The sequence below is a fragment of the Anomaloglossus baeobatrachus genome, chromosome 7, assembly GCF_048569485.1.
Source record: "Anomaloglossus baeobatrachus isolate aAnoBae1 chromosome 7, aAnoBae1.hap1, whole genome shotgun sequence".
Lineage (NCBI taxonomy): Eukaryota > Metazoa > Chordata > Amphibia > Anura > Aromobatidae > Anomaloglossus > Anomaloglossus baeobatrachus.
Genome location: NC_134359.1, coordinates 19,847,212 through 20,135,569, shown reverse-complemented (window position 1 = coordinate 20,135,569; position 288,358 = coordinate 19,847,212). Strand labels below are relative to the sequence as shown.

The 288,358-nt window shown below is 47.9% G+C and overlaps 5 protein-coding genes across 6 annotated transcripts; 2 read left to right on the top strand and 3 right to left on the bottom strand.

Annotated features, from left to right (window-relative positions):
- The first annotated feature begins 66,088 nt into the window (after positions 1-66,088).
- On the top strand, positions 66,089-203,797 carry LOC142244973 (autophagy-related protein 9A-like). 2 transcript variants are annotated; one of them, XM_075317123.1, is made up of 17 exons: positions 66,089-66,260; positions 132,106-132,202; positions 132,722-132,825; positions 170,628-170,697; positions 176,999-177,150; positions 177,886-177,929; positions 180,477-180,541; positions 181,711-181,866; positions 185,949-186,090; positions 186,832-187,571; positions 191,915-192,068; positions 194,161-194,340; positions 195,030-195,290; positions 195,447-195,565; positions 195,719-195,815; positions 200,913-201,087; positions 201,233-201,381. In XM_075317123.1, the coding sequence occupies exons 5-17, from the start codon at positions 177,048-177,050 to the stop codon at positions 201,379-201,381; spliced, it is 2,385 nt and encodes a 794-aa protein (XP_075173238.1). In that variant the 5' UTR covers positions 66,089-66,260; positions 132,106-132,202; positions 132,722-132,825; positions 170,628-170,697; positions 176,999-177,047. The 2 variants fall into 2 exon arrangements, with proteins under 2 accessions (XP_075173238.1, XP_075173237.1); XM_075317122.1 differs by lacking the exons at positions 66,089-66,260; positions 132,106-132,202; positions 132,722-132,825 and adding an exon at positions 202,957-203,797 and having other exon boundaries at positions 170,492-170,697; positions 201,233-201,375.
- LOC142246604 (uncharacterized) lies at positions 121,589-136,049 on the bottom strand. Its single transcript, XM_075319673.1, has 2 exons — positions 135,382-136,049; positions 121,589-122,604 (listed from the first exon to the last, which is right to left on the bottom strand). Exons 1-2 carry the CDS (start codon positions 136,047-136,049, stop codon positions 121,908-121,910), a joined length of 1,365 nt encoding a protein of 454 aa, XP_075175788.1. The 3' UTR covers positions 121,589-121,907.
- ZFAND2B (zinc finger AN1-type containing 2B) lies at positions 151,929-167,891 on the bottom strand. Its single transcript, XM_075317120.1, has 10 exons — positions 167,839-167,891; positions 165,345-165,429; positions 165,174-165,268; positions 164,963-165,094; positions 164,355-164,506; positions 163,280-163,384; positions 163,142-163,196; positions 160,492-160,568; positions 158,985-159,063; positions 151,929-158,086 (listed from the first exon to the last, which is right to left on the bottom strand). Exons 2-10 carry the CDS (start codon positions 165,397-165,399, stop codon positions 158,039-158,041), a joined length of 798 nt encoding a protein of 265 aa, XP_075173235.1. The 5' UTR covers positions 165,400-165,429; positions 167,839-167,891; the 3' UTR covers positions 151,929-158,038.
- Positions 203,798-214,007: 10,210 nt separating the features above from the next.
- ATG9A (autophagy related 9A) lies at positions 214,008-259,428 on the bottom strand. Its single transcript, XM_075317117.1, has 17 exons — positions 259,346-259,428; positions 252,460-252,531; positions 251,202-251,318; positions 250,789-250,940; positions 249,643-249,686; positions 249,049-249,113; positions 248,596-248,751; positions 247,603-247,744; positions 246,606-247,354; positions 232,752-232,905; positions 232,411-232,590; positions 231,017-231,250; positions 230,762-230,928; positions 230,384-230,501; positions 229,576-229,783; positions 228,610-228,752; positions 214,008-214,909 (listed from the first exon to the last, which is right to left on the bottom strand). Exons 4-17 carry the CDS (start codon positions 250,889-250,891, stop codon positions 214,904-214,906), a joined length of 2,469 nt encoding a protein of 822 aa, XP_075173232.1. The 5' UTR covers positions 250,892-250,940; positions 251,202-251,318; positions 252,460-252,531; positions 259,346-259,428; the 3' UTR covers positions 214,008-214,903.
- A 179-nt stretch (positions 259,429-259,607) lies between these two features.
- On the top strand, positions 259,608-288,016 carry ANKZF1 (ankyrin repeat and zinc finger peptidyl tRNA hydrolase 1). The gene is made up of 16 exons (XM_075317116.1): positions 259,608-259,659; positions 261,703-261,827; positions 263,306-263,406; positions 263,595-263,697; positions 264,311-264,498; positions 264,573-264,688; positions 264,892-265,045; positions 265,143-265,362; positions 266,916-267,011; positions 267,178-267,321; positions 268,462-268,575; positions 270,504-270,771; positions 270,859-270,970; positions 271,415-271,582; positions 272,282-272,355; positions 285,546-288,016. The coding sequence occupies exons 1-16, from the start codon at positions 259,652-259,654 to the stop codon at positions 285,670-285,672; spliced, it is 2,118 nt and encodes a 705-aa protein (XP_075173231.1). The 5' UTR covers positions 259,608-259,651; the 3' UTR covers positions 285,673-288,016.
- Positions 288,017-288,358: the final 342 nt, after the last annotated feature.

Sequence of the window (288,358 nt, the reverse complement as noted above, 5' to 3'; positions counted from 1 at the left end):
TGGTGTAAGTTTTTCGAGGAAAATGGATAAGGGCACTAGTATAGAGTCCATTGAGGCTACAATAGGACGACCTGGAGGGTTCTGCATGGATTTGTGTATTTTTGGTAAAATGTAAAACACAGGAGTGATAGGATAGAGATTGGTGAGAAATGAAACGGTTTTACGATCAATGCTTTTTTTTTTAACTTCATAATGGGAAAGTACATTTTGAATTAAATGCTGAATTCTAGAGGTGGGGTCTGATGGTATTTTGATGTAGGTGTTTGAGTCAGATAATTCTTTTGATTTTCTTCTAAATAGGTGGATTTATTCATGACGACTATTCTCTCCCCCCCCCCCCCCCCCCCCCCCTTATCAGCCGGCTTGATTATTATATTGGAGTTTTTTTACGAATAGACTGAAGTGCCTGTCTTTCAATCTCACTTAAGTTATGTGTAGGATAGTTTCCCAGTTTAGTCACGGATAAGTTGATATCCCGCTGAATTAGACAAATATAGGCTTTGACAGCATGGTTGGTATGTGGTGGCATGAAGTTACTCTTATTTCTAAGTCCCAATCGGTCAATACAAATGGTAGTATGAGGAACCTCAGGGGCAGTATTGAACTGTCAGTGTATCTGATTGTGGGCCAAAATGGGCCTTCAATCTAATGCTTCTGTAGAATTTTTGTAAGTCACGCTCTAATTCAAAAATATCCCAAGATGGTGTTGGGCAGAATGTTAAGCCCTTGTTAAGTAAAGACATTTCTACATGAGACAAAGTATAGTCAGAAATATTAACAATGAAATTGGGTGTCTTACTTGTGAACGTGTAATCATGTCTGTTGGTGCGACGGTAGGACCTCCTTGTCCGCGTTTTTTTTTTTTTCTTTGTCCTTTCTCTAAAAAAAGGGGGGGGCTGTGCGAACACTGGTACTTGTATCGCTTCCAGAGCTGGCTGAGTCCTGTCTTCGTGTACCAGGGCCACATAGCCATGGCCTAATATCCGTGGATTCGTTCCAGCGATACTCTATTGGAGAGAGAATCTGCGTTATCGCACTGAAATTTGTCTTTTTTTTTTTTTTTTTTTTTCATGACTTTTTAAATTCTTCTAATGTTGTGTCAATCTGAGATTTCAAATTGTGTAATTCAGACGTAGAAAGAGTGGTAGCAAGTTGAGTCTCTATCGCAGAAATTTTGTCGTGGGCTTCCTGGATGGCAATCTGAAGATGTTCAACTGTCAGAGTGATTAGGTCGAGAGAACATTTATTAAAAATGCCCTGAATTATTTTTTTTTTGCAGTAATCCTCGTCAGCAAACAGCGTGGGCTTCTGATGACACCTCAGGCCCCTCTGGATCTTGTTTTGACGGAAGTATTCTGCCAGAGTGGTGCAATGTAGATCATACAAAATGAGTTTCCTCTTCTTTTTCCAAGTCTCGTGTTCTAAGTTCCTTTGCAGGGATTTTGAGAAACTCAGAAGACTTTGTTACCCTAGCAATGATATTACTACTAGTCTGGTCATCATATGCAAAAATGTCAGACGACATCAGTGTTCACAGGTGCAGCAGCCGTCAAAATTAGTCAATAGTAGAGAAAAGGCGTGCACACTAAATTGAAGGTGAGGTGCTAGTGATTGGGGAAAGGAGAGATAAGCTCTGCGTCACTGAAATGTGCAGGTGCTCAGGAGGTAAATACAGCAAAAAACAAGGAATAACCCCAGCACACTGCTACTCCCAAAATAAGTCAATGGGTTTAATATGCAAATTTTTTTCTTTATTGATCAAAAAGTAAATTGGTAGAATGTGTAATATGATTCGTCCGAAAGGTCGACGTTTCGGCCTTAAGCTTTCGTCAGACCGGACATTATCATAATAGTATGGTAGTATGGAATCATATGAAGTACAGTCTCAGCAATACGCGTGTGCACGCTGCATCAGTAATATGCTGAAATTAGATTCTGTGGCAATATCAATATGTGGACCGCGGGTCTGTCAGTCGTACGTTGTATACAATGAACTATGACCGTAGAAGGGGCTCAGTAGGCTCAACGACCATAGCCAATATGGTGGCCCCAGGTAAACTAGGTTGTAGTCTGGACAGGACAGGAGATTCACACACCGACCGCACGCCCGGCTCCAGCACCGTTGTGATTTGGCCACAGACTCCTCCGGTTCTACCAGTGATATCATACACCTGGCTACCCCATTAGGGGTCGAATCTATTGTTCTCCTACCACAGGTCCATTCATTTAAGCAGTATATACCAACGGCATACTTATGGTAACCATATTACTGATCCCTTCGGGACCCCAGTATACCTACGCATACCACTGAAAATGTAGCGTACCCATATTGTCTTACCAGACTACAACCTAGTTTACCTGGGGCCACCATATTGGCTATGGTCGTTGAGCCTACTGAGCCCCTTCTACGGTCATAGTTCATTGTATACAACGTACGACTGACAGACCCGCGGTCCACATATTGATATTGCCACAGAATCTAATTTCAGCATATTACTGATGCAGCGTGCACACGCGTATTGCTGAGACTGTACTTCATATGATTCCATACTATTATGATAATGTCCGGTCTGACGAAGGCTTAAGGCCGAAACGTCGACCTTTCGGACGAATCATATTACACATTCTACCAATTTACTTTTTGATCAATAAAGAAAAAATTTTGCATATTAAACCCATTGACTCTTATTTTGGGAGTAGCAGTGTGCCAGGGTTATTCCTTGTTTTTTTTTTCTAGTGATTGGGGAGACCCAATAATATATTTATAAAGGTAACACTGCACAGTCAAATATCATATAGAAATTTAATTTATTTTAGATTCAAAAAAGCCCAGCAAAGGAAAATAGAGGCAGACATATAATCTCTGACGTTTCGGCCCACGGCCTTATTCACAGAGTTCGCTAAGAAACATAAATACAGAATGACAAAGAAAATTGTTACATAATATGTATGAGCAACATTATTTTACAAAAATAAGATGGTGAACACAGCTACAACTGTTCAGGAAAATAAAATTAAGAGGTTTTTTTGAAAGTATACATAGTACGTCATTACAGGGGATAACCGTAGTAATCACCATACATGGCAAAAACATTTTTAATAGGAGCAATGGGAGATGGAAGGTGGAATTAGGGAGGTAGGGAGCTGCTATCGGCATATATGCGTGCATAGAATAGCCAGATTTAATAAGGACAGGTGATGTAGAAAAATAAACCGGGTATGTTACCTGCCCAGATTGGTTAAAAGTCCCAGAGAGGTAGCTAATAAATGAAAAAAATAAGGTAAAGTGAGAAAAAGATAAAGTAAAGTAAGGAAAAATCTGAAAATAGATGTTGGTCATTTATAAAATGAGAGACATTTTACTTGTAGGTATAACTTGAAATTATATGGATATTGTATCCTGAATGCCTGGGGCATGTAATCTGTGTAGCAGAGAATGAAAATGTGTCAGCCCAGCATACTGGAGAGAAAGGCTCATAAAGGTGACTGCGCGGGTGCGTGACGTCACCTCTAGTACAATAATAGCAGCGATCTGCGCATGCGCGGTTGCTATCTCTTATCGCTAGGCACACACATAGCTTCTAATTAGGGGCGTAACTACACATGCACAGGACGTCATGCCTCCTCCCAGCATGCACCACATTTAAGGCCACGAGACACAGCTGATAGCCTTCCCATACAGCCAAGGCACGGGAGCGCCGGCGTTTACTAAGGCTCAGGTAAGGATATACTTTCTAGAGCTTTTCTCTCCAGTATGCTGGGCTGACACACTGTTATTTTGTATTTATTTTTATTAGCGAACTCTGTGAATAAGGCCGTGGGCCGAAACGTCAGAGATTTGTCTGCCTCTATTTTCCTATGCTGGGCTTTTTTTTTATCTAAAATTAATTTTCTATATGATATTTGTGTGCAGTGTTACCTTTATACATATATTACTGGGGTCTCCCCAATCACTAGCACCTCACCTTCAATTTAGTGTGCACGCCTTTTCGCTATTAATCCCAGCAATTGTTCAGCTTAAGGGGACTCTTCCTTCCTCCTTCCCAGAATGCACTGGAAATATACAGATGGGGCTTCCTGGTGCACCAATCCCTGGTTTTCTGCAGTCAAAGGCCAAGGCTTCCCATCGTTTTGGTCTTTTTTTAGAACCTCTTTGCAAATGTGTGGATGATTTGAAGACTCCAGAAACAACGCTTTATATTCTGCCAAAGGTTTTTAGGTATTTTTGTTATGGGTAGGGTCTGAAAGGCATAGGAGGCTAAGCAGGATATCCATTTTTAATGTGTACTCTACTGAACTACAAGGATTCCCTCGCCGTCCATGAGTTAAGGTCTTTGTGTATTTGTCCTCCTTTTTTAGAATCATCGATGCTTCTTGTCCTGTGTCATCGGGGTGGATGATATTGATGCGGCTGGCTTCTGTCACATATGGCATCGGGATGATTTCTACATCACTGAGCAGATGGGTCCTTTTCGTTATGGATCGGTTGTGACCTTTCAGAGTCACCAGTTCCAATTGGAGATCCAGTGTGTATTCCATGCCCCGTGTCAGATCAAAGCGACGGTAGCCATTCAGAAGCTGCTGCTTGTCCGTGTGCAGCACGGGTTGGTATTTACGGTTTAAGTCTTTGACTGTGCTGATGACATTGGCCCCAATGAGCTCACACTTTGTTGAGTCATCGATGCAAGAAAACGTATGGTCCTTTTGGTGAAGTAATCCCACTTCAAGATTTCAAAGTGAGTCCGAGGCTGGAAAGAACAGTTGATTTGGAGAATCATCAATGCTCCTTGTCTGGTGCCATCGGGGTGGGGAGGATGATATTGATGTGGCTGGCATCCGTCACATATGGCATCGGAATGATTTCCATCTCGCTAATCAGCCAGACCAGATGGACCCTTTTTTGTTATGGATTGGCTGTGACCTTTCTGAGTCACAGTTCCAAATGGAGATCCAGTGTGTTTTCCATGCCCCGTGACGGGTCAAAGCATTGGTAGCCATTCAGAAGCTACTGCTTGTGCACGGGTGATTTATAGTTTAACTCATTGATGGCTGTGCTGATGACATTGGTCACATCGGCAAGGCTGGCCCCAACGAGCTCATGCTTTGGAGAGTCATCGATGCAAGAAAAGGTCTGGTCCTCGGTGAAGTAATTCCACTTCAAGACTTCAAAGCGTGTCTGAGGCTTGGAAAGGACGGTTGATTCCAAAGGGCCACGTGGCCAACTGCTCACCTATAGTCCAGATTGTTCGTATTCTGGATCTTGCGCTGCAAAAGACACAGAATCAGAACATGAATCCTAGCTGCTCACAAAGCACACAGTGGTGACCACATGGGCAACATCTCTAACAATTTCGGGGCATGAAGGATTTGCCTCCTGCACAGTCAGTTTTGAACGGTTGAACTCTTCTACTTCTATGAAAACGAGAGAACGTTTTGCTGAAATCTGGCCAATCTGTTAACTATGGGAGTATGCGAGTGGAATCTTTTTCTCTGCAGCAACGCTTTGCTGCTCTGTTGTCCCAAGTAATTTTTAAATTTAAACTCTTTATCTGATGAGGATGAAGATACGGCAGCAGTAGCACTGGCAGGATCCAACTCCTCTTGCTGTTGGCCGTTCTGTAGCTTGCTCATCCTAACCGCTACCTCTCAGAGCTTCTTTTCCTTTAGTAAACTGGGGATTATCCAGCAATATATGATGACTTTTTGGTCCATATAAACAGCTGCCAGAAGAATTTTTTATTTTCTAATAGTGTCTCTCCGCTTCTTTTAAGCATCAATGCCATCTGCGATTAAACCTCTTTGGGACAGGCAAAACAGCAAGTTCTTCCACTCCCTTTATGAAAATGTTTGGAGTTAACCCTCAGCTTGTAATATTTTTTTTTTGTCACTGTAAATGGGTGATTAAGTAATTCCTTTAATTCAGCCACCTGTGTCAATTGATTTTCATTCAGTGTTACCTGAGGTGTGGCCATGTCTACAAGAAGGGGTTTCGGCTCAAGCAATCGCTCAATCATTAAATAAGTGCTGCCACACCAAGTGGCTGGCAATTGCCCCTTTTCCAGAATAAAGGGTAGGAGGGTATCAACCAAAAAATTCTTTATCAATGGGCAAATCCATTTGTGTGCCATCTCATCATCCCCTCTTCAACTCCACATAGCCAATAGCTGTCTGCCACCACAGGGTACCACTTATGCATTAGCATCGGAACATGATACCATCTGGAAGTGGTCTTGAAAGACCTTATTCTTTGCTTGCTATAGGACTCTTCTGAGCCAGCTGGAAACATTTAGCCCTTTTGTAATTCATTCAATCAGGGAGTGTTTCTTGCCACTGCCTTTTCAAAAATGAGATTGTGGAGTATGTGTGCTGAATGATAGTTGGTTAAGGGAAGAGATGGGACGGTGTAAACCAAGGGGAATGGTGCGGGCATTTGGACATATTGACTGCTAGAGTTACCCAAAGTTTCCCTTTTCACTGGCGTGTGTCAATGAGTTGGAAAGTTGGTCTTCACACAGATCCAGGGGATATTGACGTCATGGTTTTTATGCTCCTAATTCGCAATTTGGCTCTTTACATGGCTGAAGATGTCATTTTGACTGACTTGCTGAGCTTGGAAGGTGTCATAGATTATAAGCAGCGTGAGAAGAGTTCTCATTTCCTTGGATATCCACAAAGGCCTTGAAGCGCCCCACATGCTCCTTGTCCTGTGCCATCAGGGAGAGGATGCTATTGATGCGGCTGGTTTCAGTCACATATGGCATCGGGATGATTTCCACCTCGCTGATCAAACAGACCTGATAGACCCCTTTTCGTTATGGATCAGCTGTGACCTTTGTCACAAGTTCCAATTGGAGATCCAGCGTGTACTCCATGCCCTGTGACTGATCAAAACAGCAGTAGCCATTCAGAAGCTGCTGCTTGTGCACGTACTGCCCGGGTAATTACAGTTTAACTCATCGACTGCTGTGCTGATGACATTGGTCACATTGGCGAGGTCGGACCCACTGAGCTTACACTTTGGAAAGTCATCGAGAACTTAGGTTAGGTCTTCCAATGAAATAATCCCGCTTCAAGACTTCAAAGCATGTCCGAGGCTGGAAATTACTGTTTATTCCAAGGGGCCACGTGGATGACTACTCACCTTCCACAGTCAGGCTGCTGGTGTTCTGGATCTTGCGCTGCAAACAGAGCAAAAGACACAGAATCGGAACATTAATCCTAGCTGCTCACTAAGCAAGCACTAAGCGGTGACCACACGGCCAACATCTCTAACAATCTCCGGGTATAAAGGAATTGCTTTGTGCACAGTCAGTTTTGATGAATGGTTGAACAAGTCTACTTCTATGAGAACATGTGAAAAAATTCTCCCAAAATCTGGTCAAGCTATTTGCTATGAGAGTGGCAACGCTTTTGTTTTGTTGCTCCATGTCATCGAAATACTTTTTCAAACTTAAACTCCTCTGAGGCTGACAATACGGCAGCAGTAGCACTGGCAGGACCCAGCTCTTGGCAGTCCTGTAGGCCACTCATCCTAACCGCTACCTGACAGAGCGTCTTTCCTTCTGTAAGCTGTTAATCATCCAGCAATATACGATGATTTGGGTCCACATAAACAGCTGCCAGAGTGTCCCTCTCCGTTTTCATTAAAGCAGCAATGCCATCTGCAATTAAACCTCCTCTTTGGATCAGGCAAAACAGCAAGTTCTTCCACTCCTGTATGAAAATCAGTTAAATCCTTAGCTTATAATTTTATTTATTTTTATTTATTTTTTTTTTATAGTCCCTGTAAATGGGTGATGAAGCAATTACTTCAATTCAGCAACCAGTGTCAATTGCTCATCATTTTAGTGTTACCTGAGGGTTCGCCATGTCTACAAGAAAGGGTTTCAGCTCAAGCAATCGCTCAATCATTAAATAACTGCTGCCTCACAAAGTGGCTAGATGTACAATTGCCCCTTTTTTCAGAATAAAGAGTGGGAGGGCTTCAGGAGTGTTTGGGATACATGAGCCTGTTATTATTTTAGTGCATAGGACCACCCGAGACAAAAAAGTTTAAAAAAATCAGGATTGTTGTGGATGGGTAAATGTTCCATTGCTAGAACGTATAAAAGCGGGGAAAGGGGGCTCCCCTGTCTCCTTCCATTTGAAATCGTGAATGATTTGAGAGCGGGCCATTAATTTTTATTTTGGCAGTGGGGTTGCAGGAGAGCCATGATTTTGGCAATAAAGGACTTCTGAAGACCCCCCATCCCCCACTCCTTTTTGGAGTATAATCGATTTGAAGGGGGGAGGGTTGATATTGATGCGGCTGGCTTCTGTCACATATGGCATCAAGATGATTTCCACATCGCTGAGCGGCCGGACCAGATGGACCCTTTTCGTTATGGATCAGCTGTGACCTTTGTGAGTCACCAATTCCAATTGAAGATCCAGTGTGTATTCCATGGCCCATGTCGGATCAAAGTGGCGGTAGCCATTCAGAAGCTGCTGCTTGTCCGCGTGGAGCACGGGTTGGTATTTACGGTTTAACTCTTCGACTGTACTGATGACATCGGCCCCAATGAACTCACACTTTGGAGAGTCATCGATGCAAGAAAACGTCTGGCCCTCGGTGAAGTAATCCCACTTCAAAGCGAGTCCGAGGCTGGAAAAGACGGTTGATCTGGAGAATCATCGATACTCCTTGTCCTATACCATCGGGGTGAGGGGGTGATAATGATGCGGCTGGCATCTGTCACATATGGCATCGGGATGATTTCCACCTCACAGATCAGCTAGACCAGATGGACCCTTTTCGTTATGGATCGGCTGTGACCTTTCTGAGTCACCAGTTCCAGTTGGAGATCCAGTGACTACTCCATGCCCCGTGTCGGATCAAAGTGGCAGTAGACATTCAGAAACTGCTGCTTGTGCATGTGCTGCATGGGTGATTTATAGTTTAACTCACTGATGGCTGTGCTGATGACATTGGTCACATCGGCAAGGTCGGCCCCAATGATCCTAGCTGCTCACTAAGCAAGCATAAAGCAGTGACCACATGGGCAACATCTCTAACAATCTTTGCCTCCTGCACAGTCAGTTTTGATGAACAGTTAAACTTTTCTACTTCTATGAGAGCAAGTGAAAAAATGTGCTGAAATCAGGTGAATCTGTTTGCTATGGGAGTGGAGTCTTCTTCTTTTCTTTTTTTTTCCCCTGTGGCAATGCTTTGCTGCTCCAGTTGTACAGCTATTTTTATCAAAATTAAACTCCTCTGACTAGGCTGAAGATACGGCAGCAGTAGCACTGTCAGGATCCAAGTCCTTTTGCTCTTGGCTGTCCTGTAGCCCACTCATCCTAACTGATACCTGTCAGCTTCTTTTCCTTTAGTAAGTTGGTGATCATCCAGCAATATACGATGACTTGGGTCCACATACACCGCTTCCAGAAGAATTTTATTTTCGAATAGCAGTGCCTCTCCAAATTTTTATTTTTTTTTTGAAGCAGCAATGCCATCTGCGATTAAACCTCCTCTTTGGGACAAGAAAAACAGCAAGTTCTATCAGTCCTTTTATCAAAATGCCGGGAGTTCAATCCTCAGCTTTTGTAAATATTTTTTTTTGTCACTGTAAATGGATGATAAAGCAATTCCTTTAATTCAGCTACCGGTGTCCATCGACCATTTAGTGCTACCTGAGGGTTGGCCAGGCCTACAAGAAAGGTATTCAGCTCAATCATTAAACAAGGGCTGCCCCACCAAGTGGCTGGATTTACAACTGCCCCTTTTCACGTATGTCTCCAAGATGGAATCAATTTTAGGGGTTCAATAACCAATTTTCACACTTTGCAAATCAGAGTTCCAGCATGTTCTTCTTGCAGACTTATTGCCGGCTGCAGTGTGTGCACAACAGAGCGCATGAGATAAATGGGGTCCAAGGGGAAAACTTTACTCCTTGTGGGGACTGAGAAACCTATCTGGCTGTTAGTGAGGAGTCTAATAGCTGCAATACCCCTCTGGGAAATATTCAAATTTGTCTCTTCAGGGAGGAAGGTGACCAACTCTAGCGCCACCTATTGCAGGTAGCAATCGTAAAAGTCAAAACTGACCCTTTTAACTAACCTTTTCATATGACTTTGGATTTATGCCAAATCAGAACCTCCATTTGCAGACACGATGTTTCAGGGTGATTGCCCCTTGTCAGTGCAAAGTATAAGATCTAATCTGGCTGTATGAGAAGCTATAGTGGGGTTACTTGACTTTTAGGATTGCTACATCCAATAGGTGGCACTAGAATTCATCTCCTTCCATCCTGAAGAGACTATTTTAGTATTTTTCCCAGAGGAGCATTGCAGCTATAAGACTCCTCAGAACTGACAACCAGATTGGTTTGTCAGTCTCCGCAAGGAGAAAACTTTTCCCCTTAGACCCCACTATAGCTTCTCATGAAGTCAGATCAGATCATACTTTGCACTGATGAGGGCAATCGCCCCAAAACAGTGTCTGCAAACTGAGGTTCTGATCTGGCATAAATCCTAAGTGATATGAAAGGCTCGTTAAAGGGTCACTTTTAGGATTGCTACCTCCAATAGGTGGCTCTTGTGACAAATAGGAGAGAGATGATCTAATTCTAAGGGATCATTCTGCTGTTCTGTTCCAGTAACTGGGTGAGGAACAAACCGATATTGCTACAGAAGGACACATAATGAATCTGAAGTTTTCTTCTAGCCGCTGTTCACCTTCATCCGTTTCATTGTGCTTATATGTGAAGCATAGTCAGTTACAATAGCAAGAACCTGTTGTAGCAGTTCGGAGATGAGTGTCGCCTTTCCTTCCTTCCCAGTGTGTTTTATCCTTCTCTGTAGAGGAGGAGCTTCACTACTTATGTACATGAAGTGCAGCACAGATTCATCTCAACTAAAGGCCGCTTTACACGCTACGACATTGCTAAAGCGATGTCGTTGGTCACGGAATTGGTGACGCACATCCGGCCGCTTTAGCGATGTCGTTGCGTGTGACACCTATGAGCAATTTTGAATCGTCGCAAAAACGTTCAAAATCGGTGACATCCCCCCCCTCCTCCCAATTATCATTGCTGCTGCAGGTACGATGTTGTTCGTCGTTCCTGCGGCAGCACACATCGCTCTGTGTGACACCGCAGGAACGAGGAAGCTCACCTTACCTACGGCCGCCGGCAATGAGGAAGGAAAGAGGTGGGCGGGATGTTACGTCATCTCCGCCCCTCCGCTTCTATTGGGCGGCCGCTTAGTGACGTCGCTGTGACGCCGAATGAACCACCCCCTTAGAAAGGAGGCGGTTCTCCGGTCACAGCGACTTCACAGAGCAGGTATGTGCGTGTGAAGCTGCCGTAGCGATAATATTCGCTACGGCAGCGATCACCACATATCGGCCACACGATGGGGGCGGGTGCTATCGCGCTCGACATCGCCAGCAAATGCTATCGATGTCGCAGCGTGTAAAGCCCCCTTTAGTCGAGATCCTTTAATCAGTAATAGAACATGAATAGAACAGACATTTCATAACTTTCCCAAATTCTTAAATTTAATTTAATATTCAGCACATACTGCATTGAACCGCTGTACCCAATTATATATTTTAGGAGTCGGTCCATTTTTATATCGGTTTATGACTCCAGCCCTGAGGTCTTACCTGCCAAGGAGGAACCCCACCTGGTCCAAATGTATGTTGTCAACCAGCATGGGTTGCGGTCTGTTTTGCTAACATTTTGATATATGGTTTTAGATCAACATTCAACAATGAGATCGGTCTATAACTGGAACACAGTTGGGGTTCCCGTCCGGTTTGGGAAGAACCGTCAGATGTGCCTCAGTGGCCTGGGGGGAAAAGGGGCTAGCACCAGTTATATGAATAAATACAGCCAGGATTAGGTGACAGCAGGGGCAGAAAGGATTTAAATAATCTGACTAAGGCCATCGGGGCCTGCACTTTTCCCTGCAGCTAGTGATTGGATTGCTGATGTCAACTCAAGGTCTGTAAAAGGGTCGTCGGTGGATAAGGTTAAGGGAACCGTATAAGGCTATGTGCGCACAGTGTGTTTTTCGCAGCGTTTTTGCGCGTTTTTCGGGTGCGTTTTTGGCCTCAAAACTGCATGACTTTGCTTCCCCAGCAAAGTCTATGAGTTTTCAATTTTGCTGTCAGCACACAACTGTTTTTTTTAAGCTGCGTTTTTGAGCTTGAAAAAAAAAATGGACATGTCAATTCTTTCCTGCGTTTTTCTGCGTTTTCCCCCCATGCAATGCATTGGAAAAACGCAGCAAAACGCAGAGATCAAAAACGCACCAAATTGCGGTAAAAACGCGTGCGTTTTTTGACGCTTTTTTTCGACGTAGGTGCGTTTTTGTGCATTATTAGAGGCCAAAAACGCACAAAAACGCCGCGTCAAAGAAACCGCAGTGTGCGAACCTAGCCTAAGAGGTCTAGTTATCCGGTCTTGTTATCTAGGTTGTATAGTATTATTCTTTGTTCTTGAGATTCTGAGATAGTTGGGTTTTCAACCCTCTCGCTAACATGCGTCCACATTTATTACCACATTCCTACAATTTGCTATGGTAAATTTGAATGGAGCGTCTTTGACAATGCTCGTAATGGTTTGTGTTTTTTGCTTCCTGTCGAGCTGTTAGACGTTCCCGGAGAGTTGCAGGGGAGAGGATATTTTTATTGGTTAGTTTGAGGGATTCAACCTTGCTTATAGCTAAAGTGATGTCGCGAGCCCTTTTATCACTTCAGTTGAGTACCATGTTTTATGAAGACACTTCAGAGCACGCACTTTAGAGCCTCCTATTTTATTGAGGCGGAAGTGTCATTTTCATGGTCCTGCCTGACGTGTGATAATGTTCGTCTTGACCTTAGACCAGATCCAACAGGAGGGATTCATCAAATTTCCACGACCATGTTGGCTTGGAGAAGGAGGGCACATTCACGGAGCCAAAAAACTGGAGAATGGTCGGAACAGAACATGGAGCCTTTTTCTGGCTGCCAAGAGAGCGTGATGGTGCACCAAGATGGTCGATTCTGCTATAAGAATCATGAGGGGCCGGATAAAAGTTAGTTTTTGTCAGAGGGATGTAGGAGTCGCCACGCGTCATGTAGTTGAGAGATTTCTTCCTTTTATGTTTTAAAAGTGGTTGCGGCATATTACATGATTGGGCACTAACTCTAGAAAGACCTGACCCGCACATCCAAAAATCACACTTTTGATCTAAAGCCGCGAGGCAAAAATGTCTATACCTGAACATGAGGTTCTTGGTTTCCCATTCTGATCAGACTGTATGAAGCCACCGCCACGTCACGGAGAACCGCCGAGGGGGTCCATAACTTATTCTAAGCCTTAAAGCTGCGGAGCCAGTATCCCCTCATCTGTAAAAGTTTTTGATTATAGGAAAATATCAAATTATTCATCCTCTATATTAAAGGCCAGGGAGAGGGTACAAAATGTATTTTAAAAAGCGCCTCTTTTGTAGGGGGGGTATTTACATGTTGCGTGATAGGTTGTAGTTATTAATGTCACCATATTGGATCACGAGGTTTGGTAGCATCATTGGGCAGATGTGCAATAACTAAAATGTGTATGTGTGTGTGTGTGTGTGTATATGTATGTGTGTGTATATATATATATATATATATATATATATATATATAATATATTATATATTTTAACAGCTTTCCTATATTTACTGAAAAAAAAATGCAATAATTTTTCATTTTTCTTTTATGGATTACCTGCGGTGATCTCATAATTGTAGAATTAAAGCACAAATCTGATCACTTTATTAAACCATTCAGCCTCTTTTACATCAGATCATGCACACTTAAAAGTAAATCTTTGGTTTGGAGCTATTTTTACATGATTGATCCTATTACAAACTAGATCTCCTATTACAAACTAGATCATCCTTTAAGATCCGGTGACCTCCACTGAGTTTCCATAGAAGTAGAATCTTGTTTTGTTCTATTTGCTCGCACTCTTCTTCCTCCTCCTTTTCTGTGATATTTTCCCTCCAGATCAGGCTGCGTTCACACTGTGCGGCCACAATTGCCACTGATTTGCCGATCAACACTGATTGCTGCAGTGATTTTATTGGTAATGTTTGCTGCAGATCCACAGCCCAATAACCATGGAAGTGCTGTTAGCTGAAGTCTGCTGCAGACCTCGCCGCTCTGTATGTTGGCGACATTTTTGGGTGCAATATGTGAGTGTTATATCAAACTGACCAGCGCTGGGTACAGATGGGGGCGGGCAGCAATCAGTGTCATGTATTATAATTTTTTTTTTTTTGTTTTTATCATTGATTTAAATCTACTACTTTTAATACAATTTTAACCGATTTTCCCTGCAGTCTCCATTGTGTGTGTTGGGGTGTTACTTATACAGATTATCTGCAGGTCACTGTATAAATGAACATGGTGTCTATATTTAGGAATATCTTATTCCAACCTTGGCTCCGATTTCCGATTTGCAAAACCCAAATGGCAAAAAAAATTGACATGTCAATTGTTTTTGCCATTTGGGTTTTGCACTGTTAGCTGAGTTTTTGCCCAAATTTCTGCCACAAAAGGGCAGCAGTTTGAACAGAATAGTGCGGACAAGAAACCCAAATTCCCATAGACTTTGCTTGAAAAGCAGAACACATCCATTTTGGCATTAAACGCTGCAGTTGAAAAAGCAGCAAAAACGCAGGTAAAAAGCAAAGTGCGGTCGCACCCTTACACTTCTCATGAATAATCAGCTGCCTTCTGCTTCCAACCCAAAAACCAGGAGTCTGGGAACCTGCAGCCGCATCCCCTTCCTTCCCACCACCTATTTACCCAATAAGTCTAAAATTTTCATAAAACTCAAATTTGTCTAAAGGTGGCAAAAAGATCTAGTGTCCTGATGTGCGGTCCATTTTTATTCTAAAATAGAGGATGGGTGGAGGATAATAGTGCAGGGTGTGCAAAGTTGCAATTCGTAAGTTCCTGCTCTTTGGCCTCCACTGAGCCTTTTATTTTATAAATGTCAAACTGACCAAGAAACAGACAAATGTGAACAGGTGCATACTGAAGGAACTAGTCCATACAATTAAAGCTTCTCGCCTCTTATCGGACATTCGCTCTTCCCTTCCAGACAAGGACATTGTACTAAATCTTCCCATCTGTAAATGAGCTGATTTAGCCCAATCCCGCCGGATTATCTGGATCTGATCCTTATTAGCCGTGCGCTGTGACCCCACAGGAGCAGCTTGATTTACAGCAGATTTTTCACTTTGGTTTTTATTTCGGCCGAGTTCAGTTTCTCAGCTCCAGCACAACGGTATTGTCTGATGTAGTGAAATCCACCTAGCTAGAATCTCTAAATGTTGCTCGGCCACAGCTCCATGCTTTACACTGCAGCATTACCTTTCAGATTACCTGCTGTGTATGGGGATCAGATCAACAGAAGATGAGCACTGGCAAGCCGATCTACACACGGATTTTGGATTTGTCTATGGCGTTGGGAGGGAGAGATCTGGCTTGGGGATCACTCCCGTCTACCTACTAATGGAAACCTAAAAGGTCCTACCACATAGAGGAGCAAATCCTGGGGATGACAACACCCGCGTAATTTAAACAGATAAAAAGATGCTTTATGCCTTCTCTTTCACCTTGATTCCAAGCAAAGCAAACTGCAATTTTGTATATTCCAAATATTTTATTTATATTGTGCCCCTTTCACCTGTACATGTAGATGTACCAAAAATCCAACATTTCAGGGTGTAATTTTGACATATGGCCACTAGAGGGCAGCGTACCATTCATATTTTTGTACCTTTTTTTTTTTTTTTTGGTTCCCGTTATCTGTAATGTTTGAAATACAATATTCTGGATTTATTACTATGTAACTTTATTAAATGTAATACTATTTTCTTTGGGCATGAAAGGTTGAACTTTTATGGATCTGGGTCTTTTTCCCAACCGTTTGAATAACCCCTCCGTTATTTGGCTTATTGGCTTAGCAGTGGTTGTTCTGGTGCCGAAATGAAAGCTCAAAAGAAAATTTAGCCCTTATTTAAACTAAATGGTCCAGAACCAGGGTAACATAGTGGCATCAGTTGTAACTGGACCCTCTGCCACATGAAGTCCTATAGGGTCCAGTATGCAAGCTCATGACACCGGTCAGTACTGGGGGGGGGGGTCCTCTGCAGCCGTCTCTTCATCGGTGTTTGCTGCCCTTAGTCTTGTATCTAAATGCTGGGGGCGCAGTGTCTTCTTGGGGCTCCTTTCCTGGGAGCCCAGTTGTCCCCTGAGCTACGCCCCAGGGCACTATCGCACACAGACCGAAAAGAGCCATTCTGCAAGAACAAAATACGGGCTCTTTGCAGCCCAATAGCTCATCAGAATTCGCAATTCTTTCCACCTATTTTAGAGATAAACATGGTTTCCCCCCAACCTCACGGGACCCTATTATTATTATTATTATTATTATTATTATTTATTATTATAGCGCCATTTATTCCATGGCGCTTTACAAGTGAAAGAGGGTATACGTACAACAATCATTAACAGTACAAGACAGACTGGTATAGGAGGAGAGAGGACCCTGCCCACGAGGGCTCACAGTCTACAGGGAATGGGTGATGGTACCCTATGCAACCGTACCAATGATATGTCCGGCCCTGTCCTGGGGTGTGATGAGTGGGTGCTCTATCGCTGCTCTGCTAGCCCAGAATTGTAACTAGGATTGCCTCCCCCAAGCCAGGATCGCTGCAGAATGTGCCCAGCACCCCTTTTTAGTAGGGGTTATTAAAATGATATATATTTTTCTTTTGTGTGAGTGTTTTAACCACATACTGTTGGGATACTTTGTACTTACGTTGTATGTTTAAGAGGGGTTTTTTTTATGAAGTCTTTCATGTTGAAGAAAGAAATACATTAAAAGGGGGAACTCCGGAGTTGGCTAGGGACTGGTTTGCCGCAGACAGACATAAAAAAAAAGTCCTGATTTTTACTGAAACTGTTCCACCAAATGCAGAAGTTTTAGCTGAAATATATATAAGCAGTTTTACGTGTTTTTGGCTGTCTCGGGGCTTGAGGTTTAAAGTGTGGCTGTTCTGTGCATGTGAAGACTATCACTATTTCTGGCCATTATAAGACTGTTCTTCTGCATATTGCACCAGACTCCACAGGCTCTAACACTATTTTTTTTTTTTTTTTTGGTTGCCTCTAAGCTGGTGGGTGCAGTGATGTCTCCCATAGTCAGCACACAGACATGAGCGATACTGCTCTCCTGTCTCTATGGACCACATGTTCAGAATCGGCAGCAGCATGGAGAATATTATACAGCAGTATGGAGGACACTAAACAGCAGCATGGAGAACACTGTACAGCAGCATGGGGGACATTGTACATCAGCATGGGGGACATTACACAGCAGCATGGAGGACATTGTACAGGCGTATGGAGGACATTATACAGCAGCATGGGGGACATTACACAGCAGCATGGAGGACATTGTACAGGCGTATGGAGGACATTGTACTGCAGTATGGAGGACATTATACAGCAGCACTGAGCAGTGTATCTGTGAATCCAGCACTGGTGTGAGATAAACACCAAAACGTTGCATCATGTATTACATTACAGTGCAATATTGAGCAGTGTAACCGAATCCAGCACTCGAATGAGTAAAAGTTTCTAAAGAAAAAGCAGCAGCATGGAGAACAAACAGCAGTTCTGAGCAGTGTAGCTGAGACTAGAGCTGGGGGGATGGGGTGAGAGACACTTACTGAAAAGCAGCAGCACAAGTTGTGCATGCGTGCGTGCCCCCCTTTCTGTGCTTTGGTAAGTATGAGACCGCAGGGTTGGAGGTCGGTGCTGTCTGCGGTGCTCGCACTTCAGTGCAATTGTTCTGGGGTTTTCCTGCTTTTGTGACCAGCAATCTCTCTATCTTTATCTTGGAATGTGAGAATTTCCAGTTTAGTTCCTGCTCAGCCGGTTTGTGTCTTATTCCGGTAGGGGAAGAAAATGTTTTGCGAATGACTGGAAAAATCTTGCATATTGATATGAAGACAGCTCGCTCAGTAAATACTTCCATATGATATAGTAGGGGCCGGGGTCCATCTATTGCTTCTCATGTCTATTTGCCCAACAGGCGGTGAGAGTCTAATATTGAGCCTAGCGGGGAACATGAAAACTAATTTTTTATATATATATATATATATATATATATATATATATATATATATATATATAATATCACAGGGTGGTCCAAAAGTAGGTGGACAGTGTAAAGTGAAACTGACTCAGTTGCCCTTAGCAACCAATCAGATTCCACTTTTCATTCTTCACAGACTCTTTGGAAAATGAAAGGTGGAATCTGATTGGTTGCTAAGGGCAACTGAGTCAGTTTCACTTTACACTGTCCACCTACTTTTGGACCACCCTGTGATAATATATATATATATATATATATATATATATATATATATATATATATATATATATATATATATATATATAAAAAATTAGTTTTCATGTTCCCCGCTAGGCTCAATATTAGACTCTCACCGCCTGTTGGGCAAATAGACATGAGAAGCAATATATATATATATATCACAGGGTGGTCCAAAAGTAGGTGGACAGTGTAAAGTGAAACTGACTCAGTTGCCCTTAGCAACCAATCAGATTCCACTTTTCATTCTTCACAGACTCTTTGGAAAATGAAAGGTGGAATCTGATTGGTTCCTAAGGGCAACTGAGTCAGTTTCACAGATCCAGTTTTCACAGATAAATCTCCCCAAATCTGTTTTCTTTTCAGATAATTCAGGTAACCCATAATGGCAAATAACTTAAATACAGATCAAAGAAAATGGATTTTAAAAGAGCATTGTAAATCTCAAAATGCTGAAACTGTTATTAGAGCAAATTATTATTTTCTGTCCACCTACTTTTGGACGTGTGTGTGTGTGTGTGTGTGTGTGTGTGTGTGTGTGTGTGTGTGTATATATATATATATATATATATATATATATATATATATAATATAAACATTTAATAATACATTAGAACTGAAAGGGGAAAAAAAAGCTTTATTTAGGATATGGATTTTCTGATCTATTCAATGTAAAGCGATTTTGTAAGCCCTAATTTTGTCGCACCAGTATAATATACAGTTAGTATCAGATTACCACGTAAGACTCCATTATAGTATCCCGAGGCTCAGAAAAGCCCCCAAACCCTCAATCATTGCTCCTATGTGCAGCCATTTCCAATACAGAGCGGATCCCTCCACCCAGTACCAGTCACTAGAATATGAGGATACGCTGCAAACCTAAGAGGGTGCACTGGTGGCGGACCCATCCCCCACTACTCAATGATGACGTCTCTTATGAGAATGTCCCTTTAAGAGTTTGTCCAGTCTTCTTTGTTTTTAGTCTCCCTGTGAATGGGCTCACTAAGTGACCACATCATTTTGGACCCCCAAATAAGCGAGATCAATTGTAGTAAGGAACACTCCCACGCTCCGTTTTAGGCTGGGTTCAGCTGAGCATATTTCCAATCAGTATATGGATTGCGGACCTGATCTTGTAGCCTATAGGTGTCTATGGGTCGGTGAGTTTGGGTCGGGAGACCGGTGGCCAGTAGCCCGGGGCAATGTGGGCCATGGACCATGAAAGACACTTGTCTGATATCTTGTAGGTGTCCTGATTTACTAATGTCCCTTTAATCTTTCTTGGCCCTCGAGGAATTGGTCAGTGTCTTCTTCTCATGTTGTAGTCTACACCTTTAGACTGTCCTTTAACACTAATGCCATGGAGGACTCTTTGCACACAGAGTCCTCGGCGTTCTCCCCGCAGCAGGAGTAGGAACCCTCCGTATACGTCTCCCGATGGTTCATGTAAACTTCGAATACCGTACAGATGTCATCGGCCGTCAATAAGTTCCCTTCCCGACTCCTCGTGGGTTCTTTGGGGTTACTGGTCCCATTAAGAATGTGTGTGTATCCCAACATTTGTGCCGAGCAGAGAATTAATGTCCCAATTTGAGATCCGTAGCCCAGCCGAGGCTTTTGTTTCCAGAAGAGCGGGCAGAGATATACGATGTCATGCGGGGCAGAGTAGGCGAAGAGCAGCTCGTTCCTCGGCTTCTTGTCACACTTGAACGTCGCCTTCCTCATCATCTTTATTAGGTCTCCTAGAAGAGTGCTGGTGATCAGAGGGAATAATCCCGGGGAGGACCGCAGTAGATGATCTTCATCCAGAAAGAGACCCTTTTTGTAGACATCATATAGAACATTCAGAGTTGCCTTTCTAGACGTTTCTGCGACCGTCCTCTGCTCCTCGGCTAGTTCGCTATGCAGAAAAAACCTAAAGGGGAAGTAGAATACACAATTAAAGAGGAACTCCAGTGAAGAGAATACCACCATTTATTGTTTCCCTGTGCAGATACTTTCAATTCCTACTAGGCAATCATGAGATCCATGTAGGAATATTAATAATGGACACATCTAGCTATACAGTGAGTTAATGTTGGATGAAGTGAGTTTGTAATTAATTTTTTAGAAGTTTGCAAAGTTTACATAATTTTCCAATTTGTTTTGAACAAATCGCCTAAAGTGGCCTCAATCATTTTTACAGATCACATAAGACAGAGGTGACAAGTCATGTGACCTCCAGCTACTCTATAACCCTGCCCTATAGCTCAGCCAATCATACGAGACTATAGGTCTGAGGTTACTGATGACTCAAAGCCACAATAAAAGCTCAAGCAGGTGTGAGGCCCTGGCCCCCAGGGGTCACAGGTAACACCAAACACACACACCCCATCCCTTGTGAGGACACATCAGTCACCTGAAAGGGAGACCTGATGCCTTCCTCAGGGCAAGTAAGGCACACAGGTGGGCAGAGTCAGGCGGAAAGACACGCCCACCGAGGAGACTACTGTCCTGAGGCAGGAAATACAAACAAAAAGGTTACAGCTAGTGACAGTGACAGGAGGTGTAGAGGAGCAGAGCTGTCAGGGACCCGGGTAGGAGCCTGGGAATCCCAAAACGTCAGGCAGGCAGACGGTGGTGGCCGCCTGCAGGAGTACCGGTGCAATGACCGGCGGAACCGTAAGGACCGGGTCAGGGTTGGAGCCCGCCGGACCTGAACCGGGGAGTCAACCGTTTACCGGAGCACCAGAAACCGGGTACTCAGACCCCGTCCTAGCTTGGAAGCCACTGAGTGTAGGCAAATTAACTGATTGCAGTCTGGACCTCACGGGTCCATCCTCACCCAAAGTCCTGAAAGAAGGTAACAGCCCACCGCTACTGGGTGAGAGCCACCGCCAAGGGCCAAACACCCGACGGGCCAGCGCCTGCGGGCAACCGAGGGCTCCTTCGGCAGCTAAATGCCGGGGAGCGGGCTACCACTGTCCAGGCAGGGGAGCCAACAGCCAAAGCAAGAGGTGCAAGGGAAAGGGGCCACCATCAGCCTCACAAGGGACACAAGCAGCCGGCTGCGGGACCCGACCATATCCGAACTTTGGTTTACCAGTGACTCTGAGTGTTAATTAATAGTGAGTAAACCAGTGCCATCCGGGGACAGCATCACACCACAATACGGCACCCTGCACCCCGGCATCATCACCATCTCCCGCTGGGCCCCGGGACACACCACCCCTACCCACGGAGGGGCTAACATCTAGGCTGCGGCCACAACACTGCTCCCGGGAGCCCCCTTCACTCCAGCCGCAGCAGTGGTGCATCCCGTCACCACAACCCGTGGGTAGCGTCACGACTCATCCAGCAACAACGCGGCCTCCCGGCTGCGAACCCTGTCCTACACCGCCAGCCCCCACTGCCTCCCCTTAACAGAGTGACGTGGCCCCCGGTCCGGAGGCGCTCGAGACACCGACAACCCGAGGCCGGACCTCGAGCGGCTCGGCCCAGGCAGGGAGCAGCCGAGCCCTCCTAGAGCGGTACACAGGCAATGCAGCTGCCACTGTATAGGACTTTGGGTAGGAGCGAGGATATCAGAGTTCATATTGTGTGTTAGTGTGAGGAAGGAGAACAGATAGAATTACAAGAAATTGATAGATTGGAGTCACCTAATTCTATATTAGACAATTACCTGCTGCAAATTTGCACCTGAGCAGCGTCTGCTTTTACCTTACCCAATATTGTCATATTTTCTACATGAAAGTACTAGCATTTACACCACACCACTGTCTATTCTACTTGGTGACAAAGTAGTGAGACCGGGCACTCAAATCGGCGCAGGATGAATGTCAAATGCCGGGATAATATAAAAGGAAATGACTTTGCATTGATCTCTGCCTGTGATGCTGCAGTACAAGTAGCAGCGGCAGTCCAACCAGTAATGCACGCAATGAGGGCTTATTTCTGGAATAGGGTTTATATTTTAACAATACTTCAAAAAGGCTGAAAATGTCTTCAAGGGCTTATGTTTGGGGTAGTAGTTTTTATTATGGAATGGCTGCCCTTACTTTATAATCAGAATAGACAAAAAGTAGTTTTATTCTACGACTGCCCTTAACTTTGTAATCGGAGGATTCCAAACAATGCGTTTGTTACTTAGTTGCTAAGGTCTAGGGAAGGAGGAAGGAAGATTGAAAAAAATAAATGAACAGACCTGTCTCGAGCCATGAGTAGATCTACAGAAGTCATTACTTTTCTAATTCTAAAAATGTTACATGGTGACACGATAGCTGTGCGGTGGTGTTGGTTCTCACAGAGGAGATCCAACTTGTGTATGGACACCTATTTGCATGCAATGCTTCATGGGTAAAAAGTATGCAAATTAGCTGTAGTTAGCAGCCGCATGTAAATGATTGAGCTGCAGTTGAATTCCTAACCCAATGCTAAATGTTTACCAGCGACCCCACCTACCACGTCCCAGTCCCGATATTGGCATCTTATGTGGTGGAGGAGCTCCAGGCTTCCTCAGGTAGGGGGACGATTGCTACTCTTGGACCCCCTATGTCCCCTCCCCTCTATTTACCTCATATTAGAGTCCTCACAGACAGAGTATACAGATGTCTCTCCACAACAGGTATAAGAACCATTCACGTAATTTCCTTCGTGTCTCATCCAGAGTTCGAAGGCATCACCGATACGATGGGACCTTAGCACAGATCTATGATCTTCTTTCTTCCTTGTCCAGCACTGATCAGCATCATCATCATCATTATCACCATCACTATGCCCTAAAATATGGGCAACTGCTGTGATTAATATCCCCGGGCGGGAGCAGGGTCTCAGATTCTCATGTCTTTGCCAAAATTCTTGGCATAAGCCAATGACGGGTGCACCTGGTACTGGGTAGACTTCAGCAATGTCATCAAGGTCAGTCTTGGTTTTATGGTGTTTGAGGAGCTGGACCTGCTGCAGAGTCTGTATAAGACCCTCTACGAGCTGTGGGGAGATCAGAGGGGCGTCTACTGCCCGCGGTCCATAGTCCTTCCCCGGATCGGCCAGGAGCCATCCCTTCTTATTCAGGGCGTCACACAGAATGTTCAGAGTAATGATGTGAGACTCCACCGCCATCTGATCCTCATCCTCCGCCATCGGCCCCAGCTCAAAATAGTCACTCATGTCTCCGGGACCAGAGAGGCAGAAGTCAATCACTGTCTGAGTCCTCGGCTTATAAACCTCAAGAGCTTTCACTTTCCATTCTCACTTGTCACTGGGTGCGGAGAAAAGAAACAAAAGACAACACCTCCTGCTATAGTATAAAGTTTCTGTTCTCTTGAAGGAATCATTTACCTTTTAAATACTTTCTATTGTTTATATATTGAATCAATTTACATAAAAATTTGAATCCGTGTCACTGTGTACATACATTACATTCCTTATCCTGCGTTACCTCCTGTATTATACTCCAGAGCTGCACTCACTATTCTGCTGGTGCAGTCACTGTGTACATACATTACATTACTGATCCTGTACTTATCCTGAGTTACCTCCTGTATTATACTCCAGAGCTGCACTCACTATTCTGCTGGAGCAGTCACTGTGTACATACATTACATTACTATCAATATGAGGGTTTGGTTTTTGCGGGACGACTTGTACTTTTGAATGACACCATTCTTTCTACCCCATATTGTACTGGAAATAGGGAAAAAAAATCCATGTGCAGTGAAATTGCAAAAATGTGCAATTGCATGATTGTTTGTTGGGGTTTTTATTTACCATGTTCATTATATGGTAAAACTGACCAGGAATTATGATTTCCCAGGTTAGTACGAGTTCATAGATACCAAATATATATAGTTTTACTTTTATCGTAGTAGTAAAAAATATTAAGAAATTTGTAAGAAAAAGAATTGCGCTTTTGTTGCCATTTTATAGGTACATTCTAGGGGTTAATACTTTTGGGTTTGGGAAATTTGTGTATCCTGTCCACCATCAGGTCACGAGTAGAGTTGAGCGGATCGCAAATAATCCGGGTCCGGCGGATGCGTGTCGGGTTGACACGGAAGTCCGAGATCCGATCCGGAATCGAGAGAGAGAGGAGAGAGAATAAAAAAAAAAAAATTAAACAAAAAAAATCCGGATCATGCCAAGTCGGACTCGGATCTGCCGCTCAAACCGCGCGGATCCGGATTTTGCAGATCCTGGTCCACTCAACACTAGTCACAAGACACTCAGTCCAGGCGGATCAGTTGGAGGAGGTTGTGGAAATAACCGGGTAAAGGCTATGTTCACACACTGCATCTTTTGGTGCATTTTTTGAGGTCACAAAGATACAACTGAATGCACGCATTTCCTTCTCCCAGCAGAGTCTATGGGATTTCTATTTTGCTGTCCACACTGGGCATCTTTTGTTGGCTGCGTTTTTGAAGATGCAGCATGTCAATTCTTTTTGCGATTTCCAGCATTTTTGAGCCCTTCAGTCAATAGATTTGACTTAAAAAACGCATTGGGCAAAATACGGCAAAAACGCATTGGTTTTTGGTGCGTTTTTTGGGACAAAAACGCTGCATCTTTCTGGTAAAAAAAAAAAAGTTGCCGCATGTGAACATAGCCTAAAGGGGGCTTTACATGCTGCGACTTCGCTAGCAATGTCGCTAGCGTTCACACCCGCCCCCGTCGGTTGTGCGTCACGAGCAAATTGCTGCCCGTGGTGCACAACATCGCTTACATCCGTCACACGGACTTACCTTCCTAGCGACGTCGCTGTGGCCATGGCCGGCGAACCGCCTCCTTTCTAAGGGGGCGGTTCGTGCGGCGTCACAGCGACGTCACATGACAGCTGTCCAATAGAAGTGGAGGGGTGGAGAGCAGCCGAAAGAAAATGACGCCCACCTCGTTGCCGGCAGGACGCAGGTACGGTGTTGTTCGTCGTTCCAACAGTGTCACACGTAGCGATGTGTGCTGCCTCAGGAACGACGAACAACCTACATCCTGCAACAGCAATCATATTTGGGATTAGAACGACGTGTCAACAATCAACGATTAGGTGAGTATTTTTTATCGTTCGCGGTCGCTCGTACGTTTCACACGCAACGACATCGCTAACGAGGCCGGATGTGCGTTACGAATTCCGTGACCCCCAACGACATCTCGTTAGTGTTGTCGTTGCGTGTAAAGCCCCCTTTAGTCTCTATCCAGATAAATTCCGGGATACTCCTCACCAGATCACTTTTGCTCCAGCATCTGTCCCCAAGATCATATATTTTGATTTTAGGAGACCTGCTCCTCTAGGGCCGCATTGGCATCAATTAAATTATTGTGCCAGTTAGCGTACTCCGCCATTTCAATGTGCGCCTTGCGTTCCCCTAGAGCATTAATGTCCCCCTTCAGAATACCTTTAAGGTCTTCTTACAGCGAGGATCTCAAAGAACTGAGGAGCTTCTGCATGGTTTGTTTGGTCAGCTGAGTATCAGAGCTGTCGCCACTGCCAGCCAGATCTGAACCGCTGCGGGAACGGCGTGGAGCTACTGAGGGGGAAAGCAGCACCATTTCCCGGTTGACACAGTAACTTTCTCCTGGACAAAGAAGTCATTGAGTTTGTGAGATCTGTCCCTGGGCATGATAGTCACTAGTTACATACAAGTTGGAGGAGATCAAAATGAATAAATAGCCAGTTTGTAGCACTTCGGAGCTTTGTATGCTGGATCTCAGGTGTCAAGCAGCTGGCGGCATCAGTGTGCAGGTCACACGTCCAAGTAATTATCATTTTCTAAAGAGGGTTGCGGAAAGACTACACTGACAGCAGTACAAGCTGAAGCTTCCTGCTTTGCCCCCCTGTAACCCTCACTTTTGTCCTAGACACCATGAATAACCTATACTACTCACCCCCACTTCTAGCTAGCTATAATGCAGACTTTTGTTGGCAGGCTGTAAATCATCCCCTTCTTTTTACTACCTTTCCACATGGGTGTTTTTAGTGTCTATTTGAATGAAACAAGGATGTCATTGGTCTAAATATAATGACAATGCCTATGCTGGAAAATTTACTATGTGGACTTTTTAAGTCCATTTAAGCCCTTCTTAAGGCCGCTTTACATGCTGTGATATCGGTACCGACATCGCTAGCGTGCGTACTCGCCCCCATCAGCTGTGCGACACGGGCAAATCGCTGCCCGTGGCGCACAATATCGCGCGGACCCGTCACACGTACTTACCTACCTAGCGACGTCGCTGTGACCGGCGAACCGCCTCCTTTCTAAGGGGGCAGTTCGTTCAGCGTCACAGCGACGTCACTAAGCGGCCGCCCAATAGAAGTGGAGGCGCGGAGATGAGCGGGACGTAACATGCCGCCCACCTTCTTCCTTTCGCAATGCTGGTGGGACGCAGGTAAGGAGATGTTCCTCGTTCCTGCGGTGTCACACGTAGCGATGTGTGCTGCCGCAGGAATGAGGAACAACATCGTACCTGCAGCAGCAACGATAATTGGGAATAGGGGGGCAGGTCACCGATGAGCGATTTTGAACGTTTTTGCAACGATTCAAAATCGCTCATAGGTGTCACACGCAACGACATCGCTAAAGCGACCGGATGTGCGTCACCAATTCCGTGACCCCAACGACATTGCTTTAGCGATATCGTAGCGTGTAAAGCGGCCTTTACTCAGATGTAGAGGTGATGTTGCCTTTATTGAATAGAAGAAAAACCTTCATTGCTCCAAGACATTCCTGCAATGCTACAATGCTTTTTGAAACCATGATTTACAGTACCTACAAGTAGTCTTCAACCCCCTGCAGATTTAGCAGGTTTGATAAGATGCAAATAAGTTAGAGCCTGCAAACTTCAAACAAGAGCAGGATTTATTAACAGATGCATAAATCTTACAAACCAACAAGTTATGTTGCTCAGTTAAATTTTAATAAATTTTCAACATAAAAGTGTGGGTCAATTATTATTCCACCCCTAGGTTTAATATTTTGTGGAATAACCCTTGTTTGCAATTTCAGCTAATAATCGTCTTTTATAAGACCTGATCAGGCCGGCACAGGTCTCTGGAGTTATCTTGGCCCACTCCTCCATGCAGATCTTCTCCAAGTTATCTAGGTTCTTTGGGTGTCTCATGTGGACTTTAATCTTGAGCTCCTTCCACAAGTTTTCAATTGGGTTAAGGTCAGGAGACTGACTAGGCCACTGCAACACCTTGATTTTTTCCCTCTTGAACCAGGCCTTGGTTTTCTTGGCTGTGTGCTTTGGGTCGTTGTCTTGTTGGCAGATGAAATGACGACTCATCTTAAGATCCTTGATGGAGGAGCGGAGGTTCTTGGCCAAAATCTCCAGGTAGGCCGTGCTATCCATCTTCCCATGGATGCGGACCAGATGGCCAGGCCCCTTGGCTGAGAAACAGCCCCACAGCATGATGCTGCCACCACCATGCTTGACTGTAGGGATGGTATTCTTGGGGTCGTATGCAGTGCCATCCAGTCTCCAAACGTCACGTGTGTGGTTGGCACCAAAGATCTCGATCTTGGTCTCATCAGACCAGAGAACCTTGAACCAGTCTGTCTCAGAGTCCTCCAAGTGATCATGAGCAAACTGTAGACGAGCCTTGACATGGCGCTTTGAAAGTAAAGGTACCTTACGGGCTCGTCTGGAACGGAGACCATTGTGGTGGAGTACGTTACTTATGGTATTGACTGAAACCAATGTCCCCACTGCCATGAGATCTTCCCGGAGCTCCTTCCTTGTTGTCCTTGGGTTAGCCTTGACTCTTCGGACAAGCCTGGCCTCGGCACGGGAGGAAACTTTCAAAAGCTGTCAAGGCCGTGGAAGGCTAACAGTAGTTCCATAAGCCTTCCACTTCCGGATGATGCTCCCAACAGTGGAGACAGGTAGGCCCAACTCCTTGGAAAGCGTTTTGTACCCCTTGCCAGCCTTGTGACCCTCCACGATCTTGTCTCTGATGGCCTTGGAATGCTCCTTTGTCTTTCCCATGTTGACCAAGTATGAGTGCTGTTCACAAGTTTGGGGAGGGTCTTAATTAGTCAGAAAAGGCTGGAAAAAGAGATAATTAATCCAAACATGTGAAGCTCATTGTTCTTTGTGCCTGAAATACTTCTTAATACTTTAGGGGAACCAAACAGAATTCTGGTGGTTTGAGGGGTTGAATAATAAATGACCCTCTGAATAAACTTTTCTCAATTTAAAAAAAAAAAAAAAAAAAAAAGAAATAACATTCTTTTTTGCTGCATTTCACACTTCCAGGCTGATCTACAGTCCAAATGTCACAATGCCAAGTTAATTCCAAATGTGTAAACCTGCTAAATCTGCAGGGGGTTGAATACTACTTGTAGGCAATGTACATCTGTACATTCATCTGGAGTCTAGAGTGGGCGACCGCCACTTCTTGGCCAATAATTACGCTATTGCTTTATCACGAAAAATACACAGTTTTGGATGAACAATATTAACTTATGTGTTTTACAAACTATAAAATTATATTTGCATGTGACAACGTCTTTAGAGAGTAAGATAAAGACTTTGCAAATATAATGACCATCCATCATGTATGAAAAAATACAGATTACTAAGGCTGTTTTCACACCTCCGTTTTTTCCTGTGCGGCACAATACGGCGCTCTGCAGAAAAACCGCAACCGTTTTTTTTTTTGCCGCCGGTTGCATTTTTTTTTGCATAGACTTACATTAGTGCCGGATTGTGCCGCATGGCCTTGCGTTCGATCCGGTTTTTGCCGCATGCGGCAGATTTAGCCGATGCTGCAGCCGGATGGAACGTTCCCTGGCACGTTTTTTCGTCCGGCAAAAAAACCCGCATTGCGCCGTATCTAACCGATGCAGCGCGATTTGCAATGCATGCCTATGGACGCCGCATGCGGTTTTTTCCACTGCGCATGCTCAGTAGCCTGCCGCAAGTGGCAAAAACTGGACGGGCCGCATGTCAAAAACTTATGCAAAGGATGCGGTATTGTCGCCGCATCCGTTGCATAGGTTTTAGAGTCGGATTGGCCGGCTCTGCTAAAACCGGAGGAGTGAAAGCAGCCTAAGAAGGACAAGCTCACTGATGATGTGTGTGCAAATGTGTCGTCAAGTAGATAACACTAAAGAAATCCTGGAAACTTGAGCTGTTAGTGGCTCTTGAGGACTGGAGTTGTGCACGCCTGATCTAATGGATGAGTCAAAGTATTTAAAGGGAACCGGTCACCAGGTTTTTCCCGTATAACCTGCGGCCACCACCAGTGAGTCCTTATATACAGCATTCCAGAATACTGTATATAAGAACCCAGGCCACGGTGTAGAACATAAAAAAGAGGTTTATTATACTCACCTAGGGGGCGGTCCGGTCCTATGGGTGTCGCTGCTCTCAGGTCCGGCACCTCCTCTCTCATGCGCAGTTGTCGTCCTCCTTCCCAGCCCCGTGTGGATGACGTGTCCTACGTCATCCATGCAGAGTCCAGCATTGCACTCCTGTTTATGAGCACTTATCTCTGCAGACAGCAAATCAAAGTATTGTAGTGCGCATGAGCTGGCGGTCTTTCACCTTTATTCGCACATGCCTATTACAGTACTTTACTCTGCCTCTATCCAGACAGACCATAGTGCGCATGTGCACGAGTCCAATGGAGGACACTGTGGATGAAGTAAGACTTGTTATCCACATGGAGCTATGAAGGAGGACAGCAATCTAAGGAAGAGAGAAGGCGCCTGACTGAGACCAGCGACCCTCTTCGGACCCTACCGCACCCCAGGTGAGTATTATAAAATCTCTTTTTTATGTTATACAGAGCGGTCTGGGCTCTTATAGACCCGCAACACACATCCGTTTTTTTGTACGTGTGCGGTACGTATTTGCATGTACCGGAGACACGTACACACGGAGACCCATGTTAATCAATGGTAGATGGCACACACACGTAAAATCACACGGAACGTGTGTCCGTGTGGTAAGTACGTGTGTGCGCTTTTCTACACGGACAACATGTCCGTTTTTGGCCGGCAGCACGCAGGCACGGACCCGCTTTAGTCTATGGGTCCGTGCCTGCACGTACCGCACACGGAGTATGTCTGTGTTCAGCACGTTTCGTGCGTGTGCGTTTTTACACTAGCGATCTTATATATATTTTTTTTTTTAATTAAATTCAGTATACTTACCTTTTTTTCTGCTGTTCTCAGTCATACTTACATTGGCGCTCGGTTTTTTTCTTCCCCCGGCTCATACCGCTCCCCGATCACCAGCGCGGCGAGGAATAGCTGTGCAGAGAATACGCGGCAACAATTACTTTGAATATGGCGGCCGTTCATTAATCAATCTCGTATTCCCTGCTTTCCCCACCCGCAGGCGCCTATGATTGGTTGCAGGGAGACACGCCCCCACGCTGAGTGACAGGTGTCTCACTGCACCTAATCGCAGCAGCCGGTGGGCGTGTCCTATACTGTGCAGTAAAATAAATAAATAAATAATTAAAAAAAACGGCGTGCGGTCCCTCGCCTATTTTAATACCAGCCAGATAAAGCCATACGGCTGAAGGCTTGTATTCTCAGGATGGGGAGCCCCACATTATGGGGAGCCCCCCAGCCTAACAATATCAGTCAGCAGCCGCCCAGAATTGCCGCATGCATTAGATGCGACAGTTCTGGGGCTGTACCCAGCTCTTCCCGATTTGCCCTGGTGCGTTGGCAAATCGGGGTAATAAGGAGTTTTTGGCCGCCCATAGCTGCCAATAAGTCCTAGATTAATCATGTCAGGCGTCTCCCCGAGATACCTTCCATCATTAATCTGTAAATTACAGTAAATAAACACACACACCCGAAAAATCCTTTATTAGAAATAAAAACACTAACAAATTGCCTTGTTCACCACTTTTATAAGCCCGAAAAAGCCCTCCATGTCCGGCGTAATCCAGGATGGTCCAGCGTCGCTTCCAGCTCTGCTGAATGAAGGTGACCGGAGCTGCAGCACACACCGCCGCTCCTGTCACCTCCACGCAGCTAATGAAGGCAATAGCGCGATCAGCTGAGCTTTAACTGAGGTTACTCGCGGCCAACGCTGAATACAGCTGATCGCGCTATTGCCTTCATTAGCTGCGTGGAACGAGGGTATATGTTTGTGTTTTTTATTTCTCTGCACAGCTGTTCCTCGCCGCGCTGGTGATCGGGGAGCGGTAAGTATGAGAGAGGGATGCTCACTTCAGTCACTCGGGGGATTAGTGGTCACTAGTGAATCCAGGTGACCTCTAATCAGTACGCGGCACACACAGAGCCGCGGCATGACAATGAAGTCGGGTGAAGTTCACCCGAGTTCATTCTCATCGCGCAAATCTGTCTGCTGTCAGCCGACATTTATCAACGACATTGTGCAACACACAAACGGACATTCCACACGGACATTCCACGTACACATACACGGGAATTTTACACACAAACACGGACATTTTACACGTACACACGGCTCGCATACGCCATCACACGGATGCCATACGTACCGGAGAAACGCCCCAAAAAAACGGCACACAGACCCGAAAAACGGACCGTAAGACACATATGGTTTTTTTTGCGGAAGTGTGTTTTAGGCCTTATACAGTATTCTAGAATGGTGTACATAAGAGATCACTGGTGGTGGCCGCAGGTTATAGGGAAAATCCTGGTGACAGGTTCCCTTGAAATGTCTGGGTGCCATATCAGATTATACCACAAGGTGGCAGAAACAGCCCATATGTAGATACATATAGGAGAAATGTGTGTTGAATAAAGCACAGTACTGAAAAAAGGCCACTGGATGGGGATAAACTTAGTATTGTTTCTAGATGCGTCCAACAATCTTGAGTTTAAATGTATCAAAAAATAAAGATAAAGCATTAGACAAAACATTATTCAAAAAAAAAAAACGAATATAAATATAAAAAATTAAAATAAATAAAATTAAATTATAGAGATAGGAAAATCATAACATCAGGTTATTAATAATAATAATAATATGTTAATGGATACTGGATAAATTATGGTGAATGGTTGAAGAAAAGATAAATGATAATGAAGATTGCATGCTGAAAATGAGTAATAGAAAATAATAGAGAAGAAAAATACATTAATACATGATCTACATATGAGTGCAGAAAAAAAGGGAGTGGATTGATGAAAATTAATGATAAAATATATATGCGTGAAAATAAAAGTAGTGAACAAGGTCACAGGTACATGATAATGCACGTGTGTGTGTATATACTGTATATGTGATTAATATGTCAGAATATATATTAAATATCAAAACCAAGTGAAGTGTGCTGTGATTAAATGTGAGTGACAAACTATACACACATAATATACAAATAAATAATGATAAAAATAGAGAATATCTGAAATACACACATAATAATGTGCAAATAAGAGATAAATAAAAGTAAACAAGACAAAAAAAATAAATAAAAGATAAAACAAATGCAGTAATACTGATGATAAGAAATGGCCCAAATCCATTTACTCTCCGGTTTGGCTTGTTAGTTGACACTTGATGTCGCCACCTCGCATGTTGGGGACCATCCTGTCACTGCCCCTGACTGTGAACTGATGCATCGCAATTGTGATGTATTTTTAAATATGTGACATCACTTTGTGGATTTTTCATTGTACACAATAACTTGTAGGTTCATTGTTAAGATAAGATGATAAATCCACCAATTATAACTTGTTGATGGTTTCCAGTCTGCAAACGATAAGTGATTTGTAATCATCATAATTCCAATATGTAAATTATAATAATGACCATCAATCATCATATTAGGATATGCAATTAGCAATCTCCAGTAAATGCAGTGATACAAACAATGCATTAGTTCAACTGCAGATTTTATACCATATTTAACCCTTTACATAAGAGAAGGTTGTGATCCAGCTCACCCAGAATGAAGCTGCCAAGTGATCCTCGGTTCAGATAAAGTGACAGGTTGGGAGAATCCGGACATTATCCAGATTAAAAATATACAAAAACTTTATTGTGGATTTAGATAAAACACAAAATTCCCAATAATGTAAAACTGCAAATCAAAAAAATCAAAAAATTCCTGGAGGGATATCTGGCTGGTTTCTGTGTTGAGACTCCTAACAGAGGCTCCACGGACTTTTTTGATTTGCTTATTTCCCAGGGGGCAATGTACTTAGGATTTCACTGTGTTGAGCGCCCTCGCTGGCTGCCGGCAGTGTTTTCTCTGGCTGGTCTCCCTGAGATCAGTGATTGTTTTGTTTTAATAATGTAAAACTGTGAGAGCTTTGTGTGCATTTTGGACTAATACATGGAATAGTCATGAATTCGTTCAAACGACACATAGGAAATGCGCTCATGTTGTTACATTACCGGGAATGTCGCGTTTTATCTAAATTTGTATATTTTTAATCTGAAAAACATCTGGGTTTTCCATATCTTTTACTTAATTAACCCTTTAAACTGTACTTTTAGTTTCTTTTTATTAAGCCACTGATATTCTAAGGCTATGTTCACACAGGGCTTTTTTGGCAAGTTTTTTCCTGACCAAAACCTAATTTTGTGGCAGAAAATCTCCTTTGAGTCATCTGCATTTTTGGTGCATTTTGAACCCATAGTTGGTTCAAAACATTGACCTGTGTCTCTACCGTATTGGCCTAAGTTTCCACCATATTGGTCAGTGTCTCAAACACATCATCCTTTGTTTCCAACAAATAAGTCTGTATCTCAGCCCAATTTGCCTTTGTCTTCACTATATCAAGTTTTGTCTTTCCCTTATCAACCTTAGTCCTTACCCTATCAGCCTTTGTAGCCTTCATATTGGCCAGTGTCCTTACCCTATCAGCCTTTGTAGCCTCCATATTGGCCAGTGTCCTTACCCTATCAGCCTTTGTAGCCTCCATATTGGCCAGTGTCTTCTCCCTATCAGGCTTTATACCCACCATATTGGCCAGTGTCTTTACCCTATCAGCCTTTGTAGCCTCTATATTGGCCAGTGTCCTTACCCTATCAGCCTTTGTAGCCTCCATATTGGCCAGTGTCCTTACCCTATCAGCCTTTGTAGCCTCTATATTGGCCAGTGTCCTTACCCTATCAGCCTTTGTAGCCTCCATATTGGCCAGTGTCGTTTCCCTATCAGCCTTTGTAGCCTCCATATTGGCCAGTGTCCTTACCATATCAGCCTTTGTAGCCTCCATATTGGCCAGTGTCTTCTCCCTATCAGCCTTTATAGCCACCATATTGCCCAGTGTCCTTACCCTATCAGCCTTTGTAGCCTCCATATTGGCCAGTGTCCTTACCCTATCAGCCTTTGTAGCCTACATATTGGCCAGTGTCTTCTCCCTATCAGCCTTTATAGCCACCATATTGCCCAGTGTCCTTACCCTATCAGCCTTTGTAGCCTCCATATTGGCCAGTGTCTTCTCCCTATCAGCCTTTATAGCCACCATATTGGCCAGTGTCATTTCCCTATCAGCCTTTGTAGCCTCCATATTGGCCATGTCTTCTCCCTATCAGCCTTTGTAGCCTCCATATTGGCCATGTCTTCTCCCTATCCGCCTTTGTAGCCTCCATATTGGCCATGTCTTCTCCCTATCCGCCTTTGTAGCCTACATATAGGGTAAGGACACTGGCCAATCAGCCTTTGTGGCCTACATATTGGCCAGTGTCGTTTCCCTATCCGCCTTTGTAGCCTCCATATTGGCCATGTCTTCTCCCTATCCGCCTTTGTAGCCACCATATTGATCACTGTCTTCACCATTTTAGCCCTTGTCTCCATTAAATCCTTCACTGGCTTCATCAGATTGTTTTGCTTCTTAATCAGATTTTTCTGCTTCTTGAATATATTGATTTGTGTCTTTATCAATCTTCTATGTCTTCTCAGCCGAAGAAACAATCTCTTTAACATCTGAGTATCGGCACTTATCCTTTTTGCTGTAATATCCTTCTCTGTCACTAGTAGTAGTTGTCGTCTATCCAGCTGTTTTCCTCTTCACCATCAATATTTGTCAGATATATCCTGCGCAACAATCTGATGCATAAAAAAAAAATTAATTCAAGTTTTTACATTTTATTTAAAGCAAATCTAAGGTTAATGATCAAAACTTTTTGTGCTGAGCACCTCGCTGTTCTCCACACCTCTTCCTTTTGGAATCTAGGAAGTAGCTAAATTACAGCAGCCATGTTTGCCGGCTATGGCGCTATCTTATAGTCACAGAGTCACCGATGGGAGGAACACATGGGGGTTAGGTGGGAATTTATTTAAATTTTCTGCCATAAAAAGGAAAGTTACAACACTTAGTACAATTTTTTTGGGGGGTGAGTAAGAGTGGGGAACTTTTTGCCTTATGTTTTTCTAAAAGGATAGGGTAAGTAAAGTGGTGGCGCCTAGTCTTGATAAATTCTTCCTCATCGCTCCAACAATGTGTAAAGCTAAAGGAATGGTAATGGGGCATGCGCCTCGGTTATTGGTGAATACTACAGGACACGTAACTACTGATGGATGCTTGATCTCTAGCATGAAAATGCCATTTCACAACACACTGCAGCTTTATATATTAGTGGTAATTACCAATAGATTAGTAAATTGCCTGGTTGTCAACTCTTCTGCAAACATTTAAGTGCAGCCTCAACCATCCATCCTGGGAAAATCCCACCTGGAGTACCCCACTTTGGTATGGGAGTTACATAAACCCCTCTAGGCCTCCTTCACACATCTGTCTCCGGTACGTGTGACTTACATTTAGAGACATGGACACACGTAGACTCATTAAATTCAATCAACTCGCTCACAGTTCTGTGTTTTGACATGGACCGCGTGTTCGTCTGTGTGCTACACACGGCAACATGTCCGTTTTCTGCCAGCAGCACAGGTGTTACATGGACTGCACATGGATATGATCCGTGTGATATCAGTGTGACATGTACCAGGGGAAACTCAGGTCAATGAGAAATAGATGTATTTTTTATACTTACAGTACCTGTCTGTGGTACTGCGCTCAAACTTGCTTACGGGTCCCACTCATTATGCCTCATGAATAGTCACTGCACTGACTGAGGACCCGGAAGCAAGTGTGACAGCAGCGCTGGAGATAGGTAAGTATACAAGTTCGTGCTATCCGGATGTCACATGGCTAGCACAGGGATAGCACACGTAGAACATACACACTGACGGCCCACGGAACTCCACAACAGACTGCGCAAGACGTTGATTTTTGCACGGACCTGTGAAGGAGGCCTTACATAAACATTTTCAGGACAATAGTCCCAGTAATTCCTAGGACAGTTGAGAAATATGAAATTTTCTATATATTATCTTGTTTTGCACAGATAGATTTAATAAAACAGTGGAAGGGTCTCCAGCGTCTGAATTGGAGGTACGACAATTAACAAAAAAGTAAAGAGAGGAAAAAGACCAGCAAACAATAAAAAAAGGAATCGTCGTCTCTTCAGGGAGTTACAATACATTTCTGTTGAACACGAGGGGCTGCTGATAAGTCTTTGTGATCTTTCTTTGTTTCTATGGTAACGAATTTTACATCACATGAAAGCCTTATGTGCTAATATATGTTTTCAAAATGTTGTGTTTGTTGCTTATGGCAACAGTTTTCTATGCAAGAGGGAAAACAACATGGCGGAGTCTAATGCGATATTCACAGCAACTGAATTCTTGTTTCTGCAAGGAAAGTCCGTGAAGGATATTCATGGTGATATGTCGCAGACATTGGAGGATCAATGCCCTTCATATTCCACAGTTAAGAACTGGGTCACCAAATTTAAATCAAGCCACTTCAGCACCAATGATGAGGAACGTCCTGGACGACCAAGAGTGGTTGTTGTTCCGGAGATCATCGATGCTGTGCACAACCTCATACTGGAGAATCCACGAATTTCAGGTAAAGCAATAGCAGACATCATGGGGATTTCCCGTGAACGTGTTTGTGTCATTATCCATGAACATTTGGACATGAGGAAGCGATCTGCAAAGTGGGTCCCCAAATGTCTGACAACAGATCAGAGAAGCGAGTGAAAACTTCCCGCTTTATTTGTCAGCGTTTCCGGACTGATAAGAACTTCCTGGATCGACCGATCACTATGGATGAGACTGGGATTTATTTGTATGACCCTGAAAACAAGGAGCAATCAAAAGAGTGGTTCTCCTCATCCAAAGAAATTCAGAGTGCAAAAATCAGCCACTAAGGTGATGGCATCTGTGTTTTGGGGTAAGGAGGGTGTGCTGCTAGTGGGCTACCTTCAAAAGGGTTCCACTGTCAATGCAAGGTATTACATTGAACTTTTGGACCAAATGAAGGCAGCTCTGAAGGCCAAAAGGCGCGGCAAGCTGTCCAAAGGAATCTTGTTCCTGCAAGACAACGCCTCCACTCACATAGCACAAGCGACCACGGCAAAAGTGGCAGAGCTGGGCTTCCAGCTGGTGACCACCCACCTTATTCACTAGATCTAGCTCCCTCTGACTATCATCTGTTTCCAAACCTTAAGAAACACCTCAAGGGTACCAAATTTCACACCATTTCTGATGCCATGGCTGCTACGGATGCCTGATTTGAAGCACAACCGAAATCCTTCTTTTTGCTAAGCTTACAGAACTTTGAATACCGATGTAAGAAGTGACATCAGTGAAGAGTATGTGGAATAAATGTAAAGTTTCATCATCATATCTCGCTTCTTTCTGGGTAAAGTCAAAGACTTATCAGTAGCTCCTCGTAGAACTTGAAAGTATGTCCCCCATGGTCAATGAAATAGAGTTAAATGTACAGTATAGGAGCACAATATGTGCATCTATAGTCACTACTAGACAACTATATACTGTGTGAAAATATACACCATCTACCTGATGTGGTTGCCAACCCAGGATTTCTCGCACACGGTGTCCCGGGAGGTCTCACCACAGCAGGAGTAGGAGCCGTCCCAGTAGTATCCAGGATGATCCATGTGCAACGTCAGGGCTGAAGCCACCGAGTCAGCAGTCTGAGGACACAACATAGACTGTGGTGACTTCTGCACTCGGTCACTGTTCTCCTGGACTGTGTGACCATATCCAAGAAAGTGGGAAACCTCGTGGATGATTGTTTTTTGTTGGAATTTGGATTTTGTATCCATTCTCCAAAATGGTGCACATAGATAGATGGTTCTATCTTCGGAGACGGGGTATACATACGCAATAGTTCTAATATCTTTTTCAGGTCTTGTATTTTTTGCAAACGTCACCATCTCTAGCTCCCACATTAGATCCTCCACCAGATCTATAAGGATGAATCGTGTATGATTCTCTCTCTTCAGGACTTCGAAAAGCTTGGGATCTTCCACCAGAAGACTTTCCTTTTTGTTTATAGCATCGGATAAAAGTTGTTTTGTTCGTTCTTTAGCTTCTTTGGCTTGTTTTCTCTCATATTCACTCAGAAAACCCGGATTATTCATTGTCCTTTCGTTTTCTTCTTTGGCCTTACTTTTTTAATCCACAGTTACCCTAAACGGCTCCAGAAGCCAAGAACATCGTCCGGTCTACAGGAGTAGTTACAGTTTTTGAGCAAATTATTCTGACGTCTTTATATTTGTAGATAATTGAGGTAAAGTCCCAACGCGCTGCTTTCATTTTCACTATAGCTGTGTTTTTTTATTACGTTAACAAAATATACTAAAGCAGAATAGCCGCAGTTAACTCTTTCATAGTCAAGGGTGTTTTGTGACTTTGATCAAGTTAAAGGGAACCTGTCACCAGATTTGGGGCCTAGAACCTGTGGCCACCCACAATGGGCTCTTAGATGCAGCATTCTATCATGCTCTATATACTGTAAGAACCCAGGCAGCTGTGTAGAACATAAAACTTTATAATACTCACCTAAACGATCGGTGCGGTGGAGTTGGGACATATGGGCGTCTCTGTTCTCCGGTGCCGGCACCACCTCTTTCGGCCATCTTCGTCCTCCTTCTGAAACCTGGGTGCATGATGCATCCTAAAGGGTGCTTTACACGCTGCGACATTGCTAGTGATCTCGTTAGCGATGTGACACGCCAGATCGCAGGTGTCACCGATCAAAGTGTGCCTGTGCAGGACCAAATGCTGGCGAGTGTGGATGACGTAGGACGCGTCATGCACACCGGCTTCAGAAGAAGGATGACAAAAATGGCCAAAAGAGGAGGCACCGGACCCGGAGAACGGAGACACCCAATCAACCCGTCTGCTTCGCAGAGACCTTTTAGGTAAGTATTATACAGTGATTTTTACGTTCTACACAGCGGCCTGGGCTCTTATATACAGCATGTTAGAATACTATATATAAGAGCCCGGTGGTGGTGGCCGCAGCTTATAGGCCCCAAATCTGGTGACAGGTTCCCTTTAAATAAACTAAAACATCACTAGAACAGTTACAACAAAGACCCTCGTTTTTTTAATATTTTTTTTTAGCTTTCTATATATTTTTTTCTATACATTTGTTTATAATTTACTTTTTTTTATTATTATAATATCTCCAAGATTAAATAAGATCCACTTTGGGATAATTGTGCTGAAATCCAGATCACCAAGAGCCGCCATATCACTTTCTTTAGAACTTGTTATTTTTTAATTGCAATATTTGGGGTGTATAAAACAGATTGAAAAACTTTCATTCACATTTTGGGAGGAAGAAAATTGACAAAGAGCAATTCTACAATTATCTTTTTTAATACATTTTAATGGCTTTCACCTTAAGTGACATGATACTTTTTTCTGTGGGCCAGCAAATATAAATATATATATACTTTTTTCACTATATGTTTTACAACTTCTGCACAATAAGAACTTAAAATTAGAATTAGTTGTAGTTATTGGTAACATTTCCGAGTACATATGACTACTTATTGGGGTTTTTTTTTTTGTTTTTTTTTTAATATATAGAATTTAATTTCTTTTGAGTCAGGATGAAGGCAAAAAAAGTAATCTTGCCGCTGTTTGTATGGAATGACCGGCATTCTGACAGGATTTGCTTCCGGATTATTGTTTATATTGGGATCTGGATTCTGAAATCTTTTTCCAAAAAACGATGCAAACAGATAAGTGTCGCTATTATCAGAGCGGCGGTGTACATGAGCCATGGTGCCGGCGGTGACATTTCTACGATGCTTTGCAGGCGACACTTTTCTGGCTCCATCACCAGATCCGTGGTCAGTGATGGACATTGTCTTTATTTTTTGGTCTCTAAACTTCTTGAGAACTTTCAGAAGACTTCCCTTTATCTTTTCAGAATAAGAGTGACCTCTTTTTTTTTTTTTAAATTCTCCTTATTGAAGCCTCTAAATCTGATCTAATTGGGTACTTAGACTTTATCCTTTGCCACCACGTCTTCTTTTGTTTTCCTACCAAAGACGTACGTAATTGCTAAAGAAAAGTCCCTCATTACTTTCATTTTGGTTTTCCAGAATTAAAGATATTATAGGAAAACTGTCCCCAGAAACCCCATTCAGCACTATCAGGAGTCCCCAATACTCTGAGATAATTGTCACTTTATATGATGAGTAATTGTCGTGGGCGGAGGAGGGGACGCTGCGCTCTCCCACTGCTCGGGTCCGGCTGCTGCTGCTGCTTGGTGGTGGCTCGAGCGGTGGGCCGGATCCCGGGGACTCGAGCGGCGTTCCTCGCCCGTGAGTGAAAGGGGGAATTGATTGTGGGGAATTTGGTATTGTCCGTGACGCCACCCACGGTTGTGGTGAGATTGGTGACACCACCGCTGCTCTGGACGGGGATCCCGGGAGCGGTGACAGGGAGCAGCCTGGATGTTAGTTCTCCCCTCCGTGGGTAGGGGATTGGTTGTCCCGGGGCCCGGTGATGGGGTAGGGATGGTTGACAGGCGGGTTACAGGGCCTGGCGAGGTGTAGGGTCGCGGGGGCAGCGCTGTGCCGCACGGCACGGTGGTACTCAGTCAGCCAAAGATGTACACAGAGTCTCCGGTAAAACAAACGGCTGGATGGACGGGTCCCACAGACGGCTGCGGTGTTTCTCCTCCCGGCAAGTTGATGGTGACTGCCTTTCCCTGCACCTGTGTAGTGTAAACTGTTCCAATGGGTTCCCACCGGTAACCCGCTCCCCAGCTTAAAGGTTGCCAAAGGAGCCCCTTTTTGCCCGCAGGCTCTGGCCCTGGGAACTTTAGCCTTGGCGGTGACTGTGTTTCCCTCTCTCGGTTTGACGGTTGCCTTCTGTCGGGACTTGTCTGCTGGGAAACCCAGGATGTTCCCTTCGCTAACGGATTTGACAAATTGCACGGCAACTCCTAGCCTTGTCGGGGTCCGTAAGCCCCTGCCGGATGGTGCTGGCTTCTCTTTGCGTACCGGTCCGGTACCGCCGGGCCACCGCCCGTCCACGGTCCTTACAGCTAGCTCCAATTAGCCTCTCCTGCAGACGGTCACCACCGTCTGCCAACCTTGCTGTTCCGTCCGGGCCACACACCCGGACCACTTTCTGTCAGCTCCTCTACCACTTCTCTCTTCTACCTCCAAAACTGATCTGAGCTCTTTTCCCGCCTCCAGGACTGTGAACTCCTCGGTGGGCGGGACCAACTGCCTGGCCCACCCCCTGGTGTGAACATCAGCCCCTGGAGGAAGGCAACAAGGGTTTTTGTCTGACTTAAGTATGCCTGACCGGGAGTGTGGGGTGTGTTGGTGTTGTTATCTGTGGCCCCTGGCTTGTCCAGGGCGCCACATAATACACGTTCCTCAATAATGGAGGGAAACTCCCAGACTTTTTCAGATGCCGTACTGCATCCTCCTTAGTGGAAATGTGGCAGAATTTAAAGGGAACCTGTCACCAGATTTTCGCCTTCTAAACTAAAACTAGCACCTTAATCAGCACCTGTGCTGCATTCCATGAAGGTGCACGTTACCCCATGACCCCCCTGCAGACCCCAAAAATACCTTTATAATATCTCCCGCCCGGTATATATATTGTCCGGTCCTAATCTGCGTCTCCTGTCCTTCTCGCCCTCCTTCTGTGCTTATTGACGTGGATGGCGCCTTAGACGCCATCCACATAGGTGGGCAAAATCTCCACATTCCCGGTTTACAGAAGCGCACTTCACTCTACCTGATCGCGGGCAAAGCCGAAAACATAGGTGCGCCTGCGCGAACCAGCGAGTACTCTGCGCAGGAGCGAGATTTTGCTCAGTAAAGTGGGTGACGTCATCCACATCACTGGACAATATTATATATTGTGTATTCTCTGGTATAAAACATTAGAATAAATGATCTTTTATTAAAAATGCAAACAATGAAAAGTTATATTAAAAAACTATTTTCTAGAAAAAACAAATCTGTTATTTCATTAAGACGTATAGGTTTAAGGGTATTGAGTTTATAAATCCAAAAAAACTTCTTTCCTATTTAGGGTTTCTCTATGATTGTGAATATGTATCGCGATCTGTTCTATATGGATAACAGTTAAAAGATCGGGATTTTTGTCATGACAAGTGGTAAAATGTCTCAACAACCCATGTAGGATACCGTAAATCCTTTGCTAATGTTGTGCCTGTGAGAGTTAAATCTCTTGTGAAAGGTTTCTATTGTACGACCCACATATTGTCTATTACAAGGGCGTTCAGCCAAATACTTGTATATCACATAATCAGACTGACAGGTTTGATGGGATGTGATAGTATATCAGACCCCTTTGTCAAAAGCAGAGGAAAAATAGGGTTTGTTGTGAGTAATAATGTGACCACAAAGACATTTAGAGGAAAAACATTTGAAATGTCCTGGTTTAATGGTAGGACCTATCATTAGTAGGCCTGTCCAATCTTAAAAGGCTGGGGGTCAGTAAATTCCTAAGAGTAGATGCCCTCCTGAAAGTAACCCCAGGGTTGGTGGACAACACTTTCTGTAAAATAGGATCATTTTGTATTCTGACTTTCGGATATGTAGAATGTAGACCGCTTCTTCCTGAGCCCTTCGTATTGACCTGTAACCACATTCATATCGGTTCCTCAGATAGTTTAACAATCTCATTGCAAGAAGACTCCAGGAAAAGATTAATGTTTTTAACTGAAAATCTTGTATTGATGACAATGTGGCAGTACAAAGAGTAATTCTTCTCCGGAGAGCATTCAACATGTGCATAAGATGGCTGATACTAAAGACTACATGGGGAAGAAGGGCGGGGAATGCTGATGTCACAGAGCTACAGGGAGAAAGTATGGACAAATACAAGGAAAGTCAAAGCTTCTACCTGGCAACAGAAAAGACAATACACAGTAATGCAAAACAGTGAACAATTCCCAAATCATGGGACATGACATTTTGCCCAATGTTTGTGAAGAATATTTCGGATTTTTTTATTTTCAGCACAATATTCAAAGGAGTATATGGAAAATCTATTACATTTATTAATATGGGATGGGAGAAGATCCTCCTGTTAAATCCTATTATTGAAGGTCATGGATGTTTTTAAAAGTTTTTTAGGGTACAGTTTTTTGGACAACCTATCAAAAAGAACCCGAGACTCTATTTTATGGTCCTCCAGTTTAGTGCAATTTTTTTGGATTTCTTTAAAATTTTTGGAGGGAATGTTGCGAAGCCATTTGTCATAATGACAACTTTTAAAATGGACATAACTATCAGCATCAACGTGCATAAAAAAAGGTTTTGGTAATAAATTTACAGTCCTCAGGAAAGATGGTGAGGTCCAGAAAAACAATATTTTTATTACTAATGGTAGGGGAGAAACCCAAACCCCAGTTATTAGATTGGGTCCACGAAACAAAGGAGTTTGTTATTGGTAGAATTATCTGAAATAGCAAATCATCCATATATCTTTTATATAATATGATCTTATTAAAAAAGGGGTATGATAAATAAAAAAATTGTTAAAAAATGGCAATAAAGAGGTTGGCATAGGTGGGTGGCACCGTAGAGCCCATGGCTGTCCCAAGAATTTGGTGATAAATATGATCTAAAAAAGTATAACCGTATTTTTCACAATATAAGATATACTTTTCCTCTCAAAAATTTGGGAGGAAAATGAGGGGTACGTCTTATAAACTGAATGTTGCTTACCAGGAGGTGCTGGAGAAGGGGTCACAGGAGGCAGTGGCTGTGCTGCGCTCTGTGGGCTGTGCTGTGGGCAACGGGGAGACAGGGGCCACCGTCCTGAAATGTCAGTGGTGCGGGCTTCAAATAATGGCGCCTGTAGTCGGCGAGTATGCAAATGGAACTCGCGGCTCAATATCTCATCTGCGCACACGCAGCCTCCGGCCCATTGATCTTCCAGCAGTGGACTTAAGGAAAATGGTGCGTGCACAGATGAGATCTCGGTTTGCCAATAGCTCAATCTGCGCACACGCTGACTCCGGGTGCCATTTCTTTGAAGCCCACACCACAGAGAGTTTATGGATGTTCTTCCTGCCTCACAACACCTGCAGGGAGCATCTCGGACACCCGCAGCACCTCCCGCAGCATCGCCCTGCATCAGCACCACCCATGCCTCCTGTGACCCCCGCTCCATCGCCGCTGCCGCCACCCCTCCAGTAACACAGCACAGGATTATAAGATGGGCCCCATGTTCTTATATTTTTTTTCCCCTCTAAATTTGGGGTGCGTTTAATAATCCGGTGCATCTTATAAACTAAAAACACGGTATGTAAAATAAAGGAAAGGCCTTGAATTAGAACAGTTTTTTGTGGAAAAGGGATTCTATCATCAATGGATAAAAACTGATTAAACCATAGGAGTCCCAATTCATGTGGAATATTAAAGTAGAGAGGCGAGACGTCCATAGTCATCATAATATAGGATTCTTTCCATGGGATGTCTTGAAGAAAATTGATAAGTTGGGTAGAATCCCTAAAGTAGCTCTCTACATCTCTGACCACACGTGGGGCTTTGGCAGCCCTGCTTTCATGCTGTAGTACCTGTACTCCCCTTCTTGTCCCCCCTTGGATAAGACCCTATTTGCGCTCCTTGTCTACCAGCAGCATGATGTAGGCAAAGAGATCCTGAATCCAATGATGTATGACTTAGATTACTGACTGCTTTCGTTCTGACACAATCAGAATGTTTAGATTTAGCCATGTAGCAGATCTGAGAGCTGTCCCCACCCACAATAGATATTGTACATTGACAGCGAGGTGTTAATCAGAAGAGGGGGTGTACTGGACTGCCGTACACGATACTATAGTCTTAGCAATGATAAGGGTTCTGCTGCTTAAACAAACAGCGAATAAACAATAGATTGGACTTTGACAAGACAGGCATCCCTGAATTCTATGTGTTAATCCTTGCAGCATAAGGCTATGTGCTCATAGGACTCTGTACCTGCGGATTTTGCCGTGGAAAACCTGCAGATTTATCTGGATTTTTCAGATAAATCCGCAGATTTTAGCAAGTACAGACACTCCCAATGTTATCCTATGGGACATGGGGAGTGCTGTGTCCATGCTGCGGAATGTGCGGCTGCGGTATATGCTGCGGATGTCCTGCAGCTGCACATAACTGCATGTCAATTATTCCCAGGGCCGGATTATAGGCAGGGCAGGCGGGGCTGCCGCCCAGGGGCCCCCACCACAAGAGCCTCCAAGGGGGCCCCCACCACCATCTGTCTTCGGCTTCCTGTGGGGCACTGCAGCCCGAATGTGGATGCTGCCCCCTGACTGCTGGCCCCCTCCTGTGGAAAAATGAGTATTCCCCTTTAAGAGACCTCTCGACGCTGTCACTCCTCCCCAAGAGCGTCATTGGTGCCTCCCCACGCAGCTTGTCGCATAGGCTCAAGGGAAAGTTTTCCCAGTCTCTCTGAGGACCCGGACCAGTTGGACTGCCGGAATGACGGACCCGCTTATGGATGCGGTGAGAGATCGTATCGGCAGGGAGGGGAGCGGATGGCTCACAGGGCTGTTACCTGCGGGCAGCTTCCTCCCTGCCGAGGTTCAAGCGAGCGGTGCCGGCGAGCGGAGGTCTAAGAGACATACCCGCCCGCCGGCCCGCTTGAGCCCGCCACAAAATTCAAAAAGGAGCGCGAAGAAAAGCTCTTCGCGCTCCCAGCGTTTACCCCCGCCCACCATCCCTAGCGCGGCTGCCGGCGCCATTGTGAGGGACGCTCCAGGGGGCAGGGGGGCAGAGCAGGCTGACGGCCCCTCTTTGCAAGCAGCAGGCAGCTGCACGGGGGTAAGGGGAGCCGCTTTGCATCCGATCTCACTGGGCAGCGTTCCCCCAAACGTCCTCCCCTTAGTTGCTATGGGAGGAAATAATACATGTCAGAGCTCCTCTGGTTCTAGTGGTGCTTCTGCTGATATGAGAGCACCGCTAGAGCTGGCACCTCTAGCACAAAGGGTGGGGGGAGAAGGGCCCATAAATGTTCCACAGGTGGATGGACAGTTGGTCCTGTGGCCCCCACCTGATCAGACACCGCCACCATCACAGTTGAGCCAGCCTTTACTTATTGCCCCACTAGTTTCTGGTTCAGCTTCACAGCTTAATCCCTCCAGTGTAATGGTACCTCACCAATGGGCTCCCTATGCAAGGGGGGAGGGGGCCAGTTCGCCACTTGGACTGCAGAATAGCCTCCTGCAGATGAGGGCGGGGGTAATTAGCGGAGGGTATCAGAGCATATCACGGTCACGTGCTGGGACCCCGGCCACGGCCATTGCGGGTGGTGCGGGTAGCCAACGTGGACGTGCTTCCTCATCATCATCATCTGACGAGCAGCGCGCGCGTAGACGTAGCAGGCGGCGTACTAGCAGCCGTCGCCACGGCAGATCTAGATCTAGGCGGCGTAGCCGGCGTTCCAGGTCCTCGCGCTGGCGCTCCCCTTCTTCCTCAGACGAATCCCCGGAGAGGTCACGGAGAAGACGGAGAACACCGACCGCTACATCTGTACAGCGTGGGGATGTGGGTCCAACATCCGTGGACCAGTTCCAGGATACGGGAAACACAATGTTTTCGGCACAAGGTGAGTACCCTTACGTGGGGGTCTGGAGTGGGGTTGGGTCTGCTGCGCCGGGGGAACCGGCTCATTTTAAAAAAGTATTTGTGAACCCCAAATTATTACAGGTGCCGGAGGGGTCTAAAATTACCCCGCCTGCTCCGGACCTTTACAAAGGTGGTCTTTTTTGCGGTGTCCCCCCCTTGGGTTCCCACCTCGAAGTTCAGGTAAAAGAGTTAATTTGGGCCAACAGCTACGTAGACATCTGGTCATTAATATCGACAGACCAGCATTCGGTTGACCGGGAACGGCGGCCGGGCGAGAAGTTTTATGACCGTAAGCCTAAGGTCGCCAAGACCATAAATAACTGGTTGCAGGCGTTCGCCGTCCTGGGGTGTGTTATGGGACAGCGGCACCCGGAAAGGTGCTCAGAATTATTTATTTACATGGATAGCATTTACAGCTCGTACAAGGCCCACGGAGGTTCTGCGTGGTGGAAGTACGATGAGGACTTCCGCCGCCGTTTGGACCTTCAGCCCCACTTGGGGTGGGGAGTCAAAGCCACTGATTCTTGGCTTCGCCTGATGATGGCGCAGAGGTTTCTCCAGCCTTTTCCCGGGGGGGCTGCCGCACCCGGATCTCAAAGCACGGGCGCGGTGGCCGTCCGCCGACCGGGAACATGTTGGTTATTTAACGACGGGTTCTGTAAATATCATACCCTGTGCAAGTACAAGCACGAGTGCTCGGTGTGCGGGGGGCCTCACACTGCCACCAAATGCAACAAGCCCGCTCAAAAAGCCCACGGTGCAAAACCCGGGTCTCAGGAACACCGTGACACCAGTGAACGTCACCATGATGGAGCCGTGGCTAAGCAGGTACCCCAATAGGAGGGCCGCAGCTCAAATCAGATTCGGTTTTTCTTTTGGTTTTTTCATACCTTTCAATTTTTCTAGGCTCCCCTCGTCATCCCCCAATTTGAAATCAGCAAGGGAAAACCCGGATGTCATCCGGTCTAAACTGGTTAAGGAAGTGGCCTTGGGGCGTTTTTCAAGGTCCGTTTCAGGCCCCACCTTTCAGTAACCTGCGGGTGTCACCCTTGGGGGTGGTTCCCAAAAAGGAACACGGACAATTTCGGCTGATTCATCACCTGTCCTATCCCAAGGGTAGGTCGGTGAATGACGGTATACCTGAGGAAGACTCGTCGGTCCATTATGTGTCTTTTGATAGGGCAGTTGAATTGGTCAGGCTTGCCGGCAGGGGTGCCCTTTTGGCTAAATCCGATATAGAGTCGGCCTTCCGTCTCTTGCCGGTGCATCCAGACTGTCATCACCTGTTGGGCGCAATGCTTGACGGTGAGTATTATTTCGACACCTGTCTCCCCATGGGTTGTTCCATTTCTTGCCAGTATTTTGAAATGTTCAGCTCCTTTTTGGAATGGGTAACCCGCCGGGAGACAGGTTCCGAGTGGATAACTCACTATTTGGACGATTTCTTATTCGTCGGGCCTGCTGACTCTCCTATGTGCCAATCTGTATTAGAATGCTTTCAGTCCCTGATGGGACGGTTTGGCGTCCCCCTTTCAATGGAAAAAACCATTGGCCCTGTGACGGTATTGTCTTTCCTGGGTATAATCATTGACACTGAAGCCATGGAGTTCAGGCTCCCCCCGGAAAAAATCCGAGGCCTGCTTGACCTTATTTCGGCGGTCATTTCCGTGGGAAAAGTCACCTTGGTACAAATGCAGTCACTATTGGGTTCCCTCAATTTTGCTTGCAAGGTTATGCCCATGGGCAGGATTTTCTCCAGGCGCCTGTCATTGGCTACTTGTGGGGTACGGCTTCCGCACCATAGAATTCGAATAACAACCCCTCTAAAGAATGACTTGTGTGTGTGGCAAAAATTTTTGGGTACATATAACGGCCGCACTTGCTTTCAAGAGGCGGACCGGACAAACTCGGAGGTAGAGCTTTTCTCGGACGCTGCAGGAGCAGTTGGATTTGGGGTCATATTCGGCACTCAGTGGTGTGCGGAAAAATGGCCAGAACACTGGGTGAGGTGGGCGTGGACCGGGAATCTAACCCTGCTGGAACTTTTCCCTATAGCGGTCGCGGTCGAAATTTGGGGAGAGGCGTTGAGGAACAAGCGGATCATTTTTTGGTGCGATAATGCTAGTGTGGTACATGCCATCAACCACTTGTCTGCCTCTTCCCCGCCAGTCATCAGCCTGATCAGATTTTTGGTTTTGAAATGCTTATCAATAAACGTTTGTTTTAAAGCGAAGCATGTTCCTGGTTGTAAAAATAACATGGCGGACGCCCTGTCGCGTTTTCAATTTCAGAGATTTCGGGAGCTGCATCCATCAGCGGAGGTTCAAGGTTTGGTGTGCCCAGCAGGGATGTGGGATGTCCCGCTCAGCTGCTCCCGATGATCCATTCATCAGTGGCCCCGTCGACTTGGAGAGCCTACGGTAAGGCATGGAGCGATTGGTGCGAGTCGGTGGGGGAAATTTCGGACACGCCTTCGGGCGACACTTTATTACAGCTAACACTGAAGTATTTGGTGTCCCTGCACAACAGGCGGGCATCCGGGGCGGTTACACGCAACCGGCTGTCGGGCATAGCGTTTAACTTTAAACTCAGGAACTGGCCAGATGTTACAAAGTCCTTTTTGGTGCATCAAGTTCTGAAGGGTTGGAGGAGAAGCGACATCAGGATCGATTGCAGGAGGCCCATTTCGTTTCGGCTGTTGGCTGACTTAATTAATGGTGCAAAGGTTTTGTGTACTTCCCCATATGAATCCACACTGTTTGCTGCGGCTTTTGGAACCGCCTTTTTCGGGGCCCTTCGGGTCGGGGAACTTGTACCGAAGGCGCGGGGAGACATTAGTGGTTTACGACGGGACGATATTGTAGTATGTGGTGACGGGTTGCGAGTACGCTTGCGTAAATCCAAGACGGATCAGGAAAGCAGGGGAACATGGTTTCCCCTGTTTTCTATCTCGGGCCCAGTGTCTCCTGGAGTTCTTGCGAGCTCTTTTATAGCGATCAGAACCGATGGGCCGCATTTTTTCACACACGAGGACGGTTCCCCCCTATTAGCGGGGCAGTTTTTAAATTTTTTGCGTCGCATTTTGCGCCACCTTGGCCTTCCAGCGGCTGAGTTCGGGACTCATTCGTTCCGGATCGGGGCCGCCACGGAGGCTTCCCGGGCAGGCATGCAAGACTCGGATATCCAGCGAGTTGGGAGATGGCGATCTAGGTGCTTCATGAGATACATACGCCCAGAGCTGGTCTTAAGCGCAGGCACGGCATAGGAGGCATTCGTCCAAGGGCGACGATACATGTTCAACTGTTTTTGGTCTGTGGTTTGACATTGTTTTCTTTTCAGATACAAGCCGTCCGAGTGTGTGGATCCTAGGTCATTCATTTGTGTACTGGGCAGCTCGGGGAGCGGACTCCCGACCCGGTGGCCGGTCCTTGGGATTGTTGGACGTCGATGTTAACTGGAGAGGTATCAGGGGCCTGTCCTGGCCGCAAGTCTTACCGGAAGTGGTCATGATATCGAAGATGGTCTCATCCCCTGTGGTTTTGGTGATACACGCCGGGGGTAACGACCTGGTTTCGTTTCCATTGGCTGAGTTACTGACCCTTATGCGGTCAGATATGGACAAATTCCCCTGTTTCTTCCCTAAAATGAAGCTGGTTTGGTCCGAGGTGATTCCGCGATTGGTTTGGCATGGGGCTAAGGATGGTTTTGCCATGGAACGAACCCGTCGTACGCTGAATCAGCGGATTTCAAAATTCATACGGTTCAAAAACGGGGTGGTCGTCCGCCATCACCAGCTGGAGGGTGATAATACGGCTTACCTGCAGGCGGATGGAGTGCATTTGAATGGTAGTGGTCAGGAGTTGTTTTTGGCGGGGATCCGTGAGGGTGTCGTGCAAGCGCTACAGTCCATGTTGGGTGGGGTCGCAGCTCGTTGATTTGCTGCTCCTTGGCGGAAGGGGTCGGAATTAAGAAAAAATGGAGGTGGAATACCCGCACCGGACGGCCGAGTGGCGGTACTTTACCAAAAACCCCTGGTATATTTGGCTGGTTTTTAACGCCTGTTTTGGAAGAGCTGTGACCATAACTTTACCCAAAAGATGAGAGCATTGTTTTTCCTTTGACTCTCCAAAGAAAAAGTTAAATAAAAAGAGTTTTGTTTTCAAAGAAAAATTGTGTCGTGGTGTCTCTTAAAGGGGAGGGGGAGGTTTTGTTGGGGTCCTGGCAGTCTGTGTTGGCGGCCCCCATGATCATAGCTGGCTTTATCATCTACATGTGAGTAGTGCAGTTGCACAGGGTGCCGTCCGCCAGGCTCCAGAAGGGGGAGGTGCAGGGAGACAGATGTCATTTTGATTTGCTGCTCGCTCACTGCGTGTTTCCTCTCTGCCGCGGCTGTTATCTGCCCGAGAGGATTGTGGGGGCGGGAAATTCATCGGCTCTGATGTGTCATGACCATTCTGCTGCTGTGGATGCGGCTAGAGCCTGAACCATCCATGAGAGATGCAGGCTGTGATAGAAGGACGATGTCAGCTGTGAGAGTAAGGTCCCTCAGCAGGGCAGGGGGAGGGGGGTGTAGAGGGGGCCACAGTGCTCTCCAAGTAACTCCAAAACAGAGCTATCAGTAAGGTGGAATAACTTTATATAGCTGTGCATGAAAGGTGGAGACAGGGACATTTTATTGCAAGTGGTGTATATTTTGTTCCTGGAGTTTGGGGGGTGGTGTCATTTTACTGCAAGAGGTGAAGTGTGTATGAACGACCTACATAGGAGCTACATTGCAGTATAGTCCCTGACACCCATCGTTGTCTAAAGCTACCTACACCTCCTTAATTACACTATTCCCTTTTCATATAATCAGAATTTAAGCCCCTTCCCTAGATTATAATCATATAATAATGCCCCCTCCCCCACTAGATTGTAATCTTATAATAATGCCCCCTCCCCCACTAGATTGTAATCATACAATAATGCCCCCTCCCCCACTGGAGTATAATTATACAATAACACCCTCCCCACACTAATATATAATCATAGCATAACGCCCCCACAGAGATTATAATCAAATAATAATGCCCCCCACGTAGATTGTAATCTTATAATAATGCCCCCCTCCCCCACTGGAGTATAATTATACAATAACACCCTCCCCACACTAATATATAATCATAGCATAACGCCCCCACAGAGATTATAATCATATAATAATGCCCCCCACGTAGATTATAATCATATAATAATGCCCCCCACGTAGATTATAATCATATAATAATGCCCCCTCCCCCACTGGAGTATAATCATAGGATAACACTCCCCTCACCTGGAGAGCAATCATAAAATAATGCCCCCCCCCTTCCCCTGGAATATAATAGAGTAAAACACCTCACTAATGGAGTATAATCATAAAATAACGCCCCCTCCCTAGAGTGGAGTATAATCATAGAATAATGTCCCCCATCCCTTTGACTATAATCATTATCCCCTTTTTGAGTATATTCATACACTACCTTATTGTGATATAACCGCCTCCTGGAGTATAATTACATACACCCCTTGCAGTAAAATGATGCCCCCTGGAGTTTAATGTGTTCTTTCCATGTACATGTGCCAGACGTATTGCTGAGTGCCATTCACTGACAGCTATCAGTTTTGTTATTCATATTGACTTCATAAAATTTTGTCATAGTATTATAGTACTCAAAATTTAACTCCTTCACCCCGATTTTCCGTTTTTTTTTTGTTTGTTTTGTTTTCTCCCCTTCTGACAGCCGTAACTTTTTTATTTTTCCATCAATCTTGCCATATAAGGGCTTCTTTTTTGCGTGACAAATTGTACTTTTGAGTGAAATCATCAATTTTACCAGATATTGTACTAGGAAACAGGGAAAAAAATCCAAGTGCGATAATATTGCAAAAAAAGTGCAATTGCACGATTGTTTTTGGGTTATTTTATTCACCATGTTCACTATATTGTAAAACTACCATGTCAGTATGATGCCGAGTTCATAGATACCAAACAGGTATACTCTTACTTTGATCTAAGGGGTTAAAAAATATTCAGAAGTTTGTTAAGAAAAAGAATTGTGCTTTTGGTGCCATTTTTTGAAACCCGTAGTGTTCTACTTTTTTGGGATGTGAGGCTCAGTGACTGCTAATACTTTTGCGTCTTGAGATGGTGTTTTCAATTATACAATTTTTATGTAGTTGCTACTTTTTGATCGCCCGTTATTGGATCTTTTTAAAAATTTTGTGGCGACCCAAAAACATAATTTTGGCATTTGGATTTTTTTCTCGCTACACCATTTACCGATCTGATTAATTGATTTTATATTTTTATTGATTGGGCATTTCTGAACTCTGAGATATCAAATATGTGTATATTTTTTTTAACTATTTTATTTTTAGTGGGGCGAATGAGGCATGATTTAAACTTTTTATTTATTTTTTTACATTTTGTATTTATTCTACTAGTCCCCTTGAGAGCTATAAGGATCAGCAGTCTGATCGCTTGTGCATCCCTGTTGATCAGAGCTGTACAGCTCTGATTAGCAGAAATACAGCATTCCTGTGTGAGTCGGCGCTCTATCGACTGTGACAGAAAATATGTCATGATAGCAACAGGGGTCATTACATGGCTCGCCGCTACCATAGCAACCATCGACTTCCCATGATCGTGTCAAGGGGCCACCGATGGCGGCAGGGAACAGCGCGATCCTCGATCTTTCTGTGTGTAAGTGGACAGTTGTGAGTTATCCTGGACTGTATCTGTATTGTAGTACTGGAAATCTGAATGTGGTAGATCAGGATAAGACACATGTTCATTGGATTTATATCTAAACTACAGTTCGCGCTCTACTGTTATGGCTAAAAATGTTAACGTTTATGGGGCCCCCACCAGATTTTCTGCCCAGGGGCCCCCACCAACCTTGATCCGGCCCTGATTATTCCTGCGGAAATCCCGCTATGGAGATAATGGCCGGGACTTCCGCAGGTAAGTCGCACGAATGTCCACAGGTTTACCGCAGATATTTTGCTGGAATCCCGCAGCTATGTATAGCTGCGGATTCCGGGGAGCTGCTGCAGGAAACCTGCGGACGTACCTGCGGATATATCCTTGGGTACAGAGTCCCGTAGGCACATAGCCTAAGGATTCTGCTGCTTAAACAAACAGCAAATAAACAACAGATTGGACTTTGACAAGACAGGCATCCCTGAATTCTATGTGTTAACCCTTGCAGCATGCTGGTGTCAGCTTACATAGCAAAAACCTGCTGACATATTACCTTTAACGTTCCCCTCTGATCAGAAAGATCTCATACTATACCACAGACAGTTTTTCATATTTTCGCGTCCTAATATTATTTTGATGAATAGCTGATGCATCTCACGCAGAAAGGTTTATCCCGGGCTCCACATGAATTTCTACAGTCATTAACAATAATGATGATCATATCATGTCAATAGCACCAGCATATTCTCCAGCACTTTACACTAAGCGGTGACATGTATAGACAATACAAAATAACACATTGTTCACCAGTTACAGGAGTAAGGCGGGCTTTACACGTTGCGACATCGGTAACGATATATTGTCGGGGTTATGTCGTTAGTGACGCACATCCGGCACCATTACCAACATCGCAGCGTGTAAACCCTAGGAGCAACAATCACCGATCGCAAAAACGTGAAAAATCGTTGATTGGTGACACGTCGCTCCATTCCATAATGTCGTTGCTGCTACCGGTACGATGTTGTTTGTCGTTCCTGCAGCACCACACATCGCTGTGTGACACCGCAGGAGCGACAAACATCTCCTTACCTGCGTCCCGCCGGCAATGCGGAAGGAAGGAGGTGGGCGGGATGTTATGTCCCGCTCATCTCCGCCCCTCCGCTTCTATTGGCCAGCCGCTTAGTGACATCGCAGTGACGCCGAACGCACCTCCCCCTTGAAGGAGGGATTGTTCGGCAGTCACCGCGACGTGTCCGACCAGGTAAGTGCGTGTGAAGCTGCCGTAGCGATAATGTTCGCTACGGCAGCAATCACAAGATATCGCATGTGCGACGGGGGCGGGTGGTATCGCGCTTTACATCGCTAGCCGATGCTAGCGATGTCGCAACGTGTAAAGTACCCCTAAGGGTCCTGTTCGCAATCTGCAATCTATAAGTAAATGGGAGGACACAATAGGTAAAATGTACTGTCATGTACAATCCAGCCATCGTTATAATATATAGGGGTTTTCATATCAAGGTGCAGGATCCAGTCATCAGCTGGGATATGTCTTGGAGAGTTAGATTAGTGAACAAGAAAGACCGTAAATGACCCAGCGAGGGAAGGAAGTCCGCCAAGTATGAGTAAAAGCTTGCATTTATTTCTTCTTTTAGTTTTTAAATTTCAAATGCATGTATAAAAGTCAGAAAAGAATCTAAAAACACTCAAGGGTGTGTGTTACAGATCAACGCATTTCGGCTAGCCTTGAGCCTTTATCATGATGAAGGCTTAAGGTTAGCCGAAACGCATTGATGTGTCATCAAGTAGATAATACTAAGGAAATCCTGCAAACTTGCACTGTGGTGCCTCTTGAGGACTGGAGTTGTGCACGCATGATCTAATGGATGAGTCAAAGTATTTAGGTAACGGGGTGACAAACCAGATTATAGCACAAGGTGGCTGTAACAGAACATATGTAGATAAATGTAGACGAAATGTGTGTTTAAAGGGAACCTGTCAGGTGCAATATGCACCCAGAATTACGAGCAGTTCTGGGTGCATATTCCTAATCCCTGCCTAACTGTCCCAGCATCTTGTATTTCTAAAGATCCTTTATGATATGCTAATGAGCGCAGGGACTAGTCGCAAGGGCGTTACTTCCCCTCACTAGTCTGTCCCCTTAGCATGTTAGCACACCCTAAGTTTGCCTAAGTTTCCACCATATTGGACAGTGTCTCCTATAATTCCTGCTTTATTTCCAAAAATAGCTCTGTATCTCGGCCCAATTTGCCTTTGTCTTTACTATATCAAATTTTGTCTTCCCCCTATTAACCTTTGTCTTTACTCTATTAGACTTTTAGCCAGCCACCATATTGCCAGTGTCTTCAGCCTATCAGCCATTGTTGCTCTCATAATGACCACTGTCATCACCCTATTAGCCTGTGTAGCCACCATATTGTCCAGTGTCTTCTCCCTATCAACCACTGTTCTCATATTGGCCAGTGTCTTCTCTCCATCAGCCATTATTCTCATACTGGCCAGTGTCTTCTCCCTATCAACCATTGTTCTCATATTGGCCAGTGTCTTCTCCCTATCAGCCATTGTTCTCATATTGGCCAGTGTCTTCTCTCTATCAGCCATTATTCTCATACTGGCCAGTGTCTTCTCCCTATCAACCATTGTTCTCATATTGGCCAGTGTCTTCTCCCTATCAACCATTGTTCTCATATTGGCCAGTGTCTTCTCCCTATCAACCATTGTTCTCATATTGGTCACTGTCTTCTCCCTATCAGCCTTTGTTGCTCTCATATTGGCCAGTGTTTTCTCCCTATCAGCCATTGTTGTTCTCATATTGGCCAGTATCTTCTCCCTATCAACCATTGTTCTCATATTGGCCAGTGTCTTCTCCCTGTCAACCATTGTTCTCATATTGGCCAGTGTCTTCTCCCTATCAACCATTGTTCTCATATTGGTCACTGTCTTCTCCCTATCAGCCTTTGTTGCTCTCATATTGGTCACTGTCTTCTCCCTATCAGCCTTTGTTGCTCTCATATTGGCCAGTGTCTTCTCCCTATCAGCCTTTGTTGCTCTCATATTGGTCACTGTCTTCTCCCTATCAGCCTTTGTTGCTCTCATATTGGCCAGTGTCTTCTCCCTATCAGCCTTTGTTGCTCTCATATTGGTCACTGTCTTCTCCCTATCAGCCTTTGTTGCTCTCATATTGGCCAGTGTCTTCCCCCTATCAGCCATTGTTGTTCTCATATTGGCCAGTGTCTTCTACCTATCAGCCGTTGAATCCACCATATTGGCCAATGACTTCACCCTATCAGCCAATTATGCTCTCATATTGGCCAGTGTCTTCTCCCTATCAGCCATTGTTGCTCTCATATTGGCCAGTGTCTTCTCCCTATCAGCCATTGTTGCTCTCATATTGGCCAGTGTCTTCTCCCTATCAGCCATTGTTGCTCTCATATTGACCACTGTCCTCACTCTACTAGCCTGTGTAGCCACCTTATTGGCCAATTTCTTCACCCCATCAGCCAATATTGCACTCAGATTGGCCAGCGGTTTTCATTCTATTAGCCTTTGTTGCTCTCATATTGGCCAGTGTCTTCCCCTGTTTAGCCCTTGACCCCAGCAAATCACCCACTGGCTTCCTCAGATTGTTTTGCTTTACAATCAGATGTTTCTCCTTCAACAAATTGGTTTGTATCTTTAACAGTCTTCTATGTCTTTTTAGCAGAAGTGACAATCTCTTTAACATCTGAGAATTGTCACTCATCCACTTTGTTATATATATAGCGTCGTCGTCTTCGGAATCTGAATCATCACTAGCAGTAGCGGTCTTCTCACCAGCAGTATATCTTCGTCCCAGCAATGTTTGTCTCCAATTCATTATGATCATGAATCTGCTGTATAAAAAAAATATAATTAATTTCTGCAATAAAAAAAGAAAGTTGAAACACTTAGCACAAACTTTTTTGATGAACTTTTCACCCTTTTGCAGCAGGTGTTTTTAAATGGATGGGTAATAGTGACACTAAATTTTGATAAATTCTCCCCCATAGCTCTAATGCAAGGAGGTGGTCAGATTCCTGGCGCTGAAGATACAAGTGTAGGGGGTGTAAACCCCGAAGAGAGACTTGAATGTACTATGCCTTTAACCCCTTCACCCACGGCCACTAAAACACCCTTCTGTCACGCTCCCGGTCCGACCGCGCTGCTCACCACCCGTCGCTCCAAATCCTGGGGTCCCCGCTCCCCGCCGAGCCCGCTCTCCTGCTACCCCGTTTAGACCTTTTCCCCGTAGGCTCCGGCTCCGCGCCACTCACTCACTGCAGCCACCTATGCTCCAGCGTCCTGTCTCTCCCCCTGTGGACTCGGCTCTGACTTCTGGGTTGCGGCACTCACACATGCACACTAGGGGGCGCGCGCGTGCACGTACCTAGATTTAAAGGGCCAGCGCAGCTGTCCGGAATATCACTAATAAGTAACCTTGGGTATTTAAAACTTGCTACTCCCAATGGCCAGTGCTTGTTCAGCGTGTCCCTGTAGCTTGTCTCTTGTACTAGTTGTTCAGGTGCCTCTATGCCTGTGCTTGGTGTAACTCTGTCTCTGCTCGCAGATCTGGAATACCGTTCTGAGCACACACTCCAGCCTGATCCCAGTAACCTGCTCCAGTCTCCGGTTCTGGAATTCAGCCTAATCCCGTTAACCTGCACCGGCCTCCGCCTCCGGACCTCAGTCTGATCCTGTTAACCTGCACCAATCTCTGCTCCTGGACTTCAGGCTAATCCCTGTGACCTGCACCAGTCTCAGTTCTGGACTTGTGCCTGATGACCTTGCGTTGCATCCGGCTTTTTCCAGATGCGGCTTAATTAATGAATGCGGTGGCCACATGGAACGTTTCATGCAACGTTTTTTGTCTCATAAAAAAAAAACGCACAGCGCCAGGTGCGGCGCTGTGCAGCATGGTGCATAGTGAAAGTCTATGCACGCCGAATCCGGTGGCATGCATCAAACGCCGGAAGCATGTACCGGATTCGGGTTTTTACTTCTGAGCATGCCCAGAAGTGATTCTTTGGCCTAAGAAAATCGGTGCGAGTGGAGTGCGATAAAACATTGCATTCCCCTCGGACCAATTCTAGCCTGTGTATCAGCGCACATGAGTGATTATTTTCTCAGTCCTAATCGGACCGAGAAAACAATGGCAGCATGCTGTGACTGTAATGCGAGACTCTTTTCTCTCGCACCCATTCAAGTGAATGGGGCGAGAAAAAAATCGCACTGCACTCGCGGTACATCGGTGTACCGTGCGTGCAGAGCTAGAATCGCAATAGCCGGCTACGGAGGAGAGAGGGAGATAAATCCCTCCTTCCCCTCCTCCGTGCTGGCCTGCCCCTCCTGAGAGCTGGCCCGCCCCCCGCAGCTGTGGTCCGCTCGCAGGGTCGGACCTCAGACGCAGGGACACTAGTATGACACTCGGCTCCTGCTGTACTGCCAGCGCGAGCTGAGTGTGATACGAACATCGCAGTAGTGCCCCGTGTGGCCCCAGCCTCTCTCTCTCACACTCACTGACTCACTCACTGACTCACTCACTCACTGACTCATTCACTCACTCTCACCCACTCACCGATCATCGTCGTGGCGCTGCACGGTGTTCACACTGCTCCGGCAGCTTCTCCTGATTATTCCATTTCGTATTCCCTGCTTCCCTCGCCCACCGGCGCCTATGATTGGTTGCAGTCAGACATGCCCCCACGCTGAGTGACAGCTGTCTCACTGCAACCAATCACAGCCGCAGGTGGGCGGGTCTATATCTTGCAGTAAAATAAATAAATAAATAATTAAAAAAAAATGGCGTGCGGTCCCCCCCACTTTTGATAGCAGCCAGGGTAAAGCCATACGGCTGAAGGCTGGTATTCTCAGGATGGGGAGCTCCACGTTATCGGGAGCCCCCCAGCCTAACAATATCAGCTGGCAGCCACCCGGAATTGCCGCATGCATTAGATGCGACAGTCCCGGGACTCTACCTGGCTCATCCCGAATTGCCCTGGTGTGGTGGCAATCGGGGTAATAAGGGGTTAATCATGACAGGCGTCCATGAGACACCCCCAATGATTAACCTGTAAGTGAAAGTAAATAAACACATACACCCAAAAAAACCTTTATTTGGAATAAAGGACAAAAAAATCCCTCTTTCACCATTTTATTAAAAACCCCAAATACCCCTCCACGTAATCCACGAGGTCCCGCGACGCTTTCAGCTCTGCTACATGAAGCTGACAGGAGCGGCAGTAGAACACTACTCCAATCAGTGCTGCAGGGGGTGGGGGCGCTGTGTCCGCTGGTCTCCAGCTATGATCTGGTGCTGCAGCAGTACCTCATAGCTGGATCTCACAGGATCACACTGTTTGCACTGTTTTGGGCTAAAAAAAAATGCCCCAATCGCTGTGATTGACAGTTCAGATTTGAACAGCCAATCACAGCGATTGTGTATGGGGGGAGGCAATGACACAAAGGTCTCCTGCTGTAAGAAACAAGGTAACTTTACTGCCCATGGTTGTTAAGGGGTTAAGGGAACAGGGCTCCCCTGCTGTGTGTAATGGACTGGCCCATGACTCCCCTTCTGTGACTGTGTGAGGGGCACTGCAGCCAGAAACTTGAGATGCTGCCCCCTGACTGCTGGCCCCTCTGCATGTTTAAATAAAGTTCTCTCCCCTGGAAAGACACTGACCTGCCGCCCCCGCCTCCTGTGGTGTGACTGGCCTAAGCCCCGCCTCCTGGATACATATCATCGGGCTGCCCAGCTTCCAGCCTCTCGGCTGCAGGACCCGGACCTGTTTGGACAGCCGGACACAGGGACCCGCTCCTGGATGCGGAATGAGAGCTATCAGCAGGGAGGTAAGCGTTTCAGCTCACAGCGCTGTTAGCTGTGAGCGGCTCCCTCTCTGCTGAGGCACAAGCGATGTGTGCCGGTGAGCGCGGCGTTCTAAGGTAACTACCCGCCCGCTGGTCCGCTTGTGCTCGCCATTATTTAAACACCCTTTACCCCCTCCCTCCCTCCATCCTCCCCTAAAATCAGCATGGAGGAAAGCGTCCTGCTCACGGCGCTTTTAGCTGTGAGCGGCTCCCTCCATGCTGAGGCTCAAGCTATGTGCGCCGGCGAGCGGCGTTCTGAGGGAACTACCCGCCCGCCGGTCAGCTTGAGCCGCCATTAAGTTTGAAAAAGAGCGCTTCGCGCTTTTTGTCTTTGGTCCCGCCCACCCGCCGCCCAGCCACCGCCGCCCAGCCACCGCCGCCAGTACTGATGAGGAGCAGGGTAGGGCTGTGTGCGCTCTGCACGGCACCTAAAAGGTGCGCTTCAGAGCGCAGCTGAAAAGCTCCGTTCTGAGGCGCATGGTGCCGGCAGAGAACGTGCGCTCAGCCTGCAGCTCCTGCCATAGACAGAGCAGGAGCTGCCGGCGGAGCGCACGGAAGAAGTGACATGTCACTTCTTAGAACACAGGGATTCGGGCAGCAGCTGAATCGCTGCGTTCTACTATGCAACGTGCGTACGGCCTCTGCACAGTCTCCATAGACTGTGCAGGGGACGCAGGACGCATGAATTACGCACACAGCCTAATTGAAGTGCAGACTCAGTGCAGTCCCTGTCAGCGCAGGTTGGAGGCACGGTGGGGGGGAATGTAGTATGCAGGCACTAACCTGCAAGAGTTCAAATCACCCCATCCCACACGCACTGAACTTCCCCTCCCCTCCGTTTGTATGCCCCGGGAATGCCAAGGGGGCTAGCCTGGGAATGAACCAGGGACCATGTGGGTCTCCCAGTGAGCGGGCGGGTTAAGGGATTCTGTTAGGACTTCAATGTTCAAATTGAGGGGGGCTGGTAGTGAACAGGGGCAAGAAGCAACAGTCAGCAGGTGGCGTGTTTTCCCTCCTGCTGATACCACACCTACACCGAGCCCCCTCCCAGGCCAAAACACACCCCATTTGACATTATGACAATGGTGACTGTTAACAGCCCCTCACCGTTGTCACACAGTGGATTTCAGCATGTTATGGCGGCGGTGGGTTCGGTGCCGACCATCGCGTTGTACGGTCATGTGCAGGGGTCACGGTAGCAAGCTTTGGCATGGGTAGCCACCATGTCCGGAGTCTGTCATCTTAACCCTTGGATAGGTGTGAGCGTCGTCGTAGCAGGCGTTACGTGGGTAGATCTAGATCCAGTCGTCTTGTCATTTCCTGAATCACCAGGTGAGTACCATGATGGGGAGTGCGGGGTGGGATAAGTCCCCCTAGGGAGGATAATGTGATGTCACAGGTAACAGGCTTCCCGCCCAGCTCTACATGTTGTCACTAAGTTATTTATAACAAACAATGTTATTGGTGCTGAGGGAATCGCCTTCCCCCATTCCTGTTAAAAGCTGTGATGGTATCTAGCATTCCTACCCCTTGTAGACAGCATTCCACAATCTACCCGCTCTAACTGTAAAGAAGCTTTCCCTATCTCGGAGGATTAAGTCTGGTGCCAGTTTATTTATATTGAGCACACGGGTATTTATACAAATTATTATTATTTATTATAGCGCCATATAATTCATGGCGCTGTACATGTGAAAGGGGTTTTACATAATACGTACCAGTATAATAATCATAAACCATACAAGGCACAGACAGGTACAGGAGGAGAGAGGACCCTGCCCGCGAGGGCTCACAGTCTACAAGGGATAGGTGAGGATACAGTAGGTGAAGGTAGAGCTGATTGTGCGGCGCTGTATCAGACTGAGGGTTACGGCAGCTTGTAGGCCTGTCGGAAGAGGTACAAATGAGATCTCCTCTGAGACGTCTTTCCAAAATTAAACATATCTTACTTTTTCAACCTTATTTTAATACAGGCGGCCTCCATTCCTTGTAATAATCTTGTTGCCACCTGTTAACTGACCCTTCAAGTGATTTATAGATTAGTGACAATACGATGGGATCACGGGATCTAAACCCCCTGTTATACACCCTAATTTAATGCTGTACTTGAAAGAAGGGATCTATATTGGTCACAGATATTTTTATCGAAATGTGAGAAGTATATCTCTGTACATTTGCATGGCTTGATTGTTTTCTAAAATTGCTTCTCTTTTTTAGAGAAGTAATTTTCAGCCTTTTTTACTAGATTTTCCCTCTTTGGTTAATTACGTATGTTTTAATTGGTTTTCCTTACCGTAGTAACCGAAAATAAACAAGTGAGATGGGTAAACCGGCAAGGTTAGCTATTCGCATAATAATTATGCCCACTAATATTTTCTGGACAATTACATCCACATAAATATCCTAAAAGTATAAACTCACTTTTAGTTTCGTGTGCTTTGCATGGATTGGGGACGCTGTCCCCATTGGGGCTTACGGTCTGGATTCCCTACCTGTATGTTTATTGGGGTGTGGGAGGAGGCCAGAGTGCCCGGAGTAGACCCACGCAGTCACGGGGAGACGTACAGGCTCCTTGCGGATGGTGTCCTTGGCGGGATTTGGGCCCAGGACCCCAGGGCTGCAGCTAGCCACTGAGCTACCGTGCCATGCCATAATAGTTTCAAGAGCAGGAACAGACAGATTTGTAGATGGAGTATTCCGGCGTTGCAGGGCCAGCTGTGTGGGATTATTTGCAATATATGTTTATATAGTTATATATAAAAAAAAAAAAAAAAAAAAAATGCTCCTTATGCTGGGCCCGGGGGGCATGGTCCGGTAACCTAGCTTTGATTGCGCTTTTCCCCCTATTTAGGTTCCAGCTACACAAAAGGGGGGGTGGACTGGGAAATAGGAGAATGACCAGTGGTCCGACGATGCCGGTGGGTAAAAGCCTTAACCAACTACAGCTCCTTCCTCAAATAAGTAATCAGGCTGATTAGGTTTTTTGTGGCTTGGAATGCCTATGGGTCAACGCAGGGTTGAAGGCAAAACAGGCATCTGGTTTCCGGGTTGGTATCGCTCACCTTATTGCAATCCCAATCTCAAGTATTTTTGGTAACTCAACCCACCAGCAGTATCAAGGTTTGGAGTTCTCAGCTAGATGTGGGGTGTTTGGTGAAGTTAGGCCTATGATCTGGGCCCCCATTTTGCATTGACCTGACGGTTCTATGGTACGTTATTCAGCGGGTGTTGCTCCGGTGGTTGATGTGCGTGACGATTTTCCAAGCCACCCTCTCGTAATACACGCCCTGCAGTATTCAACGAATGTGCACCATTTTCGGTTGCAAGCAACCTGTTACGAGGTCGGTCTTCCCATTTTTAAATTGTGGAACGGTACTGAAGCGATGAGGGTCTTGTGGGGTGTAAGGTATTGAAGGGTTGGATGATTATGGTAAGTGAGTGGAGCACAGCAGGCCTATTCTTTTCTAGCCGTAGATTGTTTTAAAAAAAAAAAAAAAAAAAAAAAAATGGGGGTTTTTGGATTGTTCGCCCCATTGCAAATCTATACATTGATGTTTTGGATCTCTTTTTCCATCACTCGGCGGGTGTCCCGACGGTGTCGGTTATGTCTATTAGGCGAGCGGGTGTGATGGTACCAGTTTTTACCCACGACGACGGCCCTTCAATTTAGCGTCACGGATTTAGTCCTCCTTTTTGTGGGCTGGTTTTGGTCGGTAATGCGACGGTTCCTGGTTATTTCGGTGTTTGCCAGCCGTGGTACCCGGTACGAACTCTCCCAGAGTTGGGGTGTTCCAAGGCTTCAGGGGCCAGTATACATGAGCACAGTTTCAGTGGATTAGGTGACTGCAATTGAAATGCATTATGAGGGACGTTAGGACCGAGTTGGTTTTGAAATCGGTTTTTATCAGGCACGTAAGAAGATTCAGAACAGCGTACAGGGCTAATGTAAAATGATATGATTGTGATTTGTTTCTATATAAAAAAAAAAAAAAAAAAAAAAAAAAGGGGGTTTTGGGTTTTGCCAGTACCACCTTGGAGAGAAGAGGCGTTGATGGTTACGAGAATTCTCTGTTCTGACAGTGTTTTTCCTTTCAGATCTAAGTCGGCCTAGTGACTGGGTCCGAGGTTACTTCCATACATGTTGGCTGCGAGGAGAGCGGATCTTCGCCTCTTCGCCTTGGTGGTCGGTCCTTGGTTCCCTTTACAGTGGATGTAATTGGAGAGGTTGCCGGGGCTTGGCTCAGCTGTGGGTCTATCAGAGGTGATCAAGATTGTGTGAGCTCTCTTTTCTCCAACCGACTTGGTGATACACATAGGCTTCAAGTAGCTGGTCCAAGGCCGTCTAGCTAGGCCTCTTACCCTTATCTGGTCACAGAGGTACAAGTTTCCCTGTTTTCGTTCGGAGTGTTACAACGATCCGGCCGAAGGTAACCCTCTGGCCCAGGGGGCAAGGCGCTAAGGAAGAATGTGATATGGATCTCTCCTGGCGCATGTGCGATCAGGGCCTACCCAAGTTGTGCTGTTAATAAAGTGTTTATAAAAAAAAAAAAAAAAAAAAAAAAAAAAAAGGTTGTTGGTCTGGCACCGCCAGCTGGAAGGCAATATTTGGCTGTCCTTAAGCTCAGATGGGTACATCCCAAATGATGATGTTGTGGATATGGTGGTTGCGGAAATTCCTGGGACGGCTCAGGTATTTCAGTTTTTGGGTGGGGTCGCAGCTTGCTGGCGCTGTGCTGCTCCTTGGCGGAAGGGGTAGGAAAAGTGGTGGTGAAATACCCGCGCCGGACGGCCGGAAGGCGGTACATTTGCCTGAACCCCGTGATGTTGGCAAGTTAATGCCTGGTTAAAAGCTGCGACCAAATTTTATGCCAAAAGATGAGAGTGGTTTTTTCCCCATACCTCTCTCCAAAAATGGAAAATTCAAATAAAAGTATTTTAATTTATAAAAGAACGGTGTTGTGTCTTTCTAGGGGGGGGAAAATGGTGGTTGTTGGGTCCTGGCAGTCTGTGTGGTTTAGCCCTGCAGAGAAAGTGCCGGAAAACAGGCCTGAGGGGGACAGCTGACAGGAAAGATTGTGAGCAGTGGGTGTGCCACAGCTGCTGAGGGAAAAGGCGGGACATTGCCTGAGATGAAATCCCAGAGTTTGCTCAATTGGTACCCGACCCAGAGGAAGATGTCGCCCGGATGAGCCCAGCTGACCCGTGACCCAAGAAAAGAAAAGCTGCTTCCGTTCAGCCCCAGAGAAGTGCACACTAAGAGGACCAGTTTTTCGGACGGTACCATGAGTCTGAACTTGTGCACACTGGCTAAGGTATAGTGCAGAATTCCGTAGTTAGTGCGGTGTCCGCACGGTCCCATTAGTGGAAGCCAGTTAGGATAGAACGCCGAGTGCTAAAGTATAAGTATAGATTTCCTGTTATTGTTTGTACTGGTTTCCACTGAGATAGTTGAGGTGACAGTTGTAGTTTGCTCCAGCTAAATACCTCCAGTTGTGTATCATCTCCTGTTCCAAAGTACCCTTTTCTCTGTTGCCCCACAGGCCTTGTGCGTCACCTTCCCACAATAAACTAAAGTGTTTTGTCTGTGGACTCGTCTGGTACCATAACTTGCTCTGCACCACAGTGGTCCCTCGGTCATCGCTTCATGTAGCGCTTAGAGCTAGGTTACAGTTATCAAGATGGAGGCTGCAGATAGCCGCAGGGAAAATGTTTCAGTAAATGCTGAGGCTAATGTTGAAGCTGCTGCGGGCAATGGTGGGACCCTGCAAGGACCCTTCCGATGGGCACCATATTTAGTTTACTACCAGGAGCAGGTGAGTATTATAATGTACAAATGTCTGCCTGTAACACTACAGAAACTGCCCTGTCACATCCCTGTGTGTTAACCCTGTACTGTGACATCACTGTGTGCATTATCCCTGTACTGTGACATCACTGTGTGTATTATCCCTGTACTGTGACATCACTGTGTGTATTATCCCTGTACTGTGACATCACTGTGTGTATTATCCCTGTACTGTGACATCACTGTGTGTATTATCCCTGTACTGTGACATCACTGTGTGTATTATCCCTGTACTGTGACATCACTGTGTGTATTATGCCTGTACTGTGACATCACTGTGTGTATTATCCCTGTACTGTCACATCCCTGTGTGTTAACCCTGTACTGTGACATCGCTGTGTGTATTATCCCTGTACTGTCACATCCCTGTGTGTTAACCCTGTACTGTGACATCGCTGTGTGTATTATCCCTGTACTGTCACATCCCTGTGTGTTAACCCTGTACTGTGACATCACTGTGTGCATTATCCCTGTACTGTGACATCACTGTGTGTATTATCCCTGTACTGTGACATCACTGTGTGTATTATCCCTGTACTGTGACATCACTGTGTGTATTATCCCTGTACTGTGACATCACTGTGTGTATTATCCCTGTACTGTGACATCACTGTGTGTATTATGCCTGTACTGTGACATCACTGTGTGTATTATCCCTGTACTGTGACATCACTGTGTGTATTATCCCTGTACTGTGACATCACTGTGTGTATTATCCCTGTACTGTGATATCCCTGTGTGTATTATCCCTGTACTGTGACATCGCTGTGTGTATTATCCCTGTACTGTGACATCACTGTGTGTATTATCCCTGTACTGTGACATCACTGTGTGCGTTATCCCTGTACTGTGACATCACTGTGTGCGTTATCCCTGTACTGTGACATCACTGTGTGTGTTATACCTGTACTGTGACATCGCTGTGTGTATTATCCCTGTACTGTGACATCACTGTGTGCCTTATCCCTGTACAGTGACATCACTGTGTGTATTATCCCTGTACTGTGACATCGCTGTGTGCATTATCCCTGTACTGTGACATCACTGTGTGTATTATCCCTGTACTGTGACATCACTGTGTGTATTATCCCTGTACTGTGACATCACTGTGTGTATTATCCCTGTACTGTGACATCACTGTGTGCATTATTCCTGTACTGTGACATCACTGTGTGCATTATTCCTGTACTGTGACATCACTGTGTATTACCCCTGTACTGTGACATCACTGTGTGTATTACCCCTGTACTGTGGCATCATTATGTGTATTATCTCTGTACTGTGACATCGCTGTGTGCATTATCCCTGTACTGTGACATCACTGTGTGCATTATCCCTGTACTGTGACATCACTGTGTGTGTTATCCATGTACTATGACATCACTGTATGTGTTACCCCTGTACTGTGACATCATTGTGTGTATTATCCCTGTACTGTGACATCATTGTGTGTATTATCCCTGTACTGTGACATCACTGTGTGTGTTATCCATGTACTATGACATCACTGTATGTGTTACCCCTGTACTGTGACATCATTGTGTGTATTATCCCTGTACTGTGACATCACTGTGTGTATTATCCCTGTACTGTGACATCACTGTGTGTATTATCCCTGTACTGTGACATCACTGTGTGTGTTATCCATGTACTGTGACATCGCTGTGTGCATCCCTGTACTGTGACATCACTGTGTGCATTATCCCTGTACTGTGACATCACTGTGTGTGTTATCCATGTACTATGACATCACTGTATGTGTTACCCCTGTACTGTGACATCATTGTGTGTATTATCCCTGTACTGTGACATCATTGTGTGTATTATCCCTGTACTGTGACATCACTGTGTGTATTATCCCTGTACTGTGACATCACTGTGTGTATTATCCCTGTGCTGTGACATCACTATGTGTATTACCCCTGTACTGTGACATCACTGTGTGTATTATCTCTGTACTGTGACATCACTGTGTGTATTATCCCTGTACTGTGACATCGCTGTGTGTATTACCCCTGTACTGTGATATCCCTGTGTGTATTACCCCTGTACTGTGGCATCACTGTGTGTATTATCCCTGTACTGTGACATCACTGTGTGTATTATCCCTGTACTGTGACATCACTGTGTGTATTATCCCTGTACTGTGACATCACTGTGTGTATTATCCCTGTACTGTGACATCGCTGTGTGTATTATCCCTGTACTGTGACATCACTGTGTGTGTTATCCCTGTACTGTGACATCACTGTGTGTATTATCCCTGTACTGTGACATCACTGTGTGTATTATCCCTGTACTGTGACATCGCTGTGTGTATTATCCCTGTACTGTGACATCACTGTTTGTGTTATCCCTGCACTGTGACATCGCTGTGTGTATTATCCCTGTACTGTGACGTCACTGTGTGTATTATCCCTGTACTGTGACATCACTGTGTGTATTACCCCTGTGCTGTGACATCACTATGTGTATTACCCCTGTACTGTGACATCGCTGTGTGTATTATCCCTGTACTGTGTCATCACTGTGTGTATTATTCCTGAACTGTGACATCACTGTGTGTATTATCCCTGTACTGTGTCATCGCTGTGTGCATTATCCCTGTACTGTGACATCACTGTGTGTATTATCCCTGTACTGTGACATCGCTGTGTGTATTATCACTGTGCTGTGACATCACTATGTGTATTATCCCTGTACTGTGACATCGCTGTGTGTATTATCCCTGTACTGTGACATCACTGTGTGTATTATTCCTGTACTGTGACATCGCTGTGTGCATTATCCCTGTACTGTGACATCACTGTGTGTATTATTCCTGTACTGTGACATTACTGTGTGTATTATCCCTGTACTGTGACATCGCTGTGTGTATTATCCCTGTACTGTGACATCACTGTGTGTATTATCCCTGTACTGTGACATCGCTGTGTGTATTATCCCTGTACTGTGACATCACTGTGTGTATTATCCCTGTACTGTGACATCACTGTGTGTATTATCCCTGTACTGTGACATCACTGTGTGCATTATCCCTGTACTGTGACATCACTGTGTGTATTATCCCTGTACTGTGACATCGCTGTGTGCATTACCCCTGTACTGTGACATCGCTGTGTGTATTATCCCTGTATTTTGACATCGCTGTGTGTATTATCCCTGTACTGTGACATCACTGTGTGTATTATCCCTGTACTGTGACATCACTGTGTGTATTATCCCTGTGCTGTGACATCACTATGTGTATTACCCCTGTACTGTGACATCACTGTGTGTATTATCTCTGTACTGTGACATCACTGTGTGTATTATCCCTGTACTGTGACATCGCTGTGTGTATTACCCCTGTACTGTGATATCCCTGTGTGTATTACCCCTGTACTGTGACATCACTGTGTGTATTATCCCTGTACTGTGACATCACTGTGTGCATTATCCCTGTACTGTGACATCACTGTGTGCATTATCCCTGTACTGTGACATCACTGTGTGTATTATCCCTGTACTGTGACATCACTGTGTGTATTACCCCTGTACTGTGGCATCACTGTGTGTATTATCCCTGTACTGTGACATCACTGTGTGTATTATCCCTGTACTGTGACATCACTGTGTGTATTATCCCTGTACTGTGACATCACTGTGTGTATTATCCCTGTACTGTGACATCGCTGTGTGTATTATCCCTGTACTGTGACATCACTGTGTGTATTATCCCATTACTGTAACATCACTGTGTGTATTATCCCTGTACTATGACATCGCTGTGTGTATTATCCCTGTACTGTGACATCACTGTGTGTATTATCCCTGTACTGTGACATCACTGTGTGTATTACCCCTGTACTGTGACATCACTATGTGTATTACCCCTGTACTGTGACATCACTGTGTGTATTATCTCTGTACTGTGACATCACTGTGTGTATTACCCCTGTACTGTGACATCCCTGTGTGTATTACCCCTGTACTGTGACATCACTGTGTGTATTACCCCTGTACTGTGACATCACTGTGTATTATCCCTGTACTGTGACATCGCTGTGTGTATTACCCCTGTACTGTGACATCACTGTGTATTATCCCTGTACTGTGACATCGCTGTGTGTATTATCCCTGTACTGTGACATCACTGTGTGTATTATCCCTGTACTGTGACATCGCTGTGTGTATTATCCCTGTACTGTGACATCACTGTGTGTATTACCCCTGTACTGTGACATCACTGTGTGTATTATCCCTGTACTGTGACATCACTGTGTGTATTACCCCTGTACTGTGACATCACTGTGTGTATTACCCCTGTACTGTGACATCACTGTGTGTATTATCCCTGTACTGTGACATCACTGTGTGTATTATCCCTGTACTGTGACATCACTGTGTGTATTATCCCTGTACTGTGACATCACTGTGTGTATTACCCCTGTACTGTGACATCACTGTGTGTATTATCCCTGTACTGTGACATCACTGTGTGTATTATCCCTGTACTGTGACATCACTGTGTGCATTATCCCTGTACTGTGACATCACTGTGTGTATTATCCCTGTACTGTGACATCACTGTGTGTATTATCCCTGTACTGTGACATCACTGTGTGTATTATCCCTGTACTGTGACATCACTGTGTGTATTATCCCTGTACTGTGACATCACTGTGTGCATTATCCCTGTACTGTGACATCACTGTGTGTATTATTCCTGTACTGTGACATCGCTGTGTGCATTATCCCTGTACTGTGACATCGCTGTGTGTATTATCCCTGTACTGTGACATCACTGTGTGTATTACCCCTGTACTGTGACATCGCTGTGTGTACTATCCCTGTACTGTGACATCACTGTGTGTATTATCCCTGTACTGTGACATCGCTGTGTATTATCCCTGTACTGTGACATCACTGTGTGTATTATCCCTGTACTGTGACATCACTGTGTGCATTATCCCTGTACTGTGACATCGCTGTGTGTATTATCCCTGTACTGTGACATCACTGTGTGCATTATCCCTGTACTGTGACATCACTGTGTGTATTACCCCTGTACTGTGACATCACTGTGTGCAATATCCCTGTACTGTGACCTCACTGTGTGTATTATCCCTGTACTGTGACACCACTGTGTGTATTATCCCTGTACTGTGACATCACTGTGTGTATGTATTATCCCTGTATTGTGACTTCACTGTGTGTATTATCCCTGTACTGTGACATCACTGTGTGCATTATCCCTGTACTGTGACATCACTGTGTGCATTATCCCTGTACTGTGACATCACTGTGTGTATTATCCCTGTACTGTGACATCACTGTGTGTATTATCCCTGTACTGTGACATCACTGTGTGTATTATCCCTGTACTGTGACATCACTGTGTGTATTATCCCTGTACTGTGACATCACTGTGTGTATTATCCCTGTACTGTGACATCACTGTGTGTATGTATTATCCCTGTACTGTGACTTCACTGTGTGTATTATCCCTGTACTGTGACATCACTGTGTGTATTATCCCTGTACTGTGACATCACTGTGTGTATGTATTATCCCTGTACTGTGACATCACTGTGTGTATTATCCCTGTACTGTGACATCACTGTGTGTATTATCCCTGTGCTGTGACATCACTATGTGTATTACCCCTGTACTGTGACATCACTGTGTGTATTATCTCTGTACTGTGACATCACTGTGTGTATTATCCCTGTACTGTGACATCGCTGTGTGTATTACCCCTGTACTGTGATATCCCTGTGTGTATTACCCCTGTACTGTGACATCACTGTGTGTATTATCCCTGTACTGTGACATCACTGTGTGCATTATCCCTGTACTGTGACATCACTGTGTGTATTATCCCTGTACTGTGACATCACTGTGTGTATTATCCCTGTACTGTGACTTCACTGTGTGTATTACCCCTGTACTGTGACATCACTGTGTGTATTATCCCTGTACTGTGACATCACTGTGTGTATTATCCCTGTACTGTGACTTCACTGTGTGTATTACCCCTGTACTGTGACATCACTGTGTGTATTATCCCTGTACTGTGACATCACTGTGTGTATTATCCCTGTACTGTGACATCACTGTGTGTATTATCCCTGTACTGTGACTTCACTGTGTGTATTACCCCTGTACTGTGACTTCACTGTGTGTATTATCCCTGTGCTGTGCAGTGATTTATTATGGTACCTAAGGCTAGAAAGAAGGTCATAATCGTTACTATTATATGGGAGAGACATGTTTGTGTGTGTGTGTGTGTGTGTGGTGAGGGGCACGAAGGAGGACATCGCTACTTTAGGCCAAGTTCACATACTGCAGATTTTTTTGGGGATTTGCAGTGTGAACCCACTGGTCTTGGTGCAGTGGACTTTGCTCAGTAACAGGACGGTGCTCGTATATTCAGACTCAATGTGGTGATAATGTTTGGTAATGGTGTAGCGGCATTGTTTGCAATGTATAGTAGTATTATTGGTCTTGGTATGGTGGGTGCTGTTCAGTAACACTATATAGTATGTGTTATTTGGTAATTGATGACTATTTTGTCGCAGCATTACTCAGCGAGCGTTAGGCTCTGCGGTGCTCAGCGAGCATCAGGCTCTGCGGTGCTCAGTGAGCGTCAGGCCCTGAGGTGCTCAGTGAGCGTCAGCAGGGCCGGCTCCAGGTTTTTGTGGGCCCCGGGCGAAAGAGTCCCAGTGGGCCCCATCCACACGCAGACACACATACGTACACATACATATACATATTTAACGACAAACTCACAAAAATACATATAGAACTGACACATCTATACAGTCATATACACTGACATACATAGATACACATCATACATGCATACAGACAGACACACACAGCTCTGCTGGATACATACATACAGACACAGCGCTGCTACATACATACACACATAGCTCTGCTATATACATACACACATAGCTCTGCCACATACATACACACATAGCTCTGCTATATACATACACACCTAGCTCTGCTATATACATACACACATAGCTCTGCTACATACATACACACATAGCTCTGCTACATACATACACACATAGCTCTGCTATATACATACACACATAGCTCTGCTATATACATACACACCTAGCTCTGCTATATACATACACACCTAGCTCTGCTATATACATACACACCTAGCTCTGCTATATACATACACACATAGCTCTGCTACATACATACACACATAGCTCTGCTATATACATACACACATAGCTCTGCTATATACATACACACATAGCTCTGCTATATACATACACACATAGCTCTGCTATATACATACACACATAGCTCTGCTATATACATACACACATAGCTCTGCTATATACATACACACATGGCTCTGCTATATACATACACACATAGCTCTGCTATATACATACACACATGGCTCTGCTATATACATACACACATAGCTCTGCTATATACATACACACATAGCTCTGCTATATACATACACACATAGCTCTGCTATATACATACACACATGGCTCTGCTATATACATACACACATAGCTCTGCTATATACATACACACCTAGCTCTGCTATATACATACACACATAGCTCTGCTATGTACATGCACACATAGCTCTGCTATATACATACACACATAGCTCTGCTATATACATACACACCTAGCTCTGCTATATACATACACACCTAGCTCTGCTATATACATACACACCTAGCTCTGCTATATACATACACACATAGCTCTGCTATATACATACACACATAGCTCTGCTACATACATACACACATAGCTCTGCTATATACATACACACATAGCTCTGCTATATACATACACACATAGCTCTGCTATATACATACACACATAGCTCTGCTATATACATACACACATAGCTCTGCTATATACATACACACATGGCTCTGCTATATACATACACACATGGCTCTGCTATATACATACACACATGGCTCTGCTATATACATACACACATGGCTCTGCTATATACATACACACATGGCTCTGCTATATACATACACACATGGCTCTGCTATATACATACACACATGGCTCTGCTATATACATACACACATGGCTCTGCTATATACATACACACATGGCTCTGCTATATACATACACACATGGCTCTGCTATATACATACACACATGGCTCTGCTATATACATACACACATGGCTCTGCTATATACATACACACATGGCTCTGCTATATACATACACACATGGCTCTGCTATATACATACACACATGGCTCTGCTATATACATACACACATGGCTCTGCTATATACATACACACATGGCTCTGCTATATACATACACACATGGCTCTGCTATATACATACACACATGGCTCTGCTATATACATACACACATGGCTCTGCTATATACATACACACATGGCTCTGCTATATACATACACACATGGCTCTGCTATATACATACACACATGGCTCTGCTATATACATACACACATGGCTCTGCTATATACATACACACATGGCTCTGCTATATACATACACACATGGCTCTGCTATATACATACACACATGGCTCTGCTATATACATACACACATGGCTCTGCTATATACATACACACATGGCTCTGCTATATACATACACACATGGCTCTGCTATATACATACACACATGGCTCTGCTATATACATACACACATGGCTCTGCTATATACATACACACATGGCTCTGCTATATACATACACACATGGCTCTGCTATATACATACACACATAGCTCTGCTATATACATACACACATAGCTCTGCTATATACATACACACATGGCTCTGCTATATACATACACACCTAGCTCTGCTATATACATACACACATGGCTCTGCTATATACATACACACATGGCTCTGCTATATACATACACACATGGCTCTGCTATATACATACACACATGGCTCTGCTATATACATACACACCTAGCTCTGCTATATACATACACACATGGCTCTGCTATATACATACACACATGGCTCTGCTATATACATACACACATGGCTCTGCTATATACATACACACATGGCTCTGCTATATACATACACACATGGCTCTGCTATATACATACACACATGGCTCTGCTATATACATACACACATGGCTCTGCTATATACATACACACATAGCTCTGCTATATACATACACACCTAGCTCTGCTATATACATACACACATGGCTCTGCTATATACATACACACATGGCTCTGCTATATACATACACACATAGCTCTGCTATATACATACACACCTAGCTCTGCTATATACATACACACCTAGCTCTGCTATATACATACACACATGGCTCTGCTATATACATACACACATGGCTCTGCTATATACATACACACATGGCTCTGCTATATACATACACACATAGCTCTGCTATATACATACACACATGGCTCTGCTATATACATACACACATGGCTCTGCTATATACATACACACATGGCTCTGCTATATACATACACACCTAGCTCTGCTATATACATACACACCTAGCTCTGCTATATACATACACACATGGCTCTGCTATATACATACACACATGGCTCTGCTATATACATACACACATGGCTCTGCTATATACATACACACCTAGCTCTGCTATATACATACACACATGGCTCTGCTATATACATACACACATGGCTCTGCTATATACATACACACCTAGCTCTGCTATATACATACACACCTAGCTCTGCTATATACATACACACATAGCTCTGCTATATACATACACACCTAGCTCTGCTATATACATACACACCTAGCTCTGCTATATACATACACACCTAGCTCTGCTACATACAGACAGAGACAGACACGCGCGGCTCCGGGGGGGGCATAAATCGGGGTTGGGGAGGGCACATACCGCTCAGGTCACGGAGGAGAAGGGGCCCACACAGCGCCGGAGGGACACGCTGTGCTGGGGGTCGCTGGCTGGCACTGCAACTCTCATCTGTGGGATGAGCAGGACGCCGGTCTGTAGCTCCGCCCACAGATGAAGTTCAAACCAGGAAGTCTGCGCGCCTTAAAGAGACGGCGCCGCAGATTCCTGCCGAGGACTGCGGTTCCCCGGAACTCGGCCCGGGGAACCGCAGAACTAAGGAGAGTGGGCCCCGGCCAAGGTGCACCAGAGCTGACGAGGCCGAGTGGGCCCCCCCCGGCTCTCCAGGGCCCCGGCATTTGCCCGGGTATGCCGGGTGCTGACGCCGGCCCTGAGCGTCAGGCCCTGCGGTGCTCAGCGAGCATCAGGCCCTGCGGTGCTCAGCGAGCGTCAGGCCCTGCGGTGCTCAGCGAGCGTCAGACTCTGCGGTGCTCAGTGCATCGCACACAGTTACAAGACAGCAGCACAGGCACACAGCACTGCCTAAACTGGTGCTCTACAGACGGGGCCGCGCCCAGCAATAGTCTACTTACTGGACTGGTAGATGTAGAGCCTGGCTAGGATAAAGATTAATTCATAATGTGTATATGCGTCCCCAGTCACTTTTATGCCCCCCACTGGCTCCCCAGTAACTTGTATCACCCCCAGTAACATATATGCTGTTTATTCTATTAATATTTTCTTGTTTTTTTTTATTCGGGGGGGGGGGGGGGGGGCGCCCATTCAGACTTTTTCTATGGGGCCCCATGATTTCTATGTACGCCCCTACATACAGAATAAATATTTTCAGAAAGTTACTTACCGCTGACGTCTCTTTTGCTTAGTTATTTTCTCTTTGTTTCTTCGCCATCTGGTCATACCTTTATATTGCCAACTTCCAGCCACGACTCTTTTTGTCACACTGATCACCGCAGCCCTGAAAATAGCAAGGTCAAATATATTGTATGTACATACATTTACTGCCAGAATAAAAAAGCCCCCCCACTGTGCCCCTGAATATAAATATGTACCAGACTATATATTATACAATTTGCCATGCACCATTCACAATATACAGTGATAAATAAACCAGCACTGCGCCCCCTGTTGTGTCCCATGAATGGGAACAACCTGTTGTATATAATCCTTGCATTGCATATTTTTCCTCCTATCAGGAAATTCCTTTATTGTTACTAGGTAGATTAGACTGTATGAAGTTTGTCCCTATGTACCTCCCTTAGTTGGTTTCTGTATAGAATGCTCCTCCCTTCTCCTTCAGTTTAGTCTAGAGGAACCATTGCTGAAGAGACATGTCTGCAACCCTGTACAGATTATTCCTTTTCACCTGCCTTTACTTTGTACTTAATACAAGATTCTAGAAGGAAACTACAGCGTTTCTCCTGGTCTTTCTACAAGTCATCGTTGGGCTGAGTTAACACTATCTGTGGAAGCCGGTAGTGTGAGTACAATCATACAGTTATCTAAGGGACTGATAATTAGAGCGGTTGGATTCATTGCTACCAGGAAGAGACTGAATAGTGAAAAGGACTAGCTGTGACCGGGATTAGTATACATATATCAGTAAAGAACCTGTTTCCAGGAGTGCTATACTGCATACAATCCAGAGAAAGGATTACTCCAAGGGGCTGATAACAAGCCACAGCATAAAACCTATAGCAGCTTCAGACAAAGTGCACTGTAAAGTATTAACCTGTTATCAGAACTGTGTGCAGCTATAAACCTAGAATCACCCATAAGCTAATTGTAAATTGCAGCCAGAGACTCTGCAAATACATTCTGCAAACACAGACTGCTGGCTGCAGAGATTGCAACATTGTATTGGTTTCCCTGACAACCAGTGCAGGCAGCATTCACCCTTCCTGATGGAGGTAAAGAGAGCCCTCTCACTACCTGCTTTAAAGCAACAAGAGGAAGACAGGGACTCACACTTACATTACAGTGAAAGATCTAAGCGGTTGACCAAACCAACATGGAAGGTTAAAGAGAACCTAGAAACAGCCAGAAGTGAACTGTTTACCCAGACAGCATTAGGCTAGGTTCGCACACTGCGTCTTTTTGACGCTGCGTTTTTGGCCGCTAAAAACGCACAAAAACGCACCTGCGTCGAAAAAACACATTAAAAAACGCATGCGTTTTTGCCGCGATTTGGTGCGTTTTTGGCTGTGTTTTGCTGCGTTTTTGATCTCTGCGTTTTGCCAATGCATTGCATGGGGGGAAAACGCAGAAAAACACAGGAAAGAACTGACATGTCCATTTTTTTTTTTAACTCAAAAACGCAGGTAAAAAAAACAGATGTGTGCGGATAGCAAAAATGAAAACTCATAGACTTTGCTGGGGATGCAAAGTCCTACAGTTTTGAGGCCAAAAACGCACCCGAAAAACGTGCAAAAACGCCGCGAAAAACGCACTGTGCGCACATAGCCTTATTGTGGCAAAGAGTGCAAAAACAAGTGACTGCTTTATCTGCGCCTGGTGCTCATGAGCTACCACCAGAGGGAGCCCTGGAACAACTATACTCAGCATACCGGTCTTACAAAGAGATTTGTAAAAAATATTCCTCTACCCTGCTGAGATCAAATACGTCCAATTCTCAAAAAGAACTACAGGAATTCCAACAGCCTAATGCTGAACGAGACCGCACCGTGCGCGACATTGTGAGCGAGACTGAAGCAAAAATTGCGCAAATGTCAAGAGCGGCATCTTACAAATCCAGGTCCATTAAGAGCTCAAGGCACTCACTGAAATCAGGCTCATCAAGGTACTCAACCCTCAGCGAGCAGCTCATAAAGGCGCACGCTAAAGCAGAAACAACAAAGGTACACACCATCTTCGCCCAGAGAGAAGCAGAGATGAAAGCAGAATCTGCACGCAAGGAAGCAGAGACAATTGCAGAATCTGCACACAAGGAAGCAGAGATGAAAGCAGAATCTGCACGCAAGGAAGCAGAGATGAAAGCAGAATCTGCACGCAAGGAAGCAGGGATGAAAGCAGAATCTGCACGCAAGGAAGCAGGGATGAAAGCAGAATCTGCACGCAAGGAAGCAGAAATTGAAGCCCTTCAGAAGGAATGTGAACATGTGACGGCCATGGCAAGGCTAAAAGTCTTTGAGCAAGCTCTGGGTGGGAGCCAAGAAGGCAGCGCCAGTTTGTGTGATCTCGACACAGAAGACTCACTTAAGCGTACAAGAGATTACGTGCTGAGCCAAGCCGATGAACTGCCAACTGCCATCAACATTCCCGTCAGTGCTAACACTTCTCCAGAGCCTCAAGACACTGATCCACCTACAGCTTCCAGCCTTCCAGGTCAGTCCAATGCACCTCAGGCTTTCAAGCCTGAACCAGCTTCATATTCCAATGCACAGCCACACCCTGCACATCAGCAACCTCCGTATGCCCATGTCTACATGCAACCTAACATGCCGGCAAGGCGCTACTCTCCCAACAACTATGTAGTTCCAGCCCCGTATACAACAGAGATTGTACACACCAAACCGATCACTGGTCTAAACGCCTACGCCACTCCATACTTTCCCATGTTCCCGAACCAAGAAGCTGCGAATCACGCAACCAGCACCACGCAGTCAGCAAATGTGCCCCCAATGTCGGAAAGATCAGACATGTCCGACTTTGCGAGGTACATGATCCGCCGAGAACTCACCAACACCGGTCTCACAAAGTTTGACGACCAGCCTGAAACCTACAGAGGGTGGAAGTGTGCCTTCAAAACCGCAACGCGTGACCTCGGCATTACAGCTGCTGAAGAGCTGGACTTGCTAATCAGGTGGCTAGGGCCACGGTCTACTGAGAGAATCAAGAGACTCAGATCCGTCTACATCAGCGACCCAACAACTGGTCTCGCAACCGCATGGGATAGACTAGAGAAAGGCTTCGGCAGTCCTGAAGCAATTGAAGATGCATTGCTGAAACAACTATACGACCTTCCCAAAATATCTGGCAAGGATGCTTCAAAGTACCAGGAACTCAGCGACCTGCTGTCTGAGCTCCAGCTGGCCAAAACAGACACACACACCTACCTGGCCTCAGGTACCTGGACACCGCTCGTGGGGTGACACCCATAGTCGCCAAGTTACCTTACAACGTGCAGGAAAGGTGGACTACGGTAGGAACAAACTATAAAAAAGAGCACCAAGTCTCCTTCCCTCCATTCTCCTACTTTTGCGAGTTCATCAACGGCATCGCGGAACGTAAGGCAGACCCCAGCTTCACCTGTGGAGAACCCACCGGCTCCACTTCACCAGCTCCCAGATATGAGAGCCCTCATCAAAATGACAGAAAATGTAGGGGCCCAGTATCAGTCAAAAAGACCGATGTTCTACCACCTACACCGTCAGCACCAGACAATGGCACTGAAGGCGGGAAGGCGGAAAATCCAAACCGCCAATGTCCTATTCACAAACTGCCACATCCTCTGAAGAAGTGCATTGGCTTCAGGAAGAAACCCCTTCAAGAACGAAAGGAACTCTTGAAAAGGTTTGGGGTATGTTTCAGGTGTTGTGCCTCTACAGAACACCTTGCCAAGGACTGTAAGGTTACAATTAAGTGCATGGAGTGTGACAGCACAGATCACGTACAAGCGCTGCACCCATCTCAGCCTGACCCTGCACCTACACCTTCTCCTACCACAAGTCATGGCGGGGAGAGTACAGGCCAAGCTGCAAACCACCTCACAGTATCCTCCTCGTGCACCGCAGTCTGCGGAGAAGATCTCTGGGATAAGCCTTGTGCGAAAATATGCCTAGTAAGGGTATATCCCAAAGGTCACCCAGAAAGGGCCGTGAAGGTGTACAGCATCCTGGACGACCAGAGTAACAGGTCACTTGGCAGGTCTGAACTCTTCGACTTGTTCGGCTTAAAAGGAAGTGCCTAACCTTATACACTAGGTACTTGCAGCGGCATCTCAGAAGCTTGCGGAAGAAGAGCCAGTGGTCTCGTGGTAACATCTCTTGAAAATACCGTAGAGATACCTCTACCGACACTTGTCGAGTGCAACCAGATACCGGCTAACCGGGAAGAGATTCTAACACCAGAGGCAGCTCTTCACCACCCTCACCTGAGAACTATCGCCAGCAAGATCCCACCCTTTGATCATAGTGCAAAAATCCTGATTCTGATTGGAAGGGACATCCTCCGGCTACACAAAGTACGCCAACACATCAACGGGCCACACGATGCGCCATTCACTCAGCGCTACGACTTAGGCTGGGTGATCATAGGAAACGTCTGCGTAAGCAAAATGAAGAGTCCCGACGCGATCTCCTCCTACGAGACGCACATCCTCCCAAACTGTCGCGGCACTCACTTTCAACCATGTCCGCATCACTACGGGGTGAAAGAGAGGCTGAGCGACACCATGTGGCGACAGCAGCCTCCTGACTGCGCGGACGCATATCATCTCTGGGATGACGACTTCGGGTCAACAGCGTTCGAGTCTACAAACGAAGACAACAAGTTGGCCCTGATGAGAGAAGACAAAGAATTCATAAAGATTATGGATAAAGAGTTCTCTCAAAATGACTCTAAAGGCTGCTTTACATGGTACGACCGATTGTGCAATTTCACAATCGATTGTACCCGCCCACGTCCTTTTTGCGTCACGGGCAAATCGCTGCCCGTGTCGCACAAAGTCAGTAACCCCCGTCACACATACTTACCTCTCGTGCGACCTCGCTGTGGGCGGCGAACGTCCACTTCCTGGAGTGGGAGGGACGTTTGGCGTCACAGCAACGTCACACGGCCGCCTGCCAATGGAAGCGGAGGGGCGGAGATGAGCGGGACGTAAACATCCCGCCCACCTCCTTCCTTCACATAGCCGGCTGCGGCCGGGTGACGCAGGTGAGCTGCTGTTCATCGTTCCCGGGGTGTCACACGGAGCGGCGTGTGCTACCCCGGAAACGATGAACTACTAAATTAAACGATATTATGGAACCTAGCGAGCAGTACACGACTCACGATTTGTGAGCGATACTGCGTCGCTAGGAGGTGTCACACAGGCCGGCATCGCCAGCGATGCCGGATGTGCGTCACAAAAACCGTGACCCCGACGATCTATCACACAATAGATTGTCTGGTGTAAAGCAGCCTTAACAGTTCGGTAGCCCCATTACCCTTTCGGTCTCCAAGGCCAAGGTTGCCAAACAACTCCCAGAAAGCAACCGCAAGGTTCTCCTCTCTAAAATGCACCTGGATAAGACAACCAGAGATGGAGAAAGACTTTGTCGAGTTTACGTGCAATATCCTCGACAGAGATCATGCCGAACAGTGGCACCACATTCCCAACAAACAAAACTCAGCTGACCGAGGAATGAGACTTACTGCAGCGGCCAAACTCGGCGACATGTGGCTGACACCTCCAAGTATCTTATACGAGGAGACCTGCGATAACTACGCTGGCAACATGTACGAGCTGGTGGAACCAGAATCCGACAAGGAAATTAGACCGGTCGTCTCCGCTCGCTACACTTCAGTGACATCAAAACAGAAGTTGAGACCTCATCGCTTCGAGCGCTTCTCAAGTTGGTCATCTGCGGTACGAGCCATAGCTCGTCTTATTCACATCGCTCACTGTTTCACCGACTACAAGTCTTCAACGTGTCACGGCTGGCACATGTGTGTGATTCGTCCAGTCACCGAACTCGTGCTACCTTTACCAAAGGAGGACGTTACATGAACTAACTTTGTCGTTGGACACTGCCACGGCGGGGAGCGTACCTTTCCTTACCCCTGCTGTACGGAGACAGAACTGTCCGTGTCCAATTGAACCTTGAACTTTTACTTTGGATTAAAACCTTACCGTTGGATTATTGGGTTGGAGGAAGAGTTGGCATGTTTGCGGCATCCCCAATCTGAAGATGGGTTTGTTGAACTTGGATTCATTTTTTACATTTTTCTACTTTTACATTTTTACGCAAGGACAATGCGTCATCAACAAAGCATGGACTTGAATTCAGTGCATTACTGTTGCGTATTTTGTGTTTGTCTCTTTTCTCGTTACAGGTTTCGTGACATCGAGGGACAGGATCGACTCCTTACGTCGTAGAAGGACTTGTGAAATCATATGATTTCAGACGGGGAGTGTTGTGTCCCATGAATGGGAACAACCTGTTGTATATAATTCTTGCATTGCATATTTTTCCTCCTATCAGGAAATTCCTTATTGTTACTAGGTAGATTAGACTGTATGAAGTTTGTCCCTATGTACCTCCCTTAGTTGGCTTCTGTATAGAAAGCTCCTCCCTTCTCCTTCAGTTTAGTAGAGGAACCATTGCTGAAGAGACATGTCTAAAACCCTGTACAGATTATTCCTTTTCACCTGCCTTTACTTTGTACTTAATACAAGATTCTAGAAGAAAACTACAGCGTTTCTCTTTGTCTTTCTACAAGTCATTGTTGGGCTGAGTTAACACTATCTGTGGAAGCCGGTAGAGTGAGTAAAATCATACAGTTATCTAAGGGACTGATAATTAGAGCGGTTGGATTCATTGCTACCAGGAAGAGACAGAATACCCCCCCCTTTAACTATAATTTCTGCCACCCAATAAATATAAATGAATCAGTCTTTGTGACTCTCCCCCCCCCAATTAATTTTAAGGCTATGTGCACGCACACATTGTGATTTTGTAGTGGAAAATACACGGCGTTTTACTGTTCCATGCAAAAGGCATGTTTTACACAGTGTTCTTCCTGCCAACACATCAGGATTTGCAGCACAATTTTATGCTGAAAATCCTGAACATGTGTATATAGTGTCATGTATTCTCCCCCCACAATTTATCATAAGCCCCTGATACTTTCATAATGAATTGTGGGGGGGACACACAACCTGGGCCATATAATGAATTGTGGGGAGGACACTAAAGGCCATATAATAATTGGTTGGTGGAGAGGATGCTATGAGGGCTATACAATGATTTGTAGGGTGGTGGATGCTATGAGGGCCATATAATGAATTGTGGGGTGCGGAGGATGGTATAATGAATTTTAGTGTTGGTAGGAGGCTATCAGGGCCATATCATGAATTGTAGGGTGGAGGGAATGCTATGAGGGCCATATAATGAATTGTCAGCGTGGGAAGGAATGCTGTGAGGGCCATATAATGAATTGTGGGGTGGGTAGGAGGTTATCAGAGCCATATCATGACTTGTGGGGTGAGGAGGACCCTATGAGGACCATGTGATGAATTGTGGGGTTTGGGAGGATGCTATCAGGGCCACGTAATGAATTGTGGAGAGGAAGCTATGAGAAACTTAGCAACCTCCCCCACCATCAAATTTATTTTAAAGGGAACCTGTCAGGTCCTCCATGCCCACTAGCAGCATTCACATCTGTATGTCAAAATGCCCTACCTATTCAGCCCTGTATAATGTTATTCACTAAAATGAATGTTTAAAAAAGGGATTTATAAAGTGTGCTGTTCCTATGCTAATTAAGGCCTTGATTAGATGAAGAGGCGTTAGTTCCCCAGACTAGTCGGCCCTCTTTCCATATATAAAGTGCGCTGTTTCTACGTTAATTACTAATTAGGACCTTGACTAGTCAATAGGGTGTTGTTTCCTCAGACTAGTCGGCCCTCTTTCCATGTTGTCACACCCCTGTGGGCATAATAACATGATTTCCACAAGCCGGCATCACCACTAGCCCCTGTAAATTTTGCACATGTGTGTGGCGGTGTTCACTCACGTTGAATCTTATCTGAAGTCGGTTGTACACGTCCTGGCTTCAGTGAGGTGCACTGAGGATGATCAGAAGAACAGCTGGGAAGTGCTCCTCTCTGAAGCCCGGACGTGTACAACAGACTTTAGATGAGGCTCAATGTGAGTGAAGACAGCCTCGCGCTTGCACATAGTTTCCAGGGGCTGGCGGTGACGCTGACTCGTGGAAATCACGTTATCATGCCCACAGGGATGTGATCACATGGAAAGAGGGCCGACTAGTCTGGGGAACTAACGCCTCTTCATCTAATCAAGGCCTTAATTAGCATAGGAACAGCACACTTTATAAATCCCTTTTTTAAACATTCATTTTAGCGAAAAGCATTACAAAAGGCTGATTAGGCAGGGAATTTTCATGTACAGATATGAATGCTGTTGGAGGGCATAGGGAGACCTGTCAGGTTGCCTTGAAATTCACATATAATGTCCTCCCCCCCAAATTCATCATAAGGCCCTGAAGCTTGTCTTCTGATCCCAATCCTGCCCCTCCTTATTGTCCACTCTTCAGTCTATTGAATAAAAAAGGCACCCCTCACTTCTCCGTATGGGCCCCCACAACACCGCTTCTTCTCCTGACGGGTACTTTTCAAATGATACAGGCGCGCACATGCAGCGTACTGACGTCATCAGGGTGTGTGCGCCTGTGTCACAGAGAAAGGACCGGGCAGGGAGCAGAGGACAGGTTTCTGATTTCTGTTGGCTGCATTGTGCAGAGCTGCGGGATCACTCCCTGCCAAGCATGCTGCATGTGATGAGGGAAATCTGGCCAGCGGCCCCCCGGAGCCTCGAGGTCTGGACAACGAACCAGATTGCCCTCATTACTAACCATCCAGCAAGGGCCCCCTTAACCTCCGTGCCCTGGTGCAGCGGTGGTATGTTTGTCATTGGAATGGAGTTTTGTGTCTTCTCTGTTAGGGTTCACTCTTTCCCCATTAGGACCCTGCGGAGATCTTTTCTTTTCAGCTGCTAATCATTATCTCTCACCCTTTGTGTCTTTATATACCTGCACTTTCCCTTGGTAAGTTGCTGGTGACAGAGTTAAGGTTCTATATGTTCCTGATTATAAGCAGTCGGTTTGTAATCATCTAGAGAAATGTTGTTATTTGTTCCTGTTCTTCTCCCTAAAGCCTGCTTTACACGGGACGTCCGATTGTGCGATTTCACAATCGATCGCACCCGCCCCTGTCCTTTTTGCGTCACGGGCAGTCGGTACCCGTGTGGCGCCCTGGACAAGCCAGGGGCCACAGAGAACAACACCAACACACCCCACACTCCCGGTCAGGCACACCGAAGTCAGACACAAACCCTTGTTGCCTTCCTCCAGGGGCTGATGTTCACACCAGGGGGTGGGCCAGGCGGTTGGTCCCGCCCACCGAGGAGTTCACAGTCCTGGAAGCGGGAAAACCAGGCAGATTAGTTGTGGAGTTTGAAGTAGAAGGAGGAAAGTGGTAGAAGAGCAGCCTGAAGTTGGTCCGGGTGTGTGGCCCGGACAGATCAGCAAGGTTGGCAGACGGTGGTGACCGTCTGCAGGAGTGGCCTATCGGAGTTTACCGTAAGGACCGTGGACGGGTGGTGGCCCGGCGGTACCGGACCGGTACGCAAAGAGAAGCCAGCACCATCCGGCAGGGGCTTACGGACCCCGGCAAGGCTAGGAGTCGCCGTGAATTCGCCAAATTCATTAGCGAAGGGAACCTCCTGGGTTTCCCAGCAGCCAAGTCTCGACAGAAGGCAACAGTCCAACCGAGAGAGGGAAACACAGTCACCGCCAAGGCTAAAGTTCCCAGGGCCAGAGCCTGCGGGCAAAAGGGGCTCCTCCAGCCCATATCCAAGCTGGGGAGCGGCCCTGTAGAGGAGGAGCCGGAAAGAGACTAAGGGGGACTGATGGCGTCTGGCCGCATATAGCCCGCGGCTATAAAAGCAGGGACGCCAGGACCCTGCGGCCATCTTGTTCCTGCAAGAGGCCGCCAGCAAGATGTATATGCCGTCCCGTAGCACCGTAGCCCCCGCGCCTGGAACCGCGGCGTGGGTGGAGATCCGGACCGCGCAGCTCCAACAACGGCTGCAGGTCAAGATGCAGCTCCTCTTGGAGGAGTGGAAGGCCGACATGGCGGAGGTTATAGCGACCGTGCGGAGACGCGAAGAGGAGGGAGCTTCGGAAGGGAGGGTGAGTGACCCACGCCCCGGTACCCCTAGTGGGTCAGTCATCGCGGCTGCGGGACCCGGTCTGAACCCGCTCGCCCTGCTACCTCCCTCGCTACCCGTATCGGTTGCTGTGACCCCGCCACTAGGCCCGCTACCCCCGCAACTGGTAGCGGTACCCTGCATGTCCGCCCAGGCGGATCGACCTGTAACCGGAGCCCGTGACCGACCGGAAGTGCTACCTTGGAAGGTGCAAAAGCCTGAACCGGAGGCATCCCCCGAGAAACTTCCCGAGCCGGAGCCGACAGGCCGCTCCGTGCAGAAGGCCCAGCGGAGGAAAGCCCCTGTGCCCATCCCCCACACCTCGGCTGAGGTTGCGCCGGGTTGCCGCTGCAAAGCAGCACCCCAGGCCAAGTCACCGCGGGACCTTCCAGCCAGTTTGCCAGTGGTGGGCAGTGTCCAGAAGGTCTTGCGGGGCCCGACCCGTGCGCCGGAGCTTGCAGCAGCACCGTATTAGGACAGGGAGCCGACACTGCTGGGCCCAGAGATTGCGGAAAGGGAAAGGAAGAAGGCGGAATTGGTGACCCGTACGATCCGGGAAAAGGAGAGTCTGAGGCAAGCAACCTTCCATGTCCGGGGCCCCCTGTATGAAGGGCAGATAGAGGCGGTTTGATGTCCACCGGGGCTATGGCTTTATATATGAACCGGGCCTGGAGGCCGAAGTCTTTATAGCCTGGCGGGATGTTAATGCCCACCTGCCGGAGGAGCATCCAGGCCGCAATCTGATGCACGGAGACCTGGTGCAGTATACCCGGCACTGTGGGGAGAGGGGGTGGTTCGCATTGGATGCGAAGCTGAGGGGCAATCAGGAGGCCCGAGTGTCCACCGTACCCCCTCCCCCAACCGACTCAGAAGAATCGGAGTGATGGCAGCGGAGTCCCGTTGCAGTTGTTCCCCGTTGGGACCACAAAAGTTTTGAAAAAGAATGAAAAGAATGATTAACCTAAGATTCATCTGATTTGCAGCTTGATTGCAACCGGTCGTTATTATTATTATTATTATTATTATTATTTATTTATAGAGCACCATTAATTCCATGGTGCTGTACATGAGAAGGGGGTTACATACAAAATACGTATACAAGTTACAGTAGACAGACTAGTACAGAGGGAAGAGGGCCCTTGTGGGCTTACATTCTATAGGATTATGGGGAGGAGACAATAGGTGGGGTGTAGGTCAGGCGGCAGCTCCGCACGGTGGTCGGGCGGCAGCTCCGCACGGTGGTCGGGCGGCAGCTCCGCACGGTGGTCGGGCGGCAGCTCCGCACGGTGGTCGGGCGGCAACTGGTCCCCGTTGGGACCCCCTTTTCAAATTAAGCGTAGAAACTACTACGAACAGGCCCGAGAACTAGCAGGGCAACCACAAACTTGTGGCATGTAAATGATAATGTTTTGTGGCTATACCGTTACCTAGGATCCAGTATCCTGCTTGGCGCATAGGTGAGGAATCTATCTAGGGACATCAGGGGAGCTGGGGGCCAACAAAAGGTTTTGTCAGGGGTCACTATTTCCCCCTCCCCTAGACACAGGGTTCCCTCTTCTTTTCCCTCCCTTTTCGCAGTTCGCTCGGTATTTCCCCATACCTAGCATGACAGGTCTCCAGCCTGTGATTTGGAAGTACAACAATTATCAATAAAGAAAAGAGAGAAAGGAAAAACATCAAACCATAAACCATAAAAAAAGGAACCGTCGTCTCTTTAGGGAGTTTCAATACATTTCTGCTCAATATAACTTGAAAATATGTCCTCATAGCCAAGAAGAATGAAATAGAGCAACAAATATAGGAGCCCAATATGTACATCTACTGTATAGTCACTACTAGACAACCATGTACTGTATGGATATATACGGCACCTACCTGATCCATTTACCAATCCTGGATTTCTCGCACACGGTGTCCCGGGAGGTCTCACCACAGCAGGAGTAGGAGCCGTCCGTGTAGGATCCAAGATGATCCATTTCTGATGTCAGGGCTGAAGCCACCGAGTAAGCGGTCAGGGGACACAACATAGACTGTGGTGACTTCTGCACTCTGTCTTTGTTCTTTTGCACTTTATGCTCATAGCCAAGAAAGTGGGAAACCTCGTGGATGATGGTTTCTTCTTGGGATTTAGGTGTTGGATCCTTTTTCCAAAATCCTGCACATAGATAGATGGCTTTATCTTTGGAGCTGGGGTACACATACGCATTAACTCCGATATTTTCTTCAGGACTATTATCTTTTGCAAACGTCACCTTCTCAAGTTCCTGCATCAGCTCCTCCACCAGATCTGTGGTGATTAATACCTTATGAGTCTCTAACTTCAGGATGCCGAAGAGCTTGGGATCTTCCACCAGGAGACTTTTCTTCTTCTTCAGAACATCAGATAACAGTCGTCGTGTTCGTTCTTTCACTTCTTCGGCTTGTTTTCTCTCATCTTCACTCAATACGCCGGAATAATCAATGGTCCTTCTTTTTATCTTCTTTCGCCATCCTTTTATCATCCACACTACCCAAAAAAATCTCAGAAGCCTTGAGGACATTGTCCGGTCTACAGGAGCTGTTACCTCTCTGTGCTAGTGGTTCTGCGGTTTTCTTAATATCATGTGCAGATAACGGATCAGAAAGTCCCCGCGCTGTTTTCACTTTCACTATTGCTATTTTTCATTACGTGATGTAAAAGCAATGTGCACAGAATTTCCCGTTAAGCAGAAAAGCCGCACAAGTTAACCCATTCATAGTCAAAGATCGCTGGTGACTTTATTTCCAGAGTAAAACTTTTAACTTTTCAATACTGTATCTTAATGGTGAATATTAGTGATGGGTGAACCCGAACTGTAATGTTCTGGACCCGTACAGAACACATAGTGTTCATGCACAAGGTCCCGAACATGGGTTTCCCTGGGAAGCTCGTGTTACAGTTTGGGTCCAGGGGCTGTAAAATAAAGCACATTATTAAAAAAAATTATGATTATACTTAACGGTCCAGCCATGGATCTTGCAGACCCGCTATCTCCCAGCTGCTTCTGCGTCCAATCAACTTCCAGCGGTATTCACTGCACCGCTTGTCATTTGGTAGCCTTCGGCTTTTTTCAGCTGTGTTTGCGGTGATGTCAGGATTCACCCGAGTCCATGGCCATGAAGTTTGACTATCAGGCTGGGGATACACAGGCTTTATTGCAAGTCAATCGCATAACACTTGGCATCCGTTCTGCTGGAGTGTAAGCCGAGTGTTATGCGAGTGTCATGCCACTGTGTTGCATTGCTGTGATCACAGCACAGCCGCGGAGTACAGGGCGGGCGCTACGATGGGGAGGGAGTAATCTTCCTATCTCCACCACTGTCGGCTGATGCGATTCTCGCACTGCTCTTGCGTTACACCAGTGTAATGCGAGTGCAATGCGATATTTCTCTCGCACCCATAGACTTGAAAGGGTGCGAGAGAAAAGAAATCGGATTCCACCCGCAGCATGCTGCGATTGTTTTCTCTGTCCTATATAGGGCTCAGAAAAAAATCACTCATGGGAGCGGCCCCATAAAGTAACATGGGTGCAAGTGGAATGCGATTTTTTTTTATCGCATTCCACTCGTTCCGTCTGTGCTTACCCTCACTGTCAGCCTTATTCTCGCTCTGTATAGACGCTTGTCTGTACAGAGCGATGAAGCAGAGCTGACATTACTCTCCCTGTGGACTACGTCAGACTAAGGATTTTTTTATAATATAGATGAAGACTCTAAATGTTTTTTTTTTTATTTCTAATAAAAAGTTTTAAAAAATATTACTATTATTTTGGTGTGTCCCCAAATTTGAACCAGCCCCCTCCGCCCCCCAAAAAAACCTGTTTTGTATCTCCACCTATATATATATATAGTGGCTTGGACAGTGAAGAAAGCGGTTCATGTCGTCGAAACGCATTGTCCGTAACACACTATTTCCTGAGTTTTGGCTTGGACCGTGAAGAAGGCGGTTTATACTGCCGAAACGCGTTGTCCATAACACACTATTTCCTGCAATTTATTATTTACAGCTTTGTTATATTTTTTAATTTATCTACCAATAAATCCATAGTTTTATGCCAACCGGACCTCTTAATATTTGCTGGATCCCTTTTCCTTTTTTATATATTTATATTGTAGTGTAAAAATAAATATTTTTAAAAAATGATGTAGCGCTCTGTGGTCTTTTTGATTCTCAGCACAGATAAAGCAGACGGCTACGGACTGTCACCCCCATCTGCCTGGCTTTACCTTGGCTGGCAATCAAAATACAGAGATGCTCATTAATTTTTTTTTATTATTATTTAAAAAAATAAATAAATTTAAAAAAAAAATGCGTGGGCGCCCGTCGTATTTTGATCACCAGTCAGGTAAAACCAAGCAGCTGGGGGCTGGGATTCTCAGCATGGTAAGGCCCAAGCGTTCTGGGCCCCCCATGCTAAAAACCGCAGCCTGCAACCGCCCCTGGAAAAGGCATATTGTTTCTTAGTGCCATTTCCAGGCACTTTACCTGCCTCATCCAGCGGCCCTGATGGTGGTGGCACGCTGGGTAATAAAGGGGTTAATACCAGCTTTGTATTCTCAGCTGGTACTAAGCCCGAAATTCATGGTGTCATGCCAAATTAGACATGGCCACCATAAATTTCTAATAAACAGTAAAAAAAGACCACAACACATAGAATTTTTTTTTTATTAGAAATACAACAAAAAAAAACATTTACAGACTCCATTTTTATTGTAAAAAAAATTCTTTAGTCCGATGTAGTTCACAGGGAGAGCATTGTCAGCTCTGCTTCATCACTCTGTACAGACAAGCATCTATATAGAGCGAGACGCAGGCTGACAGTGACAGTCAAAGTTCAATCGAGTCAATGGCTAAGCCATGGACTCGGATGAACCCTGATGTCTCCGCGAACACGCCCGAAAAAAGCTGAAGACTGCCGAGTGACAAGCAGTCCAGTGAATACCGTTGGATGTTAATGATTGGACCCTGAAGCAGAAGCAGCCGGAAGACCGCAGATCTGAAGGACGCGTCATGGGACCGGTAAGTATAATGGCAATGTTTATTATTAACTATATTCTTTATTTTACAGCCCCCCCGCCCCATCATTATCTCCGGCCCCGAACTCGGACTGTACAAAAAGCTTGGGCGAGCCTCCCTATCCGGAACATCGGGGGGTTCGGCCATCACTAGTGAATTTTTCATTCTTGCACCCAAGTCTCTACCACGTTACTCTATACCAAATATGAGCAAGTTACATAAGTGAAAACATCACTAGAACAGTGAGAACAAAGACCCTCGTTTACTTTTACACATTCTTTTTACTTTTTATATTTTATTATATATTTATTATATTTATTATATTTTATTATATAGTATACACTAGCTATTGAACCTGTTCTACGCCCGGGTGTCGATGATTTAGCATCGGGGCAGGACTTTGTAGTTGGGGTCTTTTTTTATTTATTCTTTTCCTGACTTCTTTCCTTCTCTTTATTTCAATTTTGCGCTGTGGCTGCCCTCATCATCCCTATGGCCGGCGCATGCACAGTGCCATGTTCATGCTATAGTTGAAATATTCAATAAAATGGCACTGGGTTCATTATGTGGGCATACTGCCAACTCTGACGCCATTTTATTAAAGACACTGTGTCTGCAAATATCGGAAAAACTGGTGACTGGTGATATTGTGTGTGTATTGATAACTAACAGAGATCAGCAGCGTGCGGTGGTCGGTACAAGTGATGTCAGTGAATTGGCTGCGTGTGTGTATCTGTATTGGCAGATAACAGAGAGCAGCAATATGTGTTGGACGGTGCAGTTGACGTAGTGATTTAGCAACCTGTGTGTATTGGCAGATAGCAGAGAGCAGCAGTGTGTGGTGGTCGGTGTAGGTGATGTCAGTGAATTGGCAGCATGTGTATGTATTAGCAGACAACAGAGAGCAGCAGCGCACACCCTTGTGGTCAATGCAGTGATGTCAGTGACCTCAGCTGTCCCCTGCACTGCTGTACTGGTTTCAGCAGCTCCACCTCCTGCGGCCGGGCGACCTGCTCTGAGACACCACTGCCGGCCTCTTTATACACAAGGCACCGTGCAGCCTCCATGGAGACCCCGCGCTCCCCGCTGCAGAAACCAAACTCCTGCATCCCGCAGCCCCGGCCAACACAGCTGGTGACCTGATCCCCAGCTCATCGGTCAGCAGCCTCTATACAGCAGCAGCCAATTTCAGGTCATATGACATCCGCACGCTGCTGACCTCCCTCACCATAACACGTGTGATGTGGGTGGTTCCTCGCCTCTCCCCTCCCCTCCCTCACCATGACACGTGTGATGTGGGTGGTTCCTCGCCTCTCCCCTCCCTCACCATGACACGTGTGATGTGGGCGGGCGGTTCCCTATCTCTCCCCTCCCTCACCATGACTCTAGTGTGGGCGGGCGGAGGTGACGGCTGGCGCATGTGTAGTGCTATGTTGACATGAACTCATCACTGCACACACACCGGCCCGGCTTCGGGCAGAAAGACACGTTCAGTGTTATACAGTGACTAGAAGATTATTGGTAACGCTTGATAAGGGTCTAGTTGTTCATAGCAACCAATCAGAGCTCAGTTTTCACTTTACCTCAGCAGCTTCAATGCTGAAAGCTGCACTCTGCTATAGGCAACAGGAGACTCTTACTGGGAGGCGATTTTATGAGGGGGACTAATTATATATACAGCATATATATATATATATATATATATATATTGTGAGGTAGCACGGTCGGCTGCGCAGCAGAAGACACGGGATCCAGGCATTAAGTTTCACAGCACACGGTTTAATGTCCAAACAAAAGTCCACACCAATATACATGTGCCTCTCCAGCAGAGAGCTCAGGGAGTTGTGTTCACTCCCTCACACCCGGCACACCTGCTCTTGTTCCTGTTTCCATTTAACCCTTCCTTCAGCCTGTAGGGAAACAGCATTAACCCTAGAGTGGATTTACTTTCTATCATGGAGTGAGCACAACCGGGGCGAGACATACCGGCCGTCATAGATAACCCCGGTCACAGTCTCACATACCCCCCCCCCTCAGTTCAAGCGTGCGGGGTTGAACTCCCGCCATCAAACACGGGCCGCGGGACAAGGCATCGGCGTTGCCCTGCAACCCACCGGCCCTATGTTCAACCGTAAACCGGAAGTTCTGCAGAGAAAGGAACCACCGGGTAACCCGGGCATTCCGTTCCTTGGCGGACCTCATCCAGACCAGTGGAGAGTGATCCGTCACCAAGCGAAACTGCCGTCCCAGCAGGTAATAGTGTAGGGACTCCAAGGCCCACTTGATCGCCAGGCACTCCTTCTCCACTACGCTATAATTCCGCTCGGGAGGGGTGAGCTTCCTACTTAAGAAGGTGACGGGGTGTTCCTCCCCCTGTACCACCTGAGACAACACTGCCCCCAGGCCGACCTCTGAGGCGTCAGTCTGTACTATGAACTCCTTCCGGAAATCAGGGTGTACGAGAACGGGCTGTCCGCACAGGACCCCCTTCAGGGCCCGGAAGGAGTCCTCGGCCTGCGGAGTCCAGCGCACCATGACGGACTTCTTGCCTTTGAGAAGGTCCGTCAAGGGGGCTGATAGTCCCGCAAAATCCTTTACAAACCTCCTGTAGTACCCCACGATACCCAGGAAGGCCCTAACCTGCTTCGTGGTCAGGGGTCTAGGCCACTTCTGGATCGCCTCAACCTTGTTAATTTGGGGCTTAATCACTCCTTGGCCTATCACGTAGCCCAAGTAGCGGGCTTCCGTGAGTCCCAACGCACATTTCTTGGGATTGGCTGTCAATCCGGCTGTTCGAAGCGCATCCACCACCGCTTGTACCTGTTCCAAGTGGGTCTGCCAATCGGAGCTGTAAATAATGATGTCATCAAGGTACGCTGATGCATACGCCTGGTGGGGTTCCAGCACTAAGTCCATCAACCTCTGGAACGTGGCCGGAGCGCCATGTAACCCAAAAGGCAAGACAACATAGTGGAAGAGACCCTCCGGCGTAACAAAAGCGGTTTTCTCCTTGGCGGACTCCGTCAGTGGCACCTGCCAGTACCCCTTGGTCAGGTCGAGCGTGGTGTCCCAGCCTATCAATCAGCTCATCCACCCGGGGCATGGGGTAGAGATCGAACTTGGATATTTCGTTCAATCTCCTAAAGTCATTGCAGAACCTTAAGGAGCCATCGGGTTTTGGTATTAGGACAATCGGACTAGCCCATTCACTCCGGGATTTTTCGATGACCCCCAGGCGTAACATTGTCTTTACTTCCTCCGATATGGCTTGTCGTCGAGCCTCCGGTACCCGGTATGACTTCAGGCGTACCTTCAGGTGGGGCTCGGTGACAATATCATGTCGTATCAGACTGGTCCTACCGGGCAGCTCGGAGAAGACATCGGGGTTCTGCTGAACCAACCGTCTGGCCTCTCGCCTCTGAGTCTTGGTGAGGGCTTCTCCAATCCTTGCTTCCGGTTCGTCCTCTCCGGAGGTCGCTGGAGCCGGAGGTGAACGACCCGAAGAGGAGGGAGATGGGGAAAAAACAGCCATCAGGCTTTCCCGTTCCTGCCAAGGTTTTAATAGGTTGACATGGTATATTTGTTCAGGTTTCCGCCTACCGGGCTGCAATACTTTATAGTTAACCACCCCGACTCTTTCCTTTATCTCGTAGGGGCCTTGCCACTGAGCCAGAAATTTACTCTCCGCCGTGGGGATTAATACCAACACCCGATCCCCGGGTTTAAAGGTCCGCACGGTGGCTTGTCTATTGTAGCGGCCACTTTGCGCGGCCTGAGCCTCCTGTAAATGCTCCTTCACAATTGGTATGACCGCGCTTATGCGGTTCTGCATACCCAAAATGTGTTCAATCACACTTTTATGGGGGGTGGGCTCTTGCTCCCATGTTTCCTTTGCCAGGTCCAACAATCCCTGGGGATGTCGCCCGTATAACAATTCAAAAGGCGAAAACCCCGTGGATGCCTGTGGCACCTCACGGATGGCAAACATCAAATAGGGAAGCATCATATCCCAGTCTTTCCCGTCTTTTGAAATTACCCTTTTTAGCATGGTTTTCAGGGTTTTATTGAAACGCTCGACTAAACCGTCCGTTTGAGGATGATACACAGACGTACGCAACTGCTTGATCTGGAGTAGCCGGCATAGCTCTTTGGTCACTTTAGACATGAACGGGGTCCCCTGATCCGTAAGGATCTCCTTGGGCAACCCCACCCGGCAGAACACAGCAAACAACTCCCGAGCTATAAGCTTTGCTGCAGTATGTCTGAGAGGTATCGCCTCGGGATACCGGGTGGCATAGTCAACGATCACTAGGATGTGTTGGTGCCCTCGAGCGGACTTTACGAGGGGCCCCACCAGATCCATCCCTATCCGTTCAAAAGGGACTTCTATAATGGGTAACGGTACCAACGGACTGCGAAAATGGGTCAGGGGTGCGGTAAGCTGACACTCCGGGCAGGTTTCGCAGAACCGTTTTACCTCCCCAAAGACTCCGGGCCAATAGAACCTTTGCAATATTCGCTCCTGCGTTTTCTTGACCCCTAGGTGGCCACTCATCAGGTGTTTATGAGCCAAGTCGAGGACCCGCCGACGATGCGGCTGGGGCACCACCAACTGCTCTACCCCCACGCCCCGTATTTCATCTACCCGGTAGAGTAAATCCTGCTTAAGAGCGAAATGGGGGTACCTTACCTGGGCACCGGGCAGCTGTGCCACCCCGTCCATTACTGTCACCCGACTCCGGGCATCTATTAATGTAGGGTCCTGGAGTTGGGCAGTCCCAAACGTATCCGGGGACGCCTCCAACTCCGGGATGGGTTCGACTGTCTCAGCCTCTCCTGCCAATACCTCTAGGGGCGACCTATCGGGTTCACATTCTGTCCCTATCATGGGGACCCCTACGGCAGGTGTCCCGGATTCAGGATTGTAGGGCTCAGGTCCCGGACTGACCAATATCTGAGGAGACTTAGGGGGTCCCTTCCATAAAGTCCAAAAATAGGGCAGATCCCTTCCTAGGATCACGTCATAAGGAAGAGTGTTAAGAAGTCCCACCTCATGTTGCACCTGACCGCAAGGTGCTGTGATGGTGACAATCCCCGTGGGATAGTCTCTGCGGTCCCCATGTATGCAAACCACCCCCACGGTACGTCCTGTGGCCTTTACTTTAGCCCTCAAGGTGGATCGCACAAGGGTCACTAAGCTTCCGGAATCCAACAATCCTGTAACCGGACATCCATTCACCTGTATTTGGCACAAGTGGGGCTCCGTCTCTGGGGAGACCAGGTCAGTGGTACACACCACCTGAGCATACATTGAACCCCGCCGGGTAACCCCACAATCCATGGGCTCCGTGGTGAGTGGACACTGGGCTTCCATATGTCCCACCCGCTGGCACCGCCAACATCTAATGGGGACGGAAACCCCCTTGACGGGTTGTCGTTTAGGGTACAGAACCTTCCGGACCTCAGGATTGGCGGCCGCGGCCTCAGGCGGGACGGTAGGGGACTCCTGCACCGTTGTCGGCGGTGGGTCCTTGGCCCTAGGCTTGGAGGGGCCGGACCGAAGGGCGGTACGCAAAGTCTCAGTGTCCTGTATCAAGTCCTGCGTAGCCACATGCCACTCTACCAGGGACACTAATTGGTCCAGGGTACTCGGGTCACCCTGTCCTACCCACCGTTGAACGGTGACGGGTAAAGTGCGCACAAAACGATCCACTACTACCCTTTCCACCATCTGCGCCGGGCTCAGAGTGTCAGGCTGCAACCATTTTTTTACAAGATGCAACAAGTCATAGGCCTGGGAGCGTACAGGTTTGGCTTCCTCATAGAACCACTGATTTACCCGCTGAGCCCGTACATAGGTATTCACCCCCAACCATGCCAGTATTTCGGCTTTTAGGGTCACATAGTCAATGGCGTCCTCGGTACATAGGTCCAGGTATGCTTTTTGGGGTTCCCCCGTCAGATAGGGCGACAATACCTCAGCCCACTGGGGGGTCGGCAGCTTTTCCCGCTCGGCCACCCGCTCAAACACCGCCAGGAACGCTTCCACATCATCCCCCGGGGTCATCTTTTGCAACGCTTGTCTCACCGCTTTCCGGACGCTGCCGTCATCACCCGGTCCCGGGGTTGTTGCTGCCGGTCCAGCACGGATCGACTTGGCCAGGAGAACCATCTGTTCTTGATGTCTTTGTTCCTGCAATTGTAAGGCTTGCTGCTGACGTGCATTGGCCTGAACCAGCTGTTCTTGGTGTCTTTGTTCCTGCGATTTCAAGGATTGGAGCAGGTGTGCATTGGTCTGTTGCTGCTGTGCATTAGCCTGTTGTTGCTGTGTATTAGCCTGAGCCAAATGCTTTAGTATGTCCTCCATGGCGTCGCTAGGTTTGGGCCGTAGTATAGCCGCTTGAATCCAGGACATGTGCTACCGGGTCACCAGAAAAGGAAGCTACACCTCACCGGCTGGGATGCCCGCCGATTTTCCACCATATGTGAGGTAGCACGGTCGGCTGCGCAGCAGAAGACACGGGATCCAGGCATTAAGTTTCACAGCACACGGTTTAATGTCCAAACAAAAGTCCACACCAATATACATGTGCCTCTCCAGCAGAGAACTCAGGGAGTTGTGTTCACTCCCTCACACCCGGCACACCTGCTCTTGTTCCTGTTTCCATTTAACCCTTCCTTCAGCCTGTAGGGAAACAGCATTAACCCTAGAGTGGATTTACTTTCTATCATGGAGTGAGCACAACCGGGGCGAGACATACCGGCCGTCATAGATAACCCCGGTCACAGTCTCACAATATATATATATATATATATGAAGCTGAGTGTATGTGTGTATGTATTGTATGTACGTATGTATGTCCGCTAAAGGAATCCGCACCGTCGCGTTTACAATCACAAAATTTTGCACAGACGCCTCATTTGACCCAGGGAACGTCGTTGACTATGTTTTGACAGGAATATTTAACCCCGCGCTTTACAGTTACTCTCCAAAAAGCTGCCTCCATTAAAGTGAATGGAGCCTGAAACTACAGGTTATTAATAGCAGCTGTGATTGGTTGCTATAGGTGTCGCGGGCGGGGAGGAGGGTGTCAGCACACCGCGCTCACCCCTTCTGCTCGGGTCCGGCAGCTGCTCAGTGGTGGCTCGAGCGGTGGGCCGGATCCCGGGGTTTCTCGAGCGGCACTCCTCGCCCGTGAGTGAAAGGGGGGTTGTTTGGGGTGTTGGGATAATGTCCGTGACGCCACCCACGGTTGTGGTGATGTGTAGCACCACCGCTGCTCAATGCGGGGATCCCGGGGATGGTGATGGGGAGCAGCCAGGTGTTGTGTTGCCCCTCCGTGGGTAGGGGTTGGTGATCCCGGGGCCCGGTGATGGCTTGTGAGGTGCAGGGCCTGGTGGGCGCAGGGACGCGGGGGCAGCGCTGTGCCTTGCGGCACTATGGTACTCACTCAGCCTGAGACTTGGACACAGTTTGTACGGTAAACCAAACGGCTGGTAGGACGGTCCCACAGACGGCTGCTTTGCTTCCCCGGTAGGTGACGGTGATGTCCCTCTTCCTTGCACCTGTATGTACGGATGGTTGCGATGGGTCCCCACCGGTAACCCGCTCCCCGGCTTCAAGCTGGGCCGGAGGAGCACTACACTTTGCCCGCAGGCGCTGGCCCTCAGAGACTGGTGCCCTGGCGGTGGCGGTGCCTCTGTTGTACAGGTTGGACTGTTGCCTTCTATCGGGACTTGGTTGTTGGGGGAATCTACGTCCCCTTCACTGACGGATTCGGCAAATTTGGCGACTCCTAGCCTTGCCGGGGTCCGAGAGGCCCCTGCCCTGGTGCTGACTGTCTTTCGGAACACTGCTCCAGACCACCGGGCACACAGCCAACGGGGTCCTTCCAGGAACTTCCAAACGGTCCCCCTCCGGACAGTCACCGCCGTCGCTGACCTTGCTGTTCTAGCCCTACACACAGCTGGGCTCTCAGGCTTTGCACTCTCTCTGCGCTGTCACCACTTCTTGCTTTCCTCCTTTTTCACTTTTCTTTCCTTCTCTGTTAACTCTCACTTTAGCTCCTCACACTTGCCCTCCCTGGGCTCAACTGCCTGGTAACTTCCTGCCTCCAGAGTTGTGAGCTCCTTGGTGGGCGGAGCCAACCGCCTGGCCCACCCCCTGGTGTGCATCAACAGACTCCTGGAGGAAGGCAACAAGGATTTCAGGTTAGCAGATGTGCCTACCTGGAGTGTGGGGTGTGGTGGTGTTGTGACCTGTGTCCCCTGGCTTGCCCAGGGCGACACATTCCCCCTTAGCAAAACGCAGACCGTCCGCGGGCTGCCGTCCTACACCGGTTTTATTTTTCTGAAAAAGGGGATAACAGGGTTAAACATATATACATTTCAATAACTCTTCCCAAGACGGGAGGCACATTTACTTTTAACGTTGCAACGGTATACGGTTACGGTTTCCGCTCTCTCCCACCCAAGTAACCTGGCCCTGATGCTGCCCCTAAAACCCAGGCAGCACCCCTTGACCCACAGTCCAGCACATGGTACCCGAGCGGGATCTGTCCTTCCCTCCAGAGGGTAGCCACCGGTTCCTTTGGTGGCTGGGCCCTGGCCTGCTCTGCTCAGGGCCCTCCCTCCAACCTGCCTCTCCGGAGGCGGCATTGCGGAAACGGTAACGGTACCCAACATATTTACAAGCCACTAACGTTTGTGGTTGCCCTGCAGAGTTCACGGGCTTGTCCATGGATAGTTCCCATGCATTTTTAAACTTTAAACGGTCCCCACGGGGACAACGGTGCCGACTCCAGCCGGTTGCAAATCACACGGTGAATCAGGTGAAAACTCGGATAATCATTTTTCATCATCTTTCAACTTTGGCAAACTTTCAAACTTTTTCAACAGACACACAACACTCTTTTACATTTGCGGACCCCTTTTACTCATAGAACGGTCTCCCTGTACCTAAGTGGGGGTCTACCTAGGTTGGAACGGGTGGACCTTCGGGGCCCGGTGTCAGTGTTGCTAGACAGTGGGGTAGAGGGAACAATCGGTTCCTCCTCCCTGCTATAGTGTGGGGCAGGCGGAGGTATAGGGTGGCTGGGTACAGGTTCATCCCTGGGCACTGGCACTGATTCTGGCTCACGGTTAACCGCTTCCACTACTTCTTCATCCACGGGTTGTGGGAACAGTATCACTGGAAGTATCACCGCGCCGTTCTGTGTAGGCCAGTTTGCTGGGAAGTCACCCATTACAGTGTGGATTACCTCTGCTGCCTTCTCCACGGGTGGAGGAACCGGTACTTCAGCCTCTGCCTTCAACGCTGGGGGGCATTTTTTTAGATGGTCCCGGGAAACAGTGGCCAGGGTGCCCCCTTGGTCACGACTGATCTGGTAGGTCTTCCCATCTTCCCAGGCTGTGGGTTGTATGACGTAAGGGACCTGCTCCCACTGATCATCCAGCTTGTGGGCTTTTCTCTTCCGTTTCAGCACCACATCTCCTGGCTGGAAAGGACCTGCGGGCGCCTTCTGATTGAACCGGTGCTCTTGCTGTTCTCGACTTCGACCGAGGTTTTTCTCCACATACTCCTGGATTTGCCGGTACTGTGCCCTCCTCCGACTTTCCCACTCTGCCGTTGAAGGGAGTGCTTCCGGGGCCTCCAACCCCATCTCCAGATCCACCGGCAGGCGGCCAGGTCGAGCCCTCATCAGATACGCTGGGGTGCACTTCGTCGAGCTGGACGGGATATTATTGTACATGTCGACCAAGTCGGGCAACTTTTCCGGCCACATGTTCCGTTCTTCCAGCGGCAGCGTCTTGAGGAGCCCCAGGACCAAGTGATTCATTTTCTCGCACATGCCGTTGGTTTGGGCGTGGTACGGAGTGGTCCGGATCTTCTTGCAGCCGTACAACTGGCAGAATTCGTGAAACACTTCTGCTTCAAAAGCCGGACCTTGGTCTGTCAGCACCTTCTCGGGGTACCCATGGGGTCGGCAGAAATAAGCCTGGAACGCTCGAGCAGCGGTTCGACCAGTTAGGTCCTTAACGGGGACTACCACCATAAATCTTGAGTAGTGGTCTACCATGGTCAATGCGTAGGTGTACCCACTTCGGCTAGGGGTGAGCTTGACATGGTCCAGGGCGACCAGTTCCAGCGGCTGATGGGTAACGATGGGATGTAATGGTGCCCTCTGGCTAGTCTCGTCCTTTCTCCTCAGTGTACAAGGACCGCACTCTCGGCACCAGGCTTCCACCGATTCCCGCATCCCACTCCAATAGAACCGCTCCCTCAACAGCATCTCCAGCTTTTTCCACCCGAAGTGGCCAGCACCATCATGGTATGCCCGCAGGACAGTAGCGACCTCAGCTTGGGGAACGATCAACTGGCATATTTTCTCATGGGTCTTTGGGTTGATCAGCTCACGGCACAGCCTCCCTTGGTGTAGGTAGAGCCGTTTTCGTTCTTTCCACAAGCGTTGGGCTTCGGCTGGAGCGCTAGGGTCCATTCCCATGGCGCCTTGTCCCACCAGAGTCTTGACAAGGCGGACAGCCGGCGCTTGGTCCTGGGCGTCCTGCCACTCTTGACTGGGCCGCGGGTCCAGATCCACCCTTTGCTGACATACTTGTACCCTCTCAGGAGGCGGCTGGTGAAACGCAGGCAACTCAATCTCCTCGAGGTCGTCATCCTCGCACCCCTCTTCTGACAAATGGGGCATCTGGGAGAGTGCATCTGCATTGATGTTGACACGACCAGCTCGGTACTTTATGGTGAAATCATAGTTGGCTAACCGGGCTACCCACCGCTGCTCCAGCGCGCCCAACTTGGCCGTGTTCAGGTGAGTCAGCGGATTGTTGTCCGTGAATGCGGTGAATTTTGCTGCCGCCAAATAGTGACGGAACCGCTCCGTGATAGCCCACACCAATGCCAGTAGCTCGAGCTTGAAAGAGCTATAGTTCTCAGGGTTCCTTTCGGTCGGTCGGAGTTTTCGGCTGGCGTAGGCGATCACCTTCTCCTTTCCATCCTGGACCTGGGAGAGGACCGCTCCTAGCCCCACATTACTGGCGTCCGTGTGGAGGATGAATGGGCGCTCGTAGTCAGGGTACGCCAGGACCTCTTCTCCGGTCAGGGCCGCCTTCAACTGGCAAAAGGACTCCTCATGCTTGTCCTCCCACGACAGTGGGGCTCCGACGGGTCTACCACCTTTGGTCTGTCCCACGAGGAGATCTTGCATGGGGGCGGCCATCTTCGTGTACCCCTTTATAAAGCGCCGATAGTACCCCACCAGACCCAGAAACTGCCTTACTTCTCTCACTGTAGTGGGCCTCGGCCAGCTTTGGATGGCAGTGATCTTCTCAGGGTCGGGGGCGACACCATCCGCACTCACCACGTGCCCTAGATATTGCACCCTGGGTTTCAGCAGGTGGCATTTTGAGGGCTTCAACTTCATCCCGTACTTGGCAAGGGACGCGAACACCTCGGCCAGGTGTTCCAGATGGGCTTCATACGTCTGGGAATAAACAATCACATCATCCAAATACAGCAGGACGGTCTCGAAGTTTAAATGTCCCAGACAGCACTCCATCAGCCGTTGGAAGGTCCCGGGGGCATTGCACAACCCAAACGGCATGCTATTGAATTCGCAGAGCCCCATCGGGGTGGTGAAGGCGGTCTTCTCCCGGTCCTCTGGGGCCACGGCCACTTGCCAGTATCCGCTGGTGAGGTCAAGGGTCGAGAAGTAGTTTGCAGTTCTTAGTGCAGCCAAAGATTCTTCAATACGAGGCAATGGATAGGCATCTTTATGGGTTATCTGGTTGATCTTCCGGTAGTCCACACACATCCGCATGGTACCATCCTTCTTCTTGACCAGTACCAACGGAGCGGCCCAGGGACTACAACTGTCCCGAATAACCCCTGCCTCCTTCATATTCTTTAACATATCTTTGGCACACTGGTAATGTGCAGGGGGAATAGGTCTATACCTCTCTTTGATAGGGGGATGTTCACCCGTGGGAATGTGGTGTTGGACCCCCTTGATCTGCCCAAAGTCTAGGGGGTGCTTACTGAAAACCTGTTCGTACTCCTGCACCACCCTGTGTACCCCTGCCCTGTGATGTGTAGGGATATCATCAGTGCCCACATGTAGCTGTTGGTGCCACTCCTTGGTGTCCCCCTGGGGTGGGGAAGTGCTGGTGGTAGGTGGGAGTGTGGATGGACTGGCTTCCTGGATAGTGTGACGGTCCAGGGTGAGCAGCTTGGCAATGGTGGCATACCGGGGGAGCCTGACTTCTTCCTCCCCACAGTTCAACACTCTCACAGGCACTCTCCCCTTCTTCACATCTACCACCCCTCGGGCGGCTACTACAGTGGGCCAGTGCTCGGAAGGCATGGGCTCCATCATCGCAGGGTAGTCACGTCCCTGAGGCCCTACTGCTGCCCTACACCAGATCATCATCTCACTCCTAGGGGGCACAGTCAATGGAGCAACATCCATCACTCGCACTCCACCAATCTCCCCTCCGGTTGAGCTTACATGCTGGCGGTACATCAGGGCGCGGATCTCACGCTGCACAGCCCTCTGCCGGCTCCCCGCCGCCGTGGCGGCTAGCTGTTGCAATAGGTTCAACACATCAGCCATGCAGTGTTCCATCACATTGGTTCCCAGCACTATTTTCGGGTTATGATCACTCGGTTCATTCATGATCACAATCATACCCTGGTGTTGCAGTTCAGCTTGCCCCACTGTCATAGCCACCTGTTTATACCCCACCTGGGTCAATGGAAGTCCATTAGCGGCAATCAAATTTATACTATTGTCTGGAGGCGCCAGCTCGTCTGTGGCCCAATATCGCTGATACAACGTGTACGGGATGGTAGTTACCTGTGATCCAGTGTCCAAGAGAGCCATCACTGGTATGCCGTCCACAGCCACGGGGATGATGGGGCGGGCCCCGACATATCGGTCTCGCCAGTCCGGGGGGCCCGGTGTTCTACTCCTGAGGATTGGCCCGGGGCCCCAGGGGTTGCTCGTTTAACGGGCACTGTCGGTAATAATGGCCCGGCTTACGGCACTTGTAGCAGATTGGAGGTCTGCTCCGCGGGTTGTTAGCGCTTCTCCGCTGCATCCAGGGAACATCTTCGGGACTGTCAGCAAGCTGTATCTGTGCTGGAGGCTGAGATCTGGTCAGAGGTTGTAGCGCAGCAAGGATCTTGGCAAGGTCTCCGTCCAGGCGACGGACCTGGGCTGCCAGTTCTTCCACTGTGCTGCTCGAGGCTGCAGGTATTAAGGAGGTTGGTTTGGCTGGGGCCGCCACAACGGGAGCTGTCTCGACGGGCCACGGGACGGGTTCCAGAACTTCAGCAGCTGGGGGCTGTAGTGCTTTGATAGCCCGCTCCTTTAACACAGCAAAGTCCACATCAGGGTGTTCCAGGGCCCACAGCCGGAGTTGTTTACGATCCTCAGGGGACCTCATCCCCTGCGCAAATTGCTCCACTAACATCTTGTTGCTATCCGCCTCATTAATAGAGTTCACCCGCTTCAGCGTGCGGAGGGCGGTCTGCAGACGTAGAGCATAGTCCCGAATGCTATCCCCAGCTCGTTGCCGACACTGGTAAAACTGCATCCTCAGCTCAGCTTCAGTCCGGGTCTCGAAGGCAGTCTGTAGCTTCTCGAAGATGGTGGCTACAGAGAGCCGGTCCCCCTCGGCCCAGGTCTCCGCTTCCTGCTCCGCCGCACCGGTTAACTGGCCTAGCACTATCGCTGCACGTTGCTTATCAGTCAGGGGGTACAGCTCTAGCAACGGGTTAAGCTTTTTCCGGAAGGCCTGTAAGGCATCCGGTTTCCCGTCATACTGCGGTAGCCAGGCAGCTCCGGGCGCATAGGGCAAGGAAAACGGCATGACCTGAGCAAGCGCGGGGGCCGCGGCATCTCCCGCCGGTACGGCCGGGACCTGGGCAGGCCCATTCCCATCCGCGGGTGCCGCTGCGGCTGCGACCACCGCTCCTCCAGCGGCTCCGTCGGGCGCAGACATCTTGTTTCCGTCCCCCTTAGCTCTTTCCGGCCCCTCCTCTCTCGGGGCGGGGTTTTGGCCTTCGCGCCTCTACTGCTCGAGAAGACGCTCGAGCGGGAACTTTTCGCGCCAAAGATGGCGGCTTCTGAAATTTTTCTGCCGGATACCTCCGGCGGTAACAAGGCGCACCTCTACCAGACGGCAGAGCGGTAAGATCCTGTTCGTGACGCCAAGTTGTCGCGGGCGGGGAGGAGGGTGTCAGCACACCGCGCTCACCCCTTCTGCTCGGGTCCGGCAGCTGCTCAGTGGTGGCTCGAGCGGTGGGCCGGATCCCGGGGTTTCTCGAGCGGCACTCCTCGCCCGTGAGTGAAAGGGGGGTTGTTTGGGGTGTTGGGATAATGTCCGTGACGCCACCCACGGTTGTGGTGATGTGTAGCACCACCGCTGCTCAATGCGGGGATCCCGGGGATGGTGATGGGGAGCAGCCAGGTGTTGTGTTGCCCCTCCGTGGGTAGGGGTTGGTGATCCCGGGGCCCGGTGATGGCTTGTGAGGTGCAGGGCCTGGTGGGCGCAGGGACGCGGGGGCAGCGCTGTGCCTTGCGGCACTATGGTACTCACTCAGCCTGAGACTTGGACACAGTTTGTACGGTAAACCAAACGGCTGGTAGGACGGTCCCACAGACAGCTGCTTTGCTTCCCCGGTAGGTGACGGTGATGTCCCTCTTCCTTGCACCTGTATGTACGGATGGTTGCGATGGGTCCCCACCGGTAACCCGCTCCCCGGCTTCAAGCTGGGCCGGAGGAGCACTACACTTTGCCCGCAGGCGCTGGCCCTCAGAGACTGGTGCCCTGGCGGTGGCGGTGCCTCTGTTGTACAGGTTGGACTGTTGCCTTCTATCGGGACTTGGTTGTTGGGGGAATCTACGTCCCCTTCACTGACGGATTCGGCAAATTTGGCGACTCCTAGCCTTGCCAGGGTCCGAGAGGCCCCTGCCCTGGTGCTGACTGTCTTTCGGAACACTGCTCCAGACCACCGGGCACACAGCCAACGGGGTCCTTCCAGGAACTTCCAAACGGTCCCCCTCCGGACAGTCACCGCCGTCGCTGACCTTGCTGTTCTAGCCCTACACACAGCTGGGCTCTCAGGCTTTGCACTCTCTCTGCGCTGTCACCACTTCTTGCTTTCCTCCTTTTTCACTTTTCTTTCCTTCTCTGTTAACTCTCACTTTAGCTCCTCACACTTGCCCTCCCTGGGCTCAACTGCCTGGTAACTTCCTGCCTCCAGAGTTGTGAGCTCCTTGGTGGGCGGAGCCAACCGCCTGGCCCACCCCCTGGTGTGCATCAACAGACTCCTGGAGGAAGGCAACAAGGATTTCTGGTTAGCAGATGTGCCTACCTGGAGTGTGGGGTGTGGTGGTGTTGTGACCTGTGTCCCCTGGCTTGCCCAGGGCGACACATAGGAACAAAGGACATTGTTAGTATAAGAAGCTTATGTGTGAGGTAATATGATATTGGTGGGTAGATGGATAGAGAGAGACAGAGACAGAGAAATAGAGACAGACAGGAAAAGACACAGACAAAGAGATGGACAAAGACAGACAGTGAAAGAGACAGGAAAAGAGATGGGGAGACAGATGGGGAGAGAAACAGAGACATAGAGACAGACAAAGAAAGAGACAGACAGAGAAAGAGACAGACCTGGAAAGAAACAGACGGGGAAAGAGACAGACAGACATACAAAGACAGACGGGGAAAGAGACAGAGAGGGAAAGAGGCAGACCTGGAAAGAAACAGACTGGGAATGAGAGAGACGGGGAAAGAGACAGATGGGGAAAGAGACAGACCTGGAAACAGACAGACGGCGAAAGAGACAGACGGCGAAAGAGACAGACGGCGAAAGAGACAGACAGGGAAAGAGACAGACGGGCAAAGAGACAGACGGGGAAAGAGACAGACAGACACAGACATAGACACAGAGATAAAGACAGACAGACACAGAGATAGAGAGACAGACAGAGACACAGAGATAGAGACAGATAGACTGATACAAAGACAAACAGAGAGATAGAAACAGACAGACAGAGACATAGACACAGACAGACAAGGAAAGAGACAGACAGAGAGACAGACAGACATTGACAGAGACAGGGAGAGAGACAGTTACTATCCTGGGCAATGCCCGAGTACTACAACTAGTGTGTATATATATATATATATATATATATATATATATATATATATATTTTTTTTTTATATATATATATATATATATATATATATATACAGTATATGTGCTGTATACTGAAGAAACTGATACCTTTTTTAAAAAAACAACATTTTAGGTGCTTGTTTTCTGTAAGTTATTTTTTAATTGTAATCGTTTGGGATGTATATAACGTTCTGAAAATATTTCACATTTTGGGAGGAATAAAATGGAACAACAGCGATTCTACAATTATTTTTTAATTGAATGTCTTTGCCTTCCAGCATGAGGTATAAGGGACCTGATACTCTTTCTGTCTGATATTCTTCTGTATTCTGAAGGAAGGTTTATTTTTTTGTAGGATTAGTTGTATTTATTGGTAGCACGAGTATATGTGACTATTTGTTGCTTTTTATTTTTTTTTGTGTGTAATTTATTTTCTTTTACGTCAGTATGAATACAAAAAACAGCAATTTTGCTGCTGTTTGTATGGAATGAGCGGCATCCTGAGAGGATTTCCTTCTGGATTATTGTTCTTTGTTGGTATCTGGAATCTGAAACCTTTTTCCGTCCCAAAATAAGATGCAAACACATGAATGTTGCTATCATCAGCGTGGCGGTGTACATGAGCCGTGATGCCGGCGGTGTCATGTCTACAATGCTTTGCAGGTGGCACTTTTCTGGCTCCATCACCAGATTCATGGTCAGTGATGGACATTGTCTATTTTTTGGTCTCTAAAAACGTCGAGAACTTTCACACAACTTCGCGTCACTACGTTTTGGTTATTTTTTTCCCACGTGGCCAAAGTCTTACTTTGCTAAAGAAAAGTCCCTTCATTACTTTCATTTTCATTTTGATTTCCCAGAATTGAAAACATTATAGGAAAACTATACCAAGAAATACGAGGAGATCCCCATTACTTCATAATCATAATCATTCCTCAATAATGGAGGGAAACTCTTGGACTTTTTCAGGTGCTGTACTGGATCATCCGTAGTGGAAATGTGGTGGAATTTAAAAAATAAAAAAAAAGTCCAGAAAGCAAAATCTTGGTGATTATTCTTATTTTTTTGTTGTTTTGTTTTTTTTTTTTTTTAAATAATCCATTGGGGTGTCAGACCAGAATGACAACATCCAGTATAGGTGGTAATTTGCTCATCATGAAGGTACTTTTCGTCAGTATTATTCCAACACTAAATACAAGTATTATTTCGGCACTGTCTGGTGGGGGTGTGTCACCCAGGGATAGGGGGTACTCAGAGCCGGGCCAATGGGGTCGCTTCTAGCGGTATCACGGTGGCGTGACCCGGTCTGTGATCCCAGGCTCCACAACAAAAGGGGAATATGTAAAGGGGGATTGTCTGTGACACCACCCGTGCGTTGCGTTGATGAGATGGTGGCACTGCCGCTGCCTCTGGGGACCGTGACCAGGACTGATGGTGTGGGGCAGCAAGGTGGGATCCCCTCCACTGGTATGGGAGTTGTAGTCCCGGGGCCCAATTGGGAGTTGTGGTGGTGGCAGGGATTGCAGGGAGCAGGAAACTCACAGTTCGGTTGTTCTGGTGTTGGATGAAGCTAGGCTGATATGTATGGTCAGAAATCACAGAGTTCTTTGTAAACCAACTTGCCAAATGGCCGGTCACCGTTGGTGGTTGTCTTCGGGTCCCACAACCAGATGTACAGCCAGGGGCCCTTCATTCCACACTCTCTGTCTGTCTCTCTCTTGTCAGGCAACCTCACAAATACCTGCACAGTGAGAGGACCTTCAAGGACCTCACTGACCCAAGAATCCTGGGGCACCAGCAGTAAAGATTGAGCCAGGGACTGAAACAGAACACCGACCCTACAGGGCTCGCACTGCCCGCCCCATGGACGAGAGACTGCAGACAGACAGTAGGGGACCCACAGACGCTCCAAGCTACGGGGTCCCACCAACCAGTGAGAGGGTGCTGGGGAAACAGACCACCATGTTACCATACCGTCACTGGGACAAAAGGGACCAGGGGTCTGAACCAGCCATCCTCAGTGCCGCAGCTCAACACCACTGTGAGTAAAAACAGAAGTTGCACTGCTTCCCCATCGTGCGGTCTCCCTTCTTTCTGCGCCAGATCCCACCATTCACTCCCTGGGGCCCGACCCTACTTGCGGAGAGCCTACCATCCAGGCTGCCATCACTACCAGCCCCAGTGGTAACAGCCTGTGCAGTTACGGTTGCATCACCATAACCGCAACCCGCAAGTGGCGTCACAATATAAACTGTTTCATCTCCCCTGTATATAACCCCCCTTTAAAAAGCGACCCCCAGGGTCACGGAGCCGGGCATCGGCCGTTACACAACTGTGACACAGCATCCCCGTACATATACGGCCCGAGACCGAGTACCCCATAGCCCTGGGGCATAACATGAGCCCATCACATACATTATAAAAGCAAGCACAAGAAACTGTTTACCTTTATAAAAAAAGATTTTAGCTTTTTATACTGATTTATTATTTTTTATACATGGTTTTTATCATTTTGGAGAACTTAATATTTTTATTTTTATTTTTTAAGATAGAAAAGAAAGTTCTTCAAGGTCAAATTAAATCCCCTATTTGAAGATTGTGCCAAAATCCAGATCACCATCTCCAAGACTACAGTGCTAACCACTGAGCGACCAGAAGACTGCAGTGCTAACCACTGAGCCACTGTATATATTGACAATCACTACACTTAGTATGCGCCACATCTTTCCTCCTTTCTTACACAGAAAATCTCATCACCAGATCCGTGGTGAGTAATGGAGGCCGTATCTTCATGTTCTAGGCCTCAAAATTCTCCGGCTCTTCCATAAGACTTTCCATTAACATCAGAACTTTAGATAAGAGTTGAAGTTTGAGAGTCATTCGTCTATTTTTATTTTCTTATTTAGTAGAGCTTCTAAATTTGATCTCCTTGGGCAACTGCTTGGACTTTGCTTGATGACAACTGATTTTGGTGGTAAAAAAAAAAAAATAAAAAAAGAAGAAAAACCCTTTAACCCGCTGATTATTCATGCGCTGTTCGGCAGTATTTTTTGGACTCCATATAGGAGTATTATTTAGCAGAAAAGGAGGTGGAATCCGGCAACAAAAAACGTCTTCATTCAGGGAAAATATCCATCATTATCCATCCGTGCAAAGTCTGCCAATATGTAATAAAAGGAGATTCTTTTGTCTCATTTTCCACCGGCATCCAATATCAAATAAATAGATATATGAACTGTAATAGCGAAGGGGTAATATACCTGATCAATTGTAATATATGTCATAAACAATATGTAGGGTGCACAGTGGGACCGCTCAAGAACCGCATCAGGCGCCATATTTCTGATATGGGTAAAACAAACTTATGCGGTTCTTCAGCAGTAACCAAACATTTGGTAACATGTCATGGAGGCAATTTAAAAGGATTTGGCTTTAGAGCTATAGAAAAAGTAAATAAAATGGATGGAGGAGGAGATTTCCAGCGAAAAATCCTTAATCGAGAATCCTTTTGGATGTTTAAGATAAATAGAAGATTTCCACAAGGGCTTAGCATACGCCAGGATATGATAGTCCAATACAATTAATAAAAGATATATATTCATGTGATTATGTTTTTAATATAGTTTTTTTTCCATACTCTTGTTTTATATAAAACTAGCTGTAGTACTCGGGCATTGCCCAGAATAGTAACGGTCTCTCTGTTTCTCTCCCAGTCTCTGTCTGTGTGTCGTTGTCTCTCTGTCTGTGTCTTTCTTTGTCTGTCTGTGTCTATGTCTCTGTCTGTCGGTTTATATCTCTCTGTCTGTATTTGTATCAGTCTATCTGTCTCCATCTCTGTGTCTGTTTGTCTCTCTCTATCTCTGTGTCTGTCTCTATATGTGTGTCTGTCTGTCTCTTTCCAGGGCTGTCTCTTTACCCGGCTGTCTCTTTGATCGGCTGTCTCTTTCCATGGTTTTCTCTTTACCCGGCTGTCTCTTTCCAGGACTGTCTCTTTCCAGGTCTGTCGCTTTCCAGAACTGTCTCTTTCCAGGACTGTCTCTTTCAAGGGCTGTCTCTTTACCCGACTGTCTCTTTCCAGGTCTGTCTTTTTGCCCAGCTGTCTCTTTGCCCGGCTGTCTCTTTCCAGGACTGTCTCTTTGCCCGTCTGTCTCTTTCCAGAGCTGTCTCTCTGCCCATCTGTCTCTTTCCAGGGCTGTCTCTTTCCAGGTCTGTCTCTTTCCAGGTCTGTCTGTTTATGTCTCTCTCTATCTGTCTTTCCACCGACATCATATTACCTCACACATAAGCTTCTTATACTAACAGTTTATTTTGTTCCTATAGCAACCACTGACAGTTGCTATTAATAGCCTGTAGCCTGTATTCAGTTTAATGGAGGCAGGATTTTGGATAGTAACTGTAAAGCGCAGGGTTAAATTTTCCCATCAAAACATAGTCTATGACGTTCCCTGAGTCACATGAGGCGTCTGTGCAAAATGTCATGATTGTAAATGCGACGGAGCAGATTCCTTTAGCGGACACACACACACACATACACACACACATACACTCAGCTTTATATATTAGATTGTAACATGGTGTTTTTCTTACTCCCTGAGAGCAGTGCACCTGACTGGTGCAAAGTAATTGATTGTGATTCAGCCTTGAAGCAGGATGGGAGTTTGTATGTTAAATAGAGGTATGGTTTCATATGTAAGACATCCATGAATAAGACTCTACGCGTTATGTCGAAACGCGTTGGATGATTTTCCCTGTATCTCTGTGGATACCGCCTGTAACTTTTTAATGTGAAAATAAAGTGCAAGTTTTATTTTACCTACAGCCTGGGATCCGCTGGAATTGTGTTTTCTTCTTGGATCTCTATACCTGGGATTTCCGTGCAGGATGAGGTGATCTACTCCTGATGCAATGAATCAACAGTGGTGAGCTGGTAACGTGGCTTTTTCTCGATAAAAAATATAAACTGATACAAGACAGGTACAAGTAATGCTTTTCTGGTCCAAAGTGGCCCTTAAGGGGGCTTTACACGCTACGACATCGCTAATGCGAACTCGTTGGGGTCACGGAATTGGTGACGCACATCCGGCCACATTAGCGATGCCGTTGCGTGTGACACCGATGAGCGAGTTTGCATCGTTGCAAAAACGTGCAAAATCGCTCATCGGTGACATGGGGGTCCATTCTCAAAAATTGTTACTGCAGCAGTAACGAGGTTGTTCCTTGTTCCTGCGGCAGCACACATCGCTCCGTGTGACACCGCAGGAACGAGGAAGCTCTCCTTACCTGCCTCCCGGCCGTAATGCGGAAGGAAGGAGGTGGGCGGGATGTTACGTCCCGCTCAGCTCCGCCCCTCCGCTGCTATTGGGCGGCCGCTCAGTGACGTCACTGTGACGCCGCACGGACCGCCCCCTTAGAAAGGAAGCGGTTCGCCGGTCACAGCGACGTCGCCGGGCAGGTAAGTAGTGTGACGGGTTCTGAGCGATGTTGTGCGCCACAGGCAGCGATTTGCCCGTGTCGCGCAACAGATGGGGCCGGGTACCCACACTAGCGATATTGGGACCGATATCGCAGTGTGTAAAGCCCGCTTTAGTCTCAACCTGATTGTAAAAACGTTTATGGATTTGTGCTGGTACTAATGCTGCCCTTATACCTGCTCACAGAGCCTGAAGAAGGACCTTCATCGGTCCAAAACATTCCTGCCATGATATCACGCTTTTTGACATACTGATTATTTAAAGTCAATTCTATAAGTTCACCTGAAGTCTGGAGCGCGGTTCATCCTCTTCTTGGCTAATAATGTTTTTTATTATCTTCTAAGGAAAAATACAGAATGTGAGAAAAATTGTAATTTATTTGGTTTATAATCTAAAATAATAACTGCAGGTGTCGGCATCTTTTGTAGATTTTTTTCCTGGAAAACATCAACATATAGGTTCATATCTGAGATGAGAATGAAGTCAACTGAAAGCAACTTGCTGATGGTTTCCAGGATACAAATGATAAGTGGATTGTATTAATAATTACAGTATGTAAATGGTCATAACAGTCCTGGATTGTCACACTCCTGGACTGATGTATGATTATGAAATCAGCAATGTTTGCAATCATGATATTGTTTCAAACTTTAAACTTACTATATTTTTCAAGTCTCTGAGATTCTGGGACATTTTTTTTCTTCATGTGGCGCCTCTATCTTAATTCCCTGAACCAATTCTTGCTCCTAAACATGGGCCAGTGTCTATAACGTAACAGCCTACGTTTCAACATATACTGTCTCTCCAACACATCGGCCAGGGTCTTCAGCGTGTCCTCCAGGGCCTTCACCACATCGGCTTTTGTTTCCTTCATATTGATCTGTGTCACCAACATTTTGGCTTTTGTATCCCACTTATTGTCCAGTGGCTCCAACATATCGGCCATATTGTCCTTTTCCTTCAAAGTATTATCCTGTGCTTTCAACAGCTTGGTTTGCTCATTCAGCAGATTTTTGTGCATCTTCAACAGATTAATTTGTTTCATCAGATCTTTCTGCTTCTCTAATAAGTTGGTTTGTGGCTTCCACAGATCTCCCTGACTTTTCACCAGAGTCGTCCATCGCTTTACCATCTGCTTAACAATATCTGTCTGCTCCTCAGACGCATCCATCTCGTCATCAGATATATCAAAATCTGCAAAAGGAATGTCTGTCTTTACACTACAAATGTCGGACCCCAACTCTTCACCCGGGGAACCTGAATGGTCACGAGTAGCCAGGGTCCCATCTCCTGCAGGAGGTCTCTGCACCGGCCGTATTTGTTTCCATAGATGTTCCACTTTGTGCATCAACTTCACCAACCTGATAAAAAAAAAAACCAAAACATGATAAATTGCCAAATTAGTTACATTTAACATTAATAAAATCAAAACTTGTTTTGCCAAGAATCTGCTTTTTCCTGTAACCGCTGTTTTCTCTTGACCTTTCTTTTGTATCTGATGGCCAGCTTCCCTCATGCGGTTCAAGTAATATGGAGTGCGGAAACCAGACAAACGTGGATAATACAATGGAAAAAGTAAATATCCAGCTCCAGAATTGGATAAAAAAAAGTTGAAACTTTATTGAAGTATTAAAATCCAAAAGGTCCATGATTTAAAATGTAGGGAAAACAGCTTGGTCTATAATCCTACGATAACATGTGGCTACAGCTGCACGTTTCAGAAGCATGACCTCTACCAGGGGGCGCAGGTACCCTGGAATGGTGTAGAGTTTGCCCACTATGGGTCACTAGTACCAAGGCAGGGACAGTCTGTAGAGTAGTTGATCAAGCCGAGAGCCAGAAGCCGGGAGGTAACGTCACTACAGAGGAGCAAGAGAAGCCGAGGTCATGTGCAAGCCGGTGGTGAGTAAGCCAAGAAGTAGTGTCAGGTACAGAAGGGAAGCAGAGCCATGGTCGGAGAACAAGCCAAGAGGACATGTAAGTACAGAGGAGAGAGCTGGGCCAGGGTCACAAAACAGGTCAAGGGTCAGGGAGACAGGGAGTACAAACAATACAAGAGGGATGGAGGTCAGGGAATGGGATGAAGAAGAAGAACTCACGAAAACCAGAAGCGTACACTGCAGAGCAGGAACTATTACTGGCAGCGTTCCGGGTGAGACAGCTCCAAGATAAGGCAGAGCGATCACCCGGAACGGCACGACCGAATAGACCCCTCCTAATAAACCTGAACCCGGAAAATACAGACAACAAGAAAACACCTAGGACACAATGGCTCTGCATAGAGTGGAGCCATAAGTGAATCATGACAACCACATCCTTTATCCAAGCTGCTTCGCCTCCAAACTGAAAGTCCATATAAATCAAGTAACCAACAGACCTAGAATGCGAAAAAGGATTTGACAACAAATTAACATCCTCTCTACCAATGTGAAGATGCAAGGTAACAAATAAATGCAAATATATATACTGAAAGAAGTGTAAAAAGATTCTATAGAAGGTTCCAACTTAGCAATGCAAAGTGATTTTATGTACCTTGTATTTATAATAAAATAGATCCCATCAAGTTGGAGGAATCACAACAGGAAATATACAATTAGTTCACACTGTGCGGATTCACATACACATGAAAGGCGTTTCATACAATCTTAATATACAATTAATATACATTTTGTGGCATAAAATAAAAGAAAACATAAAACAGTAAAATAATATGGTATCAAATACGCTGGGAAAAATATAAATCCACTTTTTCACTCATTTCTTTGGATGCACATTGTAATAGGAACTATTTTATTATATATACAGAAAATCACTCGGCATTGCTAAGTTGGAACCTTTTATACAATCTTTTTGCATTTCTTTCAATGTATATTTTTTGCATTTATTTGTATATTTGCATCTTCACATTGGACACAGGATGTTAATTTATTGTCTATTCCTGTGATCCTTTGTCACATACTGATCTGTTGGTTACTTGATTTATATGGACTGTCCGGTCTGGAGGTGAAGCAGCTTGGATAAAGGGCTCCGGAGCGGAGCTATTGCCACATATTATCTTAGCATTATAGATCATGCTGTTTTCTCTTTATTTTAAATCATGGACTTTTGGATTCTAATGCTTCAACAAAGTATCTAAGAAGCTCAATCACTAGGTGTCACTAGATACAACTAGTAGAGGAGTCAAACAAGCCAGGGGTCAGGAGCCAGGAGGTCACGTATGTAACACAGGGAGAAAGCAGAGCCAAGGTCAGGGTACGAACTAGAGGTCAGGAGCCAGGAGGTAACGTCAGTCAGGGGCACGGGCGGAGAAGGGTAACTAAGGTCCAGGGTCGAGAGACAAGATCAGAACAGTGGGAGTCAGAAGCACTTACTGCAGAACAGGAACTATGACTGGCGACATTCCGGGTGAGGTTGCACCCTAATGAAGCAGAGCAGAGCAACCTCCCGGAATGAGGCTCCTGTGAACAGACCCCTCCCAGCACCAACACCAAAGATGGGAAACAATCCATCGGAGCACAATACAACAGAGCATCAGCTCTGCAGGAGAGCAGAGCACCGCAAATCAGAACCATGACAGTATCAACATTTTTTATCCAATTCTGGAGGTGGATATACTGTATACTTTTTCCATAAATATTTTTGCCACCTACCTGATGTAATTGCAAACCCAGGATTTCTCGCACACGGTGTCCCGGGAGGTCTCACCACAGCAGGAGTAGGAGCCGTCTGTGTAAGATCTAGGATGGTCCATGGACGATGTCAGGGCTGAAGCCACCGAGTAAGCGGTCAGAGGATACAACATAGACTGCGGTGACTTCTGCACTCCGTCACTGTTCTCCTGGACTGTGTGACCATATCCAAGAAAGTGGGAAACCTCGTGGATGATTGTTCTTTCTTGGGATTTAGATTCTGGATCCTTTTTCCAAAATGGACCACATAAATAGATGGTTCTATCTTTAGAGCCGGGGTAGACATACGCAATAGTTTCACAATCGCGTGTAGGATCTTTATCCTTTGCAAATGTCACCTTCTTTAGTTCCCGGCTCAGCTCCTCCACCAGATCTGTGGTGATGAACGGATGCAGTGTCTCTAAGTTGAGGTCTTCAAACATCTTGAGATCTTCCACGAGAAGACTTTCCTTCTTTTTCAGAGCATCGGATAAAAGTCTTTGGGTTCGCTCTTTAGCTTCCGTGGCCTTAGTTTTTTCATCCTCACTTATTGTAAAGATCCCCAGAAGTCTTGAGTTCATTGTTCTGTCTACAGATGTTATTTCCTTTGGGAGTAGATTCTTCTGGTGTCTTCATTATATAATAGAGAGATAATGGAGCAGAAAGCCTCTGACACATTTTCACTTTCACTACAGCTATTTTTTTTGTGATGTTATAACAAAATATATGGAATTTTCTGTTCAGGATAAAAGCTGCACAGGTTAACTCTTTTATGGTGTTTTTCACTTTTGGTTTCAGAGTGACATTTTTTACTTTTTGTATGCTGCATTTTAATGAAGAATTTTGTTTTTCTTTGTTCCCCAAAGCTCTACCCCAATGATTATATTAACTATGAGCCCACTATAACATTAAAACAGCAAGAACAAGAAACCCTGTTTACCTTTATAAACTTTTTTCTTAGCTTTTTATATTGATTTAATATTGTTATATGTGTTTTTATCATTTAGTAGAACTTACTTATTCTTTTTATTATTGTTGTTTAAAGACCGGAGAGGAAGCTCCTCAAGGTGAAATTAAATCCCCCAGTTGAAGATTGTGTGAAAATCCCGATCACATCACCAAGAGGCTTTAGGGGTACATGGCACACTACGACATCGCAAGCCGATGCTGCGATGCCGAGCGCGATAGTCCCCGCCCCCGTCGCAGCAGCGATATCTTGTGATTGCTGCCGTAGCGAACATTATCGCTACGGCAGCTTCACATGCACTCACCTGCCCTGCGACGTCGCTCTGACCGGCGACCCGCCTCCTTACTAAGGGGGCGGGTTGTGCGGCGTCATAGCGACATCACACGGCAGGCGGCCAATAGAAGCGGAGGGGCGGAGATGAGCGGGACGTAAACATCCCGCCCACCTCCTTCCTTCCGCATAGCCGGCGTGAGCCGCGGTGACGCAGGTCGGAGATGTTCCCCGCTCCTGCGGCTTCTCACACACCGATGTGCGCTGCCGCAGGAACGAGGAACAACATCGTACCGTCGCAGCAGCTAAATTATAGAAATGGCGGACACTACACCGATGATACGATTACAATGCATTTGCGCTCGTTAATCGTCTCATAAAGGATTTACACACTACGATGTCGACAGCGACGCCGGATGTGCGTCACTTTCGATTTGACCCCCACCGACATCGCACCTGCGATATCGTAGTGTGCAAAGTGCCCCTTACTTTATTTTTCTACCGATATAGTCATATTAGGGCTCATTATTTGAAAGTTGTCATTTAACGGCGCCATTTTATGGTCCATGTAATTTGCTGCTCTTTTAGAAAGTCAGGATGAACACAAATTACCTGTAATCCAGGCATTGTTTAGATCAGGGGTGGGAAACCTTTTTTTCTGCCGGGGGCCATTTGGAAATATCTACAATCATTCAAGGGCCGCACAAAATTATCAACTTGAAAGTTACCCTGCTATGTTTAGTCAAACAACTCACTGTGGCAGCTCCACATTATTGTTTTTGGCGCGGCTGTGATATTACGTGATATTGACCTTGTTGCTTCTCACAACCTGCTTTTCCAGGTTTGTGCTGGCTGGAACTGATGCATATATATATCACGCTGTAGACACTGGGACTTCTGTATATACATCACAGGAGATGCTGGGGGCATATACAGTATATCACAGGCGACGCTGGGGGCATTTGCATCACAGGAGATGCTGGGGGCATATACATCATAGGCAGGGATGGGGGGATATACATCACAGGAGGGGCTGGGACATAAACATTATAGGAGGGGATTAGGCATAGACATCAAAGGAGACATTAAGGGCATATACAGTACAGACCACTAGTTTGGACACACCTTCTTATTCGAAGAGTTTTCTTTATTTTCATGACTCTGAAAATTGTAGATTCATTTTGAAGGCATCAAAACTATGAATTAACACATGTGGAATGAAATAATTAACAAAAAAATGTGAAACAACTGAAAATATGTCTTATATTCTAGGTTCTTCAAAGTAGCCACCTTTTGCTTTGATTACTGCTTTGTAGTGATTTCTTTGTAGCTTTTGATGGTTTTTCCCTCTGGACTTGGGGACACTTTCAAAGTTTTCCCAATTTTTCGGACTGAATGACCTTCATTTCTTAAAGTAATGATGGCCACTCATTTTTCTTTACTTAGCTGCTCTTTTCTTGCCATAATACAAATTCTAAAAGTCTATTCAGTAGGACTATCAGCTGTGTATCCACCAGACGTCTGCACAACACAACTGATGGTCCCAACCCCATTTATAATGCAAGAAACCCACTTATTAAACCTGACAGGGCGCACCTGTGAAGTGAAAACCATTTCCGGTGACCACCTCCTGAAGCTCATCAAGAGAATGCCAAGAGTGTGCAAAGCAGTAATCAAAGCAAAAGGTGACTACTTTGAAGAGCCTAGAATATAAGACATATTATCAGTTGTTTCACACTTTTTTGTTAAGTATTTCATTCCACATGTGTTAATTCATAGTTTTGATGCCTTCAATGTCAATGTACAATTTTCAGAGTCATGAAAATAACGAAAACTCTTTGAATTAGAAGGTGTGTCCAAACGTTTGGTCTGTACTGTACATCACTGGTGAAGGCTGAGAGGAATATACATCAATGGGGAGCATAGACATGGCTGGGGGCATAGACATCACAGGAGACATTGAGGGCATATACATCACTAGAGAAGCATGCGTTTTTTTATGCGTTATGCGTTTTTGTGCTTTTTTAGCGGCCAGAAACGCAGCGTTTTTGATGCCACAAAGAATGGTTAGGTGCGCACATACCCTTATAGTCATATTTAGACCTTTGACATATGTAATGGCTCATACATCATTGATCACTCACATCACACATGAATCAGTTAGAAAATCTGCCTGGACCAGAGGTTTTTAAATAAATATCATGCTTTCTAAATTCATCCAAAATCTGGAGCACAGATCATCCTCTTCTTGGTTAATATTTTAATTTATGAAGAAAAATACAGAATCTGAGAAGAATTTTAATTTATTTGTAATTTATTTACTGTTAAACATCAAGATGTAGGTTCATAACTGAGATGAGAATGAAGTCAACTGAAGGCAACTTATTGGTGGTTTCCAGGCTGCAAACGCTAAGTGGATTGTATTAAGAATTACAATGTGTAAATGGTCATAACAGTCATGGATTGTCCTATTCCTGGATTGATCTGTGATTATGAAGTCAGCAATGTACAGTGTATGCAGTGATACAATCATGATATTGTTTCAACCTTTTTTTTATGGAACAACCAGTGTAATTAATACTTTAAATTTACTATATTTTTCAAGTCTCTGAGATTCTAGTACATTTTTGTTCTTCATGTTGAGCCTCTATTTGAATTCCCTGAACCAATACTTGATCCAAAAAATGGGCCAGTGTCTATACAATAACAACCTACATTTCAACATATACTGTCTATGCAACACATCAGCCAATGTCTCCAACATGTCGCTCAGGATCTTCACCACATCAGCCTTTATCACCTCCATACTGAACTGTGTCACCAACATTTCGGTTTGAGTTTCCCAAATATTGACTCTTGACTCCAACATATCGTCCAGTGCTTTCACCAGATTGGCCTTTGCCTTCAAAACATTATCCCGTGCCTCCAACAGCTTGGTTTGCTCCTCCAACAGCTTGGTTCGCTTATTCAACAGATTGGTTTGCGCCTTCAAAAGATTTCTCTCCTTCAACAGATTAATTTGTATCCTCAGATCTTTCTGCTTTTCTAACAAGTTGGTTTGTGTCTTCCACAGATCTCCCTGACTTTTCACCAAAGTGATCCATCTCTTTACCATCTGCATAACAATATCTGTCTGCTCCTCAGACGCATCCATCTCATCATCAGACATATCAAAACCTTCAAAAGAAAAGTCCGTCTTTACACTACAAGTATCGGACCCCAACTCTTCACCAGGGGGACCTGTATGGTCACGAGTAGCAGCGGTCCCATCTCCTGCAGGAGGTCTCTGCATCGGCCGTATTTGTTTCCACAGACGTTCCACTTTGTGCATCAACTTCACCAACCTGATAAATAAAATAAAAACAATAAAGTATCAAATTAGTTAGATGTAAGGTTAAAAAAATCAAAATTTACGGTCCTGAAAACTGGCCTTTTCTTGGTATTGCTGGTTATTCTTAAAACCTCATTCCTTTGATTCTGAATCTAGGAAGTAGCTAGATCACAGCAGCTAATTCGATCAGCTATGGAACTGTTTATTCACAGAGTCACTCATGGAAACACAAAGGGGAAAATTTGCCACAAAGACGTTTGGCCAAAAACAGCAAGTTTTTGCATTTATGTAATATTTTTCTAAAAAAAAAAAATTAAAGTGTTTGTAAATTTAGCAAAATGGCACATGGCTTTAGCGTGGCACAGGGCGGTAGATGTGGGTGAGGTCTGTGACTTCTACACACCGACATGCTACAAGAAAGAGGAATTCCTAGTTGGGTGTTTGCACTGTTGCTGTTCTGGAGGTATACTATTGCAGGCCACAGGATGCCGATGACTTTGGATGGCCAGGATCAGATGTTATCCAGTTAATCAAGGGAGGCAACAAGTTCTTTAAAAATGTAGTTTTACTTAACAGTGATTTGATAACAACAGTGTATACTAGATAGCAGGAACCCATCTTCTCATACGTTTCAGTATCACAGAGCATCGTTATGCATATTTTCTTCACCACCTTTAGGCTATGTCCGCACGTTGCGTTTTTTCCTGCGTTTTGGCTGCATTTAAAACTGCCGCGTGTCATTGTCAAAATGCATGCGTTGTGCTTCCCCAGCAAATTCTATGAGAAGTCGGCAAATTCCATGCGCACGCTGCTTTTTAAAACGCAGCGTTTTGGATGCCAAATATTTGACAAAATCGATGCGTTTAAAAAAGCAGCATGTCACTTCTTTTGTGCGTTTTGGTTGCATTTTGCACTCATTGAAATGAATGGTGTGTCAAAACGCAAGCAAAATGTTTAGCTGTGCGCTTGCACTGCAATTTTGTTGCGGTCTGCATGCTTTTTAGACAGCCAAAACGCAGGTTTTTTGGTCTCTCTGTCGGTCGGTCGTACTCTCTTCTCTGTGTGTCTGTCGGTCGTTCTCTCCCTCTTTCATACTCACCAATCACCGGCGCAGTGCTGCACGGCTGTCACAAAGCTCCGGCGGCTTCTACTGCTTTGAAAATGCCAGCCGCTCATTATTCCATCTCGTATTCCCTGCTTAGCCCCGCCCACCGGCGCCTATGATTGGTTGCATTCAGACGAGCCCCCATGCTGAATGACAGCTGTCTCACTGCAACCAATCACAGCCGCCAGTGGGCGTGTCTATATTGTGCAGTAAAATAAATAATTTAAAAAAAAAAACGACGTGTGGTTCCCCCCCCCCAAATGATACTCAGCCAAGATAAAGTCACACAGCTGGGGGCTGGCATTCTCAGGATGGGGAGCCCCACGTTACGGAAAGCCCCCAGCCTAAAAATAGCCAGCAGCCGCCCGGAATTGCCGCATCCATTAGATGCGACAGTCCCGGGACTCTACCCGGCTCTTCCCGAAATGCCCTGGTACGGTGGCAATCGGGGTAATAAGGAGTTAATGGCAGCCCATAGCTGCCACTAAGTCCTAGGTTAATCATGGCAAGCGTCTATGAGACACCTCCCCCATGATTAACCTATAAGTTAAAGAAAATAAACACAATCACCCAAAAAATCCTTTATTTGGAATAAAAGACAAAAAAAGCACCCTCTTTCACCACTTTATTAAAATCCCCAAATACCCCTCCATGTCCGACGTAATCCACATGAGGTCCCACGACGCTTTCAGCTCTGCTACATCGGAAGCTGACAGCGGCCACAGACCACGACCGCTCCTGTGAGCTCCACGCAGCAAGTGAAGTGAATTGCACTATCAGAGATGGCGTCTCTCATGTTACCCGCGGCCACAGCTCTCAGGTGGAGGACTTCAGCTGAGGCCGCGGGTAACCTGAGAGACGGCATCCCTGATCGCGTGGCTTACTGCAGTCACTCAGGGGATTTGCGGTCACCGGTCAGTCCTTCACCTGTAATCGCAAATCAGGCCGCGACACACAAAGCCGCGGGATGATAATGAAGTCAGGTGAAGTTAATCCAAGTTCATTCTCATCGCGCGGCTCTGTCGGAGTCTGCTGTCAGCTGGAATGCAGCAGAGCTGAATTGCCGTGGGACCGCACTGTCAAAAATGCATTGAAAACACATGCAAAACGCCAGTGGCGTAACTAGAGTTGGATGGGCCCCGGTGCAAAGTGCAGACCTGCACCCCCTCCACATACACCAACACTTAAGGGTAGGGGATAATGACACTGACACTCGCGGTACAGGATAATGACGCTGACACTTGGCTCTTATCCCCACCACCCAGGTTTCCCATGATCTGAAATCCCTCTATCAGCATCCAGCTTTCCTAAGTTCTGATATTTATCTTGTCCTCGGCACCCAGCTTTCCCATATCAGAGCATGAGAAAGCTGGGTGCTGAGAGAAGATGTATATCAGAGCATGGGAAAGCTGGGTGCTGAGAGAAGATGTATATCAGAGCATGGGAAAGCTGGGTGCTGAGAGAAGATGTATATCAGAGCATGGGAAAGCTGGGTGCTGAGGGAAGATGTATATCAGAGCATGGGAAAGCTGGGTGCTGAGAGAAGATGTATATCAGAGCATGAGAAAGCTGGGTGCTGAGAGAAGATGTATATCAGAGCATGAGAAAGCTGGGTGCTGAGAGAAGATGTATATCAGAGCATGAGAAAGCTGGGTGCTGAGAGAAGATGTATATCAGAGCATGAGAAAGCTGGGTGCTGAGGGAAGATGTATATCAGAGCATGAGAAAGCTGGGTGCTGAGAGAAGATGTATATCAGAGCATGAGAAAGCTGGGTGCTGAGGGAAGATGTATATCAGAGCATGAGATAGCTGGGTTCTGAGAGAAGATGTATATCAGTGCATGAGAAAGCTGGGTGCTGAGGGAAGATGTATATCAGAGCATGAGAAAGCTGGGTGCTGAGAGAAGATGTATATCAGAGCATGGGAAAGCTGGGTGCTGAGAGAAGATGTATATCAGAGCATGAGAAAGCTGGGTGCTGAGAGAAGATGTATATCAGAGCATGGGAAAGCTGGGTGCTGAGGGAAGATGTATATCAGAGCATGGGAAAGCTGGGTGCTGAGAGAAGATGTATATCAGAGCATGGGAAAGCTGGGTGCTGAGAGAAGATGTATATCAGAGCATGGGAAAGCTGGGTGCTGAGAGAAGATGTATATCCGAGCATGGGAAAGCTGGGTGCTGAGAGAAGATGTATATCAGAGCATGGGAAAGCTGGGTGCTGAGAGAAGATGTATATCAGAGCATGGGAAAGCTGGGTGCTGAGGGAAAGAGCCTTTTTCCCTCAGCACAAAACGTTCCCCTCCCATGCTTGTATCTTTGTCCCCCCTTGTATAGAGTTCTCCAAATACTATAATGGCCCCCACATGGCCTTCCATATAGTATAAAGGGTGCCACATAACCCTTCATATATTAGAATGCACCACCATTGTCCTCCATGTATTATAATGCATTTCCCATAGTTCTCCATGTATTATAATTCACCCCATAGTACTCAATATATAATACTGCACTCCATGGTCCTCCATGTTTTATAATGCACCCCCATAGTCCATGTATAAAGCAGCCTTCATAGTCCTCCATATATTATAATGTAGCCCCATAGTCCTATATGTATTATAACGCAACCCCATAAAACTTCATATTGTATTATGCAGCCCTATACTCCTCCATGTATAATGTACCCCTATACTCCATGTAAAAGGTGTCTTTCATTTTGTATTATGCAGCCCCATAGACCTCCAGTATAATGCAGTCCCATAGACCTCTATGTATGAAACACCCCTATAGTCCATGTATAAGGTGTCCTTCATGTTTATTATGCAGCCCCCCAGGCCTCCATATATAATAATGCAGTCAGCCTCCCCAGGCTTCCATATATAATAATGCAACTGGCCTCCCCAGTCCTCCATGTATAATAATGCAGCCAACTTCTCCAGGCCTCCATGTATAATACTGCAGCCAACCTCTCCAGGCCTCCAAGTATAATATAGCAGCCAGCCTCTCCAGGCTTCCATGTATAATAATGCATCCAGCCTCCCCAGGCCTCCATGTATAATAATGCAGCCGGCCTCCCCAGGCCTCCATGTATAATAATGCAGCCAACCTCTCCAGGCCTCCATGTATAATATAGCAGCCAGCCTCCCCAGTCCTCCATGTATAGTAAAGCAGCCAGCCTCTCCAGGCCTCCATGTATAATAATGCAGCCAGCCTCCCCAGTCCTCCATGTATAGTAAAGCAGCCAGCCTCCCCAGGCCTCCATGTATAGTAATATGTGGCGCCCCTGACCTGGTCAGGCACCATTGAGTACTGCACCCATGCTGGGGACAGTACAAAACAGGTAATCCCGAAGGCTGACCGAGGTGTGACTACACAGGCGCATAGTGATCAGGTCTCACACATGTACCTTTGGGAGGACCCCTGGGGACCCCAGGAGGGGGCGAAGCCTCCATCTCCACTCAAGGGGTGTGGTAGAGAGCCTGGTTGCTAGGTGACGTAGGCAAGAACAGGAGAGGAGGGAACAGTGAGCCGAGGAGTTGAGTGGTGAAGTTCAGGGAGAGCAGAAGCAGACCCTGTAGCTCTACACAATTCTGACAACGTACGCGCAGTGACTACCGACGGGGGAGAACGGTCACCTGGGAGTGCTGCCCGAAATCCACCCACGACTAAAGAGAGAGCAACGGAGTGGAGAGTAAGGAGACTGTCAGGGAGAACCAGGCCCAAACGGGTAACAGGTCCCAGTGCAGGGATAGATCCACCTGTCCTTTGCCAAACCTGCATGAGGGGGCACTTTACACCCCCAAGACAACACCACAGAGTCCGCAGCCACGTAGCAAAGTGAGGGCCCATAGCTCACAGGAGGCAAGCAGCCGGAGTGACCTGGTCCAGGCTACAAGCAAACGGGCCAAAAGGAAGGGGAGAGAGGCACCAGCAACTTCCCTGGGCGACCCCAGCAGGGCTTCAAGCAGGGGTTACCCCAAAACGCAAAGGGCTAAGGAAGGCGAGTCGGTAGCCACCCTCATCAGTCAGCCTGAAGGACACCTGGTTCCAGCCTGGTTCATCCCAGCTACGCCCGGGTTACTCACCCTGCCACCAACAGTGAGTAAAACCCCTGAAAGACATTCTGCTTGTGCGTGTGAGTCATTCTGCGACTTGTAGTTCCACACACCTACACGGGGCCCTGGGGAATGCCTCACTCTCAGGAGGCTATTACAACTGACTGCACCCACCATCAGCCCCAGGCATCCCTAACCTGCAGTGGCGGTCTCCACTGACCGCAATTCTGAGAGTGGCGTCACGACAATCCTAGAAGAAGGTTCCCTACCTGTGACCAGACTGTTCCATCCACGTGGAGTCCCTGAAGGTAATGCACCGACACAACACTTGTGGGGCTATACATAATACAGCCAGCCTCCCCAGGCCTCCATGTATAATATAGCAGCCGGCCTCTCCAGGCCTCCATGTATAATATAGCAGCCGGCCTCTCCAGACTTCCATGTATAATAATGCAGCCGGCCTCCATGTATAGTAATACAGCCAGCCTCCCCAGGCCTCCATGTATAATATAGCAGCCAGCCTCTCTAGGCCTCCATGTATAATATAGCAGCCAGCCTCTCCAGGCCTCCATGTATAATAATGCAGCCAGCCTCCCCAGGCCTCCATGTATAATAATGCAGCCAACCTCTCCAGGCCTCCATGTATAATAGAGCAGCCAGCCTCTCCAGGCCTCCATGTATAATAGAGCAGCCAGCCTCCCCAGTCCTCCATGTATAATAATGCAGCCGGCCTCCCCAGGCCTCCATGTATAATAATGCAGCCAACCACTCCAGGCCTCCATGTATAATACTGCAGCCAACCTCTCCAGGCCTCCATGTATAATATAGCAGCCAGCCTCTCCAGGCTTCCATGTATAATAATGCATCCAGCCTCCCCAGGCCTCCATGTATAATAATGCAGCCAGCCTCCCCAGTCCTCCATGTATAGTAATGCAGCCAGCCTCCACAGGCCTCCATGTATAATATAGCAGTCCGCCTCCCCAGGCCTCCATGTATAATAATGCAGCCGGCCTCCATGTATAATATAGCAGCCAGCCTCCCCAGGCCTCCATGTATAATATAGCAGCCAGCCTTTCTAGACTTCCATGTATAATAATGCAGCCAGCCTCCCCAAGCCTCCATGTATAATATAGCAGCCATCCTCTCCAAGCCTCCATGTATAATATAGCAGCCAGCCTCTCCAGGCCTCCATGTATAGTAAAGCAGCCAGCCTCTCCAGGCCTCCATGTATAATAATGCAGCCAGCCTCCCCAGTCCTCCATGTATAGTAAAGCAGCCAGCCTCCCCAGGCCTCCATGTATAGTAATACAGCCAGCCTCCCCAGGCCTCCATGTATAATATAGCAGCCGGCCTCTCCAGGCCTCCAAGTTTAATATAGCAGCCGGCCTCTCCAGACTTCCATGTATAATAATGCAGCCGGCCTCCATGTATAGTAATACAGCCAGCCTCCCCAGGCCTCCATGTATAATATAGCAGCCAGCCTCTCCAGGCCTCCATGTATAATATAGCAGCCAGCCTCTCCAGGCCTCCATGTATAATAATGCAGCCAGCCTCTCCAGGCCTCCATGTATAATAATGCAGCCAGCCTCTCCAGGCCTCCATATATAATAATGCAACCGGCCTCCCCAGTCCTCCATGTATAATAATGCAGCCAGCCTCCCCAGTCCTCCATGTATAATAAAGCAGCCAGCCTCTCCAGGCCTCCATGTATAATATAGCAGCCCGCCTCTCCAGGCCTCCATGTATAATATAGCAGCCCGCCTCTCCAAGCCTCCATGTATAATATAGCTGCCAGCCTCTCCAAGACCCCATGTATAATATGGCAGCCAGCCTCTCCAGTCCTCCATGTATAATAATGCAGCCAGCTTCCCCAGTCCTCCATGTATAATATAGCAGCCAGCCTCTCCAGGCCTCCATGTATAATAATGCAGCCAGCCTCTCCAGGCCTCCATGTATAATAATGCAGCCGACCTCTCCAGGCCTCCATGTATAATATAGCAGCCAGCCTCTCCAGGCCTCTATGTATAATATAGCAGCCAGCCTCTCCAGTCCTCCATGTATAATATAGCAGCCAGCCTCCCCTGGCCTCCATGTATAATATAGCAGCCCGCCTCTCCAAGCCTCCATGTATAATATAGCCGCCAGCCTCTCGAAGCCTCCATGTATAATATAGCAGCCAGGCTCCCCAGTCCTCCATGTATAATAATGCAGCCGGCCTCCATGTATAATAATGCAGCCAGCCTTTCCAGGCCTCCATGTATAATAATGCACCCAGCCTCTCCAGGCCTCCATGTATAATATAGCAGCTAGCCTCTCCAGTCCTCCATGTATAATAATGCAGCCAGCCTCTCCAGGCCTCCATGTATAATATAGCAGCCAGCCTCTCCAGGCCTCCATGTATAATATAGCAGCCAGCCTCTCCAGGCCTCCATGTATAATATAGCAACCAGCCTCTCCAGGCCTCCATGTATACTAATGCAGCCAGTCTCCCCATGCCTCCATGTATAATGCAGCCTCCCCAGGCCTCTGGCCACCGTGTATTCACAAATTTATATATAAAAAAAACCAACAACAAGTAATCACCCTCTCTCTTCCTTCCACTGCTGCTCTGTCTTCACGTCTCCTCATTCCACTGCTGCTGTCCTCACCTCTCTCCTCATTCCCCAGCCGCTGCTCTGTCCTCACCGCTCTCCTCTTCCACCGCTGCTCGTCCTCCCCTCGCCTTGTTCTCCTGGTGCTCCGGTCGTCCTCCTCCAGTCCTGCGCTATGTGCTTCAACATTACTGTGCACGGTGACGGGGGAGGGGGCCCCGGTGCCGCCGCTGACACCAGGCGCGGGGGGGGAGGGGGGCCGGTTTCAGCGGCTGCGGCAGTGGGTCATATAGCGGCCGCGTGGTCTGTGACAGATCAGCGCAGCTCCTCTCTCACTGACAAGAGCTGGCTGCTGATCTGCCAGGTGGCCGCCGGGCCGCTAACCTCTCGGGCCTGGTCGCAATGGCGACCGCGGTAGTTACGCTCCTGCACAGCGCATGCAAAATGCATCCAAAATGCATGCGTTTTGGATGCTTTTTTTTTATCAAACGCAGTGTTTACAGTTGTCCAGTCTGCCAGAGGGTGCATTTTTTTCTGCACTTGACAGAACGCAGCGTGCGCACATACCCTTACTTCACTGTCTCCAACTTTCATTAGTCCCACTTGTTTCTCCACAACACAGCCCAACACCACAAATACAGTGCGTAAAAGTGATTTCCTTCCTCACATGTCACTGCGCCCATTCCTTCTTAAAGGGGATTGTGCCAATAAGGCCAAACCCAAATTGCAGCGAGTGGATGCCTAGGGAACTCCCGCCCGAGGCACTCAGGCACTCAGTTTGTTTCACATTTTGCTCTGTCCTGTACCAGGACTGTTTAACTCAGTCACTTAAGGTGGCTTTACACGCTACGAGATTGCTAAAGCGATCTCGTTGGGATCACGGATTTTGTGACGCACATCCGGCCGCTTTAGCGATGTCGTTGCGTGTGACACCTATTAGCGATTTTGAATTGTTGCAAAAACGTTCAAAATCACTAATCGGTGACATGCCCCCCTATTCCCAATTATCGTTGCTGCTGCAGTAACGATGTTGTTCCTCGTTTCTGCGGCAGCACACATCGCTACGTGTGACACCGCAGGAACCTCACCTTACCTGCGGCCGCCGGCAATGAGGAAGGAAGGAGGTGGGCGGGATGTTCGTCCCGCTTATCTCCGCCCCTCCTCTGCTATTGGGCTGCTGCTAAGTGACGTCGCGGTGACGCCGAATGCACCTCCCCCTTGAAGGAGGGATTGTTTGGTGGTCACAGCGACGTCGCAGAGCAGGTATGTGCGTGTGATGCTGCCGTAGCGATGTTTGCTACGGCAGCGATCACCACATATTGTTACAACGACGGGGGCGGGTGCTATCACGCTCGACATCGCCAGCAATTGCTAGCGATGTCGTAGCATGTAAAGCGGGCCTTAGTCTAGTCCATTAAATAGTACTCCCTTAGGCTGCTTTTACACATCCGGTTTTCGTTGTCAGGCACAATCCGGCGAATGACGGATAAAACAGATCCGGCGAAATTTGTCTGTGCGGTCGCCGAATGGAACGTCCCAAGCAACGTTTTTAATGACCAGCAAAAAAAACGGGTGACAACGGATCCGGTGCCATCCGTCTTTTTTTTACAATGGAAGCCCATGGGCCCCAGATCCGTCGTCATCCGGAAAGACGGAATCGGCGGACAGATCCGTTTTTTTGTTCTGGGAATTTTGCATGCCCAGAACTTGTGTAAAATCACTTCTGGTCACAACTAACTTTCTCTCTCTCTCTCTCCTTCCACCACAGCAATTACCTTTGGCCAGAATGGAGGAAGAAGAAAAAAGACGGATCCGTTTAACAGCAAAAACCGGATGTGTGAAAGCACCATTAGATCACTCAGTATGTAAGTCAGTTAATTAATTCTCTCTGTTCCTCATTATTTAGAATTATGCTATCCTCTGCTTCAGTCTCTTCTCACTCTAGGGACATCCATATCATGTGACTCTGCTCAATAATTATGACCTTAGGTCTTTCTCTGTTACACACTGGGCCCTATCTGACTTTCAACAGGAAACAGTCACTGTCCCTTTCCACTAGCCCCTCCCACTATGGGCTAGTCCCAACACAAACTCATCTTGCGCTATCATTTGGCATCACAACTCTGCATTAACAACATGTTAAAATTCTCATCATTACAATAAAGCATAACCCAATACCCTTTACCCTTTGCAACAACAGCACTGATATCTCCAATGGAGAACGTGAGCAGTATGTCCATCTCCTTACATTTCTCCCTCCCTTAACGATGGTCATCCTTGACCATCTGGAAAACCTGTGAGACACCAAACAATACACCACAGCACACACACCACATAACATCAACCAGCATGACATTTATTTTCTTTTCTTCTCCTGTACACAGAATTAATATGACATCTCCTTTGAAGACACAGAACCAGAATCAAGATGACAAGATCCAGTAGAGAATAAGCACTGCAAGGGTACAGTCCATAGATCTCCCATCAGGTGAGGGCACAGTCCTTGAAATCCACATCCATATAATGGAGACACAGGCTCTTATACTTCTGTAAACACTTGGAACAGAGGCACAGTCCTTTTTAGCACTACAGCCTTGTCTTCACAACAGGATCATAGTCCTTTAGGGGCAAAGCCCATTTTGTTTTGGGCAAAGTCCGTGGCAAAGGGCATGCAACCCACTTTTGTCTTCAAAGTCCCTCATTCTAGCAGAGGGGGGAGTGCAATGTGTGCAAATGTGGCGCCCTGGATCCAGCGGTGGCCGCGGGTAACCTCAGTGACAGCTCAGCTGATCGCGCGGCTGTCTTCATTTGCTGCGTGGAGGTGACAGGAGCGGCGGTGTCTTCTGCAGCTCCGGTCACCTCCATTCAGCAGAGCTGGAAGCGACGCTGGAGCATCCTGGATTACGCCGGACATGGAGGGCTTTTTCGGGCTTATTAAAGTGGTGAAGCAGGGTATATGTTTGTGTTTTTTATTTCTAATAAAGGATTTTTTCGGGTGTGTGTGTTTATTTACTGTCACTTACAGAATAATCATGGAAGGTTTCTCGGGGAGACGCCTGACATGATTAATCTAGGATTTAGACATACGGAGAAAGAGATAGACAGAGAAAGAGACAGACAGACAGACAGACAAAGAGATAGAGAGAGACAGAGAGATATATACAGAGGGGGAGACAGACAGAGAATGGGAGAGAAACAGAGAGACAGTTACTATCCCGGGCAGCGATGGCGCCAAAGAGTATATACCATACAGTTGCTAAGGTGGGGCCCCAACATGGGATACTCACCACACTCGGGGATATGAATACACACACAAAATGCGCCACACACTATCACGTGCTTGAACACATATACCACCCTCAGCACGTATGTACACAGTGACTGCACCAGCAGAATAGTGAGTGCAGCTCTGGAGTATAATACAGGATGTAATTCTGTATCAAGCAAAGAAACCTGCGGCACATTAAGTAGCAAAACAGGGTCAAACACAATACAATGAAAGGTGTTGAACCCATACCACTCCAATAATCATGGAAACAATGGAGGACAAAGGAGTTTTAAAGGTGAAAAAAGTTAAAAGGTAATTTTTATTAAGACAATATATTAAAAAAAGAAATGTTTACATTTCCATATGAATAAGCGACCATAATCCTTTGCGAAACGTACGTCGGGTCCTCCTCGCGGAGCACTTCCATCTGTAGGCTGTGTGCACCGGCGCCCCAGGTATTACCGCTGACCTATTGTTAGCCGCTCACCCTGCGAATACTTCCAGGCTTCTAGGTACAGGGCGTATCTTCGGTTACTACCGCTTGCCTACCTATCGCTCCCATCCGCAGGCTTTGTGCTCCAGGCGCCCAAGGTATTACTTCTGATCCTTCTTTGGTAGCCGTCTATTCGGCGATTATTCTTAGGTCACCTGATATTGGGCGCATTTTTAGGTCACTTTTTTCCTGCTCACCCACTGTACTACCTCTTTGTACTGGTTCCATTTTTCTATTTATAACTACATTGTTGTGTCATATGGAAATGTAAAAATTTCTTTTTTTAATATATTGTCTTAATAAAAATTACCTTTTAACTTTTTTCACCTTTAAAACTCCTTTGTCCTCCATTGTTTCCAGGAAGTAATTCTGACCTATTGCTCTATCACGCACAGCTCAGCACTCGCTTTCCTTTCTGTCACCTCTGCAGGGTTTTGGTCGGGCCAGACACGCATCGACCATAGAGTTGTATGTGTGAGCTAATATATACTGTCAGGGGGAGGGCTTTCTGTTGCCTGGAGATTTATCAGGCTGCCAATAGCAACCAATCACAGCTTAGCTTCTATTTTGCTAGTTAATTAATCTGAGCTCTGATTGGTTAATATAGGCAACAAAGGACATTCTCAGTATGTGTGAGGTCATAGGATGTTAAATCTGTGTGGAATATCTGTGGTGTTGAAATATATGTTGTGAAATGCTTCTATTAGCTTAGTTTTTGCCTTTTAATAATTACATTTCTATCTATTTGTTTTGTGGTTTTTGTGTGCAGAATACATTTTTGTTAATACATTCTATTTTGTTAACAGCAGTTATTAACCCGGGCGAAGACGGGGAGTACAGCTAGTGTATATATAGGAATAGATCCCTCTGTGTGTCATGACTCTATATAATATATAGGAATAGATCCCTCTGTGTGTCATGACTCTATATAATATATAGGAATAGATCCCTCGGTGTGTCATGACTCTATATAATATATAGGAATAGATCCCTCTGTGTGTCATGACTCTATATAATATATAGGAATAGATCCCTCTGTGTGTAATGACTCTATATAATATATAGGAATAGATCCCTCTGTGTGTAATGACTCTATATAATATATAGGAATAGATCCCTCTGTGTGTAATGACTCTATATAATATATAGGAATAGATCCCTCTGTGTGTAATGTCTCTATATAATATATGTGTTTCACTTTTTGTATTGAATTACTGAAATAACTTAACTTTTTGATAATATTCTAATTTATTGAGATGCATTTGTAAATATACGCCACCTACCTGACGTAGTTAGAAACCCTGGATTTCTCGCACGCGGTGTCCCGGGAGGTCTCACCACAGCAGGAGTAGGAGCCGTCCGTGTAAGATCCAGGATGATCCATGTCGAACGTCAGGGCTGAAGCCACCGAGTAAGCGGTCTGAGGACACAACATAGACTGTGGTGACGTCTGCACTCGGTCACTGTTCTCCTGGACTGTATGCTTATACCCAAGAAAGTGGGAAACCTCATGGATGATTGTGTCTTCTTGGGATTTAGATTCTGGATCCTTTTTCCAAAATAGTGGACATAGATAGATGGTTCTATCTTCAGAGCCGGGGTACACATACGCAATAGTTGACAAATCGTGGCTAGGATTCTTATTCTTTGCAAAAGTCACCTTCTCTAGTTCCCGGCTCAGCTCTACGACCAGATCTGTGGTTATTAATGGGTAATGCTTCTCTAACTGCAAGTCACCAAACACCTTGAGATCTTCCAGCAGAAGACTTTCCTTTTTCTTCAGAACATCGGATAAAAGTCGTCGTGTCCGTTCTTTAGCTTCTTCGGCTTGTTTTCTCTCATCATCACTCAGCAAACCTGGATTATTCACCGTCTTCTCTTCATCATTTTTGGCCTTACTTTTCTCATCCTTAGTTTTTCCAAATAATTCCCTGAGAAATGCTGACAACATCGTTCAGTCTACAGGAGTATTTAACCTGTCTGTACAAGATCTCTAGTGTTTTCTTTATATTCTGTACAGATAAGGGAGAGGACATTCCCTGCGCTGTTTTCACTTTCGATACAAACATTATTTTATTACTTGATGACAAAGTACGTTTTATCAAATATAATTTTCTAGTTCAGCAGAATAGCCGCACACCTGTCACGCTCGGGGCTGTTTTGCACCATCATATCCAGTGTGAAATGTGTCACTTTTTAATGCTGCATTATAAATGCAAATTCCATGTTTTGTTTTTTCTCCAAAGCTTCACCCTAATTGCTTACACCATACACGAGCCCAAAGCATAACCTATAACAGCGAGAACAGGAACCCCCATTTACTTTTATACCTTTTTTTTATCTTTTGATATTGTATTTTGTTTGTATAATTTTTTTTATATCCTTTTTTTAAAAAAAAAATAAAAAAGAAGGGAATTTTGTTACTTACCGTAAATTCCTTTTCTTCTAGCTCCAATTGGGAGACCCAGACAATTGGGTGTATAGCTACTGCCTCCGGAGGCCACACAAAGTATTACACTAAAAAGTGTAAGGCCCCTCCCCTTCTGGCTATACACCCCCCCGTGGGATCACGGGCTCCTCAGTTTTAGTGCAAAAGCAAGAAGGAGGAAAGCCAATAACTGTTTTAAAGACAAATTCAACCCGAGAAACCACCTCGGAGAACTGAACTGTTCAACATGAACAACATGTGCACCCGAAAAAACCAAACTCCCTAAGAAAACAGGGCGGGTGCTGGGTCTCCCAATTGGAGCTAGAAGAAAAGGAATTTACGGTAAGTAAACAAAATTCCCTTCTTCTTTGTCGCTCCTAATTGGGAGACCCAGACAATTGGGACGTCCAAAAGCAGTCCCTGGGTGGGTAAAAGAATACCTCGTGATAGGGCCGACAAGCAGCCCTTTCCTACAGGTGAGCCACCGCCGCCTGAAGGACTTGTCTACCTAGGCCGGCATCCGCCGAAGCGTAGGTATGCACCTGATAATGCTTGGTAAAAGTGTGCAGACTCGACCAGGTAGCCGCCTGGCACACCTGCTGAGCCGTAGCCTGGTGCCGTAATGCCCAGGACGCACCCACGGCTCTGGTAGAATGGGCCTTCAGTCCTGATAGAACCGGAAGCCCAGCAGAACGGTAGGTGTGAAGAATTGGTTCCTTGATCCACCGCGCAAGGGTGGATTTGGAAGCTTGCGACCCTTTACGCTGACCAGCGACAAGGACAAAGAGTGCATCCGAGCGGCGCAGAGGCGCCGTGCGGGAAATGTAGATCCTGAGAGCCCTCACCAGATCCAATAAATGCAAACCCTTTTCAAATTGGTGAACTGGATGCGGACACAAAGACGGTAAAGTGATATCTTGATTGAGATGAAAAGAAGATACCACCTTGGGAAGAAATTCTGGAATTGGACGCAGAACTACCTTGTCCTGGTGAAACACTAGGAATGGAGATCTGCATGATAACGCCGCCAGCTCGGATACTCTCCGAAGAGACGTGACCGCCACTAGAAAGGCCACTTTCTGGGAAAGACGAGAAAGGGAAACTTCCTTCATAGGCTCGAAAGGCGGCTTCTGGAGAGCAATTAGAACCTTGTTCAGGTCCCAGGGCTCCAACGGCCGCTTGTAAGGGGGAACGATATGACAAACCCCTTGCAGGAACGTGCGTACCTGAGGAAGTCGCGCTAGGCGTTTTTGAAAAAATACGGATAGCGCGGAGACTTGACCTTTAAGGGAGCCAAGCGACAAACCTTTTTCCAACCCAGACTGCAGGAAGGAAAGAAAAGTAGGCAATGCAAATGGCCAGGGAGAAACTCCCTGAGCAGAGCACCAAGATAAGAATATCTTCCACGTCCTGTGGTAGATCTTGGCGGAGGATGGCTTCCTAGCCTGTCTCATGGTGGCAATCACTTCATGAGATAAACCTGAGGCCGCTAGGATCCAGGACTCAATGGCCACACAGTCAGGTTCAGGGCCGTAGAATTCAGATGGAAAAACGGCCCTTGAGACAGTAAGTCTGTACGGTCTGGTAGTGCCCACGGATGGCCTACCGTGAGGTGCCACAGATCCGGGTACCACGACCTCCTTGGCCAGTCTGGAGCGACGAGAATGGCGCGGCGGCAGTCGGACCTGATTTTGCAAAGCACTCTGGGCAATAATGCCAGAGGTGGGAACACATACGGTAGCCGGAACTGCGACCAATCTTGAACTAAGGCGTCTGCCGCCAGAGCTTGGTGATCGTGAGACCGTGCCATGAAAACCGGGACTTTGTTGTTGTGCCGTGACGCCATCAGGTCGACGTCCGGCATCCCCCAGCGGCGACAGATCTCTTGAAACACATCCGGGTGAAGGGACCATTCCCCTGCGTCCATGCCCTGGCGACTGAGAAAGTCTGCTTCCCAGTTTTCCACGCCTGGTATGTGAACTGCGGATATGGTGGATGCCGTGTCTTCCACCCACGTCAGAATCCGCCGGACTTCCTGGAAGGCTTGCCGACTGCGTGTTCCCCCTTGGTGGTTGATGTATGCCACCGCTGTGGAGTTGTCCGACTGAATTCGGATCTGCTTGCCTTCCAGCCACTGTTGGAAGGCTTGTAGGGCAAGATAGACTGCTCTGATTTCCAGAACATTGATCTGAAGGGTGGACTCTTTCCGAGTCCACGTACCTTGCGCCCTGTGGTGGAGAAACACTGCTCCCCACCCTGATAGGCTCGCATCTGTCGTGACCACCGCCAAGGATGGGGGTAGGAACGACTTTCCTTTTGACAATGAGGTTGGAAGAAGCCACCACCGGAGAGAGTCTTTGGCTGTCTGAGAGAGGGAGACATCCCTGTCGAGGGACGTCGACTTCCCGTCCCATTGGCGGAGAATGTCCCATTGTAGTGGACGCAGATGAAACTGCGCGAAAGGGACTGCTTCTATTGCTGCTACCATCTTCCCTAGGAAGTGCATGAGGCGCCTTAAGGGGTGCGACTGGCCCTGAAGGAGAGATTGGACCCCTTTCTGTAGCGAGCACTGTTTGTCCAGTGGAAGTTTCACTATCGCTGAGAGAGTATGAAACTCCATGCCAAGATATGTCAGTGCTTGGGTTGGGGTTAGATTTGACTTTGAAAAGTTGATAATCCACCCGAAACTCTGGAGAGTCTTCAGTGCCACGTTCAGGCTGTGTTGGCATGCCTCCTGAGAGGGTGCCTTGATAAGTAGATCGTCCAAATACGGGATCACGGAGTGACCCTGAGAGTGCAGGACTGCTACTACTGCTGCCATGACCTTGGTGAAGACCCGTGGGGCTGTCGCCAGCCCGAAAGGTAGAGCTACGAACTGCAGGTGTTCGCTTCCTATAACGAAGCGTAGAAAACGCTGATGCTCTGGCGCAATTGGCACGTGGAGATAAGCATCCTTGATGTCTATTGATGATAGGAAATCTCCTTGAGACATTGAGGCGATAACGGAGAGGAGAGATTCCATCCGGAACCTCCTGGTTTTTACGTGTTTGTTGAGCAGCTTTAGATCCAGGACGGGACGGAACGACCCGTCCTTCTTTGGCACCACAAACAAATTGGAGTAAAAACCGTGACCTTGTTCCTGAGGAGGAACGGAAGTGACCACTCCTTCCGCCTTTAGAGCGGACACCGCTTGCAGCAGAGCATCGGCTCGGTCGGGCGGTGGAGAAGTTCTGAAGAAGCGAGTTGGAGGACGAGAGCTGAACTCTATCCTGTACCCGTGAGACAGAATGTCTCTCACCCAACGGTCTTTGACCTGTGACAGCCAAATGTCGCCAAAGCGGGAGAGCCTGCCACCGACCGAGGATGCGGAGAGAGGAGGCTGAAAGTCATGAGGAAGCCGTCTTGGTAACGGGTCTTCCGGCTGTCTTTTTTGGGCGTGATTGAGTCCGCCAAGAATCTGAGCCTCTCTGATCCTTTTGAGTCCTTTTGGACGAGTAGAATTGGGACCTGCCTGAGCCTCGAAAGGACCGAAAACCAGACTGTCCCCTCCTCTGTTGGGGTTTGTTTTGTCTGGGTTGAGGTAAGGATGAATCCTTACTCTTGGAGTGTTTAATGATTTCATCCAAACGCTCACCAAACAATCGGTCACGAGAAAAAGGCAAACTGGTTAAACACTTCTTGGAAGAAGAATCTGCCTTCCATTCTCTCAACCACAGGGCTCTGCGTAAAACCACGGAGTTGGCTGACGCCACTGCTGTACGGCTCGTAGAGTCTAGGACAGCATTAATCGCGTAAGACGCGAATGCAGCCATTTGAGAGGTCAATGGTGCCACCTGCGGATCAGATGTACGTGTGACCGTGTCAATCTGTGTAAGACCAGCTGAAATAGCTTGGAGTGCCCATACGGCTGCGAATGCTGGGGCCAACGACGCGCCGATAGCTTCATAGATGGATTTCAGCCAGAGCTCCATCTGTCTATCAGTGGCATCTTTAAGTGCCGCCCCATCTTCCACTGCAACTAAGGATCTAGCTGCAAGCCTGGATATGGGAGGGTCCACCTTGGGACACTGTGTCCAGCCCTTGACAACGTCAGGGGGAAAAGGATAGCGTGTATCTTTAAGTCGTTTGGAGAAACGCTTATCAGGATAAGCGTGGTGTTTCTGGATTGCGTCTCTAAAGTCAGCGTGGTCCAGAAAAGTGCTTAATTTACGCTTGGGATACCTGAAATGGAATTTCTCCTGCTGTGAAGCTGACTCCTCTGCAGGAGGAGCTTGCGGAGAAATATCTAACATCTTATTGATGGACGCTATAAGATCATTCACTATGGCGTCACCATCCGGGGTATCTAGATTGAGAGCGGCCCCATTATCAGAATCCTGATCAGTTACATCCGCCTCATCACACAGAGAGTCGTCCCGTTGGGACCCTGACCAGTGTGATGAAGTGGAGGGCCGCTCATAGCGAGCTCGCTTAGGTTGTCTGGGACTGTCGTCCGAGTCAGAGTCGTCACCCTGGGGTGCATGTGACACCCCCGGAGCTAGGAAGTGTTGCAGCTGAGGGGGACCAGGGGGCAATGAATCAACAGTGCCCATGGTCTGAGTTACTGGTCTAGACTGCAGTGTCTCAAGAATTTTAGACATAGTCATAGACAATCTGTCAGCAAAAGCTGCAAACTGGGTCACTTCTAGCAGAGGCCCCGGCTGAGCAATTGCCACAGGGGCCGAGCACTGCACACAATGGGGGTCAGTGGTACCTGCCGGTAGAATAGCCCCACATGCGGTACAAGCAGCATATAAAGTCCGTGCCTTAGCACTTTTGCTTTTTGCGGACGACGTGCTGTGTCTCCTTGAGTAATCTAGGAGGGTATATAGCAGAAAATCACCAGCGACCGTACAGTGCAAACAGCTCAAAACAGCCCAAAATACAAAGTACACTATGGCACAAGTGGGGGAGAGCCCTTAAGGGCTGCTTACCGCCCGCTGAAAAGCGGGTGTGAGGTCGTAGAATCCCGTGTCTGGGTCTCCCCGTCTCCCCTCTGCAGCTCAGCGTGCAGACAGGAATGGCTGCCGGCGTCCTGTGAAGAGGGGCGGACCGTGGGCGTGCCACAAACAAAAGTGCGGGAAACTGCGTCCTACTGTGCCTAGTGTGAGGGCTGGAGTATGTAAAACAGACTCCAGCCCTCAGCGCTGATGGTCTGCACAGCGTCCCGCCCTCCCCCTGACTGGCAGGTCTGGGGGCGGGAACGATACGAACTAGGCCGCAAAAGCCGGGGACTGTAGTAATAAGCGCGGCCGTCATATATGCACGGCTAGCGCGGAAGTCCCTGGCGCACCACAAATCCCAGCCGCGACGCAGTAAAACACTGACCCCCGCGGCCGGATCGGCCGTTCGTACTAAGTTTACTCACTCAGCAGAGCTGTAGTGAGGAATGGCACAAGCGCAGCAGCGCTGTATACCCCGGCGCACTAACACACCCAGCAATGCTGCAGTGTGCGTGCGGTATGCCCGGGGACACAGAGTACCTTGCTGAAGCAGGGTCCTGACCCTGAGGAAACTCCGCTCCGTATCCAGCAGATCTTCCAGGGCTGTGGATGGAGCACGGTCTCAGTGCCCGGAGACCGGTAAAGTCCCACTTCGCCCAGAGCCCTAATGGGGATGGGGAAGGAATCAGCATGTGGGCTCCAGCCTCCGTACCCGCAATGGGTACCTCAACCTTAACAAACACCGCCGACAGAAAGTGGGGTGAGAAGGGAGCATGCTGGGGGCCCTAGTATGGGCCCTCTTTTCTTCCATCCGACATAGTCAGCAGCTGCTGCTGACTAAACAGTGGAGCAATGCGTGGATGTCTGGCCTCCTTCGCACAAAGCATAAAACTGAGGAGCCCGTGATCCCACGGGGGGGTGTATAGCCAGAAGGGGAGGGGCCTTACACTTTTTAGTGTAATACTTTGTGTGGCCTCCGGAGGCAGTAGCTATACACCCAATTGTCTGGGTCTCCCAATTAGGAGCGACAAAGAAATAAAGATAAGATCCAGCATTGTATGACTACGCCGAAATCCTGCTCACCATAACTTAACATTTCTACTGGCTCGGCTGTTTCAGGATTTATTATATTGCAGTATTTTACAGCATATATGACGTAATAAAAAACCTGTATTAATTTTATGTTGGGAAGGAAAAATAAACAGAGCTTCTGAAATTTTATGGACTTTCCTTTTCTTGCAATCACCATTAGCCCTAAGTGACAGTTTTCATGGCTTTATAGTTGAATTCAGACAAGTCCACCCAGCTCTAAGTATAATCGAACACGCTGATCCAGGAGACGACAAAACCCCCACTAGGCAGATAATTGCCCGATATTATGGGAACAATTCCTTCCCAACTCCACATACGCAATCAGACCAGATCCCTGGGATAACGTCTCATTACAGAATGCGGTACCCAAAACCTGTAATATTTTTTTTAATAAAGGCATCCAAGACTTCTTTGAACTTGTTTACTGGTAACAGAAGTTTCTTATATGGGCAATTTGTTTCCAAAACGGTACAAAATTGACCGCCGGTGCACTCCTCCACAGTATACATAAGCTAAGGCGTGCTATCATTTCTAAGGTTCAGTGCAAACAAATCCTTGTTGAGTAATTGATGCCGTATCTTCTGCTCTCTAAAATTCCGGGGATCTTCCACAAGACTTCTCTTTATCTTTTGAACTTTAGATAAGAGTAGGAGTTAATTCTAAGGGTACCGTCTCACTAAACGACGCACCAGCGATTCCGACCACAATATGACCTGGTCAGGATCGCTGCTGCGTCGTTACATGGTCGCTACTAAGCTGTCAAACAGGCAGATCTCACCAGCGACACGTGGAAGCGATGCTGCGCTTGGTAACTAAGGTAAATATCGGGTAACCAAGCAAAGTGCTTCGCTTGGTTACCCGATATTTACCTTGGTTACCAGCGCACACCGCTTAGCGCTGGCTCTCTGCACTCCTAGCCAGAGTACACACCGGGTTAATAAGCAAACCGCTTTGCTTATAGTTACCCGATGTGTACCTTGGCTACGTGTGCAGGGAGCAGGCAGTTGGCTTCAAGAAGCTGCGGATGCTGGTAATGAAGGTAAATATCGGGTAGCCAAGCCTTTGCTTGGTTACCCGATATTTACCTTGGTTACCAGCGTCCGCAGAAGCCGGCTCCTACTTCCTGCACATTCAGTTGTTGCTCTCTCGCTGTCACACACAGCGATGTGCGCTTTACAGCGGGAGAGCAACTAGCAAAAAATGGTCCAGGACATTCAGCAACAACCGGCGACCTCACAGCAGGGGCCAGGTCATTGCTGGATGTCACACACAGCAACATCGCTAGCAACATCGCTGCTACGTCACAGAAAATGGTGACTTAGCAGCGACATCGTCGTCGTTGTGTGTGACATGACCATAACATTCTTTTGCCAGTTTTGTTTGTTTTGTTTTTTTTTGTTTTTTTATAGCAAAGTTTCTGAATGTGATCTCATTGGGAATTATATTTTTGTCAAGTCACCTCAGGTTCTTTTTTTTATTTTTCCACCTGGTCAAAGTTTTAGTGAGCTTTTTTTTTTTTGTTTTTTTTTTATAAGACCTGGCACAAAAAGTCCCTTCATTGCTTTCATTTTCATGTAGGTTTCCAAGAAAAGTCTCTGTAACCAGAAAATTCATTCAGTAACAATAGAAATATTTGCTCCTTTACCTTCCCCCTCTCATACTCCGCTAAGACAGTCATTTTACACCCTGCTGGAAGGAATGATGAAGGACGCCCTCATTATTTTTTAAAATATCATATCTCCCTCATGGCAATATGATAGAAAGCGGCGGTCTACACCTTTCCTGATAATAGAGGTTGGCTAGAAGAAGGTGCACAAAGCATGGAAATTAGGGGAGTATTGTAGGGTATTAGGGTATTTTCTTTTGGGGGGGAGAGAATAACAACACATAAATGAATCATTTGCAGCAGTAGAATTCGGATCTGTTCCTTGTATACCTTGGCTGTGGCCGGGTCACTGTTACTAGAAAATTGCGTGCCCACATTATACTTGCCAGTGTTAGGCTAGTTTCACACTTGCGTTGTGTGATGCATGTGACGGATGCGTTGTAAATAGTGTGATAATAAAGGCAACGGATTCCTGTGAAATAACACGTTGCGCTACTTTTTTTTTAGCCGAGTGAGAACCCCCATCATCACCGCACACACGGGCACTACTGCCCCATTATCACCGCACACACCGGCACTACCGCCCCTATTATCACTACCGCCCCCATCATCACCGCACACACGGGCACTACTGCCCCCATCATCACCGCACAGACGGGCACTACCGCCACCATCATCACTGCACAAATCGGCACTGCCGCCCCCATCATCACCGTACACACCGGCACTACCGCCCCATCATCACCGAAAACACCGCCACTACCGCCCCTATTATCACTACCACCCCCATCATCACCACGCACGTCGGCACTACCGCCCCCATCATCACCGCACACACGGGCACTACTGCCCCCATCATCACCGCACAGACGGGCACTACTGCCCCCATTATCACCGCACACACCGGCACTACCGCCCCCATCATCACTGCGCAAATCGGCACTGCCGCCCCCATCATCACCGCGCACTCCGGCACTACAACCCCCATCATCACCGCACACACTGGCACTGCCGCCCCCATCATCACCGCACACCTGGCACTGCCGCCCCCATTGTCACAGCACACACCGGCACTGCCGCCCCCATCATCACCGCACACCTGGCACTGCCGCCCCCATTGTCACAGCACACACCGGCACTGCCGACCCATCATCACCGCACACACCGGCACTACCGCCCCCATCATCACCGCACACACTGGCACTGCCGCCCCCATCATCACCGCACACCTGGCACTGCCGCCCCCATTGTCACAGCACACACCGGCACTGCCGCCCCCATCATCACCGCACACCTGGCACTGCCGCCCCCATTGTCACAGCACACACCGGCACTGCCGACCCATCATCACCGCACACACCGGCACTACCTCAGTGACGTTCCCGCTGACAGCGCAGCTCACTTCCGTTGCTGCGCGGAGCTCACAGAGAGAGGCACTGTGCAACGGCCGCTCTTGTCAGCTTCCAATGTAGCAGAGCTGAAAGCGTGGGACCTAGTGTGGATTACGTCGGACCTGGAGGAGTATTTGGGGATTAATAAAGAGGGTGTTTTTTTGTCTTTTATTCCAAATAAAGGATTTTTCGGTGTTTGTGTTTATTTACTTTCACTACAGTTTAGTGATGGGGGGTGTCTCAGACGCCTGCCATGATTAACCTAGGACTTAGTGGCAGCTATGGGCTGCCATTAACTCCTTATTACCCCAATTGCCAACGCACCAGGGCAATTCGGGATGAGCCGGGTAGAGTCCCAGGGCTGTCACATCTAATGGATGCAGCAATTCCGGGCGGCTGCTGGCTGATATTTTTATGGTGCAGAGAAAACCTCGCATCACCTCTTGTGGGTGCTCAGGAGAAAAATAAGTCAGACAATATAGGAACTCCGGCACACTCACTATCACCCTTAGAGACATAGAAAGTCGGAAAACATGAAACTGATGTCAAAATCCTTTTCTTTTTTATTTTCACAAGTGATTGGCGGACTATTGTACAGCACTTTTGACACATTTTTCACTACAAAATAAAAAGAAAAGGATTTTGACATCAGTTTCATTTTGTAGTGAAAAATGTGTCAAAAGTGCTGTACAATAGTCCGCCAATCACTTGTGAAAATAAAAAAGAAAAGGATTTTGACATCAGTTTCATGTTTTCCGACTTTCTGTGTCTCTAAGGGTGATAGTGAGTGTGCCGGAGTTCCTATTGGCTGATATTTTTAGGCTGGGGGGCTCCCCATAACATGGGGCTCCCCATCTTGAGAATACCAGCCTTCAGCTGTGTGGCTTTATCTTGGCTGGAATCAAAATTGGAGGGGACCGCACGCAGTTTTTTTTTTTTTTAATTATTTATTGTACTGTACGATATAGACCCACCCACCAGTGGCTGTGATTGGTTGCAGTGAGACAGCTGTCACTCAGTGTGGGGGTGCGTCTGACTGCAACCAATCATAGGCGCCGGTGGGCGGGGGAAGCAGGGAATACGAAATGGAATAATGAGCAGCCGGCATCTTCAAAAGCAGGAGAAGCCGCTGGAGCAGTGTGAACGCCGTGCCGGTGATCGGTGAGTATGAGAGAGGGGGAGAGAGAGAGACCGACTAGCAGAGAGAGATAGATACAGAGAGGGAAACCAACAAACAGACCGACCAACCGACAGAGAGAGAGACCGACCGACAGAGAGAGAGAGAGACCGACCGACAGAGAGAGAGAGAGACCGACCGACAGAGAGAGAGAGAGACCGACCGACAGAGAGAGAGAGAGAGACCGACCGACAGAGAGAGAGAGAGACCGACCGACAGAGAGAGAGAGAGACCGACCGACAGAGAGAGAGAGAGACCGACCGACCGAGAGAGAGACCGACCGACCGACCGAGAGAGAGACCGACCGACCGACCGAGAGAGAGACCGACCGACCGACCGAGAGAGAGACCGACCGACCGACCGAGAGAGAGACCGACCGAGAGAGAGACCGACCGACCGACCGACCGAGAGAGACCGACCGACCGAGAGAGAGACCGACCGACCGAGAGAGAGACCGACCGACCGACCGAGAGAGAGACCGACCGACCGAGAGACCGACCGACCGAGAGAGAGAGAGTCCGACCGACCGAGAGAGAGACCGACCGAGAGAGAGAGAGACCGACCGACCGAGAGAGAGAGAGACCGACCGACCGAGAGAGAGAGAGACCGACCGACCGAGAGAGAGAGAGACCGACCGACCGAGAGAGAGACCGACCGACCGAGAGAGAGACCGACCGACAGACAGAGAGAGACCGACCGACAGAGAGAGAGAGACCGACCGACAGAGAGAGAGAGACCGACCGACAGAGAGAGAGAGACCGACCGACAGAGAGAGAGAGACCGACCGACAGAGAGAGAGAGACCGACCGACAGAGAGAGAGAGACCGACCGACAGAGAGAGAGAGACCGACCGACAGAGAGAGAGAGACCGACCGACAGAGAGAGAGACCGACCGACAGAGAGAGAGAGACCGACCGACAGAGAGAGACCGACCGACAGAGAGAGACCGACCGACAGAGAGAGACCGACCGACAGAGAGAGAGAGACCGACCGACAGAGAGAGAGAGACCGACCGACAGAGAGAGAGAGACCGACCGACAGAGAGAGAGACCGACCGACAGAGAGAGAGACCGACCGACAGACAGAGAGACCGACCGACAGACAGAGAGAGACCGACCGACAGAGAGAGACCGACCGACAGAGAGAGAGAGACCGACCGACAGAGAGAGAGAGAGACCGACCGACAGAGAGAGAGAGAGACCGACCGACAGAGAGAGAGAGAGACCGACCGACAGAGAGAGAGAGAGACCGACCGACAGAGAGAGAGAGAGACCGACCGACAGAGAGAGAGAGAGACCGACCGACAGAGAGAGAGAGAGACCGACCGACAGAGAGAGAGAGAGACCGACCGACAGAGAGAGAGAGAGACCGACCGACAGAGAGAGAGAGACCGACCGACAGAGAGAGAGAGACCGACCGACAGAGAGAGAGAGACCGACCGACAGAGAGACCGACCGACCGACAGAGAGAGAGACCGACCGACCGACAGAGAGAGAGACCGACCGACCGACAGAGAGAGAGACCGACCGACCGAGAGAGAGACCGACCGACCGACAGAGAGAGACCGACCGACCGACAGAGAGAGACCGACCGACCGACAGAGAGAGACCGACCGACAGACAGAGAGAGACCGACCGACAGACAGAGAGAGACCGACCGACAGACAGAGAGAGACCGACCGACAGACAGAGAGAGACCGACCGACAGACAGAGAGAGACCGACCGACAGACAGAGAGAGACCGACCGACAGACAGAGAGAGACCGACCGACAGACAGAGAGAGACCGACCGACAGACAGAGAGAGACCGACCGACAGACAGAGAGAGACCGACCGACAGACAGAGAGAGACCGACCGACAGACAGAGAGAGACCGACCGACAGAGAGAGACCGACCGACAGAGAGAGAGAGAGAGACCGACCGACAGAGAGAGAGAGAGACCGACCGACAGAGAGAGAGAGACCGACCGACAGAGAGAGAGAGACCGACCGACAGAGAGAGAGAGACCGACCGACAGACAGAGAGAGACGACCGACAGAGAGAGACCGACCGACAGAGAGAGACCGACAGAGAGAGAGAGAGAGAGAGACCGACCGACAGAGAGACCGACCGACCGAGAGAGAGACCGACCGACAGAGAGAGACCGACCGACAGACAGAGAGAGACCGACCGACAGACAGAGAGAGACCGACCGACAGACAGAGAGAGACCGACCGACAGACAGAGAGAGACCGACCGACAGACAGAGAGAGACCGACCGACAGACAGAGACCGACCGACAGACAGAGACCGACCGACAGACAGAGAGAGACCGACCGACAGACAGAGAGAGACCGACCGACAGACAGAGAGAGACCGACCGACAGACAGAGAGAGACCGACCGACAGACAGAGAGAGACCGACCGACAGACAGAGAGAGACCGACCGACAGAGAGACCGACCGACAGAGAGACCGACCGACAGAGAGACCGACCGACAGAGAGACCGACCGACAGAGAGAGAGAGAGACCGACCGACAGAGAGAGAGAGACCGACCGACAGAGAGAGGGAGACCGACCGAGAGAGACCGACCGACAGAGAGAGGGAGACCGACCGACAGAGAGAGGGAGACCGACCGAGAGAGACCGACCGACAGAGAGAGAGAGACCGACCGACAGAGAGAGAGAGACCGACCGACAGAGAGAGAGAGACCGACCGACAGACAGAGAGAGACCGACCGACAGACAGAGAGAGACCGACCGACAGACAGAGAGAGACCGACCGACAGACAGAGAGAGACCGACCGACAGACAGAGAGAGACCGACCGACAGACAGAGAGAGACCGACCGACCGACAGAGAGAGACCGACCGACAGAGAGAGGGAGACCGACCGAGAGAGACCGACCGAGAGAGACCGACCGACAGAGAGAGAGAGACCGACCGACAGAGAGAGAGAGACCGACCGACAGAGAGAGAGAGACCGACCGACAGAGAGAGAGAGACCGACCGACAGAGAGAGAGAGACCGACAGAGAGAGAGAGAGAGACCGACAGAGAGAGACCGACAGACAGAGAGAGACCGACCGACAGAGAGAGAGAGACCGACCGACAGAGAGAGAGAGACCGACCGACAGAGAGAGACCAGGAGTGATTTTAAACAATTTACAACGTTCTGCTGGAGATGCTGGGCATGCTCAGTAGAATATGACGGAATCCTGCACTGGAATCCACCACCATAGACAATTGACACTTTGGCGGATTCCAACGGAATCCGCCAAGGTGCGTTGTTTTGACACCAAAAATGCTACATGCTGAGTTACTTCCACCCGGCGCTCAGTCAAAATAACGACTCAGCGACGGCCAGCGGATGCAACGCAGACACTAGCGTCACAGTGCGTCGTTAATACAAGTCTATGGAAAATAGCGGCGGATTGCGATGAATGCAAGTGTGAAAGTAGCCTTATCCTCGCACAGTCCAGAGACAGAGTCTGGCTGCTTAAATCAGCGCAGAGGCTGCTGGAATCACAAGACTTTACTATTAAGTGATTACAGTTTAGAATTTCTTCATTCGTTTGGAGATTCCTTCACATGGACACCGACAGTGAAGCTGCACAAATACTCCAAGACTAAAAAGTACAGGTATAAATAACAGTGTTACCTGTCCAGGCCACAGAATCAAATGCACTCGCAGGACGCAGCAAAACCCTACGTACAGATCGAGGCAACAGGTGCAAAACACTGATGTTGCAACCACTGTGACTATCAATTCATGGAGGGGGTGATTGCTTAGTATTAATATTGCACACATATGGCTTGCATAGGGCGCGGTTCACACATGTAGGTGCACAGTGTCTGGATTACAGTTTATTGACAATGCCCATACTATTCGACTAGGCGGGCTGTCCAACACAATATAAGTGCACCCCACAGAAATGGAGACCCTAATTTACAAGGCCTACATTACTAATTGGTATTACTAATACTAAGCAATCCCCCCTCCATGCAGTGCAGTGTGTGAGCGGCGGCTCCATCTGTGTTTTGCACCTGTTGACTCCATCTTAAGGGGTTTTGCTGCGTCCTGCGAGTTAGGCTGCTTTCACACTACGTTTTTTTAAACATGCGTCGTGAACGTTTTTTTAACGCAAAAACGTTAATAAAACGTTAAATGCGTTTTCATTTCAATGCATTTGCAATGGACTCGCGTCAACATGCGTTCACCTGCGTTTGCATGCGTTATATGGGGGATCCAGCGACTTGCAGTTGTTTAACATTTTTCAAAAACGCTACTTGTAGTGTTTTTGAGCTGCGTCCAAATACTGCAAATCGCTGGATCTTGACTATACTGCACGCAAACGCATGTGAACGCTGGCATGCTGATAGACAGGATCCTGCTTGCTCTACTGAGCATGCCCAGAAACCAGCCTCGCGTGATCAGTCTCTCTCTCCACCTCTCTCCCCCGCCTGAGAGCGGCGGACACTCGTAACCAAGGTAAATATCGGGTAACCAAGCAAAGCGCATCGCTTAGTTACCCAATGTTTACGTTGGTTACATGTGCAGGGAGCAGGCAGCCCGGCTCCAAGCAGCTGAGGAGGCTCGTAACCAAGGTAAATATTGGGTATCCAAGCAAGTTACCCGATGTTTACCTTGGTTACGAGCCTCCGCAGCTGTCAGATGCCGGCTCCCAGTCTATCACGTTCAGTTCTCTTCACTCCCGATCGCATGACTCCAATGCCCGCCCATAAACTTAAAGTGACAGGATCCTGCAAAATAACACATGCGTTTGCATGCGTTTTTTTGCTGTAAAAGCAGGATCCGCTTTTACAGCAAAAAAACGTTTATGACGCATGTTAAAAAAAACGTAGTGTGAAAGCCGCCTTACCTTTGTTTCTGTGGCCGGGGCAGGTGAACACTGCTGCCCTTCACTTGTGAATTTTTCTGTAATTTTTGGGGGGAAATGTAATTCCTCTTTTTGTGGTGTAGCTTTTGCATTAATAAAGTACAGGTATGTACGGCAAGCGCTGCCTTTTATGAGCTTAATGTACTTTTGGTTTTCGGGTTAGGTATACGTTTCCTGTCATTTGACCTTGCAGAGCATTTTTTTGGCTTCATGACGCCATCACGTCCTATTATCACTTTAATAATATCAATTTATAACAAAAAAAGACAAATATACTTTTCCATGAACGTACATTCATAATTTATTTGGTTTATAAATTAGATTAATAACTGGAGGAGCCGACTTCTGTCTGAAAGTTTTTCCTCCAAACATTACAAATTGTCACAGTATCAATAAAACCTGCGCTTCTCGGCACTTACAGAACCTGAGAAAATAACTTTTATGGGAATTACACAGACTGTCAGGTGAATGGCTGATATATCTCAGGTTTAAAAGGGATTTCTGCTCATCAAATTACTTTTTGCAGTCACTCCGTGTGACTGCAGATTACTGAATCCTGACAGTGTGCAATAAGCTTACTGTCAGGATGCCGCTCTGCTCCCAGCTTGAACAGTTGTTACGCGTACACTCATGCTGACGAGCAACTTTTCCTGATTTGTTCAATAAAAGCATTGAGAATTTAATTAGCATGTGACCAAAACAGTATGTGCGCTCAAGCTGACAACAGGGAAGAATCCTGACAGTGTGCAATAAGCTTACTGTTAGGATGTCGCTCTGCTCCCAGCTTGAAACCAGTTGTAACATGTACACTCGTGCTGAAGAGCAACTTTTCCTGCTTTGTTCAATATAAGCATTAAGAATTTAATTAGCATGTGACCTGAAACATTATGTGTGCTCAAGCTCATAACAGAGAGGAATCCTGACAGTGTGCATGTTACACACAGTCAGGATTTTGCCATTTGCGGTCACAAAGTGACTTCCAAATTGTATTTTCCACCCTGAAAGCCCCTTTTATGATGTGTCCTTACCTTATTTTTTAAAGAAAATCCTATTAATAGTGCAGGATGGGACCGGCTGTGAGCTTAACAGTCATGTGAGGACGTCTGGCTGCTACAGATAAACTGCCCAACAAGTACCAGTGATTGTCAGACAGATAGATTAACAGATTATTCTATTCTTCAGCACGAGGTCCAACTCGGAAAGTAGAAGACGACGGTCAGGACTTACAACAGACATTTATCGTAGCTTTAGTAATCAGATTTTTGCAAAACTGTTTTGTTGGAACACGACGGTGGCTACAAAACTAAGAGAGGTCAGTTACACAGCCACATCAGCCTCCTGCTACCTATAGGCCGGACTGGGCAACATTCAGTCTGAATACGGACCAATGCGGTAAATGATTCACCCCGTACGGGCATGAAAAATCTCAGCTAAATCCTTATAAATACATATATTCATATTACAGGCAGGAGACGATATCTGCCCCCTGCGATATAAAGTAATCAGCAAATATAGATTTGATTAATATATTCTTACAGAGCGGCGAGACTGGAGATTACAGGTAGAGATAATGACGGTCGCATATGAAGATGGGCTCCGATCAGCGGGCTCAACAACTACAAGTCTCAGCATGCCTTCCTGTATAAAGTGTCTACGTTTTGACTGTCGAGCGATCACAGGAGACTTTTTTTGTCTGTGTGATTACTACTTAAGTGTGTGTATTTCTAGGTGCTTTACAATACACTGCCTCTCCATTCTGCATAGACTTGTTTTAGGTGAAGAAATATGCCCCATTATTTGTAAAACTTGTTTATTGTAAAGTTTGCCCCTTATTACCCTGATTGCCACCGCACCAGGGCAATCGGGAAGAGCCAGGTAAAGCACCAGGAATGTCGCAACTAATGGATGCAACAATTTTGGGGTGGCTGCGGCTATTGTTAGGCTGGGGGGTGGCCGAATAAGCACAGGTCTAACCAGCCTGAGAATACCAGCCCCCAGCTGTCAGGCTTTATCATGACTGGGTATCAAAGGTGAGGGGGGCTGCACGCTGTGTTTTGTTTTTTTTTTATTTAAATTATTTATTTAAATAATTTAAAAAAAAATAAAAACACTTGTTTATGGTAAATTGTGCCACTACTACTATAAAATGTAGCGGAGACCAGATATTTCTCACAATTGACTTCTTATACGGATCTTCATATGCAGCGAACAACTAAGTGCACTCATGGCCCTGTTCTATACAGACACTAAATTGAAAAGAAAGGACGATTCTGCGGTCATTTCTGATTAGTAAAAGTAAAACATCCAGAAGGTAAAAAAAAAAAAAACTGATAAAAAAGGGAGAGGTAAAGTAAACTGGTCACGACAATCAGGACACGGCGGTAACATTTATGTCCTCCATATATAATGTAATCGTCCAGTCCTCTCTCGATAAAGGTTAATCAGCTGCAGCAAAAATCGGTTCTGGCCGAATCACACAGCTGCCGTTTGTTACAATGTGTCAGTGTATAGGAATAGAGGTGGTTTGTGCTGCTGCATTGTGCTCACGGAGGATTGCCTGCAACAAGCTGCAGCTGTGTGAACAGGACCAGACCCAGGATGGGTGACCGGCGTCTGAATGTAAATCACCGGCAGCAAGCAGAGATCTTGAGAATGGTGATGAACTGACATAAAAGGGAACCTGTCACCAGATTTGGGGACCAGAAGCTGCGGCCACCACCACTGAGCTCTTATATACAGCATTCCAGAATACTGTATATAAGAGCCCAGACCGCTGTGCAGAACGTAAAAAATATATACAGCCTAGCATTGCGGTCCTGTGCAGGCGCACCTTTGATCTGTTCTGCTGAGGGCAAATCAAAGTACCAGAATGCACAGGCACGAGGAAAGGTTAAAGACCACCCGCGCATGCACACCACAATACTTTGATCTGCCCTGAGCAGCTCAGAGAGAAGTGCGCCTGCGCAGGACCTCAATACTGGCTAGTGAGCAGGACATAAAACGTGTCATGCACAAGGGCCTCAGAAGAAGGAGGACAGCGACCGCCGCAGAGAGGAGACGACAGACCGGAAAGGAGGCACCGGCCCAAAGAGCAGCGACACCCATCAGATCAGACGGCCCATTAGGTGAGTATTGTAAAAGTGATTGTTACGTTATACAGTGTGGCCTGGGCTCTTATATACAGAACTAGAAGGTGGCCCGATTCTAACGTATCGGGTAGTCTAGAATGTGTATGTAGGTTAGCAGGCCGTCGTACGCTGGTAACCATGGTAAACAATCGGGTAACTAAGCAAAGCGCTTTCCATAGTTACCTGATTGTGTACCATGGTTACCAGCGTACGCCGGCTCCAGCACACGTGTGCCGGGAGCCGGGGTAAGCTGGTAACCATGGTACACATTCGGGTAAGTAAGCAAAGCGCTTTCCATATAGTTACAGGATTGTGTACCATGGCTACCAGCGTACGTCGGTAAGCTGGTAACTATGGTATACATCGGGTAACTATGCAAAGCGACAGTGTTGGTTAATTTTGTGCTTGTTGGTCTCCTGCTGTGCAGCACGCATCAGCGTGTTTGACAGCGGGAGACCAACGATCTGAATGGGCAGGGAGCCGGGGTAAGCTAGTAACCATGGTACACATCGGGTAACTATGCAAAGCGGTTTCCATAGTTTCACACATTCGGCCTTTTCTCTACTCTGTCTTGCCAGTGTGGGCTTCCGGGGGTGCAGCAGTCACCTGGGAGTCTGGGCTCCGTGTGGGTTCGGGAAATGCGTGCGGGGGGCGGGGCCAGGCCGAGTGTCCAATGCGTGAGGGGGCGGGGCCTGGCCAAGTGGCCAATGTGTGTGGGGGGAAAGGGCCTGGCCGAGCGGCCAATCCGTGCGGGGGCGGGGCCAGGCCGAACCCAGCGGCCAATGCGACGGTTGTCACTGCAATGACGTCATTTTGGTGACAGACAGAATAAAGCAAATTATATATATATATATCATTCTAGAACGCTGTATATAAAAGCTCAGTGGTGGTGGTCGCAGCTTATAGTCGCAAAATCTGGTGACAGGTTCCCTTTAAGGGTAAATTAAATATTTATAGAGCTTTTATTTATAGGAGACTGGAGAATCCCTTTAAATCTTTAGCGCTCCCCTATAGAAAAAAAAAATAAATAAATCTGCATTTCCTAAAAATCATAGCACCCTGCAGATTTCTACACGGCAGTAATGAGACGTTTGGCTACAGCTCCCAGTGTCCTGTAAATGTGGAGCATGATGAGACTCGTAGTTATCAGGCTTCAGCTGCAGACACAGATCTATAGGACGTGCCTAGTGCAGCTCCTGAGAAGGCGGAGCATGCACTGACTCCGCCCACTCAGACCCCGCCTGGGCATTACACGGTGTATCCTGTGTCTGGAGCGTTCCTTTAAGCACCAGGAATTGTAAAATGTGAATGAGATAAGCAGAATGAAAGGCGTCTTATTAAGTACGGTAAATCATTTCTTTGGAATTAAACTGAACGATGGATAAATTCGATAACTTCTATAAGAGTAACTCCGGCCACGACGAATGGTGCATACGTCCATGTTCAGATGTGGCGAATTGTTGTGCAGATTCATAACCCGAAAACACAGTCTGATGCCAGAGATTAAGGGCAGAAAACCTTATCCATGAGTGCCAGAAAACATCTCAACGTATCGGAGAATTTGCAGCGAGACCCTAATCTGGTGGACACCTCCTTTAGGCTGGGGCTTCAAGGCAACATGTGCAGCGTGACCGCAATAGTCCGATCAGTCACACGACCGAAAGCATTGTGCAGCGCCACTCAAGAGTATTTAAAAAATTTGATTTTGCCGTAAAAATGCAGAGAATTGCAAGAAAGTCGCAGGAGGCCTGCACTGAAAGAGGAGCTTTACTGCTGTAACATGGATGGTCTATCTTTAGGATAGGTCATCAATGTCTAAAATCGGCCTGGGTTCGACACCCTGCTTCTGCTGGGTACTGCACATGCAACTCCTATTGATCTGAATGAGAGGCGGATGTACAGTACCCGGTCGCACCCACTATCAGAAGATGGGGCAGCTCCGGAACTGAACATCTCCAGCTGCCGGCACAGAGAGCAGCTGATCGGCGGGGGTGCGGGGTGTCGGACACCGGCCAGACATTGATGACCTATCCTAAAGGGTGCTTTACACGCTGCGACATCGCTAGCGATCTCGTTAGCGATGTGACACGCCAGATCGCACATGTGACCGGCACTACAAAAAGTGACCTATGTGCGATCTCTGCGATTCTTATCGGCGATCTGGCGTGTCACATCGCTAACGAGATCGCTAGCGATGTCGCAGTGTGCAAAGCACCCTTAAGAATAGGCCATCAAATTAACAGTAGTGGACAACCCCTTTAAGTCTATGGCAAGTGAGTCTGTCCCAGTTGTGTGAGATCGCGACACCACAGGAGATGGTCAATGTCGTCTTGCAGCCCCAGGGCCGATTCAGATGAGTGCAAGGCAGCCGGATTTTAGCGTCCATATTATTTCCACCAGGTCTCACAGCCAGGACTTACAGAATCACATTTGCCTATGGTACTGTAATTTTGGGATGAGGTAATCCTAAAGGGTCAGTAAAGACCTCAACCGATCCAGAAAATGAAGAGGACGCTGCGCTGGTTTCGAGCCGAGTCCTCAGAACAGTAAGGGGTACTTTGCGCGCTGCAACATCGCTAGCCGATTGTAGCGATGCCGAGCACGATAGTACCTGCCCCCGTCACACATGCGATATCTTGTGATAACTGCCGTAGTGAACATTATCGCTACGGCGCTTCTAGGCTTTACACGTTGCGACGTCGTTATCGGCGCCGGATGTGCGGCACTTCCGATTTGACCCCGACGAGATCGCAGTAGCGATGTCGCAACGTGCAGAGTAACCCTAAGATTCATGGCCGCCCAGCTAGGTAAAGACCTATTACTTACTGTTACAGCTGGGCGGCCAGAAATGTCCAAGGAAAAAAAAAAAAAAAACTGTCGAGGGGTCCCGCAGTTGCCCCTTCATTCTCAGGATCAGCGAGGGTCCATCAATCATTGGGTGATGGCGTACACCATCCCTTTAATGTTTCCCGTGCATTAGTTTGGATCAGTTTCCTCCATGGACTGACCTGGCAGGTAACTGGAAATTGTCTATTAGACCCATACTGGATTCAACTACAATGCACAGGCCAAACCGAGAAACCTGAAACCAGAAAACGAGGACTACAGAGGGGTCCCGTGTAGACCATAAGCATCTGATGTCCACCAGTGAGAGTTGTAGCCCCCAAGAAATCGTGGCATTCCAGATGCGGGGTCCATGGCTTCCGTCCTGCTGCTTCGGCTTTGATTGGGTTGTGATTCTGCTCGGTCCACGTGGCGCTAGCACATATTGCAGGTGCTCTGTTTGGCGTTGCGACTTGCTTGCCCCTAAATTCAGACATTACAGGATTATTAAGTCTTATATCAGCCGAGAATTACGTGTTCAGCAGAAATGAGATCAGGAAAGCAGCAGAAAACATACAAGGTACAATAGGCTAACACGCCGCATGTATATAGAGAATATATATATATCGTTCCACTTACCTGTGCTACGCCGCATGCAAAATCCTACGTGTGGCGGTCACAGCGCTGAAGGAAAAAATATTTGGTAAAAAAAAAAAAAAAATTCTCTTTTATTGAAATTTGCTTCCGTTTTTTTTTCCCAGGCATGTTGGTCTATTGGTACCTTGTACATTGTGCAGAAGCGACTACAGACACATTATACTGGATGAGAGCAAAGCAGCGAAATGGCGATCATGTATATAGGATAATTATTAGGATGATTGCACACAGGACGCCTCTCTGCCGGGACCGACGGCAAATATCTGCAGAAAGTGTCCATCTCCCCTACATCATCCCCCCAGCATCAGAAATATATGATATAACACAAAAACGTATAGGGTCTATATATGGGGATGGACATCACGGCCCTCCATAGGTAACCATCTCCCCTGATGATCGTACCCCATTACTCTGCGGTGGCCGCTCTACGCACTTATCTTATTATGGTCAGTGTGACAGCTGCCTATCTTATTCAGGCAGTATAGTTCATGTACACTGATCATTTATTTTTACATGGATAAAATTGATAAAAGGGGTATTTTTGGCATTAACGTGGATTTACCATAGATGTTCACAATGGGACAACCCCTTTAAACTACAAAAAAAAAAAAAATCAGTCCCGGTGATGCGTCACCGTAAACAAGGGCATGAATCCGGACTGAACAGCGCCATGCATTGTTCCGGGGTTATGTCAGTCCATATATCGCGGCGGGTTTGTACTCACTGCCTGCTGCTGCCGTCTGTATTCTTCCTCGCTCGCTGACAGAGCTCGGGCGAGAGCCAAATCCTCGTCTTCCTGAGAGCTGAGAGACAACACAATATTCCGTTATAGACGCAATGGATCATAGTGGGGTACAGTGTAATAATAATCTTTATATGGCGCCAACATATTCCGCAGTGCATCACTGTCCCCATTGGGGCTCACAATCTAAATTCCCCATCAGTCTTTAGAGTATGGGGGGGAACCCATGAAAAGACGGGGAGAACATACAAACTCCTTGCAGATGTTGTCCTTAGTGGGATTTAAAACCAGGACCTCAGCGCTGCAAGACTGCAGTGCTAACCACTGAGCCACAAGACTGCAGTGCTAACCACTGAGCCACAAGACTGCAGTGCTAACCACTGAGCCACAAGACTGCAGTGCTAACCACTGAGCCACAAGACTGCAGTGCTAACCACTGAGCCACAAGACTGCAGTGCTAACCACTGAGCCACCATGCCACCCATGTAATCAATGAAGTGCAAACCCCCATATACAGCAGGTACCTTATGGGGATTTTCTGGGACCCCCCATTCCTTCAACCACACTATTTGAAGGAGCAGAGACTTTTTACTGTGCCTTAGCTACACATACAGCATTTTTGAGCACGCAGAGTTGAAGAGGCAGCATCACTCCCCAACAACCAATTGATGGGACCCCTCTGATCTGAAACCGGGCCACCAATATTGTAATCACAGAAACAAATGGATCTATTAGGCCAGAGTCACACCTGCGTATGATTCGGCGAGTCTCGCATCGGGATAACCTGGGGCGGCCGCACACTATGGACAGGAGCTTCTCAGCTGCATGTATTTCTATGCAGCTGACCCGCTCCTGTCCGAGAGTGTGCGGCTGTGTCGGGTTATCCAGATGCCAGACTCGCCGAAGCATACCCAAGTGTGACTCTGGCCTTAGGGATTATATTCTCACCATCTAGAAGAGAGAATGGAGTGCTGAAGTGTAATTTAAAGGGGATGTCCAGGATTGGAAAAACAAAGCAGCTTTCTTGTAGAACGGCCCCCCGACCTGTCCATGGGTGTCTTGTATTTCAGGACAGTTCCATTCACTTCGCTGGAGCCTTCCTGCAATACCAGAAACAACAGGTGGACGGGGGTGGCGCTGTTTTATGAAACTAAGCTGCCCTGTTTTTCTAATTCTGGGAAATCTGTGGAAGCCTTTAATACCCTGGTAAACCTTCGTAGTGATGGCTGCTTCCTAACTTGCTGCATAGTGGGCTAAGTTACAAAAATATCAACCACCACCTGGCTCAGACGGCTGATCAGCCCCCCTGATTTACACTGCAGCACTGCTTGCCCAGTTTGATCGCTGGGTAAGATCACAAGCCTGGTAGATATTGTATATGCACACAGACAATATCAGGACAAAATGCTATAAAACACCAAGTACCTGACCCACCAGTGACAAAGAGAAAGTAACTGTGGCCCGCGGACGCCGCGATTAATGACTCTACCTTTGCTGCGGAGTTGCATTTTGTGCTGATTCTGCAAGCGACATTTCCAGAGCCCTCTGTAACGCCTCTTCTTCTGTCTGATAGAATGAAAGGAAGTCAGAAATGGAGGAAGCAGCACAAGTCATTAAACCCAAAATGCCCCAATCCACACAACACTACAAGAACCTTAAAGGGATTTTTTGGAGAGAGATTTTATAAAATTTGGCCAGTACCAATTAGGCGGCTTTCACACTACGTTTTTTTTAACATGTGTCATGAACGTTTTTTTGCTGTAAAAGCGGATCCTGCTTTTACAGCAAAAAAACGCATGCAAACGCATGTGTTATTTTGCAGGATCCTGTCACTTTAAGTTGATGGGCGGGCATTGGAGTCATGTGATCGGGAGTCAGTGGAACTGAAAGCGAGACTGGGAGCCAGCATCTGACAGCTGCGAGGCTCGTAACCAAGGTAAACATCGGGTAACTTGCTTGGATACCCGATATTTACGTTGGTTAAGAGCATCCGCAGGTGCTAGGAGCCGGGCTCCCTGCACACGTAACCAACGTAAACATCGGGTAACTAAGAGAAGCGCTTTGCTTGGTTACCCGATATTTATCTTGGTTACGAGTGTCCGCAGCTTTCAGGCGGGGGGGAGAGAGACAGACAGGGAGGGGGAGAGAGGGACTGATCACCTGAGGCTGGTTTCTGGGCATGCTCAGTAGAGCAAGCAGGATCCTGTCTATCAGCATGCCAGCGTTCACATGCGTTTGCGTGCAGTATAGTCAGGATCCAGCAATTTGCAGTATTTGGACGCAGCTCAAAAACACTACAAGTAGCATTTTTGAAAAATGTTAAAAAACTGCAAGTCGCTGGATCCTCACTATAACGCACACAAATGCAGGTGAACGCAGGTGGACGCGAGTCCATTGCAAATGCATTGAAATGAAAACGCATTTGCACTGGATCAGTTTTTGCGTTAAAAAAACCGTTCAGGACGCATGCTAAAAAAACGTAGTGTGAAAGCCGCCTTAGCGAGATAAAATAATCCAAAAATCACAAGTCACAGATCAAATCCCTTCCCAGTCCTGCAGCCTATCTTTGGCCTCCGGGGCCATGTGCCATAGAGGCAATCATCGCTGCTGAGGCCGGCGATTGGCTGCACTGGTCACATGATGGACATACAGCTTGTGAGCGGCAGAGATCATGGGATGACGGAGAATGTGAAGACTGAGTTATAGCTATTTTATATTATCACTCTGTTGATAGCAAAATCCCAGATGACTCCTTTAAAGTCACTTATTGCTACAAGAACCAGCAGCATAAATAAGTCACAGCGCTTTCCTAACACTATATATACATTGTCATGTGTCATTGGTAAAGTGCACATGCAGTGGCCGTTGCTGCCACTAGAGGGCGACGTGTACACAGAAGTCTATGTCTCCTATTGATCTGCACGTAGACTGCCACCTAGTGTTGGATGTAGGGATCTGCACTAAAGGCCTGGTGCATCCTTGCTTTTAAAGGGAACCTGTCACCTACTCACCTGGGGGCTGTCCGATACGGTCCGGTCCGATGGGAGTCGCTGTTCTCCCATGCAGCGCCTCCTTTATCCTTGTGATCATTGTCCTTTCTTCGTGTAGATGACGTGTCCAATGTCATCCACACGGTGCCCTCCATTGTGCTCCTGCGCACTTCTCTCTGCCATGCTGACGGCAGAGCAAAGTATTATAATGCGCAGGCACGGAGAGAAGTCAAAGAACGCCCGCACATGTGTATTACAGCACTTTGGATTGCAATGGAGGGCACTGTGAGGATGACTTAGAACGCATCTATCACCTGAAGCAAGGAGGACAACAATTGCAAGGATAGAGGCGGCACCGGACCTGAGAGCAGTGACTCTCATCACACCTTGCCGTATCGGACCACCCCGCGGGTGATTAAGCCACAGCCTCCCTTTAAATGTAATCATCCTTTATTCATGTTCTGGTAGGTACACGATACAGTTATCAGGAAGAGCTGAGCAGGGTTTATATGTAACATTAGGAGGTTGTGTCAAGGTCGAGAATTTTGGGAAAACCACCAATAGGGTTTTTAAGGGTCACAGAGTTGGAGTCCAACTCAATCTGTGCAGATGTATGTATGAGGAAAAACGCCCACAAAGAGACGTGTCTCTATTCGGGAGAAGCTCAATGGTCTTCTGATCCGTATATTATAAAATACACACGGTTATTCAGTTGAACATTGTCCCCGATTGGTCAGAGATAACCAGCAATGTACATATAGTACGTCAGCAGCCTGTTTCTGGCTTCCTAATACCAGTTTGAACCTACTGAATACTTCTTTGTTAACACGTTGCTGAGCAAGAATGAGGAGTCAACCTCCCACATCTCACATCCCACATTTCACATGGTGAGCACTAACTGATTACAGATTCTCTCAGTATGTTATAAATACCTCTTTGTTCATTTTGGCTTCATTATCTTTGTTAATACCTTACTGTACCCACATCTTAGAATCATATTATAAAGCTTCTATGCAACTGTCATATAGACACACAGATAATTCTGCAACGACATCTATACTTTGATTATTTACACACACAGAAAATCTTATTACATCTGGACAAAAGGCCTATAGCCCAGGCTACCTTCACAGTTGGGGGCACACTTACTAGTCCATTCTGCAGAGCGGCCGCAGCAGGGGGCTGGGGACTAGGAACACTCGCTCTGAAAACACAGAACAAAAAAAAAAATGAATACGGACTATTTCATCAAAGTCAATGCAAAACGTCATCATCAGTCCCCCGTACCTGCTGTGCTGAGGATGTGACGCCGGCCTGGCTGCTGCTGCCATGTGACTAGAGGACGCTGAGGCTTTGGAAGAGGAGGCCTGAGATCGGAGCAGTGCAGCGTGTCTGGAAGAAAAAAAAAACAAAGTAGATTTATTCTATTGTCTTCTGCCAATAAAGAGTTTGTGTGGTGTTCTATCCTCAGGGGTGCATGGCTGCCCCTGCCTCCTGCTCGCCGAGGGGTGGAGCGCTTCTGGTGATTGTACTGATGTGCGCTCACCCATGCTGCAAGCAGAGGCAGCACCGGCAGCAGAGATGGTGGTGACCACCGGTGGGAAGTGAGAATATTTACTCATCTGTTTCCACCTCCAGACGAGATACTTTCCTGAGAATATGTCAGCGTCTTCTCTCGGTTTGGGCTGCATTTACAGCAGCGCTTGGGCTAGTTTCACACATCCGGCTTTTCGACGATTTGCCGGATTCGGCGCACGCCAGTAGGCTATGTGCCCACGCTGCGTTCTGTCCCTGCAGAAATTTCTGCAGCGATTTGAACAGCACACGTGCGCTTCAAATCGCTAGTCCGGAATGAAAAGCCGATTTCATGCGCTCTGGATGCAGCCCCTCCCATAGACAGAGCGGGGGCTGCATGCACAGTGCATGAAAGAAGTGACATGTTGCTTTTTAGAATGCAGCGATTCGGCGACGGCAACGTGGCCATGGATTAGGCACAATCTTCATTGATTGTGCTGGGGACGCAGGACGCATGCAGTTATGCTGCGGTGCAGAAAGGCAGCGTAGCTGCATGAAAATACGCTACATGGGCACAGAGCCATACAGTGTATACAGTACAATGGCAGCACGGCAACTTCCGGGTCACATGACAGCATGTGACCAGCGCTTGTTGCACTGCCATTGTACTGTATACACTGTACTGGCGTGCGCCGAATCCGGCGAAAAGCCGGATGTGTGAAACTAGCCCCAGAGACATGGGTCCTAATGTTTAGCCCTGATTAATATGCATCTGTTGCTGGAGTCCCCCTTCTTTCCAGGAACACAGTATATTTCTGTGCAGCACGTTCCGGCCGTGCGGACTCACCCTGCCCGGGAGATGGGCGCGCTTTTGCCTTTGCACTCGTGGTCCAGCGGATGTCTGTGCTTGAGGCAGAAGTTTCCGTGGCAGTCGTCACAGATCACTTTCATCAGCTCTTTCTGCCGGCAGCCCGGCTTCCCGCATTTATTAGTGAATATCTGAATATGGACAGAGAAGCCTCCGGTCATGGATACAATCATGAGGAAGGACAGGAAGGCTGGGAGGACACAAGATGATGTGCAAAAGATAAAAGATTTGCAGGACTCTGGGCCCGAGGCCACGTCAGTGATCCACGGCTGCCAGACGGGAGCGCTCAGAACAGCCTCCTACCTTCCAGAATCCCCGGCGCCTCTTCCAATTAGTAAGGTGCAAAGTGGTATGTGATTTGCCATAAAGAGGACGTCACGCTGGGCCTACAAATCAGAACAGGCACCGGGGATCCCGGCAGGTAGGAGGCGTCTCCACTCTTGTCCACAGGTCATTTCTGGTCTTGCAGCTCAGACCCATTCAATGCAATAGGGAGTGGTGGGCCCATGCTAAGGGAAGACCCCCAACTGATCATAAACATTGAATCCCCCTCACAGCGGCAGACGGTGATCCATCTTCCTCCTCACCTTGCGCTTCTGCTGAGCCGGGTCGGACTTGCAGTCACGATCGATGTGTTCCCCAACCACGATGTCGGGAGTCTGACCTCTCTTCACCGGGATCGGAATGTTACAGAGGGGGCAAACCGGGACCTGCACATCCTGAAAGACAGCACAGAGGATAGGACGACCGCGCCGGAGACATCCACCATCCACCGCGCGCTTTATCCAGTGAGCTTACCTTCTTGTACGCCGAGCTGCAGCTGTGCAGGATGTATGTTATGTGGTCTTTGCAGAAGATTTGCTCACAGGCGTCACATTTCAGAGGTAGAAAATCTGCAGAACGAGAGGACATAGATCAGATACAATTATTAGTTCTGTTCCATTGTCACCGGCACGGATTTCAGCTTACCCAGCTGCTTGCAGGTCGGCTCTGAGCAATGCTTCCCGAGGTCTGGGAACTCCATGACGGTAAAGTCCAAGGAAACAAGAACCGCCTGGAAGAAGAGAAAACAAGAAGTGACATCACAAATAAAGGAAACAGACAAGGCCGCAAAGGAAGCGTCAGGCGAGACATTACTGAATGTGACCAGTGCAACAATGGAGAGCAATCAAAGGGACGCTAACAAGAGAGGAGCAAGATACTAGTACTGAGCACCCGAGCATGGTAGTGCCCGCTCATCACTAGTTACCAGTACTGAGCACCCGAGCATGGTAGTGCCCGCTCATCACTAGTTACCAGTACTGAGCACCCGAGCATGGTAGTGCCCGCTCATCACTAGTTACCAGTACTGAGCACCCGAGCATGGTAGTGCCCGCTCATCACTAGTTACCAGTACTGAGCACCCGAGCATGGTAGTGCCCGCTCATCACTAGTTACCAGTACTGAGCACCCGAGCATGGTAGTGCCCGCTCATCACTAGTTACCAGTACTGAGCACCCGAGCATGGTAGTGCCGCTCATCACTAGTTACCAGTACTGAGCACCCGAGCATGGTAGTGCCCACTCATCACTAGTTACCAGTACAGAGCACCTGAGCATGGTAGTGCCCGCTCATCACTAGTTACCAGTACTGAGCACCTGAGCATGGTAGTGCCCGCTCATCACTAGTTACCAGTACTGAGCACCTGAGCATGGTAGTGCCCGCTCATCACTAGTTACCAGTACTGAGCACCTGAGCATGGTAGTGCCCGCTCATCACTAGTTACGAGTACTGAGCACCCGAGCATGGTAGTGCCCGCTCATCACTAGTTACCAGTACTGAGCACCCGAGCATGGTAGTGCCCGCTCATCACTAGTTACGAGTACAGAGCACCTGAGCATGGTAGTGCCCGATCATCACTAGTTACCAGTACTGAGCACCCGAGCATGGTAGTGCCCGCTCATCACTAGTTACCAGTACTGAGCACCCGAGCATGGTAGTGCCCGCTCATCACTAGTTACCAGTACTGAGCACCCGAGCATGGTAGTGCCCGCTCATCACTAGTAACCAGTACTGAGCACCCGAGCATGGTAGTGCCCGCTCATCACTAGTTACCAGTACTGAGCACCTGAGCATGGTAGTGCCCGCTCATCACTAGTTACGAGTACTGAGCACCCGAGCATGGTAGTGCCCGCTCATCACTAGTTACCAGTACTGAGCACCCGAGCATGGTAGTGCCCGCTCATCACTAGTTACGAGTACAGAGCACCTGAGCATGGTAGTGCCCGATCATCACTAGTTACCAGTACTGAGCACCCGAGCATGGTAGTGCCCGCTCATCACTAGTTACCAGTACTGAGCACCCGAGCATGGTAGTGCCCGCTCATCACTAGTTACGAGTACAGAGCACCTGAGCATGGTAGTGCCCGATCATCACTAGTTACCAGTACTGAGCACCCGAGCATGGTAGTGCCCGCTCATCACTAGTTACCAGTACTGAGCACCTGAGCATGGTAGTGCCCACTCATCACTAGTTACGAGTACAGAGCACCCAAGCATGGTAGTGCCCACTCATCAATAGCTCTGACCTCTCTGGTCCAGACCTCCCCACGCTACCATCGTTTGGCACCCAGGAAGCCAGGGTGCAATGTGTCGCTTTCTATTGTTTTGTGTTTTTTTAACCAAATATAGAAATTCTGGCATTTCAATATTTTTATTTTTTTACCTTATGGATTAAATAACTTTATATTATGACCAATTTCTAGAGCAGCAATAATATTGAATACAAGGATTGTTTTAGCAAAGAATTGGGGAAAAGGGAGTAACTCAGTCGTTTGGGGGTTTTTATAACTTATTTTTACTTTCGTTAATCCGTGCACTTGGACAGTTTATTTTGCAATGACTCTAGTGTAATATATATATATATATATATATATATATATATATATATCCGTTTCCTGCACCCGCCCCCGGAGCGTCTCTTCCCATTATCAGCGCAGAACATTTGTTAATGGCGATAAAAGCTTTTACGGACGAGGCGGACATAAGTTTATGAGTGGAAGACGCGGCTTTTTCTAGCCATTACGGAGAGCGCAGGACACCGGGGACGACTGATCGCCCATGTTCCCATTATAATCAGTGAAATGGTCAATAAGTGATGCAAATAAAAGGTTTGTCAGGACCAGATGTAACAGTAACAAACCCTCAGCTGTGAGAAGTGAGATCTGAGCAGGTTCACATGGGCACAGTTCACTGACAACAAGCAGAGGTGGTGAATACGTCTATAGAGGGGTTGTAGCACTCAGCTGCCAGCACATATATGTGGTCACCACAGCAGGACATGAAACCAGGCCTCAGCCCGCACCCCCCGAGCACAGGACGTATTCCCGGGGTGCCCGGGCTCTCCCCGCCGCCCTTACCCCCCAATATTCCCCCCCACCATGAAATATCCGTATCCCACCCGACTACACCCGCTGCTACTCACCACAACCCCGCCTGTGGCTCCAGACCTCCGGAAATAACGTCACTTCCTCTCCGTTACCCTGGAGACCGCAAGCTTCCTCGCAGTGCGGATCACTCATTGGTTGTAACAACTGTCAATTAAACAAAAGGCGGGACTATCGGCCATGTTTGTACACCCAAAAGCAGAGTAAGTACGGAAGCCTGGAGGGAAGGGTTGTTTTGACAGTAGTTCATCATGTGATGGGCGTTGTGCAATTTGTGTGACTCAGCTTCCTATAGGATTCAGTCACGTGATCCTGGACTGTAGAAAAACTAATAAAAACTTCACAAATGACAAATTTTATTTTTGGCAACTTTAACTCTTTCGTCAATAGTTATCTTTATTTTTTAAATGGTTTCATAGAATTAAAGCAGCTGCAGAATTCCAATCTATCAGATGATCCGTTGTGTCAGTCAGCGCTTGTGCGACCTCCACTCTTTATTACGCCGGAGTCACACTTGCGCGTATCTCGCGAGAGTCTCGCATTGCATCACCCGGCACGACCGCACACTCTCTTGACAGGAGCGGGTTGGCTGCATGTATTTCTATGCAGCTGAGGCTGCTTTCACACATCCGGCTTGAGCTCTCTGCGGCTCAATCCGGCTGTGCAAGCTATGCAACGGATGCGGTGAAAACACCGCATCCTTTGCATAAGTTTTTCCCATGCGGCCCGTCCGTTTTTTGCCGCTTGCGGCATGCTACTGAGCATGCGCAGTGGCAAAAACCGCATGCGGCGGCCGGATGCGTTTTTTTTGCCGCATCCGGCCGCCATAGGCATGCATTGAAAAATGCGCCGCATTGGCCGGGTGCGGCGCTATGCGGTTTTTTTTGCCGCACGAAAAAACGTGCCAGGCAACGTTCCATCCGGACGCCGCATCGGCTAAATCTGCCGCATGCGGAAAAAACCGGATGGAACGCAAGGCCATGCGGCACAATGCGGCACTAATTAAAGTCTATGCAGGAAAAACGCAACTGGCAGCAAAAAAAAACGGTTGCGATTTTCCTGCAAAGTGCCGGATTGTGCCGCATTGCAGAAACCGGAGGTGTGAAAGCAGCCTGAGATGCTCCTGTCCGGAGAGCATCAGGCCATGCCGGGCGATGCAATGCGAAACTCTCGCGAGATACGCGCAAGTGTGACCCTAGCCTTATCACCATTTAGGGTCCGTGCGACAGTGGTGAGCGCTAATAATTCTAACTCTAAACACTATAAAGCGATAAAAAAAAAATGTTTGCTCACCTTGTGGGAAAAATAATCTGATATTTTATTAGTGCGGAGATTTACACGAGACATCAAATGTTACATCTATTATCTTTAGATCTTATTACTGTTCCTAGAGAAAGGGAGGTGAGGAGCTTGTGTGTTCTTTATACATATTTTTTTATAAGCACATACAGTAGAAACCCTTAGTTTTCCTCTGCTCTCTATACAGACACATCTGCAGGTTTTTCCCTCCCTCGCTATACAGACACATCTGCAGGTTTTTCCCTCCCTCGCTATACAGACACATCTGCAGGTTTTTCCCTCCCTCGCTATACAGACACATCTGCAGGTTTTTCCCTCCCTCGCTATACAGACACATCTGCAGGTTTTTCCCTCCACTCTCTATGAAGACACATCTGCAGGTTTTTCCCTCCACCCACTATAAAGACACATCTGCAGGTTTTTCCCTCCTCTCTCTATAAAGACACATCTGCAGGTTTTTCCCTCCTCTCTCTATAAAGACACATCTGCTGGTTTTTCTCATTATCTGATATGAAATCAGAATAAATATTTCCCATGTTAGGTCAAATAGGAACCAAACTTATTTATATTTGCCAAATCCCAGAATAATGAGAGAGAATATTTGAAAGTATTTTATTACTTTTTGCAGTCAGAAGTGATACACGTGAGACCTCCAGGACTCCCCATTCTTAATGACATCGGCTTGGTGCTTGACTTCCTTGTCCGACTGTAATATAAATTTGGAGGTCATCAGACGCCTCCCTGATGAATTTTACTTTTGTTCATTCACTTTTCATTTTGTTTATTGATAAAAATAAACTATTAAAGGGAATCTGTCAGCAGATTTTTACTGTGGAATCTGATAGCAGCGGAATGTAGGGGCAGAGACCCTGATTCCAACAATGTGTTACTTTTTGCGCTGTTTTTTTGCTCTTCCAGTCCAATCAGTGTTTTATCAGCAGGACATTATCACTTCAGGACAAGCTGCCTCCTGGTCCTACCCTGCCTCAGCAATAATAAGAAGCTCTCTGTAACTATACATTGTACACAGGCAGCTGCCAATCAGCGGTGTAGATGAGGTTATACACAGCTCAGCAATCTGAGCACTGCTAGATCTGTAGCAGAGAAATTTGTGACTTTATCATAACTGCTACACCCGGTGAACTGACAAACCGCAGGAATCAGGGTCTCTGTCCCTACATCATGCTGCTGTCAGATAGCTGAGCATAAACGTGTTGACAGATTCCCTTTTAACAGTTCTATTTTTGAAAGCCGTCTTATTTTGTATCATTTTATTCCACACCTACCTAACATTTTTGACCAGTCCTGTGCCCTGATCTAATTCTGCAGTGTTACAATGTATCTTCAGTGCCAAGAAACCCACAACTGTATTTACATCCCTAACAGGCACTGATACCAGCCGCTCCTCTTGTAATGCTCCTGCTCTATTATAATGATTACACGTTACTGGCCCTTTAAAACCAGAGTGGAAATATTTGATATAAACTGAGTGCAGGTCACATATTAGCTTCCTTTTCTCTATGGACAGCTCTGACAGGTCATCAGCCGAGGATGCGGACACATCACACAGACAAAGCCTGAGACCTCTGGGGGCCACAGTGAGTATGTCTGCAAATATCATAACAACAGTATTATAGTAGTTATATTCTTGTACAAAGGGGCGTTATTATAGTTATTATATTCTTGTACATAGGAGCAGTATTATAGTAGTTATATTCTTGTACATAGGGGGCAGTATTATAGTAGTTATATTCTTGTACATAGGGGGCAGTATTATAGTAGTTAGATTCTTGTACATAGGGGCAGTATTATAGTAGTTAGATTCTTGTACATAGGGGGCAGTATTATAGTAGTTATATTCTTGTACATAGGGGCAGTATTATAGTAGTTATATTCTTGTACATAGGGGGCAGTATTATAGTAGTTAGATTCTTGTACATAGGGGCAGTATTATAGTAGTTAGATTCTTGTACATAGGGGCAGTATTATAGTAGTTATATTCTTGTACAAAGGGGCAGTATTATAGTAGTTATTTTCTTGTATATAGGGGCAGTATTATAGTAGTTATATTCTTGTATATAGAGGGCAGAATTATTATAGTACTTATATTCTTGTACATAGGAGGCAGTATTATATTAGTTATATTCTTGTACATAGGGGGCAGTATTATAGTAGTTATATTCTTGTATATAGGAGCAGTATTATAGTAGTTATATTATTGTACATAGGGGCAGTATTATAGTAGTTATATTCTTGTACATAGGGGGCAGTATTATAGTAGTTAGATTCTTGTACATAGGGGGCAGTATTATAGTAGTTATATTCTTGTACATGGGGGCAGTATTATAGTAGTTATAATCATGTACATAGGGGGCAGTATTATAGTAGTTATATTCTTGTACATAGGAGCAGTATTATAGTAGTTATATTCTTGTACATAGGAGCAGTATTATAGTAGTTATATTCTTGTACATAGGGGCAGTATTATAGTAGCTATATTCTTGTACATAGGGGGCAGTATTATAGTAGTTATATTCTTGTACATGGGGGCAGCATTATAGTAGCTATATTCTTGTACATAGGGGGCAGTATTATAGTAGTTATATTCTTGTACATAGGGGGCAGTATTATAGTAGTTATAATCATGTACATAGGGGGCAGTATTATAGTAGTTATATTCTTGTACATAGGGGCAGTATTATAGTAGTAATATTTTTGTACATAGGGGGCAGTATTATAGTAGTAATATTCTTGTACATAGGGGGCAGTATTATAGTAGTTATATTCTTGTACATAGGGGCAGTATTATAGTAGTAATATTCTTGTACATAGGGGCAGTATTATAGTAGTAATATTCTTGTACATAGGGGGCAGTATTATAGTAGTTATATTCTTGTACATAGGAGCAGTATTATAGTAGTTATATTCTTGTACATAGGAGCAGTATTATAGTAGTTATATTCTTGTACATAGGGGGCAGTATTATAGTAGTTATATTCTTGTACATAGGGGGCAGTATTATAGTAGTTATATTCTTGTACATAGGGGCAGTATTATAGTAGTAATATTCTTGTACATAGGGGCAGTATTATAGTAGTAATATTCTTGTACATAGGGGGCAGTATTATAGTAGTTATATTCTTGTACATAGGAGCAGTATTATAGTAGTTATATTCTTGTACATAGGAGCAGTATTATAGTAGTTATATTCTTGTACATAGGGGGCAGTATTATAGTAGTTATATTCTTGTACATAGGGGGCAGTATTATAGTAGTTATATTCTTGTACATAGGGGGCAGTATTATAGTAGTTATATTCTTGTACATAGGAGCAGTGTTATAGTAGATAACCACATTTTATCAGTTACATTTTATTTTTCACAGCCTGGAACATTTTTAATGTAGATGTCAGGAAATGTAATGCAATATTTTATTACATGACATTTCCTTGCAATATACAACTGATAATGATTCTTTCGTAGTATCACCTTCTAGAATCTAATCTAAAAAGGGAACTGAGACTCGGTTGATAGAAAAGGTAAATTTGCGTCTCGTGGTTAGTGTTTAAATGTGCCACAAAGTCTGACATGGTTGTCACAGGATTCCTCCAAATAAAGAGAATGTCGTCAATGTAGCGACCACAGCAGACCAGGTCATGAGACAAAATATTGCTTGTATCCTACAGACGGGTCTCCTCCAGAGATGCCATGTATAGTATTACATTATATAGTAAATGCATTGAAATCGCAGGTTCAAGTTTCCTAAAGGGAAGGAAAAGGAAGTGAAAAAATCATAAATAAAATGTCAAAAAGTCAAAAAATCTTTTTCCACAACCAAAAATGAAATAAAATAAATAAAAAAAATAAAAAATAAACACAGTATTATTGCATTTATCAAAATTCATAATGTAAAGAATAAAAAAAAGCTGTTTTTTTTTTCAACTAACGCATGGCGTCATTCACATTGACAACTCGTCTCACAAAATACAAGTCCTTATAAGTCTACATTGGAAACTAAAATTAAAAACTTGTGGCTCTTGGAAGAAAGGGAGGAAAAATTGGAATTGCAAAGAATAAAATCGTCTGTGTCCTTTAGGGGTTAAGTCTATTCCAGATTCTGATGGCGTCTTGGAGATTGTGCCTGAAGAATCAAGCTCAACTGAACCGAAATTGAAAAGCAGCTTGTTTAGGTGGTGATGTGCAAAAATTATTTTCAACATATTTTTTTTCTTGTTAACCAAATCTATTATATAATGGAACAAATTATACATAAGTCCAAACAAGATGGGAATGTCCGGCCATCATACCGCTCAGGAAGGAGACGGGTTCTGTGCACCAGAGATGAATGTGCTTTGGTCAGACATGTGCAGATCAACCCAAGAACAAAAGCAAGAGACCTTGTGAAGATGCTGGCGTAAGCTGGTAAGATTGTGTCATTATCCACAGTGATAAGAGTCCAGTAACAACATGGGCTGAAAGGCCACTCTGCCAGGAAGAAGCCATTACTCCAAAAGAAACATAATAAGGCTATGTGCGCACTTACCGGATTTTGCCGCGGATTTTCCGCGGATTTGCTGCATGTTTCGCTGCAGAAAATGTTCATAACATCTCTGCAGTGAATCACCAGCAAATCCTATGGAGAAAAAAAATCCTGTGCGCACTGGGCGGAATTTGACAGCTGCATGTTTTGCTGCGGGAATCCCGCAGCAAAAACAAGTGCATGTCAATTCTTTTCCGCACATCGCTGCGGGATTTCACTCTATTGACTCCAATGTTAATCATGAAATCCCGCAGGGAATAACGCAGGCAGCAAATTCTGTGCGGTTCACTGCGTTTTCCTGCGTTATTCCCTGCGGTATTTCGCGGTTTACCTCCGGTAATGTACATCGCTTGTCTGCGGTTTGCAGGGAAGTGATGTCATTACAGGAAGAGGAAGCAGAGCAGAGAGTAAACACACACACATCACACACACAGACATAGATCACATAGACACAGACACATAGAACACACATAGAAAGAAAACGGAAATATAGAAAACAAAGAACGTGGGCTCCGCTGTATTTTTACCGTCCAGCCGAGGTAAGCACACAGCGGCGGCCCGGTATTCTCAGGCTGGGGAGGGAGAGGGGCAGGGTTAATGTCCCCCGCCTCACTCCCCCTCCCGCAGCCGAGAATATCAGCCGCAGCTGCCCCGGCACTGTTGCATGCAATATGCGGCAGCACCGGAGTGTCCTCGGCTCTTCTTGCTGCCGTGTAGCAGTGGCAGCAAGGTAATACAAGGGGTTAATGATGGTGGGGGACCACCGCCATTAACTCCAGGCTTGATCATGGCAGCGTCTATGTGACAGCTGACATGATCAACCCGTAAGTAAAGTGAATAAAACACACAGAAAAATCCTTTATTTTAAATAAAACAAACAAGCCTCGTTCACCATTTTATTAACCCCTCCCAAACAAAGCTCCGGCGTAATCCACCGCTCCGGCGTAATCCACAGGTCCTGCGCTGCTTACATCCAGCCGCGACTGTCACAGACACAGCGCTGAATGAAAGCAGCAGACAGCAGAGGTAATTACTGGTCATTTCCCACGGCCGGTAATGTGAACTCACTGCCGACCGTGGGAAATGCAGCGATCTGTCCTATCTATCTATCTATCTATCTGTCTGTCTATCCCTCTATCTGTCTGTCTATCCCTCTATCTGTCTGTCTATCTATCTATCCCTCTATCTATTCTTCTGTCTATCTACTATCTCAGAATTAAATGACTTTTTTTTTTTTTTTTTCTCTTCAATGTGCTTTATTGCATTGAATGCAATAAAGCACATCCCAACCCGCACGCGGCAAAACCGCGGCAATACCGCGAACAATACCGCAGTAAAACCGCAGCAAACCGCGGCAAACCGCATGCGGTTTTCGGGTGCAGTTTCCCTCGGTTTTTTACCGCGGGTGCGGTAATCTTTGAGAGCATGCGGAATTTTCTCAAGGAAATTTCATTTCCCAGTGCGCACATAGCCTAAAGCCAGATTAATGTTTGGAAATACACACAGGAACAAAGACCTTCATTTCTGGAGACGTCCTGTGATCTGACGAAAATAAAATTGAGCTGTTTGGCCATAATGACCATTGTTATGTTTGATGGAAAAAGGGAGAAGCTTTGAAGCCTAATAACACCATCCCAACTGTGACACACGGGGGTGCAGCATCATGTTGTGGGGTTGTTTTGCTGCAGGAGGGACTGGTGACTTCACAAAATAGATGGCGTCATAAGGAAAGAAGATTATGCAGCGATACTGAAGAAACATCTCAAGACATCAGCCAGGAACTTAAAGCTTGGGTGGAAATGGGTCTTCCAAATGGACAATGACCTGAAGCTGCTGCCAAACTGGTTACAAAGTGACTAAGAAGAACAAAATCAATGTTTCAGTCTGATTCTCACTATTCTAATTTCTTTTGAAATAAACAAACAACATTTTATTACTGCTTTTAGGGTTTAATTTCTACAGTGTTCTGTTTGTGGTAGCAAAAAAATAAATAAAAAAACACTTCTATATTCTTGTACATAGGGGCAGTATTATAGTAGTTATATTCTTGTACATAGGGAGCAGTATTATAGTAGTTAGATTCTTGTACATAAAGGGCAGTATTATAGTAGTTATATTCTTGTACATAGGGAGCAGTATTATAGTAGTTATATTCTTGTACATAGGGGGCAGTATTATAGTAGTTAGATTCTTGTACATAAAGGGCAGTATTATAGTAGTTATATTCCTGTACATAGGGGCAGTATTATAGTAGTTATATTCTTGTACATAGGCGCAGTATTATAGTAGTTATTTTCTTGTACATAGGGGGTAGTATTATAGTAGTTATATTCTTGTACATAGGGGCAGTATTATAGTAGTTATATTCTTGTACATAGGCGCAGTATTATAGTAGTTATTTTCTTGTACATAGGGGGTAGTATTATAGTAGTTATATTCTTGTACATAGGGGCAGTATTATAGTAGTTATATTCCTGTACATAGGGGGCAGTATTATAGTAGTCATATTCTTGTACATAGGGGGTAGTATTATAGTAGTTATATTCTTGTACATAGGGGCAGTATTATAGTAGTTATATTCTTGTACATAGGGGGTAGTATTATAGTAGTTATATTCTTGTATATAGGAGCAGTATTATAGTAGTTATATTCTTGTACATAGGGGGTAGTATTATAGTAGTTATATTCTTGTACATAGGAGCAGTATTATAGCAGTTATATTCTTGTATATAGGGGCAGTATTATAGTAATTATATTCTTGTACATAGGGGCAGTATTATAGTAGCTATATTCCTGTACATAGGGGGCAGTATTATAGTAGCTATATTCTTGTACATAGGGGGCAGTATTATAGTAATTATATTCTTGCACATAAGGACATTATTATAGTAGTTATATTCTTGTACATGGGGCAATATTATAGTAGTTATATTCTTGTACATAGGGGGCAGTATTATAGTAGTTATATTCTTGTACATAGGGGGCAGTATTATAGTAGTTATATTCTTGTACATGGGGCAATATTATAGCAGTTATATTCTTGTATATAGGGGGCAGTATTATAGTAGTTATATTCTTGTACATAGGGGGCAGTATTATAGTAGTTATATTGCTAGAACAAGGTGGCAGTATTGCTAGGAAAGCTTGAAGTTTTGTTAAACACCTAAACACACACCTTTCCTTGCGCCGCTGCTACTTTGTTCCAGGATGAGCATTCGCCATTTTTCATTGTGAATTGATTTTGCGTTGATTATTTCTATTTTATTGTGGAATTCACCTCTGATATTATTGCTGCTGAATCAATGTCCCCCACTGATACATATGATATTAATGTTTCCCCTCTTGTTCTTCTACATCCAGCACGTCCTCTATTTTTAAGGCTGGGATCTTGATGTGAGGCTGTGGGGACATGGCCGTCCTTGACACTCCCTACCAGAGGCTGGAGGCCTCGTACACGGACTCTCCTCTGGGGGAGGACGACCTCCTGGTGCATGTCCCAGAGGGAAGTAAATGTGAGTACTCCAGTGTCATAGTCTGTCAGTGCTGAAATGTGGCGACCTTCATCTACAAGGACCGCTCTTCTCCTGTACTGATCCTGAGTTACATCCTGTATTATACTCCAGAGCTGCACTCACTATTCTGCTGGTGCAGTCACTGTGTACATACATTACATTACTGATCCTGAGTTACCTCCTGTATTATACTCCAGAGCTGCACTCACTATTCTGCTGGTGCAGTCACTGTGTACATACATTACATTACTGATCCTGAGTTACATTCTGTATTATACTCCAGAGCTGCACTCACTATTCTGCTGGTGCAGTCACTGTGTACATACATTACATTACTGATCCTGAGTTACCTCCTGTATTATACTCCAGAGCTGCACTCACTATTCTGCTGGTGCAGTCACCGTGTACATATATTACATTACTGATCCTGAAGATCATACTCCAGAGCAGCGTTCATAGTTCTATACAGACTTCAGAGCTAATCTCTACCAGCATTCTTTTCTTGTTCAGTGTCTGTAATGAGCTTTCTGTGGTGATTTGTATCCTGTGAAGAGTTTTTTTTAAATTTACCACACTTTCTAAAGTTATTTAATGGGCTCTATCCCTTCCCCTGTATTATAGGGGATGGGAGTAGGGATCTTCTGACACGTCCCATTTAACTACTAGATATGGGCACAGTGTGACTTAGTAATACCTATGTTATACCATATGACATGTGTCTTCTTCTCTCTTCAGCTCTGTGGGATCACATTGAGAACCTCGATCTCTTCTTCTCTACAGTATCCTTTCCACATTTATAATGCAGCTTTCTCATACACTTTGGGACCAATTCATTAATGCATTTGTTGCTTTTGTCCAGTTTTTGGGGCATGCTGGAAGGTAAGAAGATTTTTTTCCCTCTCTAGATGTGGCAGGATAGTGGACATAAGGACCCAGGATGAAAGAAATAGGGATCCAGAACTTCTTTGAATAATGTCACCAGTGGTAATATTAGTTATCAGTACTGTGGGATTTATTCATGACTATTTGGGTCACTATGTAGCGGTGATATGTGGTCTGGTCAGAGTGTGAAGGTAATTGTCCCCTGTACGTGGTATTAGTTGGTCATTATGTGGTGGTAATATGTGGTCTGGTCATGCTGTATTGGTATTTGTCCATTATATGTGATGTTATTTGATCTCTATGTGTTGGTAATATGTGGTCTGGTCATGGTGTGCCGGTATTTATCCCTTGTACATGATCTTATTTAGTCACTATGTGGTGGTGATATGTGGTCTGGTCATGGTGTGACGGGATTTGTCCCTTGTATATGATATTATTCAGTCACTATGTATTGGTGATATGTGGTCTGGTTATAATGTGCTGGTATTTATCACTTGTACGCGGTGTTATTTGGTCAGTATATGATGGTAATATATTGTCTGGTCATGGTGTACAGGTATTTGTCCCTTGTATGTCGTATTATTTGGTCACTATGTGGTAGTAATATGTGGTGTGGTCATGGTGGGCTGGTATTTGGCCATTGTGTGTAGTAATATTTGGTCACTATGTGGTGGTAATGTGTCATCTGGTTATTGTGTGCTGGAATTTGTCCCTCGTATGTGGCATTATTTGGTCACTATGTGGTGGTAATATGTGGTCTGGTCATGATGTGCTGGATTTGTCCCTTGTATGTGGTATTATTTGGTCACTATATGGTGGTAATATGTTGTCTGGTCATGGTGTGCTGGTTTTTGTCCCTTGTATGTGGTATTATTTGATCAATTTGTAGTGGTAATAGGTTGTCTGGTCATGGTGTGATGGTGTTTGTCCCTTGTATGAGGTATTATTTGGTCACCATGTGTTGGTAATATGTTGTCTGGTCATAGTGTGCCGGATTTGTCCCTTGTATGTGGTATTATATGGTCCCTATGTGGTGGTAATATATGGCCTGGTCACAGTGTGCTGGTATTTGTCCCTTGTGTCCAGTATTATTGGTCTTGTATAGTGGATTGTGTTGTGTATGGAGATCACTTGTTCTCTCCGATATTAATAAGGAGAAAATTCTTTATTTCCAATAGATATTAAATACTTGGACGTTTAACCCCTTCCTGTCCTGTGACTATTACACAGTAAAACAGGAGCAAATATTCACTTACAGAGGGTCTCCGGTGAAAACACGTTATTCCACTAAAACGGGAATAATGGCTAATAACAGGTATTTCTGTGTGACCAGCGTCCTATAGAGGCCTGATCCATGCGCAATCTCAGTACTAAGCGATCGCCTCCGCCATGCTCCATGGGTTCTATTGGTTGTCTCCTCAGTAATTTGTACCTGTTTTTCTCCGCATTAAGGGGCTGCTGCATCCTGCAGGTGCATTATCTTCTGATCTGAGCAGGTAAATACTGGCGCCCTCTTCTTTTTTGCTATGTTAAACTGCCTGATACTTTGTTGCAATTTTTGCAACATTTTACCAGAACATCCGACCTTGAGCTATAACATTATTAAACAGATTAATGATAAAAAAAAAAACAAAAAAACAACTTTTTTGTTTTATTTTTTTTGGGGAAAATTCATGTAGAGCCACCTCCATTTTCAGGATGTAGAAAATGAAAACGGATCCGGCTGAAATTAGTTTTAACAGACAAAAAAAGTGGTGTTTGCTGAACTTTTTGGCCAAGAGATCTGTTCTAAGGCTGGACTCACACGAACGTAATAAAAAACGGTCCCATTCTCGTTTGCAAGAGTCGGATGAATTTTTCTCACTTGTCATCAGTGTGCTCTCAGTGTGCTGTCAGTGTGCTGTCCGTGTGCAATCCGTTTTTTTCTCAGCAGCTATTAGTCATTTACAGTCAATAACATGAACATTTACAGTGTTCTATGCTACATGATAGAATTGTATTCATAAAAACGGATGTCACTAGGATGGTCCGTGTGACGTCCGTTTTTTTCTCGCACCCATAGACTTGTATTGGCGAGTCAGAGACGTTTTACGTATGAATACGCAGCATGCTGCCGCTTTTCTCGCATCCAGAATCTGACCAACAGCTCGCACTCATAGAATAACATTGATCCGAGTGTAATGCGAGAATTTCTCGCATTGCTCTCGTCCGATTTTCACGCTCGTGTGAGCGTACCCTAACAGAGGATTACACAACATGTGAACAGAGCCTTACATTTCGATACTGAAATCCTCTCCTGCACCAGTTTGTTACAATGTATCAGCTGTGAAAGGGCTTGTGCTGCTTCTGTGTTTCAGCTCAGATGGGCGTTTGTTACAATGTGTCAGCGCAGCATATTATTCTCCCCTTGTGTTAGTGTATCCTCCTTATCACTGACCCTTCAGGTTTACAACTTGCACCAGAAGAACGGATTCACCAGCACGCTGATCGGCGAGATCTCAGAGTTATTGTGAGTATATTTAACCCATACTTGCCTGGAGAAATGGGCGACCATCTGGATTCCAGGACATGTTGTCCAATCTTCCTAGCCATTGCAAAATCTTCTGAAATCCAGGGTTTAGGAGACTTTTGCAGAAAGAATAGTTGGGGTGTTGTATGAAAAAAGGAGGCTGGTTATAGGAAAACTATGTTCACGCTATGCAATGTCCTCCTGGACGGCACCATTTGGTAGCATTGTGCAACCTCTTAGGCCATGTGCGCACGTGAGTGCATTCTGCACCGCAGCGTAAAGTCACTGCTTGTGCGAATCAGAACGCAGCTGAAAAGCTGCGTTCTGACAGTTTGGTGTCTGCAGAATTGCTGCAGGATTCGTGTGTTCTTGATGCTGCCTCTCCCATTGACAGAGTGCAGAAAGCATGCAGAACGCATGAAAGAAGTGACGTTACTTCTTTGAACGGAGCGTTTTGACAGCATACAAAACGCTGCGATCTAAAAAGCAACGTGCGGATGGAATTTGCACAATCTATATAGATTGTGGCGGGGACGCAGGACGCATGAAAAGCATGAAATTCGGCAACTGGCGCACACAGACTTAGGCCCCTTTCACACATCAGTTTTTTGCCTTCAGTCACAATCCGTTGGAAAAACTGATGCGACGGATCGGTGAAAAAACGGATCAGTCGCATTCATTTTTTTCATCCGTTTCTTCTGTTTTTCGACAGATCTGTTTTGAAACTGAGCATGCTCAGTTTCAAAAAAATGGAATCCGTCCCTGGATTCCATCATTTAACGGATGACGACGGATCCTGCGCCCTTAGGCTTCCATTCTACCAAACGATAGATGGCGATAGATCCGTCGCTGTCCGATTTTGCGACATAGACAAAAAATGTTACTTTGTCCGTTGTCTCCGTCTGATGGACAAAGAATTTTCAATGCATCCCTCGAACGACGGATGAAACGTGAGGCCATCTGTCGCAATCCATCGCTAATACAAGTCGATGAGAGAAAAACGGATCCAGCGGCATCAGTCGCCGGATCCGTTCTTTCAAAATTTGACGGATTGTGTCTGACGACAAAAAACTGATGTGTGAAAGGGGCCTACTCCTTTTTCAGCGGTTTGGGGGATTTTCCTGCACTTTGCTCGGTGGCCTCTGGTTACCTGGTTCCTTCCTTCGCAGGCAGTTCTTCTTCATCGTCAGTTTCAGCACCGTCCTGGTGAGTTGTGTGGATTATCACGTTCTTTTTGCAAACAAGATGGAGAATCACAGTCACAATGAAAGCAACAAGGTGGCGGTGCCGGACGCCTTCCTGCCCCCCGGAGTCTGCAGGCACCGGTCAGTACAATGTTCCCTCCACTCTATGGTCTAATAGCCAATAAAGCTTGTTCAAAAGTTTCAGAACTTTGTATGTTACAGTGATGGAGCTTTATGTCTATAGGCTCAGATATGCTGGAGGCTGCACTGTGGCATCGCGTGGGTGGTATAACCTAGGCCCCGACTTGAAAAAGGGGGGAAGAAAAAGTGAAGAGGAGAAAAAGGGGGGGGTGGGGAAAGAAAATAAAAAAATAAGGGCACCAGTATTTACCTGGCCAAGTCACAGGCACCTGCAGGATGCGGGAGCCCCCTGATAAAGGTGGGGGCAGCGCAGGCGCAAAATACTGATGAGAAAACCACTGCCCCCCAAGGGGCGATTGATTAATATTGACCACAAATAGGGCGCTGTTCACACACATGAAATGGACAGCCCATTAGTGAAACCTATACTATCAGATTAAGCAGCTGCCCAGCACCATACAAGTGCTCCCCATCGGGACAGACCCCTGGTTTACAAGCCCAACTAGCATAAAGATCTCCTGTGCAAAAAAATGTAAAAAAAATATATGCGGTATCAATAGGTTGTGTGACCAGCGCCCTATAGAGGCCTCATCTGGGTGCAATCGCAATACTAAGCAGCCCCCCCTCCCCCCTCCATGAATTATAGGCTGTAACATTTGCACCTGTGTTTCCTCCGCCTTTATCAAGAGGCCACGGTCAGTGCATTAGTGTTTGTGACCTGGGCAGGTAAACAGTGGTGCCATGGGGGGGGTGTCTGTCTGTCTATTTTATTTATTTTTTATTTTTTTTTTATTTATTTATTATGATGATGATGATGAGAGGGGGGACATTTTAATTTTTCTTTTTGTGTCTTTGCTTTTTTTTTTTTTTTTTTTTTTTTTTAATGTTATTTATTATATCTTTGCGTGTATTGCGTGTGACTGATTAAGGCCACACACACACACACACACACACACACACACACACGTACGTTTTTGTACATACCGGTGGCACGGAGACACGTACACCAATGCTACCCTATGGTAGCAGGCGCACACACGTGTAAAGCCACATGGAACGTGTGCGTTTTCAAACACGCTCGACATGTCCACATTTTCTCCGGCATCACGGGTGTCACACTGCCCGCACCCGTACCACACGGATGTAGTGAGGATGTGGTCCCGTGTGACACGCAACGGAGAAAACTGACGTGTCAGAGAAAAAAAAAAAATAAATAATCTTTACTCTCCTTCTCCTGTCTCTGCCGCTGCTGCCACTTGTTGCCGCTCATTATGCTCATTTAATATTCACTTCACTGCGGCCGGAAGCAGCAGCAGCAGCGGGGAGACGGCAGGACCGGAGACCAAAGATCAGCACCACGGACAGCAGCAAGGACCATGTGAGTATGCAAATTACCGGTTCTCCATCTGTTATTGCGGATAGCACACGGGAGAACACACGTGGCCCACACGTACCGGAGACACGTACTTACCTGCACGCAACACGCAGGGAAAATACGTGTCTCGCGGCACGTGCGTGATTTTCACTGATGTGTGTTGGAGGCCTAAGATAAGGATTTTTCACCCATCGGCAATCTCTACACCTTCCACCTCTCTGGAATTGAACATCGCTTCCCCCTCCCCCATCTCATGTATTGTCACACTGGTACAATTATAATTTTGGTGTTTGGTTTTTTTGTTTGTTTGTATTTTCTGAAATATTACATAAAAATTTAAAAAATGTCCACATTAGTTACATAATTGAAGAGAAAAAAAAAAAAGACCTGTCTATCATGTTCAACTAAAGGTTAAAGTGATGGGGAGCCTGCACAACCACCATGCATTACCCAATCCACCCTGAAAACAAGGTTATTCCCTTCTGATCATGAGTGTTGATTGATTCACTGGATCAACACTCAGTACAAGAAATGTATTTATTTTAAAGTGTTTAGTATTTTTTTTTTTTTTTTTTTGTAATTTTAAAAAAATGTAATTAAAAAAAAAAAACACTTTAAGAAAATAAATACATGTCTTGTTCTGAATGGTGATCCAGAGAGAGATAGATATATAGATAGATATCTGAGATGGATCCCCTCCCTGTCCCACTAATCCGTGACTCTCAACAATTGATGATATCATGCTGGCCTTAAGGGGGCTTTACACGGTAGCGATATCGCTAGCAATTTCTAGCGATATCGAGCGTGTAAGTACCCGCCCCCGTCACGCATGCGATTGTTTGTGATCGCTGCCGTAGCGAACATTATCGCTACGGCAGCGTCACACGTACTTACCTGGTCGGCGACGTCGCTGTGACTGCCGAACAAGCCCTCCTTCAAGGGGGAGGGACGTTCGGCGTCACAGCGACGTCACTAAGCAGCCGGCCAATCAAAGCGGAGGGGCGGAGATGAGCGTGATGTAAACATCCCGCCCACCTCTTCCTTCCGCATTGTGGCCGGCGGCAGGTAAGGAGACGTTCCTCGCTCATGCGGTGTCACACATAGCGATGTGTGCTGCCGCAGGAACGATGAACAACAACGCTAAACAACCCTTACCGATTTTTGAGTTTGGGACGACCTCTCCATGGTGAACGATTTTCACCATTTTTAAGGTCGCTGGTCAGTGTCACACGCTGCGATATTGTTAATGACGCCGGATGTGCGTCACTAACAATGTGACCCCGACGACCAAACATTAACGATATCGTAACGTGTAAAGCCCCCTTTAGAAGCTCTTCTGCGGTCTTGATCTAGAAGTGCTCCCAGATCCTTCTCTACAAGTGTCTCTCCTAGTTTTACTCCCCTTGAACACTTGGTGTTTGCAGGTTTTGTGCCTATATGCACTAATTTCTCCATAGCTGTCAAATTCCCAAACTGTTTGTTCAAGTCAACCTGTAAAGTTTTGGACATGTTCCATAGACGGCATTACCTTGGTGTCATCTGCAAAAGTAGAAGCAAATCTAATAATCCCATTTTGTACACCCTTAATAAATACGTGCAGAACCAGCACTGACTCTCGGGGTATAACCTCATTTCAATTGTTCTTTTCCTTCTTTTTTTTTTTTTTACATTTTTCTGTTTTTTTACATAACTATTTTACCTTGATCTTAAGCGTAACCCTATCCCCAGCACTACACATTGCACTATCCCTAACCCTAGTGCAAATGATATCCTTAATCCTAACTCTATTAATGGTTCAAAAGATTATGTAAAAATGTAGATACAGTAAGTTGTTTTTCTTTTTTTTCTTTTGTTTTTCTCTTATACCTTTTTTAATATTTATACCTAATGAAAAAAATATACAGGGCCCTCGTGTGTGTGTGTGTGTGTGTGTGTGTGTGTGTGTGTGTGTGTGTGTGTGTGTGTATATATGTGTATGTATATATGTGTGTATATATATATATATATATATATATATATATATATATATATATATATATATATATATATATATATATATATATATATATATATATATATATATATATATATATATATATATATATATATATATATATATATATATATATATATATATATATATATATATATATATATATATATATATATATATATATATATATATATATATATATATATATATATATATATATATTTAGTGAATAATAATTTCCAAACCATTAGTCATCAGGTATTGTGCTCACCTTATGAGGCTGTGCTGCTACCAGGTAAACTCTTGTACAAAGGTCTGGGAAATCGGCTGCAGCCATTGCAATCCCATATTGTAGTCTGTTGCTTGAGCAGAGCGCAGCAGCGGAGGTGGGGTTTTCATTCACTTCTGTGCTCTACGTAAGCAGAGACCAAGATGACAAAGCTAACTTTACCACACTGTAAGCTTTGTCATCTCCCTCATTGCCTATGCAGAGCATAGCACAAATCTATTTTGACTGCTGCGCTCTGCATAGGAACCTGCAGCACTCACTGCTTTACTCATCTTGTTCCCTGGCCTCCAAGAAAATTGTAGTTCAGTGCACAGTGAGCATGCCAACAAAGAACCTGGTGCCCAGGACAAGGGCCAATGTCCCCCGCACATGACCCCACTGTACTTGCAACTCACATATTCGCTCGTTTCTGCTTTGTGTTCCAGAATTGAGGCGCACTGGTTCCTCCTGGGTCTTCTGGTCATCGCCGGCGTCTTCTGGATCCACAGACTCATCAGGGTTATTTACAATATCTGCGGCTACTGGGAGATCTACAACTTTTACACCAAGACTTTGGGGATTACTATGGTGCGTAACTTGACCAAAAATATCCCTTTGTGCCCCGGTTTTACCGCACTCAGCCCATGGTGGAGTCACCACCCCCCCTGTCCACATAGTAAGGGACAATAATGTAGCACGGATCAATGCACAATATCGGCGTATGCCAATACAAGCAATACCAAGGGTAAATTTATGTGGTGGTTTTTCAAATTGTCTCTCCAAGGAGGAAGGAGACAAACTCTAGCGCCACCTATAGGAAATAGTAATCCTACAAGTCAAAAGTGGCCTTTTAACAAGCCTTTTCATATGATTAAGGATTTATACCAGATCAGAACCCAAATCTGTAGATACGGTGTTTCGGGGTGATTGCCCCTCGTCAGTGCAAAGTATGGGATCTGATCTGGCTGTATGAGAAGCTATAGTGGGGACCACGGGGTAGACTATTCTCCTTGCGGAGACCTGACAAACCAGTCTGGCTGCCAGTGAGGGGACTTATAGCTGCAATGCGGTGGCTTTTGACAGTTTTTGGACCTCCTGAAAAAATAATGGTGTTAACTGCAAATGAGCAGATGCCCCTCCATTCCTAAGAGTCTGGAAATTGCTCCTGTCCTCTGATGTCCCACCACCGAGATCCGTATCTCTTACGTATTTGGCATGTCTCATCGATATGTGACTAAATTCCCAAATGGAAACAGCCCTTTAAGAGGATCCACGTGTTTTCATTTCCTTGCAAATGATGATTTTTATTTAATTTTTTTTATTTTTCAGGCTAATCTCCTTTATTACACCTGGGAGGAAATCCAGAGCAGAATCGTCCAATTCCAGAATGAACATCAGACCAACAAGAAGTGGTCAGAACTGGATGTGTCCCACCGAATCCTGCGCTTCAAGAACTACCTGGTGGCCATGGTCAATAAGAACCTCCTGCCCCTGAAGCACCGGCTCCCCCTGCTGGGCGATACAGTATTCTACCCCAACAGCCTAAAGTACAACTTTCAGCTCCTTTTCTTCTGGGGCTACGGCTGCTTCTTCCAGGATGGCTGGCGTTTAAAGCCCGAGTACAAGCGGAAAGAAAAGCGTCTGGAGCTGGCGGAGAAGCTTTCTCGGCACATTCTCTGGATAGGACTCGCCAATCTGGTGCTCTGCCCGCTTGTCCTCATCTGGGAGATCCTGCATGTCTTTTTCAAATACACAGAGGTCCTGCACAGAAATCCTGGGAGCCTCGGAGTCAGACAGTGGTCCCTGTACGGACGCTACTATGTCCGCCACTTCAATGAGATGGATCATCAGCTGCAGGCCAGGCTGAACCGAGCCTACAAGCCGGCCTGCAGATACATGAGCTGCTTCTACTCTCCGCTCTTGGCTGTGGTGGCCAAACACATAGGATTCCTGGCCGGGTCCGTCCTGGCAGTGCTGATGGCGCTCGTGGTCTACGATGAAGATGTGCTGGCGGTGGCGCACGTGCTGAGCGCGATTACACTCCTGGGAGTGGTCGTGATGGTCTGCAGGTCAGCACTGACTTTACCGGGGAAGATTGTGGGGCAAGGAGCACAGATTACTTAATTTACAGCCTTTTGATTTATTGGGGGTTCCATGTAACTTATTCGCGATGTGCAATTGCAAAGTCCCACAGCACATCTGCAAGACCATGGGCATCTACATGTAAGATGCCGGTGGATGGGTGACCATGACTGTCACTGGACCTGCATCTTCTTCTCCACTCCTGCTTGCACATGATCTTTAGGAGGGAGGCCTTGGTTCTAGTGTCCTGCACAACGTCTTTTCCTACAACTAACCACTTTGCTGTCTCCTTGAGGCAGTCACGGCCCATCTCTTGCTTCTTCATCTCTCCAATTTTGCATGGGTGGTCTGCTGTGTCCCCTGATCCTGGGATGCAGGCAGCTCTTCTTTTCCTTACTGTCTGTGACACTTTGACCCATGGGCGGACATATCATTGGTGCAACCTGTGCCACCCCCGTGTCAGCAGCCAGGCTACTCAGAACCGGATCCGCGGTGGCTCGAGGGGCATCCGGACCTGGGGGTCGTGCGGCCACTCAAATGAAGGGGGTATTTACAGGGGACTGTGTTTAGAGTTTGTAACGCCACCCGTGGTGTGTGGTAGTGTGGAGTACCACCGTTGCAGTTGGGAGTACCCAGGGGCGATGGAGTGGTTCAGCCGGATGTTAAGACCCTCCACGGGTAGGGGGAATGCCCCGGAACTCGGTGATGGTGTTCGGGGAGTGTCGTGGGAAGCGAAGGGGGTCACTTCCGTACTCACTCGGTCCAAAAAGCTGACACTGACAACTGGATAAACCAAAGTTCTGGACACCGCTGCCACTGAAAGGAGCTAGTTTGGGTCCTGTCACCGATGGTGCTGCCTGGTGATCTGTGACCTTGCTCCTGGCACTGAGTTAACTTCTGTTGGTCCATGTAGTATAGAACTAGTCGGGTCCCGCTCCTCAGTGTGGCTAGCTGTGGGAGCTTGCTCTCAGGGTTCACGCTTGGAATTTTCTAGACCATTTTGGTGGAAAGTCCCACCTCGTTGCACTAGTACCGCGATTTTTGGAGCGGGTGGAGAGCGGATCTTGAAGGCTCCGTTCTCGTCGGGTAAATTGTCAGGTTGCCTGAAGCTACTCCCTGACCTAGAGTCCACGTACCCCCATCGTGCCCTGGTCCCAGACCGGTGATGGTACAAGACCACTGGCTGTCCTCCTCGACAGTTCCGTGTCCCTTGTCACGATTCCCTGCGACTGGGGGTCCAGCTCCTACTAGGCCCAGACCACCGTCTGCTACCTAGTTACTTCCAAGGAGCCCGGCTCCTGACCTCCTCTCTCCTTCACTTCCGACACTACACTGACCTCCCCTTAACCAACCCCCCCGCAAGTGGGCGACCCTATTCCACTCAGGCCATCCACTGGTGGCTGTGGTATGGAGCGTACCTAGGATTTTATTAGCTGTTGTAGGCAACACCATATAATTAGGGACCCTAAACCAAGGAGGAGGTGGATATTGCACGGGAGGGCAGATTGTACAATACCCTGTGACGACCTGATAGGCCAGGGGCGTCACACCACCACACAGGAGTCTGAGATCAGGAGGCCTATCTCTACCTCCAAAGCAGGTGCATCATGAGGAGCTATTGGACCGTAAAGGGTCCATGTGATGGTTTTGCACAGAGGTCTCTTCAGTCTGTGTCTTCCAGTTCTTTGACCGGCATGCGTCACACCATCTTTGGAAGCTATCCCCGAGATAAAGGTTCCTATCGTCTCTGCTGGGCGGCAAGGAGACGTTTTGGTTCCAATTACTGGTGAATGCGGGTACATCCCGTTGACAAAGTTGGTGTGAGTTGTTGTCGTTTTTTTTTTTTTTTTTTATTTAACACAGGACAAAAAAGTGCCCTATTTTTCCAAACTGTTCTGAAATGTCGGGACTGTTAGCCCAGCACAGCCCTCTTGCATGTTCATGGTTATGAAGGGGGAGTCGGGTGATGTCCGACAGGGCTCCACTCTCCTTCCTTAATCTGGTGTTGTGCATGTCTTCCGCTTCGGCCGGGGGGTGCGACACTTGCTTGCGTCTTCGGCGGCTCGTCCGCCACCGGTCACTGTCATAGATGTCGTTGGGCAACACATCACAGAAACCATTTCCTTTTTAACTCCAACTTCTTTATTTATCTGATCTTCGTGAGAGATGCCTTCATAACAGACTTTCCTGGACAGACATGGCCCTTTCCTCCTGTGTCACTGTCCTGCGGCCTCTGGTCTATGGAGTAACCTTCCGTCCAGCCCTCGCTCTGGGTAGTAGGCCTCTAGCAGGCGAGTCTGACTTCTGCGTTCCCTGTATCTTGCCTTTGTGGCTTACAAATGGAGGAGGCCTCGAGTCCTGGGCAGATCAGAAACAGAGCTCGTTAGTCCCAAGAACCCCTATGCTCCTTTTGCCTGTCTGCCTAACCATCTCTCTGCTCCTCTCACTGTGCTCCGTCTCCTATATACCACAGTATCCCTATCCGGCCTGCTAACACCTGCACAGAACCCCCCCCCCCCCCCCCTTGCTAACACTCCATAGAGCTACCACCTCCTGCACACTCGGGCCTTACGTTTCACTAAATCTTACCTTGAAACCTTCTTATGCATTACATAATGACAATATAATATTTCCCCACAATAAAAGACCATATTACACCCTATATGACAAAATTCAATATTGCTCAGGAACTGTAACATATTCTAGAACAAGACACAATAGGATACACATCTAATATATAAAGCTCGGTGTGGTGTGTGTGTGTGTGTGTGTGTGTGTGTGTGTGTGTGTGTGTGTGTGTGTTTTAAAGGAATCCGCACAGTCGCATTTACAATCACGAAATTTTGCACTCCATGTGACTCGGGGAATGTCATAGACTTTGGGCGGGAAAATTTAACCCCTGTGCTTTAAGTTACTCTACAAAAATCCTGCAGCCATTAAACTGAATGGAGCTGGGAGCGGCAGGCTATAAATAGCAACTGTCAGTGGTTGCTATAGGAACAAAATAAACTGTTAGTATAAGAAGCCTATGTGTGAGGTAAAAAGATGTCGGTGGTGAGACTGATAGAGAGAGACAGAAAGACAGACAGCCGGGCAAAGAGACAGAGATACAGAGATTGAGACAGACTGATGCAAATACAGACAGACAGCGACACACAGACTGAGACTGGGAGAGAGACAGTTACTATCCCGCGTAACGCCGGGTACTACAGCTAGTATCTAATATATAAAGCTGAGTGTATGTATGTTTGTCCGCTAAAGGAATTTGCACCGTCGCATTTACAATCACAAAATTTTGCACAGACTCCTCATGTGACTCAGGGAACGTCATAGACTATGTTTTGACAAGAAAATTTAACCCCGTGCTTTACAGTTACACTCCAAAAAACCTGCCTCTATTAAAGTGAATGGAGCTGTGAGCTACAGGCTATTAATAGGAGCTGTGATTGGTTGCTATAGGAACAAAGGACAGTCATAGTATAACAAGCTTATGTGTTGGGTAATATGATGTCGGTGGAGAGACTGAGACAGACACAGACTGAGAGACAGACAGATACAGACAAGGAAAGAGACAGACAAACAAATAGGAAAAAAAAAAGCCAGACAGAAAGAGCCAGACACACGGGGATAGAGACAGACAGAGGCAGACGGGGAAAGAGTCAGACTGGGAGAGAGAGACCGTTCGTACCCGGCATTGCCTGGGATAGTACAGTTTGTATGTATGTGTGTATGTGTGTATGTGTGTATGTGTGTATGTGTGTATGTGTGTATGTGTGTATGTGTGTGTGTGTGAGTATATGTGTGTGTATATACCGAGTGTATACTGCAATATAATTTTATATATATATATATATATATATATATATATATATATATATATATATATATATATATATATATATATATATATATATTGCAGTATACACTCGGTAGGAGTGGGGCAATCTGCCCACCTCATACAGTTACATGCTTTACTGACACCGGAGTGGTCTGATCCTGGTCATGTCGCTTCTGTCTCACATTAGAAGAGAACATGGCAGGACGGTGGAATCAGGCGGCGCTCGCACATGTTGGCGACCTCAGGCAGCGCTTTGGGGGGGAGGGGGAGGGGGAGTTTCTAATCAGTAACTTGTGTCAAGTGTGCAAAACATTTCTATGCATTGGAGGATTGCAGATGTTTGGAAAAATCTGGCGCCTCTTCTCGTACTTCTACACAATTATATTCCTCTGGTACAATCCTTTTTATGGTCTGAGACCGTTGCATTATTCTATAAAATCTATTATCTAATCTCTATAATTTCCCATAATCTCTGTCCTCTCTATTCCTCAGGTCGTTCATCCCTGATCAGCACTTGGTTTTCTGTCCGAAGCAGCTTATGAAGGAGATTCTGGCCCATATTCACTACATGCCCGACCGCTGGCAGGAGAAGGCCAACTGGGAGGAGACGCGGCGAGAGTTTGCACAACTTTTCCAGTACAAGGCGGTGAGTGATATCCAGGCAGATTGCATGAATACGATTCTGCATAGGCAGGAGGATAAAGGCTGCGGTGTCGTGTATACATGTATGTTCTGATCATGGAGGTGGTTTGGTGTCCTGTCCTAGACTCCACACTTGTCTATGAGCAAAGGTTAATGAGTAGTGGTGAGTGAGCATTATCAAGCTTCGCCAGGTACTCGAAACGAAAAGGTGGACGGGTGCAACTCGAGGATAGAGCATCAGTCAATGGGGAACTCTATCTTCCTAGAAAATGCTTGAGTTCCCCATAGACTCAGTATGCCTGGCACTCAAGTCATGGCCATCCAAGTGTCTGACCTGCTCGTTACAAGTACTGAGCATGCTCGCTCATCACTACTTATGAGTACTGAGCACCCGAGCATGGTAGTGCCCACTCATCACTAGTTACCAGTACTGAGCACCCGAGCATGGTAGTGCCCACTCATCACTAGTTACCAGTACTGAGCACCCGAGCATGGTAGTGCCCACTCATCATTAGTTACCAGTACTGAGCACCCGAGCATGGTAGTGCCCGCTCATCACTAGTTACCAGTACTGAGCACCCGAGCATGGTAGTGCCCGTGTGGCACCCTGGACAAGCCAGGGGCCACAGAGAACACCCACACACCCCACACTCCCAGCAGGCACATCTAAGCCAGACGCAAAACCCTTGTTGCCTTCCTCCAGGGGCTGATGTTCACACCAGGGGGTGGAGCCAGGCGGTTGGTCCCGCCCACCGAGGAGTACACAGTCCTGGAGGCGGGAAGACCAGGCAGATTAGTTTTGGAGAGGCGAGAGGACAGTTTGAGAAGTGAAAGTGGAAGGAGGACAGTAGTAAAAGAGCAGCCTGAAGTTGGTCCGGGTGTGTGGCCCGGAGAGAACAGCAAGGTTGTCAGACGGTGGTGACCGTCTGCAGGAGTGGCTGATTGGAGTCTACCGTAAGGACCGTGGACGGGCGGTGGCCCGGCGGTACTGGACCGGTGCACAAAGAGAAGCCAGCACCAGTGGCAGGGGCTTTTCGGACCCCGGCAAGGCTAGGAGTCGCCGTGAATTTGCCGAATCCGTTAGTGAAGGGGACCTCCTGGGTTTCCAAACAGTCAAGTCCCGACAGAAGGCAACAGTCCAACCCAGTGAGAGACACCGCCACCGCCAAGGCAACAGTTTCTCAGGGCCAGTGCCTGCGGGCAAAAGGGGCTCCTCCGGCCCATATCCAAGTCGGAGAGCGGGTTACCGGTGGGAACCCATTGGAACCGTACAGACAGCGTAGGTGTAGGGAAAAGACAGTCACCGCTAACCTGCAGGGAGCAACAACACCGCAGCCGTCCGAGGGACCCGTCCATCCAGCCGCTTGTTTTACCGTGAACTGTGTCCTCATCATTGGGCTGAGTGAGTACCTCCGTGCCGTGCGGCACAGCGCTGCCCCTGCACCTCATCAGGCCCCGCGGCCCGCCTGTCATCCATCCCCACCCCATCACCGGGCCCCGGGACAACCAACCCCCTACCCACGGAGGGGAGAACTAACAACAAAGCTGCTCCCAGTCACCGCTCCCGGGATCCCCGTCCAGAGCAGCGGTGGTGTCACCATTATCACCACAACCGTGGGTGGCGTCACGGACAATAAATCCCCACAATCAATCCAAAACCCCCCTGTTCACTCACGGGCGAGGAGCGCCGCTCGAGTCCCCGGGATCCGGCCCACCGCTCGAGCCACCACCGAGCAGTAGCAGCCGCAGCAACAGCGGCGGCCGGACCCGAGCAGTGGGAGAGCGCAGCGTCCCCTCCTCTGCCCGCGACACCCGCTCATCACTAGTTACGCGTACTGAGCATGGTAGTGCCCGCTCATCATTAGTTGCCAGTACTGAGCACCCGAGCATGGTAGTGCCCGCTCATCACTAGTTGCCAGTACTGAGCACCCGAGCATGGTAGTGCCCGCTCATCACTAGTTACCAGTACTGAGCACCCGAGCATGGTAGTGCCTGCTCATCACTATGAATGCATATTTCTCCACCTTTGTGTCCAGTGACTGCTGTTACCTTCAGGTCTAGTGGTCCCCACTTTCACCATGCCGTTCTATGTGCAGGTCTTTGTTCTGGAGGCGCTCCTGAGTCCGCTGCTGACGCCTCTGGTGCTGATATTCCAACTGCGCCCAAAGTCCTTGGAGATCATCGACTTTTTTCGAGAATCAACAGTCGAAGTGGTGGGAGTCGGAGACATCTGTTCCTTTGCACAATTGGACGTCCGGCGACCTGGAGATCCTGCGGTAAGTGCTCAGCGCGATAATATAACACCGGATATCCACGTGCGGTCAGCAGCGGTCATTACACTTCTGTGCACAGATGTTCTGCAGGTGCCGACACTGGCGATATTTCACATAAAGTAATGATCACGGAGGAGGTGTTGTCTGGAATTCCCACCACGTTGAAAGATACTACAGCCTAAAATGGCTGATAACAGAGGGCAATAGATGGGGCTGAAGGCTTTAGTTTCCCTTTTTTATGTATTTATGTACACATTACCTGAAGGGTGTGTAACCAAACCTAAAATACAAAATGGAGAAAACTTGCAATAATATTGAAAAATTATTTTTTTGCACATTTGTGACGGTTGCACCAATACATACCGGTGTCTTCATGGTTAGAGGATATGAGCAAATTGTGTATTCTGATGCTGCAGCCATTTTGCTTTTAACTTGTTGCCTATTTGCATTTGGAATTTGCTTGCAGAGGTGCTGCGCGCACAAAACTGCGGAGGATTTGGAATGAAGACTGTTCAGCAAAGTTTTCATATTTTGTGTAAAATGTACTAGAGATTTAAATATGGCTGTAAATGTTGCTGGTGAAAATCGCTGCAAAAAGTGCACCATGGATGAAGCGTGTAAAGCCGGCGCTATCTTGGGTTACCTGACCACATATATACATACTAATCCCAGGGTATATTTGCCTTTTACAGAGGATGTCTGCCAGGGGCTCCGATTACCAGTCGGCAACAGTTGGTAAGACTGAGACATCAATTAATCAGCCAGCGGAGGATAGGAAGACCGAGCTGTCCCGCATTCACTTCGCCATCACTAATCCCAGCTGGCGGCCTGAATTTCTGGAGCACCTGAGAAAGCAAATCCAGCAAGACGGCGAAACTGTGACACCGACACCACCCAGTGGACTAGGAGACCCCAGGGACGGCTCCAGGTTGTCTATGCAGTCGGAGTCTGAGGTGCCTATGTGTCCAGTGGGCACTGCGTCCTGTTATCACTACTGAATTCTCATATCCAGAGCCCATGGTTTTTGGTTTTTAATTACAGGGCCGATATTTGGAGCAGAGTGCGGCCCTTAATTACTGCACCTGTTAATCTCCTGTTCTGTGTTTCAGCCCCGCAGTCTGAAGATGAACACGTCCCCGGCGGGGTTACCTGCACACGTTTCTGACTTATCAGAGGTGGCGTCGGCCGTGCTTTCTCGGTCCTTTTCCATGAATCCCATCCTCAGCAGGTGAGAACTGGGTACCGAAGTCTAAAGCTGGGGACTTAGGGGTACGGTGGGTTGGAGAGATCATCCCAAAGTCAGTAAATAATGGACCCCTTTAAGGTTGAATAATCTGATGGGAAAGTTCTGTGTGCTTCAATGTTATGTCCTTGATCTCAGTAGGGTCGGCTTCGGAAGCAGTTTATGGGACGGCCCTGTGACCCGCTCTGAATACGCCGCAATGGAGATGAGTCTGCACGCGCTGTACATGCATGAAGTAAGAATTATAGTCTGCATTCTGCAAATCCCGAATACTGCACTACGACCGCTGCATCTTACTCCTGCACTGGTCCACTAGGCTTACACTACTGTTCTCACTATGGCACTGATGCGCTAATGTACTATTGCACTTACCTAATCCTACACGGTTCGGGCCCCTGCAGGTGTCCGAAAAACTTGATCCAAGTACAGACTCTCGGTGGGTGTTTCACCCCAAATGGGATGGTCTCATAGGTTTCCCAAGACTAAAACTGTCTAGACTCAGTCCTTCTCTCTAGATGCTATCAGCAGTATATGTGCATACATACACATGCATACACGCATGCATACACGCATGCATGCATGCATGCATACACTCATGATGAAGCTAGGTGAAATGTTTGTCGGTACATTTCAGCACCATGGTGTCTGTATCTATACTGTTATTTCTGTTATTTGTCTTGTAGATCTCCATTGTGTGTAAGTGTATATACAGTATATAATATTAGCTGTAGTACCCCTGTGTTGCCTGGGATAGTCTGTGTCTGTCTCTCTCGTCTTTCCCCATGTGTCTTTTAATCTGTCTGGCTCTCTATCTGTGTCTCTCCACCGACATCTTATTACCTTACACATAAGCGTCTTGTACTATAAATGGCCTTTGTTCCTATAGCAACTAATCATAGCTCCTATTAATAGCCTGTTGCTCGCTGCTCCATTCAGTTTAATGGAGGCAGGTTTTTTTTTTTTTTTTTTTTTAGAGTAACTGTAAAGCGCGGGGTTACACTTTCTTGTCAAAACTTAGTCTATGACGTTCCCTGAGTCACATGAGGTGCCTGTGCAAAACTTTATGATTATAAATGCGACGGTGCGGATTATTTTAGCATGCATGCATACATACATACATCTATATATATAATTGCCTTATTCTGTCTGTCTGTCTATCTGTCTGTCTGTCATGCTCCGAAATTGTGTCCTTACGGTGACACAAAGCTGATTGGCCGCTGGGCTCGCCATGGCCCCGCCCCCCCACACGGATTGGCCTCTTGCCCCGGCTCTCTGCAGGCCCCGCCCCCCTCACGCAATGCACGCTCGCTCTGGCCTAACTGACACGGGGCTCCGATTCCCAGGTGAGTACACACACATCAGATCACACTCACTCTCACACACACCTCACACATCACAACATGCTGGGATATCGCTTGCTTCTACACCGGCTCCGTCAGGATCCCGGCAGCGCCACACATAACCTTGCGATGCTGGGATCTTAACGGAGGCCGTGAAAGCTGGTAACCATTATACACATCGGGTAACTAAGGTCCCTTAGTTACCCGATGTGTATCATAGTTACCAGTGTACACCGGCTCACACTCACTCTCACACACACCTCACACACACATCACATCGCATCCACACATCAAGGTCCTGCAGCTGCGGAACATACATAACATAACAGCACACACACAAATCAGATCACACTCACACATACCTCACACATCACATCGCATCCAAATACTCACAACATCCTGGGATATCGCTTGCTTCTCGGCGGCGATACTGTGCTGTGAGCTTCCAGGACCTGACGGAGGATCACATGGCCAGAAGCATGTGATATCCCCGGATGTTGTGAGTATCAGCGCGTATGTGCAATATCGTCAGTGTCTGTGTGTGTGTGAGTGTATGCGATCGGGTGTGTGTGAGTGTATGCGATCGGGTGTGTGTGAGTGGATGCGATCGGGTGTGTGTGAGTGTATGCGATCGGGTGTGTGTGAGTGTATGCGATCGGGTGTGTGTGAGTGGATGCGATCGGTTGTGTGTGTGAGTGGATGCGATCGGTTGTGTGGGTGAGTGGATGCGATCGGTTGTGTGGGTGAGTGGATGCGATCGGGTGTGGGTGAGTGTCGGCATAGGAGCACGGCGTGCTGGAGGAGGCTGGGAGCAGAGAGGCTGATCTTGGGGAAGGCTGGGAGGGGGAGGCTGATGCTGAGGGAGGCTGGAAGGAGAGAGGCTGAGCAAACGTGCTCCATCCGCCATGCTGCGCACTCCCAAACGTGCTCTATCCGCCATGCTGCACACTCCCAAACGTGCTCCATCCGCCATACTGCGCACTCCCCATCGTGCTCCATCCCCCATGCTGCGCACTCCCAAACGTGCTCCATCCGCCATGCTGCGCACTCCCCATCGTGCTCTATCCGCCATGCTGCACACTCCCAAACGTGCTCCATTCGCCATGCTGCGCACTCCCAAACGTGCTCCATCCGCCATACTGCGCACTCCCCATCGTGCTCTATCCGCCATGCTGCACACTCCCAAACGTGCTCCATCCCCCATGCTGCGCACTCCCCATCGTGCTCTATCCGCCATGCTGCGCACTCCCCATCGTGCTCTATCCGCCATGCTGCACACTCCCAAAAGTGCTCCATCCGCCATGCTGCGCACTCCCAAACGTGCTCCATCCGCCATGCTGCGCACCCCCCATCGTGCTCCATCCGCCATGCTGCGCACCCCCAAACGTGCTCCATCCGCCATGCTGCGCACTCCCAAACGTGGTCCATCCGCCATGCTGCGCACTCCCAAACGTGGTCCATCCGCCATGCTGCGCACTCCCAAACGTGGTCCATCCGCCATGCTGCGCACTCCCAAACGTGGTCCATCCGCCATGCTGCGCACTCCCAAACGTGGTCCATCCGCCATACTGCGCACTCCCAAACGTGCTCCATCCGCCATACTGCGCACTCCCCATCGTGCACCATCCGGCATGCTGCGCACTCCCAAGCGGATGGAGCATGATGGGGGGTGCGCAGCATGGCGGATGGAGCACGTTTGGGAGTGCGCAGCATGGCGGATGGAGCACGTTTGGGAGTGCGCAGCATGACGGATGGAGCACGTTTGGGAGTGCGCAGCATGACGGATGGAGCACGTTTGGGAGTGCGCAGCATGCCGGATGGTGCACGATGGGGAGTGCGCAGCATGGCGGATGGAGCACGTTTGGGAGTGCGCAGCATGGCGGATGGAGCACGTTTGGGAGTGCGCAGCATGGCGGATGGAGCACGTTTGGGAGTGCGCAGCATGGCGGATGGAGCACGTTTGGGAGTGCGCAGCATGGCGGATGGAGCACGTTTGGGAGTGCGCAGCATGGCGGATGGAGCACGTTTGGGAGTGCGCAGCATGGCGGATGGAGCACGTTTGGGAGTGCGCAGCATGGCGGATGGAGCACGTTTGGGAGTGCGCAGCATGCCGGATGGAGCACGTTTGGGAGTGCGCAGCATGGCGGATGGAGCACGTTTGGGAGTGCGCAGCATGGCGGATGGAGCACGTTTGGGAGTGCGCAGCATGGGGGATGCAGCACGATGGGGGGTGCGCAGCATGGGGGATGGAGCACGATGGGAGGTGCACACCTCCCCCCAACACACACACACACGCGCACTGCACAACACACACACACTAGGAATCACAAACAACGCCCTACACAGACACCCACACACACAGACAACGCTGCACACACAAATATACGCACATGCTGCACAACACACACATTGCTCAAAACATACCTCCCCCCAAAATACACCACACACACACAAACCGCACAACACACACACACACACAACGCTACAGACACACAGCGCTCCACAAACAACGCAACACACATACAACACCGCTCTCACCCCCCGCGACACTCAGAACATGTACAGCGCCCTACACAAACACTTGGTAACTACACACAACAACATCTATATATATATATATATATATATATATATATATATATATATATATATATATATATATATATATATATATATATATATAATATATATTATATAACAAAAATCATACATGAACTACACAATACGTAAATTCTAGAATACCCGATGCGTAGAATCGGGCCACCTTCTAGTCTTTATATATTATAATAATTTTTTTTTATCCCCACCCCCTTTTATTATTGAGGTGTCGGGCAGCTCACCTGATCTAATAGTATAGGTGTCGCCAATAGGCCGGCCTGTCATGGTTGCTGCATTGTCCAGTGCACTGACTATTGTGCCTTTGTGTTGGTGACACAACCCCCTAGTTTGTGGTTGATTTTGTTTTGTCTTCATAGTTTTCTATGTTGAGACCACCATGGCAGCTATTATCTCTCCTCCTATAGGGGCTTGGAGGTTTATATGTTGTCTATTACCACTATCACAGTACAATTATTCTGCATCGTTACTACCGTACTAGTTCCTAACAATAGCTTTTACACTATTACATCACTGATTGTCCACTAAGGGGTACTTTGCACGCTGCGACATCGCTACTGCGATATCGTTGGGGTCAAATCGAAAGTGACGCACATCCGGCGCCGGTAACGACGTCGCAACGTGTAAAGCCTAGATGCGCCGATAAACTATCGCAAAAGCGTCGTAAATCGGTGATCTGTGTAGCGTTGGTCATTTTCATAATGTTGTACCAATAGGAGATACGATGTTCCCCGTTCCTGCGGCAGCATACATCGCTGTGTATGGAGCCGCAGGAGCGAGGAACATCTCCTTACCTGCCTCCACCGGCTATGCGGAAGGAAGGAGGTGGGCGGGATGTTTACGTCCCGCTCATCTCCGCCCCTCCGCTTCTATTGGCCGCCTGCCGTGTGACGCCGCATGACCCGCCCCCTTAGGAAGGAGGCGGGTCGCCGGCCAGAGCGACGTCGCAAGGCAGGTAAGTGCGTGTGAAACTGCCGTAGCGATAATGTTCGCTACGGCAGCTATCACAAGATATCGCATGTGCGACGGGGGCGGGGACTATCGCGCTCAGCTTCGCTAGCATCTGCTAGCGATGACGCAGCGTGCAAAGTACCCCTAAGGCTTTGTTCACACTCTGCAGTTTTGCTATGTTGTGTTTCTGCAACACCTGATCTCTTGGCAGTAAAAAAAAAAGCTGCGTCTCTTGTCTACAGTACATAATGAAATAAATTCACCACGAAGGCAGCAAAAAAACCATATTGTGAGACCATAGCCGAATACATCACTACTGCTCATAATTCTCCAAACATACATGGCTCTACTACTCCCCTCTCCCCATCTGTACTGATGTGTACAGAGCAATGGTTAATCCCGGCCTCTCTCCTGCTCTTTGCTAGTTACATCAGCAGAACACCCGTGCGCCGTTGGTCCATCTTCCTCAGGATCAGGTGTCTGGGATCGGACTTGTTACATCAGACGTGCCGGCCTCTGCCGGATCCCCCTCACTGTCCACAGTACTACTGGAGGAGAGGATGCCGTCTACCGGTGCCCATAGATTCAGTGCCAGGACAGGTATGAAGTCTGTACAAAAAGTCTTTCAATTGGATTTCATTAAGGCGCACCTATATAAAATGCGCAAGATCTGCACCGTACAAGTATGAGCTGGCGGGTTTCGGTCACATTTCTGATTTTGCCATCTCTTCTTTCCTCCCCACAGATTATGGATCCCTGCAGAGCGCCCCGTCTAGCACAGCCCGGCCGCTCATGGGTGAGACGAGTGCAGACTCTCAAAGCAGCCGTCACCCCGAGCCTGCGCCAGAGGAGGGTCCTGAGGACGCGCTCCCGCCACCGCACACTCAGGTCTGACGCTATCACCTATTCAGATTTTCTCACCACAGCGATGGTCCTAACACTGCTATTTTCTTCCAAAACCAGCGCCCCCTCCTGTGTAGCGTTTGTGTCTGGTATTGCAGCTGCGCTGAAGTGACTGGGGCTACGGTACTGCACAACCCACTAATAGAGGCCGGAAAAACCTGGTTTTGGAAGAAATCGGATGTTTTTCTCATCCTCTACAAGCCCCTTTTTAAATTCACTTCACTTGTATGCGGTATATTGTGCTAAAAATCGGCGTATAACAAAAGTATTGTTTAAGGCAGAGGGTGGACAATTCGTATTCCTGAGGGTCCACATGAGACCGTGACTGCAGTGGAGGGCCGAACAAATAGGCTGAGACTAACTTTGATATTAAGATTAATTATATTTTATTTCAAATTGTATCACTTAATATTGAGCAGAATTAAGTGTGCTGACCCTTTTCCCCCGGCTATACAGTATGAGCCTCCACATGGCCCCTATATACAGTATGAGCCTCCACATGGCCCCTATATACAGTGAGCCTCCACATGGCCCCTATATACAGTGAGCCTCCACATGGCCCCTATATACAGTGAGCCTCCACATGGCCCCTATATACAGTGAGCCTTCACATGGCCCCTATATACAGTGAGCCTTCACATGGCCCCTATATACAGTGAGCCTTCACATGGCCCCTATATACAGTATGAGCCTTCACACGGCCCCCTATATACAGTATGAGCCTTCACACGGCCCCCTATATACAGTATGAGCCTTCACACGGCCCCCTATATACAGTATGAGCCTTCACACGGCCCCCTATATACAGTATGAGCCTTCACACGGCCCTCTATATACAGTATGAGCCCCCACACGGCCCTCTGTATACAGTATGAGCCCCCACACGGCCCTCTGTATACAGTATGAGCCCCCACACGGCCCTCTGTATACAGTATGAGCCCCCACACGGCCCTCTGTATGCAGTATGAGCCCCCACACGGCCCTCTGTATGCAGTATGAGCCCCCACACGGCCCTCTGTATACAGTATGAGCCCCCACACGGCCCTCTGTATACAGTATGAGCCCCCACACGGCCCTCTGTATACAGTATGAGCCCCCACACGGCCCTCTGTATACAGTATGAGCCCCCACACGGCCCTCTGTATACAGTATGAGCCCCCACACGGCCCTCTGTATACAGTATGAGCCCCCACACGGCCCTCTGTATACAGTATGAGCCCCCACACGGCCCTCTGTATACAGTATGAGCCCCCACACGGCCCTCTGTATACAGTATGAGCCCCCACACGGCCCTCTGTATACAGTATGAGCCCCCACACGGCCCTCTGTATACAGTATGAGCCCCCACACGGCCCTCTGTATACAGTATGAGCCCCCCACACGGCCCTCTGTATACAGTATGAGCCCCCACATGGCCTCCTATAGATCAGCCCACACCTCACACAAATAAAAAAACCCACTTTATTATAATTTGTCTGCCGCTCCAGTCTACAGCGCACACGATGATGTGATGTCATTGTAAAGATTCTAATTTTTTTTTTTTTTTTTTTTTTTATTTCCCTTTAGGTGTAAAAGAATGGTGTTCGTTTTTTTTCCCTGTCTACCAACCTCCTCTTTTTTTCTTTTCTTTTGGGTGGGGTACAGGGGTGAGGGTAAATCTGTCCGTGTCTGGCTCTGTATTGTCTTCACTGTCTGTAAATACTTTTCTATACTCTATGTTCTGGTTGGACTGGATTTGCAGTCGACACTCAGATTTTGTGGGAGTCCTCGTCACCATGGAGGGTGAGTGCGCGGCCTCTACAAGGCAGAAGCGATGATGAAGAATCGGCAGAAAATTCTCCTTTTTATATGTGACATCAGGGAAAAAAAATGGATCTCTACACTAGAGAAGATTTCTATTCCCATCTATACATAAACTTTGTAGCGTATGAAGACTGCGGCAACCATATATTAAGTCACTCCCAAAGCATAAAAAATAGAAAATGAGGCCATCTGGGAAATGGTCTTTTTTAGCAGCATTTTTTTTGTATAGTTTCCATACTTATTAGTCTCACCCGACTGTCTACTTTGTAGACAAATCCACTGGAGTAGCGGGTGTCTGTGGGATCAGACTACCCAGGGTTTGTTTGTAGTCTGTAACCATGGAGACACATGGGTCTGGATAGGAGCTGTATACAGTAAACCATATAGTAGATTTCATGGAAAAATCTTTTCACTTGGATGCTTAGAATGATAAAATATTCGTTGCAGACGTCTATGAACGTCACTGTCCACTGTGTAAACCCACTATAGTAACCATCTTATAATATACAGGATTATCTGCAATGTCAAGCTTTTTTGTGTGTTTACTCCACAGCGGGAAACCAATTTTATAAACCCTGTAATGAGCAATAAAAAAATAATGTAAAGCAAAGTGTAAAGTATATGTCTAATATTGGTTGCATTTTTTTTTTTCTTCTTCCAATCTACATGTAATGAGATGATGGGGGCTGGGTGTTTGGATTAGTTACAGTACATTAACCGGTTTATTAAATACTGATAAAGGGGCAACTAGACTTAAAAATCCTTTTTAAATTTTTAAATTTTCCAAATTTAATTGCCTTTTAAAGCACTTTATTGCATAAATCATTTTTATACCAAAAATTGTTAGCCATTTTAATCATTTTGTTGCCACTATTCTGTGGTGCTGGGGGCCAGCTAAAAATATACTCTGAATCAGTCTCCTTCCCCTTCTGGCAGCTGACAATATAGTTCTTTCTTACTTCCACTGCAGAAGGAGTTTTCTCAGCTAGATCACAATTCACTGCTCCTTTCCTGACAAGCAGGCGGAAATCTGTTTTTACAAGGGAAGATCCCTTTGCAGAGATTTGTCTGTGGAAAGGCTGACTGAGAATGTGACACAAGCAGTGAGCAAATTAGGGGGAAGCGCTATACACTGACCACCAGGTGGCACTAGACTATGTAAGTAAATGTCGTCTAGTGACGTCACCGTTGACAGCGCGGCTCACTTCATTCACGGCCTGAACCTCACAGCGGGCAGTCTTGTTTTATGACGCTCACTGTGAGCATCAGATGTAGCAGAGCTGGAAGCGTCCTGGGATCTCGTGTGGATTACGTCGGACCTGGAGGGGTGTTAATAAAGTGTGGAAAGTGGTGTTTTGTTTTTTTTTGTCTTTTTGGGGTGTTTGTGTTTTATTTACTTTCACTTACAGATTAGTGATGAGGGGTGTCTCAGACGGCTGCCATCACTTATGTAGGACTTAGTGGACTCCTTTTTATTACCCAGATTACCCACCTCTTCCCGATTTTTTTTTTTTTTTTTTTTTTTTTTTTTTTTTTTTTTTTTTTTTTTTTTTTTTCCCCTGGTGTGGTGGCAAAGTGCTGGGACTCTCGCATCTAATGGATGTGGCAGCTGGCTGATTATTTTTTTTTTTTTTTTTTTTTAGGCTGGGGAGAGCCTAATAACAATGGGCCTCCCCAGTCTGAGAATACCAGCCCCCAGCTGTGGGGCTTTATCTTGGCTGGGTATCAATTGTGGGGGACCGCACGCAGTTTTTAAAATTACTTATTTTACTGTATGATAGACCCACCCACTAGCGTCTGTGATTGGTTGCAGTCAGTCGCGCCCTCACGCTGAGTGACAGCTGTCTGACTGCAACCAATCACTTGCCAGTATACAGGGGAAGCGATAGTCACAAAATCGGACAGCGACTCATCTGTTGCTGTCCGTCGTTTGGTAGAATGGAAGCCTATGGGCACAGGATCCGTTGTAATCTGTCAAATTACAGAATCCAGCGACTGATTCAGTGTGTGTTTTTTTTTTTTTTTTTTTTTTTTTTTTTCTGAGCATCCTCCAATTTATTATTTAGTGTCAAATTAGCCAGCACCCAATTAGGAAAGGTGTATAAACCTGCCAGGTAGGGCTTCACTCATCAATGTCCCAGCCAGCGGGAGGCGCAATCACACCTTCCATTTTTGCCACTTACTCTACAACCTGTCAAAGATGGGGTGTAAAAACTGTATATATAGGTTTGGGAGCCTCCATTGGGCGTTTTTTTTTTAAAAAAAAAAAACAGATCCGTCGCGCAACGGAAGAAACTGATGGAAAAAACCCGGTGCAACGGATCCGTTTATTGCCAGATCCGTCGCATCAGTTTTTTTTTTTTTTGTATAATCTGCGACTGATCCATTGAGCCAACGGATTGTGACTGATGGCAAAACACTGTGTCAAAGGGGCCTTACCTGATTCGGCTTTCTAAAAAACAAAACAAAACAAAAAAAACCTGTCCGCAAGGAGGGGCGTACATAGAAATCATGGGGCCACAAAATATTCCGCAACTCTAAAGCCCATACAAAGTAATTCTCCTGTTTCAGCCCCTAGATTCCCCTTTCATTGGACCCATAAAGTATGATACCAACAAAAGTGCCCCACAAACTGTATAATACCCCACAGTACCCTCCACATGTGTACAGTATGACCCTACTGTACCCCCCTCAACTACTCAAGCAATGTTTGATGACTCCTATCACCGTATAATCCCTACTGTGACCCCCAACACAGCCCTCCAAGCAGTATAATGGCCCACACACCTTCACACTGTATACTGGACTTCAAAATAGCCCTCCTATAAAGGCTCCTTCATTACCCTCCAGATATTATAATGGCCCGCACATAGCATTCTGTATAATATAATGGCCTCTAAATATAAACAAAGCCCCTATATAACCTTCATATAGTATAATGGGCCCCACATCACCTGCCATATAGTAAAATTAAATACCCCATTGTCCTCCATATAGCAATAATGCACCCCCATTGTCCTCCATATAGTAATAATGCACCCCCATCGTCCTCCATATAGTAATAATGCACCCCCATCGTCCTCCATATAGTAATAATGCACCCCCATTGTCCTCCATATAGTAATAATGCACCCCCATTGTCCTCCATATAGTAATAATGCACCCCCATAGTCCTCCATATAGTAATAATGCACCCCCATCGTCCTCCATATAGTAATAATGCACCCCCATTGTCCTCCATATAGTAATAATGCACCCCCATTGTCCTCCATATAGTAATAATGCACCCCCATTGTCCTCCATATAGTAATAATGCACCCCCATCGTCCTCCATATAGTAATAATGCACCCCCATCGTCCTCCATATAGTAATAATGCACCCCCATCGTCCTCCATATAGTAATAATGCACCCCCATTGTCCTCCATATAGTAATAATGCACCCCCATCGTCCTCCATATAGTAATAATGCACCCCCATCGTCCTCCATATAGTAATAATGCACCCCCATCGTCCTCCATATAGTAATAATGCACCCCCATTGTCCTCCATATAGTAATAATGCACCCCCATTGTCCTCCATATAGTAATAATGCACCCCCATAGTCCTCCATATAGTAATAATGCACACTCCATAATCCTCCACCAGTGTACTCACTGGTTAAAAAAAAAAAAATTCCCCTCTTCGATCCACTGGTCTCATTGCAGCTCTGCTCATCTCAGCACAGCGGTGCACAGTAGTGACATCATTGCGCCCGCTGTGCTGAGACACCAGAGTGTAGACAGCAGGAGATTGGTGGAAGACGGAGCGGACGGCGGCGCACTCTCATCATTACTATCAACTGTATCTGCATCCGCAATGCTGATACAGTTCAAAATGCGGTGCCAAGTTGGGAGGGGGCTGGTAAAGTGCTGGCCCCAGCCCCCTGACTTACGGGCCCCATAGTGGCTGTGTGGTCCGCTCAACACAGACCCATTACCCAATCGGGCTCCTACAGCTCTATCAGCAGATATCACTGGACCGGTACACAAGAATAGCACCAACCCAGTGGTGATTCACACCTGAACTGGGACCGCTTCATAATTTGATCTTGCACCCGGAATCCCGCGTCCGGGTCGGACTCGGCTCTGCGGCTCAAACCGCACGGATACGGATTTTTCCAGTCCAGGTCCGCTCAACACTAGTCCCAAATCAACGGGATTCTATGCAGATTCTGCTGGCGGAACACGGAGCACACAGCCGTTATCTGATGATCTATCACTGGCGGCCGGACGCTTCCAACAGACCTGTTGTTTCTTCATTGCAGATAAGCACGAAAATTACAGAAACAAGTGAATTATTGCTCCTGCCGAGGGGCGGCTCAGCTTGTAGTTTGCAAAAAAAATAAGTAGCGGTTGTGGTAGAGGCCGGGTTCAATTATCAAAAGATATTATAAGGATCTGATCCAAAGAGACCCCTTCGGGGCACGGTCACCATATCACAAAGGAAAAGCCGAATCTAGAGTTTTATATTGAAGTTTGATTTATTTTTAGACAAATTCAGTGATGGTCACAAGTTTCGGGTGACAATATCCCTTCAGCAGACCACAAAATAATCACAGACAATGTTGTACCAAGCTCGGCTCCGGCTGCGCTCCTCCGCTTCATCTTCATAGTATATTACCTCTCTGAAACACCGGAGCATTTTAGAGAAAAATATTCCGGTGCCTATTGTGGAGCCAAACTCTAAATCTCTAACCCCTGGTTTGGCAGCATTGATCAGCTGGAACGTTCCCTTTACATTTCATTTTATCTTTTTAGTCCCCTTAGGTGATCTACAGATGGCAATATTTCAGAATTAAGCCCTGAGGACGACAATGGGGGCATATACAGTGTGTCCACCCATATCCTGTCCACCGCCATTAACTTGAGAACAGCGGCAGCTATAGGCATAGAAGTGGTGTCTAGGTATAGTAAAGTAGCCATGCGCTGCGCAATGAAGCCACCTATAGCACCACCTGGTGGAAAACAACGGAGTTAGTAATTTTTATTTCAAAAATGGAACGCGAGAGAAAAAAAAGTGAATTACAAAGTTGTAGGGCATCATCAATTCAATACGAATCGACCCCTTGCATACAGAAATGCTATGATATGAAACCCATGAACCCCCCAAAACATTGAATGCTGGTCACGCATATGGCGCTCATTAGTGTCCCCCCGTCAGCTGCAATGCACATCTGGACTCTGCACAGCATATTGTATCTTGCTGCACGTTGTGCCATATGGTAAGTAACACGTTTGCACAAGCATCTGTGATACGTGGTGGTAGGTCCTGCAATGTTGGGGGAGGGGTCGCATACACCTGCTGTTTGATGTGACCTCACAGAAAGAAGTCCAATGGGGTCAGGTCAGGTGAGCGGAGGCCACTCCACACAGCCACCATACCCAATGACTTGTAGGAAGGTCTCCATGAGGTATCGCTTCACGTCCGCAGCCTTGTGAGTTTTACACGTTCTAATCATAGCATTTCTGTATGCAAGGTGTGGATTCGTATTGAATTGATGAGGCCCTGCAACTTTGTAATTCACTTTTTTTCTGTATCTCGTTCCGTTTTTGAGATAAAAATGATAACTCCGTTGTTTTCCACCAGGTGGCGCTATAGGTGGTTTCATTGTGTAGCACATGGCTACTTTACTATACCTAGACACCACTTCTATGCCTATAGCTGTCGCCGTTCTCAAGTTAATGGCGGTGTATACAGGATATGGGTGGACACACTGTATATAGGTGCGGTGTATACAGGATATGGGTGGACACACTGTATATAGGTGCGGTGTATACAGGATATGGGTGGACACACTGTATATAGGTGAGGTGTATACAGGATATGGGTGGACACACTGTATATAGGTGAGGTGTATACAGGATATGGGTGGACACACTGTATATAGGTGCGGTGTATACAGGATATGGGTGGACACACTGTATATAGGTGCGGTGTATACAGGATATGGGTGGACACACTGTATATAGGTGCGGTGTATACAGGATATGGGTGGACACACTGTATGTAGATGGGTGTATACAGGATATGGGGGGACACACTGTATATAGGTGCGGTGTATACAGGATATGGGTGGACACATTGTATATAGGTGAGGTGTATACATGATATGGGTGGACACACTGTATATAGGTGCGGTGTATACAGGATATGGGTGGACACACTATGTAGGTGCGGTGTATACAGGATATGGGGGGACACACTGTATATAGGTGCGGTGTATACAGGATATGGGTGGACACATTGTATATAGGTGCGGTGTATACAGGATATGGGTGGACACACTGTATATAGGTGCGGTGTATACAGGATATGGGTGGACACATTGTATATAGGTGCGGTGTATACAGGATATGGGTGGACACACTGTATATAGGTGCGGTGTATACAGGATATGGGTGGACACACTGTATATAGGTGCGGTGTATACAGGAGATGGGTGGACACACTGTATATAAGTGCGGTGTATGCAGGATATGGGTGGACACACTGTATATAGGTGCGGTGTATGCAGGATATGGGGGGACACACTGTATATAGGTGCGGTGTATACAGGATATGGGTGGACACACTGTATATAGGTGCGGTGTATACAGGATATGGGTGGACACACTGTATATAGGTGCGGTGCATACAGGATATGGGTGGACACACTGTATATAGGTGCGGTGCATACAGGATATGGGTGGACACATTGTATATAGGTGCGGTGCATACAGGATATGGGTGGACACACTGTATATAGGTGCGGTGCATACAGGATATGGGTGGACACATTGTATATAGGTGCGGTGTATACAGGATATGGGTGGACACACTGTATATAGGTGCAGTGTATACAGGATATGGGGGGACACACTGTATATAGGTGCGGTGTATGCAGGATATGGGGGGACACACTGTATATAGGTGCGGTGTATACAGGATATGGGTGGACACATTGTATATAGGTGCGGTGTATACAGGATATGGGTGGACACACTGTATATAGGTGCGGTGCATACAGGATATGGGTGGACACATTGTATATAGGTGCGGTGTATACAGGATATGGGTGGACACACTGTATATAGGTGCGGTGTATACAGGATATGGGTGGACACACTGTATATAGGTGCGGTGTATACAGGATATGGGTGGACACATTGTATATAGGTGCGGTGTATACAGGATATGGGTGGACACACTGTATATAGGTGCGGTGCATACAGGATATGGGTGGACACATTGTATATAGGTGCGGTGCATACAGGATATGGGTGGACACACTGTATATAGGTGCGGTGCATACAGGATATGGGTGGACACACTGTATATAGGTGCGGTGCATACAGGATATGGGTGGACACACTGTATATAGGTGCAGTGTATACAGGATACGGGTGGACACACTGTATAGCAGGTCACAAGCTGCAATAGCAAATCATCATGGATGGGTGCCCCAATATGTTTCACTTAAAAGGGAACCTGTCGATGGATTGGATTCATGGCTCACAGAAACACGTGTCCCTTGGAGTTGAGAGAGATTATGCGTTTCCATGGGATTTAAAGGCCCTTCTTCACACCAGTCAAGCTAATCTACCCCAAAAAATTAAGCATTCTTCTCTTTTTAAGGATACGATAGCAGCCTGGAGGGCAGTGAGGAAGCATTACAAGTTGTCATAAAATTTCTAAATATCTATCTCTATGGAATAATCCAGGGTTCAGCCAGGGAATTAGCAATAAGCTATTTGAAGAATGGAGGCAGAAAGGTATACAGAGGGTCTCCCATCTTTTTCATCCTTCTGAGCCAAGATGGTTGGGGAGGGAAGAATTGGTAGGTAAATATGGGTTGAATCCTAACCAAATAATCCAGTATGATCAGGTGAAGCATAAGGTTATGGCTCAATTGCAAGACATATCGTCGGAGGTGTCACTAAATACATTTGACAGCCTGGTCAAGTTGGCACAAACGTCCTCGTCAATTTCATCTTTATATGGGGCAATGCGAGACCAGTTGACTGGCTATCAGCCAGAGAGTTTCTTTAAGCCATGGGAAAAGCAACTAGGGGACCCCGACATTGGAACAAAGATCAGGGAGGGGTGGAGGGCCCTACGAAAGGTAATACTGAATGAACAGTGGCGGGAGACTCAGTATAAAGTGATGCATCGGGCGCTTTATGCATTCAATTTGCCCAGAAAGCTTGAGAATCCTGAGAGCATTACTCGTTGTCCGAAATGCAATTTAGAAGCAACGGATCTCTACCATGGATTGTGGCTGTGTCCCCACCTTGAGCCACTGTGGGCCTAAGTATCGAAGTGTGTGGCTAAACTCTGGGACATCAAACTCCTTCTCTCCCCTACTCTGGTTCTGTTCCATGCGTGGGAGGGGGTGAGCGTCGAGGGGAGGAGGAGTAGACATCCCCCTTTACTATTACATGTAATCATACTTGCAACAAAGAGGATGATACTGAAATATTGGTTGGAGTCAAAAGTACCCTCGTTCGAAGAAGTAATAATCCATATAAAACGGCTGATGGAGTCAGAGGGCCTTGATGCTGGAAGGAAGTCGGGACGATTGGGCACTCACTTCAAAAAGTGGAGGGAGTTTATTATAACCTACTTCAATTCGGAGGAAATAGAACGCTTAATGTCACCATTTAAGGAGACGGCGTGGTATCACTCTGAGAAGTTAGGTGGTACACTCGGAGGATTGGAGGTGGGAGTTGAAGGTGACCAGGTGGGAGTGGGTTTGAGTAGTGGGGGGTTCGGGGGGAAAGGGGGGGGGGGGGGGGGGGGGGAGTAGGAGAGTTTCACAGGATGGTTGCAAATTCATTTATAGAGTTAGGGTTTCCGTGAGGTATTAAAGATTCTGAGTCTTACTGTGAACATTGATTAGATGTTGTACTGAATTGTAAATGTAAATGGAGCGATATACAATTTTCTTGTCATTTTGCTGATAATTTTGTTGATATTATTATTATTTGTTCTATGTAATGACTTGTTTGCTTTTGAAAATAAATAAAAATTATAATTTAAAAAAAAAAAAAAAAAGGGAACCTGCCACCAAATTTGGTAACTAAGCTGCGGCCACCACCAATGAGCCCTTATATACAGTATGTATATAAGAACCCAGGCCGCTTTGTATAACGTTAAAAAAAAACCACTTATTATACTCCCCTAGTGGACGGTCCGATCCGATGGGTGTCGCTGCTCTCCAGTCCGGCGCTTCTTGTCCCCCTTTCCAGCCCCCAGTGTGGATGATGCGTCCTACGTCATCCACTCAGTCTGTGACTGCGTTCCTGCGCAGGCGCACGCTGAACGGTCCTGCTGAGGGCAGAGCAAAGTACTGTAATGCGCAGGAACGAGGAAAGGTTAAAGTCCGCCTGCGCATGCGCACTACAATACTTTGATCAGCCCTGAGCCAGGAAGATCCAAAATGTGCCAGTGCAAGACCACAATGCCGGCCTGTGTGGATGGACATAAAACGCGTCATGCACATGGGCCACAGAAGGAGGATGGTGATCGCTGCAGAGAGAAAGCGCCGACCTACAGAGCAGCGACATCCATCAGACCGGACTGACCCTTAGGTGAGTATAATAAAAGTGTTTTTTACGTTCTACACAGCAGCCTGGGCTCTTATATAGAGTATTCTAGAGTGCTATATAAGAGCTCAGTGGTGATGGCCATAGCTTATAGTCCCCAAATCTGGTGACAGGTTCCCTTTAAACGCTGCTGTCAGTGATTGAAAGCAGTGTTTTAATAGTTAAACAGCAGCGATTGGAGCCAGATCCAATGGAAGGAGAGACTGGATATACAGATCTGGATGGAGCAGACTCAACTCCTAACCTCCCTCCATACTCCCCAAACACAGAGGTAATGACTCAGATGCAGCCAGAATTATTACTAGTATTTAAAAAAAGGGGATCATCATTTTAGAGTAGTGGAGGGCATAAAGGTTAGATACATCTTACCCCTCTGATTTGGTGGCGGTTTCATCGGAGAGTGAGCTGACTACAGTAATGGCCAAGCGCGGCACCCTTCCCGCTGCGGCATTAATGGCCACCTATCATACAAGGAAAACTGTTCAAAACAAAACAAAACCACGCAAGCACTGCAGTCTTGTGGTGGCTCAGTGGTTAGCACTGCAGTCTTGTGGTGGCTCAGAGGTTAGCACTGCAGTCTTGTGGCGGCTCAGTGGTTAGCACTGCAGTCTTGTGGCGGCTCAGTGGTTAGCACTGCAGTCTTGTGGCGGCTCAGTGGTTAGCACTGCAGTCTTGCAGCACTGGGGTCCTGGGTTCAAATCCCACAAAGCACACCATCTGCAAGGAGTTTGTATGTTCTCCCCGTGTTTGCGTGGGTTTCCTCCGGGTTCTTTGGTTTCCTCCCACACTCCAAAGACATACTCATAGGGAACCTAGATTGTGAGCCCCAATGGGGACAGTGTTACCAATGTATGTAAAGCGCTGCGGAATTAATAGCGCTATATAAATGAATAAAATTACTATTATTATTATTATTATTATTATTTGTTTACACAGTATGGCGCCCCCTGGTGTTCAGTGTATATAGCCATGTGCCCGTCCTGGTGGACACACGTGCTCAGTCACTCCGCACAGATCGCGGCATTGTGATCCTCTACAGCGGGGATCACTCGGGCCGGTCGCATACATAACTGGCACCTTCCTTGTGTAAGATCCGCCCCAATATTAAACTCTCGGTGCCGGCTTTTGCTTTCCATTCTTTTATAGGGTTGACTCCTGCTCTGGAATAATCATGACGGCACAAAGACGTGTGATGTTACAGATAATCTATTTTAATTAGAATTTTACAATGGTACAAAAAAAAATGCAATATACATTTCTATACAAAACATTCCAGACGAGTTTAGTGGTGCACAATGGACCTATGTAAACCCACCGATCCTGTCCTATGCAATATATTCCACGAGCCAACGTATATAAACCTCTGCAACCGGATAGTGTATCGCTCTGAGCATCTAACAAAGAAAATGCAGTCACTTTGTAAATGAGCTGGATTTTAAATATTGTACCATTTTGTGTATACAGCCCCTATGCAGAACACAATGTCTATATGGTTACAGGCTACAAGAACACAGCGCGTTACTCCACTGTATCAAGCCTGGTGACAAAAGTGATCTGCAGGAGGAGAGTATACACAGGATTTGTTTGGCATTTGAACCCATGGAGATACATAGCTCTGCATAGGAGCTGTATCCAAAAAAACAAAACCAAACAAATAAATAAATTGTACAATATTTTTGCAAAGTTGCTTCATTTTTATTGTTAGCAATAAAAGAAAAAAAAAAAATAATTGGTTGCAAAAGTCTACACACCCATTCAAGTCTTATGATATACATGATGGTGATAGAAATCTTCTCCAGTGTAGAGACCCATTATATTCACGGACGATGTTGGATACAGAGGAATGGATGGAGGACGCAGCCGATTGTTCATTGTCTGCCATCCAGGCGCACGGCTGCCCTCTCCCCCTCCGAGATTACGGCAATCCACAAACTATCTGATCATTCAGTGCAAATCCATGATGTAATATATACAGCAGTATTTACAGACAGTGGAGGGAATGCGAGGCCGGACGCACAGACACGAGGACTATGGACAAAATCAAGACCTCCCAAGACGGCGATAGAAAGGGTCAAGAGGAAAGGCTACACCTAAAAGGGAATAAAAAGAAGAGTTTATAAGCAGTAATCACACGCACAATAGCAAGAACGCTTCTCCTTTAAATACAAAATAAAGAATACCTCGCCTGTAAGGAAGGTGAAGAGCGGACACTAGGATGCTACAACGCTCAGTACTGGAAACAAGCAAATCGGACACTCGGACGGGCTCAACTCGAGTACAGAGTATAATGGAAGTCAAAGGCAGACTATTCCGGGAAAATGCCGGAGTTTCCCATTGATTTCCAATATACTTGGTACTCGAGTCGCACCCATCCAACTGCTCGTTTCGATCACTGAACATGTTCCACGCTGCTCTACTCGCTCTCTCCAAGACTCCTAGATATAGAAAAGTGGACATTTTTATGTCCATCTCATTCATGGTGCCTGTGCTTAGTTGATAACGTATTATTACCAAAATATTCCTTTAAATAAAAATAAATAAATAAAAAAGAAGGGAATTTTGTTTACTTACCGTAAATTCCTTTTCTTCTAGCTCCAATTGGGAGACCCAGACAATTGGGTGTATAGCTATTGCCTCCGGAGGCCACACAAAGTATTACACTTAAAAGTGTAAGGCCCCTCCCCTTCTGGCTATACACCCCCAGTGGGATCACTGGCTCACCAGTTTTAGTGCCAAAGCAAGAAGGAGGAAAGCCAATAACTGGTTTAAAGACCAATTCAATCCGAGGAAACATCGGAGAACTGAACCATACCACATGAACAACATGTGTACCCGAAAAAACAGAAAAACCCCGAGAAAACAGGGCGGGTGCTGGGTCTCCCAATTGGAGCTAGAAGAAAAGGAATTTACGGTAAGTAAACAAAATTCCCTTCTTTTTCGCTCCGAATTGGGAGACCCAGACAATTGGGACGTCCAAAAGCAGTCCCTGGGTGGGTAAAAGAATACCTCGTGATAGGGCCGTCAAAGAGCCCTTTCCTACAGGTGGGCAATCGCCGCCTGAAGGACTTATCTACCTAGGCTGGCGTCTGCCGAAGCGTAGGTATGCACCTGAAAATGCTTGGTAAAAGTATGGAGACTCAATCAGGTAGGTGCCTGACACACCTGCTGAGCCGTAGCCTGGTGCCGTAATGCCTAGGATGCACCCACGGCTCTGGTAGAATGGGCCTTCAGCCTTGAGAGAACCAGAAGCCCAGTAGAACTGTAGATTTCAAGGATTGGTTCCTCGATCCCCTGAGCCAGGGTGGATTCAGAAGCTTGCGACTGTTTACGCTGACCAGCGACAAGGACAAAGAGTGCATCCGGGTGGCGCAGGAGCGCCATGCGGGAAGTAGAACCTGAGTGCTCTCACCAGAACCAACAGAAGCAAATCCTTCTGAAATTGATGGACTGGACGAGGACACAAAGAAGGTGAGGTGATATCCTGATTGATATGAAAGTGGGATACCACCTTAGGGAGAAATTCCGGAATCGGACGCAGAACTACCCTGTCCTGGTGAAGGACCAGGAAGGGAGATTTGTATGAGAGCGTTGCTAGCTCGGAAACTCTCCTAAGAGACGAGACCGTTACTAGAAGGCCACTTCCCGAGAAAAGCGGGAAGGGAGACCTCTTTCAAAGGCTCGAAAGGCGGCATCTGGAGAGCAATTAGAACCTTGTTCAGATCCCAGGGCTCTAACGGCCGCCTGTACGGAGTGCTGAGAAGACAAACTCCCCGTAGGAACGTGCGTACCTGAGGAAGTCGTTTCTGAAAAAATACAGATAGCGCTGAGACTTGTCCCTAAAGGGAACTGAGCGACAACCCTTTTTCCAACCTAGATTGCAGGAAGGAAGGAAACATAGGCGATGCAACCGGCCAGGGAGAAACACCCTGCGCCGAGCACCGAGATAAGAATATCTTCCACGTCCTGTGGTCAATCTTGGCGGACGTTGATATGCTAGCCTGTCTCATGGTGGCAACCACGTCCTGAGGTAATCCTGACGACACTAGGTTCCAGGACTCAAAGCCACACCATCAGGTTGAGGGCCGAAGAATTCAAATGGAAGAATGGCCCTTGAGACAGCCAGTCTGATTGGTCTGGTAGTGCCCCCGGTTAGCCTACCGTGAGGCACCACAGAACCGGGAACCACAACATCCTCGGCCAATCTGTAGCGACGAGGATGGCGCGGCCGCAGTCGGTCCTGATCTAACGCAGCACTCTGGGCAACAATGCGAGAGGTGGCACATAAGGTAGCTGGAACTGCGACCAATGCTGAACTAAGGCGTCTGCCGCCAGAGCTCGATGATTGTGAAACCGTGCCATGAAGCTGGCACATTGTTGTTGTGCCGTGACGCCATTAGATCGACGTCCGGCCTCTGTCAACGGCGCCAGATCTCCTGAAACCCGTCCGGGTGAAGAGACCATACCCTTTCGGCCACACCCCGGCGACTTAGGAAGTCAGCTTCCTAGTTTTCCACGCCTGGGATGTGAACTGTGGATATGGTGGATGCCGTGTCTTCCACCCACATCAGAACCTGCCGGACTTCCTGGAAGGCTTGCCGGTTGCGCGTTCTTCCTTGGTGGTTGATGTATGCCACCGCTGTGGAGTTGTCCGACTGAAGTCGGATTTGCTTGCTTTCCAGCTGCTGTTGGAAGGTTTGTAGGGCAAGATACACTGCTCTGTGTTCAAGAACATTGATCTGAAGGGTGGACTCTTGCTGAGTCCCCGTACCCTGAGCGCTGTGGTGGAGAAAAACTGCTCCCCACCCTGATAGACTCGCGTCTGTCGTAACTATCGCCCAGGATGGGGATAGGAAGGACCTTCTTTTTGACCATGAGGTGGGAAGAAGCCACCACCGTAGAGATTCCTTGGCCGCCTGAGAAAGAAGACGACTCTGTTGAGGGAGGTCGACTCCCCGTCCCATTGGCGGAGAATGTCACATTGTAGTGGACGCAGATGAAACTGCGCGAGAAGAACTGCCTCCATTGCTACCATCTTACGTAGGAAGTGCATGAGGCGTCTTAATGTGTGCGACTGGTTCTTAAAGAAGAGATTGCAGCCCGTAGTGAATGCTGTTTGTCTAGCGGAAGCTTCACTATCGCTGAGAGAGTATGAAACTCCATGCCTAGATATGTTAGCGATAGGGTCGGAGTCGGATCTGACTTTAAAAAGTTGATGATCCACCCAAAACTCTAGAGAGTCTCCAGCGCAACGTTCGGGCAGTGTTGGCATGTTTCCTAAGAGAGTGCCTTGACAAGTAGATCGTCTAAATATGGGATCACAGAGTGACCCTGAGAGTGCAGGACTGTGACTACTGCTGCCCTGACCTTGGCGAAGACCAGTGGGACTGTCGCTAGCCGGAAGGTAGAGCTACGAACAGGTGTTCGTCTCCTATAACGAAGCGTAGAAACGCTAGTGCTCTGGATCAATCGGCACGTGTGGATAAGCATCCTTGATGCCTAATGATGCTAGGAAATCTCTTTGGGACATTGAGGCGATGACATGGCGGAGGGATTCCATCCGGAACCGCCTGGTGTCCACGAGCTTGCTGAGCAGTTTTAGATCCAGAACGGGACGGAACGGCCCGTTCTTATAGGCACCGCAAATAATTTGGGGTAAAAAACGTGACCTTGTTCCTGAAGAGGAACGGGGGTCATCACTCTTTCTGCCTATAGAGTGCACCCTGTTTGCAGAAGAGCAGCGGCTCGGCCGGGAGGTGGAGAAGTTCTGAAGAATCGAGTTGGAGGACGAGAAGTGAGCTCTATCCTGTACCCGTGAGACAGAATGTCTCACACCCAACGGTCATTGACCTATGGCAGCTAAATATCGCCAAGACGGGAGAGCCTGCTACCGACCGAGGATGCGGAGAGAGGAGGCCGCAAGTCATGAGGAAGCCGCCTTGAAAGCGGGTTTTCAGACTGTCTCTTTTTTGGGCGTGACTGAGCCCGCCAAGAATCTGAGCTCCTCTGATCCTTTTGAGTCCACATTGGACGAGGAAAAATGGGACCTGCCCGAGCCTCGAAAAGACCGAAACCCCGACTGCCTCCTGCTCTGTTGGGGTTTGTTGTGTCCGGGCTGAGGAAAGGATGAATCCTTACCCCTGGACTGTTTAATGGTTACATCCAAACGCTCACCAAACAGTCGGTCAGCAGAAAAAGGCAACTGGTTAAGCATCCTTTTTTGGAAGCAGAATCTGCCTTCCATTCACTTAACGAGCAGACCAGGCTCTGCTTAAAAACACGGAGTAGCGGAGGCTACTGCCGCACGGTTCGCAGAGTCTAGGGCAACCTGAATCGCGTAAGAAACAAATGCAGACATTTGAGAGGTTAAGGATGCCACCTGCGGCACAGATGTACGTGTAACCGTGTCAATCTGTGTAAGACAAGCTGAAATAGCTTGGAATGCCCCAAGGGTGAGAATGCTGGAGCCAACGGTGCGCCGACAGCCTCATAGATGGATTTAGACCAGAGATCCATCTGTCTGTCAGTGGCATCTTTAAGTGCAGCTCCATCTCCCACTGCAACTATGGATCTAGCTACAAGCCTGGAGATTGGAGGATGCCGCTTGGGACGCTGGGTCCAGTCCTTGACCACGTCAGGGGGCAGGGATAACGTGTATCCTAAGCCGTTTGGAGAAGCGCATATCTGGATAAGTGTGGTGTTCCTGGACTGCCTCACTGAAGGCAGAGTGGTCCAGAAAAATACGTGAAGCTGACTCCTCCACTGGAGGAGCTGTGTGAGAAATAACCAACATTCTATTGATGGACGCTATAAGATTATTCACTATGGCGTCACCATTAGGTGTATCCAGATTGAGAGCGGTCTCAGGATCAGAATCCTGAGCAGCTACTTCCGCCTCAGTACACAGAGAGTCCTTCTGCTAGGACCCTGATGAAACCGAGGGCCGCTCATAGTGAGCCCGCTTAGGCTGTCTGGGACTGACGTCTGTGCAGAACCGTGACTCTGGGATGCATGTGACATTCCCGGAGCTGTTAGTTGTTCACACTGAGGGGGGCCATGGATCAATGATTCAACAGTGCCCATGTTGTGAGAGACATGTCCGGACTGCTAGGCTTCTAGTATCATAGCCATAGTCTCAGAAAATCTGTCAGTAAATACTGCAGACACCGTCCTTATCCTCTGGCCATTAGCAGAGACTCCGGCTGAGTTGGATACAATGGGGGTCTATGTAACCTGCCGGCCGTATAGCCGTACATGCTGTACCGGCTGCATAGAAAAACATGTGGTTCTGCACCTTTGTTTTACACAGAGAATATGCTGATAACTCCTCCGCACAATCCAGGAGGGTATATACAACGTGCGACCAAACAGTGCAATGTATATAGTACAAGCATATCTATAAGTGCACTTCTGCACTAGTGGGGTTAGCACCACAGGTGCTGCTTAACGCCTGTTACAGCGATTGTGTGACTATCAGAATGCCAGGGTCTTCCACACTTGTCTCTGTATCGTACAGAAACTGACACTAATGGCTGCCGGCGTCCTGTGTAGAGAAGGAAGCCGTGGGCGTGCCTGAGAAAGTGCGGGAATCCGGTTTCACAGTGCACACAGTGAGAGGGGTGGAGTATGCAAAACATACTCCAGCTCTCAGTGCTGCTGTGCTATGCAGCGTCACGCCCCTACCCTGACTGTCAGGCCTGTGGGCGGTAACGAAGGGAGACTAGGCCCAGAAGCCGGGGACTCGAGTTAATAAGCGCGGCCGGCATATCAGTGCTGGCCGGCGCGGAAGTCCCCGGCGCACCACAAATCCCAGCGGCGCCTTCAATAAAACGGCAGCGGCGGTTAGCGCGGTAGTCACCCAATACACTAACACACCCAGCAACGCTGTGGTGTGCGATGGCACTAGTGCGGACAGCGCCGCTGTCCCTGGCGCACTAACACACCCAGCAGTGCTGCCGTGTGTCTGCGCGGTCCCCACAGGGACACCGAGTACCTCCATGTAGCAGGGCCATGTCCCTGAAGATACTCCGCTCCATGTCCAGCAGATACCAGGGGCTGTGGATGGAGCACGGTCTCTGTGCCTGGAGACCGATAGAATCCCACTTCACCCAGAGCCCTGTAAAAAGGGATGGGGAAGGAAGCAGCATGTGGGCTCCAGCCTCCGTACCCGCAATGGGTACCTCAACCTTAACAAACACCTCCGACATGAAGTGGGGTGAGAAGGGAGCATGCTGGGAGTCTGTATAGACCCTCTTTTCTTCCATCCGACATAGTCAGCAGCTGCTGCTGACTAAACAGTGGAGCTATGCGTGGATGTGTTGCCTCCTTCGCACAAAGCACAAAACTGGTGAGCCAGTGATCCCACTGGGGGTGTATAGCCAGAAGGGGAGGGGCCTTACACTTTTAAGTGTAATACTTTGTGTGGCCTCCGGAGGCAATAGCTATACACCCAATTGTCTGGGTCTCCCAATTCGGAGCGAAAAAGAAAAGAAAAATATAATAATAAAGAAGGGAATTTTGTTTACTTACCGTAAATTCCTTTTCTTCTAGCTCCTATTGGGAGACCCAGACAATTGGGTGTATAGCTTCTGCCTCCGGAGGCCACACAAAGTATTACACTTTAAAAAGTGTAACCCCTCCCCTCTGCCTATACACCCTCCCGTGCCTCATGGGCTCCTCAGTTTTGGTGCAAAAGCAGGAAGGAGGAAACTTATAAATTGGTCTAAAGTAAATTCAATCCGAAGGATGTTCGGAGAACTGAAACCATGGACCAAAAGAACAATTCAACATGAACATGTGTACACAAAAGAACAAACAGCCCGAAGGGAACAGGGGCGGGTGCTGGGTCTCCCAATAGGAGCTAGAAGAAAAGGAATTTACGGTAAGTAAAAAAAATTCCCTTCTTCTTTGTCGCTCCATTGGGAGACCCAGACAATTGGGACGTCCAAAAGCAGTCCCTGGGTGGGTAAAATAATACCTCGATAAAAAGAGCCGTAAAACGGCCCCTTCCTACAGGTGGGCAACCGCCGCCTGAAGGACTCGCCTACCTAGGCTGGCATCTGCCGAAGCGTAGGTATGCACCTGATAGTGTTTCGTGAAAGTGTGCAGACTCGACCAGGTAGCCGCCTGACACACCTGCTGAGCCGTAGCCTGGTGCCGCAATGCCCAGGACGCACCCACGGCTCTGGTAGAATGGGCTTTCAGCCCTGAAGGGACCGGAAGCCCAGAAGAACGGTAGGCTTCAAGAATTGGTTCCTTGATCCACCGAGCCAAGGTTGACTTGGAAGCCTGCGACCCTTTACGCTGGCCAGCGACAAGGACAAAGAGCGCATCAGAACGTCGCAGGGGCGCCGTGCGAGAAATGTAGAGCCTGAGTGCTCTCACGAGATCTAACAAGTGCAAATCCTTTTCACATTGGTGAACTGGATTAGGACAAAAAGAAGGTAAGGAGATATCCTGATTGAGATGAAAAGGGGATACCACCTTAGGGAGAAAGTCCGGGACCGGACGCAGAACCACCTTATCCTGGTGAAACACCAGGAAGGGGGCTTTGCATGACAGAGCTGCTAGCTCAGACACTCTCCGAAGTGATGTGACTGCCACTAGGAAGACCACCTTCTGCGAAAGGCGTGAAAGAGAAACATCCCTCATCGGCTCGAAAGGAGATTTCTGAAGAACCATCAGCACCCTGTTCAGATCCCAGGGTTCTAGCGGACGCTTGTAAGGAGGGACTATGTGGCAAACCCCCTGCAGGAACGTGCGTACCTGCGGAAGCCTGGCTAGACGCTTTTGAAAAAACACGGAAAGCGCAGATACTTGTCCCTTGAGAGAGCCGAGAGACAAACCCTTGTCCATTCCGGATTGAAGGAAGGACAGAAAAGTGGGCAAGGCAAACGGCCAGGGAGTAAAACCCTGATCAGAGCACCAGGATAAGAAGATCCTCCACGTCCTGTGGTAGATCTTGGCGGACGTTGGTTTCCTGGCCTGTCTCATAGTGGCAATGACCTCTTGAGATAACCCTGAGGACGCTAGGAGCCAGGACTCAATGGCCACACAGTCAGGTTGAGGGCCGCAGAATTCAGATGGAAAAATGGCCCTTGAGACAGCAAGTCTGGTCAGTCTGGTAGTGCCCACGGTTGACCCACCGTGAGATGCCACAGATCCGGGTACCACGACCTCCTCGGCCAGTCTGGGGCGATGAGGATGGCGCGGCGGCAGTCGGACCTGATCTTGCGTAACACTCTGGGCAGCAGTGCCAGAGGAGGAAATACATAAGGCAGTCGAAACTGCGACCAATCCTGAACTAATGCGTCCGCCGCCAGAGCTCTGTGATCTTGAGACCGTGCCATGAATGCCGGGACTTTGTTGTTGTGCCGAGACGCTATGAGATCGATGTCCGGCGTTCCCCAGCGGCAACAGATCTCTTGAAACACGTCCGGGTGAAGAGACCATTCCCCTGCGTCCATGCCCTGGCGACTGAGAAAATCTGCTTCCCAGTTTTCTACGCCCGGGATGTGAACTGCGGAGATGGTGGAGGCTGTGGCTTCCACCCACAGCAGAATCCGCCGAACTTCTTGGAAGGCTTGACGACTGCGTGTGCCGCCTTGGTGGTTGATGTACGCCACCGCCGTGGCGTTGTCCGACTGAATTCGGATCTGCCTGCCTTCCAGCCACGGCTGGAACGCCTTTAGGGCTAGATACACTGCCCTTATCTCCAGAACATTGATCTGAAGGGAGGACTCTGGCTGAGTCCAGGTACCCTGAGCCCTGTGGTGGAGGAAGACCGCTCCCCACCCTGACAGGCTCGCGTCCGTCGTGACCACAGCCCAGGATGGGGGCAGGAAGGATTTTCCTTTCGACAGAGAAGTGGGAAGAATCCACCACTGAAGAGAGGCTTTGGCTGCCCGAGAAAGGGAGACGTTCCTGTCGAGGGACGTCGACCTCCTGTCCCATTTGTGGAGAATGTCCCATTGGAGTGGACGCAGATGAAACTGCGCAAATGGAACTGCCTCCATTGCTGCCACCATCTTCCCTAGGAAGTGCCTGAGGCGCCTCAAGGGGTGTGACTGGGCTCGAAGGAGAGATTGCACCCCTGTCTGTAGTGAACGCTGTTTGTCCAGCGGTAGCTTCACTATCGCTGAGAGAGTATGAAACTCCATCCCGAGGTAAGTTAGCGATTGGGTCGGTGTCAATTTTGACTTTGGGAAATTGATGATCCACCCGAATCTCTGGAGAGTCTCCAGAGCAATGTTCAGGCTGTGTTGGCATGCCGCCCGGGAGGGAGCCTTGACTAGAAGATCGTCTAAGTAAGGGATCACCGAGTGTCCCTGAGAGTGTAGGACCGCCACCACTGTTGCCATGACCTTGGTGAAGACCCGTGGGGCTGTCGCCAGGCCGAAAGGCAGTGCCACAAACTGAAGGTGTTCGTCTCCGATGGCGAAACGCAGGAAGCGCTGATGCTCTGGTGCAATCGGCACATGGAGATAAGCATCCCTGATGTCGATTGATGCTAGGAAGTCTCCTTGGGACATCGAGGCGATGACGGAGCGGAGGGATTCCATCCGGAACCGTCTGGTTTTCACGTGTCTGTTGAGCAGTTTGAGGTCCAGAACGGGACGGAATGATCCGTCCTTTTTTGGCACCACAAACAAGTTGGAGTAAAAACCGCGACCACATTCTTGAAGGGGAACAGGGATCACCACTCCTTCTGTCCTCAGAGTGCTCACCGCCTGAAAAAGAGCATCGGCTCGCTCGGGGGGCGGAGATGTCCTGAAGAAACGAGTCGGAGGACGAGAGCTGAGCTCTATCCTGTAACCGCGAGACAGAATGTCTCTCACCCATCAGTCTTGGACATGTGGCAACCAGGCGTCGCAAAAGCGGGAGAGCCTGCCACCGACCGAGGATGCGGTTTGGGGAGGCCGAAAGTCATGAGGAGGCCGCTTTGGGGGCGGTTCCTCCGGCGGTCTTTTTAGGACGTGACTTAGACCGCCATGAATCAGAGTTCCTCTGGCCCTTCTGTGGCCTGTTGGACGTGGAGAATTGAGACCTGGCTGAGGGCCGAAAGGACCGAAACCTCGGTTGTATCTTCCGTTGCTGAGGTCTGTTTGGTTTGGACTGGGGTAAGGACGAGTCCTTTCCCTTGGATTGTTTAATGATTTCATCCAATTGCTCGCCAAACAGACGGTCGCCAGAAAATGGCAAACCGGTTAAGAACTTCTTGGAAGCAGAGTCTGCCTTCCATTCGCGTAGCCACATGGCCCTGCGGGCTGCCACTGAATTGGCGGATGCTACCGCTGTACGGCTCGCAGAGTCCAGGACGGCGTTCATGGCGTAGGACGAAAAAGCCGACGCCTGAGAGGTTAAAGACACAACCTGCGGAGTAGAGGCACGTGTGACTGCATTAATCTCAAATTAATCAGCCCATACGGCTGCGAATGCCGGAGCAAAAGACGCGCCCGTGGCTTCATAGATGGATTTCATCAGGAGCTCTATTTGCCTGTCAGTGGCATCCTTGAGCGATGAACCATCTGCCACTGCTACTATGGATCTAGCCGCCAGTCTAGAGACTGGAGGATCCACCTTGGGACACTGAGCCCAACCCTTAACTACGTCAGTGGGGAAGGGGTAACGTGTGTCATTAAGGCGCTTAGTAAAGCGCTTGTCCGGAAAAGCTCGGTGTTTCTGGACTGTATCTCTGAAGTTGGAGTGATCGAAAAACGCACTCCGTGTACGTTTGGGAAACCTAAATTGGAATTTCTCCTGCTGAGAAGCTGACTCCTCAAATCGGAGGAGTTGGAGGAGAAAGTTCTAGCACCTGGTTGATGGACGCTATAAGGTCATTTACTATGGCGTCCCCTTCAGGTGTATCAAGATTGAGAGCAGCGTCAGGATCAGAGCCCTGGGCTGCGACCTCCGCTTCATCCTCCAGAGAGTCCTCATGCTGAGACCCTGAGCAGTGTGATGAAGTCGAGGGAAGCTCCCAGCGAGCCCGCTTAGCCGGTCTGGGACTGCGGTCCGTGTCGGAGTCCTCACCGTGGGAGCTAGGAGTCACCCCAGGAGCACTTTGCTGCGCCGACCGAGGGGGGCCTGGGGGCAATGATTCAACAGTGCCCGGGGCCTGTGTTACCGGTCTGGACTGCAAAGCTTCTAGTATCTTAGCAGACCATTTATCCATAGACTGAGCCATGGATTGTGAAAGTGACTCAGAAAGTTTCTCAGCCAACACTGCAAACTCTGTCCCTGCCACCTGGACAGGGGAAGCCGGTGGTTCTACCTGGGCCGGGGGTCCCACCCGTGGCTGAGGCTCCGGCTGAGTGAGTGTCACAGGGGCCGAGCATTGCACACAATGAGGGTCGGTGGAACCTGCAGGTAACATAGCCGCACAAGAGGTACAGGTTGCAAAATAAGCCTGTGCCTTGGCACCCTTGCTTTTTGCGGACGACATGCTGTGGTCTCCTCTTAGAGCAATCAGTGAGGGTATATAGCCAAAAGCAAATAGTGCGGCCGAACAGAGTAAATGTATACAATATAAAGATATAAATATACACTTCGGCACCCAGGGGGGCCAGCACCTAGTAACAGGTGCGGCTTACCGACCGCCCTCAGCGGTTGTGTGTCCACCAGATTCCCTGCCTGGGCCTCCCAGAGCTGTGGATCTCGGTCTGAAGTTCTCCACCGGCAGAAGTGCTGATAGCAATGGCTGCCAGCGTTCTGAGAGGAGGAGGGAGCCGTGGGCGTGCCTCAGAAAGTGCGGGAATCTGGTGCCCCACAGTGCTCAGTGAGGGGGGAGGAGGATACCTCCGTATGCTCCAGCCCTCACCGCTGACGTCCAGTCTAGCGTCCCGCCCTTACCCCTGACTGGCAGGCCCGGGGGCGGGAGTATGCGGTACTAGGCCGCAAAAGCCGGGAACTAAATTTAGTAACGCGGCCGGCAAACAAGCGCGGTCGGCGCGGTAGTCCCGGCGACACAAAACACCCAGCAGCTGCTGCAGCGTCCGTTACACAGGCGCTCTATGCGCCGTCCCCAAAGGGACACAGAGTACCTCAGAGGAGCAGGGCCCTGTCCCTGATGATACCCGGTCTCCTGTCCGTCAGATTCCCCCTGGGGCTGCGGAGGGAGCCCGGTCCCAGTGCATGGTGACCGGTTAGGATCCCACTTCACCCAGAGCCCCTAAGGGATGGGGAAGGATAACGGCATGTGGCTCCAGCCTTTGTACCCGCAATGGGTACCTCAACCTTAACAGCACCGCCGACCAGAGTGGGGTGAGAAGGGAGCATGCCGGGGGCCCTGTTATGGGCCCTCTTTTCTTCCATCCGATAAAGTCAGCAGCTGCTGCTGACTAAAATGGGAGCTCGAGTGAATGTGTGCCTCCTTCAATACAAAGCAAAAAACTGATGGGCCCGTGATGCACGGGAGGGTGTATAGGCAGAGGGGAGGGGTTACACTTTGTAAAGTGTAATACTTTGTGTGGCCTCCGGAGGCAGAAGCTATACACCCAATTGTCTGGGTCTCCCAATGGAGCGACAAAGAAATGAATGAAATATAATATATATATATATATATATATATATATATATATATATATATATATATATATATATATATATATATATATATATATATATATATATATATATATATATATATATATATATATATCTATCATTTCCGTTTAATTAAAAAAAAAAAACAACAAAAAAAACAACCAAACCACCATTAGTACTTCCATTTTTAAAAGATAAAAAAACACGACTTTGCCTTTGAATATACAAAAGTACCGTATTTTTTAATTTATGGACCCCAAATTTAAAAATAAAAAAATGGGGTCCGTCTTAATATTTCGGTGGGGTCTTACCAGAGAGGGTCCCCTTGACAGCAGTCATGAAGCAGGGTTACAGGAGACAGGGGCACTGCTGGAGTGGGGCGATGCTGCGGGTGGGGTGGAGGGGCTGCAGAGGCTGTGTGGAGCAGGGTGGTGCGGCGGGTGTCCCAGATGTTCTGTTGGTGATGCGGGCTTCAAAGAAATGACGTCCAGAGTTGACGCGTACGCAGGCAAGCAGGGATCTCGTCTGCACTCGTACATACTCTGGCGCCATTATTTGAAGCCCGCCTCGCTGGCAGAGCATCTGCTCAGCTCCACTGCAGCCTGCACAGCACCCATTCTCCACCTGTCGGTAAGCTACATTCAGACTTTAAGACGCATCCCTCATTTTCCTCCCAAATTTTTGGGTGGAACAAAGCGAGTCTTATAATCTGAAAAATACGTTACTTCCTTTTAAAAAAATAAAAATTCAATAAAATGTATGTGATGGGCACAGAGCTCCTCTCTAGCTCACTCTGTAGTGGCTAATTAGCAGTGTTCACCTTATATTCATGCACCATGAGGCTCTTGCTGAACAATGGCATAAGTGACCTACTTATTGGTGTGCATGCAATTTCGTGTGGGTCTCTATGTCAGAAGTGGTTGTACAGAATTGAAAAAATATGGCTGCTTATTTCCAAAACCTAAGGTCAACAATGCTTGCTTAAGTATTTCCAAAACCAACGCCACACCTGAACAAAGGTTGTGTGACATCATAGATTGTGCGGTATTAGGTCTGGTATTGTAGCTCAGCCACATTGCAATGAATGGGATCGGGCCATTCATTTCAGTGTGGCTGAGCTGCAATACCAGACACAACCACTAGGCAGGTATGGCGCTGTGTGATATAAAGCAGCCGTGTTTCTATTGTTGCTGGGAGAGAAGGTTTGGAAATGACGGACAGAAGCAGTGTGAGCGTAGGATGCACAAACCTTCTGAGTCTGCGGTGGGAGCTCGTCTTCAGAGCCTTCCTCCGGCACGGTCTCCGGGTGCCGGCTGCTTTGAGCATCTTCGCTCCACCCACCCATAGGCTGCCGGGCTAAATTAGATGGGGCTCTCTGCATTGATCCAAAGTCTGTAACAAAAAAAAAAAAAATGGCGGTCAGAAGTGATGTGTCCCCGCTGTTCTGATCTTGTATTTTGATCGGTTTTCTCTAAATAAAGATCCAGGTGCAGGATGTAGTCTCTACATATTCATTGGACGGAAGGGAAAATGGTTGCCATCAGCTCACCAGTATAAGGGTACACTCACACAAGCGTATGACTCGGACGAGTGCAACGCGAGAACATCTCACATTGGACCAATGTTATGCAATGAGGCAGAGCAGATAGTCACCTTTTTATCATCCATATTCTAGATGAGAGAAAAGTCACAGCATGCTACGATTGTCTGAGAGACGTGTCACTCGCACCCATAGAAATCTATGGGTGCGAGAGAAACATCAGACTGCACTCAGATGACTTTTGAGTGCAGTGCAATAATCGCACCAGCTGACAATGGAAGCAATGGGGAGATTAACCCCTCCCTCTCCTCTGCAGCTGTGATCTGATCGCAGGATTGGATCACAGTTGCATAACAATCGTCTCACTCTGGCAGCACAGCAAGAGCTGTGGGTCATTAGCATATCGCATCCAATGCTTTACAATCGTGTGAATCCAGCCTAGGAGAAATGATCAAGTTTAGGGTGCGGTGCAGGGACGTTCCAGACCGGCTTCTGGGCAACGAAATGCACAAAATGATGAAATACTTCCAGCAAATGCCAAGAAAAAAAAAAAAAGAAAAAGAAGGGCAAATTTTCCATTTTAACGGACTAATTAAAATGTGACGTTTTAATCTATTTTCACTTTTTGGCGGTCGCTGGAAATATATTGTTTTCTGCATCTTACACAATCCGTACCTGTGCTGGCACTGAATCTGTGGGCGCTGATAGGCGGCATCCTATCCTCCCGCAGCATTGCAGACGGCGAGGGGCAACTGGCAGAGGTGGGCAAGTTTGATGTAGTGTTAATCAGTCCATCCCCCGACACACTGTCTCCACTCTCATCGCTCTCCTGTCTGTGCCAAATGTGTCGGCCCGGTGCCATACGAGTGTGCTGCTGATGTAACTAGCAAACAGAAGGAAAGGTCACAACACATCAATAGTAGTGTAAACAGGCTTGTGTAATAGTAGTAGTGTAAACAGGCTTGTGTAATAGTAGTGTAAACAGGCTTGTGTAATAGTGTAAACAGGCTTGTGTAATAGCAATATAAACAGGCTTGTGTAATTGCAGTGTAAACAGGCTTGTGTAATAGCAGTGTAAACAGGCTTGTGTAATAGTAGTAGTGTAAACAGGCTTGTGTAATAGTAGTGTAAACAGGCTTGTGTAATAGTAGTAGTGTAAACAGGCTTGTGTAATAGTAGTAGTGTAAACAGGCTTGTGTAATAGTAGTAGTGTAAACAGGCTTGTGTAATAGTAGTAGTGTAAACAGGCTTGTGTAATAGTAGTAGTGTAAACAGGCTTGTGTAATAGTGTAAACAGGCTTGTGTAATAGCAGTGCAAACAGGCTTGTGAAATAGCAGTGTAAACAGGCTTGTGTAGTAGTAGTGTAAACAGGCTTGTGTAATAGTAGTGTAAACAGGCTTGTGTAGTAGTAGTGTAAACAGGCTTGTGTAATAGTAGTGCAGCACTAAGGTTTTGCAGAATGCAGATTATAAACCCTCTTACTTCGTGCATGTACAGCGCGTGCAGACTCATCTCCATTGAGGCGTATTCAGACACGGGCCCGCTGGTCTTAGGGCCATCCCATAAACTGCTTCCAAAGCTGCCATTCCTAAGATCAAAGCTGGAAGGACATAACATAGAACTTTCGGATCAGATGATTTATCCATAAAGGGGGTCAATATTTAGCAGATGTTAGGTTTAGGGCTGATGTAAGAAGTCCTATATAATGACCTCTTATAGACCCATAGATACTAAAGCTGGAGGTACTGTATTACACAAGTGCATAGATGGGTCTAACACAGGACCGAAATCTGCATATGGGTCCACCGCACCCCCCCCCCCAAGTCACCAGCTTTAGACTTGTGTACCCAGTGTACTCACCCGCTCTGGGTTAGAGCCATGTGACAGGACTGCTGCGGTGACAGTGACAGCAGAGCCGACGCCACCTCTGATACGGCAGAGACGTGTGGGGAGCAGAGGACGTCCGTGTGCGGAGGCATCCCCGCCGGGGACATCCCTTGGAACATGTTCACCTTCAGACTGTGGGGCTGAAACACAGAAGGAGATAAGTGGGTTGTGGATATGGCAATCCAGCAGTAATAACAGAACGGCAGTGCCCACTCAACAAACCAGCACCTCAGACTCCGACCCGGAGCCGAGCAGGGGGTATCCCAGTGCAGGGGGGTTTTTCGGTGTCGCTCCTCCGCTGTCTTTCTGGACTCGCTCTCGCAGGTGCGTGAGAAACGCCGAACACTCCCGAGGAGGCTGCCAGCGAGGATTCGTGATGGCGAAGTGCATGAGTGACAGCTCGGTCTTGCCATCCTCCGCCTGCTGGTAAACGGACGCCTCGGTCTTGCCGGCAGACATCCACTGTAAGACGGGCAAATATACGAGTGGATTAGTTACAGGTGACGCCGGCTTCACGCGTTGCTTCTACTTTCATAACTACATTTCATTTTATGGCTCCACTTTGTTTTACACAAAATATGAAGCTTTTTTGCTAAATTTACCGTTTTGTGTATGCAGCACCTGCACGGATCTCTGCATTACCATTACCTAGCCAAATGCGAGTAGCACTTACAACCTCCTGCCTGCCGCACCTTCAGCGCCTCGTCTGATCAGCAGGTAGGCCAGTACGGTGTTCACATGTAGACACGGACTTAAGAGGCGACGGGGATGCTGACCGGTAGGAAGGAAATTTCAAGGCTTTGGCGAGACGGCCATGAATGACCAACATGGACACCAGACCAGGGTTTGCAAATCTTTTTTTGCAACTCTACGAGTCATTTCTATACATTAGCTGCTGGCTGCATGTGCGTTACGTCACCACCGGAGTCCGCTCCAGCGACTTCTGCTCCGATCGCCAGGCGATGCAGTGTTCCTGACGTGGATAGTGCTGGTGATGGGAGAGGAGTCAATGGCAGCGACACCGGTGGGTGCAGACTCCGCTCATCCACTGGTCTGGGTTTCCATGGGATCTGCCGTACCACTGGCTGACAATAGGTGGCGTGCGTCTTCCAGCTGAAGTTCCCATCATTCAGCTACAGCCAATGGGAAGACACCACACCCTTCTTAATTCCCCTCCTGTCTGCTGACCACTGCCAGAGATAGTTCTGATATTCTGGTTCCTGTTCTGCCCTGTTCTGTTTTGTGATTCCTGTGTGCTGACTTCTGCCTGTTTCCTGACTACCCTTCTGCCTGCTGTTTATGTACCTCGCTGCCCGATCCGGATTTGACCTCTGCTACGTTTTCTGATTACGTCCTTGCCTGCCTGATTCTGTCCCTGTTCTGCAATTCCTGGTTTGACCCTGCCTGACGACTACTCTCATCGGACTGCAGCCATCCACAGGTAGTGATCTCCAGGGCCCTGTGTAATTCCAAATCCCTGTATAGGGGTTAAAGGGTTTCAGGGTTCTGGGGGTCCTGCTTGGTGAGTGGCTTCCCTCTAGCCTGTCCATTACAGCCCGTCTGAGTCTGTGGATCCAGGCAGGCGTTACAATGTGGCTATCCAGTGTTACATGATCACTTACCGCAGGATTTCCGTGCTGGCGAACATCCATTTGTGCAAAAGAACAGGTGTCCCCGACTCCCACCACTTCCACTGTGAAGTTTCGGAAAAAGTCAATGATCTCCAAGGACTTAGGACGCAGACAAAATATCAGTACGAGAGGCGTCAGCAGCGGACTCAGGAGCTCCTCCAGAATGAAGACCTGCAAGAAAGCAATGGAGGAACCGGGGATCACTGCACCTGAATGTAGCCAGCCATCGCTGGACATTTCTAGGTATAAAAAATGATCTAGGACACGTCACCAGTTACCACCCTGCCCACGTAGAGCTTCTACTGGTGACAATCTGTCCACGTAACACGCACCGCTTTGTACTGGAAAAGTTGTGCAAACTCTCCTCGCGTTTCGGCCCGGTGAGCGCTGCGCTGCCAGTGGTCGGGCATGTAGTGAATATGGGCCAGAATGACTTTGAGAAGCTGCTCCGGACAGAAAACCAAGTGCTGATCAGGGATGAACGACCTGAGGAATAGAGAGGACAGCGATTAGGACAGATTATAAATATTAGATCATTTAGAGATTACAGGCGTGCCCTGCACCTGGCGAGGGAAAGCCTTCCTTCATAAAACGTAATTGCCTGAGGGACCACAAATAAAATTAATTTTAGCACACATCTATGGAAAGGGTGTGTATACTTTTGCAAACATTTTCAATCCTCTAAGTTCTATAGCCATTTACAAAAATATCCTACAATTTTTGCGAATGAAGGCCTACCTTTGTTTCCCTCCACTCTATAAAGACACATCTGCAGGTTTTTCTCACTAGCTTTCCATTTTTCAGTCAATTAGGAACCAAACTTATTTCTATTGAAAGAGAGAGCGCGCAAAAGAGAGCGCGCAAGAGCGCGCGCAAAAGAGCGCGCGCAAAAGAGAGCGCGCAAAAGAGAGCGCGAAAAAAAAGAGCGAAAAAAAAAGAGCGAAAAAAAAAGAGCGAAAAAAAAAGAGCGAAAAAAAAGCGAAAAAAAAGCGAAAAAAAAGAGCGAAAAAAAAGAGCGAAAAAAAAGAGCGAAAAAAAAGAGCGAAAAAAAAGAGCGAAAAAAAAGAGCGAAAAAAAAGAGCGAAAAAAAAGAGCGAAAAAAAAGAGCGAAAAAAAAGAGCGAAAAAAAAGAGCGAAAAAAAAGAGCGAAAAAAAAGAGCGCGAAAAAAGAGAACAAGAGAGAGAGAATGTTTTCAGGCATTGTTATTCCTTTCTGCACAGTGACGTTCCCTGCTTGTCATTAGTATTTGGTGGCATTGCCCTTACACTGTGTGACTTGGGGGAAATATTCTGGATCCTTCCACAGCTTCTCACAATAGTTGGTGGAATTTGGACCGATTCCTCCTGACAGATCTGGTGTAGCTGAGCCATGTTTGTAGGTCGCCGCTCGCACCAGCCTTTTCAGCTTTGCCAATAAATTTTCAATAGGAGTGAGATCAAGGCTTTGTGATGGCCACTCCAAAACATTGACTTTGTTCTCCTTAAGCCACTGTGTAACCAGTTTGGCAGTAGCTTCGGGTCATTGTCCATTTGGAAGACCCATTTCCGTCCAAAGTTTAAGTTCCTGGCTGATGTCTTGAGATGTTTCTTCAGTATTGCCACACAATCTTCTTTCCTCATGGTGACATCTATTTTGTGAAGTCACCAGTCCCTCCTGCAGCAAAACAACCCCACAACATGATGCTACTTCTCCCATGCTTCACAGTTGGGATAGTGCTCTTTGGCTTCAAAGCTTCTCCCTTTTTCTTCCAAATGTAATGATGGTCATTATGGCCAAACAGTTCAATTTTAGTTTCGTCAGACCACAGGACATGTCCAAAAATTAAGCTCTTTGTTCCTGTGTGCATTTGCAAGCATTAATCTGGCTTTTTTGTGTTTCTTTTGGAGTAATGGCTTCTTCCTGGCAGAGTGGCCTTTCAGCCCATGTTGATACAGTACTTGCTTCACTGTGGATAATGGCACAATCTTACCAGCTTCCGCCAGCATCTTCACAAGGTCTTTTCTTTTTGATGTTTGGTTGATATGCACATGTCTGAGCAAAGCACGTTCCTCTTTGGTACACAGAACCCGTCTCCTTCCTGAGTAGTATGATGGCTGGACATTCCCATCTTGTTTGTACTTGCGTATAATTATTTGTACAGATAAACAAGGCACCTTCAGGAATCTGGAAATTGCACCCAAGGATGAACCAGACTTGTACAAATCCACAATTCTCCTCCTGAGATCTTGGCTGATTTCTTTTGACTTTCCCATGATGCTACACAAAGAAGCCGTGTGTTTCAGGTGTCATTACAATAATCCACAGGTGTGTCTGTAATTAACTCAGATGTTGCCAATAAACCTATCAGAAGCTTCCAAAGACATGACAACATCATACGGGCGGTCTCATATTGTTTCAAGGCACAGTACTCTTAGTGTATGGAAGCTTTTGACTTTGCAGAAAGTAATAAAAATGCTTTAAACTCTCTCTCTCTCATTATTCTGGCATTTGGCAAATAGAAATAATTTTAGTTCCTAATTGACCTTAAAAACGGGAAAGGTTTATTCTGATTTCATAACAATCATAAGACTGCTGGAACACAATTGTAAATGTGAACAGGGTGCTAGCTAAAATATACACAATCTATATGAAGTGAAAGCTGCACAACAAATTCAGAAAACTATGAAGAAGCATAACTGCTTTATGATACATAAGGAATGAAAAATACAACTGGCCATATGAAAAATTTAAAAAAATGAAATGTGACATTGCAATAACTGCTGAGCATAATTTGAAAAAAAAAAAAAAAAAAAAAAAAGAGATATTTAGATAATGTATTGATCAATTCATTACTGCCCCATAACCACTTCACGGTAATCTTTTATATATGGGGTTTTAACCGCATATGTAACATTTGGTTAGGGACCCCATAAATAAGAGATTACCGTGAAGTGGTTATGGGGCAGTAATGAATTGATCAATGCATTATCTAAATATCTCTTTTTTCAAATTATCCTCAGCAGTTATTGCAATGTCACATTTCAATTTTTTAAAATTTTCATATGGCCAGTTGTGTTTTTCATTCCTAATGTATTACAAGGTAGTTATGCTTGTCCATATTTCTCTGAATTTGGTGTGCGGCTTTCACTTCATATAGATTCTGATTTCATGTCAGATAGTGAGACAAACCTGCAGATGTGTCTGTATAGAGAGCAGAGGGAAAAACCTGCAGATGTGTCTGTATAGAGAGCAGAGGGAAAAACCTGCAGATGTGTCTGTATAGAGAGCAGAGGGAAAAACCTGCAGATGTGTCTGTATAGAGAGCAGAGGGAAAAACCTGCAGATGTGTCTGTATAGAGAGCAGAGGGAAAAACCTGCAGATGTGTCTGTATAGAGAGCAGAGGGAAAAACCTGCAGATGTGTCTGTATAGAGAGCAGAGGGAAAAACCTGCAGATGTGTCTGTATAGAGAGCAGAGGGAAAAACCTGCAGATGTGTCTGTATAGAGAGCAGAGGGAAAAACCTGCAGATGTGCCTTTTTAGAGAGTGGATGGAAACTTCCGGTTTCAGCTGTATGTGATGCCATCTTTACAGTCTACAAAAAAGAGAATTTTGTTTACTTACCGTAAATTCTTTTTCTTATAGTTCCGACATGGGAGACCCAAACCATGGGTGTATAGCTTCTGCCTCCGGAGGACACACAAAGTACTACACTAAAAGTGTAGCTCCTCCCTCCGAGCATATACACTCCCCGGATGACAAATCCAACCAGTTTAGTGCCAAAGCTGAAGGAGGACATCCACCCATAAGTAGAGATAGAGTAAAATCCGGAATAACCGGAACTTCTGTCTACAACAACAGCCGGTGAAAACACACGGAACAAGAAAGCTGCCAACAGGCAACAGGGAGGGTGCTGGGTCTCCCATGTCGGAACTATAAGAAAAAGAATTTACGGAAAGTAAACAAAATTCTCTTTTTCTTTATCGTTCCTATGGGAGACCCAAACCATGGGACGTCTCAAAGCAGTCCATGGGTGGGAAATAAACAGAAACCGAGAAGTAGGCGAAACCTAACTTCACAAATGGGCGACAGCCGTCCGAAGGATGCGTCTGCCCAAGCTCGCATCTGCCGAAGCATGAGCATGCACTTGGTAGTGCTTCGAAAGGGTGTGCAGACTAGACCAAGTGGCAGCCTGACAGACCTGCTGAGCCGTAGCCCAAGAGGCACCGACAGCTCTGGTCGAGTGCGCCTTAATCCCTGGCGGGGGAGGCATCTGAGAACATAGGTAGGCATCGGATATGGCCGACCTAATCCAATGAGCTAGGGTCGGTTTAGAAGCCGAGAGACCCTTGCGCTGACCTGTGGTCAGCACAAAAAGAGAGGTGCACCGCCTAAAAAAAAAACAAAAAAAAAACAGCGGTGCGTGACACATAGATCCGGAGCGTCCGCACCAAATCTAAAGCATGCAACGCTTTCTCAAAGCGATGCACAGGGGCCGAACAAAGGGAAGACAATGAAATGTCCTGGTTAAGGTGGAACGGAGACACCACCTTAGTGAGAAGGCCCGGAGTTGGATGGAGAACCACCTTGTCTTGGTGAAAAAAACCAAAAAGGGTGACTCCGAAGAGAGCACAGTCAAATAAGAGACTCTCCTGAGAGAAATTATGGCCACCAGAAAAACCACTTTCTGTGAAAGACTAAACAACGAAACCTCCCTAAGAGGCTCAAAGGGGGGTTTCTGTAAGGCCATGAGGACCAAGAAAGGTCTCAGGGATCCAGAGACCGCCGGTAAGGCGGAATGATGTGAGATGCGCCCTGCATGAAGGTGCGCACCTGGGCCAGTCGGGCGATACGCCGCTGACAGAGCCGAGACCTGTCCCTTGAGGGAATTGAGGGACAGTCCTAGCTGCAGACCGGACTGTAGAAAGGACAGGATGGCCGGCAAGGAAAAAACGGCCAAGGAGCATGGCCGGAAGAACGACACCAGGACAGGAAAATTCTCCAAGTCCTGAGGTAAAACCTGGCCGAGGAAGACTTCCGAGCCTGAGTCATAGTGAAGATGACCTCGGAAGGAATGCCTGAAGCCGTAAGGATTCAGAGCTCAAGAGACACGCCGTCAATCTGAGAGCCGCAGAATTGTTGTGGAAAACGGACCCTCTGAGAGAACGTCTGGCCGGTCCGGGAGATGCCACAGCACCTCTACGAACAGACGGAGCAGGTCTGGGAACCAAGCTCGCCTGGGCCTGGGGCGATGAGTACGACCCGACGGCCCTCCATTTTGATCTTGCGCTGGACTCTGGGCAAGAGAGCTAGAGGGGGAAACACGTAGGCCAGACGGAACTGGGACCAGTCTGGAACCAGCGCGTCCGCTGCCAAGGCCTGAGGATCGTGGGAGCGAGCCACGTAAACCGGGACCTTGTTGTTGTGCCGGGATGCCATTAGATCCACTCCCGGAGTGCCCTGCCTGCTAAATTGACCGGAACACTGCCGGATGCAGGGCTCACTCGCCGCTGTCCACGGTTTGACGGCTGATATAATCTGCCACCCAGTTCTCTGCGCCTGGGATGTGGACTGCGGATATGGTGGACTTGGAGTCCTCCGTCCACTGAAGGATATGTTGAACTTCCAACATTGCTAGGCGGCTGCGAGTCCTAGGACTACAGCCCTGATTTCCAGCACATTGATCGAGAGGGCTGATTCGGACGGAGTCCAAGTGCCCTGTGCTCGGTGGTGGAGAAACACTGCTCCCCAGCCGGATAGACTGGCATCCGTGGTGAGAATCACCCATGACGGGGCCAGAAAGGAGCGTCCCTGGTACAGAGAGAGGGGCCGAAGCCACCACTTAAAGAGAGCTCCTGGTCTGTGGCGACAGAGCCACCAGCCTGTGCAAGGAAGAAGTCCCTTGTCCCAACAGCGGAAAATGTCCAGCTGCAGGGGACGCAGATGGAACTGGCAAGGGGAACCGCTTCTATTGACGCCACCATCTGACCCAGCACCTGCATGAGGTGCCTGATGGAATGACGGCGGAGCCTCAGCAGAGAGCGAACCGCCAGATGAAGAGACTGCTGTTTGACTAAGGGCAGCTTCACAAGTGCCAGCCGAGTCTCGAATTGCATCCCTAGGTACGCAAGTTCCTGGGTCGGGGTCAGAGTGGACTTGCAAGCGTGGCGAGAGTGAGCGAGACACTCCGCTGACAGTCTGCACTGGATGAAGCCCTGACTAGAAGGGCGTCCAGGTAAGGAATCACTACCAACCCCTGGAGGAGCAGAACCGCAACTGGTGAATACACGAGGGGCCGTGGCTAACCCAAAGGGGAGAGCCACGAATTGGAAATGTTCCTCTCCGATTACAAAACGTAGCCAACGCTGGTGGGAAACTGCGAATGGCACATGCAGAGAGACATCTCTGATGTCGATGGATGCTAAGAAATCTCCTTGGGTCATTGACTGATCGCAGAGATTCCATGCAAAATTGCCGCACCTGAACATGCTTGTTGAGAAGCTTGAGATCCAGGTCGGAAAGCACCGTCCTTTTCGGGGACTAGGAAGAGATTTGAGTAGAAATCTCAGAACCGTTCCCAGTCGGGAACTGGTACAATTACTCCATTGGCCTGCAAGAATGCCACGGCCTGTGAGAAGGCGACGGCCTGTGAGAAGGCGGCGGCCTTGGAGCAGGGGGGAGTTGTCAGAAAAAATCTGTTTGGCGGCTGAATAGAATTCTATTCTGTAGCCGTGGGAGATGGTAACCCACACCCACTGATCGAAGACGTGTTGAAACCACACGTCGCCCAAGAGGGAGAGCCTGCCACTGACCAAGGACGTTACTGGCGCGGTCAGATAATCAAGAGGAGGCTGCCTTGGTGGCAGCAGCTCCTGCCGACTTAGGACGCGGCTTCATGCGCCAGTTGGTTTACGGACCTTGGCTGAGTTAGTGGACGAGGCCGAGGGCTTAGAGGACGACCAGTTAGAGGAAACGAAAGGAACGAAACCTCGACTGGTTCCTGCCCTGGAAGGTTTCCTGGGTTGTGGCATGGAAGTACTCTTCCTGCCAAAAGCTTCCTTAATAATTTCATCCAGTTGTTCACCGAATAGACTGGTCCCAGCAAAAGGGAGTCCAGCAAGGAACTTCTTAAGAAGCATCTGCCTTCCACTCTCGAAGCCACAGGAACCTGCGGATAGCGAGGGAAGTAGCCGAGGCCACCGCAGTGCGGTGACAGTCTCCAGCTATAGGATGAAAAGACTGAAGCCTGGAAGTTAAGGCAACCAATTCGGGCATAAAGGCCCTGGTGCGGGAATGCATCTCCTCCCGAGAAGCAGAGATGGCTTTGAGAGCCCGCACTGCTGCAAAAGATGGGGAGAACGAGGCCCCTGCCGCCTCATATATAGATTTGGCCAGAAGGACAACCTGGCGGACAGTGGGATCCTCAGAGAGGTGCCGTCAGCCACTGATACAACTGTCCGGGCTGAAAGTCTAGACCCCGGAGGGTCCACCCTTGGTGAATGAGCCCACTCCTTGACCACCACTGGTGGAAGGGGGAAACAGTCATCAGAACCACGCTCTGGGAAGCGTCTGTCAGGACAGGCTCTGGGCTTGGTCACAGTGACCTGAATGCTGGAGTGGATAAGGAACACACTCCTTGTTCTCTTAGGCAAGGTATACTGATGCTTTTCTGCCAAAGAGGGTTGCTCCTCTGATACAGGCGGATTGAGGTCCAGTACAAAGATAATGGACGCAATCAAATCATTAGCATCTGCGTCACTTTCGGACAGATCAATGGGGTACATGGAGAGCGTCCGAGCCCCCAGTAAGGCATCCTCCTTGTCCTGCGAGTCAGCTCGTGACCAGAGCCGCGGGGCGAGGAGGGAAGGGGGACCCTGCGTCTCCATTTTAGGAGGACGGGCTCCCAGATGAAGAATCCTCTGTGAGCTTTGCTGAGCGAGCCGTAGCAGCAGAAGCGCCCTGAGAAGGGGGCTGATGCATGCTCAGCAGTGTCCGGGACAGCTGTCCCCTGGAGAGAGGGATTCTACCCCGGAGCCGGAGCAGCCGGAGGGACCACTGGGGATAAGCCTCCAGGCTGAGGCACCACTATGTCAGAGCAGGCATCACAATGTGGTTATGTGCTCGGTACAGACAGTACGAGTCAACATGCGGTGCATAATAAAAAACAGCCTTGCAGCCCTGCACTGATATGAGACATGCTGCAGAAGTGGGGGCTCTGTCCAGAAAGACCCCCAGCAGAGTATATAAACAGAGTATATAAGCAGCAGCACAACCAGAGGTTGTGGCTTGCCAGACCGTTTAACATAACATCTCTGCTCCAGATTCCCCAGAAGTGGGGGCTTTTCGGAAAAAAACCCCAGCAGAGTATATAAACAGAGTGTATAAGCAGCTGCACAACCGGAGGTTGTGGCTTGCCATACTGTTTAACATAGGGGCACCTCTGTGCCCTCCAGATCCCCCAGAACTGGGAGCTCTGTCCCAGGCCCCCATTTGTCACAATGTGTTTGCAGACATTGATCTCTGTGCCCTAGAACGCTGAGAAAATGGCGTCCGCAGCGAGGAGGGGGGGGCGGGGCCTACTCTGAGAGCAGGACGGAGGGCAAATGAGGCATACAGGGGAGGGAATCTTTCCTCAGTGAGGAGTGTCCCTTCCCTGTGCTGAGCAGCCGGTGGGCGGAGCCACCCTGTCTCACTGCACTGACTGACATAGAATCGAAACTAGGCCTCAGGCGAAGCCGGGGCCTAGATTTAAACATGCGGCCAGCGTGCAGGCACCATCGGCGCGGTTCTCCAGTGAAAACTGGAGAACCGGCCGGAAATGTTAAAACATACATATAACACATTCTCCCCCACAAATAAAGTACAAGGGACCCCTGGAAAGACCACTTTCTGTGGTAATAACGTCTCAGTACTTAGCTTGAGACGCAGGTGCCAGGTCCCTGGGGGGTCATCGCTCCATCCGGCAGGATCCTGAACAGGGCTGCGGATGGAGACCGGTCTCCTGCAAAGCAGTGAGAACCGTGATGGCTCCCACTTCAAGCCAGAGCCCCAAGGGATGGCGAAGGAGCGCGGCATGTGAAGGCTCCAGCCCTGAAATCAACCTTAACAGCACCGCCGACACAGTGGGGTGAGAAGGGACATGCCGGGAGTCCAGATTGGACCCGCTTTTCTTCCAAATCTTTGAAATCAAAAATCAGAGGATGCATGTGTGTGTGTGACCTCCTGAACACAAAGCATTGAACTGGTTGGATTTGTCATCCGGGGAGTGTATATGCTCGGAGGGAGGAGCTACACTTTTAGTGCAGTACTTTGTGTGTCCTCCGGAGGCAGAAGCTATACACCCATGGTTTGGGTCTCCCATAAGGAACGATAAAGAAAACCCTTAGGCTAGGTTCACACTTCTGTTAAATTGTATCAGTCACAATCCGCTGCTCTGGTAAACAACGGAATCCGTTTAGCGGATTCCGTTGTTCCCATAGACTTGTATGAGCGGCGGATTGTGACTGATGATGCTGCGTTGCATCCTCCGCCTGACTGATCAGTCGTGGAACGACTGACAGCGGGGAGGAAGGAACGCAGCTTGTAACGTTTTTTTGAGCAGCGCAATCCGTAGGATTTAGCTGCGCATGCTCTCTCTGGCTCCCTGCACACGTAACCAGGATACACATCGGGTTACCAGGCAATGTGCTTTGCCTAGTTACCCGATATTTACCCTGTGCAAGGACCCAGCGCTAAGCGGTGTACGCTGGTAACCAAGGTAAATATCGGGTAACCAAGAAAAGTGCTTTGCTTAGTTTTTACCCGATATTTACCCTGGCTACGTGTCCAGGGAGCCCGACACTTCCCCGCACGGCTCCGCCCCCTCCCGTGTGTGTGTATGTGTATATGTGTGTATGTATGCGTATATGTGTATATGTGTGTGTGTAATATATATATATATATATATATATATATATATATATATATATATATATATACTTAGCCTTAGTAAGGTCCGATCCTGCCTGTCATGCATCGCTCACCTCTTCTTCTACTGTCTGTAGTTTAACAAATGAAGATGAGGCAGTGGGAATGGAGCGACACACGACTGTAGGATTAGACCACATTCTGGTTTTGCAGATATTTAACCATGACACATGCGTCTGGAGGGAAAATGTGGATGTAAAATGGTTTTGCAAATTTTCTTGCATTATTTTTAGATTTTAAATGTATTGTTGTAATTAAAAAAATATTAGCAAAACTATGCACACCCTTAAAAATAACATAAAAAAAAAGAAGGGAATTTTGTTTACTTACTGTAAATTCCTTTTCTTCTAGCTCCTATTGGGAGACCCAGACAATTGGGTGTATAGCTACTGCCTCCGGAGGCCACACAAAGTATTACACTTTAAAAAGTGTAACCCCTCCCCTCTGCCTATACACCCTCCCGTGCATCACGGGCCCCTCAGTTTTGGTGCCAAAGCAGGAAGGAGGAAACTTATAAATTGGTCTAAGGTAAACTCAATCCGAAGGATGTTCGGAGAACTGAAACCATGGACCAAAAGAACCATTCAACATGAACAACATGTGTACACAAAAGAACAACAGCCCGAAGGGCACAGGGGCGGGTGCTGGGTCTCCCAATAGGAGCTAGAAGAAAAGGAATTTACGGTAAGTAAACAAAATTCCCTTCTTCTTTGTCGCTCCATTGGGAGACCCAGACAATTGGGACGTCCAAAAGCAATCCCTGGGTGGGTAACAGAATACCTCGATAAAAAGAGCCGGAAACCGGCCCCCTCTTACAGGTGGGCAATTGCCGCCTGAAGGACTCGCCTACCTAGGCTAGCCTCTGCCGAAGCATAGGCATGCACCTGATAGTGTTTTGTGAAGGTGTGCAGACTCGACCAGGTAGCCGCCTGACACACCTGCTGAGCCGTAGCCTGGTGCCGCAAAGCCCAGGACGCACCTACAGCCCTGGTAGAATGGGCTTTAAGCCCTGAAGGAATCTGAAGCCCCGATGAACGTTAGGCTTCAAGAATCGGTTCCTTGATCCACCTAGCCAAGGTTGACTTGGAAGCCTGAGACCCCTTACGCTGGCCAGCGACAAGGACAAAGAGCGCATCCGAACGGCGCAGGGGCGCCGTGCGAGAAATGTAGATTCTGAGTGCTCTCACGAGGTCTAACAAGTGCAAATCCTTTTCACATTGGTGAACTGGATGAGGGCAAAAGGAAGGCAAGGAGATATCCTGATTGAGATGAAAAGGGGATACCACCTTGGGAAGAAATTCCGGGACCGGACGCAGGACCACCTTATCCTGGTGAAAGACCTGGAAGGGGGCTTTGCATGACAGCGCTGCTAGCTCAGACACTCTCCTAAGTGAAGTGATTGCCACTAGGAAGGCCACTTTCTGTGAAAGGCGAGATAGAGAGATCTCCCGCATCGGCTCGAAAGGTGGCTTCTGGAGAGTCGTCAGCACCTTGTTAAGGTCCCAGGGTTCTAGCGGACGCTTGTAAGGTGGGACTATGTGGCAAACTCCCTGCAGGAACGTGCGGACCTGCGAGAGTCTGGCTAGACGCTTTTGAAAAAACACTGAAAGCGCCGACACTTGACCCTTGAGAGAGCCGAGGGACAAACCCTTGTCCATTCCTGATTGAAGAAAGGAAAGAAAAGTGGGCAATGCAAACGGCCAGGGAGCAAAACCCCTATCCGAGCACCAGGCTAAGAAGATCTTCCAAGTCCTGTGGTAGATCTTGGCGGACGTTGATTTCCTGGCCTGTCTCATAGTGGCAATGACCTCTTGAGATAACCCTGAGGACACTAGGAGCCAAGACTCAATGGCCACACAGTCAGGTTGAGGGCCGCAGAATTCAGATGGAAAAATGGCCCTTGAGACAGCAAGTCTGGTCGGTCTGGGAGTGCCCACGGTTGCCCCACCGTGAGGTGCCACAGATCCGGGTACCACGACCTCCTCGGCCAGTCTGGAGCGACGAGGATGGCGCGCCTGCAGTCGGACCTGATCTTGCGTAACACTCTGGGCAGTATTGCCAGAGGGGGAAATACATAGGGTAGTCGAAACTGCGACCAGTCCTGAACTAACGCATCTGCCGCCAGTGCCCTGTGATCCTGAGACCGTGCCATGAATGCCGGGACCTTGTTGTTGTGCCGAGACGCCATTAGATCGACGTCCGGCGTTCCCCAGCGGCAACAGATCTCTTGAAACACGTCCGGGTGAAGAGACCATTCCCCTGCGTCCATGCCCTGGCGACTGAGAAAGTCTGCTTCCCAGTTTTCTACGCCCGGGATGTGAACTGCGGAGATGGTGGAGGCTGTGGCCTCCGCCCACAGCAGAATCCGCCGAACTTCTTGGAATGCTTGACGACTGCGTGTGCCGCCTTGGTGGTTGATGTATGCGACCGCCGTGGCGTTGTCTGATTGTATTCGGATCTACCTGCCCTCCAGCCACCGCTGGAACGCCTGTAGGTCTAGATACACTGCCCTTATCTCCAGAACATTGATCTGCAGGGCGGACTCCGTCGGAGTCCAGGTTCCCTGAGCCCTGTGGTGGAGGAAGACCGCTCCCCACCCTGACAGGCTCGCGTTCGTCGTGACCCCAGCCCAGGATGGGGGCAGGAAGGATTTTCCCTTCGACAAAGAAGTGGGAAGAAGCCACCACTGAAGAGAGGTTTTGGCTGCTCTTGACAGGGAAACGTTCCTGTCTAGTGACGTCGACCTCTTGTCCCATTTGCGGAGAATGTCCCACTGAAGTGGACGCAAATGAAACTGCGCAAAGGGAACTGCTTCCATTGCTGCCACCATCTTCCCTAGGAAGTGCATGAGGCGTCTCAAAGAGTGTGACTGACCCCGAAGAAGAGATTGGACCCCTGTCTGTAGTGAACGCTGTTTGTCCAGCGGAAGCTTCACAATCGCTGAGAGAGTATGAAACTCCATCCCGAGGTAAGTCAGGGATTGGGTCGGTGTCAATTGTGACTTTGGGAAATTGATGATCCACCCGAACCTCTGGAGAGTCTCCAGGGCAATGGTCAGGCTGTGCTGGCATGCCACCCGGGAGGGTGCCTTGACTAGGAGATCGTCTAAGTAAGGGATCACCGAGTGGCCCTGAGAGTGTAGGACCGCCACTACTGTTGCCATGATCTTTGTGAAGACCTTCTCCACCGCAGACTGTGCTGAAAAAATGGCTGACGGCGTTCTCAGAGGAGGAGGGAGGCGTGGGCGTAGTCACAAAAGTGCGGGAATCTGGTGCCCCAGCGTGAGTAGTGAGGGGGGCGGAGGACAGCTCAGTGTGCTCCAGCCCTCACTGTCGGCGTCATACCGACCGTCCCGCCCTTTTCCCTGACTGGCAGGCCTGGGGGCGGGAGAAAACTATACTAGGCCGCAAAAGCCGGGGACTAAAGTTAAAACCGCGGCCGGCCGGCAGTGCACGGTCGGCGCGGTAGTCCCGGATCCATAACCACGCCGCAGTCGCTGCAGCGTCTGGGCCCAAGGTGCTTTATGCGCCGTCCCAAGGGGGACACAGAGTACCTGTGGATGCAGGGCCATGTCCCTGACGATACTCCGTCTCCTGTCCGGCAGATTCCCCCAGGGGCTGCGGAGGGAGACCGGTCCCAGTGTCTGGATGACCGGATAGGATCCCACTTCCCCAGAGCCCCTAAGGGATGGGGAAGGAAAGCGGCATGTGGCTCCAGCCTGTGTACCCGCAATGGGTACCTCAACCTTAACAACACCGCCGACCTGAGTGGGGTGAGAAGGGAGCATGCCGGGGGCCCCTTTATAGGGGCCCTCTTTTCTTCCATCCGAAAAAGTCAGCAGCTGCTGCTGACTAAAAACGTGGAGCTTGCGTGAATGTGTGCCTCCTTCAACACAAAGCAAAAAACTGAGGGGCCCGTGATGCACGGGAGGGTGTATAGCAGAGGGGAGGGGTTACACTTTTTAAAGTGTAATTACTTTGTGTGGCCTCCAGAGGCAGAAGCTATACACCAATTGTCTGGGTCTCCCAATGGAGCGACAAAGAAATAAAAAAATAATGGTTGCATTAAAAAAAAAATACATCACATCTATCCAGAGGCCGTGTCTGGTACTACGGTTCAGTCTCATTAGCCGAGCTGTAATAGCAGACAGAACCTTTGGACAGCGGTGGTGGCATTTGCTGCCATGTTTTTATAGTTTTGGACAAACCCTTTAATTGAATGGTCCTCTATAATGTGCTGACCTGCTGACCGTCACCACCACTCCCAGGAGTGTAATCGCGCTCAACACGTGCTCCACCGCCAGCACGTCTTCATCGTAGACGGTGAGCGCTATCAGCACGGCCAGGACGGAGCCGGCCAGGAATCCTATGTGTTTGGCGGCCACAGCCAGGAGCGGGGAGAGGAAGCAGTTCATGTATTTGCAGGCCGGCTTGTAAGCTCGGCTCAGCCTGGCCTGCAGCTGATGATCCAGCTCATTGAAATGGCGCAGATAGCAGCGTCCGTACAGGGACCAGCATCGGGCTCCAAGGCTCCCCGGCTCTCTGCGCAGGACCTCTGTATAGCTGAAGAAGGCGTAGAGAATCTGCCAGACAAGGACAAGTGGGCAGAGCACCAGGTTGGCGAGTCCTATCCAGAGAATGCGCTGAGAAAGCTTCTCCGCCAGCTCCAGGCGCGCTCCCGCTCGCTTGTACTCGGGCTTTAAACTCCACTCATTCTGGAAGAGGCAGCCAGGACCCCAGAAGAAAATGAGCTGGAAGTTATACTTGAGTCCGCGAGTGTAGAATACTGTATTGCCCAGCAGGGGGAGCCGGTGCTGAAGGGGCAGGAGGTTCTTATTCACCATGGCCACCATGTAGTTCTTGAAGCGCAGGATTCGATGGGACACGTCCAGTTCTGACAACTCCTTCTTGTGGATGCAAATCTGATGCTCCTTCTGGATCTGGACGATTCTGCTCTGGATTTCTTCCCAGGTGTAATAAGGGAGATCTGCCTGCAACAAGTAGAAGTAAAAAAAGGATTGCCAGATTCAAGCAGGTGGTTCAAAAAATGAAGTAGACAGGATTGGAGGGTCTTCCCACCCCGGCGATGTGAGAAGGGGTTTGGCTATGACTTAGTAGCCAAGCACCAGCGCCAGGGAGGCAATAAATCCAGGAACTGTACAACCACAATCCTTAACTGTTGGAAGAAGTCGTATTGTGGTTTATTACGGGCTTAAGACACAAAACTCCCGATACCCACCATAGCGATCCGCAGAGCCTGAATGTAGAAGTTGAAGATGTCCCAGTAGCAGCAGACGTTGTAAATAAACTTAATGAGTCTGTGGATCCAGAAGACGCCGGCGATGACCAGAAGAACCACGAGGAACCAGTTTGCCTCAATGCTGGAAAACAGGAACATACACATGCATCTCAATAAACCAGAAAATCATCAAAAAGTGAATTCATTTCAGTAATTCAATACAAGGGAAAAACACATTCTATAGAGTCATTGCACACAGAGGGATCTATTCCTATATATTATATAGAGTCATTGCACACAGAGGGATCTATTCCTATATATTATATAGAGTCATTACACACAGAGGGATCTATTCCTATATATTATATAGTTATTACACACAGAGGGATCTATTCCTATTAGATAGAGTCATTGCACACAGAGGGATCTATTCCTATATATTCTATAGAGTCATTGCACACAGAGGGATATATTCCTATATATATTATATAGTCATTGCACACAGAGGGATCTATTCCTATATATATTCTATAGAGTCATTACACACAGAGGGATCTATTTCCAGTGTTTATTTTTGTTAATGTTGATGATAATGGCTTACAGCCAATGAAAACCCATAAGTCGTTATCCTTTATATAATAAAAACCATGAAATAGATCCCTCTGTGTAGAAGGACTCTATATAATATATAGGAATAGATCCCTGTGTGTAATGACTCTATATAATATATAGGAATAGATCACTGTGTGTAATCACTATACAATATACGCATTTCCCTTTTTGTATAGCGTTACTGAAATAAATGAACTTTTTGATGATATTATAGATCATCAAAAAGTCAATATGTTCTATGTGATCAGATCTGTGATGTGCGGGGCCTCCTCCACATTGGGAATTTTAAGAATATAAACATTAGACTTCAGAAATCTGATAGAAAAAGTTCTGAAACCTTTTACCAAACCTTGTGGTCGGTGGAGGCAATGTGATACTGACCGGTGCCTGCAGACTCCGGGAAGCAGGAAGGCGTCCGGCACCGTCACCTTGTTGTTTTCGCTCTGACTGTGATTCACCATCTTGTTTGCAAAAAGGACGTCATAATCCACACAACTCACCAGGAAGGTGGTGAAACTGACGACGAAGATGAACTGTCTGCAATTAAATTGGGAATGGGGGTTATAGTAGGCCAGAAAGCAAAGGGCAATAAAATTCCAAAAACGGAACCCCCCCCCCCCAACAAAAAAAAACAAAAAACCCATATTAGTAAAGAATTGCCGGAAGAGGGGACGAAACATTAAAAATGTTCCCTAATAACCCCGCACCACCATTCAGGCCGCACCTGCACGTTACTTCATTCCACAGCTGTCTAAAGTCTACTTTTTGGAAGGTTTCAGGACATTTTACAAATCCTCTGGACGCCCCGGGCGAGTACGGATGACAGATACTCACAATAACTCGAAGATCTCCCCCATCAGCATGCAGTTGAAGCCATTCTTCTGGTGCAGGTTGTAAACCTGAAGGGTCAGTGATAAGGAGCACACCCATACACAGGAATAGGAGGATAGTCAGTTTACTTAACAGGAGGAAAAGAATAAAGGGCGCAGACACATTGTAACATATTGCAGCTGTGTGACAGCAGGACTATTCTAGGATTCATTTTTGGGCCTTTGAATAAGTGTCGGCCCGTCTTCTGTCACCGAAACATAAAGGCAGCGCGAGACCTTCCCTGACTCCGGGCTGATCGGGCTGATAGCGCTGATACATTGTATCAGCCCGGAGTCAGGGAAGGTCTCGCGCTGCCTTTATGTTTCGGTGACAGAAGACGGGCCGACACTTATTCAAAGGCCCAAAAATGAATCCTAGAATAGTCCTGCTGTCACACAGCTGCAATATGTTACAATGTATCAGCGCTAACAAGCTGGAGCCGGAGAGGATTTCAGCCTCCGAATATCTGTATATTGGAGCAATCAGAGGTCGGGGAGAGGGAAATGAAGCAGAGTGTATAAATAACGCCGCATTGTGACCGCTGCACAGAAAGGATACTCGGGAGAAGAAGAGGTCGAGGTTCTCAATGTGATTCCACGGAGCTGAAGACAGAAGAAGACACGTTATATAGTATAACATAGGTATTACTAAGTCTACTGTGGCCAAAACTAATAAGGCAAAGACCCCCTCGTTTTCAGATACTACACATCAATTGGGAGCAGATATTGTCAACAGATATAATGAAAACTATAATGACTTGTGTTACGATAACGCTTCCCAAAATATATATCACCAGAGCAAACTCTACAGGCACGGATTTGATTTCAGCCCTGAAAGTAGCAGAATAGCGAGTGCAGCTCTGGAGTATAATACAGGAGGTAACTCAGGATCAGTAATGTAATGTATGTACACTGCACCAGCAGAATAGTGAGTGCAGCTCTGGAGTATAATACAGAATGTAACTCAGGATCAGTAATGTAATTATGTAAACAGTGACTGCACCAGCAGAATAGTGAGTACAGCTCTGGAGTATAATACAGGAGGTAACTCAGGATCAGTAATGTAATGTATGTACACAGTGACTGCACCAGCAGAATAGTGAGTGCAGCTCTGGAGTATAATACAGGAGGTAACTCAGGATCAGTAATGTAATGTATGTACACAGTGACTGCACCAGCAGAATAGTGAGTGCAGCTCTGGAGTATAATACAGGAGGGAACTCAGGATCAGTACAGGATAATATAATTATTTACAGAGTGACTACACCAGCAGAATAGTGAGTGCAGCTCTGGAATATAATACAGGATGTAAATATACATGATTTAGTTAAAAATAATTTATAGAATGGCATTCTTCCATGTGACATTGGTCTGTGGTTCCATGCAGGGAAGTATCTGCCAAGAATTGAGCACCTCTAATAGCCCTGATACCACATCCTATCATTGGTTAGCTGAAGACTTCCCTTTATATCAGTTCGGCCTTTTCTTGTGTGATATAATTCAGGACGTTTGGAAAGACGTCTTCAGTCCATTTGCTCAATTTATAAAAAGATTACATAAGCCAATAAAGACATGCAACGTAAGGTGAAATAGGTCCGTATTGCACAATGACAATGAGGAAACAAAGTCCTTGCAGGTGAAGGTCGCCACATTTCAGCACTGACGAGAACTCGTTATAAGCAGACTATGACACTGGAGTACTCACATTTACTTCCCTCTGGGACATGCACCAGGAGGTCGTCCTCCCCCAGAGGAGAGTCCGTGTACGAGGCCTCCAGCCTCTGGTAGGGAGTGTCAAGGACGGCCATGTCCCCACAGCCTCACATCAAGATCCCAGCCTTCAAAATAGAGGACGCACTGGATGTAGAAGAACAAGAGGAAAAATATTTAGATCATATGTATCAGTGATTACTGGGTGACATCGATTCAGCAGCAATAATATCAATCATTAAAATGGATATAATCAATGCCAAGTCAATTTACAATGAAAAAAGGGCGACTGCTGATCCTGGAACAAACTGGCAGCAGCACAAGGAAAGATGTGTGTACAGCACTATAACCAGACATCAGAGCTCAGGTGCAATCAGTTTTCTACAAAGATCAAACATGGAAACTTACACAGACGCCAGGTCCAAAATGCACAAAATGGTCACATATTCCAGTGTCATTTCCCGGGATACACAAATGGGACAAATCTACACAGTATTTCAGATTTACTGCCCCACACGGAAGAATCTGTGAAATAAAATAACGAAAAAGAAGAGAGTAAATAAAACTACTATAACACTGCCCCCTATGTAAAAGAATATACCTGCTATAATACTGCCCCTATGTACAAGACTATACCTACTATAATACTGCCCCCTATGTACAAGAATATAACTACTATAATACTGCCCCCTATATACAAGAATATAACTACTATAATACTGCTCCTATGTACAAGAATATAACTACTATAATACTGCTCCTATGTACAAGAATATAACTACTATAATACTGCCCCCTATGTACAAGAATATAACTACTATAATACTGCCCCTATGTACAAGAATATAACTACTATAATACTGCCCCCTATGTACAAGGATATAACTACTATAATACTGCCCCTATGTACAAGACTATACCTACTATAATACTGCCCCCTATGTACAAGAATATAACTACTATAATACTGCCCCTATGTACAAGAATATAACTACTATAATACTGCCCCCTATATACAAGAATATAACTACTATAATACTGCTCCTATGTACAAGAATATAACTACTATAATACTGCTCCTATGTACAAGAATATAACTACTATAATACTGCCCCTATGTACAAGAATGTAACTACTATAATACTGCTCCTATGTACAAGAATATAACTACTATAATACTCCCCCCTATGTACAAGAATATAACTACTATAATACTGCCCCTATGTACAAGAATATAACTACTATAATACTGCCCCTATATACAAGAATATAAGTACTATAATACTGCTCCTATGTACAAGAATATAACTACTATAATACTCCCCCTATGTACAAGAATATAACTACTATAATACTGCCCCTATGTACAAGAATATAACTACTATAATACTGCCCCTATATACAAGAATATAACTACTATAATACTGCCCCTATATACAAGAATATAACTACTATAATACTGCCCTCTTTGTACAAGAGTTTTAATAGGTTTGAGTATATTTAGAGATTCGTATTTTATTAAATGTAAGCTGTATTATTTTGTGTTCTGATGACCGGCTTACAATCACATTGCTGTCTTGTTACAATCGCTCCTCCTCTTACATTTTGTATGTCAGCCCATTCCTCGCTCGGATGGATGGATACTCGCAGATATAGCGGTACTCACCGTGTGGCCCCCGGGTGTTCCTGTGTCTTTATCTGGGTGATCTCTTCGCTTTCATGGCTGAAGACTTCAGAGCTGCAGAGAAAATGAAACTAATACATAAGGGGCCTGAGTCACACCGCTGCACCCAGCTTATGTCAAACATTTCCAATCTAGCTTTAAAGGGCCAGAGTCCTTTATTTAGTTTATAGCAGTGCAGGAGCGTTATAGGAGGGGGGCGGGGGTCAGTGACTCCTGAGGATGGACATTTATTTGTGCATTTTTCTACACTAAATTAAATTTTAACAAAGAAGGAAGGAAACAGGACACGGCAGAAGAGTCTGGATGTGATCACACATTCTCCCATTCACTGACAGCAAGCAGCGGGATTGACAATGGGGAGGAAGTGACAAAGTATCAGAAAGTTGTAAAAGTTATAAAATATATTATATCGGATTATGAAGCCGCGTTATATCTTATTATATGTCTCACCGCACCTATATAGCTATGTACATTATTACTGCATTTCCCAGCACAGGATCATCACGATGGGACCTCTCGGACTCATGGTTTTACTCTCTTTCTCCCATCATGACAGACAGAATCCACCATGAAGAAGATGCAAGTGTATGGAGCAGGCTCGGGAGCTGAGAATACAGGAAGAGCAGGCTCGGGAGCTGAGAATACAGGAAGAGCCGGCTCAGGAGCTGAGAATACAGGAAGAGCAGGCTCAGGAGCTGAGAATACAGAAAGAGCCGGCTCGGGAGCTGAGAATACAGGAAGAGCCGGCTCGGGAGCTGAGAATACAGGAAGAGCCGGCTCGGGAGCTGAGAATACAGGAAGAGCCGGCTCGGGAGCTGAGAATACAGGAAGAGCCGGCTCGGGAGCTGAGAATACAGGAAGAGCCGGCTCGGGAGCTGAGAATACAGGAAGAGCCGGCTCGGGAGCTGAGAATACGGGAAGAGCCGGCTCGGGAGCTGAGAATACGGGAAGAGCCGGCTCGGGAGCTGAGAATACGGGAAGAGCCGGCTCGGGAGCTGAGAATACGGGAAGAGCCGGCTCGGGAGCTGAGAATACAGGAAGAGCAGGCTCAGGAGCTGAGAATACAGGAAGAGCAGGCTCGGGAGCTGAGAATACAGGAAGAGCAGGCTCGGGAGCTGAGAATACAGGAAGAGCCGGCTCAGGAGCTGAGAATACAGGAAGAGCAGGCTCGGGAGCTGAGAATACAGAAAGAGCCGGCTCGGGAGCTGAGAATACAGGAAGAGCCGGCTCGGGAGCTGAGAATACAGGAAGAGCCGGCTCGGGAGCTGAGAATACAGGAAGAGCCGGCTCGGGAGCTGAGAATACAGGAAGAGCCGGCTCGGGAGCTGAGAATACAGGAAGAGCCGGCTCGGGAGCTGAGAATACAGGAAGAGCAGGCTCGGTAGCTGAGAATACGGGAAGAGCAGGCTCGGGAGCTGAGAATACGGGAAGAGCCGGCTCGGGAGCTGAGAATACGGGAAGAGCCGGCTCGGGAGCTGAGAATACGGGAAGAGCCGGCTCGGGAGCTGAGAATACGGGAAGAGCCGGCTCGGGAGCTGAGAATACGGGAAGAGCCGGCTCGGGAGCTGAGAATACAGGAAGAGCAGGCTCAGGAGCTGAGAATACAGGAAGAGCAGGCTCAGGAGCTGAGAATACAGGAAGAGCAGGCTCGGGAGCTGAGAATACAGGAAGAGCAGGCTCGGGAGCTGAGAATACAGGAAGAGCAGGCTCGGGAGCTGAGAATACAGGAAGAGCAGGCTCGGGAGCTGAGAATACAGGAAGAGCAGGCTCGGGAGCTGAGAATACAGGAAGAGCAGGCTCGGGAGCTGAGAATACAGAAAGAGCAGGCTCGGGAGCTGAGAATACAGAAAGAGCAGGCTCGGGAGCTGAGAATACAGAAAGAGCAGGCTCGGGAGCTGAGAATACAGGAAGAGCAGGCTCGGGAGCTGAGAATACAGGAAGAGCAGGCTCGGGAGCTGAGAATACAGGAAGAGCAGGCTCGGGAGCTGAGAATACAGGAAGAGCAGGCTCGGGAGCTGAGAATACAGGAAGAGCAGGCTCGGGAGCTGAGAATACAGGAAGAGCAGGCTCGGGAGCTGAGAATACAGGAAGAGCAGGCTCGGGAGCTGAGAATACAGGAAGAGCAGGCTCGGGAGCTGAGAATACAGGAAGAGCAGGCTCGGGAGCTGAGAATACAGGAAGAGCAGGCTCGGGAGCTGAGAATACAGGAAGAGCAGGCTCGGGAGCTGAGAATACGGGAAGAGCAGGCTCGGGAGCTGAGAATACGGGAAGAGCAGGCTCGGGAGCTGAGAATACGGGAAGAGCAGGCTCGGGAGCTGAGAATACGGGAAGAGCAGGCTCGGGAGCTGAGAATACGGGAAGAGCAGGCTCGGGAGCTGAGAATACGGGAAGAGCAGGCTCGGGAGCTGAGAATACGGGAAGAGCAGCCTCGGGAGCTGAGAATACGGGAAGAGCAGCCTCGGGAGCTGAGAATACAAGAAGAGCAGGCTCGGGAGCTGAGAATACAGAAAGAGCAGGCTCGGGAGCTGAGAATACGGGAAGAGCAGGCTCAGGAGCTGAGAATACAGGAAGAGCAGGCTCGGGAGCTGAGAATACAGAAAGAGCCGGCTCGGGAGCTGAGAATACAGGAAGAGCCGGCTCGGGAGCTGAGAATACAGGAAGAGCAGGCTCGGGAGCTGAGAATACAGGAAGAGCCGGCTCGGGAGCTGAGAATACAAAAAGAGCAGGCTCGGGAGCTGAGAATACAGGAAGAGCAGGCTCGGGAGCTGAGAATACAGGAAGAGCAGGCTCGGGAGCTGAGAACACAGGAAGAGCAGGCTCGGGAGCTGAGAACACAGGAAGAGCAGGCTCGGGAGCTGAGAACACAGGAAGAGCAGGCTCGGGAGCTGAGAACACAGGAAGAGCCGGCTCGGGAGCTGAGAATACAGGAAGAGCAGGCTCAGGAGCTGAGAATACAGGAAGAGCAGGCTCAGGAGCTGAGAATACAGGAAGAGCAGGCTCAGGAGCTGAGAATACAGGAAGAGCAGGCTCGGGAGCTGAGAATACAGAAAGAGCCGGCTCGGGAGCTGAGAATACAGGAAGAGCCGGCTCAGGAGCTGAGAATACAGGAAGAGCCGGCTCGGGAGCTGAGAATACAGGAAGAGCCGGCTCGGGAGCTGAGAATACAAAAAGAGCAGGCTCGGGAGCTGAGAATACAGGAAGAGCAGGCTCGGGAGCTGAGAATACAGGAAGAGCAGGCTCGGGAGCTGAGAACACAGGAAGAGCAGGCTCGGGAGCTGAGAACACAGGAAGAGCAGGCTCGGGAGCTGAGAATACAGGAAGAGCCGGCTCGGGAGCTGAGAATACAAAAAGAGCAGGCTCGGGAGCTGAGAATACAGGAAGAGCAGGCTCGGGAGCTGAGAATACAGGAAGAGCAGGCTCGGGAGCTGAGAATACAGGAAGAGCAGGCTCGGGAGCTGAGAATACAGGAAGAGCAGGCTCGGGAGCTGAGAACACAGGAAGAGCAGGCTCGGGAGCTGAGAACACAGGAAGAGCAGGCTCGGGAGCTGAGAACACAGGAAGAGCAGGCTCGGGAGCTGAGAACACAGGAAGAGCCGGCTCGGGAGCTGAGAATACAGGAAGAGCAGGCTCGGGAGCTGAGAATACAGGAAGAGCAGGCTCGGGAGCTGAGAATACAGGAAGAGCAGGCTCGGGAGCTGAGAATACAGGAAGCCCCCAACACTAACAGCAGGGACTGGCGTGGGCCCCGATCATTGTGATTTCACAACTTAAATGGTAAACCTTCAGAGTTTTTTTTTTTTTTTTAATGTTGGAGATCAGCGGGGGTCTGGGGTCCTGAGACTTCACACAGCTCGCCTGTGCTTTCAATCAGGCCTTGCTCCATGAGAATATAACTTGGACAAGTGCTAGCCGAATGTTTTATCTGTTATCTGATAGCCGTCGCTCCAGTGTTATACTATCGGGCAATGCCGATCAGCGCTTTTTTTTTTTTCATGCTTATTCGGCATGAGAAAAAAAATAAATAAATAAAATTGCATCATTCTGTGGACAAGTGCGCGCTCATTCCAGTCTATGAATGTGTGGAATTCATCAGATTGTACTCGGAGGTTATCTGAGTGCAGTCTGAATTCCACAGACATCCAGAATGAAGAAATTTTGCTCTCCTGACAGTGTGATCCAAATCTCACATGTGAAAGAATCAAAACCCAGTGCGGGCTCCCCTGGGCCGGAGCCGCTGCGGACCCCTGAGCAGAGGACTTTTGGGCAATCCAGGGTGAGGGGCTCTGAGGGGCCCGGGCGCCGCAGTGCAGGGCTCTGAGGGGCTCGGGCGCCGCAGTGCAGGGCTCTGAGGGGCTCGGGCGCCGCAGTGCAGGGCTCTGAGGGGCCCGGGCGCCGCAGTGCAGGGCTCTGAGGGGCCCGGGCGCCGCAGTGCAGGGCTCTGAGGGGCCCGGGCGCCGCAGTGCAGGGCTCTGAGGGGCCCGGGCGCCGCAGTGCAGGGCTCTGAGAGGCCCGGGCGCCGCAGTGCAGGGCTCTGAGAGGCCCGGGCGCCGCAGTGCAGGGCTCTGAGAGGCCCGGGCGCCGCAGTGCAGGGCTCTGAGGGGCCCGGGCGCCGCAGTGCAGGGCTCTGAGGGGCCCGGGCGCCGCAGTGCAGGGCTCTGAGGGGCCCGGGCGCCGCAGTGCAGGGCTCTGAGAGGCCCGGGCGCCGCAGTGCAGGGCTCTGAGAGGCCCGGGCGCCGCAGTGCAGGGCTCTGAGGGGCCCGGGCGCCGCAGTGCAGGGCTCTGAGGGGCTCGGGCGCCGCAGTGAGAGAATGTGAGGGGTCTCGGGTGCTGTGGTTCAGCGTCTGTACACCCATGCTCTCGGGAGTGAGTAGACTGTTATGATAGACGAGGCCCCAGTCACCATCAGCATGATACCCCAATGCCCCTCTGCCACAGACGTAGCTTCATAGACGTCTGTATATAATACAATATATCACATTATACACTGCAAGGATCAAATGATCACAGGCTGAAGTCCTCATGCAAAAAAAAACAAAAAAAACAAAACCAACCCCATGAAACATTGATTATGGCCACATCCATAAGTGTCCACTCTGTGAAAACATAGCACACAGGAAAAGAGAACGCCAGATTTGCTGTTTTTCCGATCATCGCACCACATAATCACCTTATGTGCTCCAAAACGGTATCAGTAAAAAACACACGTCCGCACCCTGCGCCATTGCCAGAAAGATAAAAAAGTGAAGGAAATTAAAAAAAAAAAAAAGGGAGAAGTGTTCAAAAATAGACAAACCCCCCCTGTTCAAATCCAGTGCTGCTGTAACCATACCGACCTGGAGAGACGGATTTACTGCACAATGAAGATTGGGGGAAATAAAACTGCGACATTATATTTTTTAATTCAACATTTCACCCCATTGAGAATCTTGTTTTGTCATTGTTTTGCAACATATACGGTAAAAAGAAGAGATGTCCAAAACAACCAACTCGTGACCGCCCACCCGCTGTGCGAAAGGGAAAATAAAAATGATGGCGCAAGAAAAAAGGGGGGACGGGATTAAAATGGGGAAAAAAAAGGGGGGGGGGATGTAAGTGACTCGCCCCAGGGCTATGGGGTACTCAGTCCCGGGCCGTATATGTACGGGGAAGCTGTGTCACGGGTGTGCAATGGCCGATGCCCGGTTCCGTGACTCTGGGGGTCGCTTGAAAAGGGCTTATTTACAGGGGGATTAGAGAGTTTGTCACGACGCCACTTGCGGGTTGCGGCTAGATAGATGGAGCCGCCGCTGCACGGTCTATTACCACTGGGGCTGGTAGTGATGGCAGCCTGGATGTTGGGCCCTCCACAAGTAGGGCCGAGCCCCAGGGGGTGGCCTGGAAAGAAGGGAGACCACTCGATGGGGATGCGGTGCAACTGGTGTTTCCGCACAGCGGTGGTAATGCTGGATCACTGAGGACGGCTGGTTTCGACCCCTGGTCCCTTTAGTCCCAGTGCTGGTGTGGTGACCTGGTGGCTTCTTTCCCCTGCACCTCTCAGTAGTTTTGTGGAACCCCGTGGCTTGGAGCGTCTGGGGGTGCCCTCCTATTAGTCGTTCAGCCTCTGGTCTGTATGGCGGCAGTGTAAACCCTGTAGGGTCGGAGTTCTGTTCCGGTCCCTGGCTCTCTCGTTACTGCTGGTGCCCCCGGATTATTGGGTCAGTGAGGTCCTGGATGGTCCCCTCACTGTGCAGGTATATGTCAGGTAGCCTGAAGTGTTCACCTGACCTAGGGCCCTGTGCCCCGTCGGTGCTCTGGTTCCAGGGGTACCTTGTCGTACCCTCCCTGGCAACCACTCTCCTTCACCAGCTAGGTCACTGCTCTTACAACGGTCACTACAGACTGTCCCGCCATCTCTCTCCTCCCCCCGGTTGTCGTCTAGTGGACCGGATCGGCTCCACCGCTGGGTGGCCATCCATTGGGACCCAAACTAGTCACCCATGATTGGGAGAGACTGGGGATGTTTGTGTGTTTTGGTGTTACCGGCACTGGTCTTCCAGGTCCCTGGGGGTAGGCCTGCATCTTTGACGGGATGCAGTACCTTGTAGTGCCCTGATGGGTTCAGGGGCGCTACAGAAGCGCCAAAATCAAAATAAGGAAGGGGTTGCGGCCCGGCAGACACTAAATAACGCAAAAGTTATGAGCGCGTACGGTTACGTGAGGTAGAAATGGCGAATATCCGGGAGACCGGTGGTGAAGGGGCCATTTATGGTACAATAAAGGCAATATAGGTAAATACAGATGTATAAGGGGGTGATAATAAGACTATGACATCACAGGGGGTATTATACGGACATATCTGACCAGACAGGGGCCCTCGTATCGCTCCCACCTGCTGCACCAGGCTCCTCACTCGCCACAGACGACCCCAGACTGAGTCCTGCGACCGCTCCTATAACACAGGCAGAATGGCCTGGCCTGTCACTCAGATCAGCTAACAGGATCACCAGCCAATCAAAGGGGAATATGCAAGCAAGGCACCAATGAGAAAGGAGAACACTCAGTTCACTAACCAATAGCTACGCAGATTGGGCGTGTCTGAGGTTTGTTTTGGGTCAGCGTGAGTGAAGCGCTTGCGCTGTAGCGGAAGTGACGTCAGATGAGGAAGTGAAGAAGTGACAGCTGCCGGGAGAGCAGCATGGAGGGGTGAGCGGCGGGCCATGGTGTTAGTCTTTGTTCATTGTAGCGGACTACAATTCCCAGAATTCCCTCCTTAGGTGGGGAGTGCTGAGGGATGCTGGGAATTGTAGTTCACTAAAGCTAATGGGGCTTGATAAGACTGTCAGCCTGACTATAGAGCCACGTGTCCTAATGTAAGGGATTCCTGTAAATCTGTGTAATTGTACACTACCCACAGAGAGGGATATGTGGCTTTCAGGTGAAATGTGTGGAGCAAGTTCCTCTCCAGTGATAATTTATGATGAAAGTTGGGCATTAAGTAGAAGCAGCAATGGGGGTTCCTTAACTCAGATATTTATTGAACAAGAGCCAATAACAGTGGGGGTACACCCCTCCCCCCCCTCCACCCCCCAAAATGTCAGTGTCTCAATTACTCGTCATAAGGTCTTGAGCTGACACTGACGCCTCCTGCTGGTCACCAGTGGAGTTATTGTCTGCAGAGGCCGGCGTCCCGTTCTTCTTGAAGGGTGGCCCTCAGGTCATTGAGGTTCTGGGGTACAGAGCTATGGCCTCTACATGGTGACTCTGCTGATCCCATAGGTTTTCTGTGGGGTTCAGGTCTGGAGAAATTGCAGCCGCTCCATTTGACGTCCCCTAGTCTCTAGTAGCCGTTCCTTAATGATGTGATCTCCATGAGCTGGAGCATTGTCCTCCATAAAGATGACGTTAGGCCGGTGTGGTTCATGCAGGGGCACGATGACTGGAGTAATGTTATTCCAGTAGTCGGGGCTGTCACTGTATCAGTCACACAGGGTGGGGCTGTTCTGTATTGACAAGACCCACCGGCCCACACTAACACCACCATCAAAGGCTCGTCTGGTGACAGCACTGGCTTTTGCACAGCGTACTCCTTGACTTCTCCAGCATCATTGGTGGCCATCAGTTCTGCTCAGTGTGAATCCACTTTCATTAGTGACCAGCATTGGTAGATGACACCTGTGCCTGGTGGTGCGGTCAGGTACATAGATGACACCTGTGCCTGGTGGTGTGGTCAGGTACGTAGATGACTCCTGTGCCTGGCGGTGTGGTCAGGTACGTAGATGACTCCTGTGCCTGGCGGTGTGGTCAGGTACGTAGATGACTCCTGTGCCTGGCGGTGTGGTCAGGTACGTAGATGACGCCTGTGCCTGGTGGAGTGGTCAGGTACGTAGATGACGCCTGTGCCTGGTGGTGCTGTCAGGTACATAGATGACGCCTGTGCCTGGTGGTGTAGTCAGGTACGTAGATGACTTCTGTTCCTGGTGGTCTGGTCAGGTACATAGATGACGCCTGTGCCTGGTGGTGTGGTCAGGTACGTAGATGACTTCTGTTCCTGGTGGTCTGGTCAGGTACATAGATGACGCCTGTGCCTGGTGGTGTGGTCAGGTACGTAGATGACTCCTGTGCCTGGCGGTGTGGTCAGGTACGTAGATGACTCCTGTGCCTGGTGGTGTGGTCAGGTACATAGATGACTCCTGTGCCTGGCGGTGTGGTCAGGTACGTAGATGACTCCTGTGCCTGGCGGTGTGGTCAGGTACGTAGATGACTCCTGTGCCTGGCGGTGTGGTCAGGTACGTAGATGACGCCTGTGCCTGGTGGAGTGGTCAGGTACGTAGATGACGCCTGTGCCTGGTGGTGCTGTCAGGTACGTAGATGACTTCTGTTCCTGGTGGTCTGGTCAGGTACATAGATGACGCCTGTGCCTGGTGGTGCGGTCAGGTACGTAGATGACTCCTGTGCCTGGCGGTGTGGTCAGGTACGTAGATAACGCCTGTGCCTGGTGGTGCGGTCAAGTACGTAGATGACTACTGTGCTGGTGGTGCGGTCAGGTACCTTGCAGGTCATGTAGAACGCAGAGCATCACAGCTATGATAGAAAGGGGTCCGGACCTGCAGAGCATCGCAGCTATACCTGTGACCATACACACAAATACATGAGCATAGTCCTGCCAGTCTCGCCCATCCTCTAATACCACAGATGGAGCTTCTGACATCACCCCATATTATTTCTCCTTTTGTCCTCTATCCTCAGGCCTCCTGGCGTTCAGCTCCTCAGCCTCTTTGATCTCGGCCTCTCCAGTGTGGCGCTGTGTGACCTGTCCCTCTATAATAACAGCAATGGAAGAGACGATTCCTCAGAGAGCGTGAAGCCTCCAGGTAGACGCCGCTGATGAGGAGCCGCTGATGAGGAGCCGCTGGATTTGGTTTTTGAATAGTTGATAAGAGCCACAAACCAATTAAGCGTCTTGTGCTGGAGCCCGGCTGCTGATGAGAGGGAAAAGTGGAAACCATCAACAAGCAGGATAGCTGTTGTTGCTGGATCTTATAGCAAAAAGCCGGAGATTTTCCTTTTCAGGATGGCACTAGGGGTCTCTCATTCTAACGACTGGAGGGGGTGAGGGGTGAGGGTGCCGCAGTACGGGGCTGTGAGGGGCTCGGGTGCCGCAGTGCGGGGCTGTGAGGGGCTCGGGTGCCGCAGTGCGGGGCTGTGAGGGGCTCGGGTGCCGCAGTGCGGGGCTGTGAGGGGCCGCAGTGCAGGTCTGTGAGGGGCCGCAGTGCAGGTCTGTGAGGGGCCGCAGTGCAGGTCTGTGAGGGGCCGCAGTGCAGGTCTGTGAGGGGCTCGGATGCCGCGGTGCAGGGCTGTGAGGGGCTTGGATGCCGCGGTGCAGAGCTGTGAGGGGCTCGAATGCCGCGGTGCAGGGCTGTGAGGGCCTTGGGTGCCGCGGTGCAGGGCTGTGAGGGGCTCGAAAGCCGCGGTGCAGGGCTCTGAGGGGCTCGGATGCCGCGGTGCAGGGCTGTGAGGGCCTTGGGTGCCGCGGTGCAGGGCTGTGAGGGGCTCGAATGCCACGGTGCAGGGCTGTGAGGGGCTCGAATACCACAGTGCAGGGCTGTGAGGGGCTCGGATGCCGCGGTGCAGGGCTGTGAGGGGCTCGGATGCCGCGGGGCAGGGCTGTGAGGGGCTCTGATGCCGCGGTGCAGGGCTTGTGAGGGGCTCGGGTGCTGCGGTGCAGGGCTGTGAGGGGCTCGGGTGCCGCAGTGCAGGGCTGTTAGGGGCTCGGATGCCGCGGTGCAGGGCTTGTGAGGGGCTCGGGTGCCGCGGTGCAGGGCTGTGAGGGGCTCGGGTGCCGCAGTGCAGGGCTGTTAGGGGCTCGGTGCCGCAGTGAGGAGCTCTGTGCCGCAGTGAGGGGCTGTGAGGGGCTCGGGTGCCGCAGTGAGGGGCTCGGGTGCCGCAGTGCAGGGCTGTGAGGGGCTCAGGTGCCACAGTGCAGGGCTGTGAGGGGTTCGGATGCTGCAGTGAGGGGCTGTGAGGGGCTCGGATGCCGCAGTGAGGCTCGGATGCCGCAGTGAGGGGCTCGGATGCCGCAGTGAGGGGCTCGGATGCCGCAGTGAGGCTCTGATGCCGCAGTGAGGGGCTCGGATGCCGCAGTGAGGGGCTCGGATGCCGCAGTGAGGCTCGGATGCCGCAGTGAGGCTCGGATGCCGCAGTGAGGGGCTCGGATGCCGCAGTGAGGGGCTCGGATGCCGCAGTGAGGGGCTCGGATGCTGCAGTGAGGGGCTCGGATGCCGCAATGAGGGGCTCGGATGCTGCAGTGAGGGTCTCATTACGATCTCTCATCTGTGATTGTTTTCCCTAGAAATAAATCTTGGAGAAGTAAAAGCTCCAAACTCTCTGGAGGTCTCGGACCGCATGAGCTGCTCCACGTGTCAGTGCAATTTTGACAGCAGAGAGGAACAGGTAAATATTATCTACAGTATCAAAGCCTAGCAGCCGATCTGATGAAGAGAAGCTGCAGTGTAAAGCATGGGGCGTCCAGAGCCTTTTATGAAGAGTTAAATGGATTCTGGTTTCCTAAATATACAGCTCAGAGGTAGATTTTGACAAGTGAAAACTGATTTATGATAACTTTATTCTCTGTACTAAAGAAAGAACATTACACCTTGGACTGGCATCGATTTAACCTGAAGCGGAGAATCCGGGGATCAGAAGCGCTGAGCGAGGAGGACTTCCAGGAGAAGACGCGGGCAGGTGAGGAGGGGGACTAATGCAGGGACAGGGTCTGGGGCAGGACAAGACAGAGGAGAGGGTCGGGGGAAAAGACGTGGGAGGTGGAGGGGGGAGACGGGGGGGCTCTCGGAGGTGGGGGGGCGAGACAAGGAGGCCGCTTGGAGATGGGGGGCCGCTCGGAGGTGGAGGGGCGAGACAGGGGGCCGCTCGGAGGTGGAGGGGCGAGACAGGGGGCCGCTCGGAGGTGGAGGGGCGAGACGGGGGGGGCGCTCGGAGGTGGAGGGGCGAGACGGGGGGGGCCGCTTGGAGGTGGAGGGGTGAGACTGGGGGCCGCTTGGAGGTGGAGGCGCGAGACAGGGGGCGGCGCGAGACAGGGGGCCACTTGGAGGTGGAGGGGCGAGACTGGGGGCCGCTTGGAGGTGGAGGCGCGAGACAGGGGGCCGCTTGGAGGTGGAGCGGCGAGACGCGGGCCACTCGGAGGTGGAGGGGCAAGATGGGGGGCTGTTTGTAGGAGGAGGACTGAGGCGCAGGCCGCTCTGAGGTGGTGGGGTGAGGTGCAAGCCGCCTGGACATGGAGGGCCGCGGCACAGGCCGGTGAGTGGCTCCCCATTTCAGGACCCTCTCCTCTCCCCAGGGGACGTGTCCAGCATTTCTGGCTCGGACTCGGAGAGCTCGGATGACTCGGAGCCACGGCCGGCCTCGGAGCCCGGTGACGGGTCACCTCCCACCTTCGCTCAGTCCATCCAGGCACAGAGAGTCCTATTTAGGAATGGAGCGCAGCAGCTCCTCTCCGTGTACCGCTGTGTTCTGGGGGCAGCGAAGGTAAGAAGACTATCAATTAGCCATATAATGATATGTGAGACCCCAATAATACAGCCTCGCTGTCTGCTGCCCAGGACACGGAGGTGACGCCGCAGCAGCTGCTCCGGTGTGTGGCGCGTCTGCAGGAGCAGCCGGTGGTGGTGATTCTCATGGCCGGAGGAGGACATTTTGCTGGAGCTGTTTATAAGGGGTAGATTTTGGTTTTTATACATATATAGTTCTTTATTTTTGGCTGTCATTGTCATGGAGGAGTCCATTAGGGACACATGCATCACAATACCTGCAGCTGCATCCCCCTCCTCCCCTGCATTACACGAGCTGCGCTATGCTAGATATTGTGTGTAGGATCTTGCTCTTCACCCTCATTTTTGCCGTCCTGCATCTTCTTCACAGAAAGGAGGTGATAAAGCACAAAACCTTCCATCGTTACACCGTGAGAGCTAAAAGGGGGACCGCACAATCCGTCCACGACTCCCAGAATCGCGGCCACATGGCGAGGTCTGCCGGGGCGGCTCTGAGGCGCCACAACCAGGTGGCTCTGATGGCGGTGAGACGTCTGCATCTTATTACTGCGGCCACCACCGGAAGACGTCACACGGGCGCCACGTATTAATATTACAGTGTTTGGTGGTTTTTACTTCCAGGACATCAATCAGTTATTACAGAGCTGGACCGAGCACATCAGAGACGCGCAGGGGATCTATCTCCGGGCCCCCCGCTCCGATAAGACGTTATTCTTAGGACGTAACTCCCCAATTACAAAGAAAGACCCCCGAGTATATGGAATTCCATTCTGCACAAGAAGAGCGACCTACAGGGAGGTCCACAGAGTCCACACGCATCTGTACACACTGCAGCTGTATGGTGAGATGGCGATGTCACTGTGCACATTACTGATACTGCTTCACCTCCTGTATTATACTCCAGAGCTGCACTCACTATTCTGCTGGTGCAGTCACTGTGTACATACATTACATTACTGATACTGCTTCACCTCCTGTATTATACTCCAGAGCTGCACTCACTATTCTGCTGGTGCAGTCACTGTGTACAAACATTATCCTGTACTGATCCTGAGTTACATCCTGTATTATACTCCGGAGCTGCACTCACTATTCTGCTGGTGCAGTCACTGTGTACATACATCACATTACTGATCCTGAGATACCTCTTGTATTATACTCCAGAGCTGCACTCACTATTCTGCTGTTGCAGTCACTGTGTACATACATTACATTACTGATCCTGAGATACCTCCTGTATTATACTCCAGAGCTGCACTCACTATTCTGCTGGTGCAGTCACTGTGTACATACATTACATTACTGATCCTGAGATACCTCCTGTATTATACTCCAGAGCTGCACTCACTATTCTGCTGGTGCAGTCACTGTGTACATACATTACATTACTGATCCTGAGTCACCTCCTGTATTATACTCCAGAGCTGCACTCACTATTCTGCTGGTGCAGTCACTGTGTGCATACATTACATTACTGATTCTGAGATACCTCTTGTATTATACTCCAGAGCTGCACTCACTATTCTGCTGTTGCAGTCACTGTGTACATACATTACATTACTGATCCTGTACTGATCCTGAGTTACCTCCTGTATTATACTCCAGAGCTGCACTCACTATTCTGCTGGTGCTGTCACTGTGTACATACATTACATTACTGATTCTGAGAGACCTCTTGTATTATACTCCAGAGCCGCACTCACTATTCTGCTGGTGTAGTCACTGTGTACATACATTACATTACTGATCCTGTACAGATCCTGAGTTACCTCCTGTATTATACTCCAGAGCTGCACTCACTATTCTGCTGGTGCAGTCACTGTGTACATACATTACATTACTGATCCTGAGTTCCATCCTGTATTATACTCCAGAGCTGCACTCACTGTTCTGCTGGTGCAGTCACTGTGTACATACATTACATTACTGATCCTGTACAGATCCTGAGTTACCTCCTGTATTATACTCCAGAGCTGCACTCACTATTCTGCTGGTGCGGTCACTGTGTACATACATTACATTACTTACACTGTACTGATCCTGAGTCACATCCTGTATTATGCTCCAGAGCTGCACTCACTATTCAGCACTCCAGGGAAAGCTCATTCTAATGATTTCCAATCTGGGAATCCTCATCTTTACACCGCACACAGTACAGTCGCCCGATGTTGGACAACTAATGCCCTTTCCATTATAGGAGTTCAGCTGTGGGGGGTGACCTGCTTGCTGATTGTTTCCACTAACCGGAGCAAAATTCAGCTTGAAACTCTCAAAATAACTGAAGTCGAGGCTTTCACGTTTTCTTTTTTTTGTCGGAGGGGATCGTACATTTCAGGTTTTTGGTGTTCTGTTGTATAAAATAATGTAAATAATGAAGAGTTTTTCTTTTTATAGAGAAGTCCGCGGCCTCGTCACTGATCAGTAGAACTCGAGAGAAAACAGCGCGGCCTAGAAAACCCGGACAAACGAAACCACAGGAAGAAGTGACTGGTAAATATTAATATCCGGGGTGTAATGGAGGCCGTGGTGGTCCCCAGCTTCCCCCCATACAGATAGTTACCCTCCCCCACTCTATTGAGGAGCAATCCTGGCAATTATGTACAAATGGTATAGGATCTGCCGCAGATTAGGACGATGTGTCTGTGCTTTGTGTCAGATGTCGCTGATGAATCCGAGGAGGAGACGCCGGCACCCGAAGAGTTTGTGGAAGAAGAGCTGACGATCAGCACATTAGATCTAAGGGAACACGAAGTGCAGCCGAGGAGGAAGAAGAAGAAGAGGAAGAAGCGGGAAGGAACGAGTACGGGTTACATAGGGTTACATTATATAGGGTTACATTATATAGGGTTACATTATATGGGGTTACATTATATGGGGTTACATTAAATGGGATTACATTAAATGGGATTACATTAAATGGGGTTACATTATATGGGGTTACATTATATGGGGTTACATTATATGGGGTTACATTATATGGGATTACATTAAATGGGATTACATTATATGGGGTTACATTATATGGGATTACATTAAATGGGGTTACATTATATGGGGTTACATTATATGGGGTTACATTATATGGGGTTACATTAAATGGGGTTACATTATATGGGGTTACATTATATGGGGTTACATTATATGGGATTACATTATATAGGGTTACATTATATGGGGTTACATTATATGGGGTTACATTATATGGGGTTACATTATATGGGATTACATTATATGGGGTTACATTATATGGGATTACATTATATAGGGTTACATTATATGGGGTTACATTATATGGGGTTACATTATATAGGGTTACATTATATGGGGTTACATTATATGGGGTTACATTATATGGGGTTACATTATATAGTGTTACATTATATGGGGTTACATTATATAGTGTTACATTATATGGGATTACATTATATAGGGTTACATTATATGGGGTTACATTATATAGGGTTACATTATATATTGTTACATTATATGGGGTTACATTATATGGGGTTACATTATATAGGATTACATTATATGGGGTTACATTATATGGGGTTACATTATATAGTGTTACATTATATGGGATTACATTATATAGGGTTACATTATATGGGATTACATTATATAGGGTTACATTATATATTTTTACATTATATGGGGTTACATTATATAGGGTTACATTATATGGAGTTACATTATATAGGGTTACATTATATAGGGTTACATTATATAGGGCTACATTGTATAAGGTTACATTATATACCTTTGTATATTATATATCTGTTGGTTTATGTTTGCGGCTTCTTTCTGGCTTTGAGATCTCCGGTCGTTCTCTCCGGCATATTGGGCTGCAGAGAACATTTTGACCCCATTTCACTCTTTTTGGGGTCATTACCCTTGGTATGGTGGAAGGACGTCTGATGTGAGTGTTTGGGTTTTCTAGGTGCATCCGGGCCCAATGTCACATCTCCAAGGACCGAACCAGATGAGGAGGATGAAGATTCAGCCACCGAGGAAAGGGAGAATGATACACATCAGCCATCGTCTGCACTGGGAGGTACGGCACTGACGCCGGACGGACGGGGTCCCCTTTATATGTCAGTTTAGACTTTTACACACTGATCAGTCAGGACATTAGAGCCACCGGTCTGATATTGTGACAGGCCCCTGTGCCATCATCAGACGTGGACCTCTCATAATCTCTGAAGTGTCCTCAGTAGGGATGAGCAGACCTGTGGATGTTTGGGGTCTCCAGGTTCAGCTGGACTTTAGTTTAAAAGTTCGGTACAGTACCCGAACCCCTCATAATTCAATGGGGAAACAAACTTTTGGGCAGTGAGATGGTCGTAGTAAGGGCTCGGGGGCTGCAAAAGGAAGCAAAATGGAGGTAAGAGCAGGATAATTGTCCTGCAAACAAATGTGGATACGGAATAAATAATTTTAAAAAATGACGTGAGGCCCCCCCTATTTTTTGATAAGCAGACAGCTGGGGACTGGTATTATCAGGCTGGGATGGTCCATGATTATTGTTCCCTTCCAAGCCTAAAAATTGCAGCCCGCAGCCGCCCCAAAAGTGGCGCATCCAAATAGATATGCCAGTTCTGGAGCTTTGTTCGCCTCTTCCTGATTTGTCTTGCGGTGGCAATCGGGGTAATATTTTGGGGAGTTGATGTCAGCTATGTAATGTCAGCTGGTATCAAGCACAGGGGTTAGTAATGGAGAGGCATCTATCAGATACCCACATTATTAACCCAGTAAGGAAAAAGTAAAAAAAAACGCAGACACAGGAAATAATAAATTATTTGAATAAAGACTCCCCTCACACACGCCCTCGTTCACCAATTTATGAAGAAAAGTCATCAAAGTTTGTAATTTAATGGTGTAATGTCCCACGACGTCCATCAAATGCTATGGAGTCTCGTTCTCAGGATGAGGCTTTTTAATTAACAAATTGGTTATGTATCGGGGAGTGCCCCTGCGATGACGACCGTGTATCGGGGGTGCCCCTGTGATGCCGGCCGTGTATTGGGGAGTGCCCCTGTGATGCCGGCCGTGTATTGGGCAGTGCCCCTGTGATGCCGGCCGTGTATTGGGGAGTGCCCCTGTGATGCCGGCCGTGTATTGGGCAGTGCCCATGCGATGCCGGCCGTGTATTGGGGAGTGCCCCTGTGATGCTGGCTGTGTATTGGGCAGTGCCCATGCGATGCCGGCCGTGTATTGGGGAGTGCCCCCGTGATGCTAGCCGTGTATCGAGGAGCACCCCTGCCACAATGCCGGCCGTGTATTGGTTGGGGAGAGCCCCCCCCCCTTGCGATGCCGGCCGTCTATCGGGGAGCCTCCCTCTCCGCCATGCCTGCCGTGTATCGGTGAGCACCCGTGTAGTTCTGGCAGTGTATCTGGAAACGCCCCCTCAATGTCGGACGTGTATCTCCGCAATGCTGGTTGTGTATCAGGGAGCACCCCACATTATGCGGCGTTTTCTGGGGAGCGCCCCTGCGATGCCGGCCGGGGAGCGCCCCTTGCAGGGTTGGCTGCATAATGGGTGTCCCCCGCCCCCCCATCAAAACATGGATCTTGTCTTGTTCGCTCAGATTCTTACTCTTGCCCGTCCAACATGTTAATTTCAGGTTCTGTTTGTTCACTTTCTCCTATTTGCGCTCCTGACAGGCGCCATTGTCACCTACTCCATGCGATTCCCTTCACCTGTCTGTGGTTTGATATTCTGGCTGCTCGGTGTGTATGTAGCTCATTTGCCTTCCATATCCTTCTGCTTTTTCGTCCAACACTGTGCTGACTTCACACGATCCATCGCCTCCTGCTAGTTCAGTGTCTGCACAAAGCATGAGCCAGACTAGAGCTCGCCCCCACCTGTTGTGCCCGCTCTGTATTCGCACATTGCTCCTGCTGCGCCTTCCCCAGGAGAACTATGTGACTGTCCATTGCTTTCTTCGGTGATAAGTGACGAATCATTTTCTTCCTCCTCAGGTGATGAACTCTCCAGGATACGTAACGTCTTATTCACGTGCTGCAAAACCGGAGATACTGAGACCGCTAAGCAGCTGCTAGAGGATGGACTACCCGGTTCCTCTGATGACTCCTCCGGTCCCAGACTTTCCTCCCCGGAGGTTGTGCAGAGGTTGGTGAATGAGCACCTGGCGGTGGAGCGGCGCACGTTGCTCCATGTGGCGGCGTCTGCAGGACACGGGGAGGTGGCCTGTCTGCTGATGGACGCCGGCTGGGACCCTACACTCAGGTCAGGGTCTAGATTTGAGGTTACATACATATACATTTTTTTTTTTTATATACCTGGTAGATTTTACACTTCTTCATCTCTCTTCAGGGACTCCAACGCCCAGACGCCATATTCTTTATCTGCCGACAAACGGACCCGGAATAGTTTCCGCAAGTACAGAGAAGAAAACCCCGACAAGTACAACTATGGCAAGTCGCAGGTGTGTAGCTGCCACCGCCGGGGTCTCCGCCATCCTAGACAAGCTCTTTAACCCTTTAAGGACCTGTGACATATATTTCCATGGGTTGTGTGTGGGATGTATGGAGCGGGCTCACAGCTGGCATCTGACAGCAGTGACCAGAGCTAGCTCCGATCGCTGCTGTAAATTCATCTCAGTTGAGGGGGCGGCTGCACATCTGCGCTGTTAACTATTTAAAAACACAAGAATTTCAGTCCTAAAGACCTGGCTGTATTTTAGGCGCTTTAAAGCAGCAATGCAAAAAAAAAAATGAAACTGCAAAGGTCCTTTCACGACTGTTATGTACAGATGGTGAATGGTTGTTAAGGGGTTAATATCAGGACTTCACTGAAATGTGGAGAGAACAGTTCTAGATTTCCAGTCTATCAATACCAGATGCTGATAAATCCCCTGTACTGAATCTAGATCCCTGGACCAATTTTGGAGGAGGTGGAGGCGCGCAAGGCGGAGAAGAAACGCGCGCAGAGGGCACAGAGGAAGCAGAAGGAGAAAGACGACAAAGAAGAGAGGCTGAAAAGGGAGGCCGAGGAGGCTGAGAAGAAGAGATTTGCGGCTCTTAGTGACCGTGAGAAGGTGACGTATGCCTGGCACAGTGCACAACACTGACCCTATTAACCCTCTGTGTACCACGTGTTTGAGCTTTATTATTCAGGACATTTTTAGCTATTGTCTACATGACCATAGACAATACTGCTGGTTAATTTTCCAACTCCAGATATTTCTTATCAGGGCATTTTTTTCTTGCTTTTGACCCCCGCTGATTCTAAGTAGTGCCCTGCCGGGACCTTCTTCCTTAATGACATCACTTACAATTGCTATTCCTTGCTCTGTACACTTACAGACTGCACCCAATACGTAGGGAAGCACTAAAAGGTAGCGGCGAGCAAAAAAAGAAACCTGAGCAGTGCAGACTTTTGGTCGGCACTCTAATACTGCCATCCTGTGCACCTCTTGTGATTAATAGGTCCCGGTTTTGACGCTCCAGGGGTGTCGTAACTTCTTGTGTCATCCAGTTGAGTGGCGGCTGAGGAAGTTTTCACTGACCTGAATCAATGTGAGCACCGGACCTGGGCTCTGCAAAAATGTTTGCTCTACTCTATTGGAAGCCATAGACCTAAGAGAAGGAGCGTCTAGGTGGAGGCCATAGTGTTGTAGGCTGAGAAGACCATGAGTTTCACACAGATCCTTATAACATAGACAAGGGCGTGTGTAGCAAAAACAGACCCGCTTTATACACTTTCTAAATATTTCCCCCTTTTGTGTCTCTTGCAGAGAGCGATGGCAGCGGAGCGTAGACTGGCCGCACAGCTGAGCGTCAGCAAAGAGACGGCAGCGACTAACGTCAGGTGAGGACGGTCTGCACCCCCAGATACATTTTGGAGTTACGTGTGTTCTTTTCCATTTATGATTAAAGCTAAATTCAGCTCCAGACAGCGGAGGATAGTGTGTAACTGTGAAGGTAGCCTGGGCTATAGATTGTTTGTTTAAATGTAATAAGATTATCTGTGTATGTAAATAATCAAAATATAGATGTCATTGCATAATTATCTGTGTGTCTATATGACAATCGCACAGACGCCATAATATGATTCTAAGCTGTATGTTCAGGAAAGGGTTAACCAACAAGATGATGAAGCCAAGGTACAAATGAACGAACTATGAACAAGGGAGATATTCATTAAGTTAATTGGGAGCCTTATCAGTAAAATTCACAGGAGAAGGAATGTAATAATAATAATTTTATTAATTCCACAGCGCTTTACATACATTGGCATCACTGTCTCCATTGGGGCTCACAATCTAAGCTCCCTAACTGTATGTTTTTGGAGTGTGGGAGGAAACCGGAGAACCCGGAGGAAACCCACGCAAACACTGGGAGAACATACAAACTCCTTGCAGATGGTGTCCTTGGTGGGAATTGAACCCAGGACCTCAGCGCTGCAAGACTGCAGTGCTAACCACTGAGCCACCACAAGACTGCAGTGCTAACCACTGAGCCACCACAAGACTGCAGTGCTAACCACTGAGCCACCACAAGACTGCAGTGCTAACCACTGAGCCACCGTGCCGCCCAGTAATATGTAATATCTGTAGGATGAGGCGGGTGATCCCATACTCCCATGCATCACTCCTACAGAATATCATCTTCGCTTACCGTCTTCAAAGTGTACCATCGGGGATGATGTATGATCTCATGCACTCCCCCCCCCCCCTAATTATTCTTTATCAGTATGTGTGAGCAAATGGAGAAGGTTTGTAAATATGTATCAAGGCTAAAATGGTGTGTTAATGCTTGAGCAATGGAATACACGAGTTCAGACGCAAGCCTGGCCTCAACCAGAGAACATGTCCTGTGTTCATTGATTATTGAGTCTCATAATATCTGCGCAGATAGCTAATTTGGTCCAGTCCTTTGGATTTGCCCTGAACAAACACTCCTTTAGCAGTCTTACCTAAATTTCTCCCTTGACATAACTAACTTTTAGGAGACATGACTGACAGCAGCGGGAGATAAACCGCTGTCTGTAGCTGCAGACATGAAATAATGAAAAATCTGACCTAAGACGGAAAAAGATTTTATAAAGTTTAGATATTGTTTTTCTTTATCGTTCCTTATGGGAGACCCAAACCATGGGTGTATAGCTACTGCCTCCGGAGGACACACAAAGTACTACACTCAAACGTGTAGCTCCTCCCTCCGGCTATATACACCCCCTGGATGACAATCTACCCAGTTCAATGCTTTGTGTTCAGGAGGTCACACACACTTGCATTCTCTGATATTTTTTCATTTTTATTTTTAAAGATTTGGAAGAAAAGCGGGTCCAGTCTGGACTCCCGGCATGTCCCTTCACGCCCCACTCTGCGGGGTGCTGTTAAGGTTGACTTTAATAAGGCTGGAGCCTTCACATGCCGAGCTCCTTCGCATCCTCTGTCGAGGCTCTGTTTGAAGTGGGAGCCATCACGGTCCTCTCTGCTTGCAGGAGGCCGGCTTCATCCGCAGCCCTGTCTGGTCCCTGCTGGAAGGAGCGTTTACCCCCCTCTCCAGGGACATGGCCCTGCGTCTCAAGAGCTAAGTATTGAGACGTTTTTCAGGGGTCCCGGGTACTTTTATTTGGGGGACAGTATGTGTTGTAACTTTACTGTAAATTTCGGCCGGTTCTGGGAGTTTCCTCTGAGAACCGCGCCGAAGGTGCCTGCTGCTCGGCCGCGTTTTGAAATCTAGGCCCCGGCTTCAGTTTGGGCCTAGTTTCGTTTTCGGCTCCCTGCATGTTTTGCATACGGCGCCGCCCACCGCACGGCCAGCAGAGGGGAGGACGCTCCTCTCTGGGGAGATGTGCCCTCCCCTGTATCTCGTCCTGTATCTCTCTGCCCTCCGTTTTTCCCGCTCCTGGGCTTATACACGCCCCCCCTCCTCCTCCCAGCGCCATTTTCTCAGCGTTCTTACACTGGACGGCGCTGGGAGCTGCAGCTGTTGCTGTTTTGGGAGAGCTGTCGCTTCACTGGGACTTGGAGCTGTGGAATCCGGAGGGCACACAGAGAGTGGTGTGGTAAGCCACAACCTCTGGTTGTGGGCTTTTTATATACACTTTCAGGCATTCTACAGGAGTGTTTTATTGCTGCAGAGCTTCCACCTCAGCAGCATGTCTGTCACCCGGAGCATGGCTGCAAACATGTATGCTTTTTGCACTGCATGTAAGCGCATTCTGCCAGAGCCGAGCACATACCCACATTGTGATGCCTGTGCTAATATGGTTGTGTCTCAGCCTGGAGCCTCCTCAGGGGTCTCCTCGGCTGCTCCGGCCCCGGTGGCTGAGCCCCCGGCTTGGGTAGCATCTTTTTCACAAGCTATTTCCCAGTCTTTTGCCGACTCCATGGGGCAGCTGTCCCGGACACTGCTTTCCATGCATCAAACCCCTTCCCAGGGTGACTCTGCTGCTCAGAGCTCTGCGGAGCCCTCAGAGCATGTTCTAGGTCCCAGTCCCCCTAAACGGAGACGCAGGGACCCTTCTCCTCCCTCGTCCCACGGCTCTGATTCACGTGCCAAGGTGCAGGGCGAGGAGGATTCGTTTACTGTGGGCTCAGACGCTACTTCTATGTACCCCATTGATTTGTCTGAGGGTGATGCGGATGTTAGTGACTTGATTGCGTCCATTAACTCCGTTCTGAACCTCAACCCACCAGAGTCAGAGGAACAAACCTCTCTGGTAGAGATTCACCAGTTTACCTCTCCTAAGAAAGCTAAAAGTATGTTTTTTAACCACTCCAGCTTTCAGACCACTGTTAACAAGCCCAGGGCCTGTCCTGACAAACGCTTTCTGAAGCGTAGTTCAGATGACCGTTTCCCTTTTCCACCAGAGGTGGTTAAGGAATGGGCCCAGTCCCCAAAGGTGGACCCTCCGGTGTCCAGAATCTCAGCCCGCACAGTCGTAGCTGTGGCTGATGGCACTTCTCTTAAGGACCCCACTGACCGCCAGGTTGACCTTCTGGCCAAGTCTGTATTTGAGGCGGCAGGAGCCTCGTTCTCCCCGTCTTTTGCGGCAGTATGGGCTCTTAAGGCAGTCTCTGCCTCTCTGGCGGAGATGCATTCACTCACCAGGGACTCTATTCCTGAGATGGATGCCTTAACTTCTCAAGCTTCGGCTTTTGCATCCTATGCCATGTCTGCCATCCTAGAGGCTTCTCACCGCACGGCGGTGGCCTCCGCTAACTCCCTCGCGATCCGCAGGATCTTGTGGCTTCGAGAGTGGAAAGCAGACGCTTCCTCTAAGAAGTACCTTGCGAGTCTCCCTTTTGCTGGGTCCCGGCTGTTTGGAGAACAGCTGGATGACATAATTAAGGAAGCTACTGGCGGAAAGAGTACTTCCTTGCCGCAAACTAAGGCCAGGAAACCGGTCCAGAGCAGGAACCAATCGAATTTTCGTTCCTTTCGTTCCTCTAACTGGTCAGCCTCTAAGCCCTCGACCTCGTCCACTACCGCAGCCAAGGATCGTAAACCCAACTGGCGCGCAAAGCCGCGTCCTCAAAAGACCGGAGGAGCCGCTGCCACTAAGGCAGCCTCCTCTTGACTATCTGGCTACGCCAGCAACGTCCTTGGTCGGTGGCAGGCTCTCCCACTTTGGCGACGTGTGGTTTCAACACGTCTCCGATCAGTGGGTGCGGGATATCATCTCCCACGGCTACAGGATAGAATTTTCCTCCAGCCCGCCAAACAGATTTTTTCTGTCCGCCCCCCCCTGCTCCAAAGCCGCCGCCTTCTCTCAGGCCGTGGCATCCCTGCAGGCCAACGGTGTAATTGTTCCGGTTCCCGCCCGGGAACGGTTCAGCGGTTTCTACTCAAACCTCTTTCTAGTCCCCAAAAAGGACGGTTCCTTCCGGCCCATCCTGGATCTCAAGCTTCTCAACATGCACGTTCAGGTGCGGCACTTTCGCATGGAATTTCTTAGATCGGTCATTGCCTCAATGACCCAAGGAGATTTTCTGGCATCCATCGACATCAGAGATGCCTATCTGCATGTTCCTATTGCGGTTTCGCACCAGCGTTGGCTACGCTTTGCAATCGGAGAGGAACATTTCCAATTCGTGGCTCTCCCCTTCGGCCTAGCCACGGCCCCTCGAGTATTCACCAAGGTCATGGCAGCAGTGGTTGCGGTCCTGCACCTCCAGGGGTTGGCAGTGATTCCTTACCTGGACGACCTTCTAGTCAAGGCCTCATCCAGTGCAGACTGCCAGCGGAGTGTCTCGCTCACTCTCGCCACTCTAGTCCAGTTCGGGTGGCTTGTCAATTTGCCCAAGTCCACTCTGATTCCAACCCAGAAACTCGAGTACCTAGGGATGCAATTCGAGACTCTGCCGGCACTTGTGAAGCTGCCCTTAGTCAAACAGCAGTCTCTTCGTCTGGCGGTACGCTCTCTACTGAGGCACCGCCGTCATTCCATCAGACACCTCATGCGGGTGCTGGGTCAGATGGTGGCGTCAATGGAAGCGGTTCCCTTTGCCCAGTTCCATCTGCGTCCCCTGCAGCTGGACATCCTCCGCTGTTGGGACAAGCGGATCTCTTCCTTGCACAGGCTGGTGGCTCTGTCGCCACAAACCAGGAGCTCTCTTCAGTGGTGGCTTCGGCCCCTCTCTCTGTCACAGGGACGCTCCTTCCTGACTCCGTCCTGGGTAATCTTCACCACGGATGCCAGTCTCTCCGGTTGGGGAGCAGTAATTCTCCATCACCGAGCACAGGGCACTTGGACTCCGTCCGAATCAGCCCTCTCAATCAATGTGCTGGAGATCAGAGCTGTGTTTCTAGCTCTCCTAGCCTTTCACCACCTGTTGGTGGGCAAGCACATCCGAGTCCAGTCAGACAACGCGACAGCGGTTGCCTACATCAATCACCAGGGCGGGACTCACAGCCGTCTGGCGATGTTGGAGGTTCAACGAATCCTCCAGTGGACGGAGGACTCGAAGTCCACCATATCTGCAGTCCACATCCCAGGCGTAGAAAACTGGGAGGCCGATTATCTCAGCCGTCAAACCGTAGACGGCGGCGAGTGGGCCCTGCATCCGTCAGTGTTCAAATCACTCTGCCGCAAGTGGGGCACTCCAGAGGTAGATCTAATGGCATCCCGGCACAACAACAAGGTTCCGGTTTACGTGGCTCGCTCCCACGATCCTCAAGCCTTCGCAGCAGACGCACTGGTTCAAGATTGGTCTCAGTTCCGTCTGGCCTATGTGTTTCCCCCTCTAGCGCTCTTGCCCAGGGTTCTGCGCAAGATCAGAATGGAGGGCCGTCGAGTCATGCTCATTGCTCCGGACTGGCCCAGGCGAGCGTGGTACCCAGACCTGCTCCGTCTGTCCGTAGAGGTGCCGTGGCGTCTCCCGGACCGCCCAGACCTTCTCTCTCAAGGTCCGTTCTTCCGCCAGAATTCTGCGGCTCTCAGATTGACGGCGTGGCTCTTGAGTCCTGGATCCTGACGGCTTCAGGCATTCCCTCTGAGGTCATCTCCACCATGACTCAGGCTCGGAAGTCTTCCTCGGCCAAGATTTACCACAGGACTTGGAAAATTTTCCTGTCCTGGTGTCGTTCGTCCGGCCATGCTCCTTGGCCGTTCTCCTTGCCGACCATCCTGTCTTTTCTACAGTCCGGTCTACAGCTAGGACTGTCCCTCAATTCCCTCAAGGGACAGGTGTCGGCTCTGTCGGTATTGTTCCAGCGGCGTATCGCCCGACTGGCTCAGGTGCGCACCTTCATGCAGGGCGCATCTCACATCATTCCTCCTTACCGGCGGCCCTTGGATCCCTGGGACCTTAATCTGGTCCTCACGGCCTTACAGAAACCCCCCTTTGAGCCTCTCAGGGAAGTTCCCTTGTCTAGACTTTCACAGAAAGTTGTTTTTCTAGTAGCCATAACTTCTCTCAGGAGAGTTTCGGATTTGGCTGCGCTCTCTTCAGAATCCCCCTTTTTGGTGTTTCACCAAGACAAGGTGGTTCTTCGTCCGACTCCGGATTTTCTCCCTAAGGTGGTGTCTCCTTTCCACCTTAACCAGGACATTTCATTGCCTTCTCTTTGTCCGGCCCCGGTGCATCGCTTTGAGAAGGCGTTGCACTCCTTAGATTTGGTGCGGGCGCTCCGAATCTATGTGTCACGCACCGCTGTTTTTAGGCGGTGCACATCTCTTTTTGTGCTAACCACGGGTCAGCGCAAGGGTCTCGCTGCTTCTAAACCGACTCTAGCTCGTTGGCTCAGGTCGGCTATCTCCGATGCCTACCAGTGTTCTCAGGTGCCTCCCCCGCCGGGGATTAAGGCGCACTCGACCAGAGCTGTCGGTGCCTCCTGGGCTTTCAGGCACCAGGCTACGGCTCAGCAGGTTTGTCAGGCTGCCACATGGTCTAGTCTGCACACTTTTTCGAAGCACTACCAGGTGCATGCTCATGCTTCGGCAGATGCGAGCTTGGGCAGACGCATTCTTCAGGCGGCTGTCACACATTTGTGAAGTTAGGTTTTGCCTACTTCTCAGTTTGGTTTATTTCCCGCCCATGGACTGCTTTGGAACGTCCCATGGTTTGGGTCTCCCATAAGGAACGGTAAAGAAAAAGAGAATTTTGTTTACTTACCGTAAATTCTTTTTCTTATAGTTCCGACATGGGAGACCCAGCACCCTCCCTGTTGCCTGTTGGCAGTTTTTCTTTGTCGCTCTATTGGGAGACCCAGACAATTGGGTGTATAGCTACTGCCTCCGGAGGCCACACAAAGTATTACACTTAAAAGTGTAAGGCCCCTCCCCTTCTGGCTATACACCCCCCCGTGGGAGCACGGGATCCTCAGTTTTCAAGCTTTGTGCGAAGGAGGCACACATCCACGCATAGCTCCACTGTTTAGTCAGCAGCAGCTGCTGACTATGTCGGATGGAAGAAAAGAGAGCCCATACAGGGCCCCCAGCATGCTCCCTTCTCACCCCACTTTATGTCGGTGGTGTTTGTTAAGGTTGAGGTACCCATTGCGGGTACGGAGGCTGGAGCCCACATGCTGATTCCTTCTCCATCCCCATAGGGCTCTGGATGAAGTGGGATTTTTACCGGTCTCCAGGCACTGAGACCGTGCTCCATCCGCAGCCCCTGGAGAAGCCGCTGGATATGGAGCTGAGTATCGTCAGGGACAGGCCCTGCTCCGTTAAGGTACTCTGTGTCCCCGTGCATATCGCGCGCACACCGCAGCATTGCTGGGTGTGTTAGTGCGCCGGGGACATCAGCGCTGCTGCGCTTGTGCCATTTCCTCACTTCAGCTTAGCTGAGTGAGTAGGCTTATGGCGAACGGTCGCGCCGGCCGCTGGGACTGCGACGCGGCTGGGACTTGTGGTGCGCCGGGGACTTCCGCGCTGGCCGCGCTTTTACGGCGGCCGCGCTTATAAATCGAGTCCCCGGCTTTTCCGGCCTAGTTCGTTCGTTCCCGCCTCCAGGCCTGCCAGTCAGGGTGGGGGCGGGACGCTGTGCAGAACGTCAGCGCCGAGGGCTGGAGTCTACATTACATGCTCCAGCCCTCACACTGAACACAGTAGGACGCTGGTTTCCCGCTCTTCGTCTGAGGCACGCCCACGGTCCGCCCCTCTTCACTGAACGCCGGCAGCCATTCCTGACGTGCTGTTTGAGCTGGAGGAGGGGAGACAAGTTATGGGAGATCCAGGCACGGGATTCTAGCGCCACACACCCGCTTTCAGCGGGCGGTAAGCGGCACCTCTGGTGCCTACCCCACTTGTGCTGCAATATTCATTTGTATTTTTATGCTATACATTGCACATACTGGCGCTGGTGATTCTTCACTATATACCCTCTTGGATTGCTCTGAGACAATGTCGTCCGCAAAAACCAAGGGTGCCAAGGCACATGCTTTCTATGCTGCCTGTACCGCATGTGGGGCTACTCTACGGCAGGTTCCACTGACCCCCATTGTGCGCAGTGCTCGGCCCCTGTGGCACTTGTTCGGCCGGGGCCTCTGCTAGAGGTGACCCAGGGAGAACCACCTGTGAATACTCTCCAGGTGACGGGGACAGAGTTTACAGCTTGGCTGATAGATTATCTGTGACTATGACTGAAATCCTAGAAACTTTGCAGTCTAGACCAGTAACTCAGACCATGGGCACGGTTGAATCACTGTCCCCTGGTCCCCCTCAGTTGGAACAGCTCCGGGCTCCGGAGGTGTCCCATGCATTCCAGGGTGACGGCTCTGACACGGACGACAGTCCCAGACAGCCTAAGCGAGCTCGCTATGAGCGACCCTCGTCTTCATCACACTGGTCAAGGTCCCAACAGGATGACTCTCTGTAAGACAGGGCAGAGGTAGCTGATCAGGATTCTGATCCTGAGACCGCTCTCAATCTGGATACACCGGATGGTGACGCCATAGTGAATGATCGCATAGCGTCCATCAATAACATGTTGGGTATTTCTCCCCAAGCTCCTCCAGCGGAGGAGTCAGCTTCACAGCAGGAGAAATTTCATTTCAAGTACCCCGAGCGTAAATTCAGTGCCTTTCTGGACCACTCTGATTTCAGAGAAGCAGTCCAGAAACACCACGCTTATCCTGATAAGCGTTTCTCCAAACGGCTTAAGGATACACGCTATCCCTTTCCCCCTGACGGGGTCAAGAGCTGGACCCAGTGTCCAAAGGTGGATCCTCCAATCTCCAAGTTTGCGGCTACACCCTTAGTTGCAGTGGAAGATGGGGCTTCACTTAAAAATGCCACTGATAGACAGATGGAGCTCTGGCTGAAATCCATCTATGAAGCTATCGGCGCGTCGTATGCTCTTGCATTCGCAGCTGTATGGGCATTCCAAGCTATTTCAGCTGGTCTTGCGCAAATTGACACTGTCACGCGTACATCTGTTCCGCAAGTAGCGTCCTTAACCTCTCAAAGGACTGCATTGCGTCTTACGCTATCAATACTGTCCTGGACTCTACGAGCCGTACGGCAGTGGCGTCCACCAACTCCGTGGTTTTACGCAGAGCGTTGTGGTTGAGGGAATGGAAGACAGATTCTGCTTCCAAAGAGTGCTTAACCAGTTTGCCATTTGCTGGTGGCAGACTGTTTGGTGAGAGATTGGATGAAATCCTTAAACAATCCAAAGATAAGGAGTCATCCTTACCTCAGCCCAGACCAAAGAAACCCCAACAGAGGACGGGACAGTCGAGGTTTCGGTCCTTTCGAGGCTCGGGCAGGTCCCAATTTCTTCGTCCAAAAGGACTCAAAAAGATCAGAGGAGTTCAGATTCTTGGCGGGCTCAGTTACGCCCAAAGGAAGCAGCCGGAGGAACCGCTACCACGGCGGCTTCCTCATGGCTTTCGGCCTCCTCTCTCCGCATCCTCGGTCGGTGGCAGGCTCTCCCGCTTTTGCGACATTTGACTGCCACAGGTCAAAGACCGTTGGGTGAGAGACATTTTGTCTCACGGGTACAGGATAGAGTTCAGTTCTCGTCCTCCAACTCGATTCTTCAGAACTTCTCCGCCTCCCGACCGAGCCCATGCTCTTCTGCAGGCGGTGTGCTCTCTAAAGGCAGAAGGGTGGTGATCCCTGTTTCTCTTCAGGAGCAAGGTCAAGGTTTTTTACTCCAATTTATTTGTGGTACCAAAAAAGGACGGGTCTTTCCGTCCCGTTCTGGACCTAAAACTGCTCAACAAGCACGTGAAAACCAGGCGGTTCCGGATCCAATCCCTCCGCTCCGTCATCGACTCAATGTCTCAAGAGGATTTCCTAGCATCAATAGACATCAAAGATGCTTATCTCCACGTGCCGATTGCTCCAGAGCACCAGCGTTTTCTACGCTTCGTTATAGGAGACGAACACCTTCAGTTCGTAGCCCTGCCTTTCAGTCTGGCGACAGCCCCAAGAGGCTTCACCAAGGTCATGGCAGCAGTAGTAGCAGTCCTGCACTCTCAGGGTCACTCTGTGATCCCTTACTTAGACGATCTACTTGTCAAGGCACCCTCTCAAGAGGCATGCCAACACAGCCTGAACGTTGCGCTGGAGACTCTCCAGAGTTTCGGGTGGATCATCAACTTTTCAAAGTCAAATTTCACCCCGACCCAATCGATAACATACCTTGGCATGGAGTTTCATACTCTCCCAGCGAAAGTGATGCTTCCGCTGGACAAACAGCGTTCACTACAGACAGGGGTGCAATCTCTCCTTCAGGGCCAGTCGCACCCCTTGAGACGCCTCATGCACTTCTTAGGGAAGATGGTAGCAGCAATGGAGGCAGTCCCTTTCGCGCAGTTTTCATCTGCGTCCACTACAATAGAACATTCTCCGCTAATGGGACGGGAAGTCGACGTCCCTAGACAGGAACGTCTCCCTTTCTCAGGTGGCCAAGGATTCTCTTCGTGGTGGCTTCTTCCCACCTCATTGTCAATAGGAAAGTCTTTCCTACCCCCATCTTGGGCGGTGGTCACGACAGACGTAAGTCTATCAGGGTGGGGAGCAGTGTTTCTCCACCACAGGGCTCAAGGTACGTGGACTCAGCAAGAGTCCACCCTTCAAATCATTGTTCTGGAAATCAGAGCAGTGTATCTTGCCCTACAAGCCTTCCGGCAGTGGCTAGAAGGCAAGCAGATCCGAATTCAGTCGGACAACTCCACAGCGGTGGCATACATCAACCACCAAAGAGGGACACGCAGTCGGCAAGCCTTCCAGGAAGTCCGGTGGATTCGGACGTGGGTGGAAGGCACGGCATCCACCATATCCGCAGTTCACATCCCGGGCGTAGAAAACTGGGAAGCAGACTTCCTCAGTCGCCAGGGTATGGACGCAGGGGAATGGTCTCTTCCCCCGGACGTGTTTCAGGAAAATTGTCGCCGCAGGGGGATGCCGGACGTCGACCTAAGGGCGTCCCGGCGCAACAACAAGGTTCCAGCCTTCATGGCACGGTCTCTCGATCTCAGAACTCTGGCGGCGGACGCCTTAGTTCAGGATTGGTCGCAGTTTCAACTCCCTTATGTGTTCCCACCTCTGGCACTGTTGCCCAGAGTGCTACGCAAGATCAGGTCCGACTGCCACCGCGCCATCCTTGTCGCTCCAGACTGGCCAAGGAGGTCGTGGTACCCCGATCTGTGGCATCTCACGGTAGGACAACCGTGGGCGCTACCAGACCAGCCAGACTGTTGTCTCAAGGGCCGTTTTTCCATCTGAATTCTGCGGCCCTCAACCTGGCTGTGTGGCCATTGAGTCCTGGATCCTAGCGTATTCAGGATTATCTCAAGGGGTCATTGCCACCATGAGACAGGCTAGGAAACTATCCTCTACCAAGATCTACCACAAGACGTGGAAGATATTCTTTTCTTGGTGCTCTGCTCAGGGGGTTTCTCCCTGGCCATTTGCATTACCTACTTTTCTTTCCTTCCTGCAATCCGGATTGGGAAAAAGGTTTGTCGCTCGGCTCCCTCAAGGGACAAGTCTCAGCGCTATCTGTATTTTTTCAGAAGCGCCTAGCACGACTTCCTCAGGTACGCACGTTCCTAAAAGGGGTTTGTCATATCGTCCCTCCTTACAAGCGGCCGTTAGAGCCCTGGGATCTCAACAGGGTTCTAATTGCTCTCCAGAAGCCGCCTTTTGAGCCTATGACGGATGTTTCCCTTTCTCGTCTTTCACAGAAAGTGGCCTTTCTAGTAGCGGTCACGTCTCTTCGGAGAGTGTCCGAGCTAGCAGCGCTGTCATGCAAATCTCCCTTCCTGGTGTTTCACCAGGACAAGGTGGTTCTGCGCCCGATTCCAGAGTTTCTCCCCAAGGTGGTATCCTCCTTTCATCTCAATCAGGATATCTCCTTTCCTTCTTTGTGTTCTCGTCCAGTTCATCAATGTGAAAAGGATTTGCATTTGTTGGATCTGGTGAGAGCACTCAGAATCTACATTTCCCGCACGGCACCTCCGCGCCGCTCGGATGTACTCTTTGTCCTTGTCGCTGGCCAGCGTAAAGGGTCGCAGGCTTCCAAGTCAACCTTGGCTCGGTGGATCAAGGAACCAATTCTTGAAGCCTACTGTTCTGCAGGGCTTCAGGTTTCCTCAGGGCTGAAGGCCCATTCTACCAGAGCCGTGGGTGCGTCCTGGGCATTACGGCACCAGGCTACGACTCAGCAGGTGTGCCAGGCGGCTACCTGGTCGAGTCTGCACACTTTTACCAAGCATTATCAGGTGCATACCTAGGCTTCGGCGGACGCCAGCCTAGGTAGACAAGTCCTTCAGGCGGCGATTGCCCACCTGTAGAAAAGGGGCCGTTTTTACGGCCCTATCATGAGGTATTATTTTACCCACCCAGGGATTACTTTTGGACATCCCAATTGTCTGGGTCTCCCAATAGAGCGACAAAGAAGAAGGGAATTTTGTTTACTTACCGTAAATTCCTTTTCTTCTAGCTCTAATTGGGAGACCCAGCACCCGCCCCTGTGTTTTTGTATACACATGTTGTTCATGTTGAATGGTTTCAGTTCTCCGATATTCCTTCGGATTGAATTTGCTTAAACCAGTTTATTGGCTTTCCTCCTTCTTGCTTTTGCACTAAAACTGAGGATCCCGTGCTCCCACGGGGGGGGTGTATAGCCAGAAGGGGAGGGGCCTTACACTTTTAAGTGTAATACTTTGTGTGGCCTCCGGAGGCAGTAGCTATACACCCAATTGTCTGGGTCTCCCAATTGGAGCTAGAAGAAAAGGAATTTACGGTAAGTAAACAAAATTCCCTTCATTTTGTTCCGTGTGTTTCACCGGCTGTTGTTAGTAGACAGAGTTCTGGTCTTTCCGAGTTTTACTCTTTCTCTACTTATGGGTGGATGTCCTCCTTCAGCTTTTGCACTGAACTGGGTAGATTGTCATCCAGGGGGTGTATATAGCCGGAGGGAGGAGCTACACGTTTGAGTGTAGTACTTTGTGTGTCCTCCGGAGGCAGTAGCTATACACCCATGGTTTGGGTCTCCCATGTCGGAACTATAAGAAAAAGAATTTACGGTAAGTAAACAAAATTCTCTTTTTTCCCCCTACGTAGTGACATTTTGCTTTGTGTTGCAGGCGCTGCTGGCAGTGCGGGGAATCGCTTTTAGGAAAAATACCCTTTGAGTACCTTGAATTCTCCTTCTGCACCACACGCTGTTTACAAGAACATCGGCGAGGGCAAGCGGCCAAGTCCCAGAAGTAGCCGCCACGTCTGAAAACGAGCCGCCGTGGTCGAGGCAGAGTCCGTGCAATACTACAAAGCCACTTACCTCACCGCTGCAGTCTTATCGTCCATGATTGTACCAAGTGGCAGAGATCCAGTCCTTCCTCTGTGGACTATAACCTGCCGGGAGCAGGAGCAGAGGATCCCTGGGCGGCTGCTGCTAACAGACTACAAAGCTCATGAGAATCACAATGCCTTTCTGTATAGATATAAAAAGAAAAAAAATTGCTGCTGCCTCCAAAAAACAGCGCCCCCCTCCTGCCTCTGGTCATGTGCGGAACTGGAGCTGAGGCATAATCTCATTAATGGGGCTGAGTTGTAATAGGATGCACAATCCATGGACAGGGGTGGCTGGTTTTGGGAAAAGAGGAACCACAGCACTATAATATATATATTTTTTATCGTGTACAACCCCTCTAGCGATACCTTAGCCAGCAGATGATGCCGTTCATCTTTGGACCCATTACTTGGGTTCTGTGCACATTGTAAATTATGAGGATGAGGGCAAGATGTGACACTAAGTCAAACATTGTATACAGACTACACCCTAGCAAAATGTATGCAGACTGAGAGAACCCAGGGAAAAGGTAGTCATGGTCACAATGGGACCAACCAATCGAAAATTAAATCAATACAACTTTTTTGCAAATGTAACAAAGTGTTTTTTAAATAGATAAATAGCAAAAAAGTGACATAAAACCAGTACCAAAAGAAATGACATCAGACAATGATCAGGCTCATAAGGGTGTCACTGATGTTCAAACACGTAGGTCCACCTCCCATATGGGGAGTAGAGTCAAGATAAGTGATGCCATGACCCAGACAAGCCCCAGTGTTGGATCAAAAATTGCCCCAAAAACACAACACATAATGCATCATATGTCTAGATATAGAAACATGTAGCATATGGGATATAGTACAAGGATACACTTGTGAAAAGGAGAATACAATACATCTGGGAGCAGGTCATGGGTCAAAGTACCAGTTCAAAACAGACAGGAAGATATAAGCAGTATCATAACATTATTATTAGAATCCCGTCATAACTCACCCATGGGGAATAAGGTGGAGACCGAGAAAAACGTGCCCCGACGCGCACGTTTCGCTATCTTCTTCGGGGGGCCGTGGTGTGACATCTGTGCACATTGTGTCTTAGCTGTTCAGTGACAGCATGCACCGAGAAGACTGCTGGCCACCATATAATGCAGATTGTATGCCAGGATGTGCGATATATGGTGGCCAGAAGTCTTCTTGGTGCATACGGTAGCCATAGGGGAGGAGGAAAAAAACAAAAACTTTGCACCATGTGAAATTTAGGGTCTTTTTTTAATGGCTTTATGTGTTGGAAAGTGCAGAATAACAGACAACACAACAGACCCCAAACATTACACCCACATGAATGCAAAAAAAAAAGTATCAAAAATTTGCTGCCAAATTACAGAAGGATTCTGTTGCAATTTTTGCTGTGGAAGCAGCACACAGGGTAACAATCCACTACATAAATTAACACCACAGATGTAACATACGCAGCAGAGATCAGTTCCTGCATGGATTTTTTTTCTCCAATCTCCAACTTTGCTGGTGTTAGAAACACTGACATTTCTGGGTAGGAAATCAGGAGCGTAAATTCCCATGTATACATTGAGGCACAGTGCCCGCACTGTGTAGTTTTGATCCATATTTTCACAAATCTGCTGCAAAATCTGCATGTCCATTGTGAAGCCAGCAAAGTCTGACAATTCAGAAGTGCTGACCCCACGCTGCTTATTTTTCCCTTGTGTATTTGGTGCAGAAAAAAAAAGAAATCTGCACCAAATCCACAAGAGAAAAATCCTTAACATGGCCACAGCACTTCTGAATCGTCATAGACTTTGCTGGCTTCACAATGGACATGCAGATTTCTGAAAATCTGCGTCAAAATCTGCAGTGTGGGCACAGGGCCTTAATAAGGCATTCCCAAAATCTGGAAGTATCCTCCATGGAGTATAGCTCTTACTATAGATGGGAGCCCCGGAGCTGCCGCCTGCCAGACCCCCGGCATTTAGTACATCGTCTTTTATCCTACAGATAGGTGATAGCTTTGAATTCTGAGAACGCCCCTTTAATATACACACCAGCAGCTTTTCCCGGTGTATGGTGCTGACTGTAGGGTCAGACGCAGCGGGCGCAGAGCGGGATCACGTCCGCCATTCATACAGGAATGATATGATGCCACTTTTTAACGTTTGACCTCATTGTATTTGCCGTCTGCCAATAATCCGGATGCAATAATGGTGTTAACTAATTGGATTTTACATAATAAAATAAACCTGTATACAGTAGTGCGAGTAACTTATGACTGGAAACCAATGGCTCATGTGAATTAGGAGGTGACCGATGCCGATAATGTTGCACCCCCTGCCTGATCCAGGGGCTTTCTTTTGCTGCTCAGTATAATTGGTCATGTGCATGACTCCTGTTGATCTGGAAATGATCGGTGGTAAACAGCCCATTCCACAATTTTTATTTTTTTTGTAATGGTGAAAAGTTTGCATTTAACTCTCCCTCCCCCCCATTGGGGAACCATTGCAGACATAGTATGGCCTCTGTAATCCCGGGAATGGAGCTCGAATTTCCGGGTCAGTGTTTTATTACATTTGCTACTTTTTAGAATAAAGGAAACAAC

Bases quoted from the DNA above. Each gene is read 5' to 3' on its own strand.
- LOC142246604 (XM_075319673.1), bottom strand. From the start codon at position 136,049: ATGTTGTCAGCATTTCTCAGGGAATTATTTGGAAAAACTAAGGATGAG. The intron at 122,605-135,381 runs GTAGGTGGCGTA...TTTATTTATCAG, and splicing joins AGGGTTTCTAACTACGTCAG to GTTGGTGAAGTTGATGCACA.
- ZFAND2B (XM_075317120.1), bottom strand. From the start codon at position 165,399: ATGGAGTTCCCAGACCTCGGGAAGCATTGCTCAGAGCCGACCTGCAAG. The intron at 164,507-164,962 runs GTGAGGAGGAAG...GTCCATATTCAG, and splicing joins CGGCTCAGCAGAAGCGCAAG to ATATTCACTAATAAATGCGG. The intron at 163,385-164,354 runs GTGAGTCCGCAC...TTTTTCTTCCAG, and splicing joins GCGCCCATCTCCCGGGCAGG to ACACGCTGCACTGCTCCGAT.
- LOC142244973 (XM_075317122.1), top strand. From the start codon at position 177,048: ATGGCCGTCCTTGACACTCCCTACCAGAGGCTGGAGGCCTCGTACACG. The intron at 180,542-181,710 runs GTGAGTATATTT...CTTCCTTCGCAG, and splicing joins GGCGAGATCTCAGAGTTATT to GCAGTTCTTCTTCATCGTCA. The intron at 187,572-191,914 runs GTCAGCACTGAC...TCTATTCCTCAG, and splicing joins GTGGTCGTGATGGTCTGCAG to GTCGTTCATCCCTGATCAGC.
- ATG9A (XM_075317117.1), bottom strand. From the start codon at position 250,891: ATGGCCGTCCTTGACACTCCCTACCAGAGGCTGGAGGCCTCGTACACG. The intron at 248,752-249,048 runs GTGAGTATCTGT...ATTTAATTGCAG, and splicing joins GGGGAGATCTTCGAGTTATT to ACAGTTCATCTTCGTCGTCA. The intron at 230,502-230,761 runs GTGAGTACACTG...ATGTCCTTCCAG, and splicing joins ATGGCTCTAACCCAGAGCGG to CTTTGATCTTAGGAATGGCA.
- ANKZF1 (XM_075317116.1), top strand. The intron at 267,322-268,461 runs GTACGGGTTACA...TGGGTTTTCTAG, and splicing joins GAAGAAGCGGGAAGGAACGA to GTGCATCCGGGCCCAATGTC. The intron at 270,772-270,858 runs GTCAGGGTCTAG...ATCTCTCTTCAG, and splicing joins GGCTGGGACCCTACACTCAG to GGACTCCAACGCCCAGACGC.